At 37.3% G+C, this 288,358-nt stretch overlaps 3 protein-coding genes and 1 non-coding gene across 8 annotated transcripts; 2 read left to right on the top strand and 2 right to left on the bottom strand.

Annotated features, from left to right (window-relative positions):
• Positions 1–52,904: 52,904 nt before the first annotated feature.
• RBM41 (RNA binding motif protein 41) lies at positions 52,905–112,826 on the bottom strand. 4 transcript variants are annotated; one of them, XM_067023223.1, is made up of 9 exons: positions 112,465–112,682; positions 109,598–109,714; positions 108,846–109,038; positions 108,171–108,375; positions 106,210–106,281; positions 78,518–78,921; positions 71,405–71,518; positions 56,985–57,132; positions 52,905–55,049 (listed from the first exon to the last, which is right to left on the bottom strand). In XM_067023223.1, exons 1-9 carry the CDS (start codon positions 112,680–112,682, stop codon positions 54,883–54,885), a joined length of 1,638 nt encoding a protein of 545 aa, XP_066879324.1. In that variant the 3' UTR covers positions 52,905–54,882. The 4 variants fall into 4 exon arrangements, with proteins under 4 accessions (XP_066879324.1, XP_058907346.1, XP_066879323.1 ...); XM_059051363.2 differs by lacking the exons at positions 71,405–71,518; positions 112,465–112,682 and adding an exon at positions 112,772–112,826; XM_067023222.1 differs by lacking the exon at positions 71,405–71,518.
• Positions 112,827–120,816: 7,990 nt separating this feature from the next.
• Positions 120,817–206,506, bottom strand: NUP62CL (nucleoporin 62 C-terminal like). 2 transcript variants are annotated; one of them, XM_067022873.1, is made up of 10 exons: positions 206,258–206,506; positions 160,997–161,101; positions 159,013–159,111; positions 154,633–154,792; positions 147,363–147,513; positions 147,017–147,066; positions 146,734–146,868; positions 144,970–145,081; positions 140,912–140,978; positions 120,817–121,332 (listed from the first exon to the last, which is right to left on the bottom strand). In XM_067022873.1, the coding sequence occupies exons 2-10, from the start codon at positions 161,052–161,054 to the stop codon at positions 121,271–121,273; spliced, it is 894 nt and encodes a 297-aa protein (XP_066878974.1). In that variant the 5' UTR covers positions 161,055–161,101; positions 206,258–206,506; the 3' UTR covers positions 120,817–121,270. The 2 variants fall into 2 exon arrangements, with proteins under 2 accessions (XP_066878974.1, XP_058906276.2); XM_059050293.2 differs by lacking the exons at positions 120,817–121,332; positions 140,912–140,978 and having other exon boundaries at positions 142,585–145,075.
• Positions 206,478–248,343, top strand: DNAAF6 (dynein axonemal assembly factor 6). The gene is made up of 7 exons (XM_067022874.1): positions 206,478–206,775; positions 212,843–212,950; positions 216,969–217,041; positions 224,601–224,706; positions 227,652–227,748; positions 242,763–242,848; positions 247,336–248,343. Exons 2-7 carry the CDS (start codon positions 212,846–212,848, stop codon positions 247,463–247,465), a joined length of 597 nt encoding a protein of 198 aa, XP_066878975.1. The 5' UTR covers positions 206,478–206,775; positions 212,843–212,845; the 3' UTR covers positions 247,466–248,343.
• Positions 246,154–246,226, top strand: TRNAK-UUU (transfer RNA lysine (anticodon UUU)). The gene has a single exon. It is a non-coding gene; the product is annotated as a tRNA-Lys (tRNA).
• Positions 248,344–288,358: the final 40,015 nt, after the last annotated feature.

Below are 288,358 nucleotides of genomic sequence, written 5' to 3'. Positions count from 1 at the left end.
CCACACTGTCTAAATTACTGTACCTTTAATACTAAGTCTAGAAGTCAGGTAGTGTCAGTCCTCTGATTTTGTTCTTCTCCTTCAATATTATTTTGGGTAGTCTTGGTCTTTTGTCTCTCAATATGAACTTTAGAATCAGTTTGTCGATATCCATGATGTAAAATGTTGCAATTTTGATTGATATTGCATTGAATCTATAATCAAGTTGGAAACAACGGGCATTTTGACAATATTGCATCTTGCAGTCCGTGATCATGGAATATCTCTCCATTTACTTTGTGTTTCTTTGATTTTATCAGAGTTTTGTAGTTTTCCTCATACAGATCTTGTGCATATTTTATTAGACTTATAAGACTAAATGTTTCCTTTTAAGGGGTGCTAATGTAAATGGTATTGTTTTTTAATTTCATATTCACCTTGTTCATTGCTGTTATATAGGAAAGCATTTGACTTTTGTATATTAATCTCATATTCTGCAACTTTGCTATGATTGCTCTTTAGTTCCAGAAGGTCTGTGGGGCTTTTTTGTGGGTTTTTTAAATCAATTATTTGTTACTGTGGTGGTGGCCAATTCTTTGGAATTTTCTACATACATGACCATGTCATCTGTGAAAAAAGACAGTTTTATTTCTCCCCCCCCAATCTGTTTACCTTTTATTTCCTTTTCTTATCTTGTTGCATTAGCTAGAACCCCCAGTACAATGTTGAAAAGGAGTAGTGAGATGGGACGTCCTTGCCTTTTACTTGATCTTAGTGGGAAGACTTCAAGTTTCTCACCATTAAGTATGATAATAGCTGTGATCTTTTGTAGACATTCTTTATCAGGTTGAGAAAGTTCCCCCTTATTCTTAGTTTACTAAGAGTTTTTATCAAGAATGAGTAATGGATGTTGTCAGATGATTTTCCTGCATCTATTGGTATGATCATATGATTTTTTTGCCTGTTAATGTGATGGATTTACATTAATTGATTTTGAACCAGCCTTGCATACCTGGGATAAACCTCACTTGGTTGTGGGTGTATAATTCTTTTTATATATTGTTGGATTTGATTTACTAATATTTTGTTGAGGATTTTTTCATCTATGTACATGAGAGATATTGGCCTGTAATTTTCTTTTCTTATAATATCTTTGCCTGGTTTTGGTATTAGGGAAATGCTGGCCTCATACAATGAGTTACAATGTATTTCCTTTTCTTCTATCCCCTGAAAGAGATTGTTCAAAATTGGTATAATTTCTTCCCTAAATATTTCATAGAATTCACCAGTGAACCATCTGGACCTGGTGCTGTTTTGGAAAGTTATTAATTACTGATTCAATTTCTTTATAAGATATAGGCCTATTCAGATCATCTATTCCTTCTTATGTGAATTTTGGCAAATTGTGTCTTTCAAGAAATTGTTTCATTTCATGGAGATTATCTAATTTTGAGCATAGGGTTATTCATAGTATTCCCTTATTATCCTTTCAATGTCCATGAGGGACTGTTGCAATGTCCCCTCTTTCATTATTGATATTAGTAATTTGTTCTTCTCCTTCAAGAGTGTCCTCTCTTTTTTTTTCTTATTTAACCTCACTTGAGGCTTATTGATATTACTGATCTTTTCAAAGGACCAACTTTTAGTTTCATTGACTTTCTCTATTGATTTCTTGTTTTCAGTGTCATTGATTTCTGCTCTAACTCTTATAATGTTGTTGATGTTATATGGAGCCAGCGTTCTCACTAAGGAAGAGGGAAGTTACAAATATGGAATAAGATAGGCAAGAAAAAAGAAACTTGTGGGGATGTATTGGAATTAAAGGAGTCAGCATGATTTCTAAAATACATCTATGCATATGTGCATATATGTATATGTGTGTTTGTGCCTGTGTATATGCATATTAATACTTCCTACCACTAACCACTGAAAGAATTTAGAAGCAAAGACACCCCAGTTGCAAAGGGTAGACCTAACATCCTGGTCTTTGTCTCTAATACAATTTCCCATTACAGGGAACCAGGGCTCTTTGGAAAAATGGCTGATTTCAGGGTTTGGGCAGGAAATATACAAGATGAGTGTGGAATATCTTGTTATGTGCCAGAAAGTAAGGCATATATGATATTTTCCCCTCACTTATCTGAGAGTTGCATACATCGCAGCTCTTTACCTCTAAATACTTCTGTGTTTATTTCCCAAGAACAGGAGTATTATCTGACATAATTACAGTACAGTTATCAACTTTGATAAATTTAACATCTATATAATACCTAATCTACCATCTGAATTTCAATTTTGTAAATTAACACAATAATGTTCTTTATCTTTATAGCCGTATTTTCCCTCCCATACAAGAGCTGGTCTAGGATCAGGTGTTGTATTTCTTTGTCACATCTCTAGCCTCCTTCAACCTGGAACATTCTCATAGCTTTTTTTTATTTGACATTCATTTTTTTGGAGAATGATCTCTCCCTCCTCACTTTTTAAAATAGAACATTTCTTATTTGGGGTTTGTTAGATATTTCCTCATGATTAGGTTCAGGTTATGCATACTCTGCTGGAATATTACATAAGTGAATACTACATGTGTTCAGAGTACTGCATCTAGAGGAACACTGTGTTCCTCTGACTCTCACAGGTGGTGTTAATTGTGATCACCTGGTTTAAGTGTTGCCTGATTTCCACATTACCTAGTTACTATTTCTCCCATTGCAACTGATAAGCACTCTGTAGAGAAACCCTTTAAGACCATGAATATGTCCTGTTTCTCTTGAAAAGTTCCCCTTAGATTTAGCATCCACTGAAGATTCTTACATAACCAGGCTTTATAATGGTACACACGATATCTATAAATACTTTTATATGTAACCATCTGTAGCTATATTAAGTTAAACATGTTATTATTGATGTTGCTGGCTCTAATTCCATTATCACATGACATAGGTCGTTCTAGAATAGTCCCCTTGATGATCTGTAAATTTTCACTCCAACAGTCAGAAATTTGGTTCCTACCATTTGTCATCTATTTACTTAATTGCTCTTTTTCAGATACATGTATAGCACTTTCAGAATTGTTAACCCATTCCTGATGGGAAACAACTTATTTTCTAGAATACAATACTTAGGTGTAGTTTATTTTGCCTTTAGTCTTACAGACTCCATTAAGTTCCAAAGTTATTTAGGTTAGCACCTCCCACCCCCTCAGAAAGGTTGTTTCATACATTTGTAATACAGTTAGATTTTCTTGTCACAGTGTGCACTATTCTGGGGATTTCCTGAACTCATAAGTGATTTTTTAAGTTTGCATACATTCAGGTTGACCCTTTGCGTTGTAAAGTTCTATAGGTTTTGACAAAAGTATAATGTCATTATTCATAATTACAGTATCACACAGAGTAGACATACAGTCCTAAAAGTCCCTGTACTCCATCTATTCATTCCTCCCCCACTCCCTATGAACTGCAGACAACCACTGTTCTTTTTACTGTCTGTATAGTTTTTTCTATTTCCAGAATGTCATATTGTTGGAATCATACAGTATGTAAGCTTTACAAACTGACCTTTTTAACTGCATTTAAGGTTCCTCCATATTTTTCACAGCTTAATAGCTCATTTTTTAATCAATAATTTTCCATGTATGGATGTACCACAATTTGTTTATCCATTTATTTATTGAAAGGCCTCCTGGTTACTTCTAAGTTTTGACAATTATGAATAAAGCTACTATAAATATCCATGTGCAATTTCTTGTGTGCACATAAGTTTTCAACTCATTTGGGTAAATACCAAAAAGCATGATTACTGGATCATTTGGTACGAGTGTGTCTAGTTTTGTAAGAAACCACAAAACGGTCTTCCAAATTGGCTGCACCATTTTGCATTCCCAACAGCAACGAATGAGAGTTACTGTTGTTCTACATACTTGCTAGTATTTGGTGTTGTCTTTCTATTTTTTAAAATAAGCATCTTCTAGCTATATTTTGAAGGTCAAGGAAATTCCTCAGGATAATTGCATTTTTGAAGTTATTCTCAGTCTCCCAACACTCAAGGAGGAAAAGATAAGAACTCTCCTAGTGCTACTTTCTAAAAATTAATTAATTTTTGGCTGCATTGGGTCTTCGTTGCTGTGCATGGGCTTTCTCTAGTTGTGGCAAGCAGGGCTACTTTTCATTGCAGTGCGTGGGTTCTCGTTGCGGTGGTTTCTCTTGTTGTGGAGCACGGGCTCTAGGCATGCAGGCTTCAGTAGTTGTGGCTCATGGGCTCTAGAGCGCAGGCTCAGTAGTTGTGGTGCATGGGCTTAGTTGCTCCGTGGCATGTGGGACTTTCCCGGACTAGGGCGCGAACCCGTGTCCCCTGCATTGGAAGGCAGATTCTTAACCACTGTGCCACCAGGGAATCTCATGCTACTACCTTTTAATTAATTCCTTGTAACCTACATTTAAACCTATTATGATTTATTTATTTCAAATATTTGTGAATCAATGTTCAAATAAACAGAATACTGATTTAATAAATGCCAAGTGATGTAAATGATTCAAAAGACATTAAAAAAATTAAAAGGCAAGACACACACACACAGACTAACGGTTTCTAAAACCATAGAATAAGGTTACGCACAGAGTATATAAAGAGTGGCAACAAATCAACATGAGAAACAGTCCGATAGGAAAATAATCCAAGGATGTAATTTGGTACTTCATAGAAGAGAACATCCAACTGGACAAGAAGCATATAAAATATACTCAACCTTGCTAGTAATCAGGTAAATACACATTAAAACGATTGCTCATTTTACAGTCACCATTGAAAAAAATCAATGTCTGATAACATCAAGTGTGGTGACAATGTTGGGAAGTAGGAACTCACACACTTCTTGTGGGAGTGTAAATTTGTTCAACCGCTTTAGAGAGTCATTCAGAAACTCCTGATAAGCATTCACTAAGGCTCAGCAATTATACCTCCAGGGGTTAGCACTCCCTAAGGGTCAGTAATTACACTTGTAGAAGTGTGTATATAATCTCTAGATTACAGACAGGGGATGCCACTGTGAAAAAGTGAGTAATGCAGACAAGTCACTAGGTAATTACAACATAGTGTGATCAGTTCTAAAATGAAAGCAGTGCAAGATGCCATTGGAGTATCCAAGAGGAAAAATCTAATGCATTTTCCAGATGAGAAAATTGAGACTTAGGTTAACTTATGCTCAAGTTCACATAGCTGGGAAGAGTTGGAGGAAGGAATTCCACTCAAGTCTTCTAACTCCAGATATCCTACGTGCTTAACTAGCATGCCTATCATCTTTCATACATTAAAAGCCTTCCCTATTTAAAATAAGCCTGTTATAGCCTTAAATTGTTCTCTAAACTTACCCAAGTGTGAATGTGCAGATTTCTTCTTGACTGAAATCTATTATAGGGTATTTTCATCCTACCTTGTTATGACTAGATTCAGTGTTCTTCTCTCAATGTGCTCCAAGTGTTTCCATACTGAGGAGTACAGGAGCTAATGATACCATAATCTCAGTTTTGTATAGCAGAGATTCATTCCATTGGAGAATTTTTATATATTAAGAGAGTATCACAAATATGGCAGGTATTATAGCAAATATATTTGGGTCTCAATTCTGGGAGTCTATATGGGATTCTCTAGGGAAGAATGGCTCTTTTTACTTTGACAGAACATATTTCCAGCAAAATATGTAGCTCTGGGGGGCATGCATAGTGCTCCTGATAGCAAAGGGGACTCTTTACTGGCCATCTACTGCAAGCCATACTAACTCTGTTGATCAGTAGGGAGATATAGGACTTCAGCAAATCACCTCCAAACCTAATGGTCTAGTAGCATTTATTCCTAATTGACATGACGTAAATGTCATGTCCAGATGCCAGTTATGATAACACATTTCTAGCACTTGTCTCATCCCTAACATACCAACCTGGACCACTTGATTAATTTGTGAATCTTTCATCCTGGTTTCTCTTTCAGCTTCCCATTTAAAAACACATGAATCAATAGACAGGATGTGTTCATTAATTTCAGTTGTGTTTTCTTTTCTGTCTGTCACTGATATCCAAACTCACTGAATTGAGTGCCTGGAGTAACTACATTATTGAAATTTGTGCTCATACTTTTATTTGGTCAAAAACATAGTCATTTAGGATTCCATCTCATCTGACACAGAAATTACAGTGATGATTCCTGAGTGGTTGACTCTGTGACGGGGCTACGTGGGAGGCCAAGGAAGATGAGTGAGAAATGATGAGTGGCTGTGGATTCAGGAAAAAGAGAAATAAGGTTTGAAAATTCCATTTCTGAAACTGGTAATTCAGGTGGGTGGCATTTTAAATCCTGTTTAGGATTCACTTGTTATTTGCCAGAAGTACGAGTGCCTTTGGAAAAAGGGTTTCTAAGGGGTAAATGGATTCCTTGAGGTGTATGATCAGAAGAACACTCAACACTTGCAATGCGGAGCATGTTGTCTCTGTCTTATTGGATTAGAACCAAGGAAACGAGGCTCAATCAAGTCGGTTGTGGAAGGAAAGTGGCTGACTATAAGGATTTATGCGGAGTCAGGATTCAAATCCCATTCGTTTGGGGTGAGGCCTGGAGTATAGAGCCTAGACATTCTGCTCTTGAGTTCCCTATAACTTTCACAGACCCAAATGTGCTCTTCCTTTCCAGCATCTGCTGTGTCTGAACCTACGTCTCTTCCTTAAGAGTCTGTCTTTCATTTGACCCCATCGGTCCTTTGTGAGCCTCTGTGTAGGTTTACCTTCTGTTTACAAAAGGAACTGACCTCGATGTGGGAACTGGCTCTGCTCCAAAGGCCAGCACAGCTGTGCAATACCTCTGAAGGGAATGCAGCCGGGTTCCCAGAGGAACTGTCTCTATTCAGTGTCTGAATGCCAACAAAAACTAGCAATTCAGTCTAAGATGTTCATGAGAGTCTGATTGAGTTGGTTAGCAGACAGGCACCCATGGGGATGGTTTCGGGAAGAGGTTGGGAACATGGGCTTTGTGTTCCAATCCTGGATCTTCTTAACCTCTTTTAGACTCATTCTAAAAGTATAATAAGAATTATAGTAGTACTTTCTATATCTACTAACAGGTAAAGCACATTTCCCAGGGTCTGGCACATAAAAAGTATCCAGAACTGTGGGGTATCACTTATACTCATGCACAACTATGGCCACGAAACAAGAAGGACATCTTTCGTATCAAGACTGCAAACTTCCTCTTCTTCCTTTCCACTGCATATTCATATTAAGAATCTACTTAGGGGCTTCCCTGGTGGCGCAGTGGTTGAGAGTCCGCCTGCCGATGCAGGGGATACGGGTTCGTGCCCCGGTCCGGGAAGATCCCACATGCCGCGGAGCGGCTGGGCCCGTGAGCCATGGCCGCTGGGCCTGCGCGTCCGGAGCCTGTGCCCCGCAATGGGAGAGGCCACAGCAGTGAGAGGCCCGTGTACCACCAAAAAAAAAAAAAAAAAAAAAGAATCTACTTAGAATTCAATCACTTACATGCAACAAGTTATGGGTCGTTTTCCATCATTATTGTTTGTCTCGGTCTTGTGGTTTCATGGAATTTAAGATGTTAGCTGTTCCTCAACAAAGTGTGACACCAACTGGCTTTTCCTATTCCTCTTGGAAGACTGTGTCCAAGGTCTTTACAACTCCTAAAACTGACCTCAAGTCCAATGAAAGCAGCCCGTGATGATGGCTTGTATGTGACCCAAGCCAGCTCTCCTAGGTAGTGGGGCACCCAACCTTCCACATGCCAACATCACTTTTACAGACAATTCCCCTAATTACTCCAACTTTAATAGGAATTCTGAAGCTGATCAAATCATAAAGCTATAGTTAGTAGGGGCATAGGGAAGTTGTGGATCTCCTCAAGTTTTTGTGTGTGAGAGAGAGCACATATTTTTTTTTGAGAGAAAACAATTTTTAAATTGAGATTCAAATAACATAAAATTCATCATTTTAATGTGTACAAACTTTTTAGCATATTCACAATGCTGTGCAATCATCACTACTATCTAATTCTTTTTTTTTTTTTTTTTTTGGCTGCACCATGAGGTTTGTAGGATCTTAGTTCCCTGAACCTGGGGCCACAGCAGTGAAAGAGCCAAATCCTAACCACTGGACTGCCAGGGAATTCCCACTACTATCCAGTTCTAAAACATTTCCATCACTCCCAAAAGAAACATCTTACCTCCCTCCAATTCCCTCTCCCCTCATTCTCTAGAAACCATTAACCTCCTGTTTATCCTTATGGATTTGCCTAGTTCCAACATTTAATATAAAGAGAGTAATACAATATATGACCCTCTGTATCTGGGTTCTTTCATTTTAAGTTTAAGCCATGTTGTAGCATGCATCATTATCTCATTCCTTTTTGTGGCTGAATAATATTCCATTGTACAAATGTGCCACATTTTGCTTATCCATTCATCAGTTGATGGACATTTGGTTTGTTTTCACTTTTTAGCTGTGAAGAATAACAGTTAATTCTTTGCAAACGTAGTCCATTCTTCTCCCTCTGGTATTGGGAATGTGGGATGATATTTTCAAGGCTATCCTCAGTGGGAGGGTGGCAATAGGATTACAGCAAGTTAAAACACCACAAAATATGCTATTCTTTTTTTGTGGTTTTTTTTTTTTTTCTGGTACGTGGGCCTCTCACTGTTGTGGCCTCTCCTGTTGCGGAGCACAGGCTCCGGACGCGCAGGCTCAGCAGCCACGGCTCACGGGCCCAGCCGCTCCGCGGCACGTGGGATCCTCCCGGACCGGGGCACGAACCCGCTTCCCTTGCATCGGCAGGCGGACTCTCAACCACTGTACCACCAGGGAAGCCCCCAAATATGCTATTCTTACTGATAATCAGTGGGTTTTCTTGAATAAATACTCCCCATGTTACTGAAAGCCTTTGGTCAGTTTCAAGATTTCCTAAAAAGTTTATTCTGTTGGTTTTTGCATTTTATCATTTTTTTTTATGGAGTGGCAAAATTCTGGGGTTCCATTTTTTGCTGACATCCCACATCGTGTTAAATAAAAACAGTCCACATCTGCCTTGAAGAAGATTTGATGACTGGGCAAGTCAAAGAAATCAAGTTCTTTTGTTCTCAGGATGCAGATGCCCCAGGTATCGCAGCCCTTTTTAGTGTAGGGTTGGTAATAAGTTCAGCTTCATCTCATGCTGTTAATCCTACTGGTACAAGCCCACAGATTACAGCCTTTATTCAGCTGGCATGAAGCAGTAGGAAAGGGATGACAAATATGACCAGCCTGAGAAGCTCCAGAGCTCAATTTTGAACAGGGAGAAGGCAGGCCAGCAACCTTCTCCAGGACACTGGCTGTTGCTGAGACCTGGCTGACTCTGAGCCTCTTAGGAAACTGCTGAGTCATAAAGTTGGCTCCATTAATAAGTGAATTTCAAGCAAAGAACTGAGGACATGTCATCAAGTCGGACATGCAAAGGCACACAGCAACTCTGTGGGAATGATAAGGCATATATTTTGGACCCACACTCACATCAACAGTCTGTACAGAATTTATCTGGAATCAGTACTTGGCTGAGAATTTATAAAACTAAAAATATAGAGGGGATTTCTGTGGAATATACTGAGCTGAATTTAAGGACCAGGGCCCTAAAATTCTTCTTGGATTTTCTTCAGGTTCTTTGCAAGTGAGTAAAGCAACTAGAAACTATAGGAAAAACCAGAAAGGTGTCCAAGTGTATTGCACGATTTTAGGCAATGGAGGCACTGGGCATGGGACTGACATTGGACATGCCGAGATAAGACTATAACCCAGCAAACCACTTAACCTAGAAGTGGTGAGTATTTAGGTAGTCATCATAATGTAATGTTGGGTTTTTGTTTTTAAAATTTAGAATCAACACATAGACAAAGCGTGGAAGACTTAATCTGGTTACAAAACAGAATACAATGTTAATTTTGCCAAGATGATAAACTGGTATGTAGCAGGAAGGTGGGGGTGAGGTAAGAGCCTGGGTACCAATATCTTCATTTCACAGAGTGGGAGATAGTAGATACTGTTAAGAAAAAATGAGACAGGAAAATTCAAGTATATTATTAACTTTACAAAGACCAAAAATAATAAAATATTGAAATTAAGAATGGGGTTAGTGACTGAAATCATCATGGTTCATAGACTCACAATGATATCATAATTATAATATCATAATAGCATAATGATATGTAAAATTGATAAATTTTTAAAATGGAAGAATAGATATATGGTTGATCCTTGAACAACATGGGTTTGAACTGAACAGGTCCACTTATACATCGATTTTTTTCAATAGTAAATACTACAGTACTACACGATCCACAGTTAGTTGAATCTGTAGATGTGGAACCACAGATACAGAGGAACCACGTATAGGGAGGGACAACTATAAGTTATACGTGGATTTTCAACTGTGTGGAGGGTCAGTGCCCCTAACCCCTGCATTACTCAAGGGTCAACTGTAGAATTAAGAGTTATAAAATAGACACCAGAAGAACTAAAAAGGGAAATAAAAACTCTACGTTGTGGAGCTGGGATTGTAGAGTGGTGGCTACCTCCTCAACTATGAATAAATATGTAGAAGTAATGTATGGATATTTTTTAAATTAATAAAACAGAGAGGTTTAAAATGAAAACCAGATACATACTTTTAGCCATTTCTTCTCCTAGTGATATTTTGATAATTTATGAATTTTAAAATAAAATTAAAATAAATAGTAGGGCAAATATACAGATTGTTGTATATTTACACAATAAGACACCTTATAGTAATGGGAATGGAAAACATACAACTACATCCAAAACATGGATGACTCTTAGAAACAACATTGAGTTGAAGAAACCAGACACAAAAAAGCACAACCTGTATTATTTCACTTAAAGTACAAAAACAAGAAAAACCCATCTGAATTGTTAGAAGCCAGGATAGTGGTTACCTTTGGGGCAGGTAGTGACGGAAGAGAATACAAGGAGGATTCTATGTATGGGTTGTTCTGTTTCCTCATCTGGTTGTCAGTTACCAGACATGTTGTCGATTGGGCATACAATAGTTATGCTTGTTTTCATATGCATGTTATACTTCACTAAAAGCTTAATCCTCCTCCTCATCATCATCATAGTAACAGATAATACTTAAATGGTGTTTACTATGTACCAGTCACTGTTCTAAGTGATTCCACATTCATTAGGATTATACCTTAAATCAATGAGGGTATACTTGTAAGAAATGCTCTTACCCTGATCTTCATGTTGCTGGCTCCTTCCTGCCACTCAGCTCTAAGCCTAGTCTCAAACACACTGCTTCATTTTCATTTATTATTTATCACTTATAGCAACTTGAAATTTTTTTCTTTTTCCTTTATTTATTGATAGTTTGCTGCCTGCCGACTCTAGGATGTAAGAAGCTCCATGAATACAAAGATGTTCTCTCTCTTCTCCACTTCTGTATCTTCAGTCTAGAACAATGTCTGGCACCTAGCAGGTGCTCAATACACATTTACTGAATGACTATATGAGCCATCAGATCTCCTATCTAGTTCCTCTTAATCCTTAAACCATATTTGAGCCAGAATGGTCTATCTAAAGCATAATTTAGATCAATCATTTCCTACTGGGAAAACTGGACAGCTACATGTAAAATAGTGAAATTAGAACACTACCTAACACCATACACAAAAATAAACTCCAAATGGATGAAAGACCTAAATGTAAGACTGGACACTATAAAACTCTTAGAGGAAAACATAGGAAAAACACCCTTTGACATAAACCACAGCAAGATTTTTTTGACCCACCTCCTAGAGTAATAAAAATAAAAACAAAAATAAACAAATGGGACCTAATGAAACTTAAAAGCTTTTGCACAGCAAAGGAAACCATAAACAAGACAAAAAGACAACCCTCAGAATGGGAGAAAATATTTGCAAATGAAGAAATGGAGAAAGGATTAATCTCCAAAATATACAAACAGCTTATGGAGCTCAATATCAAAAAACCAAACAACCCAATTAAAAAATGGGCAGAAGACCTAAATAGACATTTCACCAAGGAAGACATACAGATGGCTGAGAGGCACATGAAAAGCTGCTTAACCACACTAATTATTAGAGAAATGCAAATCAAAACTACAATGAGGTATCACCTCACACTGGTCCGAATGGCCGTCATCAAAAAATCTACAAACAATAAGTGCTGGAGAGGGTGTGGAGAAAAGGGAATCCTCTTGCACCATTGGTGGGGATGTAAATTGATACAGCCACTATGGAGAACAGTATGGAGGTTCCTTAAAAAGCTACAAATAGAACTACCATACGACCCAGCAATCCCACTACTGGGCATATACCCTGAGAAAACCAAAATTCAGAAAGAGTCATGTACCAAAATGTTCATTGCAGCTCTATTTACAATAGCCAGGACATGGAAGCAACCTAAGTGTCCACTGATAGATGAGTGGATAAAGAAGATGTGACACATATATACAATGGAATATTTTTTTATTAACATCTTTATTTGAGTATAACTGTTTTACAATAGTGTGTTAGTTTCTCCTTCACAACAAAGTGAATCAGTTATACATATACATATGCTCTCATATTTCTTCCCTCTTACATCACCCTCCCTCCCACCCTCCCTATCCCACCCCTCTAGGTGGTCACAAAGCACAGAGGTGATCTCCCTGTGCTATGCGGCAGCTTCACACTAGCTATCTAATTTACATTTGGCAGTGTGTATATGTCCCTGCCACTCTCTCACTTCATCACAGCTTACCCTTCCCCCTCCCCATATCCTCAAGTCCATGCTCTAGTAGGTCTGTGTTTTATTCCTGTCCTACCACTAATCTCTTCATGACATTTTTTTTCTTAGATTCCATATATATGTGTTAGCATACAGTATTTGTTTTTCTCCTTCTGACTTACTTCACTCTGTATGACAGACTCCAGGTCTATCCACCTCATTACAAATAACTCAGTTTCATTTCTTTTTATGGCTGAGTAATATTCCATTGTATATATGTGCCACATCTTCTTTATCCATTCATCTGTCGATGGACACTTAGGTTCCTTCCATGTCCTGGCTATCGTAAATAGAGCTGCAATAAACATTTTGGTACATGACTCATTTTGAATTATGGTTTTCTCAGGGTATATGCCTAGTAGTAGGATTGCGGGGTCGTATGGTAGTTCTATTTGTAGTTTTTTAAGGAACCTCCATACTGTTCTCCATAGTGGTTGTATCAGTTTACATTCCCACCAACTCAGCCATAAAAAGATACGAAACTGAGTTATTTGTAGTGAGGTGGATGGAACTAGAGTCTGTCATACAGTGTGAAGTAAGTCAGAAAGAGAAAAACAAATACCGTATATTAACGCATATATGTGGAATCTAGGAAAATGCTACAGATGAACCTATTTTGTAGGGCAGGAATAGAGACATAGACGTAGAGAACGGACATGTGGACACAGGGAGGGAAGGGGAGGGTGGGAGGAATTGGGAGGTTAGGTTTGACACAAATACACTACTATGTGTAAAGCGGATAGCTAGTTGGAACCTGCTGTGTAGCACAGGGAGCTCAGCTCAGTGCTCTGTGACCACCTAAATGGGTGGGATGGGGGCAGAGGGAGGAGGGAGGTCCAAGAGGGAGGGGATATAGGTATACATATTGCTGATTCACTTCATTGTACAGCAGAAACTAACACAACATTGTAAAGCAATTTTACTCCAATAATAAAAAAACAACGACTTACAAGCATACCCTCGTTGCTTTTAAGGTATAATCCTAAGCCTTTACTATGACTTCATTCATACTTATACTTTGGTAACCTCTGAGGCCTCATCTTTCTTCATTTTTCTCCTCCCAAGATAGTTCTGCCATGCTGAACTAGTGTCACTTTCCCTAACACACTAACTTGCTCATTTTCAAGTTTGCGAGCCTGGGGTTCCTTCTGTCTGGGGTGTTCTCACCTTGCTTTTCCTCCTCTTCACCTAATTAACTTTGCAACTTGATGGCTTTAATTTAGACATCACTGCCTCTGAGAAGCATCCATGATCCAGACACGGTGGGAACTTCTCCTAACTGCTTCCACTGAATCCTCAAATGTCATACACAGCACACAGGTGAACACAAGGAGCAGATGCACAGGTCTCTGTTCTACTGAAATCCTGGGGAGAGCTGTGCAAGGGCTAGATGCAGCTGGGCACACTGGGTCTGTGCTCTAGCAGAGGGAATCAGGTCCCTGTTGCTCTCCTTTTTTTATAGAGCAAGTGAGAGAGCAGCCTTGTCAGAAGAGCAAAGAGAGCTCAAGATGTGACACCACGTGACCTGCACTTAGGTGTCAGTTTTCCTAGGAGTTGCTGGTAATGCCAGCTTCTCAATACCCAAAGGCCTTGGGGGAAGTTGAGGTCATGTGCAGTCCCTCTCACTGAGGGGAGAGAGATCCCAAATAACTAATCTTCAAGCAATCCTAAGAGGATTCCTAGTATCATTCCTCTCACCACTATTTTAGTAATTATCATATTGCATTAAAATTGAGTGTTTACTTTGTTTTGCCAACTAGTCTGAGTGACTTTTGAGGCCTAGGTCCATATTATTAACCATTATTGTCTCCAGCAACTCGTTGGGTTTTACATAATTCTGTTCCTTTGAATGAGTCAATGAATGAATGAAATTCCCTCTGAAATTACACTTGGAAGGAGCTGTCCAACTACCTTACTTAATAGGCCCCACCTATTTACATGTATATTACTGTCTGAGCCTTCTGAATTATACCCTGGTGGTTGGGAAACCTCCCTAAGAGCCAAATGAGAATATCTCAAAGCTGGCAGAACTCCTTAGTATTATCAAAGTGGAGAATCACGTTCCCTTGACTCACTTGTGTGTGTGTGTGTGTGTGTGTGTGTGTGTGTGTGTGTGTGTGTGCATGCATCATTCTTCACTGGCTTCAGTCATGATCATAGAAAAGGGGAAAACACTTGTATTGGAACTTGAATTAAAACTATATCAGAAGGCTTGCTAACTCTAAGCAGAGTCTCTGAAGGCATTAAGATAATGTAAAACATTGGCATATGTAATGCAATAAAATCTCCCTTATGAATAAATATAAAACTTAAAAAATTTCTCTAAGCTTTTTTGGAACATGCTGATATCTTTCTAGATGTTTGTTGGATAAATTATAAAGCCATAGCAACAGAGGAATTATTTATTTTAATGCAGCAGCAGATTTCTGAATGGTCCCTCCCTTATTACTGTGAAAACTCCAACCAGACATATTTTCCCCTTCCTTCTGGGTGGAACAGAACAACATATCCCCTTGTAGGGAGGGAGTCCTTTCATCTGTGTATTGCTTTGACTCCCATATGGTTTTCTCCCAACTCTGCTGTAAATCTAAGAGTCCCCCAAGGACCTAATAGATAATTCAAGCACTGCTTATGCTGAAGGAGGAAGCATAGATCAACAATAATACTTGGAGTCTAATCAGTTGCAGTGAGGAAGATCATGGAATTACTCAATAGGAGAAGTAGTATGTGAATATTAAGGCCCACCTTAAAGAAATGTCCCATTTGCAAATTGGCTAATGGAACCTACCCTACTTCATATAAATTCAGGGATTAAAAAGGACAAAATTGATTTTGTTCTCTCTTGAGAAAAATTTACACATATATTCAATTGTATCTGGTGTGGCGAAACACTAAGTTAAAAGTAATGAAAAAACTTCAGCTGAATATTTTTAAAAAAACAACAACATGTTATTGCTCCATGAACTCAATTGCTTTTAATTTAAAACTCAATTAAATGAACTTAATTGTTTTTAAGTGTCTCATGACACTGTTCTCTTCACTTGGAGAGATTTTGCCTTCATTAGTCAGAAATGGGCTGATTTCTACAACATCTATCTTAGTACAAACCTACTAAAAATAACTTGTACTTAGTGAGTGTTTTCTTTGGAACACATACGTGTTTATCATTGCAAATATGTAGATTCGATCAAATTGCCAAATAATGAAGAGCCTATAAATAAATTACTCTAATCAGGTGGCGATATCTCAAAGTACTGCTCCTTAGAATATGATTCATAAAATATCTAAATATGTCATCTAGAGACACCTGCAGAAATATCAAAATACGTCATGACTCGTACATGAGGGGGTATCTGCCTCAACACATATATGTACACCTGCCATTGAATTGGACTTATACAATGTGGTAAGAAGCAGGGATCTCTTACTCTCAGATATTTGTAAGGGGAGGTCACCAGGAATAACTTACTCTCACCAAAATGTTAGAGATTAGTCATACTTGATCCAGGTCTTTTTGAAGAATATTCTGCAGGAAGAAACACAGAGTACTTAAGCACCACAGGGACTATTCTCTTTCAGCACAAAAGTTAGCTTAATGCATCTCTTTCAAACTAAGCCCTGGTTGGAAAGGCTGAATTTTGCAGGGAGAGACCACCAGTTTCTAAGTTTTACCACTGAGAATGAACCATTCTTTTTCTTAACCAGGCTGTGTACAGTGTTTGGGGGGCTTTCCTTCAATGATTTACCTATAAGGAGTCAGTAGAAACTGACTAAGATATCTGGCCTGGAATAGGTACATGTATGCTTATATTTTTAAACTATTGGAATTTCAGTTAAGTCATTTTTTCTAACCACCAGAGAATCTTAAATATCAAAATGAAATAAACATTCTCTTTTCTGGTTTATAAGACAGGCAACTTATTGTATAGATTCAATGTTTACCCTGTCCATCCATGTACAATGATTATTTAGAAATGGAAATCACAGCCAAATAGATAGTTAAGTGACAGCAATCATATTTGGGTCTTGAAAAGTTGTTTCCCCTAACGAGCCTGGTGTTCCTTGGGAATAAGTTGGCACTTAAAACACTTCTATACCACACTTTATAGTGTGTATAATTTCAAGTACAATCAGTCATAGTTATTTGGGTGTACCTTACCAGCAAATTTTCAGAGCTGTTTTTGCTTTTTCCTACAGCAGGAGAATGGAGCCCAATAATACATGTTATTTATAAGGTATGTTTTTCTTTCCCCAATAGACACTGTTCTTTTCTGACTTTGCACTCTCCCTTTCTCTACTTTCTTACTCTGTAACCTTCCTCTAATCTTTCCACAATTGCACTATGTAATAGTAACACCTTACAACAACCTTGGACCCAGAATTGTCTCCCTTAAGCTCCTCTTGGCTACTTTCCAAGCACACAGTGAACTGCTGTCGTCAAATGGTCTTGGTTTCTTCTTTCTACTTCCTTTGCCATGTGCTTAATGCCAGTTGGTTTTATCATCAATCTTGTAATTAAAACCCTCCTTCATTGAATTTATAGCCTCTGCACCTCCCTGAGCAGTACATTCTTTCTAATCCTTTGAAAGTGATTCTCCTGATCTTGTATCACTCCTGAATTTCTTGGATCCTCAAAATCTGCGTTCATGTCCACCAGCTGAACGCTGGAAGGACAGTTACTATGACATCTTCCAGGACAACTTCAAGGCTGAAGCCTCTAAGAAGAAAGGGCCACTTCCAAGCTGTAGGTTCATTTCTTTCGATAACGACAGGGTTATATTACTTTCTAAATATGGTTGGAATAACAATAGCCACCAATATGTGACAGGATCCCCCGGTAGCCCTTCCTCTTATTTCAGTTCCACCAGAGCATCCCCTAAATAAATGCAAGCCCACACATCTTTAATAAATTTGCATTTCTGGTAGGGAAGAGTCTTCTTCCCCCACCTTCTCTTTCTCTCCTCTTCTTATGGGCTTGAGACAGGTAGCACATTAACATAGCAGCAAACTGTCGGCAATATCAGCGAAGGGTCTGTTTATTTCACAGACCCCTAAGAATCCAAAACATCTATATAAAATCTTCTCAGGTGGGGAATTTAAGACTGGAAATGTAGGGGGGTAGGAGCAAGACTTAAGAAGATCTCCTGGAAGTGGAGGAGATGGGAGAGAAAGGTGGGACCCTAATGCCCATTGAAGGAGAATTTTGGACTCATTGATGATTTGATGGGGAAAAATAAAGCCAGGTTCGTCACATCCCCTTAACTCTGTGCTAGAGTGACTGGCTAGCAGTAAAATCTGATTCCAGGTAATGACCTTCCTTATACCTTCCCAAATGCTGTTTCATAAAACAATATATTTTACCAAATATATTGGGGGAACCAGGGAAAGAGTTTATATCATGCATCTTTATGAAATTTCAGATAGTTGTCAAACACTGTTTTTCAATGAAGAATTCTTCTCATGTTATCAATCCTTCCTTCTCCTTCTTCACAGAAATTATGTTTCAATACTACCGCAATTATTCATAGATACCCAACTCATCCTCATCTTGGTGCCCCACTTAGCTAAATAAAAGACTAGTGGTTAAGTCAAAAACAACAATCTACTCTTGTTAAATATCCATGCCCCCATGAGAATCTTTCCCTCACCCTACTGGCTTTTCAAAGTACTTTATCCAAGAAAGATTATTCCTATATATCTTACACATCATTTTATTGAAATGTTACTGCAGTGCTAGGCCTTTTATATACATGTATAATATTACATGTTCAGATTTAGTAGAGAACGCCAGACGACTTTCCAAAGTGGTTGTAACAATTTACTTTTTTTTTTTTTTTTTTTTTTTTTTGCGGTACGCGGGCCTCTCACTGTTGTGGCCTCTCCCGTTGTAGAGCACAGGCTCCGGAAGCGCAGGCTCAGCGGCCATGGCTCACGGGCCCAGTTGCTCCGCGACATGTGGGATCTTCCCAGACCGGGGCACGAACCCGTGTCCCCTGCATCGGCAGGCGGACTCTCAACCACTGCGCCACCAGGGAAGCCCAACAATTTACATTTTTACCAGCAATATATGAGAGTTTCCGTTGCTCTACATCCTCATCATTTGCTATCATCACCCTTTAATTCTGACATTCTAGTGGATGTGTAGTGGTACATCATTGTGGTTTTTATTTAAACTTCCCTGATGACTAATGATGCTGCACACCTTTAAATACGTTTATTCTTCATCAATGTTTTCTTTTATTAAGTGCTTATTCAAGTCTTTTGCCCATTTTATCTATAGGGTTTTCTCTCTTTCTTACTGATTTTTAGTGGTTCTTTATGTATTTTGTATATGAGTCCTTTGTCAGTTAAAAATTTTGCAAACATATCCTACTCTTTGGCTTACCTTTTCACTCTCTTAATGATATAATTTGATGGTCAGAGTTCTAAATTTGAATGTATTCCAATCTATCAATCTTTTCATTTAATGGTTAGTGTTATTTGTCCTATTTGAGAAATCTTTGTTATTCCAATTTCATGAATATATTCTACTATGTTATATTCTAGAAGTTTTACTGTTTTACCTTTCACAATTAGATCTACAATCCACCTTGAAATTATTTTTGTATAAATGTGAGGTTGAGGTCAAGATTCATTTCATCCTTTATAGATAGTCCATTGATCCAGAAGGATTAATTTTAAAAAATACTTCTCATTACTCTGCAGTGTCACCTTTGTCATAAATCAAATGTCCATATATGTGTGGGCTTATTTCTGGACTCTGTTCTATTGCTCTATTTGTCTACCCTTTTGAAAAGACCAAACTATCTATTAATGTACTTTTATGAGTCTCACTATCTGATGGCATCAATCCTCTTTGTTCTTCTTTAGGATTGTCTTGGCTGTTCTTGGCTCTTTGCACTGCTTTATAGAGTCAGCCTGTCATTTCCACAAGAAAAGAAGAAGGAGAAGGAGGAGAAGGAGAGGGAGGGGGAGGGGGAGGAGGAGGGGTAGGAGGAGGAGGAGGAGGAGGAAGAGAATGTACAGAGATTTTGATTGGTTGGATTGCAATCTATAAATCAATTTGGAGAGAACTGACATCTTTAAAATATTGAAACCTCCAGTCCATGAACTTAGCAAATTCCTCCATTTGCTTTCATCTGTTTCAACTTTTTTCAATAATACTTTGTAGTTTCCTGTGTAGAAGTCTTGTTTGATTAATTCCTAGGTAGTTTATGTTATTGTAAATGGTATCTTTTTCAATTTTTAATTTACAATTGCTTTTTGATAGTATATTGACATAAAACTGATTTTAGCACACTGAATTTTTAAAATAAATTTATTTATTTTATTTATCTATTTTTGGCTGCATTGCGTCTTCTTTGCTTTGCATGGGCTTTCTCTAGTTGCAGCGAGTGAGGGCTACTCTTCATTGTGGTGCATGCGCTTCTCATTGCAGTGGCTTCTCTTGTTGCGGAGCACAGGCTCTAGTCACGCAGGCTCAGTAGTTGTGGTGCACCGGCTGAGTTACTCCGTGGCATGTGGGATCTTCCCAGACCAGGGATTAAACCCATGTCCCCTGCATTGGCAGGCAGATTCTTAACCACAACACCACCAGGGAAGTCCCACACATTGACTTTTTACCCATTGAATTTGCAAAATTCACTTATGAATTATATTTATCTATAGATTCTTTTGTGTTTCTGCATACACATTAATGCAGTTAATACATTTTTATAAATATATGTGTATGTGTATATGTATATAATTCAAATATCTGCTGTGAGACTGCAGCAAGGGGGTGCCTCACATGTGACTACAAACTAATCTATCAGCTTTGGTTTCCACTCAGCAGGCACTCTGTTCTTTCCTCCTTTTCTGGACCCCCTTTGTCTACATTTGCTGCCTGTAAAGCTACTCAGAAAAGCATCACCACTGACACTACCTATAGTGTCAAGTAGGCTGTCTCTAGATGCTTCTAAAATGCCCAATCTTTGGTGTATCAGACCTGTACATGGTCCCATGAAGAGGTAAAGGGCTTCCCTACTCTGTGTTACACTGTGTTGTATGGGTTCTAAAGCCAACTTGCTTGTACCCAGAGTTTCAGAGCCTTTCTTTCTGGCCACGCCCACCCCACACAGCTTGTGGGATCTTAGTTCTCCAGCAGGGATGCAACCTGGGCCCGGCAGTGAAAGCGCCAAGTGCTAATCACTGGACCACCAGGGAATTCCCCAGAGCCTTTCTTGAATGTTCCCTGCAACTTCTAGCTTTCTCATCCTCTCTAACCACAAGAGGTCACTCAGTCCACAGGGCTGGGGACACATTCTATATCAACACCTCTATCCTCTCTTCATCTCTTTTGGTTCTCTCCCCATAATTAAAACAAAACAAAACAAAACTCTCTCCTAGTTTATGAATGGAGGCAAATGGACACTGGATTGTGCAAAATGGAGGGTGGACAGGGAGCTCATTATACTGTACTAACTGCAGCCAACAAATTTTCCATTATAATTTCACAACAGTAAAATCTACAGTCTTTTGATTTACTTTTCCCTTCTTAGAATGGTGTGTGTGTTGGGGGTGGAGGAATGTGGGTACAAATACACAGGAAGTAGGATGATAGAAGAGGGCTATTTTATTTTATTTATTTATTTTTATTTTTGGCTGCATTGGGTCTTCATTGCTGCGCGTGGGCTTTCTTTAGTTGTGGCGAGCGGGGGCTACTCTTTGCTGTGGTGCGCGGGCTTCTCATCGTGGTGGTTTCTCTTGTTGCAGAGCACGGGCTCTAGGAGAGTGCGCTTCCGTAGCTGTGGCTCACGGGCTCTGGAGCACAGGCTCAGTAGTTGTGGCACACGGGCTTAGTTGCTCCGCAGCGTGTGGGATCTTCCCAGACCAGGGAGCGAACCCGTGTCCTCTGCGTTGGCAAGCAGATTCTTAACCACTGTGCCACCAGGGAAGTCCCAAGAAGAAAGCTATTTTAAATGCAACTGTAAATAGACTAAAGAGACTGGGATTCTTTTAATATGATAACTCACAGAAGTTATGTTCAAATGCCAGATTGATGGGGGTGGCTTCCTTCACCCTATCTTCCTTTGACACAGATTTAAAGATCTTTCCATATTCCATGAAAAAACTAGATGGAACAAGTGACAAACAACCTGGGTCAAAGTCTAAAGCAAACAAAATGTAGGAGCACAGAAGAAGAAAGCACAGAGGTTTAAGAGCAGGAGGGACCTGTGGAGGAATGAAGGTAGAGATAATACTCCAAAAAATGAAGAGGTTCCCTAGGAGAAAGGTGACTACATGAGTGGCTCTAAGAATCAAGACAGGATTCAACACACTTGTAGTGGAGCAGACAAAACGAGCTGCAGACTGTGGAAAAGCTACTTCCAGTCCTCCCGCAAGGGGAACACTCTCCTGCACATTCTTCTGAATTCTGAGCATGTGGCTGATTGGCTAAGAGTAAGATTTGTCTCTCTGGGAACGCATTTTATTGTGTTCTGTTTTGGAATTCAGGGCACAGTAAGCAACACTTACCAACTCTAAGAGTATTTGGCTTTGAATGGCTTCCAGGGAAGCTGCTGTGTTGGCAACATTAAAAAAAATTTTTTACCAGTTTATTAACTCACAATTTCCATGGGTCTTTAGTCAGGCACAGTTGGACTGAGTCCTCAGTTCAGGGTCCCACAAGGCTGCAATCAACATGTCAATCTGCGCTGCTATCTCATCTGAGGCTCATAATTCTCTTCCAAGCTCACCGCTGGCAGGATTCAGTTCCTTGCAGCTATAGGACTGAGATCCTTGTCCTGTCCATGCTTTGACTTTAGTGCAGTGAAACTAGTTTCAGATTTCTGACCTCCCAAAAGTTCTGGAGGCTGGGAGTCCCAATCAAGGTGCCAGCATGGTACAGTGAGAGGGCCGTCTTCTGGGTTGCAGGCTTCCTCTTGTATTCTGCTATGTAAGAAGAGGTGGCAACATTTTTCATTGAAGGCAGGGAGAATTTTCACATTTGACCCTGGTGCCCCTAGTCATTTTCAGCCTCAAGCTAGATCCTATGTCTACAGTTCTTTCCTTCCCCAAATGGCTAATGCCATCATGAGAAACTCTCACAACCATGGAAATAGCATTCTTAAGGTATAACCAATTTTTTCCATTGTCCTTGCACAGGGTATCATGTAATATACCATTAACCAGTACTCATTTATGCTATCCTTCAAGCAAAGTATTTATTCCTCTGGAGATAGCTTATATAGGTTTTTTCTAGGAAACCTTTGGTTTTTCCTTTAACTCGCCATTTTAGCTTGCATTTTGTCCATTGTCCTTACCTCCTAGTTGGAACATTGACAAGCTGCCATGACCACAGAGTTGATTACCACCATAGACCCAGTCTATGGAGGCAGCCCCAAGCTTTTGGTGATTTTTTCACTCAAGTGTCCTGCACTTTGAGAGCTATAGATTGCCCTGAACCCTTCATTGGAGATAGTTTAAATAATCTGTTGGTATGTGTTATAAGAGACAGCATCAGCATCTTAATCTTGGGCCCAGATTTATAGAAAATACTGTATTGAATAATAAAATTGTTTTATTAGTGCTACTGCTGATAGCACTTAGCTTAGCATTGGTCAGTATCTAGATCAGCAGTACATCTGAAAAGGCACAACATAAACATACTCTCTGTAAGAGCCCATTTTAAAGCCCAGTATTCTATTTTGAGAATAAGAAATTGAGTTTCACCTTCAGGCAGACTTATAATGGCAATAGCTATAATCCTCAGTTCTTCATCCCTCACAATCCACAAGAGGCTAAATTGTTTTCCCCACCAACTATCCCAAGAACAGGCCTAAATTTTCATGTGAAATGACTAGGCTTTGGGCTATAGAAGTATCTTCATACCCAAGGAATCTGGGCATATCTAGTAACATCTGCCACCCCCTTCTGAATCCTTAGTCAAAGATTCACTCTTTTAAAAATTACTTGCCATGTACTCAACTCTTTCCCTTTCCTTTTCTGATACCTCTCATGACTTGCAGAATAATACCTTCAGGAAGTGCTAAAAGCCATATTCACATACTCTTTCCTTTTGAATAATTACCAATCACTGTATATTTGCTGACTGAATGTATGAATTAATGGAAATATAGTCATTATATATTAAGTGAAAAATCAAGTTATAAGACATGCATAATATCCTTTCTCTGTATAAAAAATCATATATATTTGAATATGCCTAGGTGCATGGAAAAAAGTCTGCAATTATACACAAAAACTTTAAAACATTTTTTTAAAAAATTTATTTATTTTTATTTATTTATTTTTGGCTGCATTGGGTCTTTGCTGCTGCACGTGGGCTTTCTCTAGTTGCGGGGAGCGGGAACCACTCTTCTCTGTGGTGCACGGGCCTTGCATTGCGGTGTCCTCTCCCATTGCTGAGCACAGGCTCCAGGGCGTGCAGGCTTCAATAGTTGTGGCACACGGGCTCAGTAGCTGTGGCTCATGGGCTCCAGAGCTCAGGCTCAGCAGCTGTGGCACACAGACTTAGTCGCTCCATGGCATGTGGGATCCTCCCAGACCAGGGCTCAAACCCGTGTCCCCTGCATTGGCAGGCAGATTCTTAACCACTGCGCCACCAGGGAAGCCCCCACAAAAACTTTTTAATAATAGTTTGCCTCTAGAGGATTTTTAAAAATTCTTTACTCTTTACATTTATTATTGTTTTGTTCTTTTCCATCTCCCTTCCTTCCTTCCTTCCATCCCTCCTTCCTATCTTCCACTTCTTTCTTTCCCTTCTTTATTCTTTCTTTCATTTTTTTCTTTCCACCACTATCATGTAGTACATTTCTAAATAAGCTTTTCTATTTTGGAATAATTTTAGATTTACAGAAAATTTGCAAAATAGTATACAGTTTCAGTTTCTCTTAATGTGATCATTTTATATTACCATGGCATATTTGTCAAAATTAGGAAAGCAACACTGGTCATTATTAACTAAATCCCAGACCTAAATAATATTTTACCAGTTTTTCTACTAATTCCATGTTTCATTTCCAGGATCCAATCCAGTATACCACATTGCATTTAGTTGCCATGTCTCCTTAGTTGGCTCAGGTCTGTGACAGTTTCTTTCCTTGTTTTCATTACCTTGACAGTTTTGAGGAGTACTGGTCAGGCATTTTGTAGAATGTCCCTCAATTTGTGTTTATCTGATACTTTATCCTAATTAGACCAGAGTTATGAGTTTTTGGAAAAAAATACCATAGAAGTGATATGTCCCATTGCATTATATTGAGAGTACATGATATTCAACATGATTTATCACTGCTAATGTTAACATTGATCTCTTGGGACTTCTCTGGTGGTTCAGTGGTTAAGAATCCATCTGCCAATGCAGGGGACACAGGTTTGATCCCTGGTCTGGGAAGATCCCACATGCCCCTGAGCAAGCAAGCCTGTGCACCACAACTACTGAGCCTGTGCACCACAGCTACTGAAGCCCACGTTCCCTAGAGCCCATGCATGACAACTACTGAGCCCGTGTGCTACAACTGCTGAAGCCTGTGCACCTAGAGCCTGTCCTCTACAAGAGAAGCCACCACAATGAGAAAGCCCACACACCACAATAAAGAATAGCCCCTGCTCGCTGCAACTACAGAAAGCCCACACACAGCAACAGACCCAACACAGCCAAAAATAAATAAATAAATAAATTAATTAATTAATTAAAAACAAAAAAACATTGATCTCTTGCTTAAGGTGGTGTTTCCCAAGGTTCTCCACGTTAAACTTTGTTTTTCCCTTCCCAGGTATGTATAAGTTTTATACTAAAATAACTAATAATACATTTTCAAATGTAGAAAAAATTATGCCAAGAACCAAATGGCTCCCTGCAGATTAGTGGCTTCCCAACCTATCCAGAGCCTTTTTCAGGAGATTCAGACAATGAATATGTTATTTCCCAGAGAACAGAGGAATATGACTTACTGGAAATTTCTTTTTTATTTACTATTCTGACAAAATTAAATTTCACTCATATCCTTTCTATGCTTCCTTCAGGAATATAGGACTTGCTTTATCAAAGCAGTTTGAGTAGTAATGGAAAAAGAAAGTTTCCACTTTGTTTTACAGAAATCTAAAAAGTAATGATTTGGACTTGATTTTTGGAAGTAGCTTGAAGTGTTCTATGAGGATCCTAGACCACAGCTGTGCTGAATGCACTTTTACACTTAGGGTATGGTACCATAGAATGTTTTTCTGTTACTTTCACAACTGAAATGAGACCCCAAGGCCTCATTCTGGTTGAAGTTTAAATTTAAGTAATTAATGCCTTTGTGGGAAAATCGCTCTGCTTCCCTGAAGGAATATAGAAAAGTGGCATTGTTCCTTGGGTACTGCAATCTTTTAATTTCAATCACAAAAAGAAATGATTTGTTTTTTGGTTTTGTTTCATTTTGTTTTTGTTTTTGCCAAAGAATACTGTATAGCATTTAAAAGCATAAGCTTGTTCTCAATCCATTATTTACTATCTGTGTAGGTCTCATAATGTTTCTGTGATTTAGATTCTTCATCTGTAAAAATTGGAATAATAAAAAAAATAGTATCTACCTAATAGTATGAGGACTATTGTCTTCCTTTTGAATTGACATTTTTGTCATTATAAAATATGCCTCTTTATCTCCAGTAATAATTGTTGCCTTAAAGACTACTTTGTCTGACATTAATATAATCATGACAGCTTTGTTGTTGTTGGTGGTGTTTGCATGGTATATTTTCCATCCTTTTACTTTCAATCTATCTGTATCCTTATATGTAAAATCTCTCTTGTAAATAGCATTTAGTTTGTTTATATTAATGTAATTAATAATATAGTTGCATTGTTATTGTTTTCTATGTGTCTCCTCTGTCCATTGTTTCTTTGTTCCTCTTATCCTGCTTTACTTGGGATTAATCAAGTTTCTCATTATTATTATGCTATTTTGCTTATACCATTTTCTAATGTTTTTAGTGGTTATTCTGGGGCAGTATTTCTCATCCAGGGGTGATTTTGCTCCCAGAGGACATTTGGCAATGTCTGGAGATATTTTTCGTTGTCACACTTGGTGGCGGGTGCTAGTGGCATCTACTGGGTGGAGGCCAGGAATACTGTTAAAACTCTCGCAATACACAAGAGATCCTCCCACAACAAAGAACTATTAAAGAGTGACAAGGCTGAGAAATCTTGCTACAGAGGGTTAGAGACTACATCACGCATCCATAAGTTATTACAGTTTACCTTAAATTAGCACGTTGCAACTTTATGACAAATGCAAAAATTATACAACAGTAGAGATCCATTTATCTGCTCCCATCCTTTGTGCTCTTATCATATATTTCACTTCTACATACATTCTACTTCAAGGCACTGATATTATTGCTACTTTAAATAATAAAGTTTTACAGATCTTCCTCAACTTATAATGGAGTTCCATACAGATAAGCACATCATAAGTTGAAAATATCATAAGTCAAAAATGCATTTAATACACCTAATCTACCGAACACCACAGCTTGGCCTAGCCTACCTTTAACGTGCTCAGAACTCTTATATTAGCCTACATTTGAGCAAAATCATCTAACACAAAGCCTATTTTATAATAGTGTTGAATATCTCACATAATATATTGAAAACTGTACTGAAAGTGAAAAACAGAATGGTTGTAGGTGGAGCTTGCTGCCACTGTTCAGCTTCAGCAGAGAGTATCATATCAAGCATCACTAAGTCATTTGATCATTGGGAATGATCAAAATTCAAAATTTGAAGTATGACTTCTACTGAATGCTTATCACTTTCACACCACCATAAAGTCAAAAAGTCATAAGTCAAACCATCCTAAGTTGGGGACCATCTGTATATTTACCCACATATATACCCCTTCTGCCCTTCATTCTTTTCTGTAGTTCTGTTCTTCAAAGTAATAGTATAATTTTTTAGCCTGAAAGAATTAGTATTTTTTATAGTGCAGTTCTATCAATGAATTCTCACAACTTTTGTTTGTCCAAAACAAAAGTTATTTTGTTATTTTTATTTTATTTTTAATTTTTAACCCTTTATTTTATATTGGAGTATAGTTGATGAACAAACTTGTGATAGTTTCAGGTGTACAGCAGTGATTCAGTTATACATATACATGTATCTATTTTTCAAATTCTTTTCCCATTTAGGTTGTTACATAATATTGAGCAGAGTTCCCTGTGCTATACAGTAGGTCCTTGTTGGTTATCCATTTTAAATATAGCAGTGTGTATATGTCAATCCCAAACTCCATAACTATCCCTTCCCCACTGGTAACCATAAGTTTGTTCTCTAAGTTTGTGAGTCTGTTTCTGTTTTGTAAATAAGTTCACTATATCATTTCTTTTTAGATTCTGCATATAAGCAATATCATACAATATCTCCCTTTGTCTGACTTATTCATTCAGTATGACAATCTCTAGGTCCGTCCATGCTGTTGCAAATGGCATTATTTCATTCTTTTTAATGGCTGAATAATAATCCATTGTATATATGTGCCACATCTTCTTTATCCATTTCTCTGTCGATGGACATTTAGGTTGCTTCCATGTCTTGGTTACTGTAAACGGTGCTGCAATGAACGCTTGGGTGTATATATCCTTTCAGACCATGTTTTTCTCCAGATATATGCCCAGGACTGGGATTGAAGGATCATATGGTAGCTCTATTTTCAGTTTTTTAAGGAACCTCCATACTGCTCTCCATAGTGGCTATATACCAATTTACATTCCCACCAATAGTGTAGGAGTGTTCCCTTCTCTCCACCACCCTTTCCAAGACTTATTGTTTGGGGATTTTTTTTTTTTTTTGGTACGCGGGCTTCTCACTGTTGTGGCCTCTCCCATTGAGGAGCACGGGCTCCGGAAGCACAGGCTCAGCAGCCATGGCTCACGGGTGCAGCCACTCCGTGGCACGTGGGATCTTCCCAGACCGGGGCACGAACCCGTGTCCCCTGCATCGGCAGGCGGATTCTCAACCACTGCGCCACCAGGAAAGCCCAGGGATTTTTTGATGATAGTCATTTTGACTGGTATGAGGCAAAAACATCTATATTTCACTTTCACTTTTGAGGATATTTCACTGGATATAGAATTATAGAGTGGTAGTTTTATCACATTTTTTAAACTTGTTTCCTCCATTTATTACCATAATATTTAACATTTTAATTTACTTTTTAAATTGTGGTTTTTAATACATGTATTTTTAATAAATCTATTACACATACAAAAGTCAAAACACGCAGGGGACCCTCTCAGGCTGCTCCTAACAAACATCCCCAAAATGGATGTTGGGTGCTATGTGTTCAGGTTAGAGCACCAAACCCTTTTCTGCTTTTCAAACACTGGGAAGGAAAGGAGGAGGCTTGCAATGGCTAAGCTACATAACTCCCAAAGACAATAAAGATTTAGGATTGGTTATAACTTTTATTTTTTAATTTTTTTAAATTGGGGTATAGTTGTTTTACAGTGTTGTGTTAGTTTCTACCATACAGCAAAGTGGGGTTCTCCGTGCTATACAGCAGGTCCTCATTAGTTATCTATTTTATACATATTAGTGCCTATTAGTATATATATGTCAATCCCAATCTCCCAATTCATCCCACCCTCCCTTTCCCTCTGGTGTCCATACACTTGTCCTGTATGTCTGTGTCTCTATTTCTGCCTTGCAAATAGGTTCATCTGTACCATTTTTCTAAATTCCACCTATATGCAGTAATATACAATATTTGTTTTTCTCTTTCTGACTTACTTCACTCTGTATGACAGTCTCTAGGTCCATCCATGTCTCTACAAATGACCCAATTTCATTCCTTCTTTTTTTAAAATTTATTTTTGGCTGTGTTGGGTCTTCGTTGCTGCATGTGGGCTTTCTCTAGTTGCAGTGAGTGGGGGCTACTCTTCGTTGCAGTGCACAGGCTTCCCATTGTGGTGGTTTCTCTTGTTGCGGAGTATGGGCTCTGCAGGCTTCAATAGTTGTGGCTCGCAGGCTCTAGAGCGCAGGCTTGATAGTTGTGGCTCACGGGCTTAGTTGCTCTGTGGCATGTGGGATCTTCCTGGACCAGGTCTTGAACCTGTGTCCCCTGCATTGGCAGGAAGATTCTTAACCACTTCTCCACCAGGGAAGCCCTCATTCCTTTTTATGGCTGAGTAATATTCCATTGTATATATGTACCACATCTTTATCCATTCATCTGTCATGGGACATTTAGGATGATTTTATGTCCTGGCTATTGTAAATAGTGCTGCAATGAACATTGTGATACCTGTGTGCTTTTGAATTATGGTTTTCTCAGGGTATATGCCCAGTAGTGGGATTGCTGGGTCATATCATAGTTCTATTTTTAGTTTTTTAAGGAACCTCCATACTGTTCTCCATAGTGGCTGTATCAATTTCCATTTTGCACAACAGTGCAAGAGGGTTCCCTTTTCTCCACACCCTCTCTAGCATTTATTGTTTGTAGGTTTTCTGATGACGGCCATTCTGACCAGTGTGAGGTGATACCTCATTGTAGTTTTGATTTGCATTTTTATAATAATTAGTGATGTTGAGCATCTTTTCATGTGCCATTTGGCCATCTATATGTCTTCTTTGGAGAAATGTCTATTTAGGTCTTCTGCCCAATTTTTTTAAAATTAATTAATTAATTTTTGGCTGCACTGGGTCTTCGTTGCTGCACATGGGCTTTCTCTAGTTGCGGAGAGAGGGGGCTACTCTTCTTTGAGGTGCGTGGGATTCTCATTACAGTGGCTTCTCCTGTTGTGGAGCATGGGCTCTAGAGCGCAGGCTCAGTAGTTGTGGTGCATGGGCTTACTTGCTCCACGGCTTGTGGGATCTTCCCAGATGAGGGCTCGCACCCATGTCTCCTGCATTGGCAGGCAGATTCTTAACCACTGTGCCACCAGGGAAGCCCCTTCTGCCCATTTTTTGACTGGGTGTTTTGGTTTTTTGATATTGAACTGCATGAGCTTTTTGTATGTTTTGGAGATTAATCCTTTGTCCATTGATTCGTTTGCAAATATTTTCTCCCATTCTGAGGGTTGTCTCTTTGCCTTCTTTATGGTTTCCTTTGCTGTGCAAAAGCTTATAAGTTTCATTAGGTCCCATTTGTTTTTACTTCCATTACTTCAGGAGGTGGGTCAAAAAAGATCTTGCTGTGATTCATGCCAAAGAGTGTTCTTCCTATGTTTTCCTCTAAGAGTTTTATAGTGTCCAGTCTTACACTTAGGTTTTTAAGCCATTTGGAGTTTATTTTTGTGTATGGTGCTAGGGAGTGTTCTAATTTCATTCTTTTACATGTGTCTGTCCAGTTTTCCCAGCACCACTTATTGAAGAGACTGTCTTTTCTCCATTGTATATCCTGCCTCCTTTGTCATAGATTAGTTGACCATATGTGCGTGGGTTTATCTCTGGGCTTTCTATGCTATTCCATTGATCTATATTTCTGTTTTTGTGCCAGTACCGTACTATCTTAATTACTGTAGCTTTGTAGTATAGTCTGAAGTCAGGGAGCCTGATTCCTCCAGCTCCATTTCTCCTTCTCAAGATTGCTTTGGCTATTAGGGGTCTTTTGTGTTTCCATACAAATTGTGAAATTTTTTGTTCTAGTTCTGTGAAAAATGCCATTGGTAGTTTGATAGGGATTGCATTGAATCTGTAGATTGCTTTGGGTAGTAGAGTCATTTTCACAATGTTGATTCTTCCAATCCAAGAACATGGTATATCTCTCCATCTGTTTGTATTTTCTTTCTTTCATCAGTATCTTATAGTTTTCTGCATACAGGTCTTTTGTCTCCCTAGGTAGGTTTATTCCTAGGTATTTTATTCTTTTTGTTGTAGTGGTAAATGGGAGTGTTTCCTTAATTTCTCTTTCAGATTTTTCATCATTAGCATATTGGAATGCAAGTGATTTCTGTGCATTAATTTTGTATCCTGCTACTTTACAAAATTCATTGATTAGCTCTAGTAGCTTTCTGGTAGCATCCTTAGGATTCTCTATGTATAGTATCATGTCATCTGCAAACAGTGACAGTTTTACTCTTCTTTTCTCATTTGGATTCCTTTTATTTCTTTTTCTTCTCAGATTGCTGTGGCTAAAACTTCCAAAACTATGTTGAATAATAGTGGTGAGAGTGGGCAACCTTGTCTTGTTCCTGATCTTAGTGGAAATGGTTTCAGTTTTTCACCATTGAGAATGATGTTTGCTGTGGGTTTGTTGTATATGGCCTTTATTATGTTGAGGTAGGTTCCCTCTATGCCAAATCTCTGGAGAGTTTTAATCATAAATGGGTGTTGAATTTTGTCCAAAGCTTTTTCTGCATCTATTGAGATGATCATATGGTTTTTCTTCTTCAGTTTGTTAATATGGTGTATCACATTGATTGATTTGAGTATATTGAAGAATTCTTGCCTCCTGGGATAAATCCCACTTGATCATGGTTTATGATCCTTTTAATGTGTTGTTGGATTCTGTTTGCTAGTATTTTGTTGAGGACCTTTGCATCTATATTCATGAATGATATTGATCTGTAATTTTCTTTTTTTTGTAGTATCTTTGTCTGGTTTTGGTATCAGGGTGGTGGTGGCCTCGTAGAATGAGTATGGGAGTGTTCCTGCCTCTGAAATTTTTTGGAAGAGTTTGAGAAAGATGGGTGTTAGCTCTTCTCTAAATGTTTGATAGAATTCACCTGTGAAGCTATCTGGTCCTGGACTTTTGTTTGTTGGAAGATTTTAAAATCACAGTTGCAATTTCATTACTTGTGATTGGTCTGTTCATGTTTTCTATTTCTTCCTGGTTCAGTCCTGGAAGATTATACCTTTCTAAGAATTTTTCCATTTCTTCATGGTTGTCCATTTTATTGGCATATAGTTTTTTGTAGTAGTCTCTTATAATCCTTTGTATTTCTGCAGTGTCTGTTGTGATTTCTCCTTTTTCATTTCTAATTTTATTGATTTGTGTCCCCTCCCTTTTTTTCTTGATGAGTCTGGCTAATGGTTTATCAGTTATGTTTACCTTCTCAAAGAACCAGCTTTTAGTTTTATTGATCTTTGCTATTGTTTTCTTTGTTTCTATTTCATTTATTTCTGCTCTGATCCTATATTTTCTTTCCTTCCACCAACTTTGGGTTTTTTTTGGTTCTTCTTTCTCTAGTTCTTTTAGCAGTTTAAAGATGTGATTACACTATATCTTGGCATCCGTGGATTGTGTTGTATTGAGGGGTATGTTGTTAGTATTATTTTCACTTCTTTGAAGACAACTTTCCTTTTCCATCCTCTGGCTGCTTTTAGGTTTTTCCCTTTATCCTTGATTCAGAGGTTGGACTATGATGTGCCTAGGTATGGTTTTGTTGTGGTGAAACTTCTTGGGGTTTACTGAGATTCTTGGATCTATGAGTTGATGCCTGTAATAATTTTTGGGAAATTATCAGACATTACCTTTTCAAATATTTTTTTTTCTGCCTCATTCTCTTGCTCTTCTCTTTCTGGGATTCTACTTACATATATATATTAAACTGACCAACAATCTCCCACATACTTGTTATGCTTTTTTCTCTGCTTTCCATTCTGTTTTCTTTATGCCTCAGTTTGGGTTGTTTCTATTGAACTGTTTTTGAGTTCACTATTCCTCTCATCTGCTATGTTCAGTCTGCTAGTACAGGTGTCCCCAATCCTCGGGCTGTGGACTGGTACCTGTATGCAGCCTGTTAGGAACCGGGCTTCACAGCAGGAGGTGAGTAGCAAGCTAGTGAGTGATGCTTCATCTGCCACTCCCAATTGCTCCCCATTGCTCGCATTACCACCTGAACCATCGCTTGCCTTACTGCCTGAACCATCACCCCCATCACTCACATTACTGCCTGAACCATCCCCTCCCCAGGCCATGGAAAAATTGTCTTCCATGAAACCAGTCCCTGGTGCCAAAAGGTTGGGGACTGCTGTGCTAGTAAACCCATTCAAGGAATTGTTTAATTGACATGATATGCACAAACATAAAATTAGTAATTTTAAGGTGTATAGTTCAGTGACATTTAGTACACTCACAATGTGTGAGACTACTATCTTTAGTTTCAAAACTTTTTCATCACCCCCAAATAAAATCCCATGAATTAGTCTCTCTCCATCCTCCCCTCCTCCTAGACCCTAGCAACCACCAATATGCTTTCTGTCTCTATGTATTATCTATTCTGGGTACTTCATGTATGTATAATCAAACACTATGTGACCTTTTGTGTCAGGCTTCTTTCACTGAGCATAATGTTTTGATGTTACAACCATGTTGTAGCATGTATGAGTGTATCCAACATGTGGATTACCAGTGGGTCTACTTCTATTGACTGTTCTTCCTCTTGATATGGGTCACATTTTCCTGTTTCTTTGTATGCCTCATAATTTTTTGTACGCTCAACATTGTGCCTAAAGTGACCATAGAGTCTGATGCCAATGTTTTTTTTCCTCCCAGAGAGGGTAAGTTCTTTTCTTTGTCAGGAAAATGAGTAAGGAGGTAATCATCTCAAACCAGTTAGGAACTGAGCTAGGTTGGCATTGAGTTGTGACTATAATTCTGCTTAGTTCTAACTACAAGTCTCAAGGGCAAAATTTGAAAATAGATCATTCCCTTTTGGTAGAGGACCTTTTTTCTACCTAGACTTTTCTGCCTCTCTTCATTTCCCTCCATTCTTTGTACCTCAGACTATATATTTTCAACCATTATGTCTTTTTTTGCCACTTTGGGTCTTTGTTGCTGCACATGGGCTTTCTCTAGTTGCAGTGAGTTGTGGCTACTCTTCATTGTGGTGCACGGGCTCCTCATTGCAGTGTCTCCTCTTGTTGCAGAACACAGGCTCTAGGCACGTGGGCTTCAGTAGTTGCAACACATGGGCTCAGTAATTGCAGCACATGGGCCCTAGTGTGTGCAGTCTTTAGTAGTTGTGGCATGTGGGCTTAGTAGTTGCGGCACACAGGCTCTAGGGTGTGTGGGCTTTGTTGGTTGTGGTGTGCAGGCTCAGCAGTTGTGACTCATGGGCTCTAGAGTGCAGGCTCAGTAGTTGTGGCACATGGGCTTAGTTGCTTCATGGAATGTGGGATCTTCCCGGACCAGGGATTGAACCCATGTCCCCTGCACTGGCAGGCGGATTCTTAACCACTACACCACCAGGGAAGTCCCTCAAACATTATGTCTTAAAGATTACTGATTCTTTCTTCTTCCTGCTCCTATGTGTTGTTGAACCCCTTTAGTGATTGTACTTTTCAGCTCCAGAATTTGTTTGGTTTCTCTTTATAATTTCTCTTTATTGATATTCTCTATTTGGTGAGACATTTTTCTACTTGTTTCTTTGTGCATGGTTTTCCTTAGCTTTTTGAGCATATTTCAGACTTTTTTTTTTGCGGTACGTGGGCCTCTCACTGTTGTGGCCTCTCCTGTTGTGGAGCACAGGCTCCAGATGCACAGGCTCAGCGGCCATGGCTCATGGGCCTAGCAGCTCTGCGGCATGTGGGATATTCCCAGACCAGGGCACGAACCCGTGTCCCCTGCATTAGCAGGTGGACTCTCAACCACTGCATCACCAGGGAAGCCCTTAAGACTGGTATTTTAAAGGCTTTGACTAGTAAGTCCAATTTCTGGGCTTCCTCAGGGGAAGTTTGCATTATTTTTTTTTCCTGTGGACCACAGTTTCTTGTTTCTTTGCATATCTCATAATTTTTGCGGAAAACTGGATATTTTGAAAAGTATAACATTACAGCCCTGAAGAACAAATTCTCCTCCCTCCCCATAGTTTGTTGTTGTCATTTGTTGTGTGTTAGTTGTTTACTTAGTGATTTTCTAAGCTATTTTTATAATGACTGTGTTCTTTGTTGTGTGTGGTCACTGAAGTCTCTGTTCTGTTAGCTTAGTGACTTCCTTAAATATCTGAAACAAAAAAAGCAAAACAAAGCAAATAAAATAGTGTCTTGGTCTTTGTAGATTTACTCTAAGTTGAGGCACTCCTTTAATGCTTAGCCAGGGCATTTACAACTCTGCTTTAGTCTTTATTTCCCCTTTGCACAGAGGCTAAAGATCAGCCAAAGGTGACAACTTAGGGTCTCTGTAGTCTTTTCTGAGCATGTGTTTATACCTGAGGATGCATGGTCTTTTAGATCCCTCAATATATGTAGGAGTTTTCAAAGTTCTTATGCCCCCCCAACTTGTACCTTCTTCCCAACCTTGCCTCAAGCAGCTGCAGCTGCTATATGCTTTTAAATGTTTTTTTAATTGCCACTCAAAATATAAACCACAATGAGATGCCACCTTACACCAGTTGACAAATAGTTTTATAAAGAAAAAAAAGTTTGGGTAAGGAAGTAGAGAAACTGGAACACTAGTACCCTGTTGATGGGAATGTAAAATGGTACAGCCACTGTGGAAAACCGTTTGGTGGTTCCTCAAAAAGTTAGAAATGAATTACCATATGATTCAGCAATTCTTCTTCTGGGAATATAACCCCCAAATTTAAAGCTGTGCCTTGAAGAGATATTTGTATACTCATGTTCATAGCAGCCTTATTCACAATAGCTAAAAGGTGGAAGTGATGCAAATGTCCATTGATGGAAGAATGCATAAGCATTATGTGGTATACACATACAATGGAATATTATTCAGCCTTAAAAAAGAAGGGAATTCTGATGTATGTCAGAACATGGATGAAGCTTGAGGACATTATGCTAAATGAAATAAGCCAGTCACAAAAAGGCAAATACTGTGTTATTCCACTTACATGAGGTACTTAGAGTCATCAAATTCATAGAAATATACAGTAGAATGGTGGTTGCCAGGGGTTGGTTGGAGGGAGGAATGGGGAATTATTGTTTATAGAGCTTCAGTTTTGCAAGATGAAGAGTTCTGGAGATGGATGGTGATGGTCCAAAAAATATGAATGTGCTTAATACCACTGAACTGCACACTTAAAAATGGTTAAGATGGCATATCTCATGTATATTTTACTACAATTGTTTTTAATTGGGGAAAAATTGCTGCCCAAGTGGAGACTCCAGTCCTGAAAGTTTGGAGACAGGGGATGGCAAAACAAAGGCAAGTCCCTTAGCTGATCCCTTAGTGAGCAATCAGGCAGGTCAAAACACAAAATCACAACTCTTTGAGAACAAGTTCTGCATTTCCTACTTTGGCACCAGTAAGGTGGTCATTCCTTGGTTGTCACTGAGTTGTTGATTGGAGGATGGTAAGCAGGTAGGTAAAAATGTCATAACACTATCTTACTAAAACTCTTCATCAAGCACTACCCTGGTTGTTCAAAGGTTTTATTAGATTTTAGAGTTCAAAAAAGTTGATTTTTGACAGTTTTTGCCAGCTTAATCATTGCATTAGTGGAAGGATAGACCCCTGGCTTTCCCTGCTCCTCCATTTCCGGTGACATCACTCACAAGAGTTTAATTTTCTTCCTAACTAATGTGAAATGTTATTAAAGGGTTTTAAGCCAATTAGTTACAGGATAAAATTTATATTTTAAAAGATTCCTCTCTTTGGTCTTTGGAGACTGAATTGTAAAGAGACAACAGTGGAAGAAAGGACACCAGTTAGGAGGCTTATGTCATAATCTATCCAATTATGAATTGGACTAGGGTGAATTGGATTAGTAGTAAAGTTGGAGAAAAATGGGTGATTCTTGGTATGTTTTTGAAATTAACTTTTGGAAGTAATCTCCAGGATTACTTATGGATATATGTGGAAAGTGAGAGGAAGGGAGGAATGAAGAATGTACTTAGAACTTGGATGGCAATGCCATTTACCAATGAGGGAAAGACTAGAAAAATGATGGGTTGGGAGAAATAAATATTCAAGACTTCTTTTTTGGACATGTTACATTTGAGATACTTTAGACATTCAAGTGGCCTTGTCAGAGAGTCCGTTGGATTATAAGAATCTGGAGTTCAATAGAAAGGTCTAAGCTGGAAATAAACAGTAGATTTGCGACTCATAAACCTATAGATAGCAATGTAAGTCATGAAACTAGTTGAGAGCTTTCAGGGAGAAAAAAACTCAGAAAAGAACAGAGTAGGGAAGGAGACCTGGGGCAGTATAACACTTAGAAAAGCATAGAAGAAGGCATAAAGGAGACTGAGAATTTATAAAGGAAAGTAGGAAGTAAACCAGGATTGTGGTGTTATAGAAGTCAAGAGAATAGAATGTTTCAGAGGAGAGGATTCAAGATCATGTCATAGAAAGATTCTGAACTCACCTCATCTCATGGACACAACAAATTTACAACTTCATATGGAATAATTACTCCATAAAGGGACCTGAAAACTGGGTTAACAGAGCCTTCACAACAAAGGATAGAAGGATAGCATTGAGATGGGTAGAAGAGACAAAGATATATTCTTGCCAAGGAAAAAAGCACACCCCAGACATAGTGATCCACAATTAGGAGTGCTCACAAAAGTACAGATTGTTTCCCTAGGGAGTGAGGGATTTGAGCTCCACATCAGGCACCCCAACCCCTAGATCCTGCCCAAGACAGATGAGCCCCCCAAACAGCTGGCTTGAAAACCAATGAGGAATATGTCCAGGAAAAACATAAAACTATAGGTAATGGAAAACCCTGTCTTAAAGGGTCCATGCACATACAGAGTGAAGTAAGTCAGAAAGAGAAAAACAAATACCATATGCTAACACATATATATGGAATCTAAAAAAAAAGGTTCTGAAGGACCTAGGGGCAGACAGGAATAAAGACGCAGATGTAGAGAATGGACTCGAGGACACAGGGAGGGGGAAGGGTAAGCTGGGACAAAGAGAGAGAGTGGCATGGACATATATACACTACCAAATGTAAAATAGATAGCTAGTGGGAAGCAGCTGCATAGCACAGGGAGATCAGCTCAGTGCTTTGTGACCACCTAGAGGGGTGGAATAGGGAGGGTGGGAGGGAGATGCAAGAGGGAGGGGGTATGGGGATATATGTATGTGTATAGCTGATTCACTTTGTTATACAGCAGAAACTAACACACCATTGTAAAGCAATTATACTCCAATAAAGATGCTTTAAAAAAGGGCCCATGCACAGGCTCACTCAACCAAAACCAGCAAAAAGAAACCCAAACCACCCCCCAAAACCGACCCCCCCAAAAAAATATTTAAGAATTGCATGGATCATAAGTGAAGGGGACCCACTTACGAATAGTGACGCCTCTGCCAGAGAGACATAAATCAGTTGGGATGCTACATGAGAAATGGGACATTGGCAGAAGCAATTGATGCGATCTCAGGCTACCTTGCTAATGCCAGTGCTGGTGGGTGCCATTTTGAAATTCTCCTTCTACACTGTGAGCACCAGTGGGCACATTCAGTTAAAGGCTCCACCCACCCATGCATCTTAGGCCTCACAGCCAGCCAAGTCACAGCCGTGTCAACCAGTGAATGCACTAGCCACAGCTGAGTCCTGTAGCCAATCTGGGGGCAACCATGGCCAGCAGTGTACTGTAGCAGCTGCAACCAGGCTTCACAGTAAGTCCAGGGGCCAGCCCCACCCACCAATAGACTGCAACAGTAGCTGCAGCCTTGCCACAAAAGGAGAGTATATTCAGCCCACATTGGAGACACTACTTCAGAGCCTGGCTCTGGATTGTGCCTCTAAGCCCTATAGGACATCTTCTAAATAAGGCCAGTCCTTCAAGACTGGAAAAGATAGCTGATTTACATAATACACAGAAACAAATAAAGAGAATTAGGCCAAATAAGGAGACAGAGGAATATATTCCAATAGAAAGACCAAGATGAATCTCAGAAAAATAGTTAAATTAAATGGAGAAAAGCCATCTATCTGATAGAATTCAAAGTAATGGTCATAAAGATGCTCACCAAACTTGGGAGAAGAGTGGATAAACAGAGTAAGAACTTCAACAAAGAGATAGAAAATACAAGAAAGTACCAAACAGAAATTATAACTGAAATGAAAAATACACTAGAGGGGTTCAATAGCAGACTGGATGAGGCAGAAGAACAAATCAGTGAGCTGGAAGACAAAACAATGAAACTCACCTGGACAGAGAAGCAAAATGGAAAAAGAATTTTATAAAGTAAAGATACCTTAAGGGACCTTAGGGTCAACATCAAGAATAACATCCACATTATAGAAGTCCCAGAAGGAGAAAAGAGAGATAAAGCAACAAAAAAACCACTTGAAGAAACAGTGGCTGATAAATTCCCAAATCTGGGGAGGGAAACAGACAACCAGATGCAGGAAGCCCAGAGAACTCAAAATAAGATGAACCTAAAGAAACATACCAAGATACACTGGTAAAAGTTAAGGATAAAGAAGGAATCATAAAAGTAGCAAGAGAAAAATAACTTGTCATGTATAAGGGAAACCCCATAAGGCTATCTGCAGATTTTTCAGCAGAAACTTTACAGGCTAGAAGGGACTGGCATGACATATTCAAAGTGCTGAAAGGAAAAAAAAAAACTTCCAACCAAGAATTCTCTACCTGGAAGAATTATCATTCAGAACTGAAGAAGAGATAAAGAGTTCCCCAGGTAAGCAAAAGTTAAAGGAGTTCATCACCACTAAACCAGCCCTTCATGAAATGGACTTCTTTAAGCTGAAAAAGAAATGGCACTAATTAATAAGGAAACATATGAATGTAAAAATCTCACTGGAAATGGTAAATATATAATAAAGGTAGTGGATCAATCATTTATAAAGCAAGCATAAAGGTTAAAAGACAAAAGCAGTAAAATCAACTAAAATTACAATAATTACTTAAGGTATGCATAAAATAAAATGATGCAAAACGTGTCATTGAAAGTATAAAATGTGGTGGGGGGAGAAAAAAAGATAAAGCCTTGGAATGTATTTCAAATTTAAGTTGCTCCCAGCTTAAAATAGGTTACTATTTACATAGGATGATATATGTGAACCTCACAGTAACAACAAGGACAAAAACCTTATAGTAAATACACAAGAAAAAATGAGAAAGGAATCTAAATATAACACTAGAGAAAATGACCAAATCACAAGGGAAGAAAGAAAGAGAAAAAGAAACAGGAACTACGAAAACAACCGGAAAACAGTTAACTAAATGGCAATAAGTATACACCTATCAATAATTACTTTAAATGTATGTCGACTAAATTTGCCAATCAAGACATAAAGTGGCTGAATGGATTTAAAAAAACAAGGCCCTTCTATACAAAAGACTCACTTCAGAAGAAAGGACACACACAGACTAAAAGTGAAGGGTTGGGAAAACATATTCTATGAAAATTGAAATAAAAAGAAAACTGGAGTAGCTGTACTTATATCAGACAAAAAAGACTTTAAAACAAAGGCTGTAACAAAAGAGAAAGGAGGGTGTTATGTAATGTAAATGGGTCAATCCAGCAAGAAGATATAACATTTATAAATGCACCCAACAGAGGAGCACCAAGATATATAAAGCAAATATTAACTGACTTAAAGGGAGAATTGAATAGTAGGGGACTTTACCACCCTACTTACATCAATGGGTAGATCATCCAGACAGAAAATCAATAAGGAAACATCAGACTTAAATGACACATCAGAGCAAATGGTCATAATAGATATATAAAGAACATTCCATCCAAAAGCAGCAGAATACACATTCTTCTCAAGTACACATGAAACATTTTCCAGGGTAGATAACATTTTAGGTCACAAAACAAGTCTCCATATATTCAAGAAGACTGAAATCATATCAAACATATTTTCCAAACAGAATGGTATGAAACTAGAAATGAATCACAAGAAAAAAACAGGAAAAATTACAAAAAACGTGAAGATTAAACAACATGCTACTGAACAACCAATGGATAATTGAAGAAATCAAAGGATACATTAAAAAAATATCTGGAGACAAATGAAAATGAAAATACAACATACCCAAATCTATGGGAATGCAGAAAAGTAGGGCTAAGAGGGAAGTGATAGCAATGCAGGCCTACCTCAAGAAACAAGAAAAATCCCAAATAGATAATATAACTTTATAGCTAAAGGAACTAGAAGAAGAAGAACAAAAGAAGCCCAAAATTAGTAGAAGGAAGGAAATAATAAAGATCAGAGTGGAAATAAATGAAATAGAGACTTAAAAAAATCAGAAAAGATCAATGAAACTAAGCACTGGTTCTTTGAAAAGTTTACAAAACCAGCAAACCTTTAGCTAGACTAACCAAGGAAAAAAAAGAGAGGACTCTAAATACAGTCAGGAAAGAAAGAGAAGTTACAGTTGATACCACAGAAATACAAAACATCATAAGAGACTACTATGAACAATTATATGCCAACATATTGGATAACCTAGAAGAAATGGATAAAGTCCTAGAAAAATACAGTCTTCCAAGACTGAATCATGAAGAAATAGAAAATCTGAATAGACTGATTACTAGTAAGGAGATTGAAACAGTAATCAGAAAGCTTCCAACAAACAAAAACCCAGGACCAGAGGGCTTCACTGATGACTTCTATAAAACATTCAAAGAATGTTTTCATTCATTCTTTCTCAAACTCTTCTAAAAGACTGAAGGAGAGAAAAACCTTCTAAACTATTTCACAAAGCCAGCACTACACTGATACCAAAACTAGATAAGGACACCACAAAAAAAGAAAATGACAGGCTGACATCACTGATAAACATACATGCAAAAATCCTCAACAAAATATTAGCAAACCAAATCCAACAGTGCTTTAAAAGGATCATACACAACAATCATGTGGGATTTATTCCAGGGATGCAAGGATGCTTCAACATCTGAGAATCAATCAACACGATACATCACATTAACAAAATGAAGCATAAAAATCATATGATCATCTCAATAGATGCAGAAAAAGCATCTGACAAAATTAAACATCCATTTATGATAAAAACTCTCAACAAAGTGGTGGGTATAGATGGACTGTAATTCAACATAATAAACACCATATATAATGAACCCGCAGCTAATATCATACTCAGTGGTGCAGGGCTGGAAGCTTTTGCTCTAAGGTCAGAAATAAGACAAGGATGCCCACTCTTACTACTTTTATTCAATGTAGTATTGGAAGTTTTAGCCAGAGCAACTAGGTAAGAAAAAGAAATACAAGGCATCCAAATTGGGAAGGAAGAAATAAAGCTGTCACTATTTTCAGATGACATAATACTGTACGTAGAGAATCCTAAAGACTCCACCAAAACACTGTTTGAACTAATCAATGAATTCAGTAAAGTCACAGGATACAAAATCAATATACAAAATTTTGTGGCATTTCTATACACTAATAATGAACTATCAGAAAGAAAAATGAAGAAAACAACCCTATTTACAATTGCTTCAAAAAGAATAAAATACCTAGGAAAAAATTAAACCAAGGAGGTGAAAGTCCTATACACTGAAAAGTATAAGACACTGATGAAAGAAGTTGAAGAAGTCACAAATAAAGGGAAAAGATATTCCATGATCACAAATTGAAAGACTTCATATTGTTAAAATGTCCAGACTACCCAAAGCAACCTACAGATTCAATGATATCACTTTCAAAATTCTAATGCCATGTTTCACAGAACTAGAACAAAAAAGTTCTAAAAATTTATATGGAATCACAAAATATCCCAAATAGCCAAAACAATCTTGAGAAAGAAGAATGAAACTGGAGCTATCATGCCCCCTGATTTCAAACTAACCTACAAAACTACAGTGATCAACACAGTATAGTATTGGCACAAAAACGGAGACAAAGACCAATGGAACAGAAGTGAAAGGTCAGAAATGAAACCACAGATGTGTGGACAATTAATCTGCAACAAAGGAGCAAGGAACATGCACTGGAGAAAGGATAGTCTCTTCCATAAATGGTGCTGGGAAAATTGAACAGTCACATGCAAAAGAATTAAACTGAACCGCTATCTTACATCATACACAAAAATTAACTCAAAATGGATTAAAGACTTGAATGTAAGACCTGAAACCATAAAAATCCTAGAAGAAAACACAGGTGGTAACTCATTGACATTGGTCTTAGTAATGTTTTTGTGGATCTGACTCCAAAGACAAAGGAAACAAGCAAAAATAAACAGGGACTACATCAAACTAAAAACCTTCTGCACAGTGACGCAAACCATCATCAAAACGAAAATGCAACCTAATGAATGGGAGTAGATATTTGCAAATCATATATGCAATAAGGAGTTAATATCCAAAAAGAACTCATGTAACTCAACAACAACAAAACAAACAATCCAATTAAAAAATAGGCAGAGGATCTGAGCAGACATTTTTCCAAAGACATACAAATGGCCAACAGGCACATTAAAAGATGTTCAACATCATTAATAATTTGGGAAATCCAAATCAAAACCAAAATGAGATATCACCTCACACCTGTTAGAATGGCTATTATTGAAAAGACAAGAAATAACAAATGTTGGAGAGGATGTGGAGAAAAGGGAACCTTCATATACTGTTTGTGGGACTGTAAATTGGTGCAGCCACTATAGAAAACTGTATGGAGGATCCTCAAATACTTATGAATAGAACTACCATATGACACAGCTATTCCACTTCTGAGTGTTTATCTGAAAAACATGGAAACAGTAATTCAAAAAGATAAATGCACCCCTATGTTCATTGAAGCATTATTTACAATAGCCAAGATATGGTAACAATCTAATTGTCCATCAATGGATGAATGGATAAAGCAGATGTGGTATATACACACAATGGAATATTAGCCAACTACAAAAAAGAATGAAATCCTGCCACTTGTGACAACACAGGTGGATCTTGAAGGTCTTATGCCAAGTGAAGTAAGTCAGATGGAGAAATACAAATACTGTATGATTTCATTCATATGTGGAATCTAAAAAAACACACATACACAAATGAACAAACAGAATAAAACAAAAACAAACTCATAGATACAGAGATCAGATTAGCAGTTACTAGAGGGGAAAGGGGTTGGAGGGGTGAGTGAAACAGGTGAAGGAGGTCAACTGTATGGTAATGGATGATAATTACACTTGTGGTGGTGATCACTTTGTAGTATATACAGATATCAAATTATAATGCTGTACACCTGAAATATATTTTTTAAAATGAGAAGAGTGTTTCAAGAAAGAGGAAGTGGTAAACTGCATTGAATGCAGCTGAGCGTTTGAGATGAGGACAGAGAAATTACCATTGATTTCACAAGATGGATGGGAGAGGTGTTACCAAAGACGTAGTAAAGAACAGTGTCTTATTGAAACACATTTAGGAGAAAATGGAAGTGGAGACAATGACTATAGAGAACTTCAAGAAATTGTGCTGAGTGGAATAGAGAAATGGAGCTATAGTTTGGGAATGTGAAGTATTGTAAGTTTTTTCTTAATAAATGGGACATACTATAACATATTTATATGCTGATGGGAATAATAGATTGGTGACACAGACAGTATAATTACTTGTGTTAAGCCTTGAGAAATCAGGGGACTGGAATCCAAAGTATAAATAAAGGGGATGGCCTTTGATAGGAGCAGGGGTACTTCACTGTAATGATAATCTCACATTTACTGAGCTCTTAGTATGTACCAGATGCTATTCAAAACACCTTACAGGTATTCATTTAATCCTCAAAACAACCCTATGAAGTAGATACTATTACTACCCTCATTAATTTTAAAAATGAAAAATCTAGGGCATAGCAAGTTTAAATAACTTAAAGTCACACAGCTAGTAAATTGTAGTCAGTATTTGAACATGGCATTAGATCCCACACTCTTAACCACAATGGAGGAAGCTAGAATGTAGGCACAAATATAAGTAGACAGTAGATTTGGTGATAAAAAGATGAAGTCCTCATGTGATTGCTTTTATTTTCTCAATGAAATATGAAGCAGGGACTTCCCTGATGGTCCAGTGGTTAAGACTCCACGCTCCCGATGCAGGGGTGGGTTCGATCCCTGGCCAGGGAACTAGATCCCACATGCTGCAACTAAAGATCCCGTATGCCACAACTAAGATCTGGCACAGCCAAATAAATAATTTTTAAAAATATATGAAGCAAAGTTCCATATCAATATGCGTAGATCAGTCTCATTTCTTTTAATGCCAATATGTTATTTTATCATATGGTTGTGCTACAATTTGATTACTTAACTAATAAGTCCCCTATTGAGGAACTTTTAAGTTGTTTCAAGGTTTTTCTTATTACAATACTGCAAAAAATATTCTTGTGCATATATATATATTTCAGCATATTTATAAAGATTTCTGTATAACAGACTTCTAGAAGTAGATTTTCTAGATCTTCACAATTAAATTTTTAAAAGATACTGCCGTATATTAACACATGCATGTGGAACCTAGAATAATGGTACAGATGAACCGGTTTACAGGGCAGAAGTTGAGACACAGATGTAGAGAACAAGCATATGGACACCAAGGGGGGAAAACTGCGGTGGGGTGGGGATGGTGGCGTGCTGAATTGGGCAATTGGGAATGACATGTATACACTGATGTGTATAAAATCGATGACTGATAAGAACCTGCAGTATAAAAAACCAACCAAACAAAAAAAACAACAAATACTAAGCTGTCTTTGGGTTATTTGTATGGAAATATGTTAATATAAATGTTTCAGACATTATATGAAATTTCTAAAAATCTTATATGTTCTGGTATACTGTTATGTCATAATTTTAGTTATTACTTTAAAATGTATATCGCAGAAATAACTAAATTTCCTTGTCAATTGCATTATTATGAACTTTCATCAAATCTTTAACTGTGGGGCTTCCCTGGTGGCACAGTGGTTGAGAGTCCGCCTGCCGATGCAGGGGACACAGGTTCGTGCCCTGGTCTGGGAAGATCCCACATGCCGTGGAGCCGCTGGGCCCGTGAGCCATGGCCGCTGAGCCTGCGCGTCCAGAGCCTGTGCTCCACAACGGAAGAGGCCACAACAGTGAGAGACCCGAGTACCGCAAAAAAAAAAAAAAAAAAAAAAAAAAAAATCTTTAACTGTGGTCATTTTTAAATCTTCTGCCATTTACAGACAGTTCTGGGTGTACTCTGATGCTTTCGCAAAAATGTTCCTATAAAAGGGTTTCATCTTCAAGGAATTCATGGAAAAGACTCTGACAAGGACAGGTTTCTGATAACTGACTATACTTCTGAATTGAATGAATAAGCATTTTCAGAACTCTAATGGAAAACCGATGAATTCATAAAAGTGCTAACAAAAGATCAAGATGAAAAAAAATTAATTACATGGGACTGAGTGAACTGATGAGGATGATTATAATTTTTGTGAGTTTCTATTTGAATTAAAAAATATCCCACAAGGACTCAGAGGCAAAAAAAATACAAATCAATTTTCACTGTAAAGTAAAGGAGCTGTTACAGTGGAGGATTACTGGACTGAATGTCAATATTATGACATAGTATGACTGTGTTTCGTGTTTGGTAATTGCAATCGTTGCTTTTGTTGTGGTCATCCATTTACAATGCTTGGTGTCAGTTTATTTATCTCTTGTAAAAATAAAATACAGTGTGTGTGTGTGTGTGTGTGTGTGTGTGTGTGTGTGTGTGTGTGTGTGTGTGTGTGTGTGTGTGTGAAAAGAAAATCGGGGGTTGCCTACATTTAGTGCTAAGAGCTTTCCTTTTTCCTGTATTCTGTTTTGTTGGGTTTTTTTTCTGGGTAGACAAACTATTATTCACCTACACTAAAACTTTCTTATGAAAGATTATTTCTTTGCTGAAATTGTTTGGTTTAGAGGCCATGTAGACTTGCTTGTTTATACATCCATGCATTGTGAATAAATCTGCCATGTTTTATTACCTTAAAAAAAAGATACTGCCAAATTGTCCTCCTAAAGGGTTATACTTATTTATACTCCCATCCAATGTGTATGAGAGTGTCTATTTTCCATACCCTTGGAAACATTTGATGTTATCAATCTTTATAATATTAACCTTCAGACAGGTTATACAAACATGACACCTAGTGCCCAGATCTTGGTTTCTAAATACCTTTTTTTTCCCCAATAAACGGAACTAGGACACCATGTAGAAATGGTTGATTCTATCACCGGGGTAGGGAATACACAAGATGAGCCTGGAACATCTTGTAGTGCCAGGAAACAAGGAAGTAATCAAAAAGTGGGGGCATGTCAAAATGACACAGAACGTTCCAATGGTCAAAGCTGGAACAATTTGAACAACAAAACAATGATAATATTAGGTTATAAGTTATAGAATAAAATAAACATCCATTAGTCTATGTTGTTATAAGTAAATGTGTAAATAAATGGGAGAGAAGGGACATCTTCCTCAGAGAATTTCAATTAATACATATAGATAAAATGGAAGAAATAGAAAATCACCATTAGGTAAACACAACAGCAGTAATTGTCACCATAAGAACCACTAATGAATGCTAAATTTGGTGGGCAAAAGTATGATGAGAAACAGAATATTTGAATGGTCTCAATGTATCTTCCTACAAGATATTCATTAATTATAAAGAGGAAAATAGTAATTTTATAGTGAGGCATAGCAGACAGTATCTTAACCAAGTGATCAAAGTTAACATCACCAGTATTAAGACATGTCAGCATCAGTATCTCCTGATATGATGCACTAAAAAAGACACAACACCATTTCGGTGGTATTCTCACCAACAATGCATAACCTCAATCTAATCATGAGAAAATGTCCGACAAACCCCAATTAGGGGCATTCTATAAAATAACTGACCAGTGAGAACTGTCACAATTAGGGACAGATTAAGGATATATGATAATAAAATGCAATGTGGAATCCTGGATCATAAAAGGACATTAGTGGGACAAACAGAAAAAATCAAATAAGGTCTGCACACTAGTTAACAGTACTGCATCAGTATTATTTTCCGGGACTTCCCTGGTGCTGCAGTGGTTAAGAATCCGCCTGCCAATGCAGGGGACATGGGTTCGAGCCCTGGTCCGGGAAGATCTCACATGCTGCAGAGCAACAAAGTCCATGTGCACAACTACTGAGCCTGCTCTCTAGAGCCTGTGAGCCACAACTACTGACGCCCGTGCACCCCAGAGCCCATGAGCCATAACTACTGAGCCTGTGTGCTGCAACTACTGAAGTCCGTGTGCTCTAGGGTCCACCTGCCACAACTACTGAGCCCGTGTGCTGCAACTACAGAAGCCCACACACCTACACCCTGTGCCCTGCAACAAGAGAAGCTACCATAATGAGAAGCCTGTACACTGCAACAAGAGTAGCCCCTGCTCGCTGCAACCAGAGAAAGCCCTCATGCAGCAACAAAGACCCAACACAGCCAAAAAAATTATTTTCCTAGTTTTGATAACTGTACTATGGTTATGTAAGATGTTAACATTGGGGAAGCTAGGTGAAGGATATACAGGAACTCTTTTACTATTTTTGTGACTTTTCTATAAATCTAAAAAGGTTTTTTTAAAAAGATGCAGCAAAAAAGAGAGCTAATTGTCCTAATTTGTATTACTACTCTGAACATTTTTCTTAGTTTATCAGTCATTTATATTTCAGTTTCTCTATAAATTTTCTTTTCATTTACCCACTTTTTAGTTGGATTCTTGACTTTTGTATGTTAAGAAAACTATATGCATTCTATGTTAAGGAAATTAGCCCCTGTGTGTGGCAAATTATTTTCCAGTTTGTCTTTTGATTTTTTTTTAATGGTGGGTTAGTGTGTATATGTGTATATAGATTTTGTAAACTGATGATTTCTGCTGACCTGTGGACAGAAAATAAGGAATAGTAGCCAAGTGGCTTCAAGTCTTCAATAGTGATCAAAATACCAAAGAATAGGAACAATACTTTATGGAAATGACTTTGAGAAATTTTTTCTTTCTTCCATTATGTTACATTTATTTAAACATTTACATACAGTAAAATTCGTCCTTTTTGGTGTACAATTCTAGGAGTTTTGACAAATGCATACACTCATGTAATTATAATCAAGATACAGATAATTTCCATTATTAAAACAAATTCCCATGCTACCTTTTTGTAATCAGTCTCTCATTTTTAACCCGTCACCCACTGATTTGTTCTGTTCCCATAGTTTCATCCTTTCCAGAATGTTATATAAATGGAATCTATCAGTAAGTAGCCTTTTGAGATTGGCCTCTTTTACTTAGCAAAATGCATTTGAGATTCATCCAAGTTGTTGCATGTATCATAGTTCATAATAGTTTTTATTGCTGAGTAGTGTTCCATTGTATGGATATATCACAGTTTATCTATGCACCAGTTGAGGGACATCGTCCATTTTTATTTTCCTCTATTGTTAATGGTCTGCAGGTCTAGTAAAGGGCAGAGGTGAGATTTTATACCCAACAGGAAGAAGTTTCTTCTGAAAAGTCCAGCTTAGAAGTATGCTCCTGGGTAACGTGTGCAAGAGGTTATACCAGTATAACTTACTTCTTGTCCTTTAAACTATATTTAAAATTGGAGTTAATCCTAAGTGAGCATTATATCAAAGGAATAGATGTTTGTCCTGAGTATAGTTAGATGATATCCTCAGAGCAGGCCTGACAAATATTCTGGAAGCCAAGTCACTGGCAGAATATTAAAATGTTCTTTATTTTAAAAAATACTGAAAAAAGTAAAAATCAGCCCAAATCACACTGTAAAAATTTTATAAAGCAAGTCCCCTTTCAGCCTATGCAATCCCACCTCTAAAAGGTTGACAGTTTGGTATGTGTATTTCCCAGCTTTTTCCTAAGTTTATTCAGAAATATCTATATATACATATACCATACATACACAAATACTTTTGTTTATAAAAAAGTATTTATATATATATACACATATATAACTTTTTAACAAATATAATAACAAATAATAACTTTTTATTACAAAATCCTGGACATCATACAGGTCAGAATGCATTAATAGATATATCCCATTATTTTAATGCCTGTGTAGTATTCCACTAAATGGATGTGCCATAATTTATCCATTCTCATACTGATGGACATTTAGGTTATAACCAGTATTTGTATATGTGTGTGACTTTATTAAAATATAATTCAGATAAGATAAAATTCACCCATTTAAAGTGTACAATTCATGATTTGTAGCATATTCACAGAGTTGCACAATCATCACCACAATTTTAGAACATTTTCATCAAGTTCTAAAGAAACCCCATACACTTCAGCTATTACCTGAAGCCCTAAGCAACCACTAATCTACTTTCTGTCTCTGTATATTTAGAATCATATAATATATAGTCTTTTGGAGTGGCTTCTTTTATTTAGCATGTTTTCAGGGTTCTTCCACGTTTTAGCATGTATCACAAGTGTTCCCTCCTCTTCTACTTTTTGGAAGAGTTTGTGAAGAACTTGTATCAATTCTTCTTTAACGTTTGTGAGAATTAATCTAAGAATCCACTTGAGCCTATGCTTTTCTTTATGGGTATTTTAAAAATTACTAATTAACCACTTTACTTATTACAGGTTATCTTCAGATTTTCTTTGTCCCCCCCCACCCCGCAACAATTGGTTTCAGTAGTTCGTGTATTTCTAGGAATTTTTCTATTTCAAATAAGTTACCTAATTTATTGGCATAAAATTGTTCATGGTGTTCCTTCATAATTTTTATTTTAAATTTTTATAAGGTTGGTAGTAATGTTCCCACCTTCATTTCTGATCCTAGTAATCTGAGTCTCCTTTATTTCCTGGTCAACCTACTGAAAGGTTTATCATTTTTGTTGGTCTTTATACAGAACCAACTTTTGGTTTTGTTGACTTTTTATTCTTTATACCATTTATTTATCTAATCTCTTATTTCCTTCCTTCTGCTTTTTCTAGTTAGTTTCCTTCTCTTTTTCCAGTGTCTTGAGGTATAAAGTGAGGTTATCAATATGTTATCTTTCTTCTTTTAAATTATAGGCATTTGTACTTATACATTTCTCTCTAAGCACTGTTTTAGGTGTATCTCAGAAGTTTTGGCATTTTGTATGTTTATTTTCACTCACCTCAAATCTTGTAATTCCTTCTTTAACCCACTGGTCATTTAAAAGTGTGTCTAATTCATATTTGTGTTTCCCAACTTTCTGTTATTGATTTCTAACTTCATTCCATGTGGTCAGAGAACATACTTTGCATGGTTTTAATCCACTTTAATTTACTGAGGTTTGTTTTATGGTATGTGATATGGTCTATCCTGGAGATGTTTCATGTGTGCTTGAGAAGAATGTGTATTCTGCTCTTGTTAGGTGAAGTGTTCCATAAGTCTCTTTAAGGTCTAGTCGATTTATAGCATTGTTCAAGTCTTCTATTCCCTTGTTCATCTTCTGTCTAGTTCTTATTGAAAATGGGGTATTTAATTCCCCAACTCTTATTGTATACTTTTATATTTCTCCATTCATTTCAGTTTTTGACTCATGTATTTTGGTACTCTGTTGTTAGGTGCATATGTTTATAATTGTTATATCTTTCTGATGGATTGACTTTTATCAATATAAGGTGTCACTCTTTATCTATAGTGACATTTTTTGTTTTAAAGTCCATTTAAAATAGACTTTAGATAATAGTATAGCCACTCCAGCTTTCTTATAGGTGCCATTTGCCTGGTATTTCTCTCTATCCTTTAATCTTCAGTCTGTATCCTTGAATCTAAAGTGTGAATCCAATAAATAGCATAGAGGTAAGTTTTGTTTTCTCTTCCAGTTTTATGATCTCTGCCTTTTGATTGGATTGTTTAATCCATTCATATTTATTATTAATATCGGTGGACTTATGACTGCCATTTTACTGTTTCTTTTCTATATGTCTCAAGTTTTTGTTTCTCCATTCCTCTTTTTACTTTCTTTTGCATTGAACATTTTCTAATAAAACATTTAAACGTCTTTAATATTTTCACTATATATTTTTAGTTATTTCTTTAGTGGTTGCTCTAGGGTTTACCATACACATCTTAACTTAATTGGCTTCAGCTATATACTAACTAAATTCCAATGAGATATAAAAACCTTATTCTTATATAAATCTATTTCTTTTCTCACTTTTTGTGGTATTATTGTTATTATCATTATTATTTCTACATTACAAACCCAACATCATTATAATTATTACTTAATATAATTTTATGTCTTTTAAAGAAGCTGAGAGAAGAAAGAGCAAGTATATATTTACAACTTTTTTTATATTAACCTTCTTATTTCCCATTTCTCATTTTCTTCATTTGTTCCTGTGGATTTGAGTTACCATTTTAGAGTCATTTCTTTAATCCAATACAGCTTTGTTTCCACCCACTTCCTTTGTCTTGTTATTGGTAAACATATTACAGTTTTATATGTTATAGATCCAACAATGCAACTATATACATATTGTCTTATAAAATAGCCTTTTAAATCAATTAAGAAAGGAAAAATGTATTTTGACTGTCTTTTATAATTACATAATTACCTTTACCCATGCTAATTTTTTAGATGTGTAGATTCAAATTACTGTCTGAGGTCACTTGCTTTCCACCTGAAGAACTTCTTTTAATATTTCCTGTAAGTCAGGTCTGACAGCAACATAGTCTCCCAGTTTTTGACTATGTGGGAATGTCTTTATTTCATCTTCATTTTTGAAAAACAGCTTTACTGAATATAGGATTCTATATTGACAGTCTTTTTCTTTCAGCACTTTGAATATGTTTTCCCACTGTCACCTCCATTGTTTCTGATGAGAAGTCATCTATTACTCTTATTGAGGTTCCCTTGTAAGTGGCTTCAGTTGTCTCATGTTGCTTTCAAAAGTTTCTCTTTGTCTTTGGGTTTTAGCATTCTTATTATGGTATGTTTGTTGATTTCTTCTTGTTTATCCTAATTGGGGTTCACTGAGATTTCTCAGATGTGTATATAATGTTTCTCATCAAATTTGGGATGTTTACAGCCATTATTTATTGGAATATTTTTTCTGCTCCTTTCTTTCTCTGATATTCCCATTACAAGTATGTTGGAGTGCTTAATGGTTCTTTACCCTGTTAAATTTTCATTCTTTTTTCTTTCTGATCTTCAACCTGGATACAATTATCCCATTAAACATCACAACCCAATGAGGTAAGTAGTATTATTATCCTCATTTTTATAGATGAGAAAACTGAGGCTCAGATTAAGTGACTTGCAAAGGTCACAGAGTGGTAAGTATGGCTGTGAAGTTCAAACAGGTCTGACTCCAAAGTTTGTACTACTTCCTCTACATCATATCATCTTTCTATTATCCAGCAACTACAAAAAAACAACTGGGGGATTTGGGGTAGGCTGCCTCTCTTCTAGAGAGCTCTTTATTTCTATCCCTCTTTAGTGTTCTTTGCTAGTATGTTCCTCTTCTAAAATTAATCTATCTAATCCCTAACATGTAACAGACAATGATTCAATGTTTATTGCTTTGAAGTCAATCATTATTCAATGGTAGCTAGCTTAAATGACTATGAGAACATTAATGTTTTGATCAAATTCTTTCATTAGAAAAAATATAAAGCTATTTGAAGACAGTGATAATAGGGCAATGTCCATTAAATATGTCGACTAACTTATGAAAACTACCTACTGTTACTGCTGATAGGTCTTATTCAAGAGCATTTGCTAATGTTTAGGCCTGGAGTCTTGGTCATTTATTTACTAGGAAAATAAAATTAGGGACAAATGGGCTCTAGAAATAAATATTTCAACACTTAATTAGTTTTTTAGTTTTGTATATATAGGAGGCAGTCTTGAAAGCATGTTATCTCTAGGGACAAATATTTAAGACCTCATATAAATTATAATGATTTTTAAAAACCTTGGAAGTAATCCACTGTAATTTATCCTGAGAAAATGATACTTTTTATTCCCTACCCTCCATACTTATTATATTGTCTATCCTAGAGAGTGTTTGATTATAGAAAATGTTTTCTACCAATTCTTTCCAAAAGCTGAAAGGGATTTTAATTCAGTTTTTTCTCCTTCAGTTAGCTTCTCTTCTTCAATTCCAAATAAACTGCTATCTATATACAAACCCTAGATCCTAGATTCTGATGTAAGAAAGACCTCCTGGGACTCACAATCTTTACGTCTTCTAGCTGCCACTGATTTCTGTAGTATTATCTGTAGTAGATGATATTAGAGAAGCAGCCTGGAGATCTGAATGCTGCTTTTTGTTCTTTCCAAATTCTATCACCAATATTTTCCCACGTAGTTTATATCCATTTACTAGACGCAATGCTTGCCATGCTATTTCTGTATCTAAAAGAGAAAGAAAAAACATCAGTTTATATGTGGCTTAATCGATTTTATTCCAAGTCTAGTTTATGTTGTTTTGCCTTGGAGTTCAGTGTAGGCTATAAGGCCACGTAATTATTTGATTTTATTGTGTTTTCTACAATCTCAAATTTGTAATAAGTCAGTAAGATTAAACTAGGTGGCTAAGAATAACAACAATAAAATCTTAAAATGGATGTTTGAGAGCTTCTCCTAATTCAATGATATAGGTAAAGAAACAAGGAGGGTTAAGCTATAACTAATAATATACAAACCTCTATCTTAGATAACAGATTATAGGTACTGTAAGAATGAAATCATTTTCAAAATGGGGAAGACAAATAAAAGAAGTTATCATGGTATTGAGGACATTTTGCTACTTTTTCCTTTTGATCAGAGAGTGGTTGTAGGAGCCCTCATTAGGATAAGTAAGTTTAAGAATGCTTGAAGGCATATGGAAGCTTGAGGTGTAAGAGTATATAGCATATAGCAGGAGGATTTGATTTATGGGTCTCAGAGCCTGGATGTGGGAAATTAGGAAGGAATGGAATTACTGCCTAGAGTCTGTGAAATCATAAGTGGACAAGCAATGTTTTTAGATTGAACCAATTTATGCCTCCTATATGTATGCACTACAAATTTTCAAATACAAGTATAATTACTAAAATGGCTATTTATTTAGAAGTACTTAGTGTATAAAGCCTTTTTATTACATATCTTTTCAATTAATGGATCATATTAGGTGGGGGTGCATGAAGTAATTTTATAAGTTTAAAAAGCGTTCTCACACTTGAAAAGACTAAAAATCACTAGTGTTGAGGATCCACAAACATTCAATGAGATATGAGAGATGGTACAATGCTGTATGAAAAGAATGCAGGGGAGTTTGGCACTGCTCATGTGTAAAAGCACTTCCCTTTAAATAGATTACTAGGTTGTATATAAATGGCGATACTTTAGGGATAATAAAAGGCACAGCTCCTACCCAGCCTCCACCAAAAAAAGAAAGTATGGTCTGTCATAGAAACTGAAATTCCTATACAGGTATAACTTGTTTAACTGCACTTTGCTTTATTATGCTTTGCAGATATTACAGTTTTTTCCCTCAAATTTAAGGTTTCTAGCAACCCTGCACTGCCAGATGATGGCTAGCATTTTTTACCAAGAAAGTATTTTTAAATTAAGGTATGTACATTGTTTTTTTAGACAAAATGCTATTGCACACTTAATAGACTACAGTATAGTACAAACATAACTTTTACATGTGCTAGGAAACCAAAATATTCATGTGACTTGCTTCATTGGAATATTCACTTTATTGCAGTGGTCTGGAACTGAATCTGTAATATCTCTGAGATATGCCTGTATTATTCCTCCCTTTGGTTTAGGATACTGAAATCATGCATTAAGATGCAAACAATAGTTAAAAGAATATATCACCTACTAGTTAATTATGAATTACTAATGAATTAGCATCATATAGCATAATAGCATAATATATTGCAGTCTTAGTCCTAAAGGAATAGGGCATAATGCAAGTACGAGTGTTCTGATCAGAATACCAATATATTAATAATTAACATAATTATAACTTGGGCTAGAAATACTATTTTCAGCAAAGGGAAAGTAAATTTTGATGGCATTGAGTAGGGAATGCCAAGACTGAGGAAAAGTGAGGACAAAGGTGTAAAGTGGTCGTGCACTGTCAAAGGAGGAGAGGAAGCACAGAAGGGAAAGTAGAGAAAAATTAAAAACATGTTTTCCTTAGTTCTTTTCCCTTCCTCCCATGTGCTTGGCCAAGCACATACTTCTCATGTGCTGTAGAGAAACCAAAGTGCTATATCTAAACGAGAGAGGGGATAAGTAGTCACTAATGAACTTATGCTACAACTGAGTAATTATCCAGATGAAGCTACTTACTGGGAAAAGTGATAAAAGCCTGCCCCCTCATTCGTCCAGTCATCATTCGGAATTGAATTGGAGGTCCTTTCTTCTCCTGGAACCGAGCGAATAATGAGACAAGATCTCTTTCGGTCACCCGAGGGCTAAGGTTCTTCAGGTATAACACCTAATATAAACCAAGGATCACCAGAAATATCACATTAGGGAGGTAAGGCAACTATTTAATTGTAGTAGGAATTAGTTAGTTTCAGATAAAGATGGTGGATTGAACATATGCATCTAATTTCAATCCCTCCAGAAAACTCTCCAAAAACTATATAAACTTTTTGTTTTTTAATACAAATTGACAAGGTAAGGAAGAACAAGGAAAGGAGGCAACAGCAACAATATTCTGGAAGCTGGAAAATAACTGAACGAGTGTACTCAAGAAAGCTGAATCTTAAACCAGAAATGGGGAAAGCCAGGAACTAACACAATCTACACCTAAGAATCCTCAAACAGTTTAGGAACTGATATATTCAGGTGTCTCTGGAAATGGATGTAAAGAGCTGGGGTTAAGATAAGGTGGGTAAGTTGAAAACTCTTTAAAAATAGGTTAAATCTTTAAACACCTCCCCTATAATATGCTACTGGGTAAAGACCACTCCCAATCTTGGTGAATACTGGAGGTTCATTCTTTGAACACAGGGAGAGCTACATACAGTTGAGGATGTGAATACTGTTCCTAAAAACTAGGAGATTAAGAGAAATAATGCATTCTGAATGATGAGGATACCCCGAACACTTCCTCCCATTTGGCTCCCACAATGATGGTGGTACCCTCCCACACAAGAGTTTTGAAGTCTTCTCTGGGGAATCTGATTACCCCAAGAGGAAAGATCTAAAAATGCTGATTTGGGATGGGAAATTTCTCCAAGAAATGGATGAGCCAGATGATTTTAAGTGAAGCTCAAAGTCAATATGGATCACTCATTTGCTCAGAGCTTCCAACCTGTTTTTGGCCCCTACTCATAAATATGAGCACAGATTATCAGGCATCTGAGAAAAGCCTCTAATGTGCAAGAGAACAGAACAAAGAAATGAAAGCAAATGGGAGAAAACAGAAACCATGCAAGGACAAAAAAAACTTTAAAAAGCCATCACTAATACCCTCAGAGAAATAAGAGAAAATATTCCATCTATTATGAATGGGATGCTATAAAAGAAAGAAATATTCAAGAAAACAAAAAAGAACTCTTAAGTGTGATTGAACTTAGTTCTTATCGGCTTAAAATAGATTGTTATAAGATGTTTTGAGTAAGTTCCATTGTAATTATAAAGAAAATACCTATAGAGGATACACAAAAAAATGAGAAAGGAAAAAAGCACTTCACTACCAAAAATTCACTGAAATACAAAGGAGGACCTCAAGAAAGAAAAAGAACAACAAAGGAGCTACAATACAGTAAACAACTAATAAATGGCAATAGTAAGTCCTCCCTATCAATAATTACTTTACCTATAAATGGATTAAACTCCCTAATCAAAGACATAGAGTGGCTGAACAAATAAAAACCAAGATCTGACTATGTGCTGTCTGCAAGAAACTCACTTTAGATTTAAGGCCACACATAGGCTGAAAATGAAAGGATAAAAAAAATAAATTCCATGCAAATTGTAACCAAAAAAGAGCAGGGTTGGCCATGCTTATATAAGATAAAATAGACTTTAAATCAAAAACTTTCAAAGGAAACAAAAAAGGATATTATACAATGATAAAAAGGTCAATTTCACCAGGAAGATATAACTACTATAAATATATATACACCCAACATCAGAGCACCTAAATATATGAAGCAAACATTGAGAAAACTGAAGGAAGAAACAGAAAGCAACACAATATTACTAGGAGATTTCAATACCTCACTTTCAATAGAAGAAAAACTAGAAAATTCACAAATTTGTGGAAACTAAACAACATACTCTAGAACAACTAATGGGTCAAAGAAGAAATCAAAAGGGAAGTTAGAAAATACTTTGAGACAAATGAATATGAAACCACAATATACCAAAATTTATTGGATGAAGCAAGATCAATACTAAGAGGGAATTTTATAGCATTAAGTGCCTAAATTAAAAGAGGAGAAAGCTCTCAAACAACTTAACTCTATACTTCAAGGAACTAGAAAAAAGAACAAACTAATAAGCTCAAAGTTATCAGAGGAAAATAATAAAGACTAGAACAGAAATAAATGAAACAGAGATTAGAAAAATCATAGAAAAAAATCAACCAAACTAAGAGCTATTTTTTAAAAAGATCAACAAAATCGACTACCTTTAGTTAGGCTAAGAAAAAAAAAAGACTCAAATAAAATTAGCTGTGAAAGAGGAGTCATTACAATGGATGCCACAGAAATAACAAAGGATTACGAGAGACTACTCTGATAATTATATGCCAAAAAATTGGATAACCTAGAAAAAAGGATAAATTCCTGGAAACATAAAACCTACCAAGACAAAATCATGAAGAAATAGAAAATCTGAATAGATATATAACTATAACTAACAATAAAATTGAATCAGTAATCAACAAAGAAAAGCCCAGGACCAGATGGCTTCACAGGTGAATTCTACCTAACATTTAAAGAAGAATTAATACTAATCCTCCTCAAACACTTCCAAAAAACTGAAGAGGAGGGAACACTCCCAAACTAATTTTATGAGGCCAGCATTACCCTGACCAAAAGCAGAAAAAGACATTACAAGAAAAGAAAACTACAGGCCAATATCCCTGATGAATACAGATGCAAAAATCCTTAACAGAAAACTAGTAAACTGAATTAAAAAGCACGTTTAAAGGATCATACATCATGACCAAATGGGATTTATCCCTGTGATGCAAGGATGGTTCAACATATGAAAATCAGTCAATAAGATATAACACATTAACACAATGAAGGATAAAAATCACAAATCATCTCAAAAGACATCAATGGACAGATATTCCAGACAGAAGATCAATAAGGCAACAAAATGACACAATAGAACAGACAGACTTAATTGATATTTTCAGGACATTGCATCCAAAAAATAACAAAAACCACCAAATCAAACAAAACAACAACAACAAACAGAATACACATTCTTTTCAAGTGCACACTGGAACATTCTCTAGGACAGACCACATACTAGGACACAAAACAAGCCTCAACAAATTTAAGAGGCCAGGGATTATTTCAAGCATCTTTTCTGACCACAACAGCACGAAACTAGAAATCAACCACAGAAAGAGAAATGAGAAAAAAAAAATGATTACATGGAGATGAAACAACATGCTACTAAAAAAGCAACAGGTCAAAAACAATGAAATCGAAGAGGAAATTTAAAAATACCTTGAGACAAATGACAATGAAAACACAACCATACAAAATATATGGAATGCAGCAAAAGCAGTCCAAAGAGGGAACTTCATAGTGATAAAGGCCTTCTTCAAAAACAAGAAAAATCTCAGATAAACAACCTAACCTACCACCTAAAAGAATTAGAAAAAGAGGAACAAACAAAACCTAAAGTCAGCAGAAGGAAGGAAATAATAAAGATCAGGGAGAAAATAAATAAAATAGATATCAAAAAACAATAGAGGGCTTCCCTGGTGGCGCAGTGGTTGAGAGTCCACCTGCCGATGCAGGGGACATGGGTTCATGCCCCGGCCCAGGAAGATCCCACATGCTGCGGAACAGCTGGGCCCAAGAGCCATGGCTGCTGAGCCTGCGCGTCCAGAGCCTGTGCTCTGCAATGGGAGAGGCCACAACGGTGAGAGGCCCGTGTACCACAAAACAAACAAACAAACAAAAATAAAAAAATAGAAAATATCGATAAGCCAAGAGCTGTCTTTTTGAAAATGTAAATAAAACTGACAAACCTCTGGTCAGGCTCAACAAGAAAAGAGAACCCAAATAAATGAGGAGAAACCACAACTGATACTGCAGAAATAAAAAAAAACATAAGAGAATACTATAAACAATTATATGGCAACAGATTGGACAACCTAGAAGAAATGGACAAGTTTCTAGAAACATACAGTCCACCAAAACTGAATCAAAAATAAATCGTTTGAACAGACCAATCACTAGAAGTGAAATAGAATCTATAATTTTAAAAAAAATCCCTGCAAACAAAAGTCCAGGACTGGATGTCTTCACTGGGGAATTCTACCAAACATACAAATAAGAACTTATATCAATCCTTCTCAAACTCTTCCAAAAGACTGAAGAGTAGGGAACACTACCAAAGTCATTCTATGAAGCTACCATCATCCTGATACCAAATCCAGACAAAGACACTGCCATAAAAGAAAATTACAGGCCAATATCTTTGATGAACATAGATGCAAAAAATTCTCAACAAAATATTAGCAAACCAAATCCAACAACACATAAAAAGGATCATACACCATGATCAAGTTGCATTCATCTCAGGGTCACAAGGATGGTTCAACATATGCAAATCAATGTGATACAGCACATCAACAAAAGAAAAGACAAAAAACACACGATCATCTCAACAAATGCAGAAAAAGCATTTGATAAAATTCAACATCCATTCATGATAAAAACTCTTATCAAAGTGGGTATAGAGCAAACATATCTCAACGTAAGAAAAGCTATTTATGACAAACCCACAGTCAACATAATACTTAACAGTGAAGAGGGAAAAGCCTTCCTACTAAAATCTGGAACAAGACAATGATGCCCACTTTCACCACTTCTATTCAATATAGGAGTGGAAGTCCTAGCCACAGAAATCAGATAGTAAAAAGAAATAAAAGGTATCCAAATTGGAAGGGAAGAGGTAAAATTGTCATTATATGCAGATGGCATTATACTATATATAGAAAACCCTAAAGACTCCATACAAAAACTACTAGAACTGACCAGCAGATTCAGCAAGGTAGCAGGATACAAGTTTAACACATAGAAATCTGTTGAATTTCTTTACACGAACAATGAAATATGAGAAAGGGAAAGTTAAAAAAAATCCCTTTAAAAATTACATCATCAACATCACTAATCATTAGAGAAATGCAAATCAAAACTACAATGACATATCACTTCACACCAGTCAGAATGGCCATCATCAAAAAATCTACAAACAATAAATGCTGGAGAGGGTGTGGAGAAAAGGGAACCCTCTTGCACTGCTGGTGGGAATGTAAATTGATAGACCAACTAGGGAGAACAGTATGGATGTTCCTTAAAAAACTAAAATCAGAACTGCTGTATGACCCAGCAATCCCACTACTGAGCACATACCCTGAGAAAACCATAATTCAAAAAGAGACATGTACCACAATGTTCACTGCAGCACTATTTACAATAGTCAGGGCATGGAAGCAACCTAAGTGTACATCAACAGATGAATGGATAAAGAAGATGTGGCCCATATATACAATGGAATATTAGCCATAAAAAGAAACGAAATTGAGCTATTTGTAGTGAGGTGGATGGACCTAGAGTCTGTCATACAGAGTGAAGTAAGTCAGAAAGAGAAAAACAAATACCGTATGCTAACACATATATATAGAATCTTAAAAAAAAGGTTCTGATTAATCTAGGGACAGGACAGGAATAAAGATGCAGATGCAGAGAATGGACTTGAGGACACGGGGAGGGGGAAGGGTAAGCTGGGATGAAGTTAGAGAGTGGTATTGACATATATACATTACCAAATTTAAAATAGATAGCTAGTCGGAAGCAGCTGCGTAGCACAGGGAGATCAGCTCGGTGCTTTGTGACCACCTAGAGGGGTGGGATAGGGAGGGTGGGAGGGAGATGCAAGAGGGAGGGGGTATGGGGATATATGTATACATATAGCTGATTCACTTTGTTATACAGAAGAAACTAACACAACATTGTAAAGCAATTATACTCCAATAAAGATGTTTTAAAGAAAAAAAAAGACGAATCAGCAGTTTCTTCTGATGGCTCTCATAAAGGGGACACAGTGGTCTTAACGACATCCTGACAGTGGTTATGACCATGAGACACAGAAAGTTAGTAGAATTACATGTTAGTTAATAAATGGTTCCTTTCTAAAAAAAAAAAAGAATAAAGCTATGGATAAACAACAAGGTCCTACTGTATAGCAAATATCCTATCCCACATATTTGATATCCTGTGATAAACCATAATGGAAAAGAGTATGAAAAAGGATGTGTGTATATATATATGTAAATATATATATGAGTCACTTTGCTGTACAGCAGTATTTAACATAACATTGTAACTCAACCTTACTTCAATAAAAAATAAATAAAAAATAAATTAAAATTGCATCCAAAAAATCAAATACTTAGGAACAAACCTGACCAAGGAGGTGAAAGACTTATATGCTGAGAACTATAAAACACTGATAAAGGAAACAGATGATTTCAAGAAATGGAAAGATATACCATGCTCTTGGATTGGAAGAATTAATATTGTTAAAATGGCCATACTACCCCAAGCAATCTACAGATTTAATGTGATCCCTATCAAATTACCCATGCCATTTTCCACAGACTAGAACAAATAATTCTAAAATTTATAAGAAACTATAAAAGACCCAGAATTGACAAAGCAATCCTGAGGAAAAAGAACAAAGCACGAGGCATAACCCTCCCAGACTTCAGACAATTACAAAGCTACTATAATCAAAACTGTGTGGTACTGGCACAAAAACAGACATATAGATCAATGTAACAGAACCGAGAGACCAGAAATAAACCCACACATCTACAGTCAATTAATCTTCGACAAAGGAGGCAAGAATATACCATGGAGAAAAGACACTCTCTTCAGCAAGTGGTGTTGGGAAAGCTGGACAGCTGCATGTAAATCAATAAAGTTAGAACACTGACTAATGCCATACACAAAAATAAACTCAAAATGGCTTAAAGACTTACATATAAGACAGGATACCATAAAACACGTAAAAGAGAACACAGGCAAAACATTCTCTGACATAAATCGTACCAATGTTTTCTTAGGTCAGTCTCCCAAGGCAACGGAAATAAAAGCAAAAATAAACAAATGGGACCTAATCAAACTTATCAGCTTTCACACAGCAAAGGAAACCATGAACAAAACTAAAAGACAACCTACATACTGGGAGAAAATATTTGCAAATGATGCCACTGACAAGGGCTTATTTTTCAAAATATACACACAGCTCATAAAACTTAATAACAAAAAAACAAAAAAACCTAATCAAAACTCGGCAGAAGACCTAAATAGACATTTCACCAAAGAAGACATACAGATGGCCAATAAGCACATGAAAAGATGCTCAACATCGCTAATTATTGGAGATGCAAATCAAAACTAAAATGATGTTATCACTTCACACCAGTCGGGATGGCCATCATCAAAAAGTCTACAAATAATAAATGCTGGAGAGGGTGTGGAGAAAAGGAAACCCTCTTACTCTGTTGGTGGGAATGTAAATTGGTGTAACCATTATGGAGAAGAGTATGGAAGTTCCTTAAAAAACTAAAATTAGAGTTGCCATATGATCCAGCAATCCCATTCCAGGGCATATATCTGGAGAAAACTCTAATTCAAAAAGATACATGCACCTCAGTGTTCATAGCAGCACTATTTACAATAGCCAAGAAATGGAAGCAACCTATATATTAACAGATTAATGGAAAAAGATATGGTATATATATACAATGGAATACCACCTAGCCACAAAATAGAATGAAATAATGCCATTTGCTGCAACACGGATGGACCTAGAGATTGTCATACTAAGTGAAGAAAGTCAGATAAAGACAAATATCATATAATATCACTTATATGTGGAATCTGAAATATGATAAAAATGAACTTATTTACAGAACAGAAATAGACTCACAGACATAGAAAACAAACTTATGGTTACCAAAGAGGAAAAGCAGGGAGGAGGGAGGGAAAAACTAGGAGTTTGGGATTAGCAGATAGAAACTACTATATATAAAATAGATAAACAACAAGATCCTACTGTATAGCACAGGGAACAATATCTTGTAATAAACTATAATGGAAAATAATCTGAAAAATTATATACAGTAAGTCACCTACATATGAACGAGTTCTGTTTCAAGAGTGTGCTCTAAGTCCAATTTGTTCATAAGTCCAACAAAGTTAGCCTAGGTACTCAACTAACACAATTGGCTATTTAGTACTGTACTTTAATAGGTTTATAATACTTTTCACACAAATAATACATAAAAAACAAACACACAAAAATAAAGAAAACATATTATACCTTACAGTATATTACCTTGAAAAGTACAGTAGTACAGTACAACAGCTGGCATACAGGGGCTGGCATCAAGTGAACAGGCAAGAAGAGTTACTGACTGGAGGAAGGAGAGGAAGTTGAAGATGGTAGAGCTAAAGGATCATCAGCAATAGGAGATGGAGGGCAAGCTGCAATTTCACTCACGCCTGACGTTGATGACACAGGTTCTGGTTCCTTACTGGATTCAATTCTATCTACCCTCTTAAAAAATGATCTAGTGATGTCTGGGTAGTGGCTCTTTTTTTCTCATCATAGATGACATGGTAGTACTGGATTGCATTCTGAACAGCTGCTGCAACCTTTATGTACCTTTCTACGTTCAGGTCCTGTGCCTCAAAAACTAACAGTGCCTCCTTAAATAAAGAAAATCCCCTTGCCATTTCCTGCATCGTGAATCTCTTCAGTTCTTCAGTTACTTCTTCCTCTTGTCTCTCTTCGTCCTTTCTCTTGGGCCTCCAATTCCATCAGGTCTTCATTAGTAAGCAAGGAGTTCAATGAAGTCATCCTCTTGCAGATCTAGTTCCAGCTGCTCATTGAGGGTCACTACACATTGCTGAAGACCTCTTCAGACTCCTCATCCACCTTCTCAAATCCACGAAAATCACGAACAAACTGTGGGCCAAGGTTCTTCCAAACCCCATTCATGGTGATGGCCATAGCCTCACGCCAAGCAAAGTCAAAGTTTTTTATGGACTTGTAGATGTCATACTCCTTCCAAAATTGTCGCCAAGTTGTTCCTGATTCGTCACTCACCTTTACTGCCTGATGAAAAGTGTGATGTAAATAATATTTCTTGTAGGTTGCTATAACTCCCTGGTTCATAGGTTGGATGAGCGATGTAGTATTCAGGCATATGCACTACTGTACTTTGATGTTGGGATGAAAGTCGTCCATGAATGGGGGTTGGCTTGGAGCACTGTTGAGCAGCAAAAGAATGTTGAATGGGACATCCTCCTCCAAGCAATATTTCTCTACCTCTGGGATAAATTGGTGGAAAAACCAGTCCTGGAAAATGGCCTGTGTAACCCAGGCTTTGGGGTTACTCTTCCACACAAGAGGGAGAGCCCTTGGCTATGTTTTAAGGGCTCTTGGGTTCTCTGAATGATAAACTAAGCGAGGCTTCAGCTTCATATCGCTGAAAGCACTGCCACCAAACAAGAGAGATAGCCTATCCTTTGCTGCTTTATAGCCTGGCATCAACTTTTCCTCCTTACTGATGTAACTTCGGTCTGGCTTCCTCTTCCAGTACAGTCCTGTCTCATCCACATTAAAAACCTGCTCGGGTAAATACATAACTTCATCGATAATTTCTCAAAACATTTCAGGAAATTGCCGGGCAGCTACTGTTATCTGCACTCACTGCCTCGCCACTTACTTTTACATTGTGAAGGTTGGCTCTAGCCTTGAACGGATGAAACCAGCCATGGCTGGCATTAAAAGATGCGCCCTCAGATTCTTCACTGTGTTTCTTCTTCAAGTCTTCATAAAGGCTTTTAGCTTTCTCTTAAATCAGCATTAAGCTGAGTGGTACTCGACGCAGATGCTGATCCTGCATCCACACACTGAGAAGTTTCTCCATCTCCTCCATCACTTTTCTACACTTCTTTGATATTATTGTTGACATCATTGGCACAGCACACTTCACATGTTACAAGATCTTGTCCTTGTTCTCCAAAATCATGCTGATGGTTGAAAGATTCATGTTATAAGAACGAGTGACATATAACATTGTTTTGCCTCGCTCCACTCTCTGTTATTTTCACTTTTGTTTCCATCGTTATCACTTGGCACTTCTTAGCAGTACCAGCTACATCACCACTGCTTTTATGCTTGCTTCCGGACATCCTGGGCTTAAAATAAAGATACTGTACTACTGTACTCTATACACTACTGTAAAGTACACAAAAGCACAAGCACTTGTAGAGGATGCATGCATGTGACAATGTACGCCAGACATGTGAACTAACTTACGTGATTGGACATGTGAATGCACGTTCGCATCTCTGAAAGTTCACAACTTGAAGGTTTGTATGTAGGGGACTAACTGTATACGTGTGTGTGTGTGTGTGTGTGTGTGTGTGTGTGTGTGTGTGTGTGTGTATAAAAAACTGAATCACTTTGCTGTACACCAGAAACTAACAAAACATTGTAAATTATACTTCAGTAAAAAAAAACCAGAAACATTAAAAAAAGAAATTGAAAAAGACACAAATGGAAAGACATCCCATAATCATGGATTAGAAATATTAATATTGTCAAAATGTACATACTACTCATAGTGATCTACAGATTCAATGCAATTGTTATCAAAATCCCAGTGACAGGGACTTCTCTGGTGGCGCAGTGGCTAAGAATCCACCTGCCAATGCAAGGGACACAGGTTCGATCACTAGTCTGGGAAGATCCCACATGTTGCGGAGCGACAAGCCTGTGCGCCACAACTACTGAGCCTGCACTCTAGAGCCCTTGCACCACAACTACTAAAGCCCGAGCACCTAGAGCCCATGCTCTGCAACAAGAGAAGCCACCGCAATGAGAAGCCTGCACACCACAACAAAGAGTAGCTCCTGCTCGCCACGACTAGAGAAAGCCCATGCACAGCAAAGAAGACCCAACACAGCCACACACACAAAAAAAAAAACCCAATTACAAATTTTATGGAAATAAAAAAAGTCCTAAAATTCATATGGAACCACAAGAGACCCCAAATCAACAAAGCCATCTTGAGGAAGAAGAACAAAGTAGGATGTGTCACATATCCTGATTTCAAATACAGTAATCAAAACAGTAAGGTACTAGCATAAAAATAAACAGACATATTGACAAATGGAATAGAATAGAGGGCCTAGAAATAAACCACACATTTATCGTAAACTGATCTTAGAGAAGGAGGGCAAGAATACACAATGGGGAAAAGACAGTCTTTTTAATAAATGTTGTTTAGAAAACTGGATATCCAGTACAAAAGAATGAAATTAGATGCTTCTCTTACACTACAAAACCCAACTCAAAAGGAAGTAAAGACTTAAAAATAAGGCATGAAACTCTAAAACTCCTAGAAGAAAACAGAAAAATCTTGACCCTGGCCTTGGCAATAATTTCTTAGATATGATGTGAAAAGCACAAGCAACAAAAGCAAAAACAAACAAATGTCACTACATAAATTCAAACCAATATGCACAGCAAAGGAAACAATCAGCAAAGTTAAAAAGCAACCTACAGAATGGGAGAAAGTATTTTCAAATCATATATCTAATAAAGGGTTAATATCTAAAATATATAAGGGATTCCTGAAACTCAAAAGCAAAAAAAAAAAAAAAAGATGTGTTGGTAAGGATGTGGAAAAATTTTAACCCTTGTACACTGTTGATGGAAATGTAAATTTGTACCACCACAGTGGAAAACAGTTGGAAGATCATTAAAAAATTAAAAATAGAACCCATATAATCCAGCAAACCCTCTTCTGGCTATATATCTAAAAGAACTGGAAACAGAATCTGGAAGAAATATCTGCATTCCCATGTTCACTGCACCATTGTTCACAATAGCAAAGGCATGGAAACAACCTAAATGTCTACTGACAGATGAATGGATTAAAAAAATGTGGTGTACAAATACAACAAGGTATTATCCATCCTTAAAAACGAATAAAATCTTGTCATTTGCTACAATGTAGGTGAACTTGGAAGACATGCTAAATGAAATAAACCAGAAACAGAAGAACAAATACTACATGATCCCACATATATCAGGAATCTAAAATAGTCAAACTCATAGAAGCAGAGAATAGAACTGTGCTTACCAGGGGCTAGGAGGAGGGGTAATTGAGGAGGCGTTCATCAAAGGGTATATAGTTTCACTTATGCAAGATGAGTAAGTCCTATAGATCTATTGTACAGCAGAGTATATATAGTTAACAATACTGTATTGGATACTCAAAAATTTGTTAAAAGGATAGATCTTACGTTAAATATTCTTATCAAAAGAAAAAATGGAGGGAGGAAATCCCTGGAGGTGATGGTCAAGTTTAGGGCATTGTTTTGGTGACTGTTTCATGGTGCATATTTATCTTTAAACCCACCAAGATGCATACATTAAATATGTACAGCTTTTTTTGTATGTCTAACATACTTCAGTTGAAGAAAAACTTAACCAAGGAAGTGAAGGACTTGTATATTGAAAACCACAAAACACTGCTCAAAGAAATTAAAGACAACACAAATAAACTCAAAGATGTCCCATATTCATGGACTAGAAGACAATATTATTAAAATGTCCACACTATACAAAGTGGTCTACAGATTTAATGCAATTCGTATCAAAATCCCAATGTTATTTTTTGTAGGAATAGAAAAACAATCCTAAAATTCATAAGGAACCAGAAGAGACCCCCAAATAGCCAGAATAATCTTGAGAAGTAAGAACAAAACTGGGGAGGCCTCACACTTAATTTCAAAATATATTACAAATCTACAATAATCAAAACAGTATGATACTGGCATAAAGACTGACATGTAGACTAATGGAACAGAATAGAGAGCCCAGAAATAAACCCACACATATACAGTCAACTGATTAATAAGGGGGGCAAGAATACCCAATGGGGAAAGGATAGTCCCTTCAACCAATGGCGTTTGGAAAAGCTGATATCCACATGCAAAAGTATAAAATTGGCCTCTTATTTATATCATACACGAAAATCAACTCAAAGTGGATTAAAGATTTAAACATAAGACCTGAAACTCTAAAACTTCTAGAAGACAATATAGGGGAAAAACCTGATGACACTGGCCTTGGCAATGATTTCTTAGATATTACAGCAGAAACACAGGCAACAAAAGCAAAAATAAAGTGGGACTACATCACTAAGACACTTCTGCACAGCAAAGGAAACAATCAGTAAAGTGAAAAGGCAACCTATGGAATGGGAGAAATATTTGGAAACCATATATCTGATTAGAGGTTAATATCTAAAATATATAAGGAACTACCACAACTCCATAGCAAAAGACAACTTGAAAAAAATGGGCAAAAGACCTAAATAAGCATTTCTTCAAAGAACACATACAGAAAATAAGTGTTGATGAGAATGTGGATAAATTGGAACCCTTGTGCACTTTTGGTATGAATGGAAAATGGTGCAGCTCCTACAGAGAATGGTATGGAGGTTCCTCAAAAAATTAAAAATAGAACTACCATATGATCCAAGAATCCCAGTTCTGGTTACTTATCCAAATAATTAAAATCAGAATCTTGAAGAGATATCAGAACTCACATGTTTACTGCAGCACTATTCACAACAGCCAACAGGTGGAAGCAACCTAAATGTCCACCACAGATGAATGAATAAAAAAGTGTGGTATATACATACAGTAGAATATGATTTAGCTAGAAAAAAGGAAGGAAATCTTGTCATATGCTACAACATGGATGAACTTCGAGGGCACTACGCTAAGTGAAATCAGCCAGTCACAGAAGAACAAATACTGCAAAATTCCACTTATATATGGTATCTACAGTAGTCAAAGTCATTGAAGCAGAAAGTAGAATGGTAGTTTCCAGGGCCTGGGAGGACGAGGAAATAGGGAGTTGCTGTTCAGTGGGTATAAAGTTCAGTCATGCAAGATGAAAAGTTCTAGAGATCTGCTGTACAACACTGTGCCTACAGTTTACAATACTGTAATGTACACTTGAAATTTTGTTAAAGGTAGATCTCAGGTTATGTGTATTTTATTGCACTGGAGGAGAAAAAAGAGATACATTGGCTAGCATAAGTTATATGCTTTATAGCTTTAAAAAACTTGAGAACAATTCAGACAGGAGCAGCAAAAGCAAAGAGCTAGAAAACAGGGCCTGCTTAAATGACTTACCATTGAAACATATGAGTAAATATATTAAACATTGCAATAAGCAGTAGGCTCTTTGTCTCAAAGCCTTTGAAGCTGGATGTTCACATATTTAGCATTTAACCACACTCATATCTTAAAGGCAAGGGCATAGAATAACTGACTTGTGACTCACTTAATTTCAGGTGATCCAGAGTTTTGGCTCTGAAATACTCATTATGAAAGCATCATCAAATTAAATAACCAGAGAAAGGGAGAGGTATGTGAAACATACTGCAAGTTTCTCACCAAGTAGGAAAGATCCATATTAAGATTATTCCCTTTGATATGAACATTTTTTAAAAAATCAAGAGGACTTCTGGTCAAGGTGGCTCGGTCACTTCTTGCTTGGATGCATCTTCTCTGTTCCAAAAATATACATACATACATGCATACATACACATGGGTATGTATGTATGTATATGTCCACAACATATATATATATATACATATACACATACACATACATATATTCATATATACAAAGATACACACAAAGATACAGCTAGGCTCAAAAACAAGATAAATATTTCTGTGAAAGAGAAAAACAGAAACTCCAAGTGATAACAGAAGATGAAGCTCTTCCTGGTATCCCTCTGCAATAAACAGTATTGTTTTGTATTTTTTGAACTTTATATATATGGTATTATACTGTATGCATTTTCTGCAGCTACCTGTTTAAATTTTTAAAAAATACTTCATTTTTAGAAAAGTTTTAGAATTATAGAAAAACTGAGAAGTTAGTACAAAGAGTTCCCATATATCCCACACCCAATATCTCCTATAATTAACATCTTACATTACTATGGTACATTTCTTTAAATAAATTAATTAATATTGATACATTATTATTAACTAAAGTCCATAGTTTATTTAGATTTCCTTACTTTTCCCTAATGTCCTTTTTCTGTTCCAGGATCCCATTCAGGATATCACAGTACATTTAGTTTTCATATGTCTTTAGTCTCCTCTTGGCTGTGGCAGTTTCTCAGACTTTTCTTGTTTTTAATGATCTTGACATTTTTGAGGAGTACTGGTTGGGTATTTTGTAGGATGTTCCACTATCAGAATTTTTTTTTAAATTTAATTTTTGGCTGCGCTGGGTCTTCATTGCTGCACATGGGTTTTCTCTAGTTTTGGTGAGGGGGGGCTATTCTTCGTTGTGGTGTGTGGGCTTCTCATTGTGGTGGCTTCTCTTGTTGCAAAGCATGGGCTCTAGGTGTGCAGGCTTCAGTAGTTGCAGCACATGGGCTCAGTAGTTGTGCACAAGCTCTACAGAGTGCGGGCTTCAGTAGTTGTGGCATGTGGGCTCAGTAGTTGCAGCTTGCGGGCTCTAGAGCGCGGGCTCAGTAGTTGTGGCGCACGGGCTTAGTTGCTCCACAGCACGTGGGATCTTCCTGGACCAGGGATCAAACCAGTGTCCCCTGTACTGGCAGGTGGATTCTTAACTGCTGGACCACCAGGAAGTCCCCACTACTAGAATTTTTCTGATATTTTCCTATGGTTATATTGTGGTTATGGATTACTAGGAGGAAGACTACAGAGAAAAAGTACAATTTTGACCACATCATATCAAGCACACATACTATCAACATGATTTATGATTGATCTTTGCTTCAATCACCTGAGGTAGTGTTTGTTGGGTTTCTACACTGTAACGTTACTCTTTTTTTTCTTCTGTATTTCCATACTGTACTCTTTGAAAAGAAGTCACTAAGAGTAGCTCAAAACTAAGAAGTCAGGAGTTACACTTCCCTTCCTTGAGGTGGAGCATCTACATAAACTATTTAGAATTCTTCTTCAGGGGATATTTGTCTCCTCTCCCCCATTTATTGATTCATTCAGTCTTTTTTTTTTTTTTTTTTGTGGTACGCGGGCCTCTCACTGTTGTGGCCTCTCCCGTTGCGGGGCACAGGCTCCGGACGCGCAGGCTCAGCGGCCATGGCTCACGGGCCCAGCCGCTCCGCGGCATGTGGGATCTTCCCGTACCGGGGCACGAACCCGTATCCCCTGCATCGGCAGGCGGATTCTCAACCACTGCGCCACCAGGGAAGCCCCATTCAGTCATTTTATTATCAGTATTGACTCACAGATATTCTATACTTTGGGTTAAAATCCAATATTAATTTACATAGTTTATTGTACATTCCCTGTTTTTGTTTGTTTGATAAAGTATTTCTCCTCCAATTTTGAATGACTGTTCTTCCTGGATACAGAATTCTAGGTGGGTGTTTTTCCTTTCATCACTTTAAATATTTTACTCCACTCTCCTTGCTTGCATGGTTTCTGATGAGAAATCCAGTATAATTATTATCTTTGTTCCTCTATAGGTAAAGAGTTTTTCTCTGGCCATTTTCAAGATTTTCTCTTGGTCTTCAGTTTTCTGTGTTTGAACATGATATGCTTAGGTGTATTTTTTTGGTATTTATCCTACTTTGTGTTCTTTGCTTGGATTTTGAATCTGTAGTCTGGTGTCTGTCATTAATTTTGGGAAATTCTCAGCCATTCTTACTTCAAATATTTCTTCTGCTCCTTTCTTTTATTCTTTTGCTTCTGCTCCTTTCTTCTTCTGCTATTCCAATAATGTGTATGTTACACCTTTTGAAATTTTCCTTGGATATTGTTACTTTTTTTTTTTTTTGGGGGGGGGTACGCGGGCCTCTCACTGTTGTGGCCTCTCCTGTTGCAGAGCACAGGATCCGGACGTGCAAGCTCAGCGGCCATGGCTCACGGGCCCAGCCACTCCACGGCATGTGGGATTCTTCCCAGACTGGGGCACGAACCCGTGTCCCCTGCATCGGCAGGCAGACTCTCAACTACTGCGCCACCAGGGAAGCCCATATTCTCTTACATTTTTAAAGTATTTTTTAAATCTCTTCATTTCAGTTTGGGAGAATTCTATTGGCGTGTCTTCAAGCTTACTAATTCTTTCCTTGGCTGTATGCAGTCTGCTCATGAGCCTATCAAAGGCATTATTTCTTTTTCTTTCTTTCTTTCTTTTTTTTTTTTCTTTTGGCCATACCACATGGCTTGCAGGAATCTCAGTTCACTGACCAGGGATTGAACCTGGGCCATGGCAATGAAAGCCCAGAATCCCAACCACTAGGCCACCAGGGAATTCCCAAAGGCATCATTTCTGTTATAGTGTTTTTGATTTCTTGCATCTTTCTAGAGTTTCTCGCTGCTTACATTATCCATTTTTTTCTTGCATGTTGTATACTATTTCTAACACTCTTTATCATATTAATTATAGTTATTTTAAATTCCATATATATTATCATTCAAAAACCTATGTCGTATCTCAGTTTGGTTCTGATGCTTGTTTTGTCTCTTGAGACTGTGGTTTTTCTTTTAGCATGCCTTATCATTTCTTTTTTGTTGAAAACCAGACACGATGCATAACACAATAGAAACTGAGATAAACAAGTCATTAATGTGAGGTTTTATGTTAATCTGGCTAGAAGCTGGGCTGTGTTTAATGTTTACTCTAGCTGTAGGTGTCAGAGGTTTTTCAATTTCCTCTAACGTCCTTGTTTTTGTCTCCCTTTTCTTTGAGTTTCCCTAAAACCGTCTTAGAGTCTGAGCTTTGCAGGTCTTTTGACTGTAATCCACAGTTAACATACTGAAGCCCTGCTGACGCAGTAGTAAGGTGTGGGGTATGGGAAAACATTCTGCAATCCTATAATTAAGTTTCAGTCTTTTATTGTGCCCATGTACCCAGCCTGTAACCTTCACAAGTATTTCACAGCTTTTATTCTCTTTCTCTCAGATGAGACAGTAAGGCTAGAGGGGCCTGGAGTTGGATAATTTCCCTTCTCCCACACTAGAGAAGGCTTAGGTAAAGTTGTTTTACTTGCTGGATAGCTCTTTGTTAAGTAAAAGCTCTGGATGTATTTCAAATTGATTACTTTTCCTGTCACCATGCCAGGAGCAGGAGACTTTTTCTTGGCTCTTCACACTGAAAACTCCCAGTGGAGTTCCTGGAGGTAAAAGTCATGAAAATGTGGGGGCCTCCATAGACTGTGGCCCCCAGGAGTTTGTTACTCAAACACTAATCTACACTGTGCTTCCTGCAATTTGTCGAAGTTACCCCTTAAGTGTTCCTACCAGTTTATGGCTCTAGTGCTTTCTGCTCCTGATAAGCAAATCTGGGCTGTCATTCTTTGTAATTGCCTGTCTCTCCAGATTTCAGGGTTGCAGTTTGCTCTCTGATGTCAAATCCCTGATGGGTCCAAGAAAAGTTATTGATTTTTAGTTTGTTCAGCTGTTCTTTCTGTTTTAAGAGAGCAGTGATGACTTCTAAGCACTTTACATGTTGGCACTGAAACCCAAAGCCTGCAACAAACTTCTTTCATTCAATATTGTTTCTGAGTTTCATCCACGTTGATACCTGTAGTTGTACTTCATTCATTTTTTCTTCTGTATAGTATTCTATTTTATGAATATACCATGCTTTATCCATTCTCCTGCTTATGAACATGTATGTTGTTCATAAACAATGCTACTATGAGCATCCTTATAACATCTAATGTGCATGTGTAAGAGTTCCCCTAGGATAGATACCAAGAAGTGGGATTACTGACTTATAGTGTATGAGCATCTTTCATTTTACTAGATATTGCCACAATGTTCTTGAAAGTGGTTGTACTCATTTATATTCACCCAGTGGTATATTAAGAGTTCTTACTGTTCCATACGTTCGCCAATACTTGGCACTGTCAGGACTTTAAATGTATGCCAACATCCTGGGTGTTAAATGGTATCTCATTGTAGTTTATTTTGCATTTCTTTGATTACTAATGATACTTTATAAGTAATTGTCCATTCATGTTTTCTCCCCTGTGAATTGCCTGTTCATATCTTCTGGTCATTTTTATTGGGTTGTTTCTCTTTTTCTTATTGATTTGTAGGGAAAGATTTCCTTAAAATGTCTCAAAAAGCACAAACCATCAAATAAAATACTGATGATTTAATTACGTTACAATGAAAGACTTCTGCTTAACAAAGGACATCAGAAACAATGTTAAAAGTATAAGCTACTCACCAGGTGCAGCAAGAGTTTGTATCCAGAATTTTAAAATAAAATCTATAAATAATATTGAAAACTAAATAATCAAAATCTATAAATAATATTAAAAACTAAATAATCAAATAATGGGCAAAGAACCAAACAGGCAATTCATAGAAGGTTCCTGAAAGACTAATGAATGTATGAATACATGCATAACTTCATTGGAAATCAGGAACATGCAAATTAAAACCATGAGATACCTTTCAAACACATTAGACTGGCAAAAATAAAAGGTCAAAAACTAAAGTCTTAGCAAAGATGTGAAAGAGATTTCGTAAACCCTGCTCATGGAAGTGAAGATACATATACCCTATATCACAGTAATTCCACTCCTAGATATGTAATATAGAACAGTGATTCTTAAAATGTCACTCTCAGACCAGCATCATCATCAGTATCTCCTGGGAAATTAGAAATGCAAATTCTCAGGCCCTACTCCAGATGTATAGAACAAAAAATTCTGGGGGCGGGACCCAGCAATCTGTGTTTTAACAAGCCTTCCAGGTGATTCTGCTGCACACTAACATTTGAGAATCACTGCAATAGAGCAATATTTTTCTGGCCTTTTTGACTGAGATCTGTAGGAAGAAATGCATTTTATATTCTGGCCCACACACATACCACACACACACATGTTAAACAAAAGCTTCAAGAAACAATAATTATCCTTACTACTCTATGGAATGCACTTTGATATTTTCTATTCTATTTCATTTCTTTAAAAAGTTGCTGTGACCTACTAATAGTAATTTAAAATTTGAAAACCTGTCCTAGAGAAACTCCTGTACATATGCAACAGGAGATATGTACAATAATGTTTGCTGCAGAACTGTCTATAACAGAAAAAAATGAAAAGAAAAAAATCTTCAGGAGAATGGATAAATGAAATATAGTATCTTTCTACAACAGAATACTACATAGTTCCTTATATCTTTAGAAATAAATTTCAAAAACATGTATATTGAGTCAAAAAAGCAAGTTGTAGAAGGGTATGTAGAGTATGATATCATCTATATATTTTAAAAATATGTAAAACTATATGTTGTTTATGAATACATAGATATATAGTAAAAATATAAAAACACGGATGGGAACGATAAATAGCAAATACAGGATCGTGGTTACCACTGGAAAGGAGAAAGAGGAATGGGATTGGTGAGGGATACATGAAAGTCTTCAGGCATCTCTATAAGGCCTTATTTTTAAAAAATTAGGCAAATATGGAAGCTGTTAAGAACTGATAGAGAATTCCCTGGCGATCCAGTGGTTAGGACTCTGCACTCTCACTGCCAAGGACCTGGGTTCAATCCCTGGTCAGGGAACTAAAATCCCACAAGCTGCGTGGCATGGCCAAGAAAAAAAAAAAAGGCAAGAATTAATAAAGATGGCTGGCTGGGTACAAAGGTTTTTGATATATTATTCTCTGTAACTTTTTATAATGAGTAATATTTCATAATAAAAAATAAATAAAAATCAAGCTACCCTTGAACATCAAGAATATATTAGAAATGCAATCATTCAAAGGAAACTGCTTTAATATTCCTTACCTACAATGCCTTTTTAAAAATTCAGGGACAGCCAGGAGCTAACATTATTTTTGGGGTTTTGCTTTTTAAATTAGACGCAATCAAGTATATACTCCAGGGGCTTGTGTTGCTTCTTTGAGTGACATGATAATGAAATTTTCAATTCTGTATGTAACATATACCATGAATGTGAAAAAATGATCTGATCAACAAAACAAGGATTATTTACAACTTTTCTTAGATATTTGCCAATTCCTCAAGGCTTAGAGGCCCTGTGCTTTCACTTTGTTGCTTAGCTATCAGCAACTTAAGTCATATGTCATATAAAAGCCAGGTGGAGCATTCTGAAGAGAAAACTCACGTGGAATAGTAAACCCTACTCACAACCAGGCACCATGGCTACCAGATATGGTGGTACTATGAATACTACTTGATTTATTACTAGCCTAGGAAATTAGAGGTTACTTTTTTCAGTTGAGGGTTTCTAGTGGATATGGACTAGAGTCTGATCAAGATTTCTTTAAAATTCTAAGGGTAGCTTAAGACCTTAGAAAACCACAAAGAACATCATAGGAAATATGTTACTTATATAGTCAGAGCTACTTATATAGCAGAGAATGAATAGTCAGGGTCAAGGAAAAACACAATCACTGTACCTATGTCATGATTCTTTGGTATAATCAAAGCTAATATAAAAGTATTACTTTAGGTAGAAGTAAATAAAAATGAAAACAACCCATTTTTTTTTCTTGGTTTGGCCTATACCTTGTTTGGCTCCCCTGGATTATATGAAGAAAACATAGGAATTTTTCGGATCTCTTCCTCTGACAAACGATTTCTCTGGATCTCATCTTCTGGGACAAATTCTATTGGCTGCGTCAGCTTCTTAGGCCCCGTCCAACACTGCTCAGGTGAATTATCAATAACTTTTGCCACATGGAGACTGGGACCTTTACCCTGTGCTGCCTGTTTTCCCTTGTCCTGGAGTAATGACGGGTTCTCAGCTGTGCCACTATCTCCCACTGATGTAGCTGAGACCAGTGAGTGGGAAGCAAAGGGTTCACCTCTCATTAGTTGGAACTCTTCAAGACGTTTTTTCATTATCATCTCTTGGTAAAAATTTTCCAGGTTGTTCATGGGATCACCTTTGTTCTTCTTTTGGGGTTCATCTGGATCAAGACAAAGAGATAGGGAAGTTCTACAAAGCCTACCAATACAACCTTTGACAAATCAATAAAAATTAAAATTTGAATCTCAGATAATGAAACTCTGCTGGGGTAGGTGTTTACAACCTGTGAAAAATGACAATAATATATAGCTATGTTATTACAGTGCATCTTGGGCAAGGCCGGGCTTATGGTAAGGCAAGTGAGGCACCTGGGGTACAAAATCTGAGGTGCTCACTCTCAGGGTCATGCAAGTACATGCATCTAACTGATAAAGACATTTGAAAAAAATGTAACTAGTATGGCATTATCACACTTCACAAAATTAATAATAATTCCTTAGCATTATCTACTACTGAGTTCATATTCAAATGGCCCTGATTTTCTCAAAGATATCTTTTTACACTTGGTTCAGGATCTAAACCAGCCATTGGCTGTTATAACTTTTAAGCCTCATTAAAAAAAAAAAAACATTGCCCCTTCTTTCCCGCCCCTCCAACCTGTTTTTTCCCCCATCCCATTGATTTATTAGAGAAACCACATCATTTGTTCATAGAACAAATGAATTTGACTGGCTGTTCCTCATGATATTATTTGACTTGTTCCTCAATCTCCTCTATTTCTTACAAACTGGCAGTTAAATCTAGAGCTATGCTTTCAATGTGGCCACTAGCCACATAAGTCTATTTAAATTAATTTTTTTAATGTCAGTTCCTCTGTTAAATTAGGAATATCAAATGCTCAACAAGCACATGTGGCTAGTGGATACCATACTGGGCAGAATAAAGACCATTTACATCATTGTAGAAAGTTGCATTGGATAGTGCTGATTTAGATTTGGGTTCAATATTTTTAGGCAAGAATCCTCCATATATTATATAGATGTGTATTTCCTATTACATCATGTCATAAGGCACATAATGTTTAGTGGTCCCCTTTTTAGTGATGCTAAAATTAATCAGTGGATTCAGGTGGTATTAGTCTGATCGTTCCATTATGAAGTTTTCCCATTCACATTTCACGTAAGGGGTTTTGCATCTATTGATGACCATTGCCTAAATCCATTAATTTATTAAGAGTTGTAAAATGGGGCTCCCCTAATTCTATTATTTATTTTGTACATTATTTCTTCTGTATTTATTATCTGGAATTCTATAATAGACTTACCGTCATCAACTATGTGGTTTCCCTACATACAGTTCATACAGCAAAAGCAGGATAAATGCTTGATTTGCTTCCCATTATTTACCAACTATAAAAGTAATGAGTTGGTACTTTAAAAGTGTTAAAAATGATTATTTTTAGTAATTGTGAGACCTGTATTTTCATATATTTGATGTATTTCAATTAAATGTAGTCATTCTTTTTAGTGGTCAAATTATCCCACTCAGGACTAGTGAAAGTCCCTTAAAATTGGCTCCTGTATTGCTTTCCAGTTTTCTGGCACAGCAAGATGTCTTAAGCTCATCTTGTATATTTCCTGACTTAACGCTGGAATATTTCTCTAAGGACCGCTGGCTCCTGTTAGTGGGAAATAGTGTTTAGAAACCACAATATGTTGCTACTTCTGTTCATAAATGTTGAGCTGTTGTTGCTTCTAGGCCTTTTCAGTGAACAAAGATAGGAAAATTTTTATGAAAAATAAATCATAAATTCATACTGGTATTTCCACTTCAAATTTAAGATTACAAGGTTTTAACTTAAACTCCTTGATTTTTGACTTGTATCTCTTTTCACATGTGCTTAAGATATTGGCTCCTAATGATATTAACAAAATTATTTATTAGCTTTTTCCTACTATAGAATTTTTAAATGTCTGTAACAATACTAATATGGTTATCAACAATACTAATATGACTATCAACAACAAAACTACTTAATACAGTTTTATAATTCTTTGCAGTTACTTTTGACTTTAAAATATATCCCATTAGGAATATATAAATACTGTTTTGAAGTCATTTTAAATAATTATTTTCTTTATATAGTTATGCTACCAACTTTATTCATAGTTAGGCTCATTTGCTTCAGGCTGTTTATAAATTTTAAGGATTGATTTTTTCCCTTTTGATTAAATTTTTAAATTATGCAAAACATTTACATGGGTCTAAAGTGAAAACTGTGTTATACAGTACCTTCACAGAAGTCTCACTTCCACCTCTGTCCCCTTCATCCCACTCCTTTCCTTCTCCATAAATAATAATTTTATTAGGTTTTGGCTTTATGGTTCCATTTTTTGTTTTGTGAAATATAAGCAAATAGGCACAAACACACCACACATATATATGTCTGTGTGTATGTGTATTATATATATATATATATCACATATATGTGATATATATATATAATTCATTACACTCCCTCTCCTACGTAAAAGGTAACTTACTTCACTGTTCTACAACTTACTTTTTTGCACTTAGCAATACATCCTGGTGATAATTCCATATTAATGTATAGAGCTCTTCCCTTTCCTTCTTATAGCTGCATAGTACTTCATTGTGTGGATGTACAATAGTTTATTCAACTACTCCCTTACTGATGCACCTTGGTGTTGTTTCCAGTCTTTTCTGCTATTGTGAATAATGCCCTGACAAACAGCCTTCTGCATACAGGATTTTGTATTTTCTCAGTATATCTTTGAAATAGATTCCAAGAAGTGGCACCGCTGAGATAAAAGGCAAATGTGTATGTAATTTTTCTATACATTGCTAAATTCCACTCTGTAGGAATTGTACTATTCTGCATGTCCACCAGCAAGGTATAAGAATATTTATGGAAGGATTTCTTAAGACCCAAAAAGCATTAACCATTAAGGAATATATCTAGAAATTCAACTGCATTAAAATTAAAAGCTTCTGTTCATCAAAATATCCTAAACAGAAAACTCACGGAATGGAAAAAGATATTTTCTATACAAATAACTGATAAAGAACACAATCATTAGGAAAATGGGCAAAAGACAGAAAAAGGTGCCTCGCAAAAGAGGAAATACACTGGCTAATAAATATATGCAAAAGTGCTCAATATTAGAATTCAGGGAAATACTAATTAAGAAGGGAATCCCATATTGGCAAAAAATAAAAAAGAATACCAATACCACCTGTCAGTGAGGCTGTAGAGCAAATGGAGCCCCCATACATTGCTGGTAGGAATGTGCAGCCACAGTGCAAATCACCATGACATTACCTACTAATGCTGAATATACGCTCATAATATGACCCATCAATTCCACTCCTACATATATACCCTAGAATACTTTGGGCATAGTGCACCAGAATACAATAATAAGAATATTTAGATCAGTACTATTTATAACAGGCCTGAAACTAGCAAAAATATAAATATAAAAATATAAAAACATAAATCCACCTAAGAAGAATCAATTATAAAATTGTACTAAGTTTATATAATGAAATCCTATATTACAACAAAAGTGAACAAATTTTGGTTACATATGACCAAGTGGATGAATATACTAATGTATATACTCAAAAATATTTATTCAGTGATTATGACTCAGGGAGTATTCTAGGTTCTTAGGATACATTCATAAAACAAAGATCCCTATCTTCAAAGAACTAAGTAAATTATATGGCATGCTAGAAGGTTATGAGTGCTATGAAAAAGAAAAAACACAGCAGCATAAGGGATAACTAGAAGGGCTAGAAGGTGGTCATAGTGTTGGGTTGCAATTTTCCTGTTGGTCTGAGTAGGTCTCATTGAGAAGGTGACATTTGAGAGAAGCCTTACAGAAAGTGAAGTAATCTATCATCCTGATATTGGAGTGAGGGCTCCAAGGTGGGAGTATGTTTCAAAAAAAATTTTAAAGTCTGAAATCATACAAAGTATTTCTCTGACCATAATGGAATCACATTAGAGATATACTGCTAGAAGAAATCTGGGAAAATATAAATATCTGGAAATTAAACAACACACTTCTAAATAACCCATAGGTCAAAGAACTTCCATAGGAAATTTTAAAATATTCTGAACTAAATGAAAACACAACATAACATTTATGGATACAGATAAAACAATGTACAGAGCTTTAAACACCTATATCAGAAAAGAATGGTTTCAAATCTATAATCTGAGCTTTCAACTTAGAAACTAGAAAAAGAGCAAACTAAACACAAAGGAGAAGGAAGAAAATAAAGATTAGGGAATCAGTGTAACACAAAACATTAAAAGTAGAGAAAAATCAATGAAACCAAAAGCTGGTTCTTTGAAAAGATTAACAAAATGGCAAACCCTTAGCTAGACCAACCAAGAAAATAAGAGAGAAGACAAAAATGACTAAAGTCAAGAATTTAAAGGGAGGCATCATTACTGACCCTATAGAAATGGAAACGATTAAAAGGGAAAATTAATTATAACTTTAGGCCAACAAATGAGAAAGCTTAGATGAATGGACAAATTCAAAGGAAGATATAAACTAACAAAGCAGTCTCAAGAAGAACAGCTGAAAAAACTATAATAAGTAGAGGCTGAATTAGTAATCAACAAACTGCTCACAAAGAAAAGTCCAGGTCCAGATGGTTTCATTTGTGAATTCTATCAAATATTTAAGAAATAATATAGATCCTGCACAAACACTTTCAGAAAATAAAGGAGGAGGGAATATTTTCCAACTTATTCTATTATGTTGTTATTACACTGAAACCAAAGCTAAGGAAAGACATCACAAGCAAAGAAAACCACAGATCAATATCCCTCATGAAAACAGACACAAAAATCCTTAACAAAATATTAGCAAGCTTAATCCAGCAACATATAAAAATGATTTATCCCAGGAATGAAAGATTGTTTTCACATCTAAAAATCAATTAATAAAATATGTCACATTAACAGATTAAAACTTTAAACCACATGCTCACTACAGTAGGTGCAGAAAAAGCAGTACACAAAATCCAACACCTATTCATGTTTTTCAAAAAATCCTCAGATAACTAGGAATAGAAGGGAACCTCCTCAACGTGCACGTGGTAGGCACCAAAGATGTCTGCATCCTACACCCTGTGATCTGTGAAAATGTCTCATGGTAAAAGGAACTCTGCAAGATGTGATTAAGTCACTGATTATGCAGGTGATCCCAATGTAATTTACAAGGGTCCTTATAAGAAGGAGAAAGAAGAGTCAGAAACAGTAGGAGGGGTAGGATGGAAGTAGAGGTTGGAGTAATGTGAGGAAGGGGCCATTAACCAAGCAAGGCAGGTGGATTCCAGAAGCTGGAAAAGGCTCTCCTAGAGAATCCCAGAGGGAATGCAGCCCTGTGGACATCTTGATTTTAGGACTTTTGACCTATAGAACTGTAAGAGAAAAATTCTGTGTTGCTTTACTCCATTAAACTTATGGTAATTACAGTACCCATAAGAAAGTAATATACTGCTAAAGAGCATGCACAAAAACCCTAGAGGTAAGATCATAGTTAATGGTTAAGAACTGAATGTTTTCCCCTTTAGACTGGGAACCAGATAGGAAACGAAAAAATAACTGTCTTTATTCATAGGCAACATGATTGTCTATGTAGAAAATCCTAAGGTATGCACTGAACTACTATAACTAATAAAAGAGTTTAGTCACAGAATACAAGATGGATATACAACTGTATTTCTATATATTTACATGTAACAATCAGAAAATGAAATAAGAAAAATTCTATTCATAATATCCTCAAAACTGAATAAAATATTTAGAACTTAGTAAAAGAAGTATATATAATCTGAAAACTTCAAAACATTGCTGAAATAAATTATAGAAAATCAAAATAAAGGAAGATGCATTCCACATTCATGGATTAGAATATTCAGTATTATTAAAATAGCAATTTCCCCAAATTGAATTACAGATTCAACACAATCTGTATAAAATTCCAGCAGGCTTTTTTTGTAGAAAAATTGACAAGCTGCTTCTAAAATTTACATGGAAATACAAAGGACCTAGAATAACCAAAGCAATTTTGAGAAAAAGGAACAAAATTGGAGGAGTTACACTATCTGACTTCAAACCTTACATTTTGATCCTTTATCTCACATACAAAAATTAACTCAAAATGAATAATAAATGTAATTGTAAAGGCTAAAACTATTCTAGAAGAAAACATAGGAGAATATCTTTCTGACTTTGAATTCAGCAAAGATTTCTTAAATATGATACCAAAAGCACAAGTCGTAAAAGAACAATATTGAACTTCATTAAAATTAAAACTTTTGTCTTTAAAAGACACCATTAAGAAAACAAAAAGAAACAGACTAGAAGAAAATAAGTGCAAAGCATATATCTTGTAAAGGACTTGTATTCAGAATACATAAAGAACCCTTACCACTCAATACTAAGAAAACAAACAACCCAATCAAAAACTGGGTAAAAGATTTGAATAGACTTTTCATCAAAAAAAGACATATAAATGGCTCATAAACACTTGAAAAAGTATCAAGATTATTTGTTACTACAGAAATTTAAATTAAAACTACAATCAATCAGATAACAGTACACACCCACAAGAATAGCTGAATAAAAAAATATGCAATAACAAGCGTTGCCAAGGATGTAGAGAAGTAGGAACACTCATACATCACTGACGAGAAAGTAAAACGGTGCATCCATTTAACTTGGAAAACAGTTGGAAACACTGGAAAACAGTTTGGCAGTTCCTCAAAAGTTTATACATAGAGTTACTGTATGACCCAGAAATTCTATTCACTCAAGAGAAATGAAAACATATCCACACAAAAACCTGGACATGAATGTTTACAGCATTTTTCATAATAGCCCCAAAGTGGAAACAACCCAGTGTCATCAAGTGGTAAAGGGATAAACAAAATGTGGTATATCTATACAATGGAAAACTATTTAGCAACAAAAAGGAATGAATTGCTGATACATGCTACAACATGAGCAAACTTCAAAAACATCATGCTACCTGAAAGAAGCAAAATTTCAAAGATCATGTAAGATTCTATTTATATGAAATATCTAGAAATGACAAATTTGTAGAGACAAAGGTTTGGGGTAGACATGGGAGTTGTTTACCACAAATGGGTTCACGGGAATTTGCAGTCATGGAAAAGTCCTAAAATTGGATGTAGTAATGATTGCACAATTCAATAAATTTAGTAAAATGCACCAAATTGAACACAATAGATGAATTTCATTATATGTAAATTATATACCTAATAAAGCTGTTTAAAAATTAAGAAAAAAACCTATTCAGTTTCACAAAATGTCAGAAAACAGAAAATATACATTAAAGAACAATTAAATGAATGAAAATATATACCATATTTACATTCCAAGATTTGAAGATTCATACTATAAATAAGTCAATTGTCCTTAACTGATTTCCTTGATGGAATCTCAATCAAAATCACATGAGAGAGAAAGTATGTTTGTGTTTGTGTGTGTGTCTGTGTGTGTGTGCGTGTGTATGTAAAACTTGACAAGCTGATTCTAAAATTTGGAAAAGCAAAGTGCCAAAAGTAGATAAAAGTCTTTTGAAGAAGAACAAGCTGGAAGGAATTGTTCTTCTGCTGTACCAGGTATCAAGACATTAATACTGATACTGTAGTGATACTGATTTTGTAATAGCTAAAAAGATCAAAGGAACGAAAGTACCCAGAAGAACACCCATGCATATATGAATACCTGATATATGACAGAGCTCGACATACAATAACAGTGTGGGGACAACATTTTCAATATATGGTATTGGGATAGACAATTATCTACATGAAAAAAAAAAGAAACTCGAATCCTTACTTCATAATATACACATAAATCAATAAATTTAATGACTTAAATGTAAAAGGAAAAAAAATCATAAAGCTTTTAGAATAAAGGACAATATTTTCCTGAGTTCATGTAGGGAAGGATTTATTAATCAAAGTACAAAATGCACTAAGGAGAAAGGACAAATTAATAAACTTTATTATATAAAAATGAAGAACTTTTATTCATAAAAAGAAACCATAGGGCTTCCCTGGTGGCGCAGTGGTTGAGAATCCGCCTGCCGATGCAGGAGACACGGGTTCGTGCCCTGGTCCGGGAAGATCCCACATGCCGCGGAGCAACTGAGCCCGTGAGCCATGGCCGCTGAGCCTGTGCGTCCGGAGCCTGTGCTCCGCAACGGGAGAGGCCACAACAGTGAGAGGCCCGCATACCGCAAAAAAAAAAAAAAAAAAAAAAAAAAAAAAAAAAAAAGAAACCATAAAGGCAGTGAAATGATAAGCCAAAGAATGGGAATAGACAATTTCAACACATATAACCAACAAAGAGCAAGTATCCACAATGATAAAGAACTTTTTAAAATTTATAAGAAATGCATGTAAGATTAGAGATGAAGTTCGGAGATAGATATTCATGACATATAATCACAACACTTTTCTAGCTCCCTCTTCTCTGCAGCAGTACTGAAGGTAAGTAGTTATCATTGAGATCTGCCATATCTACCATAGGGCTTTGTGGCTGAACTACTGCTTTGATGCATACCTAGAGTGACCTCTGAAACAAGACTGCATCTGGACACAGATAAAAACAGATGGAAAGACATTCATGCAGGAAACAGACATTTCTACATTTGCTAAAAGGGCAAAAGAATTGAATGCCCATTTCACAAAGGAGACTATCCAAATGGTCAATAAATGTCTGAGAAGGTTTCCAACCTCATCAAGAAAATGAAATTAAAATCACAATGAAACAAACAACAGACCTGGACTCCTGAAAAATATCAATGTTCTGAAAATCAGACACACAGACAGAAAGATCTGTGCAGGTGTGCGTGCACGCACACACACACACACACACACACACACACACACACACAGAGTCAGTGGAACTATTCTAAAGCAAAGTAAATGCAATGTGTGATGCCTGATTGCATTCTGGATTTAAAATTGAGAAATCTAATTACAAACTCTATGTTAGATAATATTAGTATGATAATATTAAATATCTTAAGAGTGATCATAATACTGTGATAATATAGGAGAAATTTTGTATTCTTAGGAGATACATAATGAAGTATTTAGGAGTAAAACTTCTCAATGTCTCTTACTTTCAAACAGTTTAGTGATAAACCACACACACACACACACACACACACACACCATTCTCATGTAGATGAAGAGAGATGTAAAGCAAATGTGGCAAAATGTCAACAGTTGTTAAATGTCAGTGAGGGGTATGGATGTACTATTCTTTCAATTTTTCTCCATGTTTGAAATTTTAAAAATAGAAGGCATGGAAAATAACACTTTACTAAAGACTAAGAAAATAAAAAGCAATATAAATGAATGCTAATTATTAAGAAAAAGAAAAAAGAATACAATGAAGTATAAGCAAATACCCATCAGATTAGAGTCTGACAATGCACAGCATGGACAAGGATATGGAGCAACCTGAACCTTCACACATGGTTGGTGGAATTTTAACTTGGGACAATCCCTTTAATAGATGTAAAGAGAGTTTACATCTATTAAAGCTGAAGATGTATGAACTCTTCACCCCTCAATTCCACTCCTAGACCCTGAGAAACTCCTGCACACGTGGCCCAGGATACATATACAAGAATGATCACAGTAGCAGCACTGATACTTATACCCCCACAAATGGAAACAACCCACGTGTCCAACCACAGTAGAATGGATAAATAAAGGTTGGTATGTTCAGATAAAGGAATACTATACTGCAATGAAGAGGAATGAACTATGGCTACACATTGCAACATGAATAAATCTCACAAATATAATGTTAAGTAGGAAGAAAGACCCAATAGAATACATACTGTAAAATTCATTGGTATAGTGCTTAAAAAGTGGTAAAACTGAACACGGTTTAGTGCTGTGTCTATGGGTGGTAAAAATACAAAGAAATACATAGAAATTACTCTCACAAGTCTGGACACTGGTTATATCTGATGGGCAGGGGGTTGTGATTTCATTCTTTTTTTCATAGTTACAATTTTTTTTTTTTTCTGTAGTACGCGGGCCTCTCACTGTTGTGGCCTCTCCCATTGTGGAGCACAGGCTCCGGACGCGCAGGCTCAGCGGCCATGGCTCACGGGCCCAGCCGCTCCGCGGCATGTGGGATCTTCCCGGACCGGGGCACGAACCCGTGTCCCCTGCATCGGCAGGCAGATTCTCAACCACTGCGCCACCAGGGAAGCCCCATAGTTACAATTTTTTAATTTAACTATAGTTGATTTACAATATTGTGTTAGTTTCAGGTGTATAGCTTTAGATTCCTTTTCATTATTGGTTATTACAAGATATTGAATATAGTTCCCTGTGCTATATAGTAAATCCTTGTTGTTATACATAGTGGTGTGTAGAATTCTATATCCAGCAAAAATTATCCCTCAAAAGTGTAGGAGAAATAAAGATTTTCTCAGACAAACAAAAACAACTTACTGTGCAAGAAATGTTAAAAGAAGTTATCTGGGGAGAAGGAATATAACATAGGGGCAAAACTTAGATCTACATAAATAAAGGAAGAGTATTAAATAAGGAATAATATAAGGTAAAATCAAATATTATTTTTCATTTTAATTGATCTAAACAATAAGTGTTCAAAATAATAATAGTAACAATGCGTTGTGTGATTATAGCATAGAGGTAAGTAAAATTAACAGGGATTGTGATTTCTGAAGGGCATATGGTGACTTTTGGAGTATTGGCAATGTTTTATTTTTTGATCTGACTGAACATATGTTTTAAGTACTCTTTGTCATGATCCTTTTCATTATCCCTTCCAAATTTATGTTCACCCAGGACGTCAGAATGTAATCTTATTTAGAAATACAGTATTTGCATATATAATTAGGTAAGACGAGGTCATACTGGATTAGAGTGGGCCCTAGATCCAATGACTGGTGTCCTTTTAATAAGACCATGTGAAGACACAGAGACACAGACACACAGGGAGAATATCATATGATGATAGCAGCAGAGACTGGAATGAAACATCTATAAGCCAAGGACTGCCAGCAACCACTAGAAGCTAGGGGAGAGGCATGGAAGAAATTCATCCTCACAGCCTTGCCACCACCTTGGTTTGAACTAGCCTCCAGAACTGTGAAAGAATAAATTTCTGTTGCTTTAAGCCATCCAGTTTGTGGTTTTTTGTTACAGAAGCCCTGGGAAACTAAAACCTAAAACTGTAGAAGTGGTTTTGGAATTGGATAATGGATAGAGGCTAGAAGAATTTGAGGTGCTTGATAGCAAAAGACTAGTTATGTTGAAGAGACCATTGGTAGAAATATGAATGTTTTTTTCTTGAGATTTTTAAACATCTTTATTGGAGTATAATTGCTTTACAGTGGTGTGTTAGTTTCTGCTTTATAACAAAGTGAATCAGTTATACATATACATATATACCCATATCTCCTCCCTCTTGCGTCTCCCTCCCATCCTCCCTATCCCAGCCCTCTAGGTGGTCACAGAGTACCGAGCTGATCTCCCTGTGCGATGCAGCTGCTTCCCACTAGCTATCTATTTTACATTTGGTAGTGTATATATGTCCATGCCACTCTCTTACTTCGTCCCAGCTTACCTTTCCCCCTCCCAGAAATATGAATGTTAATAGTAAGTAGTTCTGGTGAGTGCTCAGAAGGAAGTAAAGAGGACAGTAGAGAAAGCTTCTATCTTCTCAGAGAATACATATATCATCATGAACAAAATGCTGCTAGAGATATGAACATTAAAAGTGCTTCTGGTGAGGCCTTAGAGGAAATGATGAACATGTTATTAGACACTGGAAGAAAGGCGATATTTATCATAAAGTGGCAGAAACTTGGCTGAATTGAGTTCTGCTGTTGGGTCGAAAGTGTAACTTATAAATGATGAACTTGGATATTTAGCTGAGGAGATTTCCAAGCAAAGTGTGAAAGATGTAGCCTGGTTTCTCACTGATGCTTATAATAAAATGAGAGAGGAGAGAGTTAAATTGAGTAAATATCTGTTTAAAAAGGAATCAGCACTTGATGATCTGGAGAATTCTCAGCCTATCTAGACAGCGTGCTCTGGAAAAAGGGCCAATGGTGTGGCTGGACAAACTTTCGCTGAAGAGATTAGGTATGTGACTCATGGATCAAATCAACCATCTCAGAAGCCAGGAATAGACAAGGGGTTATCCAGAAAGGATCTGTGAAGAACCCTCATATCTAACAGTGTGGATCTCTTGACATACACAAGAGACTGACAAGATTTTTAAGGATTTTATACCAGCAGAAACAGCGCCAGCCTGATGTAAAAGTGACAGAGACAGGGTAAAATGAAGGAAGGTAAAATGAAGTCACAAGTGCAAAAGCCAGAGAGGGTGGGGCAGCAGCTGCCCTGGTAGGCTAAGATGGTAGGGCTGTCCCAGAGGACCCAGAGAGCAAGGCTATCCCTGGCGCCAGAGGACAGAGCATTGAAGCCAGAGCATTACTCTTAGGTCTTGAAATCTAATGGAATTTGCCCTGCTGGGCTGCTAACTCACTTTAGAACAGTAACCCCTTTATTCCTTCCTTTTTGCCCTTTCAGAATGGGAATGCCTACCCTATGCTTGTCTCATCATTGTATTTTGGAAGCAGACAACTTGTCTAGTTTCATAGGTCTCTGGACAGAAAGGAATTTTGCCTTAGGATGGAACAAACTCAAGAGTCTCACGTACACCTCATTTAGATGATTTAGATAATGAGATTTTGGACTTTTTGAGCTGATATTTAGATGAGATTTGGGACTTAGACTTGATGCTGAAATAGGTTAAGACTTTGGGGGATGTTGTGATGAGGTGAATGTATTTTGCACGTGAGACAGATATGAATTTGTGGAGGCCAGAGGGCTGACTATACTGGGTTGAATAGCGTACCCTCAAAATTCATGTCCATCCAGCACCTCAATATGTGACTTTATTTGGAAATAGGAGGTTGGCAGACGTAATTAGTTAAGATGAGGTCATACTGCATTAGGATGGATCCTAAATTCAAAGACTAGTGCCCTTAATAAGAAGGCTATGTGAAGACATAGAAACATAGACACACAAGGAGACTGTCATGCAATGACAGAGGCAGGGACTGGAATGATGCATCTGCAACACCAAGGAATGCTGGCAATCACCAGAAGCTAGAAGAGACAAGGAACTATCCTCCTCTAGAACCTTCAGAAAGAACATGGCCTTGCCAACAACTTGATTTCAGACTTCTAGCTACCGTGAAAGGATCAATTTCTGTTGTTCTAAGCCACTAGATTTGTAGTTATTTGTTATGGCAGCACTAGAAAAATAATACAGTGATTTTAGAAAAGTCTTCCAAGAAATTTTATTTTATAGAGAGAAGGAAAAATTATTGATACACACAATATCAATGAATCTCAAAAACATTATGCTGAGTTAAAGGAGCCTTACACAAAGAATATATAGTGTATGGTTTTGGTTATCTGAAGTTCTAGAACAGGCAAAACTAATCTATAGCATTAAAAAAAATCAAAACACTAGTTGCCTCTAGGAGAGTGGGATGGGAATTACTGAGAAGTATGGTGGAACTTTCTGGGGTGATGGTAATCTTCTATGTGTTAATAAGGGTTAGGTTACACAAATGCAGTGGTGCGTTGAACACGGTCCAATGATTGTGTGCATCACTTCCCGACTCCATATTCAGCGATAACACATTGGTAGCTTGAAATTGGCCATGGTGGGAATGTGTACATCATGAAAACTGGCAAATGATACATATCAGAGTCTCTTTTTCTGGAGAGCTGGCTGTTAAACATTTACCAACACCTCACTACAAAGATGTATACATTGGTTAAAAGTCAGCAAATGAATACTTAAGATGTGTGCATTTCACTGCATGGAAATTTTATATCAAAAGAAAAAATGTAAACATGTAATTCTAGTCAACAATATGTATACTGACATATTTAGGGGAACATATATTTACATTGGTAATCTATTTAAAATATATCAATAAAGTAAGATGGTTTGATAGATGGATAAAAGGATAGACAGATGTGATAAATAAGTAAAATATTAATGTTATAATCTAGTCAGTTATCACTGGGTGTTTGTGATAAAATTCTTTCAACTTTTCTGTGTTTAAAATTTTTCATTAAATATTGGAAAAATATTTTCCCATTTGGATATCAAAAATATTAACATATGTAGTTTAATCCTATCTTTTTAAGGGCTTCAATTTTTTTTTTTTTTTGTGGTACGCAGGCCTCTCACTGTTGTGGCCTCTCCCACTGCGGAGCACAGGCTTCAGACGCGCAGGCTCAGTGGCCATGGCTCACGGGCCCAGCCGCTCCGCAGCATGTGGGATCTTCCTGGACTGGGGCACGAACCCGCGCACCCTGCATCGGCAGGCGGACTCTCAACCACTGCGCCACCAGGGAAGACAGGGCTTCAATTTTTATATTTCATTTTTAAACCAACAGCTACTTGTTATGGTATATAGTGAAGGCAGAGAATCTAAACGTACTGTTTGCTCAAGTAGCAAAACAACTGAAGGGCATTTTTTGTTTTTATCATTTTTTAAAGATAGTTCATGGTAGGAGTACATACACCATGGACACTGGCAAATGGTACAAATCATGTTAAAATCTTGAAAGGAAAGAAGTAATACTGGGGATAACTGACTAAGGTCCCTGGGGAGATAAGAGGGGTAGGATCCAGCACAAAGGAATAAAGATTAACCTTAGGCAGAAAGGATGTCCCTAGCACTGAGTTGAGATTGAAGAAGATGATAGCTAAGATACAGAAGTTAGCAGAAAGTCAGGCAGAAAGTGGATGAAGGTTCTTATTTATGGCATTGTTTTCTTTGAAATAGGAAAGAAGACTATGTGCTAAAAATAATGAAACAGTAGGATAGGAAAGAGTAATGAAGATTTAAAAGAGCATTTATAAGGAATGAAACAGCTGACCGGGGACTAGGAGGTAGATTGTTGAAGAAAGAAGAAGGTTCTAGACAATACCAGCAATGAAGAATTTGTAGAGGCACTAATCAACAAAGTTATACTATTTTTCTCTAGTAGTGCTCAAAAGCCATCATGCATAAATAAAGAAGGCAATTAGTTGGATTGATTCTGGGTTGAGGATTTGCTGGGTGGGTATGATACACAGACAAGGAAGCAAGGAGAATGATTCAGTGGCAAGAACTTGGGTAAATAATGGATGATGGAGTCTAAGCGAGATGTGGAAGGAAGAGAAGACAGGAAGGGGATGACAGATTGGGAACAAATTAAAAGGTCAAGGAACTGGAGATTTCAACAGGGTTGAAGAAATGGTAAAATGAGTGTAAAAGAGTTGTGAGAGTCAGAAGGATAAGAGAAAGGTTGTGGTTAAGAGTAGTATACTGGAGTTTAAGATTTCAGAGGAAATATATTTCCAGAGATAATACATGTTGTTTTCCCACTGATTTAAGTTTAGAAAATGGGATATGTATTACACACACACACACACACACACAGTTATCTCAAGATACAGTAAAATCACACTTAAAAAAGCAAAAAATCTTTTCAAACTACATATATAAATGCCATGATCAAGAGCACAGACTTTTATGTAAGAACAGACCTAGATTTAAGTCCTAGCATGGTCATTTAACAACTGACCTTGAGAAAGTCACTTATCCCCTCAGGAGCTCAATTTCATTATCTGTAATGCAGCCACTATCTTATAGGGCTAAGGCTGAAATGAGTTAATGTGCAAAATGCTTAGCATAAGGAGTAGCACAAATAAGTCCCCTATTAGGAATTCTGTTTCCAGGTAAGATTAAGTAAGTACACTTTTGCCTCTCCCACTGAATACAGCTATAAAACCTAGAGAGACTGCATGGAGTACATGAAGACAATGAAAACTACAAAGTAGCAGTTGGAATAGGTAAGAAACTTAGAATTTGACATAACAAAGAACTCATGCCCAGACACAGCATAATCAAATTGCTGAAAAGTAAACAGGGTAAAAAACAAGTAGAAGAATAAAGAGAAAAAGTTTAGAAACACATACATTTATGGTTAATTGATTTTCTAAAAAAGTACCAAGACAGTTTAATTGGGAAAGGATCATCTTTTCAGTGAAAAGCGGCAGGACTATTGGATATTCATATGCAAAGAGATTAATGTAACCCTAACCTTACACCATATGTGTAATTCAGAAATTAATTCAAAATGGTTCATAGACGTAAATGTATGAGGAGCTAAAACTATAAATCTTCTAGAAGAACACATATGAGGAAAATCTTTGTGATCTTGGGTTAGAAAGAAATCTTAGTTACAAGACCAAAAGCAGAAGTCATAAAAAAATTTAGACTTCACCAAAATCATAAATTCTCAAGCTTCAGAAAATGCTGTTAAGAAAGGTGACGTCAGTGAAAATGCCAGAGTTAAGAACCTCTTGGGGCTTCCCTGGTGGCGCAGTGGTTAAGAATCCGCCTGCCAATGCAGGGGACACGGGTTCAAGCCCTGGTCTGGGAAGATCCCACATGCTTCAGAGCAACTAAGCCCGTGTGCCACAACTACTGGGCCTGTGCTCTAGAGCCCGCAAGCCACAACTACTGAAGCCCATGCACCTAGAGCCCGTGCCCCACAATAAGAGAAGCCACCGAAATAAGAAGCCCACACACTGTAACGAAGAGTAGCCCCCCTTTGCTGAAACTAGAGAAAGCCCGCACGCAGCAACAAAGACCCAGCACAGCCAAAAAAAAAAAAAAAAAAAAAAAAAGAACCTCTTAAATTTCTCTTGCCATAAAAGCAATGAGAACACTGGCAGAAATGTCAGAATCAACTTTTTCAGAACTCTGAAAATTAACCAATCTTGGAAACATTTATTGAAAACAATAGCTGAATATCAGTAAGAATATTAAGTTTTGTGGCATTTTAACTTGCCTTTTTCTCATCCCTTTCTCCCATGTCGGTAGTAACCTTGAAAACCAACAACCCCAAATCACAGTGAAACTGGCAGCCTGGCAACTGCTGAAGAAGAAAGAACAGAGTTGGAGTTCCTTTAAAGCCCCATTCCCAGAGAACTGTCATTACTTGATCTGTCTAGTGGTTCCCTGGAAGATCACAGAAGCAACATTCTCTTTATCTAACCCAGCTCAAAACTCATACAGTGCTAACAGCCTTTTTCCCGAGAACTTCTGCCAAAAACAATCAGAGGCAGTTGTTGAATTTTCTGGCTAGCTGAGGTGGTGTAGCTGAGACAAACAATAGGTTAACCAAAAAGCTTAGAAGGAAATCCTAGGGAATAAAATGTCCTCAGGGGGCCCTGAAAAGCTCTGACATATTTCTAGGAATCTAGAAGGCCATACATGTGCACAGGACTGTCCACATGACCAGAGCTTTGTGTGTGCTCAGGAAAGACCTGAAAAATCCGTAAGCTCTCACCACTGACTAATATTGAGTTTCTGCGCAAGCAGGGAGTAAAGGCTACAATGGGGTTATCAACTGCTTTGCTGACTGTTGAAGATGTCTTCAGCTTACACACAAAGTCCATCGGTACTGGGAAATCCCTCAGTACTAGGAAAAGTACTAGTTCTAGACATAATTAAAACATTGTGTTAAGTTAAAGAAGGCCATATATTATATGATTCCATTTATATGAAATGTCCAGAATAGGCAAATCCATAGGCACAGACAGTAGACCAGTGGCTGCTTGGGCTGGAAGTAGAAACAGTGACTGAGAACAATCTCTGGGGTGATGAAAATATTCTAAAATTAGACTGTGGTAATGGTTGAACAACTCTGTTAAATTTACTACAAACCACTGAATTGTACATTTAAAATGAGTTTTATGGTATGTAAAATACAGCTCAGTAAAGAAGTGAAAAAAGGACCCACCTACTTTCTTTAAGAGACTTGCTTTTTTCAAAATATGAAACTCACTTTCAAATATAACAATATAGATAGGATAAAAGTAAAATGCAGAGAAAGCAATTCTGGACTGTTGGAGTAAGGACCTCTGAAAATCTGCTGCTCCATAAAATCAAAAAGAACACTGGCAAAAGTTGTCAAAATCAAACTTTTGATAAGTCTGGAAATTAAGTAAAGGCTTGCAACAATATGAGGAACAGTTATTCAAGAAAAACAGCTGAGTAGCAGCCAGGATAGTAAGATTTGTGGCACTTTAACTTCCATAATCCCATTTCCCTCTCTCCAGTTTTTCAGTAGCCACTATGAGAGTTGTGAAAAACAGCAGCCTAACTGACACTAGAGGAAGCAGAGCAGTTCTGGTGCTCCCCAAAAGCGCCAGCCTCAGAGAACTGTCACTGTTTGACTTTCCTAGCACCTCAGTGAAAAGCTACACTCTGAGGGTTTGTCTTTGACTTGGTTCATATCTCACTCTGTGGAACAGCCCATCCCTAGATCATGTCAAAACCAGTCAGTGGGGCTTGTTTAACACTGCAGCTGCTTGAGATGGCATTATCAGTTGGACCTAACAAGAGGCTGACAAAAAAAAAAAAACATAAAAGGAAATACAGGGAATATGAAACATAGGGAAATCACACTTCCTGCTTTCAAAATATACTACAAAGCTATAGCAACTAAAACAGTATGGTACTGGCTTAAAGACAGATGTATGAACCAGTGGAAAAGAATAGACAGCCCAGAAATAAACTACACATGTATGGTCAACTGACCTTTGACAAGGGTGCCAGGAATACACAATGGGGAAAGGATAGTCCCTTCAACAAATGGTGAAAAGTGGATATTCTTGTGCAAAAAAAGTGAAACTGGACCCTTATCTTATGCCATTCACAAAACTCAATTCAAAATGGATTAGACTTAAAAATAAGACCTGAAACTCTAAAACTCCTAGATGAAAACACAGGGGAAAAGCCTCTTGACATTGGTATTGGCAATGATTTATTGGATATAACCTCCAGAACATAGGTAACGAAAGCAAAAACAGAGAAGTGGGACTACGTCAAACTAAAAAGCTTTAGCATAGCAAAAGAAAAAATTAAAGAGAGTAAAAAGGCAACTTATAGAATGGGAGAAAATACAGTTGACTCTTTAACAACACCAGTTTGAACTGCACAGGTTCACTTAATGCAGATTTGTTTTTCACTAAACACATACTATAGTACTACAAGATCTGTGGTTGGTTGAAACTGTAGATGTGGAACCATGGATATGGAGGGCTGGATATAAAGTTATACATGGATTTTTGACTGCTCAGAGGGTCAGTGCCCCTAAGCTCTGTGTTGTTCAACCATCAACTGTATTTGCAAACCACATATCTGCTAAGAGGTTAATATCCAAAACATATAGGAAACACCTAAAACTCAATGACATAAAAACAAAACCTGATTAAAAAATGGGCAAAGTATTTGAATAGACACTTCTTCACAGAAGACATATGAATGGCCGATAGGTATATGAAAAGGTGCTCAACATCACTAATCATCAGGGAAATGCAAATCAAAACCACAATGAGATATCTCACACCTATAAGGATGGCTATTATCAAAAAGATAAGACATAGCAAGCATTGGTGAGGATATGGAAAACTGGAACCTTTGTACACTTTGGGTAAGAATGTAAAATAGTATGACTGCTATGGAAAACAGTATGAAGGTTCCACAAAAGATTAAAAATAGAAATATCATATGATAAAGCAATCCCACTTTTGAGTATTTATCCAAAAGAATTGAAATCACAGATATCAAAGCCAAGAGTGTAACGGTTGTTGCCAGGGGAAAGGGGAAAATGGGGAGTTACTATTCAATGGTTATAAAGTTTCAATAATGCAAGATGACTTAAGTTCCAAAGATCTGCTGTACAACATTGTGCCTATAGTTAACAATACTGTATTGTACACTTAAAAAGTTTGTTAAGAGGGTAGATCTCATGTTGTATTCTTACCACAATTTTTAAAAAAAGAAAGAAAAATAGGGAATGAGATATCCATAGGGGGCTTTGAAATGTTCAGACATATTCCTGGGACTCTAGAAGGTAAGGTACACGTGCAGGGCTATGCATATGCCAAGGAAAGTTAGGGCCTGAGAAGTCACTAATCTCTCACTTATGACTGATCTTGAGGCTCTGCGTAAACAGGAAGTGAAGTTGAAGACCAAGTTGCAAACTGCCCGCCTGAGCACTGAAGGAGTGACCTAATACACACACACACACACACACACACACACACACACACACACACACACACACAGCACCTTGGTAAAGGCTGGTAGAGTTCTTGATTCAAGACATTTAAGAAAAGCTCTCCAGGGCTTCCCTGGTGGCGCAGTGGTTGAGAATCCGCCTGCCGATGCAGGGGACACGGGTTCGTGCCCCGGTCTGGGAAGATCCCACATGCCGCGGAGCGACTGGGCCCGTGAGCCATGGCCGCTGAGCCTGCGCGTCCAGAGCCTGTGCTCCACAACGGGAGAGGCCACAACAGTGTGAGGCCCGCATACCAAAAAAAAAAAAAAAAAAAAAGAAAACCTCTTCAATCATTAGTGGGCCACTATGCTAACTAGATAGAGACTTCAGTGGCTTTACATGACAAAGAATTCAAAATTGACAGAATTGGTCCAGGAACATCACTAAACAAACAAATAGCAATAGCAACAAACACTGGGTGGGGAGGGGTTGATTGATTTTCAGAGTTGTCACATAATATCATTTTAAATATCTAATTTTCAACAAAAAAAATTATAAGACTGTAATGGAATGAACATTTGTGTCCCCCCAAAATTCGTATCTTGAATCCCTACACCTCAGTGTGATGATAAAAGGAGATGGGGATGTCTGAGTAGTAGTTAGGATAAGATGAGGTTCTGAGAGTGGAACCCTCAGGAATGGGATTAGTGCCCTTATAAGAGTCATCAGAGAGCTTGGTTCCTCTCTCTGATCTCTACCATGTGAGGATCCAACAAGAATTCAGCTGTCTGCAACCCAGAAGAGGGCTCTCATTGGAACCTGTTCATGCTGGAACCCTGATCTTAGATTTCCAGCCTCTAGAACTGTGAGAAATAAATATCTGTTGTTTATAAGTCACCCAGTTTATGGTACTTTGTTATAGCAGCCTGAGATGACTAAGACAAAGACACTGAGAAAACCAAAACGAAACCCCAAAAAACCAAGAAAGTATGGCCCATACACAGGAAAAAAGAAAGAGCTGATAGAAACTCACCTGAGGAAGCACATTGGGCTTCTCAGGAAAAAAACTTTAAATCAGTTATCATAAGTTATTCAAACAATTATAGGAAATCATTTTATAAAGAAATAAAAGAATATTTCAGAATATCTTACCAAACAGAGAATAAAAATAAAGATAGAAGTTATAATAAAGAATCAAATAGAAACTTTCGAGTTGAATGGTACAATAACTGAAATGAAAAATACACTAAAGGGGTTCAACAGGAGATCTGAGTTGACAGAAGAAAGAATCATCAAACCTGAAGATATGTCAACTACCTCATCTGACAAAGATTACCAAATTTGAGGAGCAGAAAGAAAAACGAATGAAGAAAAAATAACTGAGCCTTGGGGACCTATGGGAGACCAGCAAGCATACCAACACATGCATAATGGAATCTCAGAAGAAGAAGGGGTAAAAAGAATATTTGAAGAGTTAATGGCCAAAAGCTTCCCCAAATTGATGAAAAACATTAATCCATACATCATAGAACCTCAACGGACTCCAAGTACGATAAACACGAAGATACCTACGTGGAATCTGTCCAAAGAGACAGTAAGACAAGTAGTCAAACTGTCAAAAGCAAAAGATGAAAAACGGATCTTGAAAGCAGTGAGAAAAAAGAGGTTCACCATGGACAAGGGGTCCTGAGATTATTAGTTGACTTCTCAATAGAAATTACAAAGGGGCAAAAGGCAGTGAGATGACATATTTGATCTGCTAAAAGAAAAAGATTGCCAACCCAAAATTCAATGTCCAGCAAAAAACTATAATCTAAAACTAAAGGAGAAATTAAAACATCCCAAGATAAACATAAACTGACAGAGTTCATCACTAGAAGATCTGCCCTATGAGAAAAACTATAGGGAGTCCTTCAGATGGAAATAAATGGACACTAAACAGTAACTCAAATTCACACAAAGACACTAGTAAAGTTGACTACATAGGTAAACATTAAAGACAGTATAAACGTTTTTGTCCTTGTAACTCTTGTTCCATCTGACTTAAAAGATAAAAGATAACTGCATAAAGCAATAATTATAAAACTCTGTTGATGGGCTTAAAATCTAGAAAGGTGTCATTTGTATGACAACAATAATACAAAGGAGGAAGGAGAGAACAGAGCTAAACAGGAACGAAGTTTTTAAACATTACTGAAATTAAGTTGGCACTTTAATACAAATTTGTTTAAGCTAAGGTGTTAATTATAATCCCCAGGGCAATTACTAAAAGAGTAACAGAAAGTAACAGAAGCAACAAGTTAATTAAAATGACATACTGTAAAAACCTATTTAACATGAAGGAATAAACTGAGTAATAGAAGAACAAAAGATACAAGACATACAGAAAATAAATCGCAAATTGGCAGATGTAAATCCTACCTTATCAACAGATTCCACTTAAATGCATTAAATATAAATTAACACTCTACATAATTGGAAGAATGGATTAAAAAAGATTAAAAAAAGAAAACATGATCTAACTATTTGCTGTCTACAGGAGACACACTTTTTTTTGGTTTGTTTTGTTTAAAAAAAAAAGGTTGAAAGTAAAAGGATGGAAAGAGATATTCCATGCAAAAAAGAATCAAAGTAGAACAGGGTACAAGAATTTGAGTCTCCCTTTTTCCCTTGGTAAGTCTAGCTAAAGGACTGTGAATTCTGTTGATCTTTCCACAGAACCAACTTTTGGTTTTCTTGATTTTCTCTATTTTTTAATCCTTTTTTTCATTTATTTTTGCTCTAATCTTTATTATTTCCTTCCTTAAGCTTGATGTGGGTTTAGTTTGCTCTTCCTTTTGTAGTTTTGTTCTCATTAAACTTTATTTTTTAGAGAAGCTGTAGGTTCACAGCAAAATTGAGGGGAAGTTACAGAGATTTCCCACATGCTCCCCTGCCCCCACACATGCTCAGCCTCCCTCATTATCAGTATCTCTCACCTGAGTGAGACATTTGTTACAAATGATGAACCTACACTGACACATCATAATCACCCCAAGTCTATAGTTTACATTGCCATTTACTCTTGGTGTTGTATATTCTGTGGGTTTGGACAAATTTTTGTAGTTTCTTAAGGTGGAAGTTTTGATTATAAATTTGAGATTTTTCTCCTTTATTAATATGGGCATTTACAGCTTTAGATAGGCCCTTAAGTACTGCTTCTACTGCATTCCTTAAGTTTTGGTTTTTTTTTTCATTCATCTCAAAGTATTTTCTAATGTCCCTTTTAACTTCTTTTTGATCCCTTAGTTATTCAGTAGAGTGTTGTATAATTTCCACATATTTGTAAATTTCCTAAATATCCTTCTATTATTGATTTCTAATTTCATTCCACTGTGAATAGAAGTGGTGAGAGTAGACATCCTTGTCTTATTCCTGGTATTGGAAGGAAGATTTCAGTCTTTCACCATTAACTATGATGTTAATTACTAACACAAATATATGGTCAACTGATTTCTGACAAAAATGCAAAGGCAAGTAAATGAAGAAAGAATACTCTTTACAACAACTGGTACTGGAATAATTGGACAATCATAAGCAAAAAAGTGAACTTTAACATAAATCTCACACCTTATGTAAAAAGTAAGTCAAAGTGGGTCACAGATCTAAATGTAAAATATACAACCATAAAACTGTTAGAAAAAAATAAAGGAATAGGGCTTCCCTGGTGGTGCTGTGGTTAAGAATCTGCCTGCCAATGCAGGGGACACAGGTTCAAGCCCTGGTCCGGGAAGATCCCACATGCTGCAGAGCAACTAAGCCCGTGCACCACAACTACTGAGCCCGCACTCTAGAGCCCGTGAGCCACAACTACTGAGCCCGTGTACTGCAACTACTGAAGCCTGTGTGCCTAGAGCCCATGCTCTGCAACAAGAGAAGCCACCACAATGAGAAGCCCACGCACTGCAACGAAGAGTAGCCACTGCTCGCCGCAAATAGAGAAAGCCCATGTGCAGCAACGAAGACCCAATGCAGCCAAAAATTGAAAATAAAAATAAAAATAAAAAATAAGGTTTAAAACAAAAAGAGAAAGTAAAGGAATAAATACTTTTTCATAATCTGGTATTAGACAAAGTTCTTAGACATAAAAAATGCACAATCCATGAAAGAAAAAATGCATAAACTGGACTGTATCAAAATTTAAAATATTTGCATTAATGCAAAAAAACTTGTACACTGAAAACTACAAAATGTTGCTGAAAGAAATTAAAGACACAAATAGAAATAAATGCAAAGACATTCTGTGTTCATGGATTGAAGACTTAATATTGTTAAGATGTCAGTACTGCCCAAAGTGATCTACAAATTCAAAGCAATCCTATCAAAATACCAATGACGTTTTTTGCAGAAATAGAAAAATCCAGGAATTCCCTGGCTGTCCAGTGGTTAAGACTTAGTGCTTTCACTGCCGTGGGCCTGGGTTGGATCCTTGGTTGGGGGACTAAGATCCCACAAACTGCCCGGCATGGCCGATAAAAAAAAAAGAAAAAAGAAATAGAAAAATCCATCCTAAAATTCATATGGAATCTCAAGGGACCCAAACAGTTAAAACAACCTTGAAAAAGAAGAGCAAAGTTGGAGGTCTCACACTTCCTGATTTCAAAGCTTACTACAAACCTACAGTAGTTAAAACAGTGTGGTACTGGCATAACGACAGACATACATACCAATGGAATAGAATGGAGAGCCTAGAAATACACTCTTTCATTTACAGTCAAATGATTTTCAGAGAGTGTGCTAGGACCATTCAATGGGGAAAGGCAGTTGTTTCAATAAGTAGTACTGGAAAAACTGGATATCAAACATGCAAAAATGAAGTTGGACCCTTTATATCATAAACAAAGTTAACTCAAAATGGATCAAAGACCTAAACATAAGAGCTAAAACTATAAAACTCTCTGAAGATAACATAGGAAAAAAGGTTTATGACATTAGATTTGGCAGTGATTTATTGGATATAACAACAGAAGCACAGGGAACAAAATAAATTGACAAATTGGACCTCATCAAAAATAAAAACTTTTGTGCATCAAAGGACACTATCAACAGACTAAGAAGGCAACCCATAGAATCGGAGAAAATATTTGCAAATCATATATCTGATAAGGGAGTAGTATCCAGAATATATAAAGGACTGCAACTCAACAACAAATAAACAACTCATCTAAAAAATGGGCAAATGTACATTGCTGGTATGAATTTAAAATGGTATAGCCTCTATAAACAGTATGGTGGTTCCTCAAAGGATTAAACATAGAATTACCATATGATCCAGCAATTTCACTTCTGTGTATATATTCAAAAGAATTTAAAGTATGGACTGGAAAAGATAGTTGTATATCCAGGTTCACAGCAACATTATTCACAATAGCCAAAAGGTAGAAGCAACACAAGGGTCTATTGACAGATGAATGGATAAACAAAATGTGGTAGATACATACAATGAAATATTATTTAGCCTTAAAAAGGAAGGAAATTCTGATACATGCTACAACATAGATGACCTTGACGACATTATGCTAAGTGAAATAAGCCAGACACAAAAAGACACTGTTATGATTCCACTTACATGAGGTACCTAGAGTATTCAAATTCATAGAGACAGAAAGCAGAATGGGGGTTGGGAGGAGATGAGGGAAAGGGAGAATGGGGAGTTAGTGTTTAATGGGTAAAAAGTTTCCATTTGGGAAGATGAAAAAGTTCTGGAGATGGATGGTTACAATTGTTGCAGAACAATGTGAATATACTTAATACACTTAAAAATAGTTAAAATGGTCAATTTTATGTTAGGTATATTTTACCACAATAAAAAAAAGTTTGCTCTGCAAAAGACACTGTTAAGAGAATGAAAAGGCAAGCTACACACTGGGATAAAATATTTGCAAATCATATATCCAACAGAGAATTGTGTTTAGAATACATAAACAACTCTCAAGAGTCATCAGGAAAAAATTAACAACTCAGTTAAAAAACAGCAAAAGATTTGAACTGACATTTTAGCAACAGGATATAAGGATGGCAAATAAGCATATGAAAAGATGTTCAACATCATTAGCCATTAAGGAAATGCAAATTAAAACTACAATGAGATACGACTTCACAGCTATTAGAATAACTAAAATAAATACCAACAATACCAAATGCTGACAAAGATGTAGAGCAACTGGAACTCTCATACATTGCTGGTGAAAATGCAAAATGGTTCAGCCACTCTGGAAAATGGTTTGGCAGTTTCTTATAAAGTTAAACAAACACTTACCATATGACCCAGTAATCCCACTCCTAGATATTTACCTTAGAGAAATAAAAATTTTATGTTCACACAAAAGCCTGTACAAGAATATTCATATCAGTATTAGTCATAATCACCATAACCTGGAAACAGCCCAAATGCACTTGAATGGGTGAATGGATAGACAAACTTTGGAACATTCATACAATGGAATGCTACTCGGTAAAATGAATGAACTATTGATACACACAACAACTTGGATGAATCTCAAAGGCACTATGCTGAGTGAAAGAAGTCACTCTCAAAAGATTACGTATTGTATGATTTCATTTATATGACGTTCTCTAAAAGACAAAATCACAGTGATGGAGAATAGATCAGTGATTGTCAGGGATTATGGGTGGAGTTGGGAGTGACTATCAATGGATAGTATGAGGAAGTTTGAGGGTCATGGAGCTGTTCTCTATCCTGATTGTGGTGGTGGTTACATGAATCTATGCAATTTACACGATTTACAATTCACAGAATTGTACACGCAGCCCCCCCCCCCCAAATAAACAGGCAATTTTATTGTAAGTTCATTTCAAAAATAAAATATTAGCTATTATATCGTCATCAATAGTTATACGTTACTGATTAATAAAAGTATTCAGAATTAGTTACAAAATAGGATCTAAAATTCATTAAGGTAATTTTATGTCTGGTATAATAACTTAAAGGTATAGAGAAAAATATCAACAACACTAAATGTAAAAGCTTTATTACAACTTCTACTAACTCCTCTCTTTAATATTCTGTATCAGGATAATATGCTCCCTGTGGATCATGTCCTATAAACATTGTCATATACTGTATATGGAATTAAATAAGAACTCAACTTAGAAGTCTGGGACCCTAGGTTACATTCCTAAATCTAACACTGTAAGAAAACTCTCGACTTGCCTTTTGTGCCTAATTTTATCTTCCTCTTCATTGAGGTCATGTACTTGTCTGCACTTGTCTTTTTGTGGTATGCTGTGAAGGTGTAAAGCAAGGAGTTTCAAAGATAGGAAACAGAACAGATTCATATACCACCCGCCCACCCCAAATACCAGGTACTACTTTAAGTGATCCACATGTATTACCTCTCTTAATTCTCTTAACAACCCTAAAACATAGCTACTATTAATATTCTCATTAATATTCTCATGAAGAAAATGAAGCATAGAGTGGTAACTTGCCCAACATCTTATAGCTAGTAAGCGGGGGGAGCCAGGATGTTCCCAGCAGTCTGCCTCCAGAGCCCATGTTCTTAATCAGTATGCTATAATGCCTCTCCACCAAAAGGCTGTTTGTTCATTCTTTCTTTCCTTCCTTCACCACTGCTCTTCCATGTCTATGGTCTCTCTGTCTCTAACAAATCATTCATTCATTCTGTTGGCTTTACCTATGGTCTAAGCATAGATGAGTCCCAATTCTATGGATCTAGTTCTGCCCTCTCCCCTGAGCTTCACTGCTGCACTTCCAACAGCCTCCTCGATATCTGCATTTGATGATCCTGCGGTCTCACAAATTTAGCATGTTTAAAATCAAACTCATCATCTTTCCTCAAAATTTCCCCATAAAGGCTCCTTAATTTTGCCAACTGTTAAATTACACAGCGTTGAAGCACCTGGGCTATCTTTGACACATTTCTCTCCACTGACCTTTTTTCTCAGTCAACAAGTTTTACCAATTCTTCTTTTGTAATGTCTCTTATAATCATACCTACTTCTCTTTCCAATTCCATTGCCATCATCCTAGTCAGCTCTTCCTGCTGAAATGACTGTAACGCCTCCTAAACTGTTCTCCCTGCTTCCAGTTCTCCCTCTCGTGCATCCTATCTACTGGCCACTAGATTAATCACTTTCAAATACTGCTTTTATCATGTTATCCCTGGCTCAAAGACCTTTAACCATATCCAAAATGACTAACTGAATAACGAACTCTGTATAGTTCTATACTACCTGCCAAATAAAGTTCAAAAATTAGCTTCCTTTCTAACCTGGTCTCTCACAACACCTCCAAACACGCTATAGTGCTTGCGACAACTGCTGCTAGTGAAATGCCTTTCCCTCTTCTTCCTGAAGACTTGGTAGTATTAAAAGAACATTTAAATCTTACCTCCTCTGAGAGGCCATGTTCAGTCATGCCAATCAATGCACAGTGTCCTTTCCCTCCTCTGAACTCCTACAGCCCTTAACAACTGTATCTAGCATTGTTACTAAATGTTATATGTTTCTCTCTCCAACCAGCAACTGGCACAAAGTCAGGAACCATTTCTTAAACTTCTGCATACCTTCCACAGTGCCTAGCAAAACTTACCTGTTAAACCCATTCTTTTTGGTTAAGACACACACCATTTATCTATATATTTTGTGCTAGTTTATAGTTCTACCTAAAGACCCTTCACAATCTAACCTCACCTACCTTTCCAGTGTCATCTCCTGTCAGTCCTCACTGTGTCCTATACTTCCTGCCACACTGAACTTTTCACTGTTCCCTAGACACACCAGGTTCTTTCACAATCCTATTCCTACTCACCCACTACCTGTAATGCCCTCTCCCCACGATTTACCTGACAAGTGCCTGTTGATTAGTCAAGACTTGGTACAAATGTCAACTCCTGACTCCCCCAATTAGACTTAGATGTTCTATCCCTGTGTCCCCTCAGCATTTTATTCACGTCTCTACAATAGCAATTTTCATGTTGTACTGCAACTAACTAGGTACATATTTGTCTTTCTCAAGGGACTATACATTCCTCAAGAGTAGCAATAGTTCATCTTTTCCCTACTCCCTTCACTAACTCTTCATAGTTAATGCCCTGATGTTAAATCTTTCTGTCACTGAAAGAACATATCAAGTCAGTGGCGATCACATACCTTGGTAATAAAGAGCCTTGAGGAAGGAGTGACGATCAGCTCCCTGAAATAAAGAATTTTCTATTTCCATTTCTCGCCGGGTCAGCTGTTTGCTCTTTGCAAATCTCTGTGGCAGGCAAAGGATGCGCTGACGCTCTGAGATTCTTTCCTCAATATCTTGAAGACGGTTTTGTATCGCTTCAGGGGTTGCCCTAAGTCTCGTCCTCTGAAATAAGAGAAATGAGATGGCATATATCACAGAGGACACACCCTAAAAGTGACAATCTGATGCCTTAAGTGAGAAAGAAAATGATCAGGGCCCAGAAACGGTCATTTACAGACATGTTAGCTAAGAAGACAAGGAGCAGGAATACTCTGCGGTCCAGTGGTTGGGACTCTGCACTTTCACAGCCAAGGGCACGGGTTCTATATTTGGTCAGGGAACTAAGATCTCACAAGCCACGTGGCATGGCCAAAACTAAATAAATAAAATTTAAAAAATAAAATAAAATCCCATTTGTTTAGGGGAAAAAAAGTCAAGGAGCAGCTTTTCTTTTACCAAGGTCCTTATCCTAAAAACCAAAGAAGATTCAGACACAAAGCTCACTGTTGTGAGAACTAAAAATGAAAAGGTTCTCAGTACCAAAATGAAAAGATCTTACTTTTTATTCTCCAGAAAAAATTTGCCCCACTCACCTTTTCACCTGAAACATGGCTCTTCCAAATCAAGATTTCTGTCTCATTAAGCCCTAGTTCCCTGAGAGAAGCAGTCTCCTGGTCCTTCTCATGCAGTGTCTGGAACTGGGACAAAGTCATAGTCCCAGCTGCTTCCTTCCCAAAGGGCTTGTACATAGTACCAGGAGCAAAGCTCTCTTTCTTAGATACACATCTGCAAAACAAGCAGGAAAAGAGTAAGAACATCTTCAAGTTACCACAATTCACAGAAATGGGGCTTGCCATTAAGAGGCACAATGAAACTCAGTGGCAATTTCTCTCTCACATACTATTTCTAGGCTGAAGCACCACTGTAATGATATGGAACTCCACCAGTAATCCAGGACTAATGACTGAATCAAATATTTATTTATTGGGCACCTACTATGCATCAGAGACTGTGCCAGGTACTGAGGATTAAACAGTAAAAAAGATAAAAACAGTTTCGGCTCTTGTGGAAGAACTGTAGAAGAGAGGCAAATAAACAGGCAATAATACTGGATTATAAGTGCTATGTATGTTAAAGGAAGACACAGGAAAGGTACTTAGCCCAGACGGAGTGGGATATGGGAGGCTTCCTAGAGGAAGAGACACAGAAGTAAAACCCTGCCTAATAAGTAGAAGTCTGCCAAGGAAAGCGGGCTGAGAGAGGAGTGTTGCATCCAGACTTTAAGAGGCATCTGTCACCTGGAGGTGAGGGTCTATGATAGTCTGTTTGCAAAATCAATACCTACTCCTCAATGGAGACACTGGTATCAAGTTGATGCTGAAGGAGGCTTTTCAGCTGCCTCTCCCCTTCTGTTTCCAGCTCCTCCAGGACATGCTCATCACTCTTCACACAGCTATTTACCCTGGAATAGATACAAGAATATATGTGGAAAGTAGAAGAGACAGTTAATCTCAAAATATATTCTTTATCTATATTATCTACCATTAGTGATCCCATTTGTTCAAAGACACTTCTCTATTTGTTGTCCTTTATCATTCATTCCACAAACATTAACTAAATACCTGTTTACACACAATGAATGCACTGTGCTAGGTACCGATGGAGTCAAAGATATTCAAGACAGCGTCTTTATCATCAAAAAGCTTGCAATTTATTTAGGGAAAGGTAACAGATACGTATGTGTTGAGTGCATGTGCAGGGCAGGGGGGAAGAGGGGGAGAAAGAGAGAGATGGAGAGAGAGGGAGAGGGAAAAGGACAGGGAGAGAGAGAGGGACAGAGGGAGAGAGAGGGAGGAAGTAAGATTTTATATCTTCTTTATGAAGCATATGCCAAATCAGTAGTTCACAGAAGAAAGATAATTGGGAGGCAAGGTAGTAAATGAAGACTTGGGAAAGGTAATGCTTACACTGGCATTTGAAGGATTGAGTATGATGAAGGAAAGAACAGGGAGAACGAGTATGAAGAGACAGAACTATGTTCTGGGGGATAATAAGACGTTCAATTTAGCTGGCATTCATGTATGGGAGCCTTGGGAGATCGTGTCCGAAAGGTAATTAGACTCAGACTGTGAATGGCCTTAAATACACCAACTAAGAGGTCTGGACCTTAATGTACACGTATTAGAAAGCAATTTATTAGGTAGTTAAGTGACATGGTACAAGTGATGGTTTAGGAAAATGAATGTGGTTATAATAAGCCTTATGGAATAGTATGGAATGGTAAGAAAGAAACCAGAAGAACTAGTTAGGAGACTATAATTTATCAAGCATAAGGTGATGAAAGTACAAACTGGAGTGGTAATAGAAATTGAAAGGAAGGGTTAGATGAGAAAGGCCTTTTGAAGGTAGGGGTAAGGGAGAAGTGAAAGATAACCCTGAATTTCAAGCTGTGTAACTGAGAGATGGGACCAACGAACTAAAGAGGAAGTTCCAGATGGACTAAATGGTTTGGGAAAGGGAAGTCATTATTGTGTTAGCCGTGTTGAGTCAACTACCTACTACAATTGAAATACCAACATGAAGTATCAGGAATGCTTCAAGGACATACTGAGTCTGAGGTGACAATGTGATACTGGCTAAAAGGAAAGTGATAGCAGAACTATTGCACAGATAAGAGTCTGAGGCTGCATATGGAAATCTTTAGTCATCTGTGTTGTCAGGATCTGGAGCTGTGAGAGAGAAGATTACCAAAGAAGAGAGTATGGAAACAAAGATGAAGGGGGTCATAACATTCTACAGCTTAAGCACTACTGTGTAGAAATCTAGGTAATGCTAATATGAGCTAACTAACCCTAAATAATTAAAAACTCTGAGTGTAAAGAAAGAGCAGGACCATTTAAGTGTGCAACAAAAGATTATAAAAGACAAAAACAAAGTGAGTTAACTCCATAAGGAAAACAAATATTAAATACCTTTCTTAAAAAATAGCCCTTTACTACTGGGGTTATGATGAGACCTAAAAGATGTAACTCCCATAATTACAAGCAAGATTGCCATACTTTAGACAGACTTATACCAACTTTGGGAAATTTTAAAGTAACCATAGGCCCAGGGTTTTCAAAAATTCCTTTTCAGTATCTTAATCTTTACTTATTATTTAGAATTCTGAAAGTTCTTGCTAAGTTTAAAGTGGCTTTGAAATGAATAAACCATAGCTAAATACATCAGTACACATGAATTTTAAAAAGAAATGTGGAGTGAAAAACAGAAAGTCACAGAAAAATTCATATAATATGTGTCTGCGTAGAGTTGAAAATGGGATAACACTAGCAACACTTTGTTTAGATATAAATTCGTACGTGATAAAACTATTTTAAAAGAAAAAAGCAAGGGAATGATTAACGCAAAATACTGGCTAGTGATCCCCTCAGGGAGAGAAGAGAAGCACTCAGGGAAGGGCACACAGGGGACTTCTGATACTGGTAATGTTCTAGGAATACTGTATCAATGATACTGCTGTTATCAAATGATACAGCATCCATGCTACTGATACTGGTAATGTTCTATTTCTAAAGCTTGTAGTGAGTACGAGTCTATTATTATTCCTTAACCTGTATATATACATTATTTTGCATGTATGAAAGATATCATAAACATTTTTTAAAAGTCATTTTGAGACAAGGAAAATCAGAAACTTTTTTTGAAAAAGATGCAGAAACTGACAGTGCAGGAGAGCATTATACCAGTAAGAATTTAAATGCACCTCTCTATTCCAGAGTGATTATTCTACTTGCAAAATGAATACAAAACTAATTTAATGAGGATCCTTTAAAAAGGCTTTGTGCACTGTCTAATTGTAAGCTCAGGCTTTCAACAAAGACCAGCCACGTTAAAGCTGCCATTTCCTGCAGAACCAGTAGGGGGAACTGCTCGCAGCGGTGCCTTTCTTTTCTTACAATACATGGAACCGGCTTGATAACCCTGTTTCTAAATTTGTAAAAACAAAGTATCACTTGCTTACTTTAAGACCTGAAAATGCTACATGGGCTCTGAGCCCGAGAAAGTCCTCTTTAACACACAAACACTGCGAATAAACGCGCCCACCCTGGGCCCGTTTCTGAGAATGGGGTGGAGGTAGGGTGGGACAGGGAGGAGCTGGCCCGCGTTTCTCCGGCGCAGGCCGGTTTCATCAATCGGCCAAGACCCTTTTACCTGGATGGGTCCGTCTGAAATAGGAAGGAGCCACAGCATCCGTCCCGGGGCCGGCGCCGCTGCCTAGGTGCCTGTGCCGGGAGGGCATGCCTACGAGGACCGGCAGCGGCGGCGGCCCTTCCTGAACTTCGCCCTACAGGCCTGTCCAGCCCGTCTCCCCTTTTCCCTCCTCCTTTGTCTTCCCGCTCACACGAAACCGCGTCCCCAGAACGTGACATACCCCAAACCCAAAGTAACAAAAGCCACTTGAAGAGTTAAAAGATAGAACAGAGTTCCCTTCGCCGTCTGCTCTCAGACAAGCCCTTACCTCTTCATGTTTCCACAGGCCCCTAGCTCTAACTTGGGTAAATAGGCCGCGGACTTCAAGTCCCAGAACTCTGCGCGGCCGACTCTAAGGGGATTGTGGTGGAGCGCAGGGCTCTGGGAATTGTAGTCTCGCATAGCTAGGAACCCAGAGTACGTACTAAGCAACCGGTAAATTGTGAATTGTTCAAATATTTCTCTTGGATTTCTTGTATAGGTTAAAGGTAACATCCAAAATATCCAGCTCATAAACCTAGGAGTCGCCTTTGACTTCTTTTATTTTATTTTATTTTTATTTATTTATTTTTGGCTGTGTTGGGTCTTCGTTTCTGTGCGTGGACTTTCTCTAGTTGCGGCGAGCAGGGGCCACTTTTCATCACGGTGCGAGGGCTTCTCACTGTCGCGGCCTCTCTTGTTGTGGAGCACAGGCTCCAGACGCGCAGGCTCAGTAGTTGAGGCTCACGGGCCTAGTTGCTCCATGGCATGTGGGATCTTCCCAGACCACGGCTCGAACCCGTGTCCCCGGCATTGGCAGGCAGATTCTCAACCACTGCGCCACCAGGGAAGCCCGCCTTTGACTTCTTGACTCTCTCATCCAGTATCACCAAATCCTGGCCCCCTCTAATTTCCCTCGAATGTGTCCCTATCAACCCTGCTTCTGCTTTCAAGGACTTCTTATCCCGCATCCCGCCTACCTGCTGTTTCCAGTCGAGCCTCTGGTTCATCCTCTGCAGTGTTACCAGAGTGATCAGACTCAAGTTTGACCACATCACTAGCCCAAATGGTTCTCCTCTGTCTCTAACAGAGGCTAAGACATTGTACTTCCTATCCTGAGAATTAGAAACCCACGTGTATTCAGGCCCATGAATGTTTTTATTGATAATTACGATGAATCAAGAGAGTGGTAGAACACAGTGGTTAAGAGAATGGGCTCCTAGCTCCCAGAAATGGAAATATAAATGTCCTTAAGTACATGAAAAGAAAGATGTTTAATCTCACAAGTGAGATGTAAATTTCAAAGTACATTGACTATAAAATACCTGATGTGTACTCCTCAAAACTGTCAAGGTCATCAAAAACATGGAAAGTCTGAGCATCTGTCACAACCAAAAGAATCAAAGGAGACATAATGACCAAATGTAATGTGGGATCCTGGGACAGAAAAGGGCCCTAAGTAAAAAATATGGAAATATCAATAAACTATGCAGTTTAGGTAATAATAAGGTTCATTAGCTGTGACAAATATACCAGAGTTATTTAAGATGTTAACACTAAATAAAACTGAGTGGAGGAATACAGAACTCTGTACTATGCAACTTTTCTGTGAATCTAAAACTTCTCTTAAAAATAAAGTTTATTTTCTAAAAGTACATTTAAATAACATTTTTCACCCACCAGATTAGTAAAAATCCACAAGTTTGAGAACACACTTGTTTTGTTGAGATTGAGGGGAAACAGGCATTCTCAATACACTGCTGGTAGAAACATAAATTGGTACCTCTGTGGAAGGCAACTTGAGGATACAATTTAAATCATAAATGCACATTTCCTTTAAAGCAACAATTCAACTTATCCTCAATACTATGTATCCTCAAGAAATTAATTGTATGTGTACATATCTAATTGTAGGCTATACAATTTTATAAACTATATATATTATAAAATTTTGTATATATATAAAATTAGTCATGCAACCTTGTTTATAATAACAAAATATTGGAAACAACTTAAATATCCATGAATGTTATACATCCATTCAATGGAAAACTATGCAGCAGTACCAAAGATGACAAAGTTCTCTATGGACTGCTACTGAACAATCTCTAAAATATATTTAGTGCAAAAGCAAGGTACAGCACGATGTGTATAGTATGCTTCCATTTTAGTTTTTAAAAAAGAAGGAATATATGTATGTGTTTGCTTGTATATGCAATAAAATACCGCTGGGAAAACATAAGACAGTGATAAGTAAATGATTCCGGTTTAAGGGAACTGGATGGTGAGGGATAAAACTTTTCACTTTATCTTCTTGAATTTTGAACCACATGATTATATTACCTAGTCAATATATTTTTTAATTAAAGAGAACCCTTCTTATATCACAAAGAGCCAAAGAAGAAAAGGATCATGGGTTTGGGGGGGTCACACTGCTTGGATTCTCAGTTCCCACAGTTATTGACAATATAACATAGTAGGCAATCTGGACTTGAACTTTTGTTTGGCAAGTTACAAGACTATGTAAGTTTCATTAAGTTTCTTTAACTGGTCTAGGCCAGTTTCCTCATCTGTAAAATGGGGATAATTCTTCAGAATAGGGTGACTATAAAGTACTATACAAAAGAATGATTTTAAAATCACTTGCAGTGTGGTCATCTATGAGCAAATATTCCAAGTTTATCCAGTAGGTTCAGACTTATTCAAACTGTCCGTATTGCCACACTCAAGTTAGAGGATAAGACCAAAGAGCAGCTACTGGAAGACATTACACTTCCTATCCTGAGAATTTCTAACAGATAAGAATGTCATTGAAAGTACTAGAGTTATCCAAGACCTAGCATATGCAAATGACTGTGCTCTTGAAGCACACAGGTGAATGAATGCAGCTCTAACATGCACCATTTTGTGGTTTTGGCACAGGACAGGGATGGAATCTAAGCAAAAACGAAGTGCAGGTCATAACATAACCCGCATTAAGTAAATCCTATATGGTGGTGGGCTGAATTCTGCTGCTCAACCAAACTGTCCAATTGACACATTGATCAACAAGGAAATGGAAGAATACACCAAAGTTGCTAGTGTGTCTGTCCCCTGGGAAGGCGGCAAAGGGTGGAACAGATTACTACACTGACCACCACACCAGACTTGTATACAACTTCCTATAAAACATACATTCTATCGGCACTGAAGTGATACACACTACATTACAAATCCACTAGGTGGGATGAGTGGAGAATGAATGGCTAAAAAGACATACATGGGGTGGAATTACAACTACAAAGCAAGGTCATAAGGAAGTACTCTATGTACCTGTGTATAACTGTAGCCAGTCCGAGTGGTAGGTACCAAGGGACAAACATTCAGAAAATTGCATTAGAAGGAAAACCAGGCTATTTCTAGCTCTGCCAAATTTATTACCTGTGGAATAATAGCTATTCCATTTCCCCACAGCATCCTCTCCCCACTTCAAAAGGATATCAGACAGCATATTAAAAGCTTTGAGATTTCTAGATGTTATTCATGGGCACAGAGATCTCAGCATGAGGTAATTTCACAATTTCACCCCCAGAAGAGTTTATGACAAACTGAAAAATATGCCTCATTTGTCTTTCTGACAATTTAACAAGGTTAGTTTAATTAAGCCAGAAGTTCCTCCTTAACATAGACATATTTTCAGGATTTGTCCTTTTTAGGTGCTTTGTTCACAGCACACTTCTGATGAATACATTATGAAGCAATTATAATTTCCAGATATGAAAGAAGATGCTAAAACCAAAAGTCTTCTCTTGAAGAGGGATAGCATCACTCATCTAATATTAAGAGTAAACAACTGTGCATGTCTTTCAAATCCTCCAAATGAGATACCATAAATGCTGTATTTTTCAGAGGACAAAAAAAGTAGATAAGCACTGGCAAAGTGTCAGCACGACAAATTTAAGAATTCTCCTTCAGCTAATATCTTAGCTGGTCTTTAACAATGGCTACGGGCGAGAGGGGTCTCAAGATTCCAGTACCTAACATAAATGTAGCCTTAAAATTACTGGCAAGAATAGGTTATTTCTGATCTTTTAATTAATATCTGTTCAATAATGCCATGTCTTTTAGACACATGTTAGAACCAGAGTCAGAAGGAACCTTACAAACGATTTAGTCCAAGGCTCCAAACAGTACGCTGAGATCTACCAGTAAACCCACAGTATTACTGCATTGATCTGGAAGCCACTTGCCATTCACACGCTTCTTTTTTTTTTAAGCCTTTTTTTTTAAACATCTTTATTGGAGTATAATTGCTTTACAATGGTGTGTTACTTTCAGCTTTATAACAAAGTGAATCAGCTATATGTATACATATATCCCCATATCTCTTCCATCTTGTGTCTCCCTCCCTCCCACTCTCCCTATCCCACCCCTCTAGGTGGTCACAAACCACCGAGCTGATCTCCCTGTGCTATGTGGCTGCTTCCCACTAGCTCTCTATTTTACGTTTGGTAGTGTATATATGTCCATGCCACTCTCTCACTTCATCCCAGCTTACCCTTCCCCCTCCCCATGTCCTCAAGTCCATTCTCTAGTAGGTCTGCGTCTTTATTCCCATCCTGCCCCTAGGTTCTTCATAACCAGTTTTTTTTTTTTAGATTCCATATATATGTGTTAGCATATGGTATTTGTTTTTCTCTTTCTGACTTACTTTACTCTGTATCACATGCCTCTTTTATGTGCTGGAAAAAATATATTAGAACTCCCAATGCAAAGTCAATAGGAGTACTGTAGTCTCCTCTTTCTTTATTTTACTGAGGAAGTTCACAGTAAGCAAGTACTGGTAGTGAAAAGACATAAAGGAAGCAAAACACTTGTGAGAAATGAAAACTAGTTTCTTCCAGTTGGGAAAACCTTCATATGGTCCAACTCTTTCATGTTATAGACAAAAGATAATGCTCCAAGTGAAATTATCTGTCCAGTTAATTAAGCAGGGACAAGAATAAATCCAGTATTTCCTTCTATATACTATGTTCTCTTTACTGAATGTGGAACTTAACGTATTCACAGACTACAAGAGTTGAATTGTCAAAAACAGTAGGGAAAATGTCTTTATCTAGGATAATAATATCGTATTCAAACATTAAAGATTACTCAAGATAATACTCAAAAGCTGTTTACCTACAGATATCATCCATAAAATTAAATGCTCTCTGTAATTTTGAGAGGTAATGAAAACTTACCTGGTTAGAAGCTGCTACTCTGAGAAGTGTGGGTAGGAAAAACAGAGGCCATGTAAGTTCTGATATTTGGTTTACTCATAAGGTGATGTAACATTCCAAAAATATATTCTTTCCATAATATGTACCCTTCAGGATGGTCATGTTCAGTCAGTACAACAGAATTTCAGCTCAGGAATTACAGGCAATTAAGCTTTAGTCACTCAAAAAATTTTAAGAAGTTTATTTTAGTGTTATACTTTTATTTTTCAGAGCATTGCCTTTATATATGACTTAGGTAAAACATGAAACACAAGAAATCACACTGTTTCCAAGCTAAGAACAACGTTTTTTCTTGAAAAACAAATAAACAAAACCCACAACTAATAAATCATATGCTAAAACTAAGTAAAACACCAGATTATCTGGACATAAACGAATTGCCTGAACCATACCTTTTAAAATAACCTAAATCAAGTCCCAAATCCATCCTAACTCCCATCCTAACTGCCTCCTCTGAATTTCTATAGCATACTTTCTGTACTTCATAACACACTTCCTTGTATTGTCTATACTGTTTTTTTATACAGATAGGCATTAAGTATATCTCAAAGTAGACAATAAGTTCTTTTTTTAAACATCTTTATTGGAGTATAATTGCTTTACAATGGTGTGTTAGTTTCTGCTTTACAACAAAGTGAATCAGTTATACATATACATATGTTTCCGTATCTCTTCCCTCTGGCATCTCCCTGCCTCCCACCCTCCCTATCCCACCACTCTAGGTGGTCACAAACTACCCAGCTGATCTCCCTGTGCCATAGGGATGCTTCCCACTAGCTATCCACCCCACGTTTGGTAGTGTATAAATGTCCATGTCACTCTCTCACTTCATCACAGTTTACCCTTCCCCTTCCCCATAACCTCAAGACCATGCTCTAGTAGGTCTGTGTTTTATTCCCATCCTACCCCTAGGCTCTTCGTGACATTTTTTTTTCTTCTGTGTTAGCATATATGTGTTAGCATAAGATATTTGTTTTTCTCCTTCTGACTTACTTCACTCTGTATGACAGACTCCAGGTCCATCCACCTCACTACAAATAACTCAGTTTCGTTTATTTTTATGGCTGAGTAATATTCCATTGTATATATGGGCCACATCTTCTTTATCCACTCATCTGTTGATGGACACTTAGGTTGTTTCCATGTCCTAGCTATTGTAAATAGAGCTGCAATGAACATTTTGGTACATGACTCTTTCTGAATTATGGTTTTCTCAGGGTATATGCCCAATAGTGGGATTGCTGGGTCGTATGGTAGTTCTATTTGTAGTTTTTTAAGGAACCTCTATACTGTTCTCCATAGTGGCTGTATCAATTTACATTCGCACCAGCAGTGCAAGAGTGTTCCCTTTTCTCCACACCCTCTCCAGCATTTATTGTTTCTAGAGTTTTTGATGATGGCCAATCTGACCGGTATGAGATGATATCTCATTGTAGTTTTGACTTGCATTTCTCTAATGATTAATGATGTTGAGCATTCTTTCATGTGTTTGTTGGCAATCTGGATATCTTCTTTGGGGAAATATCTATTTAGCTCTTCTGCCCATTTTTGGATTGGGTTGTTTGTTTTTTGTTATTGAGCTGCATGAGTTGCTTATAAATTTTGGATATTAATCCTTTGTCAGTTGCTTCATTTGCAACTATTTTCTCCCATTCGGAGGGTTGTCTTTTGGTCTTGTTTATGGGATCCTTTGCTGTGCAAAAGCTTTGAAGTTTAATTAGGTCCCATTTGTTTATTTTTGTTTTTATTTCCATTTCTCTAGGAGGTGGATCAAAAAGGATCTTGCTGTGATTTATGTCATAGAGTGTTCTGCCTCTTCAATGTATGCAAATCAATCAATGTGATACACCATATCAACAAACTGAAGGAGAAAAACCATATGATCATCTCAATAGATGCAGAGAAAGCTTTTGACAAAATTCAACACCCATTTATGATAAAAACCCTGTAGAAAGTAGGCATAGAGGGAAATTTCCTGAACATAATGAAGGCTATATATGACAAACCCACAGCCAACATCATCCTCAATGGTGAAAAACTGAAACCATTTCCACTAAGATCAGGAACAAGACAAGGTTGCCCACTCTCACCACTCTTATTCAACATAGTTTTGGAAGTTCTAGCCACAGCAATCAGAGAAGAAAAAGAAATAAAAGGAATCCAAATCGGAAGAGAAGAAGTAAAGCTGTCACTGTTTGCAGATGACATGATACTATACATAGAGAATCCTAAAGATGCTACCAGAAAACTAGAGCTAATCAATGAATTTGGTAAAATAGCAGGATACAAAATTAATGCACAGAAATCTGTGGCATTCTTATACACTAATGATGAAAAATCTGAGAGTGAAATTAAGAAAACACTCCCATTACCATTGCAACAAAAGAATAAAATATCTAGGAATAAACCTACCTAAGGAGACAAAAGACCTGTTTGCAGAAAATTATAAGACACTGATAAAAGAAATTAAAAATGATACAAGTAGATGGAGAGACATACCATGTTCTTGGATTGGAAGAATCAACATTGTGAAAATGACTCTACTACCCAAAGCAATCTACAGATTCAATGAAATCCCTATCAAACTACCACTGGCATTTTTCATGGAACTAGAACAAAAACTTTCATAATTTGTATGGAAACACAAAAGACCCCGAATAGCCAAAGCAATCTTGAGAACGAAAAATGGAGCTGGAGGAATCAGGCTCCCTGACTTCAGACTATACTACAAAGCTACAGTAATCAAGACAGCATGGTACTGGCACAAAAACAGAAATATAGATCAATGGAACAGGATAGAAAGCCCAGAGATAAACCCACACACACATGGTCACCTTATCTTTGATAAAGGAGGCAAGAATATACAGTGGAGAAAAGACAGCCTCTTCAATAAGTGGTGGTGGGAAAACTGGACAGGTAGATGTAAAAGTATGAGATTAGAACACTCCCTAACACCATACACAAAAATAAACTCAAAATGGGTTAAAGACCTAAATGTAAGGCCAGACACTATCAAACTCTTAGAGGAAAACATAGGCAGAACACTCTATGACATAAATGACACTAAGTTCTTTTGAGGAGATAGACTTTACAGTAGCTAACACTATATGTTGAATGTTAACAGGCACCCAGTAAAGACTGGTTGGCATCTATTTTTTGGCAAACATTTCTTTATGATCTGGTTCGAGTGAAAAGGACAATGTGTGCTGGTGGTAAGATATGGAATCTAGCAGAGTAAGCCATGAATTGCACACACATAGTCAACATCAAATAGGCTGCTGTCTAGACAGAAGAGCTGATATAGTTTTGATTTGCTAATACTAAAAGCCAAACTACAGTATCAATCCCAACAGCACAATATTTAAGTGGGGGGAAATACCTGCAGCCTTTATTGCCACCAAAGATTAAATATTAACTGTAAATATTACTCTAACAAACACCATCAAAATTTGTAGGTAATGTATAATCCAAAAACAGCATACTGAAGATAGGGTCATTCAATCAAAAGGAATCCTGACATTGCATTCCTATTCCTTGTAATGATGATGGTCGAAAACTTGTACCTCTTCTACCTTCCTCTGCAGCATGCCTATAAGGGGAAAAGGCACACATCATTACTCAGAGGACAAAATATCCCAGGAACATAACTTACTTTCTCCCTTCAACATATGATTGACAAAACTTTACATGTCATTTTTTTTTTTTTTTTTTTGGCCACGCTGTGCACCTTGCAGGATCTTAGTTCCCCGACCAGGGATTGAACCTGTGCCACCTGCAGTGGAAGTGCAGAGTCTTAACCACTGGACAGCCAGGGGAGTCCCATACATGTCAATTTTAATAGCTTTAAGTATTAGAAAATACAGAGGAAGAGTAAAACATGCCTCTGTCTGGTTGGAAACTATTGCACAATACTGTTCTTGATTTGCTCTCCCTAGCTTTCAGGAAAGTAACAGTCTACCTGACATTTGTATTTTGTTGAAGAGAAGTGTTAACTGCTTTTTACTCATTACAGCCTAAAAGGGTCATACAGGATGGTCATGAAATTGAATGTGTAGATTTTGGTAGGTCTTTGCTGCCTATAAGCAAATTAGTACACTGAATATTTTCACATTTCAGTTCCTTTCTAATGATTTATTTAACTTGGTGGTCCTTAATTTGCTCAGGGGCAGAACAACACAAAATACCATTAGTTTCACCATATAGAACAGTAACTTTCTGCAGTAAAAATAAGCTGTTGGAGTAAGTATGATAATCTGAGTTTTTCTGTTAATGTGCACAAATAAATTTGGTCATTTGTTTTAGTATTCATTAATGCTCACTGGTTGATAAGCAATAACTGGTGCCAAAAATTTAAGGAAAACTTTACAAGAGAAAAACTGAAAAATGTCGAACAATATAATTTAATTTTCTTCAGTCAATTGGAAAAGAACCAATGTTTTGCAGTTTTTGAGGTATAATACCTCATTCTATCTTATGATGTATAGGCATTCCGTAAGATCACACCTTTTAAGAACAAATGATTTAAATGATGGTTGTCTACTGAAAGGCTAGGAGAACAGTCTGGGAAAACACATCTCCTTTCTGTTGTAATAACTAAGTGCAGGGACCAATTTTTCCCCCTGAATAACATTTTTCAACATGACAGAAACATAAATGAGCACTACAACAAACCATTAACTTGAGGCCAGAAGTGTCAACATAAGCACAAACTACTTAATTTGCTGATTGATACATATTAAATGCAAAAGAGTACTTTTATAAACATTTTAAAAAATCAATGAAATGTTGAGAAACACAAGTCAGCATTATTAAGAGAGGCTTACCATAAATATTTTGTCATGGCTTCAAACTGAATTCTCAAGACTATCTCTGTATTAACATACTTTACACTTTTCAGGAGTTTCATTACTTAAGGGCAAAAACTGCACCTAGGCACTTAACTGCCCAGAGTTCTGGTCCCATGATATGTGTCAGTGATTGTCCCTGCAGGCCTATTAAATTACACATCATACTAGAAGTAAAATGCTAGTAATAGTCAAAATTCGATGGGAGGTAAGAACTATGCCATATACATTTGACATTATTAAAAAAGTAACTGTACTGAACAATATGAAAGTGAAATTAATAAAACAACTCTATTCACAGTAGCATAAAAAAGAATTAAAACACTCAGGAATAAACTTAGCAAATGAACTATAAGACTTGTACACTGGAAACTATAAATCATTGCTAAGAGAAACTAAAGAAGATCTAAAAAAATGAAGAGATATTCCATGTTCATGGATTGAAAGACTCAATAGTGTTAAGATGTAAATTCTCCACAAATTGATCTACAAATTCAATGCAATGCCTATGAAAATTTCAGAAGGCTACTTTTGTAGATATAGACAAGCTTTAAAATTTACATGGAAAGACAAAGGACCCAGAATAGCCAAAGCAATCTGAAAAAGAATAATAAATTGCAGGAATTACACTACCCAATTTTAAAACATACTACAAAGCTACAGTAATCGAGACAGCATGGTATTAGCATAGGATAGCCATAGAGATCAATGGACCAGAAATGAAGTCCACAAATAAAACCTTATATTTATGGTCAATTCATTTTTAACAAAGGTGCCAAGACAGTACAATGGGGGGGGAAGCATAGTCCTTTTCAGCAAATAATACAGGGACAACTGCATATCTACATGGAACTGAAGTTGACCCCCTACCTCTAACTATGAACAAAAATCAACTCAAACTTCTGTAATAACCTATATGGGAAAGAATCTGAAAAAGAATAGATATATGTATATGTATAACTAAATCACTTTGCTGTACACCTGAAACTAACACAACATTGTAAATAAACTATACTCCAATATAAAATAACAATTTAAAAAAATCTCTCAAACTCTTAAAATTCCTCAAGAAAAATCTAGCAAACCAAATCCAACAACATATAAAAGGAACTAGAAACCAGGACCAAGTAGAATTTATTCCATGAATGTAAGGTTGAATCAATGTTTAAAAATGTGTCAATGTAATCCACCATATCAACAAGTTAAAGAAGAAAAATCATATGATTATATCAATTGATGTAGAAAAAGCATTTGACAAAATCCAGTACTCATTAATAATAAAAATTAATGATAAAAAATCAGGAAAAGAGTGGAATTACCTCAATTTCATAAAAAGCATCTACAAAAAAACCTATACCTAAAATCATACTTCCAGTGAAAGACTAAACTCAGAAGCAAGGCAAAGATGTTTGCTCCCACCACTCTTATTCAACATGGTCCTGAAGTTCTAACCAGTGTAATGTGAGAAAAAGACATAAATAACATACAGATGGGGAAGGAAAAAATAAAATTGTCCCTTTTTGCAGACGATGTAACTACCTATGTAGAAAATCCCGAGTAATCAAAAACAAAACCAAACCCCAAAATACCAAACTCCTAGAAGTGAGTTCAGCAGGCATACAAGATCAACATATTAAAATTGTGTTTTTATGTACTAAAAATGAACATGTGGAAACCAGAATTTAAAACGCAGTATCATTTACAATCACTACAAATAAAATGAAATACTTAGGTATAAGTCTGACAAAACCAAAACATATACATGATGTGGGTGCTGAAAATTACAAAATGCTGATGAAAGAGCTCAAAGAAGACCTAAATAAATATTGAGACATACTATGTTCATGGATGAGAAGAATCAACACAGTAAAGATGTCAATTTTCCCCCAAACTGATCTATAAATTTAATGTAATTCCTATCAAGTCCTAGCAAATTTTTATGGAAATGCAAAAGAATTAAAATAGCTAAAACAACCTTGATGGAGAAAAATAAAGTGGGAGAAATTACTCTCCAAGATATTAAGGCTTACTATACAGCTACATTGATTAAGAGAGTGTAGTATTGGTGGAGGGAAAGACATATAGATCTACGGAATAGAGATCCCAGAAAACAATTTGATATCCATAGAGGGAAAAAAAAGTTGATCTAAACCTCACATCTTATACAAAAATTAACTCAAAATGGATCACAGCCTTAAATATAAAATATAAAACAATAAAACTTGTAGGAAAAAACAGAGGAGAAAATTGGGGGTATATATGACTATGCAAAAAGTTCTTAGACTTCACACTAAAAGCATGATCCATAAAAGGAAAAATTGATAAACTGGACTTAATTTTAAAAACTTTTGTCCTGTGAACAACTCTGTTAAGAAGAGACAAGGTACAGAGTAGGAGAAAATATATGCAAACCACATAGCTAGTAAAGGACTAGCATCTAGAATATATAATGAACTCTCAAAACAACAGTAAAAAAAATCCAATTAGAAAATGGACAAAAGGCAAGAACTGACATTTCATCAGAGAGGATATACTCATGACAAATAAGCACATGAAAAGATGTTCAACATCATTAGCCATTAGGAAAATGCAAATTAAAACTTCAGTGATCTCACTACACATCTATCAGAATGGTTAAAATGAAAAAAAAAGGTGAAAATACCAAATGTTGAGGACGCAGACAAATTAGATTACTCATACTTTGCTGGTGGGTATGTAAAATGGTACAGTCTCTCTGGAAAATAGTATAACAGTTTTTTAAAATAAAACTGAAGACACAACTACCATATGACCTAGCAAATGCAGTCTTGGGCATCTATCCAAGAGAAATGAAAACTTATGTTCACACAAGACTCTGTACATAAACATTCATAGAAGCTTTACTCATAAGTAGCCAAAAGCTGGAAACATCTAAGATGTACTACAACAGGTAAATGTGTAAACAGACTGTAGTACATCTAAACCATGGAAAACTACTCAGCAACAAAAAGGATCAAACCACTGATACATATAGCAATTTAGATGAATCTCTGGGGAATTATGCTGAGTGAAAAACAGCCAACCCCTAAAGGTTACATGCTATATGATTTCATCTTATATAGTATTTTGAAATGATAAAATTTCAGAAAGGGAGAATAGATTAGTGGTTGCCAAGAATTAGGGGGCAGGGAGAAGGGGGGGATATGGTGGGAGGAAGGTGGGTGTGGCAATAAAAGGGGAATATGAGGAATTCTTGTAGTAATGGGACTATTCTGTATTTTTACTATGGTTGTGGCTATACAAACCTACACATGTGATAAAATTGTATATGACTAAACACACACACACACAAGTAAAACTGTAGAAATCTGAACAAGACAAATTTTATCAATGTTAATACCCCAGTTGCAATACAGTACTACAGTTTTGTAAGATGCTATCACTGGGGAGAACTAGGTAAACTATAAATAGGAACTCTATATTATTTCTTCAGGACCTATATTATTCCTTACACTAAATGTGAATCCACATTACCTCAATAAAAATTTCAATTAGTGTAAAAAACTAACCTACACAAACAAGGTTATGATTCCCAATTTCTTCTAGAAGTGCCTGCTGAGTAGGCACATAATATGACCCCAAATTTATGTGAGGCAAGAGTTTTAACATTTATTCTCACTGCTTGATATGGTTGGCCATCTTTTCAGCTTGCAATATGGGTTTCCTCATTGTTGCATGCCTGCTAAGCCAAAGACAGATTTTAAGGTTTTAGTTACTGTAGAATATACTTCACTATTAGGTTAGGCTGCTGTTTAAAAGCAACCCTGAAATCTCAGGAGTTTAACCTAATTAAGGTTTATTTCTCATTCAAAAAGGGGAAGAAGGAGGTAGGAAGGGGGAGAGAGGGGAAGGGAGGGAGGAAGAAAGGAAGAGAGGGAAGGAGGGGGAAAAAGAGAGAGAGAGAGAAAAAAAAAACAGTCCTCCTACTTGTCATAGGTACTTTTTTTTTTTTTTTTTTTTTTTTTTTTTTTTTTTTTTTTGTGGTACACGGGCCTCTCACTGTTGTGGCCTCTCCCTTTGCGGAGCGCAGGCTCCGGATGCACAGGCTCAGTGGCCATGGCTCACGGGCCCAGCCGCTCCGCAGCATGTGGGATCTTCCCAGACCGGGGCACGAACCCGTGTCCCCTGCATCAGCAGGCGGATTCTCAACCACTGCGCCACCAGGGAAGCCCTGTCATAGGTACTTTTAAGAAGATTCCCAGGTTATTGAAACTAAAGTAACACTCAGCATAAATATACTTGAATTCTTACTGCTAATTGTGATCTGATGGGAAGAACAGTGTTTCTAGAAACATATGAAGCTCTCCACTCTGCCATGAGGATTCTCATCCTGACCTCACCACTGATACATTAAGGTGGTGATTGGGGAGACCTTCAAGATGGTGGAAGAGTAAGACATGGAGATCACCTTGCTCCCCACAAATACTTCAAAAATACATCTACATGTGGAACAACGCCTACAGAACACCTACTGAACATTGGCAGAAGACCTCAGACTTCCCAAAAGGCAAGAAAATTCCCACATACCTGGCCATGTGGCTGAAAGGGTCTTGGTGCTCTGGCCTGAGCCTCTGAGGTGGGAGAGCTGAGTTCAGGATACTGGACCATCAGAGACCTCCTGGCCCCATGTAATATCAATCAGCAAGAGCTCTCCCAGAGAACTCCGCTTCAATCCTAAGACCCAGCTCCACCCTACAGCCAGCAAGCTCCAGTGCTCGATGCCCCATGCCAAACAACTAGCAAGAGAGGAACACAGCCCCACTCATTAGCAGAGAGGCTGCCTAAAATCATACTAAGTTCACAGACACACCAAAACACACCACTGGACGCATCCCTGCCCAACAGAAAGACAAGATCCAGCGTCATCCACCAGAACAGAGGCACCAGTCCCCTCCATCAGGAAGCCTACACAACCCACTGAACCAACCTTACCCGCTGGGGGCAGACACCAAAAACAACAGGAAATATGAACTTTCACCCTGTGAAAAGGAGACCCCAAACACAGAAAGATAAGCAAAATGAGAAGACAGAGAAATATGCAGCAGATGAGGGAGCAAGGTAAAAACCCAGCAGACCAAACAAATGAAGAGGAAATAGGCAGTCTACCTGAAAAAGAATTCAGAGTAATGACAGTAAAGATGATCAAAAATCTTGTAAATAGAATGGAGAAAATACAAGAAACATTTAACAAGGACCTAGAATAACTAAATAGCAAACAAACAAGGATGAACAACACAATAAATGAAATTTAAATTTCTCTAGAAGGAATCAATAGCAGAATAATGGAGGCAGAAGAACAGATACATGACCAGGAAGAAAAAGAGTAGAAATAACTACAGCAGAGCAGAATAAAGAACAAAGAACGAAAAAGAATTGAGGGCACTCTCTGAGACCTCTGGGACAACATTAAATGCACCAACATTCGAATTATAGGGGTCCCAGAAGAAGAAGAGAAAAACAAGGGGTATGAGAAAGTATTTGAAGAGATTATAGTTGAAAACTTCCTTAATATGGGAAAGGAAATAGTCATTCAAGTCCAGGAAGTGTAGAGAGTCCCATACAGGATAAATCTAAGGAGAAACACATATTAATCATACCATCAAAACAGTACTACAGTTTTGTAAGATGCTATCACTGGGGAGAACTAGGTAAACTATAAATAGGAACTCTATATTATTTCTTCAGGACCTATATTATTCCTTACACTAAATGTGAATCCACATTACCTCAATAAAAATTTCAATTAGTGTAAAAAACTAATATTAATCATATTAATCAAACCATATTAATCAAACCATCAAAAATTAAATACAAAGAAAAAATATTAAAAGCAGCAAGGGAAAAGCAACAAATAACATACAATGGAATCCCCATAAGGTTAACAGCTAAGCAGAAACTCTGCAAGCCAGAAGGGAGTGGCAGGACATTTTTAAAGTGATGAAAGGGAAAAACCCACAAGCAAGATTACTCTACCCACCAAGGATCTCATTCAGATTCGACAGAGAAATTAAAACCTTTACAGACAAGCAAAAGCTAAGAGAATTCAGCACCACCAAACCAGCTTTATAAAAAATGCTAAAGGAACTTCTCTAGGCAGGAAACACAAGAGAAGGAAAAGACCTACAGTAACAAACCCAAAACAATTAACAAGTGGTAATAGGAAAATGCATATTGTTAATTACCTTAAAAGTAAATGTATTAAATGCTCCAACCAAAAGACATAGACTGGCTGAATGGATACAACAACAAGACCTATATATATGCTGTCTACAAGAGACCCACTTCAGACATAGGGACACATACAGACTGAAAGTGAGGGGATGGAAAGAGATATTCCATGCAAATGGAAATCAGAAGAAAGCTGGGGTGGCAATTCTCACATGAGACAAAATAGACTTTAAAATAAAAACTATTACAAGAGACAAAGAAGGACACTACATAATGATCAAAGGATCAATCCAAGAAGAAGATATAACAATTGTAAATATTTGTGCACCCAGCATAGGAGCACCTCAATATATAAGGCAAATGCTAAGAGCCTTAAAAGGGGAAATTGACAGTAACACAATCATAGTAGGGGACTTTAACACCCCACTTTCACCAATGGACAGATCAACCAAAATTAAAATAAATAAGGAAACACAAACTTTAAATGATACATTAAACAGGATGGACTTAATTGTTATTTATAGCACATGCCATCCAAAAACAACAGAATATACTTTCTTCTAAAGTGCCCATGGAACATTCTCCAGGATAGATCACATCTTGGGTCACAAATCAAGTTTTAGAAAATGTAAGAAAATTGAAATCATATCAGGCATCGTTCTGACCACAATGCTATGAGACTAGATATCAAATACTGGAAAAAAATGTAAAAAATACAAGCCCATGGAGGCTAAACAATAAGCTACTCAATAGGCAAGAGATCACTGAAGAAATCAAAGAGGAAATCAAAAAATACCTAGAAACAAATGACAATGAAAACATGACAACACACAACCTATGGGATGCAGCAAAAGCAGTTCTAAGAGGGAAGTTTATAGCAATACAATCCTACCTCAACAAACAAGAAACATCTCAAATAAACAACCTAAACTTACATCTAAAGCAATTAGAGAAAGAAGAATGAAAAAATACCCAAAGTTAGCAGAAGGAAAGAAACCATAAAGATCAGGTCAGAAATAAATGAAAAAGAAATGAAGGAAACAATAGCAAAGGTCAATAAAACTAAAGCTGGTTCTCTGAGAAGATAAACAAAATTGATAAGTCATTAGCCAGACTCATCAAGAAAAGAAGGGAGAAGACTCAAATCCATAGAATTAGAAATGTAAAAGGAGAAGTAACAACGGACACTGCAGAAATACAAAGGACCATGAGAGATTACTACAAGCAACTCTATGCCAGTAAAATGGACAACCTGGAAGAAATGGACAACTGTTAGAAAAGCACAACCTTCCGAGGCAGAACCAGGAAGAAATAGAAAATATAAACAGCCCAGTCACAAGCACTGAAATTGAGAATGTGATTAAAAATGCCCCAACAAACAAAAGCCCAGGATCAGATGGCTTCACAGGCGAATTCTATCGAATATTTAGAGAAGAGATAAAACCTATCCTTCTCAAACTCTTCCAAAAGATAGCAGAGGAAGGAACACTCCCAAACATTCTACGAGGCCACCATCACCCTGATACCAAAACCAGACAAAGATGACACAAAGAAAGAAAACTACAGGCCAATATCATTGGTGAACACAGATGCAAAAATCCTCAACAAAATACTAGCAAACAGAATCCAGCAGCACATTAAAAGGATCATACACCATGATCAAGTGGGATTTATCCCAGGAATGCAAGAATTCTTCAATATGTGCAAGTCAATCAATGTGATACACCATATTAACAAATTGAAGGGTAAAAACCATATGGTAATCTCTATAGATGCAGAAAAACCTTTCGACAAAATTCAACACCCATTCATGATAAAATCTCTCCAGAAAGTAGGCACAGAGGGAACTTTCCTCAACCAAATAACAGCCATATATGACAAACCCACAGCAAACATCATTCTCAGTGGTGAATAGCTGAAACCATTTCCACCAAGATCAGGAACAAGACAGGTTGCCCACTCTCACCACTCTTATTCAACATAGTTTTGGAAGTTCCAGCCACAGCAATCAGAGAAGAAAAAGAAATAAAAGGAATGCAAATTGGAAAAGAAGAAGTAAAACTGTCACTGTGGGCAGATGACAAGATACTATATAGAGAGAATCCTAAAGACGCTACCAAAAAACTACTAGAGCTAATCAATGATTTTGGTAAAGTAGCAGGATACAAAATTAATGCACAGAAATCACTTGCATTTCTATACACAAATGATGAAAAATCTGAAAGAGAAATTAAGGAAACACTCCCATTTACCACTGCAACCAGAAGAATAAAATACGTAGGAATAAACCTACCTAAGGAGACAAAAGACCTGGATGCAGGAAACTATAAGACACTGATGAAAGAAATTAAAAATGATACAAACAGATGGAGAGATATACCATGTTCTTGGATTGGAAGAACCAGCATTGTGGAAATGACTATACCACCCAAAGCAATCTACAGATTCAGTGCAATCCCTATCAAACTACCAATGGCGTTTTTCACAGAACTAGAAGAAAAAATTTTACAATTTGTATGGGAACACAAAAGACCCCGTATAGCCAAAGCAATCTTAAGAAAGAAAAATGGAGCTGGAGGAATCAGACTCCTGGACTTCAGACTATACTACAAAGCTACAGTCATCAAGACAGTACGGTACTGGCACAGAAACAGAAATATAGATCAATGGGACAGGATAGAAAGCCCAGAGATAAACCCACGCACCTATGGTCAGCTTATTTTTGATAAAGGAAGCAAGAATATACAACAGAGAAAAGACAGCCCCTTCAATAAGTGGTGCTGGGATAACTGGACAGCTACATACAAAAGAATGAATTTAGAACACTTCCTCACACCATACACAAAAATAAACTCAAAATGGGTTAAAGACATAAATGTAGGGCCAGACACTACAAAACTCTTAGAGGAAAACAGGAAGAACACTCTTTGACATAAATCACAGCAAGATCCTTTTTGACCCACCTCCTAGAGAAATGGAAATAAAAACAAAAACAAACAAGTGGGACCTAATTAAACTTCAAAGCTTTTGCACAACAAAGGAAACCATAAACAAGACCAAAAGACAACCCTCAGAATGGCAGAAAATATTTGCAAATGAAGCAACTGACAAAGGATTAATCTCCAAAATATACAAGCAGCTCAATATCAAAAAAACAAACAACCCAACCCCAAAATGGGCAGAAGATCTAAATAGATATTTCTCCAAAGAAGATATACAGATTGCTAACAAACACACAAAAGGATGCTCAACATTACTAATCATTAGAGAAATGCAAATCAAAACTACAATTAGGTATCACCTCACACCAGTCAGAATGGCCATCATCAGAAAAATCTACAAACAATAAATGCTGGAGAGGGTGTGGAGAAAAGGGTACCCTCTTGCACTGTTGGTGGGAATGTAAATTGATACAGCCACTATGGAGAACAGTATAGTGGTTCCTTAAAAAACTACAAATAGAACTACCATATGATGCAGCAATCCCACTACTGGGCATATACCTTGAGAAAACCATAATTTAAAAAGAGTCATGCACTCCAATGTTCACTGCAGCACTATTTACAATAGCCAGGACATGGAAGCAACCTAAGTGTCCATCGACAAATGAATGGATAAAGAAGATGTGGCACATATATGCAATGGAATATTACTCAGCCATAAAAAGAAATGAAATTGAGTTATTTGTAGTGATTTGGATGGACCTAGAGTCTGTCATACAGAGTGAAATAAGTCAGAAAGAGAAAAACAAATACTGTATGCCAACACATATATATGGAATCTAAAAAAAAATGGTTCTGATGAACCTAGGGGCAGGACAGGAATAAAGACGCAGATGTAGAGAATGGACTTGAGGACATGGGGAGGGGGAAGGGTAAGCTGGGACAAAGTGAGAGAGTGGCATGGACATATATACACTGCCAAATGTAAAATAGGTAGCTAGTGGGAAGCAGCTGCACAGCACAGGGAGATCAGCTTGTTGCTTTGTGGCCACCTAAAGGGGTGGGATAGGGAGGGTCGGAGGGAGACGCAAGAGGGAGGAGATATGGGGATATAGGTATACATATAGATGATTCACTTTGTTATACAGCAGAAACTAACACAACATTGTAAAGCAATTTTACTCCAATAAAGATGTTTAAAAAAAGTTGGTGATGACAAGACACTCTGCTTCTATATAGCACTACCCTTCACACAAAATTAATAAAAAAATACATTCAAAGGAAAGGAATAGAAATAAAAGATGGTGAAGGTATCGTGAGTTCTTGGAGGCAGGGGCAAGAGGGGGACAAGATAGTAGAATTATTGCCTTTGAAGTCGTCCTCAGACAGTAATCCTGTTGAAATGTTACTTACTATTCAAGTCTCATTTCAAATTCTAGCTCTTCTAGGGAATCAACTAAAGATAGGTTTCTCTTTCTTTACTGCTCCCTACACATGCACTTTGAACCTTTTTGAGGCAGAGGTGCATGCCATTGATTTTTTTCACCTCCTACGCTGATTAACACAGCACCTTGGCACATAGTAGGTGCTTTGTATTGAGAGTCACTACTCTCTGGTTTTGACTTGTATCTAAAATAACACTTTCCATTATACAGCACTTGAGTTTTCAAAATGCCTATGCAGATTACCTTATTTGATTCCCACAGTAACCTAGGATGAAGAGAATAACTAAAAACTCAAGAAGGTTCAGTGGCTTCCCAAAGGCCAAAACTAATGAAAATTGACACTAGGACTCATATCTTCAGACTCCCATCTAAGAGCGCTTTTTCTGTTACAGTGCATCTGTTTGTCAAATGCTGGGAAAATTTTAAATAAAAAGTACTATCTGGCACCACAGCATAACACTGTTTGTTGTCCCTTCAAACACTGAAGTGCTCAAAATAGGACAGGCCTATCTGAATCCCAACTGGGGAGATTTCATTGGTGAAATATTATCAGGCCACTTTATCTATGAGGTAGCCATAGAGCGTGGGCCCCAAAACTGCATTATAGCAAGGCTTCAGTATATTTATAGTTTTTAGTCACTAACAGGAAGAAAATTGCTTTGGAGAAAAATCTGTATATCTCACAAACAATATAAATTCTGCTATTTGGGAGTGATTTAAATCATGTTACATATAATTCATCTAGGGAGACTCTCCAGCTTGAGGAAATTCACTTGGGCACAAAATGTACATAAGGAGGATTAGTGAGAAATCTAATTTTGCAGATGTATTGAGTGTATTTCAAATCTGGATTTACATATAGAAAGGAAGTTTGGGAAGAGGAGCTCTGAGAATGTTAACCATCATGCACTCTTTCCTAACAGAAGCTGAAGTCTTGATCATTTTTAATCTCCGTATCCTAATCTAACCTACAAGAAATTCTTTATTTTTATTTATTTTTTTTTTACGGTACGCAGGCCTCTCACTGTTGTGGCCTCTCCCGTTGCGGAGCACAGGCTCCGGACGCGCAGGCTCAGCGGCCATGGCTCACGGGCCCAGCCGCTCCGTGGCATGTGGGATCTTCCCGGACCGGGGCACGAACCCGTGTCCCCTGCATCGGCAGGTGGACTCTCAACCACTGCGCCACCAGGGAAGCCCAAGAAATTCTTTAGAATTAAGGAACAATGGTGTGACAATAAATCTATTTTGTCTGTAAAGAGCAGCAGAGATGAGCAGATAGCTCATTAAACAATGGAAAGAAATAAAATACCTTTCAGTTAACCGCATTGGGAAGAAGCAAGTAAGTACCTGTCTCTGTTGAGCTTAACAGACCTTTAAAGTGAGTCTTTGTGTTGTTGCCACATCTCTGACAGATCAAAAGCATTTGCCTCTCAGGTATCTAAAGTGGAACATTATACTCCAGAACATAAGAGATGACCTCATCGATCAACCAATGTCACCAAGATTTCCCAAAGAATTTTAGAAAAAGAAGAGGTAAAAGAAACTAGCTCAATCAGTAAATCAGATTCTATGCTAGAAGATGAACTAGGAAGAAGACACTTTGATTGGAATCCAAAGGCATCTTTTGGCATCTCAGCATTAGATACTCTTCAGATATGAGAGGGCTGAAAGTAATCAATAAAAAAATTTTTAAAGCATTTCTTACCTGGACCAAAGCTTCTTAAAAAATACAGCATGGTAACTATAGTTAATAATACTGTATTGCATACTTGAAAGTTGCTAAGAGAGTGGATCTTAAAAGTTCTCACTGCACAAAAAACAATTTTTTTTCTATCTGTGTAAGGTGATGGATGTTGACTAGACTTATTGTGGTGATGGTTTGGCAATGTATACAAATATTGAATCATGCTGTGCACCTGAAGCTAATATAATGCTATATGTCAAATATACCTCAGTTTTTAAAAAAAGATTACAACATGTCCAGCCCTGAAAAATCTAATTTAAAATAATCCCTCAAACAATAAATATTAACATTGGGTAAAAATGAAGTATGATTATGATATATCACAAAAAGCTGCTTCTCTAAAATGATCCTGAAGGCGTTTTATGCAAGTTAGTAGAGTCACGCTAGACGACTAAGTATGTTTTATGCCAAAAATAAATAAGGTGTTCACAGACCACTGCTATTAGAACTACATTGTAGAAATATCACAAAATTCCTTACGGCATTTTTAGTTACTCTGAAGATTCTTCTCCTTCTGCCATAAATAGCAGTCTAAATGTTGTGAGCAGCTATTAAATAATTATGGGGTTCTAACCCATAGGAGACTGCAATGATTATGGATGAAATACATTTTAGTCATGAAGCTTTGGGACACTTCATGAAAGAAACAAATGCCATGAAAATACTCAAGGAACTTTCAAATAATGACTTGCATAAGATTTTCCACTGCCTATCCCTTTATTATGGTGTTTGATAAATATTAACAGACATGACAAGGTTTGGTATATGAAGAAACAAAAAACGTCTACCCTTCAGTCCTACCTCTCCCTCCTCTAAAAGAAGTAGCTCCATATATTTTAAATGAATAACAAATTGGCTCAGATTGACTGCCAACTCTGTCATAAGTGGTCCCAGCAGAGCTGGAGTTGCTGCAGTTTCAATGACTGCCAACTGAAAAGACAGATGTGTGACTGCAGCATTGCCATCAAGCCAACCTCAAAATAATGCCGTAAATTTGTATAAAGAGAAAGACAAGAGAGGGAACTAGTGTTTGACTATAGTTACTATTAACTCAATTAGCTATATTAATCATGAGGAAAAGAGGCATAGAAAATGTTAAAAAATGGATAAATATCAAGTTTTAAAACTGGTCAATAGCAGTACATGTTCAAACACTCCCTTAACTCAATACTCTTACACTTATCTCTTCCTAGTTTGGTTCCATCAGTCAGTTCTATATGGGTTAGAGGAAGAAAGGGGCCTGGTTCTCTGTTTACTCATAGATATTGAAAAGTTGATTGGACAGTGTAATATTTTAACATATAAACTTTAGTGTATGATTTTCAAATCACTTTTAAAGATAAGCTGATTTTTAAGTTAAGTACATAGCATAACAGTTATGTTTTATAGCAGAAAAAAATGTGTACTGTCATTAAAAATATCAAATCATAAAAATATTTCCCAGAAACCTTCCAAGATAGAGATTTTGGCTTTAAAATCATTTTTATTTAAAACAAACCTTACTGTTAGAGATTTCTCTTTAATTAAAAAAATTACATTATTTCTATTGTTAACATAACACATGTATTAGTTTTTTATAACTATTATTTGGATGTGAATAAAGAAATTCATTGAGAAGTTTAACCTTAAAACTTCTCAGTCCACAGACCATTTCAGCAGACATGACTCCTTAATAAAAAGTAAAATAAACCAACAACAAAAAAAACCCTTCTCTTAGCATAATTAAATCCTGCCACTCTCCATTCCTTGATCATGTCTTTCCCTGATATGAAAAGGAAAGGTTCCTTGTGGGAACAGCAAAAAAGGAGCCCACAGTATTAAGAATCACCAGGCTTTTTTCCATTATCGTGGCTTCCTCATCTCATTTGGGAACCTGTATGAGCTCTCATTGCCCCTCCAGCTCAACTCAAATTTTAGCAGAAAAGTAACTCCAAGTAATCATTACTCTCCATTGTCTTACCCTTTTTACTCTGTGTTGACTGAAACTTTACCCAGACATCTAGAACTTACATCCTACTCGAGTACTACCATTATCATACTTTGAAAACCCACGTCCTCTACTGTTAGGTAAATGATTAAGATTTGTTTTTATATCCAGTGATGCCTACATTAGAATTGTTTTAAGAGCATACCAGTAGAAAGAATACTGTTCTGATAACTAGGAAATTTAGATTCTGGTCCTAGCTCTGCCACTAATTAACTGTGTGTTCTTAGGGAAGTCATTTAACTTTTCTGAACCAGTTTCTTCATTTACATAATAAAGTAAGTTCTTTGTAGCACTAACAATCTTAATTTTATTAGTAGGAAAACACTGGCTGAGAGCCTTGAGATTTCATTTATGACAAAGAGGATCTCAGCCAAGAGAAAAAAAAAATCACTATAATCTTTCTTTACCTAATTACATTTTGACATCCCCCCAACTCTATCCAAGAAGCATTGCTCATTGTAGGAAAATACGCGACAGAGAGGAATACAACTGAGTCAAACTTTGTATGATCTCATTCCTCAGTGTTTTCTAGCCACTGACATTCTCCCACATCTCAGCTGTTCTTAACAACTTCTCTAGGTAAGTGGTTTTCAATGATAATCTATGCGGAACTGCTTTCTCTAGACTCATTTAATAGCTACCCTTTTTTGTTTGCTTTTTATTTTGTTTTTGTTTTTGGTTTTGCGGTACGCGGGCCTCTCACTGCTGTGGCCTCTCCCGTTGCGGAGCACAGGCTCCAGATGCACAGGCTCAGCGGCCATGGCTCACGGGCCCAGCCACTCAGCGGCATGTGGGATCTTCCCGGACCGGGGCATGAACCCGTGTCCCCTGCATCGGCAGGCGGACTCTCAACCACTGCGCCACCAGGGAAGCCCAATAGCTACCTTTTGAACCATATGACCCTTCTTGTCCTTCTCCCCACCTCACTCCTCCTATATACAGTAAACTCTGACAACCAGTTCTGCTGCTGTCATTTACTGACTACCAACCATGGGCCAGGCACTGCTCAAGGAAAGTTCAATTTTGCTTCCTTTAATCCTTACAAAAGCCCTAAAAGGTAAATACTAGCCCTCATTTTTAAAATAAGGAAACAGACTCATGGAGATTAAGTAACAATTAAGGTCACACAACTATTAAGTAGTAATACCTTGACTTGAATCCATATCTGTCTGACTCAGAAACCTCTCCCCCTCAGGTAATTAATACTAAAGCAATATAGAATTTTACCTCCCTCTGATGATTCAAAACACAGTTTAGAAAGGAATAGAACACAGGAAAGAAAGAAGTAAAGATGGATGATGATGATACAGGTATGTTTGGAAGGGAAAGAAGCAGAAGAAGTTCATGGCTGATGACCTCTATTAAATGTAGAGAATGAGGAATCTATAAAGCCAAACAAGATTTGTATTATTTTCATACTACGTCTTTAAAAGTAGTGACTCTGATTGGCTAACTAGCCCCCATTTGTCTCAATTACTGAGGTCTTAATATATTCCATATTTAGGCAAAAGTCTATAAAAATCACTTCCCACCAGCTTTTATTTTAAATCTATTAAAAAGTTGAGAGAATAGTAAAAGTCACAAACTTATATACCCTTTTCCTGGATTAACCCACTGTTACCATTTTGCCACAAATCACTCCATCTTTTTCTCTCCACAAATGATTTTGGTTGAACCACTTGAAACAGAACTAAAGATATGACACTTCTCTAAATAACATAGCATGCAGCTTCTAAGAATAAAAATATTTTCCTATATAACCACAATAAGACATATAAGAAACTAAAAAATTCCTTAATATTTAATGTGTAGTCCAAATTCAATTTCCCCAATTGTTCTAAATAATGTCTTCTTGGCTTTAATCCAGTATCTAATCAAAGTTAATATGGTAGACTTGATTGTTATATTTCTTTTAATCTACAAAATCCTCTTAATTTTTTTGTTTTGAATTTTTTTGGTTTCCCATGACTGATTTTTCAAGAGTCCAAGCCAATTATCTTTCAGAATGTCTCACGCATAGACTGATTATTTTCTTGTGACTTGATTCAGTTAAACATTTTTGGTAAGAACACTACAGTATCTTCCAGAATGTCTCACACATAGAATGTCTGATTATTTTCTTATTATTAGACTCAGGTTAAACATTTTTAAAAAGAATACTACATATGGGATATTGTGCACTTCTCATGTCAGATCAAGAGGCAAACAATGTCATTATCCCACTATTGGTGATATTAAATTTGATCACTTGATTGAAGTGGTACTTGTCAGCACTGTTGCAAAGGTACATTTGCTCCTTTGTAATTTTTAAGTAATGTATATAGTAATATTTTTGAGACTATGTAAATATCCTGTTCCCCAACAATTTTAAATTCAATGGTTTTAGCATTCCTTGATGACCCTTGCCTGAATCATTCAATCATTGAGCTGGGGCTACAACACGGTGGCTTTCTCATTAAATTGTACAATTAAAATGAGTGTATATAAATTAAATTAAAATGATGTATATAAATTATACCTAAATAAATTTTTAAAAATAATTCAGTAACTTGCAATTTATATTTGGTTCATTTCCTGCTAGTATATTTTTTCTGCTAAGAAATGACTGACAGTTGAAACATTTTATAAATGAGGCCGAGTACTCAAGATCAGGGAAAGCTTAATAAATGTATTCTGTTGAAAGTGTTTTTAATGGTGGTTCTCTAATCCTATCATTCCTTCTATAATTATTAGCTACCATGCTTCTATAAAGACTTTTCCCTGTACCTTCTATTTCTCTCTCTCTCTCTTTTTTTTTTTGGAGTATCACTGTGGACTCATAAGTTTTTTCTCCCTCAGTGTCTTATAATCCATCACTGTCATTATTCTTTTTGATGCTGAAACCTGATTTGGCCAGTAGAAGCCCATTAAAGCACAATCTTGTATCCTGATATAATCTCATAAGTCGTTGAACAATCTTTGTTTTCTGGCATGAAAAGTGCCAAACTCACCCTGTACTTTCCCTGCCTGAGACCTGAGATCAGATATTTCTCCAAGGTTCCTTTTAATCGTAATGGTATTTAGAAACCAAGATCTAGGTGTTAGATGTGCTCACTGCTATCAGGGTGTGTCATTGCTTCTTGGCCCCTTCCATGTACAGAAAAAGGAAATAGGAATTCATACTGATGTTTGCAATTCAAATTTATAATAAAAATATGAAAGGAAGAAAAATATATCTCTTATCTTTCAATGAAAATCTTGGTTTCTATTATCAATATACTCATGCATTTGCTTTCTACTATAATATATATAATGGTAGTAATATTATTATACCACATGCATATATAATACATAGTATAATTCTGAAACTAATGATAAACTTATTAAGATAGCTTAAGATTTCTTTGCAGTTCTTTTTATCATTAAGATTACATCCTAGCAAGGATGCATCATCAAGAACACTATGTTCAGAAGTTATCTGAGCTGCACGTTTATGTTATAGATTAGTTACACAGATTTATTTGTTTTCATTTTGTATTCAATTTTATTTATTTATTTATTTTTGGCTGTGTTGGGTCTTCGTTTCTGTGCAAGGGCTTTCTCTAGTTGCGGCAAGTGGGGGCCACTCTTCTTCACAGTGCGTGTGTATTCAATTTTAGCATTTGTCTTTCTTCCCATTATTTTTGGCTTAATTTAAATTTTTGAGTATTTAAACTTTTATATGGTCCAGAAGTCAAAATTGTATAAAAAGGTATACTCACAGAAGTACTGTTTCTATCCCTATCTCCTCCACCTCATTCCTAAACATCCCCTATTTTCATCAGTTTCTAGTTTATCCTTCCTGTGTTTCATTTTCTAAAAATAAGCAATTACGGTTCTTCAGAATTAATATAGACATAACATATGTTAAATAATACCCCTACAACTGAGCTCTTATTTGAGTGTGGTCATGGTGCACAAAACCTGACTTGTATCACATTTTCTACTTACAGATAACTTGGGGTACAAATAAACTCCCACCTGAAGTTTGATTAATCCATTGTAGAAAGTCCATATGCGCATTCAGAATTTTGCAAATCTGCTGGAGCTAAAAACACACACAGGATTTTTAGATTATGATTATTCTGATATGGTAAATAAAAACTAAACATAAAAAACTGAAATTAGGAAGTTATTTTCATTTCTTCTGGTAAGAAATTGACTGAGAATTGCTAAATATTAATTGCATGTTTTTTTGCTATTTTATGTTTGTAATGTTCATTACATCTATATATTAGTTAATCTATTTTGTAACTGTCAAGAATTCAATTTCTACAATTCAATAAAAAAGTGACTTCTATAGTACAAAAATAAGTAAAGAACATTAACAGACATTTGACAGGACAAGAAATTCATATAATATTTTTTTAAATATTACCTTCTGTCAACAAAATCAACTTTTTTATTGAGGTATAACTGACATATGTAACATTATATTAGTTTCAGGTGTATACAGTAATGATTTGATATTTGTAAATATTGTGAAATGATCACCATTAAGTCTAGTTAACATCCACCATACAGTTACAAAAAAAATTTGTTTTGTGATGAGGACTTTTCCAATCTATTCTTTTATCAATTTTCAAATATATAATACAGTATTATTATTAACTATAGCCATCATGACTTATTTATTTTATAACTATAAGTTTGTACTTTTTGACACCTTTCAGCCATTTTGCCCACCACCTACCTCCAGCCGCTGGCAACCACCAATCTGTTCTGTGTATCTATGAGCTTGCTTTAGTTTTAGTTTTTGTTCTCAAATTCCATATATAAGTGAGATCATATGGTATTTGTCTTTCTCTATCGGACTTATTTTACTTTGTATAATGCCCTCAAGGTCCATACATGTTGTCACAAGTAGCAAGATTTCCAAATAGCAATTTTTAATAAATGGTAATACTCAGTTGTCAAGTGTGTGGGGGAAATAGGTGTACATTCATATACAGCCTATAGTAATATAAATTGACCTAGCCCTTCAAAATGTAAATTTTTGCAATATATATCAAAGTTTTAAAACATTCGTACCTTTTAACTCAGTATGTTCTACTTCTAGAAATCTATCCAGAGGAAATAATGAAACCTAAACATACAACTGGTCATTACAGGTTAATTTCACAATGGTAAAAATTTGAAACAATATCTCCATCAATAAAAAATGATTAGGGGCTTCCCTGGTGGCGCAGTGGTTGAGAGTCCGCCTGTCGATGCAGGGGACACGGGTTCGTGCCCCGGTCCGGGAAGATCCCACGTGCTGCGGAGCGGCTGGGCCCGTGAACCATGGCTGCTGAGCCTGCGTGTCCGGAGCCTGTGCTCCGCAACGGGAGAGGCCACGACAGTGAGAGGCCCGCGTACCACACACACACACACACACACACACACACACACAAAAAAAAAAAAAGGATTAAAAAGAATGATTAAATATATTATGGTAAAGTCATCTCTAATGAAATATTATAGAGTCATTAAAACCATATTTTCAAAGAATGGTTAAACTTTGGGGAAAATACTATGAAAGAATATTAAATGAAGACAGAATCCAAAACTTTATATAGGTATGTTTCCAAAGCTATTTAAAAGAAAATAGTATTTTTACCAGCATAGCAAAAATACTTGGAAGAAATACACTAATATATTAGCACAGTACTGATAACACAGGTGTTTTACTTTTCTTTATAGATTTCCATATTTCCCGAGCTTAATACATGGAATAAGCATATGCATTGACTTTGTAACAAAAATACTAATCCTTGGGCTTCCCTGGTGGTGCAGTGGTTGAGAGTCCGCCTGCTGATGCAGGGCACACGGGTTCGTGCCCCGGTCCGGGAGGATCCCACATGCCGCGGAGCGGCTGGGCCCGTGAGCCATGGCCGCTGAGCCTGCGTGTCCGGAGCCTGTGCTCCGCAACGGGAGAGGCCATGACAGTGAGAGGCCCGCGTACCACAAAAAAAAACAACAAACTAATCCTTTAAAAAATGTTAGAACACTTTTGACAAATATTCTGGCAAAGTCCAGTATAATATTGAAAACAAGAAGAAATGAAAATGTTACCACACTTAAACAGTATGTAATAAAAACAGCAAATTTAGTGTATCTTAATATAACAAACAAATATAATTTGTAGTAGGAACAATGAATTTTTATAAAAATATGAGGCTAAATATCATATAGCATAATATGAACTTGCTTAATAAAAATTTTAGAAATTAGGTGGTCTTTCCTATCTCCCCTCAAAAATGGTGAAAATAAACAGGTAAGTCTCATCATCATGAATACTGTTGAACATATGTGCTATTTTTCTACCCTGGTGTATGGCCCACAGTAACAAAGCTCTGTTGATCTGGTTACACTTAATTATCTACAAGAATATCAGTGTTCAACAACTGTTTTCTCTGCTTCCTGTCCAATGATTTATGCTACCTGAGAAAAGAGATGAATTGTTGCTGATCTCTTGCTTCTTTTGTCCTGCTATCAAGAAGCAATTATCCTTTAATTCACTCATCTTAAACATCTCAATCACCCTTGCCAGTAAAAACAAAAACAAAAGACTCAAATCATTTACTCCCCACTACTAAAATAAAATAAAACAATGCAAGGCTAAGCAGAGAAAAAGGATAAGGATGGGATTACAGTCTCCTTTTACTTACTCTGTTCAGAACACTCATTTTATATTAATTCAACACAGAGAGATTAGACATCAGCTCTGCTTCATGTCTAAGTATGCATGTATTTATCTATGCATCAAAGTTCTATGACAACAAAACAATTTTGAATTTTAGAATCACAATGGTGATCTAATCTTTCACTAAAAAGAAAACCTATAAAAGAAAACCTGCATCTGCATGAACACAGGAAGATGGTAGCATGTATAATCCCAGACTAATTTATATTTGTAATTATTCAATTTTAGATTTACCCAAAGTAGGGAATGGCATAATTTTTATAGCTGGAGGAGACTTCAAGATCATTTAGTCTACCCTTGACATTCTGCAAAAGGAGCCAAGACCCAGAGAGATTAAGTGACTTGAATAAAATTCTAGTGCTTTCTCAACTATACCATTCTCTCTTTCTAATTAAAAAAGCTAGTAATATGTATATAGATAAAGAACTGTCTATGTATAATTGACAAAGAACTCACTAAAGAATAATTACTACTTACAGATAGGTCATTCATCCTCACCTATCCAGCTCCTGGCTCCACTCCTAATTATAATCAACTGATAGAGAGTACAATGGAATCTCCCACAATGGGAGATTCCTCTTACTGTCACTGCCATGGGGTGGGAGAGGGGAAAAGGAGGACTCCATTTAGCAGCTAAGACAATAGGGAAAGGTTGAGGAAATAAACTCTTTAATTAGAGTATAGAAAAGGGAAAATAAACCAGTCCTTCCTTACCTCCAAATTAACTCAAAAATCTCAACTCTCTAATTGGAGCCTTGGCTGTATTTTCTCATCTTACAATAAATTTACATTATGAGTTAACTAGGATTCCACAAGGCAGGTGGAAACCTAATAAGCATACTTAACAAATATCTATGGAAAATATATTTTGAGTCTCATAGTTGACTTATCAAACTTTTGAGATATATATCCAAATTATAAGTTAAGGATTGCCTGGATATACCTAACAGACTCAAACATGTATATACATACATATATATGTATATATACACACACTTACAGTTATATGAATATATAGATTAATATGTAAAAGGAAGAATAAACTAGCTAACGAGTAAGTGAACAGAAAAATAAGAACAAGGACATACTTATAGGAAGAACAGAAAGAAAACCCTGAAAATTTTGGGAGAACAGTAATTTGTTTTACCCTCCTGGGAATAACCACAAAAAACTCACAACCTTTTCTGCTCCTAAATATTTCCTGCCCCACTAACTACACCCAAAAGCTTCATGTCTCTGGAGGCAGGTAAGGAGCACTACAGTGGACAGGAGAAGGTAACTAGCTAAAGGAACTACAGAATGCTAATTTCATACTAAATTCTGGTTGCCTAAATAGATAAAGCAGTTAACACACCGGGTCAGTAGTGTCAGCAGGACTTCCAAATGTATTCAGGTACTCAATAATGTCCTTGAGATCTTGGGCCATTCGTTTCAGCTGAGCATCTACATCTTCTGCTAACCTGTAAATGAAAAGGTAGGTAAAATAAAGGGACTAAACAGAAATGTTTTCTCCACTATGCACTGTTACTGACATACAAAGAATGATACCGCCAACTGGATTTGCCCCAGTTCCCCTACCTTCTCATTTTAATGGATGTAGCATTAATGACCATATTCTAAAAAGACTCCACAGGTGAAGGCTTTTAACCATCTTGTCATTTTTACAGTTACCTATTTACCCTCTTTTTAGGTATCAATAAACCCATAGGTCACTTAGATATGTGAGAAGTTATTTGGTGTCTGGCAGTATTTAGTAAATGCTGAGATGTGTTCAACAATTTTGAATACATAAATTTTCAAGGTAAAACATTATACAAATATACTCCATCATCCAACAAAAGATATTTTAAGAAATGAAATTCACAATAATCAAAGGCAGATAAATCTACTAAGTTCACAACAAATTGATTAGTTGGCTAAACTCTCAAGATTTCCACCCCAACTATTTGTGCATACACACACACACACACTCTTAACCTAGTCAATGAATATGTTTATAACAGAGGATTTTTCAATCTTAATGTCTATAAATATTAAATAATTCAATTAGATTTATTGATAACCATCTACTGCTTTTCTGTCCCAAAGTACTTATAGGTAATTAGTTGCCTAGATTGTTGAAGATTCTAGTAAAGATTCCAACACAATGTAAATCTGACTACCTAAAAGCAATTGGAAAGAACCTAATGTTTCAATTATTTCTTCAACCTACAGTTAGGACCTCATGGCTGAAAATGTAAATCTGTTTCCAAAAAAATAAATGTTAGAATGCATAGAATAATCAATGCAAAGGAAAGAAATATTCACAAAGGCTGAAATACAAAAGCAGAAACAGAACTAGGGTCCATATAGATTAGCTGTACTTACCACATTTAATGCACCTACAAAAAAAGCTAACTTGCAAGGTTTTAAAAAATAAGCTCAGTCTTGACTCACTAATAAGCCATTGATAAAATGAGTCAGATTTAATCTCAATCTAGTTTATGTAGCCATTCATACAAGTTCTCCTAACAGCATTTTATAATTTGGCCTGATTAACAAATCTCAGTTCCAAAGAGATAAAGTTACTGTGGGAACATTGGCAATATATTGATCAAAGGTAAAGACTGAATCACACACAAATAAAATATATCCAGCCCAAGACATTGATGAAATCATTCAATGTTTAAAAGCCATGCAGTTTGCCCCCAGATTAACAAATTGCCTTTAAAATAGGAAATGGATTTATCACTGAAGCAACTGAAGGAACATTAGGTTTAAAAGAGTCAGTATAAATAGGAGATCATAAATATTCCACAATATCATGACACCACATATATAAAATTGGTATTTCTGATTTAAGAACAAATTTGACAAATATAAAAACTTTATATAAGTAGTCATATATAAGCTTGAGATAATAAGTGTACAAAATGCTATAAAAAATTGCCAGAATGATTACTTCATTTTCAAGCATCCTGAAAAGATAAACAGAAAATAGCCAAATAAGGTGATAAATGGCAACTACCAGAAATTGCACTTTTCTACCAATTTTTTATTCCCTGCCTTTCAATACCATTTTCCCCCTTTTTGGTAGCTAAGTCCTGCCCCATTCCTCAATCTTTATTCAGTTGCTTACGTCCTCTCAAGCTCCTCATCTGTATGCTGTGGATAAACAGACCCACTCTGGTCCTTTACAGTCTCCTCTAAAGGAGTCATGAGATCTTCTAGTTCTTTCTGCTGTGACAGGATAAAATACAATTCTTGTTCCAGCCTGAAAAAAAAAAAAAAACAAGTCAATAGAAGGGCTGACGAAAGGAATTTGGAGTGATAAAATAAATGTAAAAAACTATAACAAGGAAAAACAACTGGACAAAGAAATAGATCTTTAATCTTTCAACCTAGGGAATCTAAGATTTTACCTTTTCTGATCCAGTTTCACCTTTTGCACTTCTCCATGTAAAGCAATAATCTATAAAGGAAAATAAGAATACAATAGTGTAAATATTTGAATTTACATTGTAATTTTATTTTATTTATTTATTTATTTATTTTTACATTGTAATTTTAAAGCAGTATTTTTTTCTCATATATACTTCAAATATGAAAGAGTTCCTAATTCAGGGCACTTATTACCTAAAGAAAATATTTTTAAGTTTATCACCAATATTGGAAGGAAAAATTAACCACTAAACACAGGTCTATTCTCTTGTGTTCATCTGAAAGTACTTGTACAATGCAGGTAGATTAATGAGAATATCTTCTTACCTTCTCACCATTCTCAATCAATGTATAGTCCCAAACATTGACCTGGGTGACCTGGTGAAGAAAGTATTTCTCTTGATCCTCTAACTCAAGGCTCCATTTGTTTACCAGACCATCCAGCTGACCATACGTCATCACAGGAGTTATGATTTCACTAAAAAGAAAGGACACAGTATGATCATATGATCATACTTTCAAAAGTATGATCAGATTTTTTTTAAACTTTAGTACAACATATGAGGACTTAGAGAAGAAAACAGCACATGAGGAGTTTCTCAGACCTGCTCCCTAACAAAACCACTATAACTGGTAAAGATTATTTTAAAAACAACCATTCAAACTCTGGAAATTATCTTAAAGGAATACAGCACATAAAGATTTATTAAGATATCTACTAAATTTCAGTAAGAACAGCTAAAGTCTGTGCCACAACCTGCTCCCTTCCTTCTCCCTCAACTCAGCATGATGTAAGCTCCATTCTGCATTTATGTGGCCAAAGAGACGGGATTCCCTCTCCCCTCAGCTCTTAGTCAAAGTGATCCATTCCCCATCTAAGCAGTATCCATGACAGAATAGGCAGCTGATCTTCCACCCTCCACTGGGCAGAACTAAGGGGAACTCTGATTCCCCTACCAGGTGGTGTCAAATAGGCTGAACAGGTACCTTATTTTCCATCAAGGGACTGGCGGAACCAGGCAATGCTCTGATTCCCTGCTGGGGCGGTGTCGGGAGGGCTGGGTGCAGAGGTGATCATCAATTCCCAGCCCAGCAGAGGCAGGCAGTGTTCCAATTCCCCCACCAGGGTATTGTTGGCGAGGTCCAGTGATAAGCTGAACCTAAATCCCCACCCAGCAGCAACAAGACTTAATAAGGCAGAGTGAAACAGTGTTAGTTACCATGAGGCTTCACCCCTTGTCTTCAGTGTCAGTGGCAGCCAATGGAGACCTGAACCTGTATACCCACCTGGCATCATTGAGACTGAACAAGGTAATGCAACTCAGGCTAATAAGGATTCCACCTCCCACCACCCCTATGTCAGCAAGGCTAAGTGGAGAGCTTAACCTCTATACCCACTGGAAAAATTAAGACTGACTGAGGCAGGGCAAAGCAAGGCCAGCACTCTGTGCCCCTTCTCTCAGAGCCTCAGTCAGCACTCTTGTCCCCCTTCTCCCAGAGCCTATGTCAGTGGGACCCAGTAGTGAGCTAAGCTTCCATACCAACCCATCATCAATGAGGCTGAATGAAGTGATATGAGGCAGAGTAGCTGACATCTTGCTTCCCCCTCCTCCTGTGTCAGTGGGGCCCAATAGGAAGCTGAAATTCTACAGCAACTAAGCAATATGAGTTAGTCCCCTGCTTCCTCTTGTTCTGGGAGCCCTGGGGCCCAGATGGGAGTTGAGCTTATAAGCGCACTAGAGGCAATGAAGTTGTACGATGCAATGCCCCCACTTTCATGGGAAATGAGTCAGCAGACCAAAAGGGGAACTGAACTTCCACACCTTTCATCTGCACTGAGGCAGTGTGAGTCACTGCACCACTTTGGCTGAGGTGGTGTGGGCAGGGTCCAGTGGGAAGCTGAACATACAAACGTACCCAACTCTTGCACTACACCTTAACAAAAGGATTCCCTAATTAACAAAGATTTAAATAGAACCAAGGTCTTCTAACATAATAGAAAAATGTACAGGATACAGTTGAAAATTATCCATCATATCAAGAAAATGACAACTCAAAAGAGAAGAAAACAACCTAGAGATCCCAACATTGAGAGGTATCTGATGTTAGAATTATCTGAAAAGAATTTTAAAGCAACCATCAAAAAAATGTTCCAACAAGCAATTATGAAGTCTGGGGAAACAAATGAAAAAATAGAAAACCTCAACAAAGAAATAAAAGTTATGAAAAACAATCAGATGGAAATTAAAGAACTGAAAAATAACTGAAATAAATGCTCACTTGAAGGGTTGGATACTAGAGTAGAGATGACAGAGAATAGAATCAGTGAACTTGAAGATAAATTAATAGAACTTACAGAACAGCAGAGAGAATAGACACAAAAAATGAAAAAAAATTCTGAAGGAACTGGAGGATGGTAATAAGATGAACATACTTATCATCAGAGAATTATACAAAGAGAAAAAAAGACAGAATGAGATTTTTAAAGTATTCTGAAAAATAAAGGTTGAAAAATTCCCAAAGTTGTCAAAAGATATAAACCTAAAGACTCAAGAAGCTGAGCAAACCCCAAAGAGAATAATTCAAAGAAATCTATACTAAGACACATAATACTTAAATTTCTGAAAACTAAAAGTAAAGAAAAAAATCTTGAAAGCAGCCAGAGAGAAACAACACATCACTTAAAATGGAACCCTAATTCGAATGACAGCAAATTTCTCATCTCAAACCATAAAGGCTAAAAGCAAGTGTCACAACATTTTTCAAGTACTGAAGAAAAAAACTGTTGACCACAACTGCTATATCTGGTGAAAATGTCCTTGAGAAATGAAGGGAATATAAATATATTTTTATGCAAAGTAAACTAAAGAGAATTTGTTGCTGTCGAACATACCCTTGAAGATTGGCTAAATAGAAAGGAACTGAAAACAGAAGAAGGCATGGAATTTCATAAAGGAAAGAAGAACAGCTAAATGGATGGAAAAGGGTAAATATAATAGGCTATTCTACCCCTAGTGAGTTTTGTAAATCATATTTGATGGTTGGAGCAAAAAGTATAACACCATGGAATGTGGTGTTCAAAGTACATAGAGGAAATACTTGAGACAATTGTACTTAAAACATAAAGGGAACTAAATGGAAGTAAGGTTTCTACAGTTTACCCAAAGTGGTAAAATGTCATTATGGCTAGATGGTTGTAAGTTACATATGTATACTGCAACACCTAGAGCAATCAGTAAGAAAACTATACAAAGCAATATACTCAGAAGCACTATAAACAGAACAAGCTGGAAACCTAAAAAATGTCTGAATAACCCACAGGAAGTTTTAAAAAAAGAGAAACAGAAAACAAAAAACAGAAGTAACAAACAACAACAACAAAATAATAAAATGGCAGACTTAAGCCCTAACACATCAATAATTACCTTAAATGTAGATGTGCTAAATTTACCAACTACCAGAGAGATTGGCAGAATGGATAAAAATTATGATCCATCAATATGCTGTCTATAAGAAATTCACTTCAAATACAAGAACACATGTTGAAAGTAAAAGGATGGAAAAAGATATACATGTAAGATTAATTGTTAAAAATAAATGGCTATATTAATATCAGATAAAGTTGATTTTAGAGCAAAGAAAATTACCAGAGTCAAAGAGGAACATTACATAGTAATAAAGGAATTAAAGCACCAGGAAAGCTAATGATCCTGAATATGTACCAACCAAACAGCAGGACCCCAAAATACATGAAGCAAAACTGACTGGGCTAAAGAGAAAAATAGTCATATCCACAATTACAGTTGGGAAATTCAAAAAGCCACTTTCCACAACTGAAAAGAAGCACTAGAGCAGCAAGGATACAGATCTGAAAATACAGTGAAGCAACAGAATCTAATTGACATATATAGAACACTCTACCCAAGAGCAGAAAACAATTTTTAGGTGCTCATGGAACACTGACCAAGAAAGACCATATCCCTGCTCATAAAACAAATCTGAACAAATATATCAGAACTGAAATCATACAGAGCATGCTCTCCAACCATAATGGACTCAAATTAGAAATCAATATAAAAATAAAACAAGAAAATTTCCAAACACTTGGATATTAATACACTTCTAAATAATCTATGAGTCAAAGAGGAATTCACACGGGAAATTTTTTAATTACATAGAACTGGATGAAAATGAAAATACAACATTATGGAAGATGTAGTACAAAGCTAACACAGTGCTAAGAAGGATATTTATGGCACTAAATGCTTTACATTACAAAAGGGGAAATGTCTCAAATCAATAATCTAAGTTCATACCTCAAAAAAAAAAAGAGCAAAATAAAACCAGTGCAATCAGAAGGCAAAAATTCCTAAAGAGTAGATGTCAATGAAATTGAAAATGAAAATAATAAGAGAATAATCAGTGAAATAAAAGCTACTCCTTTGGGAGAAGATGAATAAAATTGATAAAAGAAAGCTACAAATCACCAATATCAGAAATGAAACAGGGGACTATGCCTATAGCTATTAAAAGGACAAAAAGGAAATATGAACAACTTTACACTCATAAATTCCACAATTTAGAAGAAACAGACCAATTCCTGGAAAACCACACACTACTAAAACTCATGGAAGATGAAACATAACCTGAATAGTCCTAGAACCACTAAAGAAATTGATTTATAATTTAAAAGCTCCTTAAAAGGGGGTTTTGCTGGAGAATTCTGCCAAACTTTTAGTGAATTAACACAAATTTTACAAAATTTCTTCTATAAAATAGAAAAGAAGGGAATACTTCCCAGATCATCTTATAAGGCTAGTAACATTCAGATATCAAAACCAAAGACAGAATTTAAAAAAGAAAGAAAACAAAACTACAGACCAATATCTCTCATGAACTTGGATATAAAAGCCCACAAAATACTAGTAAACTGAATCCAAAAATGTATTAAAAAATTATACATCATGACCAAGTGGGATTTATTCCACATATGTAAGGATGGTTCAACATTTGAAAATCATTGACTATATTTCACCATATCTTGAAGCTAAAGAACAAAAATCTTAAAAGATCCTATCAATTGAGGCAGAAAAAGCATTTGACACAAATATGTCCAATTGATTTTTGACAAAGTTGAAAGAGCCATTCAATGGAAGAAAATAGCCTTTCAACAAATGATGCTGAAAAAACTGGACATCCATAGACCCCCCAAAAAAATAGAATCTCAATCTAAAACACACACATTATACAAAAATTAACTCAGAATAGATCACAACCTTAAATATAAAATGTAAAACTATAAAACTTTTAGAAAAAAATTAGGAAAAAATCTTTGGGACCTAGGGTTAGGCAAAGAGTTCTTAAACTTGACACTAGAAGCACAAATCAGGGCTTCCCTGGTGGTGCAGTGGTTGAGAATCTGCCTGCTAATGCAGGGGACACGGGTTCGAGCCCTGGTCTGGGAAGATCCCACATGCCACGGAGCAACTAGGCCCGTGAGCCACAACTACTGAGCCTGCACGTCTGGAGCCTGTGCTCCACAACAAGAGAGGCCGCGATAGTGAGAGGTCCATGCACCGCGATAAAGACTGGCCCCCACTTGCCACAACTAGAGAAAGCCCTCACACAGAAATGAAGACCCAACACAGCCATAAATTAATAAATTAATAAATTAATTAAAAGCACAATTCATTAAAGGAAAAATTGATAAATCAGACCTCATCAATTAAAAGTTTTGTTTGGTGAAATACTCTTTAAAAGATGAAAAGACAAATTACAGAGTTAGAAAAAATGTTCGTAAACCACATATCTGACAAAGGGCAGGTATCTAGAATACATAAAACTCTCAAAACTCAGTCAAAAAACAAATTCAAGTAGAAAATGGACAAAAGATATGAAAAGACACTTCACAAATGAAAACATGCAGATGGCAGATTAGCACATGAAAAGATGTTCAACATCATTAGTCATCAGGGGAATGCAAATTAAATCCACAGTGAGATATCACTTCATATCTATTAGAAGGGCTAAAGTAAAAAATAGTGACAACACCAAATCCTGGCAACAATGTGGACAAAGTGGATCTCTCACACATTGCTGCTGGGCAGGTAAAATGGTACAGCCACTCTGGAAAAGATTTATGGCAGTTTCCTAAAAATATAAACTTGCAACTACCATATCACCCAGCAACTGTGCACCTGGGCATTTACCCCAGAGAAATGAGACTTAGGTTCACCAAAAACCTGTACATAAATGTTCATAGCAGCTTTGTTCATAATAGTCCCCAACTGGAAACAACCTAGATGTCCATCAATGGGTGAATGGTTAAACAAATGATGGCACATCTATAATACCATGGAATACTACTCAGAAATAAAAAAATAACAAACTATTGATACACATGACAACTTTATCTCAAGGAATTATGCTTAATGAGAAAAATAGTCCCCAAAGGTCACATGCTGTATGATTCCATTTGTATGACATTTCTTTAAATGTCAAGGTTATAGAAATGGAGAACAGAGCAATTGTTGCCCAGGTTCAGGGAAAGGAGAAGAGGGTAGCGAGTGTGGATATAAAAGGGCAACAGGAGGGATCCTTGTTGCGATGGAACTGTTCTACATCTTGACTATATCAATGTCAGTATCCTGAATGTGATATTGTACTATAGTATCGCAAGATATTATTATTGGGGAAAACTAGGTTAAGTACACACAGAATTTTTTGTATTATTTCTTAGAAGTAAATGTGAATCTACAGTTAACTCAAAATAAAAAGTTTAATTAGACACAGATGTAGAGAATGGACTTGAGGACACAGTGGGGGAAGGGTAAGCTGGGACAAAGTGAGAGAGTGGAATGGACGTATATACACTAACAAATGTAAAATAAATAGCTAGTGGGAAGCAGCTGCATAGCACAGGGAGATCACCTCGGTGCTTTGTGACCACCTAGAGTGGTGGGATAGGGAGGGGGTCGGAGCAAGGCTCAAGAGGGAGGGGATATGGGGATATATGTATATATATAGCTGATTCATTTTGTTGTACAGCAGAAACTAACACAACACTGCAAAGCAATTATATTCCAATAAAGTTGTTTAAAAAACCCCAAATGCTTAGGGATGAACATGGCATAAATTTTAAGAATACAGGCTCTAGAGCTTGACTACCTGAATTTTAATCCTGGCTCAACCATTACCAAGTGTATGACCAGAGGTGGATTATAAAATCTTTATGTGCTCCAGTTTACTCATCTATAAATGAGAACAAAAATAGTACCTACCTCATAAGGTTATTGTGAGGATTAAATGGTATGATGTTGTAAAGCACTGTCATATTCCTAAGCATATAGTTATCACACAATAAATGTTATCTATTATTAGCAATAGTAATAATTGTATTATAATGGTATTCAGAAGACAATGGTATCCTTTTGGTTGTTCAACTTCCTAAGCAACAGAAATCCTTTCCCTAACTGCTCCTTGACTCTGAGTCATTTACCTAACTTTCAAACACTATTCTAAAGATGTACAAGCAAACTATGCCCTCTATATGACAAAGAAATGAGACTCACACGAATTTTCAAATAAATAGGCTTACTTAATGGTCAAAGTAAAAGGTATAGAAGTCATGCCGAATGGAACAGTGTTATTCATGCCAGTTGATGTCAGTGGTTTTAGATTCATGGTAAAGCTACTGGTGGTGCTGGTGCTGGTGCTGGTGCTGGTGACCGTGGTAGTGGTGATGGTTGATGTTGTAGCTGGAAAATAAAGTGTATAATGTTAGTAATAAGTAAGAAATTTTTAAATTCAGTCCTTGATCATTCAGGATGAAAAACTATAGAAGTATTTTTAATGTGAATTTGAACTCCAAGTTGTATGATTTTAACTCAATGTTGCTATAATATATGGCAGGCCAGGTATCTGGATTAAGCTTCCTGCTAACAACTTAAAATCCTGGATAACTGTATAGAAAAATACAATTTATAACCTAACCAGACCTATAACCATTAAAGGAATTGAATCAATCCTCAAAACTCTTCCCATAAAGAAAACTCCAGACCCAAATGACCTCACCAGCGAGTTCTGCTAAACTTTCAAGGAAAGAATAATTGCAATCTTACACAAAATCTCTGTACATCTATAACTTTGCATACTTATGTGAATATATCTGTGTAATTAATTTCTAGAAATGAAATTGCTAGATCAAAGGGTCAGCATGCTCTAAATTGTAGTATTACTTTCCAATTCCCCTACCAAAAAGACTTTGCCAATTTATATTCCTATCAATAGGGGAGACTGCCTGTTTCTCTACACCATAGTCCATAGTAGGCATACATCTTAGCCAGTATTATAGTTAAAAGCCTCTCAAAGTTTTATCTACAGCCCAGACCTCTCTTCTATGTGTCTTTTCTTTACACCCTTACTAAAATGCCCTGTCTTCTGTACATGAAATTCTCAGTACACATCATGGCCAAGCTCAGATTCTTCCTTCCCCGTGTTTATTGTCCACTTCTCTTCTACTCATGGTTATCTCTTGGTTTTCTGAACTTCTATAGCACTTTTGGTTCTTCCTTACACAGTGAGCACTTAACAAACAATGCACAGAAAATTGTGGCTGGTGGGGACTGGAAGTGTTTTCTTCTTTTTGGTTCTCTGTATTTTCAAATGTTCTTGTAATTAATAAATGCTGCTTCTGTAACAAGAATTTGTTATAAAAATATATTATAACATGTATACAATGATTTGTTTGTTTTACATTAGCCTTGTTTTCCCAATTAGCAATACTTTCAGGTTAATTGCCACCCGAGATAAATACATATATCATGGTGCCTGCCAACACACACTGCCTATTCTTAGGGAAACTGGCCTACTCTGTTCCTGCTGAGGGATCAGGCTCAGACACCCATTCTTTATTTCAGTAACTCTGTCCTTTGATCCTAGTTCACAGTTGACAAGGGTGGGCATCTGAAGTATAGGAAGCCATTCCATATGCTACTGGCAGCCTATGAGAGGGTCTGGCACAAAAAGCTCTAGCCAAACAGGGATAAGGTAGGTCAGAATCTCATTTTTGAAAATTTAGAACTGTGGAAAGAATAAGATGGTGGGTAAAAATACGGAAATATTTCCAGAAGTATGGAAAGAATCAGACTCTAAGCAGAAATTTGGAAATATTTCCAAACATGTAGAAAGAATCAGACAACAGGCAAAGGTAGTTGAAAGGACTGACAGAGGAAAAACATAAAGTAGAATTAAAGAGTCATGAGCAAGGCAAAATTAAGAATATAAAGCAGAAAAAGAGGTAAAGAAACGAAAAGGAAGTTAAAAAAAGAAAAAAACAGACAAAAGGAGAATAGCTGAATTATGTTTATGCAATATTAGATCCAGGAGGTCCCTAAAGCTGACTTCAGAACAACTTCTAAATTTCACTTTCCTTGAAGTTCATTGCCACGATAATACCTGTATTAGATTTCCACAAGATTTCATTTCCCTTTTGGCCACAAGGATCCTTACAATAATTCCCCCATTCTTTTGGTTAGCTTTTGTGAAAGTGGAATGAGCACCACAAGGGAAGACCATGCCTAGTCACAAAGGATCCCTGGGGTCACTATCACTCAGGACACTGGAGAGGTTACAGATTGGATCCCACGTTCCATTCTTTACAACCATGTGGTCATCACGCTCTTCAGCTGAGAATAAAAAGTCTTATCTGAAAAGAATTCCTTCCCCAGAAATGCTGAAAATTAATGACACTATCAAGACCCCCCCTTTATTGATTAATTCATTCTAACATTGTGTAACTACTATATCCAAGGCAAAAAACCCCAGAAAAACAATTAAGAAAAAAACAAGTCCTTCTTGTAAAGGAGCTTATCTTCACCCAAAGAAGATTTTTTTTTAAGTCAGCATTTCCTGACATGGACAGATGTCCAAAGATAATGTATACTTAAGAGAAAACAGCAAATTCTATGATTATGTCTGTGTGTATCCCATTTTTGTAAAACAAATAAATTTAATGTATGTTTGTATGCATTTGGAAAAAAGCCTGTTAAGACAAGCACCAAACTGTTTTCTCTAGAGGGTGTGATACATGTATATATGCATGTGTGTATGGTTTTTATAAATTTTAAAAAAGCAACTACCATCACTACCATTAAAGAAAGAGGTTAACAGACAAATGAACAACTCTCCAAAGATGCAGTGTGATACCTTCAGGAAATTAATACCTGTCAGTCTAAACACAAAGGAATCTTGAGTCTTAAAAAAATGGTATGATTATTTTAAACTGTTTATATAGTATTTACCTTTGTTCTTTATTTTCATGGTATTTTTAAAAGTTATAAATTAGCTCTGGCATAGTAGACAATATTTAAATAACAATAATATTTCAATTAATACCAAAAGAAGCAATAGTTTTGAGAATGAAGGTTCTACCACTGTCTGATTTTGCAAGTTACAACTTTGGTCTAAACTAAATACAGCCAACTCTATGTTATCTGTGTACTAAAAAGGAAGCACTGTTCTACAAATAATAGAAAATAATTGCATACCAAATTTGGATTTACATTTAAATAAATCTCATTCTGATGATCTTAAAAATCATTACATAAAATAGTGAGACCATCCTTTAAAAGATCCTACTATCCAATTTTCCTATCCTGTCTCTGATCAACAACTATGTATCTTACTTCATGCTAGGAATGGACATCGTTACTTTCATAGACTAATGCAAAAGATGAGATTTATAACAAGCAAGCTTCTCTTAAAACTTGCTGATTATACCTAGGGCAGAGAATAATCTCAAATGGCTATAAATTTACAGATACAGATACCTGAAAGCTGCCCTACAGGGCTAATTTGTGAGATGAAGAATCTGAGCAAGTAAATATACTTGGGGAGAAGGAAAGGTGAGTAGGGGAAAAAAACAACTCTGGGTTGGGGGTATTGAGTTGAGACATATCTGATGGGGAGGTGGGTAAGTACATAAGGCAGTGGTGGATCAAATGGGCTAGTAGCAAAGGTACCAGTTTGCAGGAAGGAATATTAAGACTCAGATAGGTAGGGGGTGAGTTACGGTAGAGTCACCAAAAAGCCTGCAAATTCATATTTCAGTGACTCCACCCATGACTGAAAGAATCAATTTTTTGTTCAGCATTTTATAAGGGAAACTATGTGCTATATTTTTTGCAAATATGATTACTTATAAAATTCTCAAGCCATGCCCTTCATAACGCTCATAGGTTGGCCAGTTAGCTGAGTGCACAGTAGAAATTCAGTTAAGTGTTGGTCATGCAAAAGATGGTTTACATCTCTGTTTAGGAATAATTATTTTAAACTTAACAGGGACTGACTTTTAGTTTATGACAGGTTTGAAGAAAGATTCCTTTCAGCCCTAAGTAAACTTTTAAAAGTCAGAACAAACAAGACTTCCCTAAAGTGGAGTCTGACTTAAATGGTAGGTTTAAGTAGTAACTGACCTCTAACCACCCAGCTCACAACAGCTAAAAGGCAATGGATAACCAAGTTTTCTTTAATTTACAACCTAACTAGTGCCTAACCGGCAGAAATAAATTTAGGATAGGTCCACAGAAACTCCTGTCATCAGCTTAAGGAGAGGATCAACTTTAATACAGGTCAAACCTTAAATTAACTTTTAGAGAATAAAACTCTAGGAATCCCAATGTACTGGGTCACTTTAAACAGTATGATCAATAATAAGAATTTTTAAGTTTCAGAGTTGACAAGAGTTTGATAGCAGCTTTGATTATGGTCATCTCAAAGAAGTAATCTCATTGATATCACTGTCTCATTCTACCCTTTGGCAATTGTCAATACTGATGTACCTTTTGGATATGCTGGTGAGATGATCAAAACCTTCTTAGTCCTAGAAGCTAAGGAATACAACCTACTTACTGCTTTTGTTATGCAGTACATTTCCAGTGAGCATTCAAACACATCCCAGTAGTTCTAAAAATCTTACTAGATGCAACAGCAGCTGCTCCTCCTGCTCCAGGGAATTTTAATCCAAATCCCCAAGCTGTACCATCAAGCATTCCAGCCAAAGTTGTAGGGGCACCAACTGCAGAGAACAACATAATATTACCTATTGCCCTTTTAATCAAAAACAGTGAATGAAGAATTTATATAGGGTCTTTTTCATCTGAGTCCTTTAGTAACTTTGGCTAAGCCTCAAAAAAATACAGTCAATCCATTTATATGAAAAGTCCAGAAGAGGCATAGATAGAGACAGAAAACAGATTAGTAGTTGTCTCGGGCTGAGAGATCTTACTGGGGTGATAGAAATGGTCTAAAACTGTACTATGGTGAGAGTTACACAATTCGGTAAATTGATTAAAAATCACTGAACTATACACTTAAGTAAATTTTATGACATGTAGATTATACCTCATTAAAGTTCATTTTAAAAACACTGTGGTCAAGATTTCTTTTCATTTTGTAGGCAAGGACATCAAAGACAGGAAAGAAAAAAAAAAACCTGTCAAAGTCAGAAGTCAGACTTACCTGGTGGCGCAGTGGTTAAGAATCCACCTGCCAATGCAGGGGACACGGGTTCAAGCCCTGATCCGGGAAGATCCCACCTGCCGCGGGAGCAACTAAGCCCAAGCGCCACAACTACGGAGCCTGCGCTCTAGAGCCTGTGGGCCACAACTACTGAGCCCACACGCTGCAACTACTGAAGCCTGCGTGCCTAGAGCCCATGCTCCCCAACAAGAGAAGCCACCACAATGAGAAGCCCGTGCACTGCAACAAAGAGTAGCCCCCACTCGCCACAACTAGAGAAAGCCTGCACACAGCAACAAAGACCCAGTGCAGCCCAAAAGAAAGAAATAAATAAAAATTTTTTAAAAGGCCAGAAGTCAAGTCTTTGATTGAAAATGGAATTCATTCAATAATTTTAACTCCCAACCTCAGACATGGTCATATTCACAAAATCTATTATACTTGAGAAGGATATTGCTTACATATATCAAAAGGTTTCCAGAATCTCAGTCATGTCTCGGGATTGGAACTGTATCTACTTGGAAGAAAATACAATTCAAGTGGCAACCTACAATTGCAACTAATGTTCCACCTACGCCAACTGCACAAGACAATGGGGATGGCGACCACCATTTTTCATGCTCAACTAGGCATCAGAAATTCCTGGCAAGTTTTATTCCCAGAAATGATGACAGGCTCACTATAACAGGGCTTTGGGAGGACCATATTACTGCTAGGATTACAATAACAAACTCTAATGATGAACATCATGGCACTGTGAAGATGCCGCAAAAGCACAAGCAGCTTATATGGACCTGTAAGAAAGAATTGCCTAAGATATATACAGAAGTCAATATTCTCACCATTTGTTATTACTCTACTAATGGAAGAGGTGTAGCAAAGAAGTTGGGGTTACAAGATAATTAACGCCCCACTTCTCAGCTCAAAGCATCCAGATGTTCATCTTTAAGGGGAGAGAACTGGAGACATCACACAGTGTCATTAAAGCTCAAAACTACAGCTGGGCCTTTTGTCATGTAACACTTCTGATAAGTGAAATATAAGGACTGCAAACCTGGTCTACACAGAAGAATAAAATACAGCAAGGCTCCAACATTTATTTCCCATTTTATCTTATTCACATGGATAATAAGACTTCTTCCCTTCAGACATACTTGACAAAACTTCCACTCTTCCCATTCGCTTCAAAACATTACACTGTTAATGAATTATACGCTTAAAATCATAACTTTAAGCTGTAATAATCATGTTAATATAAAATTCATAGCGAAAGCCATGACAATCAGGTTCTTAAGCAAAGCTACTATTGATACAACAGTTACAAACGGGATCAAGCATAATGATAATTTATGAGACGTCGGAGATCCATAGCTTATACTGGCAAATTGAGTTAAGTGGCCTGATATGAAATAATAGTATTTTCTTTGCAACCAGTAACTTACATGAGAGCCCAGTAGCAGCAGTGGAGGTAGAAGCATTTGAAAATGAGGTAAACAGCATGGTGCTTGAACTAATAGCAGCAGCAACAGTAGATGCTGGAACCAACCCTAAATTAAAGTAACAAGCAGAAAAATATGTCAATAAAAATAATTTTTAATAAGTAAAACACCATTATAACAAACTTCACTTATATGGAGAAATAACAACAAAGCAAGGAAAATCAAGTACCCTGATATTTAATAAATCTGACATAGTAAAATCCTGATTTAAAAAATAGTTCATCAGTACTGCTTAGTATAGCCAACCTTCTAGCACCATCATAAGAAAGAAACTCTACTAAAAAAGTAAGCAACCTAACAGGGGGGTCCACTTCCAAAATTGTGACATAAGAAGTCCTAGGGACCCATCCCCCAATGAAGCAACCATAACTGGTAAAATTTTTTTTTTAATTGAAATCTCTGGAAATTGTCCTGAAGGTACAGCAGATAAAGAAACATTTATGGGGGGCTAGAGAAGATGGCATTAGAGTAAGACGTGAAGATCACCTTCCTCCCCACAGACATATCAGAAATACATCTACGCGTGGAACTCCTCCTATAGAACACGCACTAAATGCTGGCAAAAGACCTCAGAACTTCAAAAGGCAAGAAACTCCCCACGTACCTGGGTAGGGCAAAAGAAGAAAGAAAAAACAAAGACAAAAGAATAGGGACGGGACCTGCACCAGTGGGAGGGAGCTGTGAAGGAGGAAAGGTTCCCACACACTAGAAGCCCCTTCACGGGCAGACACTGTGGGTGGCAGAGGGGGAAAGCTTCAGAGCCACAGAAGAGATTGCAGTAACAGGGTGCAGAGGGCAAAGCAGAGAGATTCCCGCGGAGGATCGGTGCCGACCAGCACTCACCAGCCCGAGAGGCTTGTCTGCTCAGTCGCCGGGAAGGGCGGGGGCTGGGAGCTGAGGCTTGGACTTCGGAGGTCGGATCGCAGGGAGAGGACTGGGGTTGGCTGCCTGAACACAGCCTGAAGGGGCTAGTGCGCCACGGCTAGCCGGGAGGAAGTCCAGGAAAAAGTCTGGAGCTGCCGAAGAGGCAAGAGACCTTTTCTTCCTTCTTTGCTTCCTGGGGCATGAGGAGAGGAGATTAAGAGTACCGCTTAAAGGAGCTCCAGAGACGGGCACAGAGCTGCCGAAGAGACAAGAGACTTTTTCTTCACCCTTTGTTTCCTGGTGTGAAACGAGAGGGGAGTAAGCGCACTCGTAAAGGAGCTCCAGAAATGGGCACGAGCCACGGCTATCAGCACGGACCACAGAGACGGGCATGAGATGCTAAGTCTGCTGCTGCTGCCACCAAGAAGCCTGTGTGCAAGCACAGGTCACTCACTTTCCACACTGCCCCTCCTGGGAGCCTGTGCAGCCCACCACTGCCAGGGTCCCGGGATCCAGGGACAACTTCCCCTGGAGAACGCACTGCACGCCTCAGGCTGGTGCAACGTCATGCCGGCCTCTGCCGCCGCAGGCTTGCCCTGGATCCGTACTCCTCCCTTCCCCCGGCCTGAGCCAGAGCCCCTGAATCAGCGGCTCCTTTAACCCTGTCCTGTCTGAGCGAAGAGCAGACGCCCTCGGGCAACCTACACGCAGAGGCGGGGTCAGGTCCAAAGGTGAACCCCAGAAGCTGTGCGAACAAAAAGGAGAGGGGGAGGTCTTTCCCAGCAGCCTCAGAAGCAGCGGATTAAAGCTCCACAATCAACTTGAAGTGCCCTGCATCTGTGGAATACCTGAATAGACAGTGAATCATCCCAAGTTGAGGAGGTGGACTTTGGAAGCAAGATATATTATTATTTTCCCATTTTTCTTTTTGTGAGTGTGTATGTGTGTGCTGCTGCATGAGATTTTGTCTGTATAGCTCTGTTTTCACCATTTGTCCTAGAATTCTGACTGACCCGTTGTTTTTTTACTTTAAAAATTTTTCTTCTTAATAATTATTTTTTATTTTAATAACTTTATTTTATCCTACTTCATTTTATCTTCTTTCTTTCATTCTTTCTTTCTTCCTTTCTTCCTTCCTTCCTCCCTCCCTCCCTTACTTCCTTTTTTTCTTTCCTTTCTATTTTTTCTCCATTTTATTCTGAGCCATGTGGATTAAAGGCTCTTGGTGCTCCAGCCAGGTGTCAGGGCTGTGTCTCTGAGGTGGGAGAACCAACTTCAGGACACTGGTCCACAAGAGATCTCCCAGCTCCACGTAATATTAAACAGCGAAAATCTCCCAGAGATATCCATCTCAACACCAAGACCCAGCTTCGCTCAATGACCAGCAAGCTACAGTGCTGGACACCCTATGCCCAACAACTAGCAAGACAGGACTACAGACCCATCCATTAACAGAGAGGCTGCCTAAAATAATAATAAGGCTACAGACACACCAAAACACACCACCAGACGTGGACCTGCCCACAAGAAAGGCAAGATCCAGCCTCATCCACCAGAACATAGGCACTAGTGCCATCAACCAGGAAACCTACACAACCCACTGAACCAACCTAAGCCACTGGGAACAGACACCAAAAACAACGGGAACTATGAACCTGCAGCCTGCAAAAAGGAGACCCCAAACACAGTAAGCAAAATGAAAAGACAGAAAAACACACAGAAGATGAAGGAGCAAGGTAAAAACCCACCAGACCTAACAAATGAAGAGGAAATAGGCAGTCTACCTGAAAAAGAAATCAGAATAATGATAGTAAAGATGATCCAAAATCTTGGAAATAGAATAGAGAAAATGCAAGAAACATTTAACAAGGACCTAGAAAAACTAAAGAGGAAGCACGTAATGATGAACAACACAATAAATGAAATTAAAACTACTCTAGATGGGATCAATAGCAGAATAACTGAGGCATAGGAACGGATAAGTGACCTGAAAGCTAAAATAGTGGAAATAACTACTGCAGAACAGAATAAAGAAAAAAGAATGAAAAGAACTGAGGACAGTCTCAGAGATCTCTGGGACAACATTAAATGCACCAAAATTCAAATTATAGGGGTCCCAGAAGAAGAAGAGAAAAAGAAAGGGACTGAGAAGATATTTGAAGAGATTATAGTTGAAAACTTCCTTAACATGGGAAAGAAAATAGTTAATCAAGTCCAGGAAGCACAGAGAGTCCCATACAGGATAAATCCAAGGAGAAACACACGAAGAGACATATATATATCAAACTATCAAAAATTAAATACAAAGAAAACATATTAAAAGTGGCAAGGGAAAAACAATAACACACAAGGGAATCCACATAAGGTTAACAGCTGAACTTTGAGCAGAAGCTCTGCAAGCCAGAAGGGAGTGGCAGGACATATTTAAAGTGATGAAGGAGAAAAACCTACAACCAAGATTACTCTACCCAGCAAGGATCTCATTCAGATTTGATGGAGAAATTAAAACCTTTACAGACAAGCAAAAGCTGAGTGAGTTCAGCACCACCAAACCAGCTTTACAACAAATGCTAAAGGAACTTCTCTAGGCAAGAAACACAAGAGAAGGAAAAGACCTACAAGAACAAACCCCAAACAATTAAGTAAATGGCAATAGGAACATACATATCGATAATTACCTTAAATGTAAATGGATTAAATGCTCCCACCAAAAGACACAGACTGGCTGAATGGATACAAAAACAAGACCCATATATATGCTGTCTACAAGAGACCCACTTCAGACCTAGGGACACATACAGACTGAAAGTGAGGCAATGGAAAAAGATATTCCATGCAAATGGAAACCAGAAGAAAGCTGGAGTAGTAATTCTCATATCAGGGCAAATAGACTTTAACATAAACACTATTACAAGAGACAAAGAAGGACACTACATAATGATCAAGGGATCGATCCATGAAGAAGATATAACAATTATAAATATTTATGCACCCAACATAGGAGCACCTCAATACATAAGGCAAATACTAACAGTCATAAAAGGGGAAATCGACAGTAACACAATCATAGTAGGGGACTTTAACACCCCACTTTCACCAATGGACAGATCATCCAAAATGAAAATAAATAAGGAAACACAAGTTTTAAATGATACATTAAAGAAGATGGACTTAATTGATATTTTTAGGACATTGCATCCAAAAACAACAGAATACACATTTTTCTCAAGTGCTCATGGAACATTCTCCAGGATAGATCATATCTTGGGTCACAAAGCTAGCCTTGGTAAATTTAACAACATTGAAATTGCATCTAGTACCTTTTCTGACCACAACGCTATGAGACTAGATATCAATTACAGGAAAAGATATGTAAAAAAATACAAACACATGGAGGCTAAACAATACACTACTTAATAACGAAGTGATCACTGAAGAAATCAAAGAGGAAATCAAAAAATACTTAGAAACAAATGACAATGGAGACACGATGATGCAAAACCTATGGGATGCAGCAAAAGCAGTTCTAAGGGGGAAGTTTATAGCAATACAATCCTACCTTAAGAAACAGGAAACATCTCAAATAAACAAACTAAACTTGCACCTAAAGCAATTAGAGAAAGAAGAAGAACAACAACAACAACAAAAACACCAAATTTAGCAGAAGGAAAGAAATCATGAAGATCTGATCAGAAATAAATGAAAAAGAAAAGAAGGAAACGATAGCAAAGATCAATAAAACTAAAAGCTGGTTCTTTGAGAAGATAAACAAAATTGATAAACCATTAGCCAGACTCATCAAGAAAAAAAGGGAGAAGACTCAAATCAATAGAATTAGAAATGAAAAAGGAGAAGTAACAACGGACAATGCAGTAGTACAAAATATTATGAGCGATTACTACAAGCAACACTATGCCAATAAAATGGACAACCTGGAAGAAATGGACAAATTCTTAGAAATGCACAACCCACTGAGACTGAACCAGGAAGAAATAGAAAATATGAACAGACCAATCACAAGCACTGAAATTGAAACTGTGATTAAAAATCTTCCAATAAACAAAAGCACAGGACCAGATGGCTTCACAGGTGAATTCTATCAAACATTTAGAGAAGAGGTAACATCTATTCTTCTCAAATTCTTCCAAAAGATAGCAGAGGGAGGAACACTCCCAAACTCATTCTATGAGGCCACCATCATCCTGATACCAAAACCAGACAAAGACGTCACAAAGAAAGAGAACTCCAGACCAATATCACTGATGAACATAGACGCAAAAATCCTCAACAAAATACTAGCAAACAGAATCCAACAGCACATTAAAAGGATCATACACCATGATCAAGTGGGGTTTATTCCAGGAATGCAAGGATTCTTCAATATACGTAAATCAATCAACATGATACACCATATCAACAAACTGAAAGAGAAAAAACATATGATCATCTCAATAGATGCAGAGAAAGCTTTTGACAAAATTCACCACCCATTTATGATAAAAAAAACCCTGCAGAAAGTAGGCATAGAGAGAACTTTCCTCAACATAATAAAGGCTATATATGAGAAACCCACAGCAAACATCGTCCTCAATGGTGAAAAACTGAAACCATTTCCACTAAGATCAGGAACAAGACAAGGTTGCCCACTCTCACTACTCTTATTCAACATAGTTTTGGAAGTTCTAGCCACAGCAACCAGAAAAGAGAAATAAATAAAAGGAATCCAAGTCGGAAAACAAGTAAAGCTGTCACTGTTTGCAGATGACATGATACTATACATAGAGAACCCTAAAGATGCTACCAGAAAACTACTAGAGCTAATCTATGAATTTGGTAAAGTAGCAGGGTACAAAATTAATGCACAGAAATCTGTGGCATTCTTATACACTAATGATGAAAAATCTGAGAGTGAAATTAAGAAAACACTCCCATATACCATTGCAACAAAAAGAATAAAATATCTAGGAATAAACCTACCTAAAGGGACAAAAGACTTGTATGCAGAAAATTATAAGACATGGATAAAAGAAATTAAAGATGATACAAATAGATGGAGAGATATACCATGTTCTTGGATTGGAAGAATCAGCATTGTGAAAATGACTCTACTACCCAAAGCAATCTACAGATTCAATGCAATTCCTATCAAACTACCACTGACATTTTTTTACAGAACTAGAACAAAAAATTTCACAATTTGTATGGAAACACAAAAGACCCCGAATAGCAAAAGCAACCTTGAGAAGGAGAAATGGAGCTGGAGGAATCAGGCTCCCTGACTTCAGACTATACTACAAAACTACAGTCATCAAGACAGTATGGTACTGGCACAAAAACAGAAATATAGATCAGTGGAACAGGATAGAAAGCCCAGAGATAAACCCACACACATATGGTCACCTTATCTTTGATAAAGGTGGCAAGAATATAGAGTGAAGCAAAGACAGCCTCTTCAATAAGTGGTGGTGGGAAAACTGGACAGGTAGATGTAAAAGTATGAGATTAGAGCACTCCCTAACACCATACACAAAAATAAACTCAAAATGGGTTAAAGACCTAAATGTAAGTCCAGACACTGTCAAACTCTTACAGGAAAACATAGGCAGAACATTCTATGACATAAATCACAGCAATATCCTTTTGGCCCACGTGCTAGAGAAATGGAAATTTAAAAAAAATAAACAAATGGGACGTAATGAAACTTAAAAGCTTTTGCACAGCAAAGGATACCATAAACAAGACCAAAAGACAACCCTCAGAATGGGAGAAAATAGTTGCGAATGAAGCCACTGACAAAGGATTAATCTCCAAAATTTATAAGCAACTCATGCAGCTCAATAACAAAAAAACAAACAACCCCATCCAAAAATGGGCAGAAGACCTAAATAGACATTTCTCCAAAGAAGATATACAGATTACCAACAAACACATGAAAGAATGCTCAACATCATTAATCATTAGAGAAATGCAAATCAAAACTACAATGAGATATCATCTCACACTGGTCAGAATGGCCATCATCAAAAAATCTAGAAACAATAAATGCTGGAGAGGGTGTGGAGAAAAGGGAACACTCTTGCACTGCTGGTGGGAATGTAAATTGATACAGCCACTATGGAGAACAGTATGGAGGTTCCTTAAAAAAACTACAAATAGAACTACCATACGACCCAGCAAACCCACTACTAGGCATATACCCTGAGAAAACCATAATTCAAAAAGAGTCATGTACCAAAATGTTCATTGCTGCTCCATTTAAAATAGCCAGGACATGGAAGCAACCTAAGTGTCCATCAACAGATGAATGGATAAAGAAGATGTGGCACATATATACAATGGAATATTACTCAGCCATAAAAAGAAATGAAACTGAGTTATTTGTAGTGAGGTGGATGGACCTGGAGTCTGTCATACAGAGTGAAGTAAGTCAGAAGGAGAAAAACAGGGGGCTTCCCTGGTGGCACAGTTGTTGAGTATCTGCCTGGCAATGCAGGGGACATGGGTTCGAGCCCTGGTCTGGGAGGTTCCCACGTGCCGCGGAGCAACTGGGCCCGTGAGCCACCACTACTGAGCCTGCGCGTCTGGAGCCTGGGCTCCGCAATGAGAAGCCTAGATAGTGAGAGGCCCGTGCACCGTGATGAAGAGTGGCCCCCGTTCTCCACAACTGGAGAAAGCCCTCACACAGAAACGAAGACCCAACACAGCCAGAAATAAATAAATTAATTATTTTTTTTAAAAAAAGAAGGAGAAAAACAAATATCGTATGCTAACACACATATATGGAATCTAAGAAAAAAATGTCATGAAGAGCCTAGGGGTAGGACGGGAATAAAACACAGACCTACTAGAGCATGGCCTTGAGGATATGGGGAGGGGGAAGTGTAAGCTGTGACAAAGTGAGAGAGTGGCATGGACATATATCCACTACCAAACGTAGGGTGGATAGCTAGTGGGAAGCAGCCGCATGGCACACGGAGATCAGCTAGGTGGTTTGTGACCACCTAGAGGGGTGGGATAGGGAGGGTGGGAGGGAGGGAGACACAAGAGGGAAGAGATATGGGAACATATGTATATGTATAACTGATTCACTTTGTTGTAACGCAGAAACTAACACACGATTGTAAAGCAATTATACTCCAATAAAGATGTTAAAAAAAGAAACATTTATTCAAGAAAATCTACTAAAATTCTGTAATACAGATGAGAGTCTACGGCATATGAATAATAACCCACAGTCTTCCCTCTATCCCCTTGCTCCCCTTGAGAGAAGCTACACTCCAGTCAGGAGTTGTCAAGAAGACTGGATTCCCTCTTCCCTCAGCTCCCAACCAAGGAATACAGTATCTTATTAGGAGAGGAAGCAGCCAGCATTCCTCATCACCACTGACACACAGTTAAAGGATTGAAATTCCTGGTGACTACAGCCAAGAGCTGAGGGGCTCCTTTCCTCCAGTCAGCCCCCACTCATAGGGCAGAGGGTCTACACCAGGCACAGTAGGCTGGCAATGCTGGAGCCCCATCCATCACCCTGACTTCCTTGCCCCAGCTTACCTGTAGGGGTGAGGTTGCATGCCGGAAGAGAGAAGCAAGAAGATCAGAAGTAATGGTCACTGCCCAGCACCCAAAGCATACGTTCAAAGATCTTGCCCAGGGATAAAGGTAGTCCATAAGAACAGAAAATTCCCAAGCTATGTCCAGAAGAACTGACTTTATTTGAAACAGAGTATGAGGAAGTTCAAGCCAAAGGACTCTCTCGAAAAAAAATAGAGATTTTGGTGGTAAGCAATTAAGAGGAAGTAAGTAGCTTCATGAGAGCAACATTTAGGCTGCAGGCCAGCCAGTTTAGCAGAGATAACCAGGGAAAGAGAAGGCTGTAAAGAGCCCTCCTGAGGGGCTTCCCTGGTGGCGCAGTGGTTGAGAGTCTGCCTGCCGATGCAGGGGACATGGGTTCGTGCCCCGGTCCGGGATGATCCCACATGCCGCGGAGCAGCTGGGCCTGTGAGCCATGGCCACTGAGCCTGCGCGTCCGGAGCCTGTGCTCCACAACGGGAAAGGCCACAACAGTGAGAGGCCCGTGTACCACAAAAAAAAAAAAAAAAAAAAAAAGCCCTCCTGAGGATCAGAAAAATTAAGTACTGATACATGAATGAATCTTGAAAACATTATGCTAAATGAAAGAAGCCAGACACAGAAGGCCAAATATTGTATGATCCCATTTATATGAAATGTCCAGAAGAGGTAAATCCATAGACAGAAAGTATATTAATGGTTACCAGGAGCTGGAAAGAGAAGGTAATGGGAAGTGACTGCTAATGGTTATAGCGTTTCTTTTTGCAATGATGAGAATGTTCTTGAATTACATAGTGGTGATAGTTGCACACTCTGTGAATATGTTTTTTAAAAACCACTGAATTGTACAGTTTAAAAGCATGACTTTTAAGATATATGAATTATACCTCAATTATACATTATTTAAAAATACATGATCATCTCAATAGAAGCAGAAAAAGCACCTGAGAAAATCCAATACTTTTTCATGATGAAAACACTCAACAAACTAGAAAGAGAAGGGAACTTCCTCAACATGATAAAGGGCATTTATGAAAAACCTACAGCTAACGTCATGCTTAACAGTGAAAGACTGAATACTTTTCCACTGCCCTCAAAAACAAAACATGGATGTCTGCTCTTACCACTTCAGTTCAACAACACACTGGAAGTTTTAGCCAGGACAATTAGGCAAGAAGATGAATAAAGGATACCAGATTGCAAAGTAAGAAGTAAAATTATCTCTGTAAACAGATGACATGATCATGAATACAGAAAATTCTAAGGAACCCATAAAAAATCTGGAAAAAAACAAATATCATATATTAACGCATATATGTGGAACCTGGAAAAATTGGTATAGACGATCTTATTTACAAAGCAGAAATAGAGACACAGACGTAGAGAGAACAAACGTATGGATACCAAGGGGGAAAGTGGGGGGGGATGAATTGGGAGATTGGGATTGACATATATACACTATTGATACTATGTATAAGATAGATAACTAGTGAGAACCTACTGTATAGCACAAGGGACTCTACTCAGTGCTCTGTGCGACCTGAATGGGAAGGAAATCCAAAAAAGAGGGGATGTGTGTATAAGTATAGCTGATTCACCTTGCTGTACAGTATAAACTAACACAATATTGTAAAGCAACTATACTCCAATAAAAAAAACTATTAGAACAATGAACAAGTTCTGCAAAGTTGCAGGATACAAGATCAATACAAAAATAAATCTCAATTCTATATATTATCAATGAACAATCCAAAAATGAAATTAAGAATATAATTCCATTTATGATTGTTCAAAATGAATAAAATAGTTAAGAACAAATCTAACAAAACAAGTGTAAGGCTTGTATCCAGAAAAATAAAAAAACATTATTGAAAGAAATTAAAGGCATCCTAAATAAATAGAAAGCTCTCATGTTCATGGATCAGATAATTTTATATTGTTAAGATGGTATGGTATACAAAAATCCTCAACAAAATATTACAAACAAAATCCAACAGCACATTAAAAGGATCATACACCATGATCAAGTGGGGTTTATTCCAGGAATGCAAGGATTCTTCAATATACGCAAATCAATCAACATGATACACCATATCAACAAACTGAAAGAGAAAAAACATATGATCATCTCAATAGGTGCAGAGAAAGCTTTTGACAAAATTCAATACTCATTTATGATAAAAACCCTGCAGAAAGTAGGCATACAAGGAACTTTCCTCAACATAATAAAGGCCATATATGACAAACCCACAGCCAGCATCGTTCTCAATGGTGAAAAACTGAAACCATTTCCACTAAGATCAGGAACAAGACAAGGTTGCCCACTCTCACCACTCTTATTCAACATAGTTTTGGAAGTTCTAGCCACAGCAATCAGAGAAGAAAAAGAAATAAAAGGAATCCAAATCGGAAGAGAAGAAGTAAAGCTGTCACTGTTTGCAGATGACATGATACTATACATAGAGAATCCTAAGGATGCTACCAGAAAAGTACTAGAGCTAATCAATGAATTTGGTAAAGTTGCAGGATACAAAATTAATGCACAGAAATCTGTGGCATTCTTATACACTAATGATGAAAAATCTGAGAGTGAAATTAAGAAAACACTCCCATTTACCACTGCAACGAAAAGAATAAAATATCTAGGAAGAAACCTACCTAAGGAGACAAAAGACTTGTATGCAGAAAATTATAAGACACTGATGAAAGAAATTAAAGATGATACAAATAGGTGGAGAAATATACCATGTTCTTGGATTGGAAGAATCACCATTGTGAAAATGACTCTACTACCCAAAGCAATCTACAGATTCAGTGCTATCCCTATCAAATTACCACTGGCATTTTTTACAGAACTAGAACAAAAAATTTCACAATTTGTATGGAAACACAAAAGACCCCGAATACCAAAGCAATCTTGAGAACGAAAAATGGAGCTGGAGGAATCAGGCTCCCTGACTTCAGACTATATACTACAAGGCTACAGTAATCAAGACAGTATGGTACTGGCACAAAAACAGAAATATAGATCAATGGAACAGGATAGAAAGCCCGGAGATAAACTCACACATATATGGTCACCTTATCTTTGATAAAGGAGGGAAGGATATACAGTGGAGAAAAGACAGCCTCTTCAATAAGTGGTGCTGGGAAATCTGGACAACTACATGTAAAAGTATGAAATTAGAACACTCCCTAACACCACACACAAAAATAAACTCAAAATAGGTTAAAGACCTAAATGTAAGGCCAGACACTATCAAACTCTTAGAGGAAAACATAGGCAGAACACTCTATGACATAAATCACAGCAAGATCCTTTTTGACCCATCTCCTACGGAAATGGAAATAAAAACAAAAATAAACAAATGGGACGTAATGAAACTTAAAAGCTTTTGCACAGCAAAGGATACCATAAACAAGACCAAAAGACAACCCTCAGAATGGGAGAAAATAGTTGCAAATGAAGCAACTGACAAAGGATTAATCTCCAAAATTTATAAGCAACTCATGCAGCTCAATAACAAAAAAACAAACAACCCAATCCAAAAATGGGCAGAAGATCTAAATAGACATTTCACCAAGGAAGACATAGAGATGGCCAAGAGGCACATAAAAAGATGCTCAACATCACTAATCATTAGAGAAATGCAAATCAAAACTACAATGAGATATCATCTCACACTGGTCAGATTGGCCATCATCAAAAAATCTAGAAACAATAAATGCTGGAGAGGGTGTGGAGAAAAGGGAACACTCTTGCACTGCTGGTGGGAATGTAAATTGATACAGCCACTATGGAGAACAGTATGGAGGTTCCTTAAAAAAACTACAGATAGAACTACCATACGACCCTGCAATCCCACTACAGGGCATATACCCTGAGAAAATCATAATTCAAAAAGTGTCATGTACCAAAATGTTCATTGCAGCTCTATTTACAATAGCCAGGACATGGAAGCAACCTAAGTGTCCATCAACAGATGAATGGATAAAGAAGATGTGGCACATATATACAATGGAATATTACTCAGCCATAAAAAGAAATTAAACTGAGTTATTTGTAAGGAGGTGGATAGACCTGGAGTCTGTCATACAGAGTGAAGTAAGTCAGAAAGAGAAAAACAAATACCGTATGCTAACACATATATATGGACTCTAAGAAAAAAAAAATGTCATGAAGAGATTAGTGGTAGGACGGGAATAAAACACAGACTTACTAGAGCATGGACTTTAGGATATGGGGAGGGGGAAGGGTAAGCTGTGACGAAGTGAGAGAGTGGCAGGGACATATATACACTATCAAATGTAAATTAGATAGCTAGTAGGAAGCTGCCGCATAGCACAGGGAGATCACCTCTGTGCTTTGTGACCACCTAGAGGGGTGGGATAGGGAGGGTGGGAGAGAGGGTGACGCAAGAGGGAAGAGATATAGGAACATATGTATATGTATAACTGATTCACTTTGTTGTAAAGGAAAAACTATCACACTATTGTAAAACAGTTATACTCCAATAAAGATGTTTAAAAGAAAAGGCAATTCTGTGATAAAAGATAAAATAAAAAAATAAGAGACATTAAAAAAGACACAAACAAAAAATAAACAACAAAATTTTTTTAAAAAGATGGTATCGTAGACAGAAAAATGGTCCCCAAAGATGGCCACATCCTAATATCCAGAGTCTGTGAACATATTACCTTACTTGACAAAAGAGACTTTACAAATGAAGTGAAGGTTAAGTAACTTGGAAGAGGGAGATTATCCTAGATTATCCAGGTAAGCAAAATCTAAGGACATGAATCCTTAAAAGTAGAGATCCTTTCCAGGCTGTGGTCAGAAGGAGATGATGACTACAAAAGAATAGTCAGGGGATTTCCCTGGCGGTCCAGTGGGTAAGACTGTGCTTCCACTGCAGGGGGCACAGGTTCAATCCCTGGTTGAGGCACTAAGATCCTGCGTGATGCACAGTGCAGCCAAAAAAAAAAAAAAAACCAGAAAGGTCATAAAGATGCAAAGTTTTTGATACAAATGGCCATCTAACACTTGAAATCATACTCAATGTCATTAGTCATTAGGGAATTGCAAATCAAAACCACGATGACATACTACTTCATATCGACTAGGATGGCAATAACCAAAAAGACATAATATCAAGTGTTGGCAAGGATATGGAGAAATCGTAAACCTCAGGCAATGCTGATGGGAATGTAAAATAGTGTAATCTCTTTGGAAAACTGTATGGCACTTCCTCAAAGTGTTCAATATAAAGTTACCATATGACCCAGTAATTCCACTCCTAGGTATACAAACAAAAGAAATGATAACATATACCCACACTAAAATGGGTACATGAACGTTCACAGCAGCATTATTCATAACAGACAAAAGATGAAAGGAAACAACCCAAATGAATGTCAAATGATGAACAAAATGTGGTATATTAATACAATGGAATTTTATTTGGCCATAAAAAAGAAGCACTGATACATGCTAAAACATGGATGAGCCTTGAAAACATGCTAAGTAAAAGAAGCTAATCATGAAATACCACATATTGTATGAGTCTATTTATATGAAATGTCCAGAACAGAGCAATCTGTAGAGACAGAAAGCAGATTCATGGTTGCCAGAATTGGTGTGAGAAGAGAATGGGCAGCGACTGTTAATGGATATGATGTTTATTCGGTGGGTGATGAAAATGTTCTAAAATTGACTTCAGTAATGGCTGCACAACTCTGTGAATATCCTAAAAACCAATTAATTGTGCACTTAAAATGGGTAAATTATGTGGTATGTGAATTATACAATAATAAATCGGTGAGAAAAAATAATAAATAGAAGTCTGGAATAAAGTTTCAGAAAACAGATCACCTCGACTCTTCTTGAAAATTTAAAATAAAATCTATAAAAGAAATAAAGCTAGAGAAATTAAGTACATGAAGACACAAATAAGATTAATTGGTTAATTGAAAACAGTTTATCTTTTCATCCTCACTATAGATCATTGCACATGGCACATGATAGTAAGTACTCAATAAATATTTATGCTGAATCGAGCCAAACTTTTCCAATACATAGTTACTCCAATACATAGTTACAGATATTCTTCTTCCTTTTCAAAAGGAAAAAGTGCTTAATAAGTAACTGCATTTGAATCTATTGATACCTGTATCCAACTGTTGAACAATTCATGACAATATATGATGTAAGACTCTGCTATCCAAAACATCTAGGGCCACCGGGGATTTGGGGACAGGGGGGAGATGCTAGGAAGGAACCAGGAACATTACCACATACCTCCAACTATTTAAAATATGTATCATGGAATATCCCTATGTTTCATTTAAGAGAAGCACCACATGTATACTTTTAAAGAAATAACCAATTATAGCAAAGGTGTTTTAATATTTCTGATTCAATACCTACCAGTGAGGCTAAATTTTTATCATGGGTTTAATGTCTGCTTTAATTTCTTCATTCAAAATTGCCTATTCATGTAATCTGCCCATTTTCTCATTGGAGTAGTGTCTGCTTATTACTGATTTTTAATAATATTATATATATATATATTGAGGCTATTTAGTCAAATGTTGCAAATATTTCCTAATCCCAGTTTGTCATTTGCTTTTTTGATTTTGTTTTTATTTATTTATTTATTTTTATTATTATTATTATTTTTTGCGGTACGCAGGCCTCTCACTGCTGTGGCCTCTTCCGTTGCGGAGCACAGGCTCCGGACGTGCAGGCTCAGCGGCCATGGCTCACGGGCCCAGCTGCTCCCCGGCATGCGGGATCTTCCCAGACCGGGGCACGAACCCGCATCCCCTGCATCAGCAGGCTGACTCTCAACCACTGCGCCACCAGGGAAGCCCTGTTTTTATTTTTTATGTAGTCAAATCTTTCCATTGTTTTCTCCTTCATGGAGAAAGGAGAAATATCATGTCTCCATATCATGTTTCAAAATTCCCTCAAACATATAAAAGGTGTTCAACTTCACTTTTAGGAGAAAATCACAAATTATAACTACCTTGAGAACAATTTCACCTAACAGATGGGAAGAAATTTAAAAAAACTGGTAACACCCTCTGTTTAAGGACACTGTGAAGAAATGGGCAGCCTCCGAGATTTCCAATGGGAGTGTAAACTGGTATAACCCCTATGCAAAGTAAGTGGCCAATGTTTTAAAAATTACAAATGCATCTATCTTTTGAACCAGTAATACTTCTTTTAGAAATTTATCCACAAAGATATACTTATACACCTATAAAATGACATGTAAAATAAGATCCATTGCACCACTCTTTATATTAGCAAAAGAGGAAACAACCCAAACGTCCACCAGCAAAGGGTTAAATAAATTATAGCACATCCAGACCATGGAATTCTATGATGCTATAAAAAATACTGAGGAAGCTCTCCTTATACTGATTGATGTGAAAAGAGCTACAAAATGTTTAAAATAAGTGTATAAAGTTTTACGTTTAAAAAGCAAGGTACTGAATAATGTGTAGAGTATACTCTCATTTATATTATTTTTTAAAAAGGCAGAGGACTAAGAATATATATTTTTATTTGCTAGCAAATCCATGAAGAAACTCTGGAAGGATACATACAATTACAGTGGTTAGCTGAATAGAGGGGGTGGGGAAGGGGATAGGGAGTAATACAGGGTAGATGGGGGCAGTATACTTATTTACACTATTTTTATAGTCTTAATTTTAAATCATTTGACAGACTATATTATATATTTTAAAATTATACTTGGGCTTCCCTGGTGGTGCAGTGGTTGAGAATCTGCCTGCTAATGCAGGCGACACGGGTTCGAGCCCTGGTCTGGGAAGATCCCACATGCCGTGGAGCAACTAGGCCCGTGAGCCACAACTACTGAGCCTGTGCGTCTGGAGCCTGTGCTCCACAACAAGAGAGGCTGCGATAGTGAGAGGCCCACGCACCGCGATGAAGAGTGGTCCCCGCTTGCCACAACTAGAGAAAGCCCTCGCACAGAAACGAAGACCCAACACAGCAAAAATAAACAAATAAAATTTTTAAAAAAACAGAAAAACACTTCTCAAGCTTAAATTTATATAAAAAAATTATACTTACATAAATGGTCCTCTCCCTAACCCAAGAAATATTATTTACACATTTTCATATTCACCTATGCTTTTTAAATATTTATGGTTTCATTTTCTACCTTTAATTCACCTAGTATTTCTTTCAGTTAATCTTTTTAGGCAAAACGTAATCCCCTTCCCCCAAATCACCTGGCTAGCCAGCTATTGCAATTCATTTGTTCGCTACTCCATCCTCTCTCCCCAGATTGGAAATGTCATCTTCATAAACCCAGGTTTGTTTCTGTACTTTAAAACTTTTCACTGATTTTTCTTTCTATCCCTGTTCCACAAGAGAGTTCCAATTATTGAAGCACTAGAATTCATTTATTTTTTATACTAAATATTTTAAACTTACAGTCAGAGAATAAATTTACAATATATTTTCATATATTTTTCTACAAGTACACTATCATTACTTTTCTTAAAAAACAATACATGACTAGTTTCATGCATTTATCCCCTTCATTTAAACTCTAGAACCTTGTCAAGTCCCTCCTTCCTTTCCTTCCCCCAAAGATTCCCATTGTGGTTTTATAAGAATTATGTTAAACGTGTTGATTATTTTAGAACTAAATGACATTCCTATACTATCGAGCGTGTGTATTCTTCATTTATTCATGTCTTCTTTTATATTCCTCAGTAAAATTTTATGATTATCTTCATATAGGTCATGCATATTTTTCAAGTTCATTCTTAGGCATTTCATACCTTTGGTTGAAATTGTTAATGGGAACTTCCTCCATTATATTTCCCAATTACTATTGTTTAAACATGGGAAAGCAACTGTTTTTTGCATTATTTATTTTGTAACTGACTGTATTACTGAAATCTTTTCACTAGTGCTAATTAAATTTACATTGAAGTTATGCCCATATTTTAAAGTCTTGATCATCTGTCTCAGATACTGGCATAATTTCAGGGGCCTGACCTTAAATCATATACCCAGAGGTAACTAAGGAAACAAATGCCATTTAATATGATGTGCTTTTAAGATAAAGGAAACTTACTCTTAAATAAGGAAGGGTTTAAAAGACAAAGTCTCATTTTCCTAATCATAGGACTAGAACAGGGTTTTTCAACATGGCACTATTGACATCTTGGGCCCGATAATTCTTTGTTGTGGAGGACTGTCCCATGCTGGGATTTAAGGCATGCATCTTTGTTCTTTGTACCCTTTCTTGGACAAAGATCCTAAAACCCTTGTAATTTCCTAAGTGAGGAGAGAGATAAAGCATCTTTTGTTATAATATTTGGGTTTTGTCCCCAGTTTCAGAAATAGCTCCAAGAGCAATAAAGGTGAAAGGAGCCTCTTTTGTTATTTATTAACAAGTCCCTTTCAGCCACACCTGATTTATGTCAATGAGGTGAACTTTAGAAAGCCCCTAAGACTGAGAGGCTGGTTACCAGAGGAACCAACCAAGTGATTAGAGGTTTGGGGCTTTTAGCCTAACCCTATGATGTCTCAGGAGAGGAGAGGAGCTGGAGATTGAGTTCAATCACCAGAGGCCAAAGATTTCATCAATCATGCCTACATAATGGAACCTCCAACAAAACCCTAAATGAAGGGGTTTGGAGAGCTTCTGGGTTGGTGAACACACGGAGGTGCTAGGAGGGTGACATGCCTGGAGAGGACATGAAAGATCTGAGCTGCTCCCCCATACTTTGTCTTACACATCTCTTCTATTTGGCTGTTCCTAAATTGTATCATTTATAGTGAACCAGAAATTTTAGGTCAAGTGTTTCCCAGAGTTCTGTGAGCTGTTCTAGCAAATCATCCAACCCGAGGAGGGAGGGGTCACAGGCACCCCCAGTTTGTAGCCAGTTAGTCAGAAGTACAGGTGACAACATGGGACTTGCAATTGATATCTGAAGTGGGGGACAGTCTTGAGGAACTGAGCCCTTACCCAGTGGGGTCTGTGCTACCTCCAGGTGGTGAGCATCATAGCTGAATTGTAGGACACCCATTTGGTGTCTAGAGAGTTGGAGAATTGGTTGGTGTGGGAAGAACCCCCATATATTTTGTGTCAAAAGGTTGTGTGTTGAGGACAACAAAATTTTCCTTTATGTGCACTGCAAAGTATTTAGCAGCATCTCTGGGCTCTACCCACTGGATGCCAGTAACACTTACTCAGTCTGGACAACCAAAAATGTCTCCAGATACTGCCAAGTATCCTCTGGGAGAAGGGGCAAAAATCACCTCCAGTTGAGAACCACTGGACAAGAGGAAGGGTTCAATATCATAATTTTCTCCATCTAGTGCTATAAGGCTAACAAAATCAGCCTTAATTCCTTCATGTTTAAGAACAGAGGAAAATGTCAACTATCTTAATAAATTGTTAGCCATAGAAAATAGGCAATTTTTTTAACAGAATGGGGGAAGGTGGCCATACACTACAAGATAGTGGGGCTTGCTACAATAACGAAATGGTGATACTAGAAGAAGAAAGGACAGATCAATAGAACAAAATAGGAAGTCCAGAAGCAGAACCAAGCATATATAATAATTTGGTGTATGAGGAAGGCAGCATCTCAAATCAATAGTGAAAAAAATGGCCATTTAATGAAATACTATGGTTTAATTCACTAATCATTTAGAAAAAAGATTCCTAAAAATATAATGGAATTCTAAAAATGTTCAAGTAATCAATAGGAAGGCAGGAAATTCCTAAAAATATAAACCATAAAAGAACAAAAAGAATTAGGAATCCTAAGATGAAAAAGGTCTATACAAATAAGTCCAGAGAGAGAAACTCAGAAGAATGAGAGATTTGACAACATAACAATTTACATCTTAAGGATTCCCATTTCCAGGAAAATGTACTTTGCCTATTCCTCCCACTACGTACGGCTAAAACCCCTGGACATTATATGTAAAATAAACAAGAAAACCATGAAAGGTGGCGAGAAGGCAAATCAACTAAGGATCTTGAGACCCAAGGAACATTATGGTAATGAATTCCATAGCTTTTCTTTCTGCCTCGTATTTCCCAGGCTTGGAGTTGAATAGGTTGGCCAGCCAGAAACAACAATGGGTATAGAAAAATAAAACCAAACCCAACAAAAACCTGCTCTCTAGACAAAAGACAAGAATGGGGCAGACCAACAAGACAGAAAACTTTTAGACAATAACCAAACATCACAGAAAAAAGTGTGATCCCACTCTCTACCTATTCCAGAGAATAGCAAGTGAGGAACTTAAACTTCCACCATTGTGAGGCTATAACGAGGTGTCCCAGTACCCCAGCCAGGATGGTATCAGAGAAGTCAAGTAGGGAGCCAGGATGTTATCTCTGCCAGCAGTTAATGAACCAAGTCCTCACAGTGTCAGTGGAAACCACATCAGGAGCAGGAACTCCCACTCCTGCCCAGCAGTAACTAGGAGACCCTTGCCTTGGGTAGCAATGGAGACAGACTGGGGAAAATGAAGTTCTACTCCCACCTTACAGTAACACAGTGAAACCCTTCTGTCTCATGCCAGAGCAATGTCAAATAAAGCCAGCTAAAGCAAAAGTCTTGAATATGATTCAGAGTCTTATAACATAATAAGAAAATGTCCAGGTTTCAATTAAAAATCACTCTTCCTACCAAGAACCAGAAAGATCTCAAATGGAATTTTAAAAAATACCAAGATGATAGAAATGTTAGAATTATTTGACAAATATTTCAAAGCATCCATGATAAAAGCACGTCAAAAAGAAATTATGAACACACTTGAAACACAAGAAAAAATACCCTTAGCAAAAAAAATGAAAAAGAAAAGAAATGAAAATCTCTACAAAGAAATAGAACTTATAAAGAAGAGCCAAGTGGAAATTTGCGATAACCAGATAACCAATAACCAAAATGCAAAGCTGAAGCCAAGCAAAAGGACTCAGCAGCAGAACAGAGGGGATAGAGACAAGAATCAATGAACTTGATGACAGAATGATAGGAATCTACACCAAGACACTTAATAATTAAATTTCTGAAAACTAAAGACAAAGAAGAAATATTGAAAACAGCAAGAGAAAAATGTCATCTGACCTACAGAGGAAAATTATTTGAATGACAAATAGTTACACAAATTGATATCCATACCATGGAATATTATGCAGCAATAAAACAAACAACTGACACACACAACAATCTGGATGATCTAAAGGGAAGTATACTGAGTGAAAAAAAGCCATTCCCCAAAGTTTACATACTGTATGATTCCATCCACATAACGTATTTTTTGTTGTTTTTTTTTTTTGTGTGTGGTACGTGGGCCTCTCACTGCCGTGGCCTCTCTGGTTGTGGAGCACAGGCTCTGGACGCACAGCTCAGAGGCCGTGGCTCACGGGCTCAGCTGCTCCGCGGCACGTGGGATCCTCCCAGACCAGGGCACGAACCCGCATCCCCTGCATCGGCAGGCGGACTCTCAACCACTGCACCACCAGGGAAGCCCTGTATAACGTTTTTGAAATGACAAAATTATAGTAATGGAGAGCAGATTAATAGTTGACAGGGTTAAATAGAGTGTGGGAGCAGAAGAGAAGTAGCTGTTGCTATGAAAGGGCAAAATGAGGAATCCTAGTGGTGAGAGAACTATTCTATATCTTGACTACCAGTATCAACATACTGGTTGCAATATTGTACTATAGTTTTGCAAGATGTTACCACAAGGAGAAAATGGCCAAAGGGTATGTGGGATCTCTGTATTTTTTCTTACAACTGCATGAGAATCTACAATTATGTCAAAATTAAAAGCTTAATTTAAAATCTAAAATCTTTTAATATCTATAAAACTAAGTAAAATAAAACCGAAACAAACTGGGAAAAATACTTCTTTATTGGGGGGGGGAGGGGAATTACATCTTTATTTTCACTAATGTCTAGCAGAAACTGAGCACTTTCCTTAGTTATAAAGGTAGGCAACAAACCATGTAGGTTAGTAGTACCTGTGACTTTGTCACCAACAGAAATCATAGGTACAAAAATACTTCTTATACAAATTTCAAAGGGTTAGGATATTGCAACTGCATATAAACGAGAAGAAGATAAGCACCATATTAGAAAACTGAGCAGGGAATTCCCCGGTTGTCCAATGGTTAGGGCTCCACACTCCCACTGCCGAAGGCATGGGTTCGAGGGCCTGGGTTCGATCCTTGGTTGGGGGAATTAAGATCCTGCAAGCCGCATGGTGTGGCCAACAAAAAAGAAAAAAAGACAGAAAACTGAGCAAAAGATACAAAAAGGGAATTCATTCAATTTCCCTCTCTCTCTCACACACACACACAAGCACACGAAAAAAACCACAAATACAATTAATCAATCATTTGAAGAGAAGTCAACCTTACTACAAATAAAGGAAAATGTAAATGAGCATGGTGCTATGATACTATTTTCAGTGTTAAACTACCAAAGCTTAAAAAACAAACAAACAAAAGGGATAATATCCAACATATTTAACACCAGGGGAAATGTATACTTTCATAAAAACGACAAAGATAGCTAACATTTATTGAATACCTACTATATACATGTCAGACAAGGTTCTAAGCACTTTACTTATTTATATTCACTTACCTACCTAATCCTCACAACAACCCTACAAGGTAAAACGCTGAGCACTTATTGATGAGCAAACCGAGCATTGAGAGGTTAGAGTAAATTGTCCAAGGTCACAGAACTAGTAAATAACAGAGCCAAAGTTCAAACACTTATTTCCTGGTTGGTTTTTTATTGATAACAGATATGAGTTATTTGTAATATCAAAAATTCATTTGTACACAATTAAAATAATGCCCCCCAAAGTAGTGACCAAATATTCTAGCATCATAATGATTTTAATGCTCCACTTCATCTCTTTGTGTCCTACAATGCCATACCAACCAATCAAAATTGGTTACATTATCACAACTAAATACAAATTATAAATAAGTTTTTTATTATCTATAATTTTAAAAATATTTTACATTTTTGGTTGTTTCCAAAAGCTCTGAAACCATTACTATGAATATGTAATTCAATAAAATATACCATAAAGTAAAATGTATACAATATCTTACTCAGTGTATTTCTCAAGCTCTAAAATATCTGAGGAATGTATAGTAAAACCAAGCTTACATGGCTTATAAACCAGTACTTTTTATTAACTGCATTTTGGTTTAGAAAGATCCTAAATGTCTTCTCATTAATGTTCAGTATAGGTTAAATGCATTTTACTGAATCCGACTTATTTAGAAACTGGTAACCCATACATGTAAAATGTCTCTACTAGCCAAAATATTTTACCATTCCCCAACTATGCCATATAACTCATTTATTATTACATTATTAATATTCTCTAAAATTTTATACTACTCCAAAAATATTCTTTCCTGTTTTATTGTACCTCCTGATAGATTTCATTTCAGAAGTTTTATTTTAAAAAAGGAAAACAGAACATATCAACAGATTGTGAAAAAAAATACTTGGTAAACACAAGCATTAAACAGTTGAACAAAACATTTCAGTGTAACTCTATTATTACTAGAGGCCAATTTGTCTAGACTATTCATTCTCAGAAGGTTGTAACTTTTCCCCCAAACAAACATTCCTTGGTTCTAAACCTAAAACTGCAAAACCACAAGGAGCAGTTTAGATTTAATTTCTATCGCATTCATCAATAACACTAACCTCCAACAAGAGAAGTCAGTCATATTCGGATGAATCAATCAAATAAGAATCTCAAAATCAATCTTGAATACTGTGATTCTCCATTAGAGAGCAGAGTTCAAACCTTACCAGTGGACTGTCCACCACGGTTGAAAGGAGTAATTGATTGTGTAGCAATCGTTCCACTAGATGTCCAAGTAGCAGGAGTGAGGGGTAATCCTGCAAACGCTGTTGGTTGAGAGGCGTTCCCCATCAAGACAATATTGAAATTGGTGCACCCAGTCTGAGCTGCACTTCCACCAATGAACAAGAACCCTGTTGCAGACTGAGTAACAGAGCTAGTAGTAGAGCCAAAAGCAAAAGGAGTGGATGCTGTCCCCTGGTGTGATAGGGCACTGCTTGTTACAGCATTACTACGGGTGCTGACACCCAGCTCAAAAGCCCCTAGAATCACTGTAGGTTGTATGAAAGCCCTGTTGCCCAAGTTTAATTTTATTGCATTTATTCTAAATAGAAAAAGGAAAAAAAAATCAATATAATAGTTCACCGCCACATAGCTCCTGTCAAATTAAGTTTTATAACATTTTATTCCATAGGTTATTTCATCTCAATACAGAAGGAAAGATAACCAGATATTAATACAGGAATACATGTACAGAGCTCCCTATTTGCTCATCCACAGATAAAGGTTTCCTAATTTGGTCTACTTTAAGGAGAACAAAAGTTTTATTAAAGGTTTTGATGGGGAAGGAGTAGTTCCGAAATTTTTATTTTCAGTACAGACAACAGATCTTACACTTCTTCTACCTGTCTGGCAGACTGTATGAAAAACATAATTTTTAGTTTTAGACACTGAATCACAAAGTCACGTGAGGCATCCCTTTAATAGAGTTTCTAGAAAATTTTAAATGTATTTCAGGACCCACGAAAAAAGTGCTTCAGTATTTAAATTACCCATCCTGAGAAAGGTTATTTAACACTCAATTACAGGTTATTAGATAACTAACAGTATAGGGGAGAATTCCAGAGGGAATAGCTTTCATCAGGCTATCAGGTGTTACTGAAAGAAAGGGCTGGATCCAACTGAATTTACATAGAAAGGCATTTTTTAAAATGCTCCCTTTAAAACTTCTGAGATGCAGGAGGGAAGAATGTATATCCAAGATCATCAAAATGATCAATAGACAAAGATCTCTCTCTAGAGAGACATTTAATCAGCAAGCAGTCTAATTTCAAGATGGTATATGTTCAAAACCCAGTGAGTACTCTTCCTATGGCTCACATAAAATGAAGGGATACCACAGATCAGAATTCAATGTGCCTTGTGTCTCAAATCAGAAATGACTTCAATTTATAGGACTACCTTGGAAATGAGTAGTATAATTCCTAATAATTAGCTTAGAAATGCCACACCATCCCTTTACCCTTTCCACACTCCAAACTGAAAGTTTGTCTTTGAAAGATGATTACCTTTGTAGCCACTAAAAGAATCAAATGGTACTCTTCTTACCCTAAGGAAATCCAGTTCCTACTGGGATAGGAGATGGTGCAACTGGTGCTCCAAAGCTGAATCCTGTATTTTGTCTAGCTGGAGTTGTGTTACAGAGTGAGGACAGGCCAGTAGAAGATGAACTTCTAACTGGTTGGAATGGAGTCCCTAAGTTAAACCTCCTATACTAGGTGTAGAGAAAGTAAACTCTGTAGCTAAGTGGTTGTCTCTGCAGAGCCAGAAGTGAACCAACCGGTAGGGGCACCAGTTCCTCCAAAAATAAACCGGCTCCTGACTCCGAACCCTAAATGAGGGTAAGAAAGGAATGGAAGAAAATTTTTAGAGATCTCAACGAGACTTCCAAGTCAAGACGGTAGGTGGAAGCCACACTGGAATCACTCTCTTATACTCCAAACTCCAAGAAATATCAGTTCAAAATCACTTACTAAAAACACTTTTTAAAAAATACAGTTTTTTAAGAAAAAAGACAGGGTCTTCCCTGGCAGTCCAGTGGTTAAGACCCTCCACTTCCAATGCAGCGGGCATGGGTTCGATCCCTGGTCGGGGAATTAAGATCCCACATGCCCCACGGCATGGCCAAAAAAAAAAAAAAAAGAAGAAGACAATTTTCAAGGTGCCAGACAGGGAATTCATATCTATGAGCAGAAGCTGAAGCTGCTTAGTCCAAGGGGGTGACTTGAATGAGATGTGTGCCCTAAAAGCTGGAAGTATGCTAGATTGTGGGTAAATTTGAGGCCACAGGGTAAGGTCATAGACTCCTCAATCAGCAGAAACCTAGTGGAGCTTATATCTGGGAAATCTCTATAGCAGAATGCAAAAGGCAATGGAGACATGCAGGAACCGCAAGCTGGTACAGAAGATATACACAGACGGCTCAAATTCAATTTACCTTTGTGGTGTGGAAACTTCAAACTAAGATGGTAACATAAAAACACTAATTAGGAGCTGATGAAACTTTCAGGACCCAGGCAGGTTGTCCATGACATCACTTATCAGAGATATCTCCACTTCCTAGGTCGCCCATGATCCAAAACACCCTGAGAAAATTAACTCAAAGACAAGAACTACAAAACATCTAAGTAAGTAGTCTATAGACCTGAAAATTGAGGAAATTCTCATCTAAGGAAGTAGAGGTGATAGAGCAATATGAATGGCACATTAAAATGCTTTGTATGTTCAGAGAGCTCAAGAAAGAAATAGCATCCATAAAAACAAACAAGTGAATGTGAAAAAGAACCACGGAGAAATCCCAGAAGCAGATACAGTATTAGAAATAAAAAGGCTCAACGGATAGATTTAAATAGTAGAATAGGGACTTCCCTGGTGGCACAGTGGTTGGGAGTCCGCCTGCCAATGCGGGGGACGCGGGCTCGAGCCCTGGTCCAGGAGGATCCCACATGCCGCGGAGCGACGGAGCCGGTGAGCCACGGCTACTGAGCCGCGTACTGCAACTACTGAAGCCCCAAGCGCCTGGGGCCGGTGCTCCGCAACAAGAGAGGCCACTTGCAATGAGAGGCCCGCGCACCACGGTGAGGAGTAGCCCCCGCTCGCCACTAGAGAAAGCCCACGAACAGCAACGGAGACCCAACGCAACCAAAGATTAAAAAATAAAATAAAATAAAATAAAAAATAAAAAAAAATAAATAGTAGAATAGACACAGTTGAAGAGGAAAAAAAATCATTGAACAGGAAGAGAGAACAGAAGAAAAGAATCTGCCAGAGCACAGGGCAGATAAAGTGATGGGAAAGAAGAGAGAAATTAAGAGATAAGGAAGAAATAAAAGAGAAGTTTCAGTATATATCCAGAAGGAATGTCAGAAGGAAAAAAAATAGAATGGCAGAGATATTATTCAGAGTTAATAAATGAGTTTGCTAGAACTGAAGAAAAATGAGTCCTCATATTTAAAGCCACCAAGTGCAAGCAGGCAACTCCTCCCACCACCATACACACACGCACACCCTTTATATTGAAACCCTAAAATATTAAGTATAGAGAAAAAATCTGAAAGTTATCAGAGAGAAAAAATCATTTACCTAATAAGGAGTAACAACCAGGTTGACAGCAGGCTCTTCATTAGCAACAGTAAATGTTAGAAGAAGATGGAATAATATCTCTAAATATCCCTTAAAGTGTTAAGGGAAAATCACTATGTACTTATCATTCTATCCCAGTCAAGATTTCTAAAACGGGATGCGACTAACAATCAGCTTTTACACAATAGCTCTGAAAGGCAATTCTAAGAAATCAGTATCAAAAATATTTCATCAAAATTATGAGCCCCATTACTTTATACACCAGTAAAAAAGAAAAAAAAAAACAAAAACAAAAAAACCAACATCAAGCTGTTACAATTCCTTATCATCACTTAAATTTTTTACTTTTTGAAAGAGCTCCTTTAAATGTAGACACAGATTTTAATCAAACGTGCATATATTAAGAAAAAAATATTCAGAATCCAATTTTCCACTCAAATTTCTTAAAGTCTTCTGTGCCACCAGGAGCACTGTTGCTGCAGCAATTCTTTTTTGTTTGTTTTTTTTGCGGTACGCGGGCCTCTCACTGCTGTGGCCTCTCCCGTTGCAGAGCACAGGCTCCGGACGCGTAGGCTCAGTGGCCATGGCTCACGGGCCCAGCCGCTCTGCGGCATGTGGGCTCTTCCCGGACCGGGGCACGAACCCGCGCCCCCTGCATCGGCAGGCAGACTCGCAACCACTGAGCCACCAGGGAAGCCCTGCAGCAATTCTTAAAATAATTCATAAGAGAACTAAAAGCCATTTTTGCTATGCTTTCAAGCCAGCTTTGCAAATATGTAGACTAGCCTCCTTTTGTCTCCCACTTCAGCATAATCAATAACTAAACCTGATTAACCATCTTTTGCATTCACTCCCCACAACCGTTGGTTTCTAGGAGTTACAGGTGATCCCCTATTATCTCTGGGATTTTCACCCAAGACACCCATTAGGCAAGTTTTGATCCTAGACATTTTGATATTAAAAGTGCATATGGAAACAACTATGACATCACAACTGCCACCTAGCCAAAAGGGATTGTAAGATACCATCAACTGTTACGACTCATTTCAATTGCAGAGATGTTAAAATATGGAAAACTATACCTCTTAAAATTGGTAAAATACAGTATCTTGAGTAGTGTTCGCATCGTGGTTATAAGTGAACACCTCCCCAAGACTAACTCTGAAGGACAATATTTACCTAAATCTGTTAATATGACATGCTTATTTTTAAGTCATACACATCTTAAAACTTTTAAAATGTGAGCTCCAAAGGGTGATTTCAGTGGTATAATAACTCAGTCCTGGAAGGCTCAGAAAGAAAGGCATTCTGGGCAGAATAAGAGCCCTTGCTGTATTTAGTCTTATATTCCCAAGGGTACCACACTCCTGAGGTTATAAGCATTATAAATTATATTATAATAATATTATATTATATAATTATATATTACATATTTATGATATATAAGTATATGATAATATCACACATGTTGACAGAAAAAATACTGTTGCCAAACCATGGTTCTGATACTGTCATAGACTTTGATACTTTCAGAATTAGGTAGTGTCATCAATGTCATATTGCAGGCCAAAGGAAAAACTTCTGGTAGCCATCAAAAGGTGGAACTTTTTCTTGTGCCCTTGCATTTGTGGACTTTCCATTCTTTTGAAAGTAATTTAAGAATTACCCTGTTATTAGAATTTCTCTGTTAAATGTAGCATGAACATTTAAATATTTTCTTCCTTAGAAATTTGAGAAATAAAACAAATGAAAATCACCTTGGGACTAAAAATGAATCTGTCATTAAGAATGTGGAATTAAAGATTCCCTTCCATCTCATTTACATCATATATCTGGCACATCCTTGTACTTAAAAAAATCATTTTAATCTATTCTGCTTAACCAGTTTCTAACAAGGGTGCTTTAAGTGTCTCTCATGGGCTTCCCTGGTGGCACAGTGGTTAAGAATCCACCTGCCAATGCGGGGGACATGGGTCCAAGCCCTGGTCCGGGAAGATCCCAGATGCCGTGGAGCAACTAAGCCTGTGCACCACAGCTACTGCACCTGCACTCTAGAGCCCATGAGCCACAACTGCTGAGCCCACATGCCACAACTACTGAAGCCCGCACACCTAGAGCCCGTGCTCCGCAACAAGAGAAGCCACTGCAAGGAAAAGCCCACGCACTGCAATGAAGAGTAGCCCCCGCTTGCCGCAACTAAAAGAAAGCCTGTGTGCAGCAACAAAGACCCAATGCACCAAAAAAACCTCTCATTTCCAGAAAAATAGTATCTCATTATTAGAGATTATCAATTTCTGCTTATAATTCCATTGCTTTTTTGCTTTATATATTTGAAGACTATGTTCTTAGGGGCATAGATTCATGGTCAATACTCACTTGGCAGATCTCCTTTCTTTCATCAGTGTGAAATATCTGTTTATTACTAAATTGCCTTAGATCACATTTTGTCTGACATTAATGTTGCTTCACCATTTTTCTTTTGGTTGCTATATGCCTAGTATATCTTTCTCCTTCCCTATGTTTTCAACCTTTCTGAGTCATTTTTAGCGTGGTTTTTATGAATAGCAAAGCTGAAAATTTGAAAATAGAGTCTAAGAATCTCTTAATGAGTGAGTTTAATTCATTTACATTTATTATGACTACTGACACAACTGGACTCATATTTCTCCCGTCTTATTTTGACTTATTTATTTGCCATGTTGTATTAACTTTTATCTTTTTCTGCATAATTGGACTAATGGAATTTTCTGTACTCCATCATTTATCCCATATTTGGAAGTTACATATGCTAATTATATTTATTTGCATGAGTTTATCTTGAATTTTCTTTTTAACATCTTTATTGGAGTGTAATTACTTTACAATGGTGTGTTAGTATCTGCTTTAAAACAAAGTGAATCAGTTATACATATACATATGTTCCCATATCTCTTCCCTCTTGCATCTCCCTCCCTCCCACCCTCCCCATCCCACCACTCTAGGTGGTCACAAACTACCCAGCTGATCTCCCTGTGCCATAGGGATGCTTCCCACTAGCTATCCACCCCACGTTTGGTAGTGTATAAATGTCCATGCCACTCTCTCACTTCGTCACAGTTTACCCTTCCCCCTCCCCATATCCTCAAGACCATGCTCTAGTAGGTCTGTGTTTCATTCCCGTCCTACCCCTAGGCTCTTTGTGACATTTTATTTTCTTCTGTGTTAGCATATATGTGTTAGCATACGATATTTGTTTTTCTCCTTCTGACTTACTTCACTCTGACAGACTCCAGGTCCATCCACCTCACTACAAATAACTCAGTTTCGTTTGTTTTTATGGCTGAGTAATATTCCATTGTATATATGGGCCACATCTTCTTTATCCACTCATCTGTTGATGGACATTTAGGTTGTTTCCATGTCCTAGCTATTGTAAATAGAGCTGCAATGAACATTTTGGTACATGACTCTTTTTTTTTTTTTAAACATCTTTATTGGAGTATAACTGTTTTACAATAGTGTGTTAGTTTTTCCTTTACAACAAAGTGAATCAGTTATACATATACATATGTTCCTATATCTCTTCCCTCTTGTGTCACCCTCTCTCCCACCCTCCCTATCCCACCCCTCTAGGTGGTCACAAAGCACAGAGATGATCTCCCTGTGCTATGCGGCAGCTTCCCACTAGCTATCTAATTTACATTTGATAGTGTATATATGTCCCTGCCACTCTCTCACTTCATCACAGCTTACCTTTCCCCCTCCCCATATCCTCAAGTCCATGCTCTAGTAAGTCTGTGTTTTATTCCCGTCCTACAACTAATCTCTTCATGACATTTTCTTTTTCCTTAGAGTCCATATATATATGTTAGCATATGGTATTTGTTTTTCTCCTTCTGACTTACTTCACTCTGTATGACAGACTCCAGGTCCATCCACCTCCTTACAAATAACTCAGTTTCATTTCTTTTTATGGCTGAGTAATATTCCATTGTATATATGTGCCACATCTTCTTTATCCATTCATCTGTTGATGGACACGTAGGTTGCTTCCATGTCCTGGCTATTGTAAATAGAGCTGCAATGAACATTTTGGTACATGATACTTTTTGAATTATGATTTTCTCAGGGTATATGCCCAGTAGTGGGATTGCTGGGTCATATGGTAGTTCTATTTGTAGTTTTTTAAGAAACCTCCATATTGTTCTCCATAGTGGCTGTATCAATTTACATTCGCACCAGCAGTGCAAGAGGGTTCCCTTTTCTCCACACCCTCTCCAGCATTTATTGTTTCTAGAGGTCTTGATGATGGCCATTCTGACCGGTATGAGATATCTCATTGTAGTTTTGATTTGCATTTCTCTAATGATTAATGATGTTCAGCTTCATTCTTTCATGTGTCTTTTGCAATCTGTATATCTTCTTTGGAGAAATGTTTATTTAGGTCTTCTGCCCATTTTTGGATGGGGTTCTTTGTTTTTTTGTTATTGAGCTGCATGAGTTGCTTATAAATTTTGGAGATTAATCCTTTGTCAGTTGCTTCATTCGCAACTATTTTCTCCCATTCTGAGGGTTGTCTTTTGGTCTTGTTTATGGTATCCTTTGCTGTGCAAAAGCTTTTAAGTTTCATTAGGTCCCATTTGTTTATTTATGTTTTTATTTCCATTTCTCTAGGAGGTGGGTCAAAAGGAATCTTTCTGTGATTTATGTCATAGAGTGTTCTGCCTATGTTTTCCTCTAAGAGTTTGAGACTGTCTGGACTTACATATAGGTCTTTGACCCACTTTCAGTTTATTTTTGTGTATGGTGTTGGGGAGTGTTCTAATTTCATACTTTTATGTGTACCTGTCCAGTTTTCCCAGCACCACTTATTGAAAAGGATGTCTATTCTCCACTCTATATTCTTGCCTCTTTTATCAAAGATAAGGTGACCATATGTGTGTGAGTTTATCTCTGGACTTTCTATCCTGTTCCATTGATCTATATTTCTGTTTTTGTACCAGTGCCATACTGTCTTGATTAATGTAGCCATGTAGTATAGTCTGAAGTCAGGGAGCCTGATTCCTCCAGCTCCATTTTTCATTCTCAAGATTGCTTTGGCTATTCGGAGTCTTTTGTGTTTCCATACAAATTGTGAAATTTTCTGTTCTAGTTCTGTAAAAAATGTCAGTGGTAATTTGATAGGGATAGCATTGAATCTGTAGATTGCTTTGGTAGTATAGTCATTTTCACAATGTTGATTCTTCCAATCCAAGAACATGGTATATCTCTCCATCTATTTGTATCATCTTTAATTTCTTTCATCCATGTCTTATAATTTTCTGCATACAAGCCTTTTGTCTCCTTAGGTAGGTTTCTTCCTAGATATTTTATTCTTTTTGTTGCAGTGGTAAATGGGAGTGTTTTCTTAATTTCACTCTCAGATTTTTCATCATTAGTGTATAAGAATGCCAGGGATTTCTGTGCATTAATTTTGTATCCTGCTACTTTACCAAATTCATTGATTAGCTCTAGTAGTTTTCTGGAGCATCTTTAGCATTCTCTATGTATAGTATCATGTCATCTGCAAATGGTGACAGCTTTACTTGTTTTCTGACTTGGATTTCTTTTATTTATTTCTCTTCTCTGATTGCTGTAGCTAGAACTTCCAAAACTATGTTGAATAAGAGTAGTGAGAGTGGGCAACCTTGTCTTGTTCCTGATCTTAGTGGAAATGGTTTCAGTTTTTCACCATTGAGAATGATGTTGGCTGTGGGTTTGTCTTATATGGCCTTTATTATGTTGAGGAAAGTTCCCTCTATGCCTACTTTCTGCAAGGTTTTTATCATAAATGGGTATTGAATTTTGTCAAAAGCTTTCTCTGCGTCTATTGAGATCATCATCCGGTTTTTCTCCTTCAGTTGGTTGATATGGTGTATCACGTTGATTGATTTGCGTATATTGAAGAATCCTTGCATTCCTGGAATAAACCCCACTTGATCATGGTGTATGATCCTTTTAATGTGCTGTTGGATTCTGTTTGCTAGTATTTTGTTGAGGATTTTTGCATCTATATTCATCAGTGATATTGCCCTGTAGTTCTCTTTCTTTGTGATGTCTTTGTCTGGTTTTGGTATCAGGATGAATGTGGCCTCATAGAATGAGTTTGGGAGTGTTCCTCCCTCTGCTATCGTTTGGAAGAGTTTGATAAGAATAGGTGTTACCTCTTCTCTAAATGTTTGATAGAATTCACCTGTGAAGCCATCTGGTCCTGTGCTTTTGTTTATTGGAAGATTTTTAATCACAGTTTCAATTTCAGTGCTTGTGATTGGTCTGTTCATATTTTCTATTTCTTCCTGGTTCAGTCTCAGTGGGTTGTGCATTTCTAAGAATTTGTCCATTTCTTCCAGGTTGTCCATTTTATTGGCATAGTGTTGCTTGTAGTAATCGCTCATAATATTTTGTACTACTGCATTGTCCGTTGTTACTTCTCCTTTTTCATTTCTAATTCTATTGATTTGAGTCTTCTCCCTTTTATTCTTGATGAGTCTGGCTAATGGTTTATCAATTTTGTTTATCTTCTCAAAGAACCAGCTTTTAGTTTTATTGATCTTTGCTATTGTTTCCTTCTTTTCTTTTTCATTTATTTCTGATCAGATCTTCATGATTTCTTTCCTTCTGCTAAATTTGTTTTTTTGTTGTTGTTGTTCTTCTTCTTCTTCTTCTTTCTCTAATTGCTTTAGGTGCAAGGTTAGGTTGTTTATTCGAGATGTTTCCTGTTTCTTAAGGTAGGATTGTATTGCTATAAACTTCCCTCTTAGAACTGCTTTTGCTGCATCCCATAGATTTTGGGTCGTCGTGTCTCCATTGTCATTTGTTTCTAAGTATTTTTTGATTTTCTCTTTGATTTCTTCAGTGATCACTTCGTTATTAAGTAGTGTATTGTTTAGCCTCCATGTGTTTGCATTTTTTACAGATCTTTTCCTGTAACTGATATCTAGTCTCATAGCATTGTGGTCGGAAAAGATACTTGATATGATTTCAATTTGTTAAATTTACCAAGGGTAGATATGTGACCCAAGATATGATCTATCCTGGAGAATGTTCCATGAGCACTTGAGAAAAATGTGTATTCTGTTGTTTTTGGATGCAATGTCCTATAAATATCAATTAAGTCCATCTTCTTTAATGTATCATTTAAAACTTGTGTTTCCTTATTTATTTTCATTTTGGATGATCTGTCCATTGGTGAAAGTGGGGTGTTAAAGTCCCCTACTATGCTTGTGTTACTGTCGATTTCCCCTTTTATGTTTGTCAGTATTTGACTTATGTATTGAAGTGCTCCAATGTTGGGTGCATAAATATTTACAATTGTTATATCTTCTTCATGGATCGATCCCTTGATCATTATGTAGTGTCCTTCTTTGTCTCTTTTGACAGTCTTTATTTTAAAACCTATTTTGTCTGATATGAGAATTGCTACTCCAGCTTTGTTCTGATTTCCATTTGCATGGAATATCTTTTTCCATCCCCTCACTTTCAGTCTGTATGTGTCCCTAGGTCTGAAGTGGGTCTCTTGTAGACAGCATATATATGGGTCTTGTTTTTGTATCCATTCAGCCAGTCTGTGTCTTTTGGTGGGAGCATTTAATTCATTTACATTTAAGGTAATTATTGATATGTATGTTCCTATTGCCATTTACTTAATTGTTTTGGGTTTGTTCTTGTAGGTCTTTTCCTTCTCTTGTGTTTCGTGTCTAGAGAAGTTCCTTTAGCATTTGTTGTAAAGCTGGTTTGGTGGTGCTGAACTCTCTCAGCTTTTGCTTGTCTGTAAAGGTTTTAATTTCTTCATCAAATCTGAATGAGATCCTTGCTGGGTAGAGTAATCTTGGTTGTAGGTTTTTCTCCTTCATCACTTTAAATATGTCCTGCCACTCCCTTCTGGCTTTCAAAGTTTCTGCTGAAAGATCAGCTGTTAACCTTATTGGGATGCCATTGTGTGTTATTTGTTGTTTTTCCCTTGCCACTTTTAATATGTTTTCTTTGTATTTAATTTTTGATAGTTTGATTTATATGTCTCTTGGCGTGTTTCTCCTTGGATTTATCCTGTATGGGATTCTCTGTGCTTACTGGACTTGATTAACTATTTCCTTTCCCATATTAGGGAATTTTTCTACTACAATCTCTTCACATATTTTCTCAGTCCCTTTCTTTTTCTCTTCTTCTTCTGGGACCCCTATAATTTGAATTTTGGTGCATTTAATGTTGTCCCAGAGGTCTCTGAGACTGTCCTCAGTTCTTTTCATTCTTTTTTCTTTATTCTGCTCTGCAGTAGTTATTTCCACTATTTTATCTTCCAGGTCACCTATCCGTTCTTATGCCTCAGTTATTCTGCTATTGATCCCATCTAGAGTAGTTTTAATTTCATTTATTGTGTTGTTCATCATTGTTTGCTTCTGCTTTAGTTCTTCTAGGTCCTTGTGAAATGTTTCTTGCATTTTCTCTATTCTTTTTCCAAGATTTTGGATCATCTTTACTATCATTATTCTGAATTCTTTTTCAGGTAGACTGCCTATTTCCTCATTTGTTAGGTCTGGTGGGTTTTCGCCTTGCTCCTTTATCTGCTGTGTGTTTTTCTTTCTTTTCATTTTGCTTATCTTACTGTGTTTGGGGTCTTCTTTTTGCAGACTGCAGGTTTGTAGTTCCCGTTGTTTTTGGTGTCTGTCCCCAGTGGCTAAGGTTGGTTCAGTGGGTTGAGTAGGTTTCCTGGTTGATGGCACTAGTGCCTGTGTTCTGGTGGATGAGGCTGGATCTTGCCTTTCTGGTGGGCAGGTCCACATCTGGTGGTGTGTTTTGGGGTATCTGTAGCCTTATGATTTAGGCAGCCTCTCTGCTAATGGATGGGGCTGTGTTCCTTTCTTGCTAGTTGTTTGGCATAGGGTGTCCAGCACTGTAGCTTGCTGGTCGTTGAGTGAAGCTGGGTCTTGCTGTTGAGATGGATATCTCTGGGAGATTTTCGCCGTTTGATATTACGTGGAGCTGGGAGATCTCTTGTGGACCAGTGTCCTGAAGTTGGTTCTCCCACCTCAGAGACACAGCCCTAACACCTGGTTGGAGCACCAAGAGCCTTTAACCCACACGGCTCAGAATAAAAGGGAGAAAACATGAAAGAAAGAAAGAGAGAGAGAGAGAGAAAGAAAGAAAGAAAGAAAGGAAGGAAGGAAGGAAGGAAGGAAGGAAGGAAGGAAGGAAGGAAGGAAGGAAGAAAGAAAGAAAGAAAGAAAGAAATAGGATAAAATAAAGTACGATAAAATAAAATAAAGTTATTAAAATAAAAAATAATTATTAAGGAGAAAAATATTTTTAAGTAAAAAAAAATGGGATGGTCAGAACCCTAGGACAAATGGTGAAAACAAAAATATACAGACAAAATCTCACACGGACGCATACACATACACACTCACAAAAAGAGAAAAGGGGGAAAAAATAATATATCTTGCTCCCAAAGTCCACCTCCTCAACTTGGGATGATTGGTTGTCTATTCAGGTATTCCACAGATGCAGGGTACATCAAGTTGATTGTGGAGCTTTAATCTGCTGCTTCTGAGGCTGCTGGGAGAAATTTCCTTTTCTCTTCTTTGTTCGCTCAGCTCCAGGGGTTCAGCTTTGGATGTGGCCCTGTGTCTGCGTGTAGGTCGCCTGAGGGCATCTGCTCTTCACTCAGACAGGACGGGGTTAAAGGAGCAGCTGATTCAGGCACTCTGGCTCACTCAGGCCGTGGGGAGGGAGGAGTATGGATGCACGGCGAGCCTGCAGCGGCAGAGGCCAGCGTGACGTTGCACCAGCCTGAGGTGCGCAGTGCGTTCTCCAGGGGAAGTTGTCCCTGGATCCCGGGACCCTGGCAGTGGCAGGCTGCACAGGCTCCCAGGAGGTGCGGTGTGGAAAGTGAATGACCTGTGCTCACACACATGCTTCTTGGTGGCTGCAGCAGTGGCCCTAGCATCTCATGCCCGTCTCTGGTGTCTGCGCTTATAGCTGCAGCTCGCGCCCATTTCTGGAGCTCCTTTAAGCAGCGTGCTTAATCCCCTTTCCTTGCGCACCAGGAAGCAAAGGGGGAAGAAAAAGTCTCTTGCCTCTTCGGCAGCTCCAGACTTTTCCCGGACTCCCTCCCAGCTAGCTGTGGCACACTAGCCCCCTTCATGCTGTGTTCACACAGCCAACCCCAGTGCTCTCCTTGGGATCCAACCTCCGAAGCCCGAGCCTCAGCTCCCAGTCCCCGCCCGCCCCGGCGGGTGAGCAGACAAGCCTCTCGGGCTGATGAGTGCTGGTCGGCACCGATCCTCCGCGGGAATCTCTCCGCTCTGCCCTCCGCACCCTGTTACTGTGCTCTCCTCCATGACTCCGAAGCGTCCCGCCTCCGCCACCCACAGTCTCCGCCCACGAAGGGGCTTCTAGTGTGTGGGAACCTTTCCTCCTTCACAGCCCCCTCCCACTGGTGCAGGTCCCGTCCCTATTCTTTTTTGTGTGTGTGGTACGCGGGCCTCTCACTGTTGTGGCCTCTCCCATTGCGGAGCACAGGCTCCAGACGTGCAGGCTCAGTGGCCATGGCTCACGGGCCCAGCCGCTCCGCGGCATGTGGGATCTTCCCGGACCGGGGCACAAACCTGTGTCCCCTGCATCGGCAGGCGGACTCTCAACCACTGCGCCACCAGGGAAGCCCCCGTCCCTATTCTTTTGTCTCTGTTTATTCTTTTTTCTTTTGCCCTACCCAGGTACGTGGGGAGTTTCTTGCCTTTTGGAAGTTCTGAGGTCTCCTGCCAGCGTTCAGTGGGTGTTCTATAGGAGCAGTTCCACGTTGTAGATGTATTTCTGATGTATCTGTGGGGAGGAAGGTGATCTCCGCGTCTTACTCTTCCGCCATCTTCCCTGATCCCTCTTGAATTCTTTAACACATTTAAATTTATGTTCTTCTAAGAAAGCCTGAAGTTAATCAGTATTCCATATCCTTTTTATCAAATAAGACCTTAGCACACTTTAGCTTCTCTCTGCATATCACTACTTTAATAAAAAATGGAAAACAAGTCTGTACTCCCTCTATCTGGCTATGAGTAGGAACATCTGTCTCTGTCATTGTTGAGTTCCTCTAGCCAACTTCTATTCCTCTTCAGAGTGCTCTCTCCTTATCCACACTGCCTGACTAGGAGCTTAAAGTTGACAAAACTACAGCTTTTTATGTTGAGCCCAGCTTACAGTTCCATCCTGGATGTCTTAATGCAAGCACACATGTTCAAAGAAAGAAGTACTAGACGGTGAAGGACTTCTGCAGAAAATTCACTAGGCCTAAAGAAATCATTGGAGCTCACTGAAAAGACTCCTGGAATTGGGCAGATGATCCCTGCCTGGTAGTCCAATCTAAATGAGGCAATTCAATCAGTGCTGCCACCTATTGGGCTGTGCTAGTCACTTTAATGCATTAGAATGTGTTTTCTCATCTCTAAAATTCTGGCAGTTTCACTGAGTAACCAAAATGTTTTCTTAAAAATAAGTTTACAACGGACCCTCCACATATATTATCTTGTCTAATTTAATTTAATGTAAAGTGCTATATGAAAGCTTTCTAAAATATAATGCTGGGGTTCTCCTCACTGTCAGTGAAGGATCAGTCAATCAGGGAAATTTATGGAGCACTCTCTAAGCTGGCCCAGAGAGTGAACATAAATTGCATTTCAAATTACAATTCAAAAAAAATTACTACAAAACTATCTCATTTATCAGCATGCAAATTATCTTCTTTTTGTACTACCTATTGTCCTTTATAGGTCCTAGGAGTAGAACACTCCTAGGTTAGTAAGAAGCCTGACTGAGGATCAATAAATGATGGTAGGTCATTTCAGGACATACCATTTTACCACTTAAGTTCTTGAATCTCTTATATAAAAGGGAAATGATAAAAGCACTTATCGAATCTGAAATTCCTCATCTTTTAATTACCTACAACAAACCATAAAGGTATTTTGATCTCCATTCTATAGTTGAAGAAACTGAGGGTCTAAGATACTAAATTACTTTCCCAAGGTCAAACAAATAGTAAGTGAAGGAACTGAACACAATACTTTCACTGTAACATTAGCTTAAGCAACACATATTAGGAAGATAAATCTGCATCTCAAAGAGCAGAAACAAAATAAGTTCAAGCCTGGGTACCTATTATAAGTCATTTCAGCATAAATGTTTAGGGGCTTCTGTCTCACAAAGTATAAATGATCTGGGGGGAGATCACTCATGCCATTATTCCCCCACATTACTTTGAGAAATAACTGTCAAGAAGTGACTAGCGGGCTTCCCTGGTGGCACAGTGGTTGAGAATCCGCCTGTCGATGCAGGGGACACGGGTTCGTGCCCCGGTCCGGGAAGATCCCACATGCCGCGGAGCAGCTGGGCCCGTGAGCCATGGCCACTGAGCCTGTGCGTCCGGAGCCTGTGCTCTGCAACGGGAGAGGCCACAACAGTGAGAGGCCCGTGTACCACACACACACACACACACACAAAGAAGTGACTAGCATAGTTCAGCCATGTAATGGATCAAAAAGTTTTTCTGCTTTCTTGGAAGCAAATCCTCTTTGGAGACAATGTTCCCCCTAAAATGCCTAATTACTAGATAACCATTCATGAATTCCACGTGAATGGTGAATTCCATTCACCATTCCACAAATTCAGTTCACCTTCTCAAGAACATCATGACTAAACAACCTGGCCTGAAAATTCATGCAATGTGATTAGTCATGGTATAAAACCATTCCAATAAATAGTAACTTCTGATGATACATATGGTTCCTTAACATATTAATTATCGAACTAAGAAGAGAGGCAGAGAAGCAAAGGAAAAGTACCAAATCACTGAAGAAACCCCTTTTCCACCAAGAAAGCGTTACAGAAATGGAACTAAAGAAGAAAGGAGAAAAATTGAAGCCTCAAAGTACAATAGGGTCCTTATTTGCACTGACAGTTGTTGATGTCAACTCTGGAAGTAGAAACTGAGTTACCAATGTTTTATCCTAAATGTTTGAGTCCCCAGAGAGAAATGGATAGGGAGAGGTGAAATTAGCACAGCCATTTTCAGGGAAATAGGAAGGGATCAAACCTCTAATGGTAATCATTTTATTTTATGCCAAAATAAAATGTAGAGCTAAGGAAAATGGTGCACTAGTTTTCAGTTCATATTAAACATCTTAAGCAATATAACTCACTGATTATCTTTCACGTTACGTGCTTTTCTCCCCTTTTGTACTCATACTATAACTTGTCAAGGCCATAATGTCAGAATCTTATTTTAAAGGCTAGAAAGGTTTTTTCAAATCCCAAAATTAAGACCAACTTTCCGAATATTACAAGTCTGACACTGCAGAGAAGACTGTAAATTTCTATGAAACAAGTCTTATTTTAGTGAATGCCTTTAGCAGTTACAACATTGGAAAAGAAAAGACCAGGGATGAGACCACAGGGGAGGGTGGGCAAAAGAACTCAAGAGAGGGGAAATCTTGGAGGAGCTGAGAAGGATACAAGGCAGGGGAGGGGACTCAAGAGAGGACAGGAGTGGAGGGCAGAGAAACCCAAAGCGAAGGCTTGGCTAAATGGAAAGGAAGCAGAGGGACCCAAAAGGGCAGCGGTGAAAGAACAGGATTAGGAGAGGGGAGAGGAGAAAGAAGAGAGTACATCACTGGAGAGAACTAGTCTAAGAAATGAAAGAGGGGCTTCCCTGGTGGCGCAGTGGTTGAGAGTCCGCCTCCCAATGCAGGGGACACGGGTTCGTGCCCCGGTCCCGGAAGATCCCACATGCCACGAAGCGGCTGGGCCCGTGAGCCATGGCCGCTGAGCCTGCGCGTCCGGAGCCTGTGCTCCGCAACGGGAGAGGCCACAACAGTGAGAGGCCCACGTACCACAAAAAAAAAAAAGAAAGAAAAAAAGAAATGAAAGAGGAATGGCATTTAAATGCAAAGTACAGCCTCAACCCCTACTCACTTTCAGAAGAATCCTCCCTCAAAACCTTGGAGAAAAAGAGCAAAAAATAAAAAATGAAAAGCTGGAAACTTCTGAAGCATACTAGTAGTCATAAAAATCTTATACAAGCATGCAGTAATAGTAGTCATTTAAATATTTCAAAAAATATCATTTTACAAGGAAAAATAGATCTCACTAATATAACTTAATTCAAGTTTATTTTTTAAAATAAATCTCACTTTTCTCAGGGCTTTACTCCACAAAAAAACTAGTCATCAAATATATTTTTCAAAGTATGCCTTTGAAAAATAAGCATAATTCTTATGTTTGTAATTTGTGTGTGTGGTAAAATAGAATGTAAAATTTACCATTTTAACCATTTTTAAGTGTACAATTCAGTGGCATTGAGTACATTCACAACATTGTTTAACCATCACCACTATCTATTCAATATTTACAAAACTTTTTCATCACCACAAACAGAAACTCTGTACCCATTGAACAATAACTTCCCATTTGCCCAATCCCCCAGCCCCTCTACTATTTTACTTTCTGTGTCTATGAATTTGCCTATTTTAGGTACCTCTTTTAGTGGTATTATTTATATGAATATTTGTATACTTGAAACAACCTAAATGTCCAACAACAATAGTGGAATGGAGATATTTTTAAGTGGCATATTTATATGAGGGCTACTTTACAGCAATACAAGCAACTTTTTTTTCTTTTGTTAATTTAGGTTTTGTTACTCCTAAGCTTTATTCATGGATTGTGCAATAAGTCTACTGGGAGAAACCTATGAAAACTGTACATATTAAATGGCAAGGTAGCATTTTTGAATATTTCTGTGTTACTGAAACTGTGTAAAAAATAAAAATCACTTCACATTTTAGTATTTATTTGAGTTATATATATGTTATTTCATTTTTTAAATTTTTTAAATTAATTTTTTCATTGGGGTATAGTTGATTTACAATGTTGTGTTAATCTCTGCTGTACAGGAAAGTGAATCAGACATACATATACATATATTCACTCTCTTCCAGACTCCATTCCCATACAAGTCATTACAGAGCACTGAATAGAGCTCCCTGTGCTATACAGTAGGTTCTTATTAGTTATCTTTATATATAGTAGTGTGTATATGTCAATCCCAATCTCCCAGTTTATCCCCCCTAAAATAACTAACTTTATCTACATTTATCAGTATAGACAAATCTCAAAAACAATGTTGACCCCCCAAAAGTTGCAGAAGAGTAAGTACAGCATAACATTTATGAAAATGTCAAAGGATGTACAAAACAATATATTACAAATCATTTATGGCCACCTATGTTTGAGTGCACTTAAAAACACAGGAAAAATATTTAACAACTTCAGAAGAACAAATATCTCTGGGATTGGGAAGGAAATGAGATTGCAAAGGGGCACAAAGAGGTAGTGTTTTAGTTTTATGTTTAGTTTTAGTGTAATGTTTTAGTTCTTTAAAAAAACAATATCTAATGAAAATATGGCAAAAGGTTAACAACTGTTAAATCTTTGGTGGGTACATGGATGATGGTGTAGAATAGTCTCTGTAATTTTCTGTCTGAAATATTTTATAATTTTAAAAAGAGGGGCTAGTTAATGTTTTAGAATGACAGAAAATAAGACAACCTGTGTGCTTTGAAAAGGGGGAATGTGCTAATACAGACCAATTATAGCTTTTATTCTCCCAGTCAACTTAATTGCTTCCTTTATAAAAAATTTAAATTACAAATGAATACATACTCATATAATCTTTGGAAAAGATATTCAAAAAGAAAGCTAATCACCATGAGTGTTATTATGGCACTTGAATCTGCTTGAATATGCTATGATTCATATATTTTTAAAAGTATATCCTTTTGAAAATGTCCATATTTATTAGTTAAAAAAATACATTCAACCTAACTCATATTGTGGTTGATGACTGCTACTCCAGCACAGAGAAACCTAGAGGGGCAAATCCATACATCCAAGGGGGCAAAAATTCACAGCTCAGGTCCAGATTCCTGGCCTTCTTGTTAGGATTCCTCTTGAGGGCATGGAAGGTAAGTTATATAAATGATTTTAAATAGCCAAACTTTACAGTGTTATAGATAACATGGAATAATCGGAAATAAATCTTCTGTTGCTTGTTTATTTAGGCTGAGTACATTATGGCCATCTCAGTTTATGCAATATTAAGCTGTTATTAATAATGAAAAACGTGGGCTTCCCTGGTGGCGCAGTGGTTGAGAATCCGCCTGCCGATGCAGGAGACACGGGTTCGTGCCCTGGTCCGGGAAGATCCCACATGCCGTGGAGCGGCTGGGCCCGTGAGCCATGGCCGCTGAGCCTGCACGTCCGGAGCCTGTGCTTCGCAACGGGAGAGGCCACAACAGTGAGAGGCCCGCATATCACAAAAAAAAAAAAAAAAAAAAAAAAAAATGAAAAACATGAGGACTATCAAGAACATAGGAAAAATTCCCAGAACCATATTAAATAAAAGGAACAAAACATTGTATAAACATGAATTAAGATTTGGTTAAAATAGAAAAGAAATAGAAATATCAGTTATATTTTGGTAGCAGAATTGAGGGAAATTTTTCATATTTAATTTCTTTTAATGCTGGTTTAATAAATTATTTAACTAGTGTTTTAAAACAGTTTATATATATCCCTTTTTCACACCTATAACCCAGAGAAACTTTTAGTTGTATTTTTTATCTTTTAGATCTCTCAAGTTTCATTAGTTTAAGATCAAACTAGCAGTCAAAAGCGAGAAATTCTGTTGCCTCTGCTTCTGGGCTAAGCAAGCCAGGGAAGCTCTTTTCCTGTTTCAACATCTGCCTCTAGGTCTGATCTGCTATTAGGGCAGGATGGATGAGAATATTAAACCTAATCAAGTGATCTTTATCTCTGAGATCCACTCACTGACAACGTGACCCTGGGTAAGTCACTGAACCTCTCTAACCTTTGTGTTCCTCAACCCTTAAGTTTCTGTATTTACAGAATTCTCTATGTAAGTCAAGTGCCTGAAGATTCATCTCAGACCCAGGACGGATCTCCAAACTTCCTACCTCCCCAGCCCTGGAGAAAACAGCCCTTATCAGGGAGATTCAACCTTGCAGGGGCAGGCCAAACCTTGAAGAGGTAATTATATCCCTGAACATAAATAGCGTTTGTTTTCCAAGCAGAAAACTATTATTTATTAAATATTTGTGCATCTGGCACTGTGCCCAGCACCTTATAGCACCTACCCGGGCCCCATCACAGACCGACTGAACCAGTTCCTGGAGTAAGCCAGGGAAATCTGTATTTGTAACAAACATCCTAAGAGATTCCTAAACACACAAAAGTTTGAAAACCAAAGATCTAAGACCAGATCTTTTTCAAACCGTGAATGACAATTCGTTAGTGGGTTGTGGTCCACATTTTAAAAAGTATAATGGAAAGCATCAGAGTAAAAGCACGTAATTAAGTACTGTTTCTGTCAGTTATATATCGCGTATAAGTACTGGGTCACAACACAAAATTTCTTACTGTGAGTCACAGCAAAAAGGTCCGAAAAGCACTAGCTAGGCATTACGGGCTTAGGCTAATGCACAATGAGGCGGAATAGAAAGAAAAAAGCAATCAAGAAGCAAGAGACAGCATAGCATACATAACTTAAGTTCCGCAAGTATCCGAGAGAAATAAAATTTAAGACGCTTAAACTCTGATCACCTACAGTAATAAGGGGAATTACGCTAGGTAATTTGGCTAAAAAGCCAAAACTTTAGCCAATAACTTAAATATTCTACCTCCATTTTGTTGTTGTTTACTGTGGTAATAACAAGTAGAATAGACAAATTACTCAAGCTTCACTATCCCCTTCACCGGATAGCAGAAAGAAGGAAAGCAATTTAGTTAATTCATAACCGAATTCCAGCTCCTGGATAACCAAAAGTAACCATCCATTAAAGCCATCCTACCTCTCCTTGCTTACGACACTCAAATACTACATGAAGGGGCCCACTATCGAACACAGCTAATCAGTTTTGAATACTCCAAATATTTATTAAGCCATCTATTCTGTTTCCCTTTTGTTTAAAACCAAACCACGGAATTCCTGAGAAACTAGGGTCACAACTGTACCTCTAGGCCAAGTGCAAACACTCCGATTGCCAAGCAGACCTAACTGGCGCCGCTCCAGCGTTTCTGCACTCCAAAGCGGGAAAAGCTCGGCACCGGGTCCGGCAACGTTCCTGTGAGTGGGAACGACGCGTAGCTCCGGCCGGTGCCTCGCTGGAGCCGCGTGGCAGCCGTAGGGGTGCTCCCCCTGGGGCTCCGGATCCAGAAGGCTTGCCCACAGCAGAGGAAATAAAGCGCGATCCCACCCTACACACACACATAGACACAAACACACACACAAACGCTGAGCCGGGATGGAACCACAACACGTGTCTCTGTCAGAGCGCGGAAAGGGGGCGTGAGGAGCGCGTGTGGAGCCGCCACAAAACCTCCTCAAATCCCCCGGCCACCGAGCCTACCTTTCCGCCCACGCTGTTCCGGATCTGCTGGACAACTACCCGTCCGATCTAGAATCCACGTGCAGGAAAAAAGTAACAGTGAGGGAGCAGGTTGATTTCCTGAACAAACGAAAACCGGTGGTAGCTGTTACTCTGGTGGCGGCGAAGTAAGAGCGAAGGCAGATGAAACTGCTGAGCGGCCTGAGAGGCTGACCCGGAACTTCTGCGGCCGAAAAGAGCCAGCCTGCGCTGTGGGCGCTTCTCCGCTGGAGCGATGCTGAGACCCAGGCTTAAAGGGGGTCGACCTAGTTAACTGGAAAGGGTGGCCATTGACCCCAACTGGCACGCGCTCGGATTGGTTGCTTCTCGTGAGGTTTCAAAGGACACTCTTCTATGATTGGCCAGGGAAGTCAAGCGGGAACCCGGAGGTGGGGGGTGGGGGCGATCGGAAACAAAGTTGTTACCCAGGCAACAGAGGGACGCAGAGCTCTCCGCAGCGTATTTTTGGATCCTAGAAAGCCACCCAAAAACCGACCCAGGTGAGGAAACCCGAACCTTAGGAGGGGAAAAGAAGGGGTTCTCAGATGCCTTAGCTATCAGAGAAATTAGGGAGAACTCTAGATACTTACGGCTGTGAGAGATACCCAAAAAAAAGCCACAAGTTGCCGATAGAACAGACCCGTTCCCTAAATCCCCCTGCCCTAGACGCTCTAGAAGCAGGTTCAGCTTTAACAAAACTCAGTCTATCAGGATGTGAGTGAGATGGGGCAGTTTTACCAGACAAGGGATGGATGCGGATGGAATGTCAGAAGGCCAAAATGAACATGCGAAGCCTTCCCGACGTTTTTCTCTGAACACTTACATACACTTACGGTTGTAACGCTAATTTGAGAGTGAAAACTATTATTTCCTTGTAGGTAGATCTGGGTGCTCCAAGTTGAAGTAGCCACTGTTATCTTCTGTTTTATATGTACAGGCGTGATTTATCTTGGACCAGGTTGCCTTGGTTGGGATATATTTTTTAGGGGGTATAATGCTGTTCGGACTGGAAAAAATGGCCCGTACTTCATGGACAATGCCCTGTGTGCGGGAATGTGAACGCTGTGGCAACTGCAGTTGGTCAGATCCGTTGAGGAGTGAGAAGCAGTCAGACCGCACTTGGGGGGCTGGAGCGTGGTGTGCAAAAGCCTACTTGTCCCTACCAAACCTGCTACTCACCAAGGGATGACTGGGAGAGTAAGTGTTATATCTCGTTGGACTGTACCCGTCAAAAGTTAAGGGACTGTGACAAACAATAAAATCTGAGTAAGGGGAGAGTACAGAGTTTGAGCAGAGAGGTAGGGGTCGCTTCTCCTAAGAGCTTCTTGTTGTGACAGGGATTCAGAACAGAAACTATTTCCTGAAGAAATGAAGAAAACAGGCCTGTTGACTTGGGGAGAAAATTTCCAAGCCCTGAAGGAAAATGAGCTGTCTCAACTCCTTTTTAGATAGAGGTGGAGTATGGGAATGAGACAGAAACAAAAAAATTGTTGGCAAGTGTATTAAGTTTGGCTAAAAAAAAGAATAATGGGTAGAGGAAATATTAAATCAAGAGGCTCATCTCTTGACATTTAGGTTTATGAAATATTCCAGGTACTTTCAAAAATCATCTTCCATTAAATATATTTTAAATTTGTAACAAAAACTCTTGTTAAGTCCCCATAGTTACTTATGACTTGGTACATTTGATAGCAGTGAAAGTTAGAGACCTAAAAAAGGAAATTATTCTTGGTATTGTTAAAAACAAGTCAAAATGAATTAGTTTTAATAGGCAGGGAATCACTGATGTGTATAGTTGTCAAAAAATGTAAGAAAAAACCAACCAGTATATTATAATTTAACTCAGACATAGGCATAGATGATGTTTACTTTTGTGTTTTCAGAAGAATTTTAATACAGGAATTGTTAAATAAGGTACTACATACATAAAGTTGCAGAAGAAATGCCAATTTTATTTAAGAGAGTAAATGAATTTTTAATACTTTGAAATCATTCAGCTATAAACAGTCAGTACTCTACATAGGGATATGTGTTTACCTATTAACCAAGTTCCCAAATGATACTATTTGGTGATTCTTTATTACCCTGATTTTATTTGCTATATAAACTTGAATTAATAAAATGTCATTTCTTTTTGAATAGTGTGTAATTCAGAATTTTCACTAACTTAACCTAGACTTCTCTCCAATTAGTTCAGGTCGAAGAGCCATTCCTGCTGAGACCCCAGCCCTCTCAACTAGAGTCTGACTTAATCTCGGGTTATTGATATTATTGTTTCGGTGCCGTGAATCTGGAGTCATCCTGGTTGAGCTTGTTTAGTCCCTAAATGGCTCCAATGTTTTGATAAAGAGCTGGTTCTGAAGCATTTGTCTCTTTAGCTCATTGTGGCTAGTACTGAAAGAGATCCCCCAATCACCTATGAAGGCCCTAAGGATGCAAGTTGATGTGGGAAAAATTAAAAGCACTGTCTAGAAAACTGCCACTGGAATTGGCCTAGCAAAAGAGAGTGAGAGAAAAAAAAGGGTCTAGAAAATTTACTTTCTAAATAACCAAATCTGAAATAGAAGATTTAGCAATATATTTTTTTAAATGAAGTTCCTGCTTAAATTTGCCTTAAATTTATTCTTGGCCTATTTAAGTGGCAATGACAGTTTTAGTCAGTGTGGCTCCAGAAGTTTTCTTTTTTTTTAAATCACTACACTATACTATCTGGGTAGTCTAAGCAAAAGGAAGAATACATTCCAAAGTACAACGGCAGGAGATTATAGGGTATGTTTAATTAGCAGTTCAGTTTTTAACAGAATGCAGATTACAGGTAGGAGAATAATAGGAGGGAAGGGTGGAAAATTAGGTTGGGGTTAAATCCTGAAGGACCTTGATTGTCAGGCTCAGGATGAACTTTATATCAAATTTACAAATAAAAGATAGTCCTACAAATAAATAACACTGCATAGTTCATAAAAAGGCATCTTGCTTTAATTTTTCTGATGTTATCTACTTGTCAAATGAACTTTAATAAGTTTTTAATAGTTTACCAAATTATTCTGAATTTGTTAGACTTCTAAAAAAGCTAGTGGAATCTTCATTTCCATTGAATTTAGAATATAGTTTTCTAAAAATTCAGATCATTGTTTTTCTCTTTTGATACTTTGAATTCTTTGATTAGTTACTTACAAAGTATTGCTGATTCTTTTGTTTGTCAAAATACAATATCAACAAACTTGTCGTGATTTATTATTTTGTGTTTATAGATGATTATTATGGTTGATATGGTAAAAATTATTTTTGCTGGAGTGCTAATTTTATTATGATATTTCTACTCCAATTTAGCTAAGTATGAACCTATGCCATTGTATGCCAGCATAATTTGGAATTTTAAAAGTCTGATTCCTGGGCTTCTCTGGTGGCGCAGTGGTTGAGAGTCCGCCTGCCGATGCAGGGGACACGGCTTCGTGCCCCGGTCTGGGAAGATCCCACGTGCCGCGGAGCGGCTGGGCCCGTGAGCCATGGCCACTGAGCCTGCGCGTCCGGAGCTTGTGCTCCGCAACGGGAGAGGCCACAACAGGGAGAGGCCCGCGTACTGCAAAAAAAAAAATCTGATTCCTAATATACTTCAGATATAAAGAGCATACTATAAATTATTGTGAATGATTTGTTTTACATCCCAAGGAGTGGTATTCCCTTCAAAGTAGTCACTTTGGGAGGCTATCCACTTATTCTAATGCTGTTGTTATTGCTCAAATTACTTTTGAAGCTACTCTTTTAGAATCACCTTGAGGCTTGCAGCACATTCTTTTGAATATCCTCAAAGTATCAAATCTTCATATTTTGAAAGTAGATGTGATATCTAGATATATCTAGAAATCACTTGGAGACAAATCTGACGTGTAATCACACTGAGTGATACCATAGTGATACCTGTTTTCTTGGTGATACATATGAAGGCAGTTCCAAAATATTTTGAGCATTGATAGCATAATTTACATCAATGTATAACCTTCCAAGGTGACTATTCTGAAATCAACATTCGTATGAATTTAGTCATGCTTCATTCAATATTCACCAACTGCTGACTACATGCCAGTTCCAGTTACTGAAGACACTCAGCCTCTAGGTGTAGCTTCCGACTACCCACACTGCCCTGCCTCTTACCAAATGAGAACCAGGCGAGAGCTACTTCCCAGCTGATGGGGATTTAGAATTCATCTGCTTTTCCTAAATACAGTATCCAGTGTACTTACTGAACCACACAACCTTCCTTCATAACCTCCACTGGGACATTAGAAAGCCTCTGATGGAGTGCCTGTTTCCTTTTCTCTTTTCTAGCTGTGATGTTGAGCCCTGCCTTATTCTGAACCTCCCTCTAGCCACCAACTCCCCCATAATACTCAAGAACCCCATCCTGCCTCCTATACCCCCACCTATGGACCAGGATCCTACTTTACCTAAATAGGCCTCCCTGTAACCATGGCTATTCAACCTTTCTGCTGAAACACTGCTCACGTCCTGAAACTCTCACTGCCATGTCACTGCCAAGCCCATGAGCATGTGTGAATAGCAGTTCTGATTGCTAACTCAGATGCTCTATTTGGCACTTCTGAATACCCTTCTTCTGGGTTAGTTCTACTGGTTCCAGTTTCTTCCCCTCTCACCAGCCCACCATGAAGCTCTAGCAAGCCTCATCATCATGTACCTGTGGGTGCTGGCACTGTGTGCCAAATAATAATGATATTTTAATAAAGTTTTTCTTATTTTAGCAAACTCTTTTTACCTACGGTGCATAATACGGCCATCACAACAATATTGTAAGGTAGGTAATGCTGGAATAGTAAAACAATTTCAGCTATATTTGTTTTTTAAAAGCCTCATTGTACAATTTCAATTCAAAATACCATTTATATCATTGCATCTGATATCTGGATCCATTTTTCCCTTTCACTGTCGAAGGTAGAAAATGTTTCAATAAACTTTTTGCTTTTAATGTTAAGTAAATATTTAATGAACACATAATCATCTAGGACTTTAAAAATATAAATAGAAGCCTCTTTGTTTAATTTAATGTGTCAATTATTCATTTCCATAGCAGACTACCAGACCATACTGTGAGAGAAGATTGTTTTAATCAGCTCTTATTTCACCTTTTCCAATTTAATGAGTTGTCAGTGTAATGAGTTTTATCATTAAGTTATTCTACATCATTATTAGTTTAAATGATGTAGCCCAGAGTCACAGAGCTAGGAAGTAAATGATAGATACAAATCTAAGCAACATGACTCCAGAGCCCTTACTCTTAACCACTATGATATACTTGCCTCTGTGCTAGATCTATAGGGCAATTTAACATTTGTTTCATACCTTTGACATCTCCGATAAGCATCCAGATCAGTTTTCCTTTTAAAAAGGAAAGTCAAAATAATGGTAAAATATAATAGTAAAACAAAAGATTTGTAAAACGCCATTTACATGTAGATTGATTTTGACAGGTGATTGTACCAGCACACTTTTGAGAATTCCTTTGTATTACTGTTCTAGGCACAACACAAAAATTTTAGTGGATCATTTAGTAAAAGCACTAAAGAAAAGCTTCCTGTGAATTAATTTTATAAAATAATGTTCAAAAAATATCAGCAGAAGTGTAGAAAAGATTCCTATTATATTTATGCCCAAATCACTAACAATAGGCCTAATTTTACAGTCTTTATTCAGGTTATTCATTAAAGTCTGACACTCCCAAGATTTTTAAAGATCCTGAATTCCTACTCCAAATATAACGGTAGAGATTATCTAAAAGACTGATGTCTGGTTGATAGGATTACAAGTAGCTGTGATTCTATTATTTCTACTTTTAATGTATTATTCCCTAAAATTTCTGCAACAGACATATATAGTATCACTATTATAATCAGAAAAAAATTATTTTGTGTGAACTTTCACTAAAGTTAATGAACCAACCCACTAGAGGTCTCAAACAGCAATATAATGCAAGGCATCATCAAGGGTTGATCAAAATTTTAAATAAAGCAGAAGATACCAGCCTGCCTGAGGCAAAAGTGTGAAATGAGTAAAGTTCCTTGAGACATTCCCCCCAACAAACATCCTTTTCAGTTCACTAAATAGGAATATACAAGCTAGACAGCATATATTAGACAGATAAAAAGGTAGTCTACAAAAGTATGTTTCCAAATAATAATGTACATTCTACATGACACTGACATACCCTTTCTCTTGGGGTAGAGTTTAAGGATGTGCATTTTTAACTAACTCCCCAAGTGACTCTTAAACACAGTAAAATCTGAGAACCACTATGTAGGTGCTCAAGAAATGCTTGTTAGATTGAGCACGAAGTTTTAATAAAGCAAGCTGTATACTTGCGTTTACTTTCTGCCCCAAGTCTGTGAGTCAGCAAAATACATATATTTGAAGGAGTTTACAAGGATTTTCAAGGAGGAATAAGAGATAATGGAGTGACCCAGGGAAAGAAGGGAGATATGACAATTTAGAAAAATCTTCATGTCTTAAATAAAATAGAAGACTAAAATACCTCTTTCTGATTATCTTCTTCCTCAGAATATGGAATCCGAAAATATGGAAATTGAAACCATTTCCTCAGTTTCAGCTCTGCAGGCTCTCTCTAAGCTGCTTTGTCCGGAAGAGGATGACTTTGAGTCCGGACAGGTGGTTGTATACTTACAGATGAATAGTTCTGATCACACTAAGTTGTGAAACTGTATTTGAACAACTTGTTCCAACCTTGCTGTGGGAGCAGGGCTCTGTCATCTAATACATTCACAGGAGGTTGCAGGACTGATTATGCATGAGAGTATAACCTCTAGTACATTTCTAGCAAACATAATTATATTTTTTCTAAACTACCTGAACACTGAATAGGAAAATAGTTCTGTAACTATGGTAGCAATAGCCACATTTCAAAATGTTTGTCATTTATATTTATGGCCAAAGAATGCTTGACAACCATTACAAAGAGTGGTAGCTAGGATTTTTAAGCCTAGACAATATTTCTATAAAACAAATAATTTTAATTAGACAGTATTAATTAGGCCCCCCAAACCCTTAATTTTTAAAAATTTGTCTACACATGAAAGCAGAACAGAAAATATTTTGAGCCAAATAAGGGGACAAACTAGCTTCAGCCTATTAAAATTGGTTTCCGGCTACATGCTCAGATAGATCTGTGGAATCTAATTAGTTGAATAGCATTTGGAGTCAGGACAGGGAACCTCAGGGAGGCTTGCAGCAGCAAGATGGGCTTCATTTTGGGTAGGAGAGTTGTATGAATTGACCTTTGGCCATTCCACAGCCACTGCCAGTATGCTCAGAATACTCAAAATACTTCCATGTAACCTCCTGCTCTCCATTCTCCTACTCCTTAGATATTAGCAAACTTTGGCTATCAGACTGCCTGTGTGAAGGCAAACAAAATTTACGGCAGAAGTTTCATACTATAGGTGCTTCCCTGGTGGCACAATGGTTAGGAATCCGCCTGTCAATGCAGGGGACCGGGGTTTGAGCCCTGGTCCGGGAAGATCCCATATGCTGCAGAGCAACTAAGCCCACGTGCCACAACTACTGAGCCTGTGCTCTGCAACAAGAGAAGCCACCGCAGTGAGAAACCTGTGCACTGCAACGAAGAGTAGCCCCCGCTCCCTGCAGCTAGGGAAAGCCATCGCACAACAATGAAGACCCAAGGCAGCCAAAAATAAATAAATAAATAAATTTATTTTTAAAAGTCTTGTACTATAGCAGAATATATCAATTTGCTTTAAACTATTTTAATGTTCTTTGTTATCATGACCAGTTTACCATGAATAAACCATCTCCCATGAACATACATATCAATTTTCTCCTCCCCAAATTCTTTTTTGTCATAGTGTGGAAAAACAAGTAGTATAATCTAAATAGGCAGCCAATCCAGTGTCAACCAGATTGACACTGGATTGAGCTTCCACCCTCCAGGAAGAAGTTACGTGGAACAGGGCAGAATCAAATAAGACATGCAATGGAAATAAAATTTGTGGAGGAGGGGAACTGAGTCAGCTTGGAGCCAGGATTAGGAACCAAGAAGTTTTAGTCAGGGAGAATTCTTAGTGGAGGCCAAAGAAGGAAAGAAAAAGCAGGCCATTAGTAAGAGCATTGAATATATACAACAAATAGGACACAGAAGAAAAAGTTAAGTGCAATATATCAATAAGTTTGGGAAGGCCAACTCGTTTTTGCTACCTTAGCTGAAATAGAATGATAAATCCTGGGAAAGGTAAAGTTATGTCATATAGAAAAAGTATAGAAAAGCTAAAGTTATGTCACATAGAAAAAAGTATGTCATACAGGGAAACAGCGATCTGGAATAAAGGGAAGTGGAACTTGTAACTAGAACAGATTCAGAGATAAGAATTTCCCCTGGTTACAAAGCCTGTTTCCTTTGGCATTTATGTATGGAGATGTTTATTTGCATCTACAGGTGTTTCCAGGGGAAAGATGAATGCTTATGAGAATAGAGAGACTAGAATCATTTTACCAAATTGTACAATATATAGAGGAAAATTACTATAATAATGTATGATTCTGTATATCTGGGTTATAAGCAATTTTGAGATAATTGGTCATTCAGACACCACAGTACAGATATCATTAGAGGATATAGAATTGGGGTATCAGAACAGTGGGAGAAAAATTAATGTTTCTAATGAACTATTAAATTCTCCAGGAGAGAAATGGCTTTTCATTTTTTAACATGTATTAATCTTGGGAACTGTAGAATGATTACAAGAGCGATGTGTTTTTGAAAATACACTCACTGAAAACAGCATTTAGAACTGTTGCATACACATTGGTTTATTTACACTATCCCCACCAAGAATTGTTAAGAATATAGGAGATTGGGAAGAGAGTATGTCTGTTGTCTCACAAGGGCATCTTAAGACCTTGAGAAATAAGGTTTACCACTCTGCACAGACAATGTAACAAGGATGTTCTAAGTCTCTTACATATTGCAAAGTGGCATGAATTGCAATGATAAATTGCTCAGATAATTGGATGTAGATTCATGGTAGAGGATGAAATGATATTCTTATAGAAACAATTGCCAGATGGTTTTTAATGTTTTTATTATCCTGATCCATCTTTTCACTTGAAAATTTTATTTTTAATCATTTATTTTCATTAAGTTAATAAACTGAAACTCCTCCTCTGTTCTGATATACGGATCCAATCATCACTGTCCATGGAGAGCATACCAATTTTTGTCAGGAATGTTCACATTTTTATTTCTATGGATTTTAATTTGCTGAGGAAGGAAGCACTCAACAAAACAAGAGGCCCTCAGGTTCCAAAAATGCTTTACCCTGATTGACTATTAGTATTATTAATAATCTGGTGATTAATAACTTAAGAAAAGCACTGCAAGTTTATATGACTTTAGTGATTTAAAAGAAAAAAATGTACAGAATATTTCCTGGGATTTTCACATAAAAATGCCTGTAACACCTTAACAGCAGACATAGCACTTTTGAAGCACCTTTTGCAAAGCAATAGCTACTGTCCCAGAAACCGTTGAGATGTTACAGATTAATTTCTAATTTATAGCTGTTGGAATAATTTAGCATAAAAAAGACACAGATGAGCTTTTCCACCAGCTTTCAAGGACAGACCCTATTCCTCTTGCCCAAACAGGACATTATAACTTGTGTACCTGTCTGAAGTCTTGGGAGATAAGGGCAGGGGCCTGGAAAAGGAGAGTTGGAGGTGCTAGTTTGCCAGGACCAAGCGATAAGAAGTTTCAACTGCCAGCAATGGAATGAATTGGATCTGCAGAGTCTGACATCAGCAAGAACAATTAGTAAGAAAAAAAAAAAAAAAAAGAATTTTCTTGAAGTAGCGAAGAACTCCTGACAGGGACCAATAAGGTGGTTGCCGCTATACTGATGGTGTGTTATACTTAGCTGAAAAACTGTTCTTCTACTGGTGAGACAGGAGCAGTATGTCTGCTGTCCCTGTCCCATACAGGGGGTATGTCTGCTCATACAGAAGATGGCAAAATAAACCTGAACTTGCATGAAGACTGAAGTGGTTCAGCATGTATTTGACACTATTAATTTGGGGTTGCTGTTTAAATCCATTAGTTCAGTGTCATGAGGTGCTGGGACGAAGAAGTTTTTCATATCCACAGTGGAAAGAAGTAAAAGCTATTATCAAGACTTTTGAATGAGTTGTTTGATGTCTAAATACTTAGATTCTATTTAGTGGTTTGTTTTTATTTCTATAAAATTTTCCCATACTTCTGTCCCCCATCTAACTATGACCAGACAACTACCAAAACCCAAAAGGGTCGATGCTCTTATTCTAACACTTGGTTCTAACCTTCAAAGAGATGAATGTGGCTCATTCCCCTAGCCCCAAGAATACATGATTCACTGGGCTGGAACTGGGGATTTAGTCTGATTAAAGATCAATTCTGCCTTGGAGTCTATTAAACCAAATACTTTTTAAAAGGACAAGGAAAACACATTCAAAATAATACTTGACATCTGTCTCTTGGTTATGTAACAACAATGGATAATTAAACTGGGAAGCTTAATGAAACTGTAGATGGAAAGCTTATCAAATTTAAAGTATTACTGGTCATGTAAGTTATATAAGTAGTAATTACAGAATGTTGGACTTTTTTCCTCTCCCCCAGTCAAATAGTTCATCTGCAATGGGAGCCATGGGTCCTGGGAATATTGGACCACCAAAAAGAGAAGCACTTAAAGGTAAGTTATTTAATAAAGCATACAGATCAATATAATCAGTATAATCTTTTCTTTGGGAGCAAAATTATAGGGAGAGTAATACTAACTAACACTAGCACTTATCAAAGATGAACTCAAATAATTGTGGGAACGATGAACAACTATTTACATATAAAGATGTTGTTTTTACTCTAGTGTTGCAGGTAAGTTGTTTTTCTAGTAATAGAAATTAATTTGCCTTGAGTTATTCACATTTTTGGCATATTTCCTGAGATGGAAAACCAAGAAAGTCACATGTGGTTAGATAATTTTTTTATTATTTAGGGTCTAGTTACCACAACATTTAACTTCTTCACGTTCTATGCTGCTATATTCCGGCAATTTCACAGAATTCATTAATTCATTCAATAAATATTTGTTGAGAGCTAATTATGTACCAGGTAGTATGATCATCTCTGAGACTACAATGGAGATCAAAATAGAAAGGGTCCCTTCCCCCATTGAGCTACTAGTCCTTTGGAGAACATAATGAAACAAATAACTACACAATTTTATCTTATGCTGAAAAGCTTATAAATTAAAGCCCATGGGGTGACTTAAAAATCATGGGTCCAGTAAACTAAAATAAATATTTTTGGGTGTTTTCCCAGCATTTTGGCCTATACATTTTCACAGAGTTGAACATTTTGCACATCTTTAAAAATATAGAAATCTGTATTTCTGTTGGTCGTGATCACAGTTACCAGAGGGTGGACAGGGAGAGGAAATGAAGTACTCTCATCAATTTAGGTAATTGTAAAAGATTTTGTCTGGAAAAATGTTTAAAATAATGACTAAAATGAGGTCTGAGTGGACAATTTTTAAATTTCAGTTATTCTACATACTCAAGAGTCTATTTGCCTTATTCAAGAGATAATCACTTCACAGAAGCCTAGTTCAAATTTGGATGTATTTCTGTGCTGCCTGTATTTCTGATAATGTAGGTCTGATAAACTCTAAGTTCTAAGAACAATGAGTCATATGTAAAACGTTATATATAAATCTGTAATTATGCTTTACAAAGCCCATGCTAGATGGAAGCAGATCATTTCAAATGAACTGGCACAAGTGAAAACCTGACAATCAGGTGCATTTCTGGGAATGCTTAACAGCAATCAAAATAATGTTCTGCACCTAATGTGGGTCTCCATTTGCTGCCACAACAGTTGGAACAAATACAAGCTGGGATTTAGCATGCCTATTTACTTTCTTTTTTTAAACATCTTTATTGGAGTATAATTGCTTTACAATGTTGTGTCAGTTTCTGCTGTATAAAAAAGTGAATCAGCTATACGTATACATATATCCCTATATACCCCCCTCTTGTGTCTCTCTCCCTCCCACCCTCCCAATCCCACCCCTCTAGGTGGTCACAAGCACCAAGCTGATCTCCCTGGGCTATGCAGCTGCTTCCCACTAGCTATCTATTTTACATTTGGTAGTGTATATATGTCCATGCCACTCTCTCACTTCGTCCTAGCTTACCCTTGCCCCTCTCTGTGGCCTCAAGTCCATTCTCTACATCTGCATCTTTATTCCTGTCTTGCCCCTAGGTTCTTCAGAACCTTTTTTTTTTTTTAGATTCCATATATATGTGTTAGGATATGGTATTTGTTTTTCTCTTTCTGACTTACTTCACTCTGTATGACAGACTCTAGGTCCATCCACCTCACTACAAATAACTCTAATTTCATTTCTTTTTATGGCTGATTAATATTCCATTGTATATATGGGCCACATCTTCTTTATCCATTCATCTGTTGATGAACATTTAGGTTGCTTCCATGTCCTGGCTATTGTAAATAGAGCTGCAATGAACATTGTGGCACATGATTCTTTTTGAATTATGGTTTTCCCAGGGTATATGCCCAGTAGTGGGATTGCTGGGTCATATGGCGGTTCTATTTTTAATTTTTTAAGGAACCTCCATACCCTTCTCCATAGTTGCTGTATCAATTTACATTCCCACCAACAGTGCAAGAGGGTTCCCCTTTCTCCACACCCTCTCCCTCATTTATTGTTTGTAGATTTTTTGATGATGGCCATTCTGACTGGTGTGAGGTGATACCTCATTGTAGTTTAGTTTTGCATTTCTCTAATGATTAGTGATGTTGAGCATCCTTTCATGTGTTCATTGGCAATCTGTATATCTTCTTTGGAGAAATGTCTATTTAGGTCTTCTGCCCATTTTTGGATTGGGTTGTTTGTTCTTTGATATTGAGTTGCATGAGCTGCTTGTAAATTTTAGAGATTAGTCCTTTGTCAGTTGCTTCATTTGCAAATATTTTCTCTCATTCTGAGGGTTGTCTTTTCGTCTTGTTTACGGTTTCCTTTGCTGTGCAAAAGCTTTTAGGTTTCATTAGGTCCCATTTGTTTATTTTTGTTTTTATTTCCATTTCTCTAGGAGGTGGGTCAAAAAGGATCTTGCTGTGATTTATGTCATAGAGTGTTGTGCCTATGTTTTCCTCTAAGTTTTATAGTGTCTGGCCTTACATTTAGGTCTTTAATCCATTTTGAGTTTATTTTTCTGTATGGTGTTAGGGAGTGTTCTAATTTCATTCTTTTACATGTGGCTGTCCAATTTTCCCAGCACCACTTATTGAAAGGCTGTCTTTTCTCCATTGTATATTCTTGCCTCCTTTATCAAGATAAAGTGCCCATATGTGCATGAGTTTATCCCTGGGCTTTCTATGCTGTTACATTGATCTATATTTCTTTCTGCCGGTATCATACTGGTTTTGTGCCAATACCATAGTGTCTTGATTACTGTAGCTTTGTTGTATAGTCTAAATCAGGAAGCCTGATTCCTTCAGCTCCGTTTTTCTTTTTCAAGATTGCTTTGGCTATTTGGGGTCTTTTGTGTTTCCATACAAATTTTGAAATTTTTTGTTCTAGTACTGTGAAAAATGCCATTGGTAGTTTGATAGGGATTGCACTGAATCTGTAGATTGCTTTGGGTAGTATATTCATTTTCACAATGTTTATTCTTCCAATCCAATAACATGGTATATCTCTCCATCTGTTTCTATCACCTTTAATTTCTTTCATCAGTGTCTTATAGTTATCTGCACACAGAAGTTTTGTGTCTTTATGTAGGTTTATTCCTAGGTATTTTATTCTTCTGGTTGCAATGGTAAATGGGAGTGTTTCCTTAATTTCTCTTTCAGATTTTTCATCATTAGTGTATAGGAATGCAAGAGATTTCTGTGCATTCATTTTGTATCCTGCTACTTTACCAAATTTATTGATTAGCTCTAGTAGTTTTCTGCTAGCAGGTTTAGGATTCTCTATGTGTAGTACCATGTCATCTGCAAACAGTGACAGTTTTACTTCTTGTTTTCCGATTTGGATTCCTTTTATTTATTTTTCTTCTCTGATTGCTGTGGCTAAAACTTCCAAAACTCTGTTGAATAATAGTGGTGAGAGTGGGCAACCTTGTCTTATTCCTGATCTTCATGGAAATGGTTTCAGTTTTTCACCATTGAGAATGATGTTGGCTTTGGGTTTGTCATATATGGCCTTTATTATGTTGAGGTAAGTTCCTCTATGCCTACTTTCTGGAGAGATTTTATCATGAATGGGTGTTGAATTTTGTCAAACGCTTTTTCTGCATCTATTGAGATAATCATATGGTTTTTATCATTCAAGTTGTTAATATACTGCATCACATTGATTGATTTGCATATATTGAAGAATCCTTGCATTCCTGGGATAAAACCCACTTGGTCATGGTTTATGTTCCTTTTTTGTTTTTCTTTTTGTTTTTGCAGTATGTGGGCCTCTCACTGTTGTGGCCTCTCCCATTGTGGAGCACAGGCTCTGGACACGCAGGCCCAGCAGCCATGGCTCAAGGGTGCAGCCGCTCCGCGGCATGTGGGTTCCTCCCAGACCCGGGCACAAACCCGTGTCCCCTGCATCGGCAGGCGGACTCTCAACCACTGCCCCACCAGGGAAGCCCTCTGATCCTTTTAATGTGCTGTTGGATTCTGTTTGCTAGTATTTTGTTGAGGATTTTTGCATCTATGTTCATCAGTGATATTGGCCTGTAGTTTTCATTCTTTGTGACATCTTTGTCTAGTTTTGGTATCAGGGTTATGGTGGCCTTGTAGAATGAGTTTGGGACTGTTCCTCCCTCTGCTATATTTTGGAAAATTTTGAGAAGGATAGGTGTTAGCTCTCTCTAAATGTTTGATAGAATTCACCCATGAAACAATCTGATCCTGGGCTTTTGTTTCTTGGAAGATTTTTTTTTTTTTTTTTGCGATACGTGGGCCTCTCACTGCTGCAGCCTCTCCTGTTGCGGAGCACAGGCTCTGGACGCACAGGCCCAGCGGCCACAGCCCACGGGCCTAGCCGCTCCGCAGCATGTGAGACCCTCCCGGACCGGGGCACGAACCCACGTCCCCTGCACCAGCAGGCAGACTCTCAACCACTGTGCCACCAGGGAAGCCCCCTGTTGGAAGTTTTTTAATCACAGTTTCAATTTCAGTGCTTGTGATTGGTCTGTTTATATTTTCTATTTCTTCCTGGTTCAGTCTCAGCAGGTTGTGCTTTTCCAAGAATTTGTCCATTTCTTCCAGGCTGTCCATTTTATTGGCATAGAGCTGCTTGTATTAATCACTCATGATTCTTTGTATTTCTGCAGGGTCATTGTTACTTCCCCTTTTTCATTTCTAATTCTGTTGATTTGAGTCTTCTCCCTTTTTTTTCTTGTTGAGTCTGGATAGTGGTTTATCAATTTTGTTGATCTTCTCAAAGAACCAGCTTTTACTTTTATTGATCTTTGCTATTGCTTCCTTCATTTCTTTTTCATTTATTTCTGATCTGATGTTTATGATCTCTTTCCTTCCGCTAACTTTGCGATTTTTTGTTCTTCTTTCTCTAATTGTTTTAGGTGTAAGGTTAGGTTGTTTATTTGAGATGTTTCTTAAGTTAGGATTGTATTGCTCTATACTTCCCTCTTAGAACTGCTTTTGCTGCATCCCATAAGTTTTGGGCTATCGTGTTTTCATTGTCGTTTTTTTCTAGGTATTTTTTGATTTCTTCAGTGATCTCTTAGTTATTTAGTAGTGTATTGTTTAGCCTTCATGTGTTTGTACCTTTTACAGATTTTTCCTGTAATGGATATCTAGTCTCATGGCATTGTGGTTGGAAAAGATACTTGATATGATTTCAGTTTTCTTAAATATACCAAGGCTTGATTTGTGACCCAAGATATGGTCTATCTTGGAGAATGTTCCATGAGCACTTGAGAAGAAAGTGTATTCTGTTGTTTTTGGATGGAATGTCCTATAAATATCAATTAAGTTTATCCTGCCCATATGTGCGTCTAACGTGTCTTTTAATGTTTGTGTTTCCTTATTTATTTTCATTTTGGTTGATCTGTCCATTGGTGACAGTGTGGTTTTAAAGTTCCCTACTATTATTGTGTTACTGTTGATTTCCCCTTTTATGGCTGTTAGCATTTGCCTTATGTATTGAGGTGCTCCTATGTTGGGTGCATAAATATTCACAATTGTTATATCTTCTCCTTGGATTGATCGCTTGACCATTATGTAGTGTCTTTCTTTTTATTCTGCTCTGTGGTAGTTTTTTCCATTATTTGATCTTCCAGGTCACTTTTCCATTCTTCTGCCTCAGTTATTCTGCTATTGATTCTTTCTAGAGAATTTTAAATTTCATTTACTGTGTTGTTCATCATTGTTTGCTCTTTAGTTCTTATAGGTCCTTGTTAAACGTTTCTTGTATTTTCTCCATTCTATTTCCAAGATTTTGCATCATCTTTACTATCATTACTCTGAATTCTTTTTCAGGTAGATTGCCTATTTCCTCTTCATTTATTTGGTCTGGTGGGTTTTTATTTTGCTCTTTCCTCTGCTGCATATTTCTCGTCTTCTCATTTTGCTTAACTTACCGTGTTTTGGGTCTCCTTTTCACAGGCTGCAGGTTCAAAGTTCCCATTGTTTTTGGTGTCTGCACCCAGTGTCTAAGGTTGATTCAATGGGTTGTTTAGGCTTCCTGGTGGAGGGGACTGGGGCCTGTTTTCTGGTGGATGAGGCTGGATCTTGTCTTTCTGGTGGGCAGGACCACATCTGGTGGTGTGTTTTGGGGTGTCTGTGAACTTATTATGATTTTAGGCAGCCTCTCTGCTGATGGGTGGGGTTGTATTCCTGTCTTGCTAGTTGTTTGGCATGGGGTGTCCAGCACTGGAGCTTGCTGGTCGTTGAGTGGAGCTGTGTCTTAGTGTTGAATTGGAGATCTCTGGGATAGCTCTCACCCTTTGATATTACGTGGAGCCAGGAGGTCTCTGGTGGTCCAGAACTCGGCTCTCCCACCTCAGAGGCTCAGGCCTGACACCCAGCTTGAGCTCCAAGACCCTTTCAGCCACACGGCCAGGTACATGGGGAGTTTCTTGCCTTTGGTAAGTCTGAGGCCTTCTGCCAGTGTTTAGTAGGTGTTCTGTAGGAGTTGTTCCACATGTAGATGTATTTCTGACATATTAGTGGTGAGGAAGTTGATCTCCACGTCTTACTCCTCCACCATCTTGAAGGTCCTCTGAATGGTTAAACTTTACTGCTACTATTGGAGGGACTCCTGAGGAGGCAGGGGGTGGCTGTGGCTCACTGCGGGGACGAAGACACTGGCAGCGACTGCTCTGGCAAGTACTCATTGGTGTGAGCCCCCTATTTACTTTCAAACACTTAAAGATGACATGTAGAAACCCCAGGCATGTGCTCAGTTGACATAAAGGACAAATGAGAGAGATTTTCTTTAGAGCTCATGTCTATATGAGTAAAATAATGGATTAAAAATGATCATTGTCTCTACTGTTTTCAGTTTCTTTCACTGATAGTATTTTTAAAGAATTATGTCAGGCTTGCATGGAAAAGGTATCAAGGGGCTTTTATATAGTAAAACACAAGGCAAGGTAAAATATTTCTATCCAAATCAGATTGATTGCATGTTTGATTTGTTCTTTTATGTAAAAATATTTTACATATGATCCTATTTGTTTCTGAAAAAATGTGTAATATTTCTTTGCATATATGTTGTATATAATATATATTTTAGACACAATATGTTATTTTATGTACTAAATATTTATATATTATAAGTTTTATATGTGTATATACACATATATGTATATATATTTATGTAGATATAGATATACACACATATACAGAGAGAGAGAGAGAGAGAGAGAGAGAGAGAGACTGGAAAGATGTACACCAGAATGCTATCATTGATCATCTCTGGGTAGTTAGATTGTAGATTATTTTATTTTCTTCTTTTTGCTTATATGTCTTTTCCAAATTTTCTACAATTATTGTTACAACTCTTCAATGTATTGGCTGTGTGTTGATTTAAAAATTTAAGTCAATTGCTACGAATTTAGCTTCTCTGACCAAAAAACAAGCTAGCGATTACAAATAGAAAATATTTCACTTCAGTGATCCCAAACTTAGTGTGAAGAAGAATAGGAGCAATTTCAAGGGGTAAAATGGGCAAAAGCTTCAGCTTTATCTTCCTTTTCTTCACAGTCATCCCTCAAACAAGTGATGAAAATAGTGAGCACATCTGGGATCCAGAGGAGGTTCCAGAAGGGGCAGAGCACCATGATGTGTGGGATATTAGAGAAACACCAGAGTAAGTCAAATGAAGCCAGGAACATGCTTTTTGGGGTTTAAATTAGATGTGTCATCTGATACCAGTCTGTTTTTGACAAGATTCATAATGTAACTTCTACCACATAAAAGATAAAACTATGGTGACACCCAGAAGGCATGTGTAATTGATGATTATTTTTCCTTCTAGAGCAGAAGCAAATATTAAGACATAATACCTTTCTTTCAGTTATTATCTAACAAAAAGTGAAAAGTAGTCATTTCCATTATCAATTTATATTTAATACCATTTAGTTGTATAATGTGGAAGTAACAGTGGGTAAAACCAGCCCATTAAATTACAAGCATTCATACAAACTACATTATTATGCCATGTTTTTGTGTCAAAGACTTGCTTTTAATTACTCACTGTTCCACAATTTCAGTGAAAGCCTATGTTATCCCACCAATTATCAGCTGTTACCTGGACTAATTTACTAGTTATTTTAGGATTATGTTTAGTATATTGTGCAAGCAGGATTAAAGGCTTGCTTTCTAGTCTTTTCAGTAGGAATTATAAATATGAATTTTAGAATTATCATAAAAAGCCTTTCATACAAATAAGTGAAATCACTCATACTGTTAAGGATTAAAGTGTGTTTACATAAATAATTGAAATTAATGATTAAATACACTAAGCTTTAAATATGTATTTTAAAATAAAATCTTGTTTGAATATTTACAATAGCTTGAAAAACAAAGGCAATATTTATTAAATTATAGTGTGCTTTATAATGTCTTGAAAACTTCTATGGCAAATGATCTGAGAACTTTTCTAATTCTGACTGTAAAACTGTGTCTAATGCTTAAAATAAAAACGATGCTTCTATCTTCTATGTCAGTTCTGAAAATAGAAGCAGTGGGAGACTGCAGATAATTAACTAGAAATAAAGTATCCAGCTTTCAAATAAACAATGTAAAAAAAAAGAGTAAACCATAAAAAAAGAAATCAAAGGGGATTTTAAAACATTTCTGTCTGCATCTTAAGTGTGAAGGGAGTGAATCCCAGGTTATGTTTATACAGCACCCTCACCTCCCTATGAAAGGTAAGATTTAAGTCATTCATTTGTCACATAGTTTAATGAATGTCAAACATCCATATGTGGCAAGCTCCAAATCTGAGTAAATTTTTACTTTTCATCCTGATGTTTGATGTTCTGTAGAAAGAATATCCCTCAAAGCTTTAAATGAACAAGAACTCCAGTCAGGATATGAAGAAAATTGCTTTATAAGATTTTTTAATCTCTATTTTCTATCTTATGCAAATACATTTCAAACCGTCCCAATTGGTAAAGAAGAAAATGGGTAAAGAAGGTGAACAAGCAGATCACAAAAGAAGAATCACAAGTTACCAATACAAAAATAATGAGGGCCTGAGCTAAGTCACTGGCCTTGGAGAGAAATATGAGGGTCTTTATTTAAGAGATATTTGAAGGAAGATTTGGTATTTGATTAGATATAATGAATGAGAGGAAAGCAGTAGCTAGACCAAATCCATGTGGGAGTCCTGGGCATATAGATCAATATCTTTCTGTTTTGTTTTAACTTGGCTTCACCTTTGTGAATACCTCGTAGCTGTTACAGTCTATTAAGAAAAAGTGTACTATCTCAAATAGCTATTTACTGTTAGCCCTATTCCAACTCAGAGAAGTCCCTCTTTCATCCTTGGGCATTCCTATTTGCAAGTGGTCAGAAGTTCAATGTCTCCAGATACAATTTTCCAACTGCCTACTATATACATTTGCCTGGATGTCCCAAGGCACCTCACATTCCACACACCCTAAACCAAACTCACCATTTCCCCTTCACCTACATTCCCAATCACAGTTAGTGGCTTCACTGTTCACCAAGTCACCCAAGCGAGTAACCTCAGCATCATCTTTGATGCTTTCCTCTCATTCACTATATCTAGTCAAATACCAAATCTTCCTTCAAATATTTGTAAATGTTTACTTACTTCATTCCATCTAAAAAGATAGGGTAGGGACTTCCCTGGCGGGTCAGTGGTTAAGACTCTGCGCTTCCAGTGCAGCGGGTGTGGGTTCGATCCCTGGTCAGGGAACTAAGATCCCACATGCTGTGCAGTGTGACCAAAATAAATAAATAAATAAAATTAAAATTAAAAAATAAAATGATATAGTTCATTATGGCTGGGGATTTCTATAAACCACTCTTTCCCTAGGGTCCCAAATTTGGGGGCAAGGAAAGATTTGTGAATTGTCATGTGTGAGGTGAAATACCAGGAAAATCTTTCACTGAACTAAGAATTCTGTAGTACTAGATTCTAAACACTATAGTTGTACCTGTGCTGACTACACTACCAGTGTTTCTACTGTAGAATTTTTGAGGTAGAAAACACAATAGAGATCATTTGGTTCAAACCCACCCCCTCCCATAAATTGTACAAATCCGGAGGCTGAGCACATGAGTTTGTATCTTGACCAAGATCACACAGTTAATGACAGAAAGAGTACTAAACCTGGATTTTCTAACTCTACACTGAGGCTTAAATTTAACAGAGGAAGGTTTCCATCTATCCATCAAACCCTGGATTATGGGCTCACTATTCTTCTGAGCCATTGTTTTCCAGGAAAGGACCTTCCTTTTTTCTTCTGCTTTTACTCTTATTAGAATCTTATTAGAAGTTCCCTCAGTCTATTTTATTTGTATAGCTCTGAAATAGTCAAGCTTTATTTTTAGAAAACAGTATATACAACATAAATCCTGACAGTGTTAGGTATTTTTGACTGAATTTCTAGACTTTTGTTCCCTTATATTCTGCTACATGCCTGAAAAACTGCAAGTACTTTATTTATTTTGTCCTTTTATTTTTTGTAATAGCATGTCCTCATAAGTTTCTAGTTTTCTGCTCTGTGACAGGAAATTGCTCTTTCATTTGAGTCTCTATATCACTGGCTTTTTTTTCAGATATGAAATTGTGTTCAAACAGCAGGTGGGAACTGAAGATATGTTCCTGGGATTGACCAGAAAGGACCCTTCAACTGCATGTTGTAAGGATCTAGTGGTAAGCCTCTCCCCTCTTCCTCATTTTCCATTTGACCATTATAGTTAAATTGACTGTTGTATACATAATACCATAGGCAAGGCTGTAAACCCTTTAAAAATAGTGGTTGCTATGTTTGAGGTACTAAGGGAATAATAGGATAGACAGTTTAAAATTGGTAAACGTGTATAAAATAAACTAAGTTTACACATGCGGATAAGATTTACAAATAAACAGAATCATATGACATAACACACTACTTCTAGTCCTAATAAAACTGCCCAATCTGGACTGAATTTTCTTTCATCCTAGTTCTGTCCCATACATGTCATCTGATTGGTTATTAATTTCTGATGAGTGACAGTCAATCAAAATGAAATATTTCCTTCCCTGAATCTGTCTTATCTCTTATATCTGTATTTCTTTTAATGACTCAGCTTACATTGGGGGACGTAAAAGGGGATTTTTTTTTCTTAAATTTTGGATCTGAACTACTGACTTAACACTCTCAAAAGACATCCAAAATGTTACTTGGCTCCCTTATCTGAATGACACTAAAGCATGTTGAAGAGCATCCTTTGCCAAGCCACTGTTTCTGTATAATAACAGTAGCGATACCAACAATATCAATAAGACTTCCTTACTGGGCCTAAGCAAGAGTGTGGAATGCAACTCACTTTAGCAATATACACTAGTAATTCTAGTGTTTGGTGCTGGGAATTTATTTTTTGAGATCAGGGGCTGTGCATCTGTATTTTCCCCTCCCTCTTTTATAATACTCTACAACACAGAGTTCTGAAGTACCCATAGGAGATGCTTAATATTTTTCCTTAAGCAAAAGATAAATGGATTCTCTCTTTTGCATAAACTTCAGGTTTTCTCTTATTAGCAAAATCTGGCATTCAACTGGATCACATAACATAATGGGAATAGCGTCTTTAAGGACCTCAGGAGATTTTTCAAACTTAATGAGTTAAGGTTTCAAGTGATCTTGAAGTAATTAACTCCCAGGGTTTTACCAGTAATATTCAAATTTCTCTCTCTTAAATGACTGTATGATTATGTTTTTGATGTTTGGTATTGCGGATTACTGTAAACTCTAAAGAAATTCTAGGCCCTAAATAAATAAAACTGTTGTGAGCTTTTCCATTTCCCTCATGCAGCTTGCTCCCAACATTAATAATAAAGTTATGCTGAATGAAGAATCTTGGAAACTAAATCACACCTCAGAGTAGGAGTACACAATTTATCTAAAACTCGACACATATGTACAGAAAAAGGCTTGATCCCTCCCTCTAATGAGCTTATAATTGACTGGGGAGACTAAACTAACATAAATGAACTCATTTTATTATTAATAATTAAATTCAGTGTTGACGATTTTAAGTTTGCCAGGAGTTCAGAAGGTTTGGATAAGACATGGACACCTTTGAATGCCAGAAACAGATGGAACATTTGTTGGTGCTATGGCACTTCATCACATGTATAGCATTCTTTTTCTCTTTCTTTTCCTTCATACATTCAATCTTTAAATACTACTACATACCAGGCACTGTCCTAAGTACTAGGGATACAAAGACAAATAAGAAACAGTCAATTACCCTCAAGGAATTTATAGGTAATGAGACGGACTCCTAACAAATCATTGCAGTTCACTACGGCAAGTACATATTTAGAGGCATATACCAGGTACGTGGTGACATGAAGCAGAAAGGGATCAACACCAGGTGGATAGGATTTCTCCAGTGGACAGCATTCCAAGAAGGGCATTCCAAACAGAGGTAAGAGCACATGGAAAGGTATCCAGGCATGAAATAGCATGACCTATTTGGGTAAGCATTGAGTGTAACAAGAGTAAAGAATAATTGTGGACAGTGGTACTGGTAAGCTGTCTCTCAAAAAAGAAGAAAAACAGATTTGCGGCTTGAATTTTATCCTATAGGCATATTAATGATGACATCCACTGTCATTGCTTAACCCCACTGGGAAGACTCCAACTGCAGAGGTTGATGACCTCATCTCAAATATTTCTTGCACAATTTTTAAGCTTATTATTCCTGTTAATAATATGGCATTTTTCAACTCTAAGACATCATCAAATTGTAGATGTGCCATTTGTTTAGTTACATAGGAAAAATAGGTATACTACCACATTAAATATACACATTGATTGTGTGATTCATCCCAATAACAGAAACATAAAAATGTGAGGAAAATAGCACCTTAGAATTAGCTAAATATGTTATTTGGGTCCTGGACCTCATCTCTATGTAACAATCTGACCCAGAGACTTTAAGAATAAGCCCTCTGCTTAAGCTGAGGAAGGTAATAGGAACACAAACAATCTGTTTAAATACAAGGACTGATTTGGGGTTTAAAAATTTGCAAGAACCACCTTTCTTTACCCTCCCCAGACTCCAAATAAGAAAGCAAGATTTATGAGTCCTAAATCAAAGTGTTGATCCTAAACAAAATTCTGAGTTAAGAATATGTATGTCTTCAGCAAACCTTCCATCTTTTCCTTCTAACTCCAGCCCAGAGAGTTCCATTATCCAAATTATGCTCTACTCCTGAGTTTGTAGTTACCAAGATTCCCGTGCCTTAATCTATATATGGGCATTTTATTTTCAAAATAAAAACTGTATATATTTAAAGTGTACAATATGTTGATTTGATATACATATACATAGTGAAATGATTACTACAGTCAAGCTGATTAACATATAATCTCCTCACATACCATTTGTGTGTGTGGGTGTGTGTGGTGATAGCACCTGAAATCTACTCTTAGCAATTTCCCAATATTCAATACAGTATTATTAACTATAGTCATCATGCTGTACATTAATTTTAGAGCTAGAACTATGCCAGTGGTTTGCAGGTTTGTTTTGTTTTGTTTTGTTTTTAGCTGCCAACTCTTTTCTTCAAACAAAATTCTGTGAGAAAGCCTAACATATAAAACACGCACTACTGCCTTGGTTAAAAGGGTACTATCATCTATGAGACAGCTCCTGGGAGAAAAACTGAGGCTCTTTGGAACACAGTTTGAAAGTGTTGATTTAGACTTTCCTCCTTATATTACAGTTGGGAAAATAAAGTCATGCTTACAATGTCTCTTACACTGATATAAGAGTCTAGAGGGCTTTTCCTCCTAGGTGACATGCATATGTTTTTCCTTAAACTTCATGAGTAGAATTCCTCTGTCTTATTTTATTTTATTTTATTTTATCTTAAATTATGTTTTCTCTTTTATCTTCTATACTCTCCATCCCTCCCCACAAGACTTCTACTATAATGGATTTGATACATATCCTTGAATACATATTTATCATTGTTTTCTGTAATTTTTAAAATTCAACAAATACGTATTGAGCATTTACTACAGGCCAGATGCTTGACATACAGTGTTGAGCAAAATAGATATAAGGTTCTTCTTCTCTCCAGGTGCTTACTGTTAAGAGGTCAAATAGTCCATAAGCATCAGCACATATTTTCATAGATCCATCCGATAAGGAAACAAGTCCAAAAGGATATAGTTTATTACTTATACAGATGGCATAAGCAAGATCAGCATGGTATCAGCTCCCCATGTCCCTTTGCCCCACAGGACAACATTGAACTACAGGAGCCAGATGACAGGTGACATGAGTAGTGAGGCACACTTGCTGAAGAGCCAACTCTAGACTGCAGCTAAGCTGTTTTACAGCCTGCCTCTATACCCAGGGGAAGGGAGGTGGAAAATCCTATGCCTTATTGGAACCTCATGGCATCCTCCTGCAGGATAGGGAGCCTCCCGCAAGGTAGAAAGACAGATAAGAAACAGCCTTGAGGCAGCTCCTCACAAGACTGCCTACCTTCTCATGCTCTAAGAGAATCACAGGATTTTCTGCCAAGATCTAGGGCAGACTGAAGTTGAGCCTTGCCTACGTGGCCTAGGTGAATAGTGCACAGTTACCAGAATGCCATAGCGGAGCCATTTCCCTACATTTACAGTCCATAAATAAAAGTTTCTATCCTGATTGTCTTCACTTAACATGATATAGTAACAGCAAACAATTTATATAATGCTTAGTATGTGCCAGGCATTTCTCTAAGAACTTTGCACATAGTAACTCATTAATCCCTATGCCAAAACTCTATAAAATAAGTGCTGTTATCCCCATTTTACAAATGAGGTTACCTAAGCACAAGGAAGTTAAATAAGTTGCTTAAGGTCACACATTTAAACTCTGGCAGAACTACGATTTGAATCCAGGCAGTTTGAATTTGATAGAAGTGATATGGATACAAAAAAGAGGAAATCCAAGCAGACTTCACAAAACAGGTGGGATCTGATGACATTTGAAGAACATAATAGTTGGCCAGGGTGGAACAGCTGTCTAAGCAGCGTAAACAGAATGAGCAAAGGCATAGTGCTGTGAACGTATATGATGTGTTTTGAGAACTATATGTGATGTTCTTGGAGCCCCAGAATGCACTGGTGCAGAGTAATAAAAGATAAAACAGAATACCCAGCTTAGAGGTAGTTGTAAAAGTCTTTGAATATCATACCATATGCTGTGGACTGAATTGTGCCCCCCCACACACAATTCATATGTTGAAGCCCTAACTCCCAGTGTGATGGTATTCAGAGATGGAGCCTTTGGGAGGTAATTAGGTTTGGGTGAGGTCACATGTGTGGGGCCCTCATGATGATATTACTGCCCTTATACAAAGAGATACCAGAGCACTTGCCCTGCTTGCTTTCTATCCCTGCCATGTGAGCATGGTGAAAAGGCAGCCATCTACAAGCCAGAAAGAGAGCTCTCACCAGAAGCCAACCATGCTGGCTTGTCTGGCATTCTCAGACTTCCAGTCTATAGTATTTTGTTATGGCAGCCCAAGCAGACTAAGATACCATGAAATTTGGACTTATTTTGTGGGCATTAGAGTTCCTAGACGTTTTAAAGTAAGTGAGTTAAACAAGTAGATGTGTATTTCAGAACAACTCTAGTTGTTGGTGGAGATTATGGTAAGAGATGAGTGTGAGTTTGGGAGACTGGTGATAGGAAAACCAGTTGATAGACAGTTACCCTAGTTCAGGTAAGAGAAGTAAGAGCCTGGACTATGGCAGTGGGGATAGAGAGGAAAGAATGGTTTCAGTAAACATTGTGGAGGCACAGTTGACCCTTGAACAATGCAGGGGTTAGGGGCGCCTACCCTCCACACAGTCAGAAATCTGCTTCTAACTTTACGGTTGGCCCTCCACATCTGTGGTTCTGCATCCATGGATTCAACCAACTGTAGATGTGTAGTATGTATTTATTGAAAAAAACACACATATAAGTGGACCCACACAGTTCAAACCCAGTGTTGTTCAAGGATTCACTGTAGTATCGACAGGATTTAGAAAGTGGTTGAATGTGATATGTAAGGGAGAAACAGGAGTCAGATTTCTAGCTTGAGTGACTAGGTGAATGGTGATGGCATTAATCAAGATATGGGGAGGTAAAGTGGTTTATATCTGGATGGTAGTCTTAGAGATGTTTTTTATTCATATTTGCTCATCTGAATTTTCTATATTTTTTACAACTACTATCTATTACTTTTGGAATGAGAGTAACCAAAGGTGGTTTTGTTTGTGTTTAGGGATCAGGTATGGAATGCAAAAGAGAAAGAAGACAAAGTTCTATAAGAAAAATATTAAGTTCGGGTAATATTGAGTTTGAAGTGCCTGTAGAAAATCTTGTTGGATGTGTCCAGCAGGCTGTTAGAAATACAAGTCTCTATGGAATTCAAAGACAGAGACTAGAGGTGTTGATTTTCAGAGTTGGTGTTTGCTCTCTGCAGGGGTTAGAATATAATACCACAGAGTGCTGGCTTTCATCAGGTTTGGAATGAAGTAGAACTGTTTTTAAGTAACATGTGTATGTTTGGAGAAGGGGAGGAGTTGAGGGGGATACTAGGAAACTTGCAGAAATGGGACTAACCAGAGACAGAATAAATGGCCCTTGGGATGGGCTCAACAATCAGAGACAAAGTTCTAACAGAGACATTGTAAATTCTTACTCAAGTTCCAGGCTAGGTATTGAAAACTAAGAGACATCGGCTCAATGAAATGAGGTTGGAATTATGACATGGCTTTAGAAATGCAAACAATAATGATGGAGAAGCCAAAAAGCTGTCTTAGAAACAAGGTGGGAAGAATGGGAACCTGCCTACCCCTGAGAAACAGGGATTACTGAGGTACCTGACCTCTTGGGTGCCAGTTGGGGAGAGTGGAAAAGGAATTTTAGGTATCAAAGGTATGTAAAGAGATAGCCTGGCTTCCCCATAGGACTATTTGTGGCAGAAATGGGGATGGGTGCAGTGGGGAAGTAGGTCAGTGGATTTCCATTTTCACCCATGGGTGTTTAACAGCACACTATCTCTAAAATCCAAAAATGAATGGGGCTAGGTTTGTTGATATTCTGCCAAATGGCCCATCATTTGTTCTAGGAGTGGGGACAAACCTGAAGACGGCTTGATACTCTTTTTGAGCTGCCATGGATACATAATATTTTGATGCTCCTACTATAATGGATCTATATGGATAAGGGGACATGTTAATGTGACTAAAAACAAGCCATTAAGCCTCTTTTTATTTTTCATTGTCACCTCCTCACTGGGATATGATCCTTACTCCATCTTTAAACCTCACTGGGAATGGGGTGAGAGTCAAGGATGGCATAGGAGTCAGTCACCATCTGGCAGACACAACCAAGAGTCACATGTTTTATCACACATATTCATCTCAGAAAGAGCTATCAATCATTCTGAGCAAAGTGTCTGCATGTCCTCTGAGAATTCACTTCTTTCTTTAATGGCATGCTTTTCAAATCCCAATTTCTCTCTTAAGGTTAAAACAGTCATTTTCATTTACTTCTTATGAATAAATAAATTTGGCTGCTTGATAATGGAGTGGATTCTCTTTCCCATTTAAAATTCTGGAGGATGGACACCTTTTTATGGTAGGCTTTCTGATTATGCTACCCTTACCTGACGGGTTATTTATCAGACTGTGTGTGTCAGGGAGAAGGATATTTCAGCTGTAATACAATTCCTTATTATCAGCTCCAGGCAGCACAGTAAACCTTCAACTAAATTTCTTATAGTTCTTTCAGTAATATAGATACATTTATAGTTAATATCATAATATTTTTCCATAACAATGGTAGGGGGATGAATACCTCCCTTGAAAGCTAATCTAATTGTATAGACTTAATATATTTCTGATGATGGAATTTATATATATTTAATTTTAAATAATACCAAAATTAGTAGAGTTGAAAATAAGTCCCTGAAAATGAGAGAGATAGAGATAGATAGATGCATAGATGGAGACTGAGAAAGACAGAGAGGTAAGAGAGAGGGAGTTTGAGATGGGCTTAAGGTCATATTACTTGGTAACAAAATCAGTAATTTTACATTCTGATTATGTCATTTTGAGGAGGTTTCATCAAATATTTTAATTACATGGTCCAGAATCCTTGAACCAGAACTGGCAGAAACTTCTGAATCTATGCAAGCAGATTCAAAGGTTGACCATAGAAAACACAAATATTTGAGGGATGGGTAAAGGAAGAGGAACTCAGAAGGATATGCAGAGATGGGGAAAACTATAATAATATCTCCCGCTGTAGAAAAGTAAAGCAGGATTAGGATGCAGAAGAAATTTTTAGATTCATCAGGTAAGGAGACTTTGGTGATTTTTGGAAGAGAGCAGCTTCAGAGGCATGGTAAGGGCCAACACTGGTTTGCAGAAAGCTGAGAAGTGGATGGGAATTGAGGAAGAGAAGGCAGCAAATATAGATTGTTTTTTGAGAAAGTTTAGCAGTGAAAGGGAGGAGAGAGAGGAGATGGTTTGTTGAAGAGGAGGCCTGGTTTAGAGATTTTTTTTTTTTAGGATAGGAGAGACTTAAGAATGTTTTTCAGTTGATGACAAGAATCCATTCATTTACTCATGTAATATTTATTGACTGCCTACTAGGTGTCACTAGACTTAATGAACAAACCGTAAAGAAGTAGTCATGGTATGGGCCCTTAGGGGACTTACAGAAATGGGTGGAGGCATTTTTGGCTACAGGGTGTTATTGACATTTAGTACTCAGGGGCCAGGGATGCTCTAAATCCTTCAATAAGAGGGACAGTGCTGAAGAATGAAGAGTTGTCCTGGACAAAATTAGAAAAAGAGAGATTGAAGACATGAGAGTGACTACTCAGCAGTATTCCACCCTGTTGATTACTCCTTCCTTCTTGAAACACTTTTTTCTCTTTAATGACCTCACTCTCTCCTGGTTTTCCTCCCAAATCACTGGACATTCCTCATCTTCTTTGGTCCCAGATCACTGGCTCTTCTTCTCCTGCCTGAAGTTCTCTAGGTCTGTGAAAAATACCTATGTCTTTTTTTTTCTCTATTCTCTTTCCATCTAGTCCCATGGCTTTAAATACTATTTACCTCTCTAGTCTTGACCTCTCCCGTGAGCTTCAGATTCATATAACCCACCACTTACTTGACATTGCCCACTTGTTTAATAGGCAACTCAAACCTAACATGTCCAAAATAGAACTCTTGTCTTCCCCAAATCTCTTTCTTACTGATCTTCCTCATCTCAGGAGATGGCAACAACATTCACCCAATTGCACAAGCTACAAACTTAAATCACTCATTATTTCTCTTTCCTTTATACCTCATATGCAATTCATCAGCAAGTCTTATTGGCTCTACTTTTAAAATATATTCTAAATCCACCTAATTGTCATTATCACCACAACTACCATCGTCTTTCAAACCACCATCATCTCTCACCTGGACCATTATGATTCTCTCTTTTTTTCTTTTTTTTTTTTTTTTTTTTGTGGTGCACAGGCCTCTCACTGTTGTGGCCTCTCCCGCTGCAGAGCACAGGCTCCGGATGCACAGGCCCAACGGCCATGGCTCACGGGCCCAGCCGCTCCGCGGCATGTGGGACCCTCCTGCACTGGGGCACAAACCCATGTCCCCTGCACCGGCAGGTGGACTCTCAACTACTGCGCCACCAGGGAAGCCCTTAAAAAGTGATATATCAGGTCACATCACTTCTTTGCCCAGAACCCCCAATGGCTTCCTATTGCACTTAGAACAAAATCCAAAATCTTTATCTTAATCTATGAGGCTCTATGTGATCTGACCTCTACCTACTTTTTCAGTGTTATCTAATACCACATTTTCTTCCTTTTTCATTATGTTCTAGCCACGCTGGCCTTCATTCTGTTCCTTCAGTATGTCAAGTTATTTCCTGATTCTTGCTGTTCATTCCAGTTGGAATGCTCTTCCTTCAGATAATGATAATTTTTACCTCCTATTTCTTGCCTGTTTTTTTTTAAATTAATTTATTTTTGTCTGCGTTGGGTCTTCGTTGCTGTGCATGGGCTTTCTCTAGTTGCAGCGAGTGGTGGCTACTCTTTGTTGCAGTGTGTGGGCTTCTCATTGAGGTGGCTTCAGTTGTGGAGCACGGGCTCTAGGCGTGTGGGCTTCAGTAGTTGTGGCACGTGGGCTCCGTAGTTGTGGAGCACAGGCTTAGTTGCTCCATGGCATGTGGGATCTTCCCAGACCAGGGCTCGAACCCATGTCCCCTGCAGTAGCAGGCAGATTCTCAACCATTGAGCCAACAGGGAAGGCCTCTTTCCTGTTTAACTGCGTGAATTAGTGCATCCAGAACTACATTAAATAATGGTGGTAAATAATGGTATTATGTCTTATTTGTCCCTTCAGTTAGAATGTTTCTAATGTTTCCTCACCCAGCCCGATATTGAATTTTGGCTTGTGTGTTAAGGAACTATTCATCTATTCTGATTTTATTAAGAGTTCTAAGCAGGAATGGATGATGAATTTGATTAAATGTCTTTTTAAGATTTGTGGAAATCATATGATATTTTTACTTTTGATCTATTGGTAAATTCAATTTCTTAATATTGAAACATTTTTGCATAAATTCACTTATTCATTTACTCAACAAATATTTATTGAGTACCTATGATGTGCCAGGTACTGTTCTAATATCACTGTACTCACAGAGCATACTTTCTAGTGGGAGAGAGAAATGAACAAAATAAATGCATAAATTTTATTGTACATTGGAAGGTGATTAATACTGTGAAGGGGAAAAGAGCAAGGGGCAGTGATATGGAATACTAGTGTAGGTATTGGCTGCAACTTTAAATAGCGTGGTCAGGGAAGACCTCACTGAGAAGGCAATATTTGTTCAAAGACCTGAAGGCATCTCACCTCATCAGGAAGTGAGGCTAGGATGGTGGAAATGTTATGTAAGTGGATATTTAAATCACCAATATTTAAGATAGCAGTTAATGGTAGAAATATCAGTAGAGAACAAAGAACTATTCTTAGAGAAATTGGGTTGGGAGGTCTGACCCAGGAATTGGTAGATGGTTGCAACAAGGAGGGTAATTGGTGGTATAGTGTGAAAGACATGAGATTTATTTTAAAAAGCTGGAAGGAAGGGGGCAGGCCCAGTGATATAAAGGGATTGAGAGGAAAAAAAAATAGGCACAAATTGAGAAGACTGTAAGGGAATCTGTTATCAAGGGAGATCCAGATTTCAGTTAAACTAAGAAAAATTGCAGAGAATATTAGAAGAGGCTTATGAAATAAGGGATGTTGTACTATGTGTTCCAGAAGACCTAATGGAAGGGTTACATGAGTTGGTAAGGGGTGGGAAATGGAAACAAAATAGAAGACCAGATGGTAATTATTAGGTGATAAGGAAGGACTTGGACACCTGAGGCTTCCTGTATTTTGACACATAGAGATAAAAGTATAATAAATTTAGTTCTGGTAGTCTCAAGACAGACAACAGTGGTGAGGCTGTGTTTGGGGATGAGTGTAGGTAACAACAGAAGTTTGAAGGTCCTGTAGATGAGTGTTCTTACTCCAGAATGAGCTGAGCTTACTCTTGACTCCTATGAGAGGAGAGGAGTCATGTTCCATGATCTTATGAAACAGACATGGCCATATAGTACTGGAATGTTTTACCATGGTAACTTTATAGAAAATGTATCCATTAATATTAAAAGGTATCTGTTGGTTTTGTGTCCTAGTTTTGGAGAACACATACCTCTATAGTTTTATTCTCCAGAGGTAAATACTTATACAATTTCAAAGTAGGGGTATCCATCACATTTAAATTTTTTCACTTTCCTATAGATTATCATTCTTCCTGAGAGTTTTTATAAAATATTTATTATGGCTGCAATGGAAAAAATATCTCACTTGCGTTTCCATAGTAAGACAATGGGAAAGTAAATCACTGAAGCAATTCAGAATGGGTCCTACCCAAACTTTTTCTGTTAATCAAAGTTTCCTAATGTTGTTATGTTTCAAATGGAAACTCATATAGTCTTAATTTCTTTGCTAAAAATCAAGTATATTGGAGGTAGTTGCTGAATTTCTGTCAAATGAAAATATTTTTACAATATCTAGAACCTGTAAAGTAAGACTATCTTCCAAAGTGACAGGCCAAATTTTTCTGTATATCTTAAGTGTCACTAAAATTTCAGTAGCTAGCATAGACTGGTCAAGTTATATATATAAGGTATGTATCACTAATTCTTTTGTTCTGGCATTCAGAAAGTGACAGTTCAGGAGGAAGCCTAAAATGGTTGATCTCCAACGAAAACTTGCTGTTTGGCCTTCTCATTTCAATTTTCAAACAACTTAAAATATGATCAAAGACACTCATCAGAGGACCTGGGGAGCCTGTATTAATCACTTAAAGATTATAGGAATATAATGTCTTTAAGAACCACCTTGTCATATAAACTTAGCATAAGAACTAGACAATAAAGAGGAAATTTAAAACTCAGAATGACAATCTCACATTAATGACCCCACTCCAAAGACTTTGGCATATTAAGCCAGCTCTGTTACAACACATAGAGGAAAATAAATGAATGACAATGAAAAACAATTTGTAAGTAATTTGACCTACATTTACCCATTTCCAGGAAAGCCTCAAAGTGAATTCCTAGAGAGACTAAAGGAGTAGTTTCAACTACTTGCCCGAAGTCAGGCTGAACATGGGAAAAAGGGATCTCACAAACTTTAAATTAGTGGACTCTTTTCCTGTTACTTTTTATCCATAAGGCCAGACGGCAGAAGTGTAAATTGAAGTTAGTGTTGGGTATGGTGGCAGCCAGGCTTTGAGATGGCCCACAATGATTCCCACCTCCTGATATTCATCCCTTTGTGTAGTCCCCTCTCACATCGAATGGGGCTGACCTGTATAACCAATAGGATATTACAGAAATGAAAGTGTATAATTTCTGAGGCTACGTTTTTTAAAATGGCATGGTTTCTGTCTCACACTTTTGGATCATTCACTCTGGGGAGAAGACAGCTGTTGTGTCATAAGGACACTCAGGGCCCTAAGTCCTATGGAGAAGTCCATGTGGTGAAGAACAGATGTTGCAGGAAGGGGGACCCCTTCCATGGCCCGAGAGTGGGCTCTTGTCTAACACTCAGAAATGAATTGTCCAAGGAAACACACATGCTGACAAAGCAAGAGACTTTATTGGGGAGGGGCACCTGGGCAGAGAGCAGCAGGCAGGGTAAGGGAACCCAGGAGAACTGCTCTGCCAGATGGCTCTCAGCCTCAGGTTTTATGGTAATGGGGTTAGTTTCTGGGTTGCCTCTGGCCAGTCACTTTGACTCAGGTCCTTCTTGCTGGTGTGTGCATGGCTCAGCCAAGATGGATTCCAGCGAGGAGGATTCTGGGAGGTTGGTAGGACATATGGACTGGCGTCTCCTTTTAACCTTTCCTGAATTCTTTGGTTGGTAGTAGCTTGTTAGTTCCACATTCCTTACCAGGACCTCCTGTTGTAAGATAACTCATGCAACTGGTTACTGTCGGGCCTGGCCAGGGCGGGTGGTTTTGGTCAGTGGTTCCCCTAACACTGAGCCCTCTTGCCAACAGCCATGTGAGTGAGCCATCTTGGATGCAGATTCTCCAGCCCCAGTAAAGCCTTCAGATGTCTGTAGCTCAGCCAGTATTTTAACCACAATCTCATGATAGACCCTAACTAAGCCAGAACTACCTAGCTAAGCCACTCCTGAATTCCTAACCTATGAAAAATGTGTAAGATAATAAAAGTTTTTTGTTGTTTTGAGCCATTAAATTAAGGGGGGAGGAGGTATAATTGGTTTTGGTTATACAACAATAGATAACTAATAAACAATAATATGTGACAGAACCAGAATTCAAACCCAAGTTTGACTCCAAAGGTTGAGCTCCCAAAAGGTTGAAAGTTTCCCAATGACATTTTTAGCAATTTTCATTAGTTTACCTATTAAAATAATTTTTCTTTGAAATGAATTCAGTTTGCCTCCTATGTAAAGAGAGGAACATCAATCCCTTTGTTTGGTCAGTGACATACTGTATTTACTAATACTGGACAAGTTAGGTCTTGGGTACAGTCAGTTCAAAGTCAATAATAACAATGTCTATTTTCCAGGTATTCAATAAAAGTATTTCTAAAGAAGTCTGATTCATGTTTCAGGAGGAGTTTTTCTGTTGACTCTTCATTGAATCTTCTACTTTATGAGATATTAATGTGTACCATTAAGGAACTTAATGTGTTCCTTCTCCTGTCCCTCCTCTGAAACCATTTTAGTACACAATTTTAATTTCCTCAAGAGGAAAAATTAATGAGTTGTTTCTGAATTACCTTTAACTAGAGTTGCAAACAATTTTAAGAACCACTTTGAAGTTCTACCCAAAAGTTGTATCTAAATTTCACTTGTCATAATTTTTTTTCCTTACTCAAATGTCATTTCAACCCTGGGGAAATAATTTTTTACCTTGAAAGAGATAAACATTTCAAACTAAAGAAACAAATATTTGTACTTCTTAGTCCAGGTGAAATGAGTCATCCTGAAACTAAAGAACATCTCAACCTGACTATCAGATCTGAATGTTATTGAACTAAGAATAGGTCTTTCTTGTCCAGTAGACTGCTCACTTAATTTGAGGTAGGGCCCCTATAACTACCTCTTTGAGAAATGTTCTATTTCTCTCATTAAAAGCATCTCTAATTAAGAAGATTTGAATTTTCAAAATATAAATTAGGAGGTAATTCTTTGTTTAATGAAAATATTAACTAAAGGATATATTTAGATAGTAGGACCTGTAGAGCTCTATTTACAAATGTTTGTTTATATACAGATTTAATAAAATAAAATATAACTCACAGACATGTATTTATTCACATACTTTATATCACAAAAACACTATTGCCTATTTTAAACTTCTTATAAGGGATTCCAATTTTTCTCACTACTTATTTGATATGTATTTCCTTTATAACCTGTTGCTTTTATGCTTGCTATTCCAGCTCTGAACTCACCAGATATCCAATATTTCAAGTCTTCTATCTCATAATTAAGATGAGACAGTTTTAAGTGAAATCTTACTAAATCAATAAATAGTCCCATTTTTGTGTAGGGGTCATATTGTTATTTCTCTTTTGTTCTGTTAAGAACTTTTCTGGACCCCTAAATTTCTCCAGGAAATGTGTATGGGAGTTTATACCAGGAGACTACAACATGGCATCACCAACCCACACCCAACATGAGAACTAACCACTTTTTATACAAAGTACCCAGTGATATTAAAGTAGTTGAAGGTCCCCAACTCTAGCAGGTACACTAGTATGCACATTCAAGCAATGAATGTACAGGCATGTAACCAAAGTGTTTCTATAATAGCTTTGAAGGCAGATAGATCTTAGTCAAATTACAGACAGTTGCCTTGGGTCACTCACTAAACTTTTCTGTATCTTGGTTTCTCCATCTGTAAAATGGGGGTAATAATCACTGCTTCTCAAGATTGTTATGAGGAAAGAGCATAGTCTGGCACATAGTTGGCATTAAATAAATATTACTTCTCATTCCCCTATATTTTACTGCACTCTTCAAATTAACTGTTCCTCAAGACAACGGTATTTTTCATTTTCTCTTTCAGATTAAAATTAAACTGCCAAATTCAAACCTTTCTGAAATTGAACTCAACATTCAGGAAAAGATCCTTGACCTCCGTACTCCTAATAAGTGAGTAAAACTTAGAACTAGAATAATGAATATTATAATATTAATGAATCTTTAGTCAATATCCTTTATAAAAGTATACGTAATTATTTTGTATCACTCCTAAAGTCTGAAGAAAAGTGAAAAAGTCAATCATTCAGATGTTTGATCTAGGTAATATAAACATATATTTGTAAATACCTAGATTTTTTCCTATTTTACATGCATACATTTGGAGTAGGTTGATACCACCAAGACATAGTCCTTGACATTCAGATACAGTTTGCTTATCTGTCAGGAAAAATAGCTAGAGGTGAAAATCTCATAAGTTGTAAGTCTTGCATGTGGCTTTCTGGTACAGTGATGGCATGAAAGAAGCAATCTTTAAGTGTATTGGATACTGTGGTTAAATCTGATTATATTCATCTAAAAATCAACAAAAAGTATTATCAATTGCTTAAAACAAAAATTCTAACGGCTAATTTATCACTAGATCCTCAAGTTGCATGAATACATTTAAAAATAATACAGATGATAATGGAATAATTCAACTAAACATTTGATATTTTCAAAATAGTCTTATTATACAAGTTCAAATCATATTCCCCAAACACAATGTATACGGTAAAATTCTGATAAAAATGTTTATCTTGAAACCTGGATAAATCAGCCCTGTCCCTCAAAACTAACTCTATAAGGAGGGAATTGACAGAACCTGGCAAGTGCTAGATAAAATGTCGAAATATCTCACTGCTTTGTTCACTTTTCATCTGGATGTATAGCAGTGAGCACACTTTGGTTGAGTGCAGTGGTTCTTTGTAACTCATGGACATTTCAAACTGGGTGCGGGGAGCAGTCAGCTCCTAGCACATTCTCTTCCTTCCATTATCAGTACCTATAATTCTCCTTTGTTGATTGTAGGGCTTCAAGAAAATAACAAAATTAGATCTCTGGTACAAAAGACTTCTGTGTGTAAACAACCCAACATAACATGCATAGCTTAACCTTGATTTCTACAGTAGATGCATTTAACCTCAAATGATCTACAGATGAATACATATCAAATATTTTCTCATTACTTAATATAATTTCAAAAATGTATTCACTCAAAACAATGTCTCATGTTATACAAATTACATTCCTTATTCCTACCATTCACTTCAAGGAGTATTGTAATTTTTTTTCCATTACATGTTATACACGCATTTACTCTTCCACACAACCTTTGCAAGGAAAGTTGGTTAAATGAACAGTCAATTTTTCATGATATTTGTGCACTTGTTAAAAGCACACACATATCTACACACTATGGAGTTAATTTCCGTTCCCCTAGCAGTTCTCACTGTCTCCATCCATCTTTAGGCAGCTGCTCTGGCTATGCTGTCATTCCAGATATTTATCAGAGCCCACTAAATGAAAGACACACAGAGATATTTTTCCACATAGAATGTAGGCTGCACTAGGTCATTTGGATCTTACAGTACTTATACATTAAATGCTCAGTGCATGAAGGTACTGTCTCTTAAGAAAAAGATTCATTAATTAAGATAGAAGACAGAAGATAGAATTAAAGTTTTTATCACTTTTCCTAAACACTTGAACATGCTTTGGAGCCATGCTATTACCTGAAACTGTATTATTGGAAATGTGTCTTGTTTTTTAGTTTATTGATATTCACATCTACTTTCTTTAGTTTCTAACTTTGACACCTGTAACACTATGCTTACCGGCTCCAAGAAAGATAAGAGCGGACATCCTGCCAATGTATCTATAAGGCAAAACAAGTGAATTTATTTTAACTGAATTGACTAGTAATATCAGTCTATTGATAGTCAATTGCATTAAAATTATAAATAAAACTCAGAATTTTAGCATTGTAGATTGAAAAGAAATAAAGCAGTTTGCTGAATTCTTCATTTTTTACAACGTTGTTTTGGTATGTAGATTCCCAACATGGAGTAGATAGAAAGGAAGAAAGATAGGGGAAATTGTATAATGTCTCAGGATCTCCTGCCTTTATCTTCATATGGGGTTTCATTAGTTTTTAAGATGAATTCTAAGAATATCATAAATGAATTCCTTGAATGTGATCATAAAAACACACTCTGAAGACAATATGAGTTAATTTTTGGTTGTGTGTTGCTTTAGATTATCTCACCTTTGCTGTGCTCCTTTGATTTATTGCATTGGCCAAAAAGTTTTTTCGGGTTTTTCTGTAACATCTTGCGAGAAAACTCGAACGAACTTTTTGGCCAGCCCAATAGATTGAGAGTTGACTGACGTTCAAAGACGTAAACACCTAAAAAAATGTTTTCTAAATGGAATAGTGAATTGCAGCTCAGTAGCTATTTCTGCACTTTCTTTGAAAATAGTTATGTCTCCAATAGGAAACCTTAAAAAGGCCATGTCCTTTTTTATCCCAGATATGTAAATCAAATAATTTATTAACTACATAAAAAAGTGCATTATGTGAATATGCACAGAACAAGGTTGTCCTTTATTTAAATCTCTTGCAAGAAACATCAACTTGAATTCTCTAATATAAATGTAAACATGTGAGTCTATAGAGTTCACTGTACAGATAATTTTGGGGTTTTACTTTCATATATTATGGTTTGCATTTAAATAATTTCTAATGAAAATTAACACTGGATAAACATTTGATCAGTGACTAAGGTGTAGCTTCTTAAAAGGCAAATATATTTTCAAAGTAGAGGCAGAAGGATTGGGTTTAAATGTTCATGCATATTTTATTATAGTACTAATTTATATCAGTTATTCAAATATCATTTTGTGGTGACCTGTTTGCTTTTCATTCGTTTATTCATTCAGTCAACAAACATTTACGAAGTCTGCTAGACACTGGGGGGACACCGAAATAAAATACAGTCCTGTTCTTCAATGAATTGTATATGATTAAGTATTAGTAGAATTTTATATTGTTTAAAATATAACTCCCACTTCAGATATCAGACAGTATTTTCCTTCTTCTAAGAGCCTAAATAAGTTGCACAGTTTCTACTCAAAATTTTAGTATGGGAAGCTGTACTACTAAGGACTAGACAAAAATGCAGGGATAGATGGATCATTCCAACAGCCACTGTCTCTTTTGAATTTATTTCTCTCTGGATAGAGAAGTGCACATTATCATTGGAACTCCTTCTTCAGCTGATTTTATTTGTCTTTTAGTGCAATGAAGCTACCACCACTGAGCTTTGCTTTCTTTTAAAAGTGAATATACTATCATTTGTAGAATAAGGGATAAAGCAAATCTAACTGTAGTACAACCTATATTGTAAACAACTTTTAAAAGGTGGACTCTTGGGAATTCCCTGGTGGTCCAGTGGTTAGGACTTGGTGCTTTTACTGCCATGGGCCCAGGTTTGATCCCTGGTCAGGGAACTAAGATCTTGCAAGCTGTGCAGCATGGCCAAAAAAAAAAAGGACTCCAAATGGTTTTTGCACCCATTTTTTTTTGAGATGCCAAATATTACAGGGTATATTAAAAAACATAGCGATTTCCTTACTTCCACTGGAGAGAGTTGTTTCTCCTACCCCAAATATCTGGAATGGAACAAGAGTAACAGAAAATTTCTCCTACAAGTTCCAGAGATGTGTGATAAACACTTTTAATGAGCCCAGTTTCCTGAACTTAGGTCTTTGCAAATGAGCAAAGAAGAAATTGATTTTCAAGGGCTTTGTTTTCAAATACTAGTTCTTTGTTCAAGTATTCGATAAGTACCCCTAAAAATTACCACATTTCCTATACTGATTTGGATCTTATACCTTCTAAAAGAGCTTTTCTGTCCACTTTTTATATAGATACTCAAGCCTTCTCTACTGAGAATGTGAGGTAACAAGTGTTTCATGTATTTAATTTTCTTCAGATACCAGCATGTGCCGACTCTATGCATAATTCAGATTCATACCACTATGACAGAATTATGGATGTCTCATCCCAGCCATGCATCTAAAGCATACAGTTATCCCCCGACTGAGCCATAAACTGCAAACTACACTCAGCAATTTCTCACAGGAAATTTTTGTCAATGTATAGTAGAAAGAACAGAAGCAGGCAGAGAAAAGCACTTTCATCGATCTGGTATTGAAATCATTCCAGGCCTGAGTTTCAATAACTACACCTAATGTAGTAGTAGAGACAGTTGTGTTAACAGAATTATTTAGAACCATTCCAATTTTCAGGTTTCTATCAGGCAGCCACATTCCATCTACACATAAGTATGACTGGCAACAGATCTATCCAACCAACTTAAAGTTGCATTGGTTCCATTTCTATGCCAATAAACATAGCCTGAGACTATGTGTATATAATGCAAAGTGAGGTCAATTTAGAATAAAAGAGGGGTGGTCAAAACCACTGCTTGGATTTTTAAGGCCAAAAAAATGGTATACTAAATAGTTTTTTGGTTCCTAACATTGTGGTGATATATATTGCTTCCCATTGTCTTGATATCACTGACTCTAGGTTTTTATTTTGTTTTGTTTTTTAGGAAGCTGTTGGTAACCCTTCCCCATCCTGTGGAATGCAGCAGTGCCAAAGCTTTCTATTTCGTTGAAACTGAGACTCTCGAGGTCACCATGACTATGAAACGAGAGTTGGATTTTATTAATTTCTTTTGAAACAACATGAATAAGGAGGAAAAGTGGTAAAATACCACTGATAAAAAATGTAAAACTTTGAAAAAATTGGTTAATATTTTCTATCTTCTCTTTATTATTCTGACATATTTCAGGCAGGGCCTAAATTCAATTCTAATGCTATTCTGATCATTTACAGTCATTTCTATTAATCTAGTAGGAAATGCTGTTTTCTCATACTAATAAGCTATTCCATTTTTATGGTGATAGCTGGATAGAATTTACAGGCTAACCAATTAGATTACTACATGGCCAGCTAAATAACTGAAATATGACCATGAAATCGTTGGTACACTTATTTCAGTAGTCTGAAGAACTTAAGCCAATTGATTATACCATGATACAATCAGTTGCCTAGCAATTGGTCATTACTGTCACCAGAAAAGTTTATTTAGTTTCCTTTTTGTTGATTTAGTCAAATGATTTTGAGTGTTCTCTGTTTAGGCTCTCACTATTGTTCTGGAATATACAAATAACAGAGGATTATAAACAGTTTGATGTGCCATACTAACAACATGTTTTACTTGAATTAGAAATACTCTTGAGCACACAGTGCTATTTGGCTTCCTCGGTCCTGTTCTCAGTGTTTGGATCTATTTAAGTTAAAAATATTTTCCTTTTGTGCACTAATAATTATTAACAATGCCTTTTTGAGTACTGTGTTTATATTTAGTAATTGAATTTCCTGACATTTAAAAGGAATATAAAGAAAAGTGTGGCACATTTATAAATCCTGTTCTCTCTCATTTTGTATATTTATTTGTAATTGGACATACTTATGTTATGAATTTGTACCCTGCCTCCTCTGTACTGTATTGCATAAGTTTATTTTAGAATTATTTATAAATAACTTGTATTTTAAAACTTGTTGACTTGGTCTCACACATCATTGTAGAACTCTGGAGTTACATGGGAGTAAATTTTGAAAAGAGATAAACAGCGGAAAGATGTGAACTATTAAGGGACTAAATACTCAAGCAGGTATTGTCTAGGTTTAATTATGCAGATAACTATGAAGCATCTAGTTTATGACTAAATCAAATAGAAGGAAAAGACTGAGATTTTGGAAAAAGTGGTTATGTTAAAACACCAAGCTCTTGTAGAGAATTTGACTTTGAAATTACCACCATGACTTTCTTCTGAGGGTGGGATTAACTGAAAGTAAGTTAGTGTCTGTGAATTTAAGTCCATGGTGTCACAGAATTAAGAGTGTCCTACTTTGCTTTCTTAACATCTTTTTAAAAGGCTGTATTTTAAGAATTTAAGATTATACCCTAAACTGTAAACTCTGGAGTAAGCCTAAGCAGTAGCCAATATTTTTCTTCTCTAGAGAACAACAGTGAGTCAGTGGAAAATGTATCTCTTCTTCCGATGTACTGGCCCTAATTACAAAGACCATTATTACTCAAGCTGACTGAATGTGTACAAGGTGTCCCTGGAAGAGAAGATAGAGCATATCCAGGCCAACTTGAATTGGGCTTTGGTTATGTTGTACTGTATCAATTATATAATGAAACAGAGTTTCAAGACAATGAAATGTGATCCAGTAATTTATACCCATCTACAAATCATCCTACTTCACTGTCCCTGGCCTCAGAAGTAACAACTTTGTTGTCGTTGCTGTTTTGTTTTTAAGCTAATTCACAGGACTTTTCTATCTTTATAGGAGAATAGTCCATTAAAGCAAATGTAGAAAAAGAGAATACAAAAGGAAGTTAAAACCACGATTGTGGCATATTATTAGCCTTCTCCTTCATGAACTTCTTTACCTCCCTTTTTGGTTTTATAATCTCTAGTTGCGTTTGTGAGGATTCAGTCATTTATTCATGCACTCATTAATGCATTCTTTCAACAAATATCCACTGAGCATTTACCACATGCCTGGCTCTATGTTACGTGCTGGGCATATAGCAATGAGCAAATTGGATGTGGTCCTTGTCCTCATGGAGCAAGTAGTTTAGCAAGGTAGACCAACAATAACCAAGTAAACACATAAACACATATTTTCAAGTTTATTATTAGTATGAAGGAAAACAATGCGTGCTTTGAGAATATCAGAGAAACCAAACCTAGTCTGGGGAAGGAGGTCAGAAAAGGCTCCCCTAAGGATTTCATACTCAGCTGAAACATGGAGAATACCTAGGATTTAGCCAGGCAAAGAGAGTGTTGAGGGAAGGAGGGTGGTAGGGCTCCTAGGTGCAAGGAGTAGCAAATGTGAAGACCCAGGATGGAAAGAACCTGGAGCGTAGAGTTCAAGGAAATTAAAGCCTGTGTGGTTGAAGTAGAATGAATCTGGCAAGTGTGACTGGAGGTAAGGTTGGAAATGAATTATGGAGCAATGTCATGTAGAACATTTTTTCTTCCATCTTTGATTTAGTCAGTCAGATAAACTTCCTTATTTCCCTATGCCAAAGATGCAGATTTTTTTCTACTCCAAACTTTTATAGAGTACAGCCCTTCCAGGGGACCTTTATGATGAGACCCTTGGGCCCAAGACCTCACCGCCTGTCCCTGTGGTTCTTAAAAGTTGAAACTCCCTTCCCTGTTTGATTTTAAATACTTAATGTGCAAAAAAAAATTTAATCTCATTAATAATGTTTTATATAGACTACATGTTAAAATGACATTTTGACATATTGGGTTGAATAAAATTTATTATTAAAACTAAAAATAAACCCAGAAACTAAAAAACAAAACAAAACAAAACCTCCTTTCCCAGGGTAACCACAACTTCCACTCACAAGATTACAACTCTGATTTTCCATTTCCTCTTCATTTCTGGCATCTGGGAGTTTTCCTTGATTTCTTGTGAACTCAGTTATGCAATTTAAAAACTGTTTGTATATTTTTATCTTGCACTCATAGAGGTTTGTATCAAAAGGGTTTTTCAGTTAGTTTAATTGGCCATGGCCAGTCAGCTTTCTTAATTTAGCAAAATATTTTAATATCTTCCCATGTTAATATTCTTCAACACAACTGTTGTAGAATTTCCCAGAAATCAGACTCCAACTCGGCAAAAGTATATTAGAGAGTGCTCTTGAGATCAACACCTGTTGAAGGAAGGAAAGGAAACAATATTGGACAAAGAGAGAAGTTGGGCTGCAAAGCAGTCACAGGGCCTTAGCAGACCACATAGGGAGCTCTGAATTTGGGATAATCTCCCAGAATTGTCCCCAGTTGGAGCAAGGAGGCTGAACCTTTATATTCCAGGATTGACTGGTCATTGAATGCAAACTGCACCTTGGAAGGGAGTGTTAACCTTGGGATAAGTCACTTTCTTGGGCTGAGTTCCCAGAAAAGGCTGACAGCTGAGGACAATCTGCCAGCAGCTCTGCTAACTGTTGGAGGAATAAGGCCTTCTGTCTTGAAGCAGGATCTGTATGCACATAATAGTGTCCATTACAATGATTTTTAATGGTTTCAGAATATCCCATCACATGTATATAATACAATTTACTGATTCTAAATATTTAATAATAATGGATTGGCTATTTCTAATTTTTCCTATATCAATAATACTGATATGAGCATTATTATACATTCTCTTTGTTTACATCTCATACTTTTTTCCTTAGGTTAAATTCCTAGAAGTGAAATTATTAGATATACACATTTTAAAATATTTTTATAAGTTTAGCCAACTTGCCTATCAAAATGCTTATACTAGTGTATACTTCCCCCAACAATATATGAGTACCCATTTCTTTACTCGAAGAAATCCTGAAAATCATCATGCCTTTTCATCATTCCCAATTTAATAAGAAAAAATAACTTCATGTCATTTTGACAAATAACCTTCTTCGACATTGTTTTGTGTTGGTTTCCACCTATTGATAGTGATGCTATCAGCTAGGAATGCCTGCAGCTCTTACCTGGGCCTATGCTACCTGTGAGGTGCCCCCATAGACAGTTCCCCAATTGGCCCTTGTGGTTCTTATTATGCTTGCAAGACCCACTTCTGCAACAACCATCAGGAAACTTTGAAAAAATGAGATATGTTACTTACACATTCTGGACAGTACACAGCATGTCCGAGGGCCACACAGAGAGGTCACAGGTAAAAAGATATTGTGTGGAACTGGGGTTCTGCCTTTATTGGGTTCAAGTGTGACGTGTTCAAGGTCTCCCTTGATTCACCCTTTATTGGTGAATTTAGAACATAAGAGCAGGAATTAAATCACAGGAAGGGAAAAGTAATGGGTCAGTTATCTAGGTCACCCAGGGCTTTCTAAAAGGGGAATTTCACAGGCAGGGTGGCCTGACTCTGTATCTACTTGTGCAACTGGCAGTGTGTTTATTGAAGACAGATGTCTTTGAAATGGATGCCTCAAAAATCAAAAGCTTAATGTCAGGCACTTATATTACAATCAAAAAACCTAATTGTTGGGCATTTACACTACGGACATACTAGTGAAGTTAAACAAATTTTCATACATTTATTAGCCTCTTATGTTCTTGTTTTGAGGACTGTTTATTCTTTTGACCATTTTTATATAAGAATATTTAACTTTTTCTTATTGATTTGTCAAATTTGGTTCTTTGTAATATATTTTACAAATATTTCCCCCAGAATGTTCTTTACCTTTTAATTTTATTTATAATATTTTAATAGGAATTTTTATTGTTATGTAGTATATTTGTAGAAAGATTATCCACTTTTTTGAAAATTTATTTTTGGCTGCGTTGGGTCTTCATTTCTTCTCGCAGGCTTTTTCTAGTTGCGTCAGCAGGGGTTACTCTTCCTTGTGGTGCGTGGGCTTCTCATTGTGGTGGCTTCTCGTGTTGTGGAACATGGGCTCTAGGCACACGGGCTTCAGTAGTTGTGGCATGCGGGCTCAGTAGTTGTAGCTTGCAGGCTTTAAAGCATAGGTTCAGTAGTTGTGGTGCATGGGGCTTAGTTGCTCTGTGGCATGTGGGATCTTCCCGGACCAGGGCTTGAACCCCGTGTCCACTGCATTGACAGGCAGATTCTTAACCTCTGCACCACCAGGGAAGTCCCTTCACTTATTTTTATTTTGGTGGTTTTAAGGCTTCATCTTCTACTTTAAAACTGTATCCATCTGGAATTTATTTTAGAACAATTAATTTTTAGTCTCCTAATACTAGATTTGAGCATTATAAAATACATTTAAAACATTCACTGTCACACTCTGGCTTCTCTCATTTAATTTTACCATGAAATCATCCATAAATTATGCTGTGAGAAGAGCAGTTGATGATTTGTAATATATTACAAAGTAACAGAATTTGAGTGCAATGCACTTTTAGTCAACTCTTCTGACAAGATAATTTTGCAATGTTTCTATTTGACTTTACAATACATTCACATGTGTATGAATAGGTCTTACACTGAATTTATGCTAGTACAAATTCAAGAAGCTTCATTATGAACACCCAACTAGAGAGGTGCTGGAAAGCAACCTTTTTCCTCATCCTGTCTATCTGTTTATTGTTTTGTTTGTTTCATACTCCATGCAGTAAAGGACAGTATCACCCTTCTTCCTAAGCAGTGTTTTTATCTAAATATATTGTCTAAATATTCCCGCATTCAGGAATGGTATGGGAGAGGGGGGAGTTGAACAGATAGGTAGTAAGGGCAAAGGTAATTTTTTTGTTTACTATATTTAACTTATAGATTACTCTGAGTACAGGGAAAGGCAAGGTCAAGGTTAACATGGAATCTTTATGCAAATAAGAAAAAGCTCCCCTGCCTCACACATTGACAAAAAGGCCCCCCAAAAGCATCCTCCACAAAAATACCAGTAACAAAAAGGCAGACTCCCCAGAAGCCAATTAAGAGGAGGCACTATACAGTGCCTATCCTGAATTTTCGGCTCAACTTGCTCCCTTTTACTCAATGCCTTTGGCCTTAGACATCTTCATGCAGTCCTTCTTTCTCTGCATCCTCCATTTTTTTCCTCACTGTACTATAGACTTTAAAACTCAGTTGAGGAATATGAATAAAGTCTATAGTTCAGTTAATATTATTGTACCAATGCTAGTTTTTCAGCTTTGATAATTGCACTATGGTAACACAAGATAGTTACATTAGGGGAAGGTAGGTAAACTATGAAAACTCTCTACACAATTTCTGATGCTTCTTGTGAGTCTAAAACTATTTCAAAATAAAAAGTTTGTTTAAAAAAGTCAGTAAATGAGAAAATCAGCTGCAAAATTATATTCAGAGCATCACTGCTCTTTCTGCCTTTGCAACTTGAGACTTTATTTTTTGCCATTTTCACCTGTGGAGTGTTTCAAGTTTTGGTGAATATACTCCACCAAGCAGGGAATCTGTTTCTAGATGACAGCTGGCTTTATTTCACAAATACAAACTGTTCAACATAAAGACATAAAGAGGCAATGGGCTCAGTCTCAATTCCAGTAACATTGGTAAGTGAACTTCTTTGCTAGACATTGTAAAGGTGATGTATAGAAGTATACAGTCAAGTGTTTCCCTGGTGGTGCAGTGGTTGAGAATCTGCCTGCTAATGCAGGGGACACGGGTTCAAGACCTGATCTGGGAAGATCCCACATGCCGTGGAGCAACTAGGCCCGTGAGCCACAACTACTGAGCCTGCACGTCTGGAGCCTGTGTTCTGCAACAAGAGAGGCTGTGATAGTGAGAGGCCGGCGCACTGTGATGAAGAGTGGCCCCCACTTGTCACAACTAGAGAAAGCCCTCGCAAAGAAACGAAGACCCAAGAAGCCAAAAATAAATAATAAAATAAAAATTTTTTTAAAGTATACAGTCAAAAAATCTACAGTTTAGTTTGGAAAATATGAGTTGCATGTGATACAAAAGCAATATCTATATGTTATACTGCAGGATGTTAGCAAAAATGGTAGTGTAAGGACCACCGAAAATCCTCTTCTCCATAAAAGCATTGAGAAAGCTAGCAAAAATTCTTAAGAATTAACTGAGAACTCTAGAAATTAACAAAAAGCTTGCAACAATCCAGGGAATGTTTAAGGAAAATAGCTGAATCTGAGTAAAAATAGCAAGATTGGTGGCATTTTAATTTACCGTATTCCCACCTCCACCTTCTCCCTGATTCCACAGTAACTTTGAAAATCAATGGGCCACAATCATGGTGAAAACAAGCAGCCTGGAAACCACTGGAGGGAGCAAAATTAGGTTGGAGATTGTAATGGTTAATTCTATGTCTCAGCATGACTGGATCACAAAGTGTCCAGATATTTGGCTGATCATTATTTCTGGGTATGTCTGTGAAGGTATTTCTGGATGAAATTAACATTTTGAACCTGTGGACTCAGTAAAGCAGTTTGCCCTCCCCAGCATGAGTGGCATCATCCAATACATTAAGGGCCTAAATAAACAAAAATGTGAAGGAAGGAAGAATTTGGCATTTCCTGCCTGATTGCTTGAGCTGGAACATCAATCTTTTCTTGTCCCCTGTGTACCTGTGGTTCTCAGGCCTTCAGACCCAGACTGGAATTTACACCATTGGTTCTCCTGGTTCTCAAGCCTTAGGACTCAGACTGAAATACACCACTGGCTTTCCTGGGTCTCCAGATTGCAGATGGCAGATCATGAGATTTCTCAGCCTCCATAACCGTGTGAGCCAATTCCTTATAATAAATCTACATCTCTATCTATATACACATATATATCTCTTATTGGTTTTGTTTCTCTAGAGCACCCTAACTAATGCAGAGCTTCTTCAAAGTTCCATGCCCAGTATTACTCTGATACCTAAATAAGACAAATACATCACAAGAAAACTACAGACCAATATTCTTTATGAATATAGATGTAAAAGTTCTCAACAAAATAGTAGCAAACTAAATCTAGCAACATATCAAAAGGATCATACACCATGACTGAGTGGGATTTATCTGAGGAATGGTAGGTTGGTTCAACATATGAAAATCAATCAATGTAAAGATTCATGTACCACAATGTTCATTGCAGCACTATTTACAATAGCCAGGACATGGAAGCAACCTAAGTGTCCATCAGCAGATGAATGGATAAAGAAGATGTGGCACATATATACAATGGAATATTACTCAGCCATAAAAAGAAATGAAACTGAGTTATTTGTAGTGAGGTGGATGGACCTAGAGTCTGTCATACAGAGTGAAGTAAGTCAGAAACAGAAAAACAAATACCATATATATGGAATCTAAAGAAAAAAAAAAAAGGTTCTGAAGAACCTAGGGGCAGGACAGGAATAAAGATGTAGGCGTAGAGAATGGACTTGAGGACATGCGGAGGGGGAAGGGTAAGCTGGGATGAAGTGAGAGAGTGGCATGGACATATATACACTACCAAATGTAAAATAGATAGCTAGTGGGAACTGCTATCTGCATAGCACAGGGAGATCAGCTCGGTGCTTTGTGACCACCTAGAGGGGTGGGATAGGGAAGGTGGGAGGGAGACGCAAGAGAGAGGGGATATGGGGATATATGTATACATATAGCTGATTCACTTTGTTATACAGCATATAATACAACATTGTAAAGCAATTATACTCCAATAAAAATGTTAGAAAAAAAGAAAATCAATGTAACACAGCATATTAATAAAATAGAGGAGAAAAACCACATCATGATCATCTCAACAGATACAGGAAAAGCATTTGATAAAATTAAATACCTTTCATGACAAAAACATTCAAAAAATTAAAAATAGAAGGAAATTTCCTCACCCTAATAAAGGGCATCTATGAAAAACCCACAGCCAACATACTTAATGGTGAAAGGCAGAAAGTTTTCCCCTTAAGATCTGGAACAAGACAAGGAGGTCCACTCTTAACCACTTCTATTCAACAATTGACTGGAGGTTCTAACCAGGGCAATTAGGCAAGTAAAAGAGATAAAAGTCTTCCAGATTAGAAAAGAAGAAATAAAACTATTGCAGATAACATGATCTTGTATACAGAACAAAAGCTACAGAATTTTGTATATAGAAAAACACAAATAACCCTCAAAAAACCTCTTAAAGCTAATAAAAGAGTTTACCAAAGCTGTAGGAAATAAATTCAACATACAGGGCTTTCCTAGTGGTGCAGTGGTTGGGAGTCTGCCTGCTGATGCAGGGGACACGGGTTCGTGCCCTGGTCTGGGAGGATCCCACATGCCGTGGAGCAGCTGGTCCCGTGAGCCACAGCCGCTGGGCCTGTGCGTCTGGAGCCTGTGCTCCACAACGGGGGAGGACACAACAGTGAGAGGCCTGCCTACCACACACACACACACAAAAATCAACATACAAAAATTTGTTGTATTTCTATACACTAGCAATAAACAATCTGAAAATGAATTAAGTAAACAATTACATTTACACTTGCATCGAAAATAATAAAATACTGGGGCTTCCCTGGCAATTCAGTGGTTAAGACTCCATGCTTCCAAAGTAGGGAATATGGGTTAGATCCCTGGTTGGGGAATTAAGATCCCACATGCCATGTGGCATGGCTAGAAAATAAAATAAAATAAAATAAAATAAAATAAAATAAAATAAAATAAAATAAAATAAAATAAAATAAAATAAAATAAAATACTTAGGAATAATATTTTAAAAGAACTATAGGACTTGTACATGGAAAACTACAAAATACTGTTGAAAGGAATTAAAGAAGACCTACATAAGTGGAAAAACATCCCATGGTCATGGATTAGAAGACTTAATATTGTTAAGATGGTAATATCTTTGCAAATTAATATACAGATTCAACACAAACCCTATCAAAATCCCAGGTAGCTTATTTGCAGAAATTGGCAGACTGATTCTAAAATGTATGTGGAAATGCAAGGGACCAAGAATAGCCCAAAAAATCTTGAAGAAGAAAAACAATTTGGAGAACCCACATGTCCCAATTTCAAAACTTACTACAAAGGTACCATAATCAAGAATGTTCAGGGACTTTCCTGCTGGCAGTGGTTAAGACTCCAAGCTCCCAATGCAGGGGGTCCTTGTTCAATACCTGGTCAGGAAACTAGATCCCACATGTATGCCACAACTAAGAGTTTGCATGCCACAACTAAGGAGCCCACCAGCCGCAACTAAGGAGCACACGTGCTGCAACTAAGGAGCAGGTGAGCCACAACTAAGGAGCCTGCCTTCTGCAACTAAGACCTGGTGAAAATAAATAAACTATATATATATATATATATATAAAGAATGTTCAGAATAGGCAAATCTACAGATAGAAAGTAGATTTATGATTGTCTACATCTGACAAAAGGGGGAATGGGCTGCTAATGGGCATGGGGATTCTTTTTGGAGTGATAAAAATATTCTAGAAAGTGAAGATGATTTGTAGATCAATATTATGTACTTCCTTGACATCTAAAGTGAGGAGGAAGGTGTGGATCTAATAGCCTAACTGTAAGCCATCCTCCCCAGTCTACTCCTGTGGATAAGGTCCCCTGGCTAAATAACCCTCCTTATCACAGGGACCAGGCAAAATTCCTGTTTATCTTTAAGTAAAAGGATTCAGTTCCCTGCCAGTCTGTGAAATTATTCAAACAAACCAATCACATTCTCTTGTGGGAACCAAGTATCACTCCACATTCCTGATACTACAAAGTCTGCCTCCCACAGCCCCTGCATATTCATTCTGTTCCCAAGTACAACTCCTCTGTGTCCCTGTGTGACATGTTGTGCCTTCCCCTGGGGATTGAGTATATGTGATTAATAAACTGCTGTCAATCTCATCTGTCCAGTGTCAGGTGTCATGTGCTTGGCCATCCCCATAATCTTAGGGTCGGACTCCCTCTCTCACCAATGGAGTGAAGAGTAAGCAATAAAAATATGGTTGTATATCTTTGTGAATTATACTAAAAACCACTGAACTGTACATTCTAAAAGGGTGAATTTTATGGTATGTAAATTATACCTCAATTTAAAAATCATTGAAAAATAAACTAGATGGAAAAATTATGTGCTACAATGATAAATTCTATAGGTTTTCAGAGGACTACATCAGGAAAAGCTTTGTACATGAGATAGGTCTTGATCTGGCTTTTGGAGGATGGCTGAGATTTGGGCACTCCTGGTAAGTGAAGGCCCAGAATGAGAAATGAATATGACAGATTTGAAGCACAGTATGCATACTGTGATCTGACCAAATCAGATGATTGTTTTAGGAATTAGCAGAGAATAAATCTGGCTAGGCAGGTGGAAGAAAAATTAGAGAGGAGCTTGAAAGTCAGAAGAACAGTTTAGCCTTGATCCAGTAAATCCAGATTTTTATCAGATAATTGACATGATACAGAGAGAATAGGAAATATATAACCTAGTAATTAAAGAAAATAGTCTCCAGAGTCAGACAAACCTAGGACTAAATTGTGTCTCAGACTATTTCCATCACAAAAACTGTACCTTTACTATTTCACAGTTTTGAAGTTGGTTAATACCTTTGAATCTTGATATGGCAAGGCATCATTGTCACTTTCATTTACTGTGCTAGCATTCTCCCACTTACTGCTAGTTCTAAATATTCTTCTTTTTTTAAAGCCTAAAATGATTTAGCAACCAGACTCTGGGAAAGCTTGCTAACCTGATCCTCAGTTACATTTAAAGTGCTTAGAAAATTGTATTGTTTTGAAATAGTTTGACTTGAACTGAGCTAAAATTTACCTTTCATTGGTTTTCTAGGAAATAATGTAAACAAAATGATATGTTGCTTTGGAGTACTGAGAAATTAACCTTGTGAAGACTTCAGCAAGTGTTTTAATGTGATAGATGTCTAAGGTAATGGATAACAGTTGGAGCAAACCATAGATTACCTGAAAAGCTTAAAAGGAAAAACTGAAAAATGAGTTATACATAGGGACTTTGAAAAGCTAGTACATATTTCTTATAATCTAGAAGACCAGGCACATGTGTAGGGCTGTGCACACACACAGGAAAGACCTGAGAAAGCCATAAACTTTCACCCACCCCTGGCTGATTTGTGGTTCTGTGCAAGCAGGAAGTGTAAGCTAATGCAGAGTCATAAAGTGTTTGGCTGAGAGTTGAAAGTGTGTCCAACATGCTTGCAGAGTCCCTTGGCAAAGACTGTGAGATTTTTAGCTCTAGGCATTTAAGAAAATCTCTACCTAGTCATTAGTTGTCCTCTAAGCTACTTGAGCATAGACGTCACTGGCCACATATGACAAAGAATATAGAGCTTACTGAATTAGTTCAGAAAATTCACTGAACAAGCAAACAACTACCAAAAACCACTAAAAAACCAGCAATAACAACAAAACCTAGGGGGGAGGGAACAACATAATTTCCAGGATTGTCAAATTATATTATTTTAAATATCCAGTATTGGGACTTCCCTGGTGGTCCAGTGGTTAAGACTCCATACTTCCACTGAGGGGGCATAGGTATGATCCCTGGTCAGGGAACTAAGATCCCACATGCCACATGGTGTGGCCAAAAACATATATATATATATATATATATATATATATATATATATATATATATATATATATATATATATATCTCCAGTATTTAATGAAAAATTATGAGACATGAAAAAAATCCTATGGCCATAACACAGGAAAAACACCAAGCAATAGAAACTGTCCATGAGTAGGCCCAGACATTGGCAATACTAGATATAAACTTTTAATCAGCTATTTTAAATATGTTCAAAGAAGTAAAAAGAACAATTTCTAAAGAAACTAAAGGAAATTAGGAGAATAGTGTCTCTTTATATAGACAGTATAAAGAGATAGCAATTATAAAACTGAATCAAATAGAAATACTGGAGTTGAAAAGTACAATAAGTGAAATAAAAATTTCACTAGAGGGGCTCAACAGCATATTAGAACAGAAGAGTCAATGAATATGATGACAGATCAATTGACATTCTCAAGTCTGAGGAACAGCAAGAAAAAAGAATGAAGAAAACTGAACAGAAACTCAGAGACCTGTGGGATACGATGAAGTATACCAACATACATATACTGTGAGTCCCAGAAGGAAAGGAAAAAAATAAAAGGAGGCAGAAAGAATATTTGAAGAAATATGACTGAAAAACTCCCAAATTTGATGAACCACATTGCATATAAAAGACACTCAATGAAATCAAAGTAGGACAAACTAAGATATCCACACTGAGACACATCATAATCAAACTGTCAAAAGACAAAGAATTTTGAAAGCAGGAAGAGAGAAATGAGTAAACATACACAAGAGCTCCTCAATAAGATTAGCAGCTGATTTCTCACCAGAAACCATGGAAGCAAGAAGGCAGTGGGATGACATATTAAAAGTGTTGGAAGGGCTTCCCTGGTGGTGCAGTGGTTGAGGGTCCGCCTGCTGATGCATGGGACGCAGGTTCATGCCCCGGTCCGGGAGGATCCCACATGCCGCGGAGCGGCTGGGCCCATGAGCCATGGCCGCTGGGCCTGCTCATCTAGAGCCTGTGCTCCACAATGGGAGAGGCCCGCATACTGCAAAAAAAAAAAAAGTGCTGGAAGAAAAAACTTTAAAGGTCAACCAAGTATTCTATATCTGGCAAAACTACCTTCAAAATAAAGGAAAAATTAAGAGATACAAAAATTGAGAGAGTTCATCTCTAGCAGAACTGTTCTCCAAGAATACTAAATGGAGTTTTTCAGGCTGAAATAAAAGGACACAAGATATTAACTTAAATCAACATGAAGAAATAAAGAATGCTCACAAATAAGTACATAGGAAAATATAAAAGACAGTACAAATGTATTATTTGCATGTAACTACATTTTTCATATCTGATTTAAAAGACAACTTCATAAAGCAAAAATTATAAATCTATGTTGATGAACACAAGATATAAAGATGTAGTTTGTGACAATAATATGGATAGAAGAGGGGTGGATGAAGCAATGTAGGAGCAGATTTTTATATTATTGAAATTCCATTGGTTATAATCTAAACTATTTTGATATAGATTAGGAGGTTAATTATACTCCCTAGAGTCACCACAAATATACTCAAAAAAATATATATAGTGGGGGAAAAAGACAAGGAATTAAAATAATACACTAGAAAATATCTATTTAACACAAAAGAATGCAGTAATTGAGAAATAACAAAGCAAAAAAGGCATGAGATACATAGAAAAAATAGCTAAATGGTAGGCATAAATCCTATCTTAACAGTTATTATATTAAATATAAATGAATTAAACTCTCCAATCAAAAGGTAGAGATTAGCAGAATGGATAAAAATCAAAATCCAACCAGAGGGCTTTCCTGGTGGCACAGTGGTTAAGAATCCGCCTGCCAACACAGGGGACACTGGTTTGATCCCTGGTCCAGGTAGATCCCACATGCTGTGGAGCAACTAAGCCCGTGCACTACAACTACTGAGCCTGCACTCTAGAGCCTGTGAGCCACAACTACTAAGCACACAAGCCACAATTACTGAAGCCCGCAAGCCTAGAGCCCATGCTCCGCAACAAGAGAAACCTCCGCAATGAGAAGCCCGTGCACTGCAATGAAGAGTAGCCCCTGCTCAACTCAACTAGAGAAAGCCCAAGCATAGAAATGAAGACCCAATGCAGCCAAAAATAAATAAACAAAAATAAAATCTATATTAAAAAAAATCTGACTGGATTCTGTCTTCAAGAGACTCATTTTATTTTATTTATTTATTGGGCACACTGTGTGGCTTGCAGGATCTTCCCCAACCAAGGATTGAACCCATGCCTCCTGCACTGGAAGCACAGAGTCTTAACCACTGGACTGCCAGGAGATCCCAAGAGACTCATTTTAGAATCAAAGATAAATAAATGTTGAATGTAAAAGTAGGGGGAAAGATATATCACACAAACTGTAACCAAAAGATTGCTGGAGTGGCTGACTAATAACAGACAAAATAGACATGAAGACAAACATTATTTAGAGAGAAAAAGTAAGACATTTCATAAGGACAAAATGATTAATCCAAAAGGAAGAGATAACAATTACAAATATATATGTACCTAACAACAGAAATGCAAAACACTTGAAACATATACAGACAGATTGAAGGGGAAAATAGACAATTCAACAATACTAGTTGGAGATTTTAACACACCATTATCAATTATGGGTAGAATAACTAGATAGAAGATCAGCAAGGATATAGAAAACTTTTACAACACTATTAACAAAGCAGACATGACAAACATCAGAACAACGTTCCCCTTAATAACAAGAGAATATGCATTCTTCTCAAGTGTACATGGAACATACTTCAGGATAGAAGATATGTTAAGCTATAAAACAAGTGTCAATCAGCCTCTTCAATAAGTGGTGATGGGAAAACTGGACAACTACATGTAAAAGAATGAAATTAGAACACTCCCTAAAACCATACACAAAAATAAACTCAAAATGGATTAAAGACCTAAATGTAAGGCCAGACACTATAAAACTCCTAGAGGAAAGCATAGGCAGAACACTCTATGACATAAATCACAGCAAGATTCTTTTTGATCCACCTCCTAGAGAAAAGGAAATAAAAACAAAAATAAACAAATGGGACCTAATGAAACTTAAGAGCTTTTGCACAGCAAAGGAAACCATAAACAACATGAAAAGACAACCCTCAGATTGGGAGAAAATATTTGCAAATGAAGCAACTGACAAAGGATTAATCTCCAAAATTTACAAGCAGCTCATGCAGCTCAATATCAAAAAACAAACAACCCAATCCAAAAATGGGCAGAAGACCTAAATAGACATTTCTCCAAAGAAAATGTACAGATTGCAAACAAACACATGAAGGATGCTCAACATCACTAATCATTAGAGAAATGCAAATCTAAGCTACAATGAGGTATCACCTCACACCAGTCAGAATGGCCATTATCAAAAAATCTACAAACAATAAATGTTGAAGAGGGTGTGGAGAAAAGGGAACCCTCTTGCACTGTTGGTGGGAATGTAATTTGATACAGCCACTATGGAGAGCAGTATGGAGGTTCCTTAAAAAGCTAAAAATGGAACTACCATACGACCTTGCAATCCCACTACTGGGCATATACCCTGACAAACCATAATTCAAAAAGAGTCATGTACCACAATGTTCATTGCAGCTCTATTTACAATAGTCAGGACATGGAAGCAACCTAAGTGTCCATAAACAGATGAATGGATAAAGAAGATGTGGCCCATATATACAATGGAATATTACTCAGCCATAAAAAGAAACGAAATTGAGTTATTTGTAGTGAGGTGGATGGACCTGGAGTCTGTCATACAGAGTGAAGTAAGTCAGAAAGAGAAAAACAAATACCATATCCTAACACATATATATGGAATCTAAAAAAAAGGTTCTGAAGAACCTAGGGGCAGGACAGGAATAAAGACACAGATGTAGAGAATGGACTTGAAGTCATGGGGAGGGGGAAGGGTAAGCTGGGACGAAGTGATAGAGTGGCATGGACATATATATACTACCAGATGTAAAATAGATAGCTAGCGGGAAGCAGCCACATAGCACAGGGATATCAGCTCGGTGCTTTGTGACCACCTAGAGGGGTGGGATAGGGAAGGTGGGAGGGAGATGAAAGAGGGAGGAGATATGGGGATATATGTATATGTATAGCTGATTCACTTTGTTATAAAGCAGAAACTAACACACTATTGTAAAGCAATTATACTCCAATAAAGATGTTAAAAAAGAGAATCAACAAAAAGTAATTCAAGTCTTGCTATTTTTGACTAAGATGTATAGAAATTGGCAAAATTCTGTAATTTTCATGATATAAAAGTACAGACTAAAGCTAGAATTGCATATGATAGCATGATTTAAGTAGCTCATTACAGATATATTGTACAGTTGGTTCTTGTCTGAAGTTTTTCTGAATACATGCTAATTTCTGGGGAATATTATCAATTTCAACTGAATTTTGAATTGAAATTTAAGGACAAAAAGGTATTTCAGGTGGGAAGAAAGTTCTATATGTTGCTGCCAAAACTGTATTATAGCTTAGAATAGAATATAATTTTAAAAACTTAAAAGAAATAAGATTTTGAACATAATCCTTTGCCCATATTGGAAACTTACTATTTTATATTATACAATAAGTAGGACATAATAAATGACAAACACACTTTAAAAAAACTGTCAATATATTTAAGAATATTTATTTATTTATTTATTTATTATTGGGGTATAGTTGTTTTAGAATGTTGTGTTAGTTTCTTCAGTACAGTGAAGTGGCATTCCCTGTGCTCTACAGCAGGTTCTTATTAGTTATCTATTTTATACATATTAGTGTATATATGTCAATCCCACTCTCCCAATTCATCCAACCGCCCACCTCCCACCCCTTGCTTTCCCCCCTTGGTACCCATACATTTGTTCGCTACATCTGTATCTCCATTTCTGCCATGCAAACTAGTTCATCTGTACCATTTTTCTAGATTATATATATATGTGTGTGTGTTAATATACAATATTTGTTTTCCTCTTTCTGACTTACTTCACTCTGTATGACAGCCTCTAGGTCCATCCACGTCTCTACAAATGACCCAACTTCGTTCCTTTTTATGGATAATATTCTATTGTATGTATGTACCACATCTTCTTTATCCATTTGTCTGTTGATGGACATTTAGGTTGCTTCCATGACCTAGCTGTTGTAAATAGCGCTGCAATGAATATTGGGGTGCATGTGTCTTTTTTAATTATGGTTTTCTCTGGGTATATGCCCAGTAGTGGGATTGTTGGGTCATATACTAATTCTATTTTTAATTTTTTTAAGGGACCACCATACTGTTCTCCATAGTGACTGTAACAATTTACATTCCCACCAACAGTGCAAGAGGGTTCCCTTTTCTCCACACCCTCTCCAGCATTTGTTTGTAAATTTTCTGATGATGCTCATTCTAACTGGTGTGAGGTGATATCTCATTGTAGTTTTGATTTGCATTTCTCTAATATTTAGTGATGTTGAGCAGCTTTTCATGTGCCTCTTGGCCATCTGTATGTCTTCTTTGGAGAAATGTCTATGTAGGTTTTCCCCCCATTTTTGGATTGGGTTGTTTGTGTTTTGATATTCAGCTGCATGAGCTGTTTCTATATTTTGGAGTTCAGTCCTTTGTCAGTTGCTTCATTTGCAAATATTTTCTCCCATTCTGAGGGTTGTCTTTGCATCTTGTTTATGGTTTCCTTTGCTGTGCAAAAACTGTTACGTTTCATTAGGTCCCAATTGTTTATTTTTGTTTTTATTTCCATCACTCTAGGAGGTGGGTCAAAAAAGATCTTGCTGTGATTTATGTCAAAGGGTGTTCTTCCTATGTTTTCTTCTAAGAGTTTTATAGTGTCCAGTCTTACATTTAGGTCTTCAATCCATTTTGAGTTTACTTTTGTGTATGGTGTTAGGGAGTGTTCTAATTTCATTCTTTTACATGTAGCTGTCCAGTTTCCCCAGCACAACTTATTGAAGAGACTGTCTTTTCTCCATTGTATATCCTTGCCTCTTTTGTCATAGAATAGTTGACCATAGATATGTGCGTTTATCTCTGGGCTTTCTATCCTGTTCCATTGATCTTTATTTCTGTTTTAGTGCCAGTACCATATTGTCTTGATTACTGTAGCTTTGTAGTATAGTCTGAAGTCAGGCAGTGTGATTCCTCCAGCTCCGTTTTTTTCCCTCAAGATTGCTTTGACTATTCAGGGTCTTTTTTGTCTCCACACAGATTTTTAAGATTTCTTGTTCTAGTTCCATAAAAAATGTCACTGGTAATTTGATAGGGATTGCATTGAATCTGTAGATTGCTTTGGGGTAGTATAGTCATTTTCACAATATTGATTCTTCCAATCCAAGAACATGGTATATCTCTCCATCTGTTTGTGTCATCTTTGATTTCTTTCATCAGTGTCTTATAGTTTTCTGAGTACAGGTCTTTTACCTCCTTAGGTAGGTTTATTCCTAGGTATTTTATTCTTTTTGTTGCAATGGTCAATGGGATTGTTTCCTTAATTTCTCTTTCTCATATTTCATTGTTAGTGTATAGGGATGCAAGCAATTTCTGTGCATTAATTTTGTATCCTGCAACTTTACCAAATTCATTGATTAACTCATAGTTTTCTGGTGGCATCTTTAGCATTCTCTATGTATAGTATCATGTCATCTGCAAACAGTGACAGTTTTACTTCTCTTTTCCAATTTGTATTTCTTTTATTTCTTTTTCTTCTCTGATTTCTGTGGCTAACACTTCCAAAACTATGTTGAATAAGAGTGGTGACAGTGGACATCCTTGTCTTGCTCCTGATCTTAGAGGAAATGTTCTCAATTTTTCCCCATTGAGAATGACGTTTGTTGTGGGTTTGTCATTTATGACCTTTATTAGGTTGAGGTAGGTTCCCTCTATGCCCACTCTCTGGAGAGTTTTTATCATAAATTGGTGTTGAATTTTGTCAAAAGGTTTTCTGCATCTATTGAGATGATCATATCGTTTTTATTCTTCAATTTGTTAATATAGTGTATCATATTGATTGCTTTGCATATATTGATGATGCCTTGCATACCTGGGATAAATCGCACTTGATCATGTTGTATGATCCTTTTAATGTGCTGTTGGATTCTGTTTGCTAGTATTTTGTTGAGGATTTTTGCATCTATATTCATCAGTGGTATTGGTCTGTAATTTTCTTTTGTTTTAGTATCTGTATCTGGTTTTGGTATCAGGGTGATGGTGGTCTTGTAGAATGAGTTTGGGAGTGTGCCTTCCTCTGCAGTTTTTTGGAAGAGTTTGAGAAGGATGGGTGTTACCTCCTCTAAATGTTTGATAGAATTTACCTGTGAAGCCATCTGGTACTGGACTTTTGTTTGTTGGAAGATTTTTAATCACAATTTCAATTTCATTACTTGTGATTGGTCTGTTCATGTTCTCTATTTCTTCCTGGTTCAGCCTTGGAAGGTTATACCTTTCTAAGAATTTGTCCATTTCTTCCAGGTTGTCCATTTTATTGGCATAGGGTTGCTTGTAGTAGTCTCTTAGGATACTTTGTATTTCTGCAGTGTCTGTTGTAACTTCTCCTTTTTCATTTCAAATTTTATTGATTTGAGTCCTCTCCCTCTTTTTCTTGATGAGTCTGGTTAAAGGTTTATCAATTTTCTTTAACTTCTTAAAGAACCAGCTTTTAGCTTTATTGATCTTTTCTGTTGTTTTCCTTGTTTCTATTTCATTTTTTTCTGCTCTGATATTTATGATTTCTTTCCTTCTACTAACATTGGGTTTTGTTTGTGCTTCTTTCTCTAGTTCCTTTAGGTGTAAGGTTGGATTGTTTATTTGAGATGTTTCTTGTTTCTTGAGGTAGGCTTTTATTGCTATAAACTTCCTTCTTAGAACTGCTTTTGCTGCATCCCATAGGTTTTGGATCATTGTGTTTTCATTGTCATTTTTCTCTAGGTATTTTTTGATTTCCTCTTTGATTTTTTCAGTGATCTCTTGGTTATTTAGTAGCATATTGTTTAACCTCCATGTGTTTGTGTTTTTTACGCTAAAATTTATTTCTAATTTCATAGCATTGTGGCCAAAAAAGATGCTGGATATGATTTCAATTTTCTTAAATTTACCGAGGCTTGATTTGTGACCCAAGATGTGATCTATCCTGGAGAATGTTCTGTGAGCACTTGAGAAGAAGTTTAATCTGCTGTTTGGGGATGGAATGTCCTACAAATATCAATTTAATCTATCTGGCCTATTGTGTCATTTAAAATTTGTGTTTTCTTATTAATTTTCTGTCTGGATGACCCGTCCATTGGTGTAAGTGAGGTGTTATAGTCCCCCACTATTATTGTGTTACTGTCGATTTCCTCTTCTATAGCTAGTAGCATTTGCCTTATATTGAGGTGCTCCTATGTTGCGTGCATATATACTTTAAATTGTTATATCTTCCTCTTGGATTGATCCCTTGATCATTATGTAGTGTCCTTCTTTGTCTCTTGTAATAGTCTTTATTTTAAAATCTATTTTGTCTGATATGAGAATTGTTACTCCAGCTTTCTTTTGATTTCCATTTGCATGACATATCTTTTTCCATCCCCTCACTTTCAGTATGTGTCCCTAGGTCTGAAGTGGGTCACTTGTAGATAGCATATATACGGGTCTTGTTTGTGTATCCATTCAGCCAGTCTATGTCTTTTGGTTGGAGCATTTAATCCATTCACGTTTAACATAGTTATCAATATGTATGTTCCTATTACCATTTTCTTAATTGTTTTGGGTTTGTTTTTGTAGGTCCTTTTCTTCTCTTGTGTTTCCCACTTAGAGAAGTTCCTTTAGCATTTGTTGTAGAGCTGTTTCTGTGGTGTTGAATTCTCTTAGCTTTTGCTTGTCTGTAAAGCTTTTGATTTCTCCTTCGAATCTGAAAGAGATCCTTGCTGGGTAGAGTATTCTTGGTTGTAGGTTCTTCCCTTTTTTCACTTTAAATATATCATACTACTTGTTGCTTGCAAAATTCTGCAAAGAAATTAGCTGTTAACATTATAGGAGTTCCCATGTATGTTATTTGTTGTATTTCCCTTGTTGCTTTTAGTAATTTTTCTTTGTCTTTATTTTTTGTCAATTTGATTGCTATGTGTCTTGGCGTGTTTCTCCTTGGCTTTATCCTGCCTGGGACTCTCTGTGCTTCCAGGCCTTGGGTGGCTATTTCCTTTCCCATGTTTGGGAAGTTTTCGACTATAATCTTTTCAAATATTTTCTCGGGTCCTTCCTCTCTCTCCTCTTCTTCTGGGACCCCTCTAATGTGAATGTTGGTGCGTTTAATGTTGTCCTAGAGGTCTCTTAGGCTGTCTTCATTTATTTTCATTCTTTTTTCTTTATTCTGTTCCAGGTAGTGATTTCCACCATTCTGTCTTCCAGGTCACATATCCATTCTTCTGCCTCAGTTATTCTGCTATTGTTTCCTTCTAGTGTATTTTTCATTTAAGTTATTGTATTGTTCATCTCTGTTTGTTTGTTCTTTAATTCTTCTAGGTCGTTGATAAACATTTCTTGCATCTTCTCAATCCTTGCCTCCATTCTTTTTCCAAAGTCCTGGATCATCTTCACTATCATTATTCTGAATTCTTTTTCTAGAAGGTTGCCTATCTCCACTTCATTTAGTTATTTTCTGGGGTTTTATCTTGTTCCTTCATCTGGGACATAGTCCTCTGCCTTTTCATTTTGTCTATTTTCTGTGATTGTGGGTTTTTTCCCATGGGCTGCAGGATTGTAGCTCTTCTTTTTTCTGCTGTCTGCCCTCTCAAGAGTATATTAATCATACAAAATATGTTTTCAGACCACAGTGGAATGAAATTAGAAGCCAATAACAGAAGGAAATTTGGAAAATTCACAAATATATTGAAATTAAACAACATACTTTTTAACAACCAAGGGATTTAAAAAAATCACAAAGCACATAAGAAAATTCTTTCAGATGAATGAAAATGAATACACAACATTTCAAAACTTAGGAGATGAAATTTACCCAGTACTGGGAGGGAAATTTATAGTTGTAAATGCCTACATTAAAAAAGAAGATCTCAAACCAAAAATCTTACCATCTACCTTGAGAAACACACACACAGAAAAGAACAAATTAAACCAAAAGCAAATAGAAGGAAGGAAATAACAAAGATTAAAGGAGAAATAAATAACATAGAGAATAGAAAAACAATAGAGTAAATCAGTGAAACCAAAATTCTTTCTTTGAAAAGATAAACAAAATTGACAACCTTTAGCTAGACCAATTAAAAAAGAGAGAGAATACTGACAGAACTAAAATTGGAATGAAAGAAGGGGTGTTACCAGCAACCTATATAGAAATAATTATTACAAGGGAGTACTATGAATAATTGTATGTCACCAAATAAGATAAACTAGATGAAATGGGGAAATTCCTAAAAACATGAAAACTACTGAAATTGATTTAAGAATAAGTAGCAAATCTGTTTAGACCTGTAACAAGTAAAGAGATTGAACGAGTTATAAAAAAATTTCTCACAAAGAAAAACTCAAGATCAGATGGCCTCAATGGTGAATTCTGCCAAATGTCTAAAGAAAAATAAACACCTGTCCTTCTCAAACTTTCCAGAAAAGTTGAAAGGAAGGGAAACTTCCTAACACGTTTTATGAAGTATTACTCACACACAAAGACATCACACAAAAAAATAAAACTAAAGCCAGTATCCCTTATGAATATGGAAGCAAAACACTCAGTAAAATGCTAGCAATATGAACCCAACAACATAAAAAAAAGGATTATATACCACGGCCAAGCAGGATTTATCCCATGAATGTAAGGTTGGTTTAAACAGTCAACAATCCAGAAATAGAAAGGAAATACCAACCTGAAAAAGAGTGTTTATGAAAGGCTCACAGCTTACATTATACCCAATGGTGAAAGACTGAAAGATTTTCCCTGGGAGACAGGAACAACACAAATATGTCCACTCTCACTCAACACTGTGCTGAAAGTTCTAACCAGAGCAATTCATCACGAAAAAGAAATAAAAGTTATCCAAATTAGAAAAAAACTATCTCTATTCACCTGTGGAATGATCTTATATACAGAAAATTCTAAATAAAAAAAATTCTAGAGCTAGTAAATGAATTCAGCAAAGTTTCCGGATATGATATCTACATACAAAATCTTTTGTATTTCTATACACTAACAATGAACAATCTGAAAAAGAAATTAAGAAAATAGTTATACTTACAATAGGATCAAAAAGAATAAAATACTTGGGAAAAAATATAACCAAGGAAGTGTAAGATTTATACACTGAAAACAACAAAACATTGTTGAAAGAAATTAAGAAGACATAAACAAATGGAAAAACATACTATGTTCATGGATTAGAAGACTACATGTTAAGATGACAGTATTGCCTAAAGCTATCTACAGATTCAATGCAATCCCTATCAAAATGCAATTGCCTTCTTTTACAGAAATGAACAAGATTATCCTAAAACTTACATGGAATTTCAAGACACCCTAAATAACCAAAATGATCTTGAAAAAGGACAAAATTGTGGGAGTCACACTTCTCAATTTCAGAACTTACTACAAACTACGGTAATCAAAATAGTGTGGTACTGGCATAAGGATAGACATGTAAGATCAATGAAATAGAATTGGGAGTCAGATAGATACTCATACACTCTATGTTATTTATTTCTCCTTTAACCAACACAAAATTGATTTTTGAAGAGGTTCCAAGATTGTGCAATGGGGAAAGAATAGTCTCTTCAACAAATGGTGCTGGGGCAATTGAATATCCACATATAAAAGAATGAAGGTGGACCCATACTTCACATCATATAAAAAAATTAACTCAAAACAGAGCAAAGACCTAAATCAAGAGCTAAAATTTTATGGCTCTTAAAAGAAAACATAAAGATAAAATCTGTATGACTTTGATAATGAATTATAATTATATATGACAGAAACACAAATGATAAAAGAAAAAATACAAAAATTCAACTTTAACAAAATTGAAACTTTGAATCATCAAAGAACACTATCAAGGAACTGAAAAGACAACCCATAAATGAGAGAAAATATTTACAAATCATATATCTAATAAAGGTTTAGCATAAATACTAAATATAAAGAACCCATACAACTGGGTTTCCCTGGTGGCGCAGTGGTTGGGAACCCGCCTGCCAGTGCAGGGGACATGGGTTAGAGCCCTGGTACGGGAGGATCCCACATGCCGTGGAGCGGCTGGGCCTGTGCGACTGCTGGAGCCTGCGCACCTGGATCCCGTGCTCCGCAAAGAGGAGGGGCCACCGCGGCAAGAGACCTGCGCACCGCATCGAGGAGTGGCTGCCGCTCGCTGCAGCTGGAGAGGGCCTGCACACAGCAATTAAGACCCAATGCAGCCAAAAATTAATTAATTAATTTAAGAAAAAAAAAGAACCCACACAACTTAACAACAAAAAAGACAACTCAATTTTTAAATGGGCAAAGGAGTTGAATAGATTTTTATCCAAACAAAATATACCAGTGACCAGTTAGCACATGAAAAGATGCTCAACATCATTAGTCATTAGGGAAATGCAAATCAAAACCATACTGAAATACCATCTCACACCTGGTAGGATGGCTATAACTAAAAAAAAAGAAAAAGAAAATAACAAGTGTTGGCAAGGATGTGGAGAAATTGGAACCCTCACACATTGCTGGTAGGAATGTAAAGTAGGGCACCCATTGTGGAAAACATTTTGGCAGTTCTTCAAAAAGTTAAACATAGAGTTACCATCTGACCCAGAAATTTCACTCCTAGAGCAATGAAAATATATGTCCACAAAAAAATTGTACATTAATAGCAGCATTATTCATAAGAGTGAAAAAACAGAAATAATTCAATTGTCCATCAACTGATGGATAGGGTATATCCATACAGTGGAATATTATTCAGTCATAAGAAGGAATAAAGTATTGTCACGTTGCAACAGGGATGAACCTTGAAAACACAAAAGGCTATATAGTGTATGATTCCGTTTATATGAAATGTCCAGAATAGGCAAATCCATAGACACAGAAAGCAGATTAGTGGTTGCCAGGAGCTGGGAGTGGGGGAAGTGGAATGAACAGTGACTCTTTAATGGGTACAGGGTTTCTTTTTGATATACTGAAAATGTTCTGGAATTAGATATTGGTGATGGTTGCACAATATTGTGAATGTACTAAAAGCCATTGAATTGTACACTTAAAATGGTTACAATGGTGATTTATATGTGATGTGAACTTTACCTCAATTTTTAAAGATGTGTGGTACTGGCATAAGGATAGACATATAGATAATTGAGATATATTGTACATTGAGAAAGAATTGAGAGTCCAGTAATAAATCTGTGCATCTGTGGTCAATTGATTTTCTACAAGGGTGTGCCAAGACCAATCAATGGGGAAAAGAGTCTTTTCTAAAATGAGGTGTCTATCACACTGCTAAAGATGAATGATGAAGATAGGTTAAGGATTGAGGTCATGGCACCAGGAAACAAAAAAGTTTCTCAGAACGTGGTCCTTTGACAACTGAGTTCAAAATTAGTTGAGGAGTCTATTAAAATTCCAATTCCTAGGCTCTAATATAGTGAATCAAAATCTCAGGTATGATGTCCAGGAATCTGCATTTTAACTAGCTCCCTAGGTAATTCAAATGCATAGTGAAGTCTGAGAACAACTGATATAAAGAATGACTTCATGGGTTTTAGAGCCAAAAGAACCTGGGTTCAAATCTTAGCTCTGCCAATGAGTAAGTAGTTTTACCCTCTCTTTTTAGGTATCACTGCCTACTCCTTGCCTTCATACCTGTGCTCCTATCTCATTGGCTTAGCTCTTACCCTCAGAGGCCAGGGTTGGTTGCTTTGTTATGTGCAGTAACCACAATGTAAATGAACAAACGCAGGTGCAAAATCTTAATGCAAAACCTGAGTCTTCCCTTCCAGCATTCTCCCATCTCTCTTATCCCAATGCTCCCAACAATGCCCTGCACTCTGGGTCTGGTGCCCCCATGTCTCCTTTTCATTGCATTATGAGTGGGCTCATCTTCCTGTTGGGGATGGGAGACATGAAAACAGAGAAAGCTTCATAAAAGGAGCTTCAGCCTGAACTGGGCCTTGAAGAACAAGGCAGGATTTCCACAGGCAGAGATGGGAAAAGAAAGAATGTTCCAGAAGGAAACAAGGCCATACATTAATGTAAAGATAAAGAGAGTGGTTGCTGTATGGATTGAATGTGTCACTGGGCCCAATCAGGGAGCTAGGGCTGGGTTACTTTGTTATTGGTTGACTGGTTTCCCTCCAATTGTAGCTTACGTTCATTTTTCTGACCAATCACTAGGGGGGAGGGGGTTGCCCTTACTTACTTTGTTGTTGGTTGACCCTCAGCTCCCTTCCCTTGTAGCAACCCTAACTTCTGTGTACAAACTCCTAGTGCAAACCTGTGACCATTCCTGACATTTCTCACCTAGCCACCCGTGTTAATATTCCCTTGAACCATGGCACTAATGCCTCTCCATAACTCCTCGTGGTCACAGGAGAGGTCACATATTTAGGGTAGGGGACATGAAATCGAGAGAGCCTTCACAGAGGAGGCTGTGTTTATACCAAGTTTTGAGAGATGGGGGGCAGGATTTCCTCAGAGATGGAGGAAAAAGGCATCTCAAAAAGAGGCAATACTATGAAATTATTTATTCAAAAAGATTTATTGAGCACTCCTCCCATCAATCAATAATGCAACACAATTTTTAGAGCACCTACTAGGTGCTATGCTAGGCTCCTAGATGTTTGTTCACTCACTCAAATTTCCAGTTAACAAGACTTTGCTGATCCCTTACCCATCATTGTACTCTGTAGCTTATGGAAGTGTGCTCCCAGGATTTCCTGCACCACTCACCTGAGTGCCACCTCATATACTACCTTCTGTATCTTTGTTGCAGTGTTCTGGGCCCTACATAATCCTATATTCAAAGCTACAGACTTACCAGGCAACTACCTTCAGGGCATCAGGCTTCTCATCCTCTCCTCCAGCCTACCACCACCCCCAACTACTTAGTGCCTACTCACTACCAGGGGTTTTTTGTTAATTAATGTTAAAATATATATAGCATAAAATGTTAACCATGTTTAAGTGTACAATTCAGTGCCATTAACCATTTCTAAAATATTTTCATCACTCCAAACAGAAGCTCTGTACCCATTGAAAAATAACTCCTCATTTCTCCCTTCCTCGAGCCCCTGGTAACCTCTAGCCTACTTTCTGTCTCTATGAATTTGCCTGTTCTAGATATTTCATGTAAGTGGAATCACACCATATTTGTCCTTTTGTGCCTGGCCTACTTCATTCAACCAGATGTTTTTAAGGTTCATTCATGTTGTAGCATGTGTCTGAACTCCACTCTGGATGGAGGGATTTCATTCCTTTTTATGGCTGAATTATATTCCATTGTATGTATATATGCCACAACTTGTTTATCCATTCATCCATCTATGGACATTTGGGTTGTTTCCACTTTTTGGCCATTGTGAATAATGCTGCTGTGAACATCTGCATACAACCATTTGTTTGAGTCTGTTTTCAATTCTTTGAGGCATATACTTAGGAATAGAATTGCTGGGTCATATGGTAATTCTATGTTGAACTGTTTGAGGAACTGCCAAACTTTTCTACAGCAGCTGCACCATTTTACATTCCCACCAGCAATGTATGAGGGCTCCAATTTCTCCACATCCCTGCCGACATATATCACAAACCGTAAATAGCACCTGTATTGCAAATACACCTCTACTTAGGTAGTTGTCTGTCTTCAAATTGGCTTATTTGAAACTAAAGGTTGTATCCTTAATTGTACACACTTCAACTATGAAATCTAAGGTGAAGAAACTGAAATGCATTTCAAATTGTAATGACAACTGAGCAGAAAATCTTTGAAAGAATTGAAGATGATTGAGGAGAGAGTTCGGTGTCCTCTGACACACTTTCATTGACTGAATTCAAATTTATTCCTGTGACAGCATCTGCAGCCATGATAGAAAGGTTAACATTTCATAGATCACTTAACAACTCTGCCCATAGCCATTGAAGTGAAGAGGTCAGCAGACTGGGAAGAAATGACACTATGCCACTCACATTCTGAGTGGTTCCTTTTAGTTGATTGTTTTAGACCTTCTTGGGTGATACAATTTGGCCATTTCTCCCTATTTTTAAAGTACTCAGGCAATTCAGGCGTTTAAATGTTCTTTTATCTGTAAGAGGTTTAATCACTTAGCCCTGTATTTTCAATCTTCTTGAATCTGTTGAAGCCTTACAAAGTGTTCCTTTTAGCTAAGGTTGGAAAGAGAACAGCAGCAGCTGAGCCAACCCTATTATTTGGTATCAGAATGGAGATCAGAGTTAGTGAGGCAAGTTGGGCCTCCACCAAACCTCTTATTCATGTTGTAGTGTCTCAAAGTGTGGCCTGGGGACAACATGCATCAGAAACACCTGGGGGTGTTGTTTTACAATAGCTGACTCAGAACCAGGGTGACTAATCATCTGGGTTTTCCCAGGACTGAAGGGTTTCCCCAGACATTGGACTTTCAGTACTAAAACTGGGAAAGTCTTGGACAAACCTGCATGGACGGTCACCCCTACCCCAGGTCTACTGTATCAGAATCACTACTTCTTATCAGTACTGAAGTTTGAGAATGACTGTAGTGGCCAGAGCACTCCATCTCCTCCACTGCCCCCCTGAAGACCACCCCCTCCGTACACATAGCCTGCAGCTGGCTCACTGTGCACTCACTGCCTTTGCTAACTGCTTTAACTGTTACCTTCTTCCATTATGATGTGTAGGTAGCCCTATTCCTTCATTTGGATGGCGGTGCTTTTAGGGCAATATAATGGCTAAGCAAATATCAGAATCAACACCGTTGCTTGTATCTATGTGCTAGGTGAAACAGAGAGGAGGTTGTAGAAGTTCATTCCTTCATTTATTCATTCTAGGAACATTTACTGAAAAAAAATATATACTGGGAATATATATTATATATTTTGTATACATGGAGAGAGAGAGAGTCATAAGTTGCTCAGAGAAAACAAGAGCCTAAGGTTAGGTGTGAATATAGGCATGCATGTAGGAATTTATGTCTGGCATGTTCCAGCATACAGATGGAGGACTACCCATTTTCCTAGAACTACAACTACAGTTGGCCCTCCGTATCCACAGGTTCTGCATTGGTGTATTCAACAAACCACATATTGAAAATATTTGAAAAAAATTCCAGAAAGTTCCATAAAGCAAAACTTGAATTTGCCACGTGTTGGCAACTATTCTCATAGCATTTACATTGTTATTAGGTATTATGATCTAGAGATGATTTAACATATACAGGAGGATGTGCATAGGTTATATGCAAATACTATACCATTTTATAAATGGGACAAGCATCTGCAGATTTTGGTATCTGCAGGGGGTCCTGGAAACAATCCTCTGCAATTACTGAAGGATTGACTGTATTTGAGAATATTCATTAATTCAGCAAATATTTATTGAGAGCCTTTTTTGTGCCAGCACAGTGTTAGACACTGGGACACAACAGTGAGCAAGATAAGTCCCTGCTCTCATGGAGCTTACATTCTAGTGCAAAGAGACAGATAAACACACAAAGAAATATATTATGACAGGTGCTTTGATAAGTGCTATGAACAAAATAAAAATAGAGTAATGTGATTGAGATGGAGAGTCTACTTTTGATTGGTTGATAAGGGAATGGCTCTCTGAGGAGGTGACATTTGAGCCAAGATCTAAATGATGAAAAGCCAGCCATTTGCAGACCTGGGAGAGAAATGCTCCAGACAGAGGGAATAGCTGATGCAGGAGCCTGAAGGCAGGAAAGAGCTTGATGTGTTGGAGAAATGCAAAGAAAGCTGATGTGACAGGAGTATCATGAACAACAGGGAGAGTCATGTGAGAGGAGGTCGGGGAGGTGGTCAGTATTTAAATCATGGAGGCCTTGTCGGCCTGGGTCAGATGCCTGGATTTCACTCTTCTTCTGAATACTTGTTCAGAAAAGATATTGGAAGGTCTTAAGCAGAGGAGTGAGGTGGTCAGATTGACATTTTAAAGATCTCCCTGATACTTTTAGACAATAAACCATCTTAGAGTGAGGACAGAAGCAGAGAAACCAGTTAGGGGACTATTGGCAGTAGCCAATGTCAGAGGTGGTGGTGGCTTGGAGTAAGGCAATAGGGAGCAGAGACAAGGACAATTCTGTATGTATTTTGGAGTTAGGATTTTGGTGATGGTCTGGATGAAGGGTCTAAAAGGAAAGAAAAGACTCAAGGGTATTCCCAGGTTTCTTGACTTGGGTGAATGGTGACATAATTTACTAAAATGGGAAAGACTCAAGGAGAAGGAGTTGGTCACATATTAAAAATTCAGTTTTAGACATGTAAAGGTTGAGATGCCTGATAAAATTCCAAATTGAGGTGTCAAATAATCAGATATACCTGTCTGAGTTCTGGGTGATATGAGAGTTGGAGATACAAATTAATTTTGGAGTCAACAACAGGTAGATAATAGTTAAAGCCCTGTGATTGGATGACCTTGTCTAGGGAGAGAATGGAATAGAAAAGAGGAAGAAGTTCCTGGACTGAGCCATGGAGCTTCCAACATTTAGAGGTCAATCAGTGGACAAGGAACCAGCAAAAGAGGATGAGGGGTAGTGAGGTATAAAAGAAACCAGGAAAGTGTAGTGTCACTGAAGCCAAGAGAAAAAATAGTGGGAGTTTCAAGGAGAGAGAGTACTATTATTTCCATTTTGCAGGTAAGAAAACTGAGGCATGGGATTATTAGTAATCTGCCCAAGGTCACATAGCTAGTAACAGAAGAGCAGGGAGTTAAGCCCAAGCAATCTGACTTCAGAGTCTGTGCTTCTAACCACTACACCTGTGGCTCCCAAACTGTGGTGTTTATCAGAGACACGTGGAGGGCTTGTTAACACACAGATTGCTGAACCCCACCTCCAGACTTTCTGATTCAGAAGGTCTGGGATGGGGCCCAAGATCTTGTATCTCTAACAGACTCCCAGGTGATGCTGATGCTGCTGGTCCAGAGACCACACTTTGAGAATCACCACCCTTTTGTACATGGGGAAAGAAAGGCTTGTGATAATGTTGGTGTTGCTTGCTTTCTCCAACTGCTTTGAAATATTCTCCCTTAGGTTGTGGGGGAAGAATTATCCTACCACCCTGTCTAGAATTATCTGAGTAAAGCAACCATATTTCTGACTAGTACAGGAGAGATCAGTTGAGCTCTAGGGCCTAAGGGATATGGTAGGACTGGGAAAAAGGATAAGCCTACCAGCTCTTTGATGTTTACTAGATGGGACATTGCTAAACTGATCCAAAGCCTGAGAAGGCAAGAAAAGATTTCAGGGCAGTCTTGGCTTAGGACTCAAACAAGGAAGGGACTGAACCTTGAGACATCCCTTGTCAGTAGTCACATCCTTCCTCTATACTGAGCATAGTCATCTGTTTTAGCTTTATAAAGGCACTAGGTAGCAAAAGCATGCAGGGCATTGGGAAGCAAAAGACTGGAAAAATTGATCCTGGCCTAGGATACATACACAAAAAAGCCTGAGGGTGCAAAGCTGGCATGCTGTGAAATTTAAAGGCAGAAAGTGCAAGAGTAAAGAAATAATAATAAATGAGCACTCACTGTGGGCAAGGACACTGGTGACAGAGGCCCCAGAGAATAGTGATCAGTGTGAGCTCCCCAAGAGGTTGCCATTCTAGCATCAAGACCCAGCCCTACCCAATAACCTACAGGTTCCATTGCTGGAACACCTCAGGCCAAACAACCAGCAGGATAGGAACACAGACCCACCCATCAGCAGACAGGGTACCTGAAGCCATGTTGAGCTCACAGCCACCTATAAACATGCCCCCTTGACATGGCCCTGCCCACCAGAGGCACAAGACCCAGATCCACCCACCAGTGGGCAGGCTCCAGTCCCCCCTACCAGGAAGTCTGCACAAGCCTTAGAACCAACCTCATCCACCAGATGGCAGACAACAGAAGCAGGAGGAACTACGACCCTCCAGTCAGCAGAAAAGAGACCACAAACACAGAAAGTCAGATAAAATGAGATGGCAGAGAAATATGTTTAAGACAAAGGAACAAGATAAAAACCCACAAGAACAATTAAATGAAGAAGAGATAGGCAAACTATCTATAAAAGAATTTAGAGTAATTATAGTAAAGATGATCCAAGATCTCAGAAAATAATGAATGAGCACTTACTGTATGCTAGGCATTTAACATATATTATCTCATTTCATCATCAAAGCAACCTATGGGGTAGATTTTATTATTACCCCCATTCACATATGAGGAAACAGACTCACTAACCTAAGGTCACAGCTAGTAAGTGCCAAACCTTTGATTGAAACCTAGGTCTGTCTAATTTCAAAGCTCTTGTTCTTAAACTGCACACTCTAACATGATGGAAAAATAAATAAGAGTTTTCTAGATTACCTCTGTATAAATAAAATCCAGGAGAGTGGCATGGCTTAAGGAAGGCCTAGCCTGGAAGACTAAATAAGGCTGCCCGATCTAACTGAGATAGACAGGCAGTGCAAGACCCTGGGCCAATGTCTTTGACACTGTTGTTGGTTTTATTTTTATTTTTAAATATTTATATATTTATTTGACTGTGCTGGATCTTAGTTGTGGCATGCGGGATTTTTAGTTGCAGCATGCTAACTCTTAGTTGCAGCATGGGGGATCTAGTTCCCTGACCAGGGGTTGAATCCAGGCCCCCTGCATTGGGACCACGGAGTCTTAGCCACTGGGCCACCAGGGAAGTCCTTGTTGTTGTTTTTAAATCACCAGATTTATAAAAAGACAAACAGTTTACCAATAAGAATACTATGTGTAAGAAGAAGTGTGTGAAACGAGACTGGAGAAGATGACTAAGAAGTGCTTGGCATGACGCACACAACACACAGTAGCAAATTGGGGGCAAGTGAAAAAGTATAGGCATTTAAGTGAAGACATTAATGTAGAAAAGGTCAGTGCTAAAGGATGAGACATCTGGCGGAAGCAAATAGATGAAAGTACTGTATCACATTGGAGAATTCTGAGGTTGAGGATCTTCTTTTATTCTTTTTTCTTTTTTAGTGTTTCTCTGAGTTTTTAATTAGTCATTTAATTTAGAATTGTAGATTCACAGGCAGTTGTAAGAAATAATACAGAGAGAGCCATTGTGTACTTTGTCTGATTTCTCCAAATGGTAACATCTTGCAAAATTATAGTATAATATCACAACCAGGATGTCGATATTGATATAATCCACCAGCCTTACTCAGATTTCCCCAATTTTGCTTGTACTCAGTGTGTTTGTGTGTGTGTGTGTGTGTGTGTGTGTGTGTGCAGTTCTATACAATTTTATCACCTGTGTAGGTCCATGTATCCACCATCACAGTCAAAATACTGAAATTTCAGCACTACAGAGATCCTTCATGTTGCCATTGATAGCCAAGTTCACCTTCACCTTCCACCATATCCCCATCCCTGACCCCTGGCAACCACTAACTTGCTCTCCAACTCTATAATTTTGTCAAGAGTGTCATACAAATGAAATCATACAGTGTGTAACTTTTTGTGATTGGCTTTTTTTACTCAGCATAATTTTCCTGGAGATTCATTCAAGTTACTGTGTATATCAATAGTTTGCTCCCTTTTACTGATGAGTAGTATTCCATGGTATCGATGTATCACTGTTTGTTTAACCATTCATCTATTGAAGGACATCTGGGTTTCCAATTTTTGGCTATTATGAAAAAAGATGCTATGAACATTAATGCACAAGTTTGTGTGTGAATATAAATTTTCATTTCTCTGGGATAAATGCCCAGAAGTGCAATCACTGGGTGGTTTTATAGTGGCGTGTTTAGTTTTTCTTAAGAAAGTGCCAAATATTTTCCAGAGTAGCTGTACCATTTTACATACCCACCAGCAATGCATGATTGGTCCAGTTTCTCTACATCCTCGCCAGTATTTGGTGGTCTCACTACTTTTTTGTTAGTCATTTAAATGGGTATGTAGTGATGTCAATCTTTTATTTTTTAAACAGGCAAACTTGAGAGGAGAAGCTGTTTTGAAATTCCTTTGAGATAAGACCTCTTACTATTTCAGTTTAAGCCTTCTGACTGTTTTTTCCTGGAAAGCCATTTTGACCTTTGCTATAAAAGATCTCCATTCATATGGGAGCCAGTAGCCCTAAAACCACAAAGTAGTTGCTTAGCTTCTACTAGGCCCAAAGAAAAGCTGAGATAGCTACAGGTGATTCATCTGAGGTAATCAGAAGAGCCAGGCAAAGAAGGGATATCAGGAGAGAACTTCCAGGACAATACTCACAAATGATAACTTCTCCATTTTGTTCTATAGTCCCCTTTGAAGGGGAGAGCAGTATGGTTTCAAAGCTCGAGGAGAGAATTGAGTTGTAAAGGTGATATGAAGAGCGTTGATTCTGCACATCTATTCCTAACCTTGCGTTCAGTGACCTTACATGGGTAACTTGAAATCTGCCATGGTGGGTGTATTTACACCACAGAAATTGGTAAACTCTATGAATCAGAGCACTTTTTACCCAGGGAATCGGTTCGTAAACATTTATTAGCACAAATGCTGTGCATTTCTTTCTGTAGTTTTATTTATTTTAGTTTATTTTTGGCCATGCTGTGTGAAGTATGTGGGATTTTAGTTCCCAAACCAGGGATCAAACCCATGCTCCCTGCAGTGGAGGCACAGAGTCTTAACCACTGGACTGCCAGGGAAGTCCCAAGACATTATGTATTTTATCAATGTTGCATGTCAAGTAAATGGCAGAGCCTTAATTCAGCCCTGGGTCTAAGCTCAATACACTGGCTCTCTAGAGGGGAGGAGACATTACATACTAGAGAGAAGTGGTGAGGCAAAACTTCTTAAAAAAATTTCCTTGACATTAATTTGGTTTTTTTTGGCTGTGCCCTGATGCTTGTGGGATTTTAGTTCCCCGATCAGGAATGGAACCTGTGCCCCCTGCAGTGGAAGCACAGAGTCCTAACCACTGGACAGCCAGGGAATTCCCAGACTTGACATTAATTTTCAAAAAATAAAGTTAACTAAAAGAAAAAACAAGTCTGCCTCTGGCATTGTGTAGCACATTAGCTTATCTAAATTATATTTATATTCTTACCTAACTTGTACTTACATATATATAGTCCAGCTTCAGTGGACATAGTAACTGGTTTTTGTCTACTCTTTCCTACTTCTCTTCTTCTGGTTCCATTGAAGAACACTTCCCCCTCTCCATATGACCCTAGTGAACCTCATAATCACAGAACTCTTGGTCTCCTAACCACAGGTGTGGCTGGGCCAATGAGGATCCTCCTCAGGACTTGTCTTTTTTTCTTTTTTTAAGTATAGTTGATTTACAATGTTGTGTTAGTTTCAGGTGTACAGCAAAGTGATTCAGTTATACACACACACACACTATATATATATATATATATTATATATATATTATATATATATGTTCTTTTTCAGATTCTTTTCCCTTATAGGTTATTCCAAAATATTGAGTATAGTTCTCTATTCTATACAGTAGATCCTTGTTGGTTACCTATTTTATATATAGTAGCATGTATATGTTAACCCCAAGCTCCTAATTTATCCCTCTCGTACTTTTCCCCTTGGTAACCATAAGTTTGTCTTCTATGTCTGTGGGTCTATTTCTGCTTTGTACATCAGCCATAAAAAAATGAAATAATGACATTTGCAGCAACATGGGTGAACCTAGAGATTATCATACTAAGTGAAGTAAGCCAGACACAGAAAGACAAATACCATATGATATCACTTATATATGGAATCTGAAAAAAAAGATACAAATGAACTTATATACAAAACAGAAATAAGACTTGTTTATTGACGCTAGAGGAAGAGAGTCTCTTTTTCCTGCTTGGGTTGCTTACCTGGGACATTGTGAGTCTGGGGCTCCAACAGCATCTTCAGAATTGTTCCTGTCTCAACAATGCTATTTTCATGTGGTGCATGAGATGGCTTCCTACAGTCCCAAATATACTCTCTAGTTTTCCCAGTTAACTGAATCAATAAAGTACCACCTCCACCTTGTGTGTGTGTGTGTGTGTGTGTGTGTGTGTGTGTGTGCTTAATTAAGCTGAGTTGAGTTTTCATCTTTCATTACCAAGAGTCCCATCTCTTCTGTGACTGCTTCAGCTTTCTATGAATTCTTACAACACAGCTATCTATACCAGCCCTGTTCAATAGAAAGACAATGAGCCACATATACATAACTTTAATTTTTCTAGTAACCACATTTTAAAAAGTGAAAGGAAACAGGAGAAATACAGTTAACATGTTTTATTTAAGCCAATATATCAAAAAACATTATCATTTTAACATATAATCAACATAAAAATTCTTAATGAGATGGTTTACATTCTTTCCTTTGTCCTGGGTCTTTGAAATCTGGGGTGTATTTTACATTTATAGCACATCTCAATTCTGACTAGTCTCATGTCAGTTGCTCAATTGCCACATGTGGCTAGTGGCTACATATTGAACCACACAAATTTATACTATACACATTGGCACCTAATCACACATCATGATATATTGCTACTTGAATGTTTCATGTGTAAATGTCTAATCTTTCCACCTAACACCTATGCTCCTTGAGAACAGAAATCTCACCTTAAAATTCTTTTATGGCCCTCAAGTTTTAGCATGGTACCATGCTAATAGTAGTTAATAGTATGAATAAGTGATTTTGGTTGCATCATACAATGAGCAGAGGGTTGTAATTCACACCTCAGTAAAGAAATGTGACTGAGAAACATACTACAACTCCACTGGAGATATGTCAGGCATCTGCATATGACTGTAGTAAATGTTTCTCTGATAGCAAATTATCAGGCCGCAGGCAGAGGAGATAAGGACAAAAGCGGTAAGAATGCCTTCTGATTCTCAAATGAAAAGTGCTAAACTCAAAGTGTAAAATGAGTATCCTTTTCCAGTGCCATTCCGTCTTATAGATGAGAATATTCAAGTGCAAGAGGAGTGATTTCTACCTCTGGTAATGTGTAACCAGCAAATTATTAGCATCTGAGCACAGAGACCATTTATTCTGCCCTCATATAAGCCACTGCTTTTTTTAAAAGGCAGTGGACAGTGTGGGAGGGGGTAGAGGGTGAGGAAGAGGTGGGGGAGATAAGAAATCAACTTACAGCTTTTTCTCCTACTGTACATTCTCCATCCCCACCCTAACACACACACACACACACACACACACACACACACACACACACCCTTCCCATCGATAAATCAGTGACACATCAGAGCTCAAACGGAGTCCAAGATGTCTAGTGCTCCTAAATCTTACTGGACCTCCCCCCAGACACAAGTACTTAGCTTCAAATAGCCCCTCAGATCAGTTGGTCATTTATTCTTTTCAATCACTAATTTATTTGGTATATATTACATGCCAGGCACTATGGAGGCTATAAAAATCAAAGCTGCAATCTCTTCCCTCACAGAGCTCAATATATTGGGAGTGTGGGAGTGTGGCAATGATGACAGAGAAGATTGTTAACTAAAATGACACATGATAAACACTATAGAAGGGGTATATACATGATGCTACTATGGAATGCTATGCAGCAGTTTTTAGAATAAAGTGAAGTTTAAGGCAGTGGTTCTCAAAGTGTGTTCCCTGACCATCAGTTTCAGCTCACCTGAGAATTTTTTAGAAATGTAAGTTCTTGGCCTCATCCCAGACCTACTGAATCAGAAAGTCTGGAGGTGAGAGTCAGAAATTTGTGTTTTAACAATCCACCCCAGGTGTTTCTGATGCATACTAACATTTGAGAACCATTAGTTTAGAAGGAAAAAAGCTGCAGAATGAAATACACAGTGTGATACTCTATGTGTTTTAAAAAACACTGAATGTTTTTGATGTACACATATATATGTATATTATATATATATATATGTATATATATATATATATATATATATATATGTTGCATGTACATATAAGATGTCTAGGAGGTATACCACTCTGATAATAGGGGTTACCTCTGGAGAGGGGATTAGGTAGGTACGTGGGTCTTTATCTTCTCCTGAATTATTTGAATCCTTTAAGAATGTATTCATATATTAACTGAGCAACTAAAAATAAAGAAATACTATTTAAAGGTTTTTTAAGTGCTCTGGAAACACAAAGGAGAAAACATTAAATCTTCCAGAGGGGGTAGCCTTTGAACCAGGCTTTGGGTCTATCCCAGTCCTTGTTCTCCATCCAGCCCTGTGGCTCTCCCATGTCCAGAACATAGCTCAATTTTTTGTATTCTTGTCCTTCCAGATGACAGAGGCATCTCCAGAGAAGCTACAATGTGATTTTTTAAATAGTAGGGTGGACCACCCACTATCCCCCCAAACTTCAAGCCTCAGAGAAAGTAGTAAACTAAAATCCTGAGCTGAAGATTGAACTGGAAAGAAAATGTGACTGTCCTTCCAACACAAAGAAACTGCCTTCCACCCCATGCTTTAACAATGATGATGCTCTGAGCAGCATATTAGGATAGATGAAAAGCATAAAGCAAAGATCATTATTGATTCACCCTGGGCCAGGGTAGATGAAAAGCATAAAGCAAAGATCATTATTGATTCACCCATAAAGCAAAGATCGTTATTCATTCAAATTCAAGATGGGAAGGCCCTAGAGAGACATCCATGTCCTTGTCTTCCAGTGTCCAGTGACAAACCATTTTGAGAAAAAAAGCATGCCCTTTAGAAGGCCAAGCCCTGCATCCCATTGACCTACTCTCTTTCACAGTCTGTTTTAGATCTTTTTAGCTGATGAGACCAGTGGGAGGTGACAGAGGGAAAATAACAATGGTGAGATTCACCCAGAGCCCCTAGCATGAACATGGCCTTTTCAAGTTATAAAGATAAATAACTATCTAAGAAACATTCTAGGGAGTTTGTTTCCAGTAAAGTGAATCTGGGTAGGAAAATAAAATAGTCACATTAACCTCTGACACAGCTTTCCAGGCAAAAGCTTTCATAACTAAGGGCCAATAACACAAAGGCAGGAAGAGGCTCTGTAGAATGGGCCAGGTTGCCCTATTAATCAAGAAGGATAATGAAACCAACAGGCTGGGGAGGACCCCCTATCATTATGATCATTTTCTGATTGCCTGGATACTAGAGGAATGGACTGATGCATCCAAGAGTTAACTGACTTGATAGCCTATCAGGAAATGGGCAAGTACAAAGCTTCTGTTGCTTCCTAAAAGATCTGGGATGGAGAATCAATACAATGTACTAGGAATTTTGACTTTTTAAAAATATTTATTTATTTAGGCTGCACTGGGTCTTAGTTGCAGGGCACAGGCTCTTAGTTGCAGCATGTAGACTTCTTAGTTGTGGCATGTATGTGGGATCTAGTTCCCTGACCAAGGATCAAACCCAGGCAGGACACCTGCATTGGGAGTGTGGAGTCTTACCCATTGGACCACCAGGGAAGTCCCTAGGAATTTTGACTTTGAAGCCAGGGTTGTTTGGGCTAAAAGAGCTTCTGGGGCTTTTAATATCAGCAGGAGGTAACTCTCAATTAATAGTGAGCAGAAGTACTTTGAAATTGAAGGGTTCTCCTTGAAAGAGAATTTCTTTGATTTGGGTCAAGAATTTTGCTCCATTTTGACTATTATATAGGATGCTTGTTCTCTGCTGAAGCATGACAAAGCTTATAGCTGAGCTTAGAAAACTAATTATCACTCAAATGATTTGCCTTGACATGGAGATGTTGAAAGAATTCCATCTATTTTTTGAGCTAGTGATTTTTTTTATCATGCTAGAAATATTTTTTAAATGTTTATTGGATACCTACTATGTGCATAGCACTTGTTGAATGCTATAACAAATACAAATAAATAAATGTCAAAAAACACTCTCAAGGAGATTATAGTACAATTAGGGAGGGGCAGTGGAGGATGAGTTGAGTTAGCATACAAGAAGAGTTAAAACTACAGTGGTACAAAAGCAATTTATTATTTAAAGTCAGGCTAATAATACAAAAAAAAAAGTCAGGATAGGGACTTTTCTGGTGGTACAATGGTAAAGAATCCACCTTCCAATGCAGGGGACATGGGTTTGATCCCTGGTCAGGGAACTAAGATCCCACATGCTGCTGGGCAACTAAGCCCACACACCAAAACTACTGAGCTCAAATGCCTCAACTAGAGAGCCCACGTGATGCAAACTACAGAGCCTGAGCGCTCTGGAGCCTGCATGCCACAACTAGGGAAGAGAAAACCCACATGCCACAACTAGAGAGAAGCCTGCACACTGTAATGAAGAGCCCACATGCTGCAACTAAGAC

Source organism: Kogia breviceps, chromosome X (genome assembly GCF_026419965.1).
Source record: "Kogia breviceps isolate mKogBre1 chromosome X, mKogBre1 haplotype 1, whole genome shotgun sequence".
NCBI classification, from domain to species: domain Eukaryota; kingdom Metazoa; phylum Chordata; class Mammalia; order Artiodactyla; family Physeteridae; genus Kogia; species Kogia breviceps.
The sequence above is the reverse complement of the archived record's forward strand: the minus strand, read 5'-3'. Positions and strand labels throughout refer to the sequence as shown.

What these genes read in the sequence shown, in the direction of transcription:
- RBM41 (XM_067023223.1), bottom strand. Translation starts at nt 112,682, where the DNA reads ATGTCACGTTCTGGGGACGCGGTTTCGTGTGAGCGGGAAGACAAAGGA. An exon ending in CAAGGCTCTTTATTACCAAG is followed by an intron (nt 106,282 to 108,170) that starts GTATGTGATCGC and finishes ACACCTTCACAG; the next exon opens with CATACCACAAAAAGACAAGT. An exon ending in GGCTTTTATCACTTTTCCCA is followed by an intron (nt 55,050 to 56,984) that starts GTAAGTAGCTTC and finishes TTTCTCTTTTAG; the next exon opens with ATACAGAAATAGCATGGCAA.
- NUP62CL (XM_067022873.1), bottom strand. Translation starts at nt 161,054, where the DNA reads ATGCTGTTTACCTCATTTTCAAATGCTTCTACCTCCACTGCTGCTACT. An exon ending in TGATTGAGAATGGTGAGAAG is followed by an intron (nt 147,067 to 147,362) that starts GTAAGAAGATAT and finishes TTTCCTTTATAG; the next exon opens with ATTATTGCTTTACATGGAGA. An exon ending in GTGAAACTGGATCAGAAAAG is followed by an intron (nt 146,869 to 147,016) that starts GTAAAATCTTAG and finishes TTTTTTTTTCAG; the next exon opens with GCTGGAACAAGAATTGTATT.
- DNAAF6 (XM_067022874.1), top strand. Translation starts at nt 212,846, where the DNA reads ATGGAATCCGAAAATATGGAAATTGAAACCATTTCCTCAGTTTCAGCT. An exon ending in ATGACTTTGAGTCCGGACAG is followed by an intron (nt 212,951 to 216,968) that starts GTGGTTGTATAC and finishes CCTCTCCCCCAG; the next exon opens with TCAAATAGTTCATCTGCAAT. An exon ending in GACCTCCGTACTCCTAATAA is followed by an intron (nt 242,849 to 247,335) that starts GTGAGTAAAACT and finishes TTTGTTTTTTAG; the next exon opens with GAAGCTGTTGGTAACCCTTC.